The sequence below is a fragment of the Python bivittatus genome, unplaced genomic scaffold, assembly GCF_059951505.1.
Source record: "Python bivittatus isolate LINGU-HERP-01145 unplaced genomic scaffold, Pbiv_v1 ctg000220_np1212, whole genome shotgun sequence".
Taxonomy (NCBI): Eukaryota; Metazoa; Chordata; class Lepidosauria; order Squamata; family Pythonidae; genus Python; species Python bivittatus.
In genome coordinates, this window is record NW_028277048.1 from 11,509,781 (window position 1) to 11,798,138 (window position 288,358).

Sequence of the window (288,358 nt, forward strand, 5' to 3'; positions counted from 1 at the left end):
AATATGTATTATACCATCATCTTCTCTCCACCAGCATCAAGATGAGTACCAGAGGCCATAGCAAATTCTGTCAATCTCTGCTACCCTCCGTGGCTTTCCACTGCCCTCTTCATCCAAAAGCATATGGAGAACAGCAAGGATGACACCATGGAGGAAAGCAGAAGAGCAAGTTATGCATTATTTACCGTAGGCGTCAGATTAGTTATGAAGGTTTATTTTCATCCACTGATTGGATTTCAAGGCTGTCTTCCAGGGAGCTGTTGATTTATTTATTTATTTATTTTGCTTACTCTGTCTTCATCATAAAATTGTCTTTCAGTCTGGGTACCAATGTCTTGTTCAAGTCTTTTGAGACACCCAACATATTCATGACTTTGTTTGACCCTAACATTGAGTTGGAATTTGGTCTCCAAACAATTTTCATGATCCTACAGCATCTGTCATAATATACTGCATTTATTTCTTCTTTTTCTTTTAGAATTTATCCATTCCAGTCATCAAGAATTTTACCTGTGTTCTATGACTCCTTGACATTTGATAGCCAATGCCCTGCCTTTTCCACAACATCTCTTTCCATTCATTTAGGAAAAGCTGATTTCCCCAAAAACATCTTCAAGTAGAGATTACTTGATTAGTATACCAGTCCATGGGCTCAGGTAGCTGTAGTATTCCCAATCTGGTGTCCTCCAGATTCCAGATCCCAACTCTGGAATCAACATCATGGGACATTTTCTTCCAATACACTCAAGAGAACACTAGGCTGGAGAAGATTATATAAAGAGGTATATATCCTACCAAATAAATATATCTAACAACAGTGTGTATGTTTTGAACATAAACTTTTTTTAAAAAAATTGGATGGCTAAGGTAATTGTTCCTATTCTTTTTGAACAATTCCCCATTTAGAATTCAGAAGCAACCATGCCTCTTTTTATGAAATTCGATGAATTAATCTACTATTGCAAGAATCACACCTCTGCAGAATATCCATTGTTTAGCAACCATTTGAATGTGCGTATGCATGTATGAGGTGCATAGATGGTGGATATTAGCAGGATTAGTATATTGTTCCTCCTGTCAATTAATCCACGCTGCTATAATTACCACGTGTACACAATACAACATGGGGGGAGAGAGGAAGTATCACGTTTTGGTTATAAAAGATCTAAATAAAATATTTTAAAACACTTAAATATCAGTATTGAGAACACTAAAAGCATAATACTTTAGGAAGATTTGCTGGTTTTGAATTTTGGAAAAGTGGTTCTAGCTTGCGTAGAACCAACAAAATGGTCTGGAGTCTCAGCAGTTGGCAACAGTTTCGCTGATCTTGCCTGGGCTCAAAAGCTAAGGTGCATCAGACTGGTAAGCACTTATCGGGAAGACCACCAGGAAATTACAAGGCTATATGCCAGGCTGGGACATTGCAAAAAATCCCAGATGAAGGCAAAGGAAAAACTTTCCTGTAGTATTGCCCAACACATTGCATACTTGTATGTATTCATCCACCAGGAGTTGACTCAAGGCCATCTTACATATACAGGGACCATTCAGCATGCCCCAACAACTTACTTACTTACTTATTTATTAAATTTGTCCCCCACCCATCTCCCCCCTATGGGGGACTCTGGGCGGCTCACATCACGTTAAAACAATAAATAAATATACAATTAAAACCTATAACAATACACATTCACAAACCACAAAAGGGGAAAAATCCAGGAGACCAATGGCTCAGGGCAGCAACCCCAGGCCACTACGGGACTAGCCAACCCCACACTTGATGATCCCCCTCCTCACCCCAGGCCAGATGGCAGCTGGGCTGGATTGTCAACAGCTGGGAGATGCTTCAACTTAGGCATATGTGACATCTATATAAGCACCACCTAGCTATGCAAAGTTCAAATTCAGTGCCATGTCCTTCCACAACGCAGCCTCTTTTCGATCTGATTGCCCTATTTCAGGTCTGCTCTGCACTATCTAGTATCTTCAACAGATCTGCAGACTGCAATCTATGTCCAGCCAAGAGGCTTTCAATGTTTTATATTGAATCCCAGCTCCTATCTGAAGCCCACTGACCTACCTGAAATCACGTTCCTCTTTTATCTGTCTCTCTTCAGCTTCCAACATTCAAAACTGGATATACTTGCTAGGCTGTCCCAAAGTAATTAATCGACAAACCATCATTAAATGGGTGTCAACTTGCACATTTGGGCAGGAATAACTGGTTTGTTTGACAGTTTATGCCAAAACCTGTCAGAGCTTTTTAATCACTTTGGAATATCAAGTCAACTCCCTTCTATTTTAATTGGCCAAGATCCATCATTTCCAAATGGGCTAGACTGTCAACAGCTGGGAGATGCTTCAGTTAGAATGCAATTTCTTATTTCAGCGAGATGGTGTCAAGTCCACATGGTCCAACTCCCAGTTTTGAAGCATTCTCACGCAACCAGGCTTGGTTCAGAAAAATACTTCTTTATTACGTGGTACATGTACTGTAGCTTGTAAACAGAACATTGCTAAAACTAAAGCCTTGGGTAAACTTCCCTCTATTTATCCCCCCTCCCCTTATTGCCTGGGGTCTTCTTCTCCACCTGGTGGTGACCTCTTTCCTTCCTCCCCCTCCTACCCAAGCTCCTTCCTGGCTCTTTGGACCCCAGCTGCCTTGCCAGCAATCAAGCCAGTCTAAATTGCCCATATATGGTTAAGCTGCTTCCCAGCTCCCCTTACAACCATTAACAGCAACCCCCCCCCCATTAGTTACAAGTGGCAGAAACAAATCACTCCAACTCCCAACGAATGCAATACAATGGAAAACAACAACAGTTGGGTGATGCAGGTTCTGACATGCTGCCCCCCCCCAAAAAAGAACCCCTCTTCACCACGATGGCCTGGAACCCTAGAAATAAGAAAAAGAGGAACTGGAATTATGAAGACATACATTCCATAGAATCCAACAAGGTTACCTGGGTTTGTTAGGATAATTTTTATAAAAGTCCAAAAGTAAGTCAGGAGCTTTAACATGTCTTTTGGAGACCCATTCAGACCCATTTAACATGTCTTTTGGAGACCCATTCAGGATTTAAGGAAATGTTTCCAATGTACCAAATACTGAATATCTCCTTTGAATTTTCTAGAGTCCAATATTTCCCTGATCTCAAAGTGTTGTTCCCCCTCGATCATAATAGGTTCAGGAGGGGCCACTGATGGCCTCCATTTATCAGATTCTTTGTAGGGTTTCAATAGTTCACTGTGGAAGACAGGGTTAATCTTCCTGAGGGTTTTGGGGAGTTTCAAGCATACAGAAACAGGGTTAATTACTCTATCCACTGTGAAAGGTCCTATGAATTTATTATCAAGCTTTCTACATGCTCTGGAAGATTTCAGATTCTTGGTAGATAACCGCACTTTGTCCCCCACTTTCCACGGTTCATGTGGTGCTCTCTTCTTATCTGCCTGGGCTTTGTAACTTTCTCTAGCTTTTGCAATAGCTTTTTCAGCGATTGGCCACAATTGCCTTATCCTGTTACCCCATTCATCCACTGTTTTAATCCCTGTCTGAGCATGAGGAAGTTCCGGTATAGGTACAAAGTCTTGCCCTGATACAATTTGGAAAGGTGATAGCCCAGTACTATCGTGGACAGCATTATTGTAAGCCACTGCAGCATAAGGTAATAAGTCCACCCAATTGTCCTGTTGATGGTTTATGAAACATCGCAAATATTGTTCCAACCCCGCATGCCTCCTCTCTGTCACTCCGTCCGTCTGAGGATGGAAGGAAGAGCTCATTGCTTGCTTGGACCCCAAAAGGGTTAAAAATGCCTTCCAGAATTTAGATGAGAACTGGACCCCCCTGTCGCTGATCACTCTTTCAGGACAACCGTGTAATCTGTATATGTGTTGGATAAACAATGCAGCTAGTTCAGGTTGTGAAGGGATGGCTTTGCACGGGATGAAGTGAGTTTGTTTAGAGAAGAGATCAGTAACAGTCCAAATCACAGTCATTTTCCTGCTCTCTGGCAGGCCTACAATAAAATCCATGGCTATTTCTTTCCATGGTTTTTCAGGGCTTGCCACAGGTTGCAACAACCCACGTGGTTTCCCCCCTTGCCCTTTTGCCATAGCACATACAGGACAGGTAGTTACATATTCCGCCACATCCCTTCTGAACCCTTCTGCCCCCACCAAAATTGCCTGCATAGTAGATGTAAAGTTTTGACAAAGCCAAAGTGTCCTGCTGTTTTATCATCATGGCACCTTTGTAGTACCATTTTGCGAGCCTCCTGGGGCACGTACAGTCTATCTGCTTTCCACCATGCCCCCTCCCTCTGGGGTCAGTTCTTCCTTATTCTCCTGGAACCATTCATCCTGTTCCAGCAATCGATTTCAGTCCATTAATAACTCTGACTTGAGGAAGGGTTTGGTGGCATTACTTTGTGATCTGGTGACTGCAGCTGCCAGTTCTGGCTCCCGCCGGTTGGGGATTACAGCTGATACCACCTTCTCCCATTGGCTATTGTGCTGGGGCAGCCTGGAAAGAGCATCTGCCAAGAAATTCCGGCCTCCCGGGATATATTTTAAAGTGAAATTAAATCTGCTGAAGAATTGCGCCCATCTTATTTGTTTAGGAGACAACTTTCAGGGTGATGTCAATGCTTCTAAGTTCTTATGGTCTGTCCAAACCTCAAAAGCTTCTTCCGCTCCTTCCAGGAAATGTCTACAATTCGTTAAAGCCCATTTCACTGCGAAAGCCTCCTTTTCCCACACCAGCCACCTCCTCTCAGTTTCAGTGAACTTTCTAGATAAGTAAGCACATGGTTTTAACACTCCTTCCCCATCCTTTTGTAAGAGGACTGCACCAGTTGCTACATCTGAGGCATCGGCCTGAATAACAAAAGGCTTTGGGTTTGTCCTTCATTTTTAAAAGATCAGTCAAAGGGAGGGCTACTTGTGCAAAATTAGGAATAAACTGTCTGTAAAAGTTGGCAAAGCCAAGGAAAGTTTGCAGTTGTCTTCTTGTTTTCGGGGCCTCCCAGGCTAGGACATCCTGCACCTTGTTGGGGTCCATTTCCACCCCTTTATTAGATATTCTGTAGCCCAGATAGTCAATGCAATCCTTATGGAATTCACATTTGGATAGTTTTGCATACAACTGCGCATTTAGCAGTTTCTCCAGCACTTTCCTGACTAATTTCATGTGTTCCTCCATTGTTTCGGTGTAGATTAAAATGTCATCCAAGTACACCAACACTCCTTGGTAGAGAAACTCATGCAAGACCTCGTTAATCAGTTGCATGAATACCCCGGGTGCGTCTTTTAATCCGAATGGGAGAACCCGATACATGTAGTGTCCCAGCGGGCATCTAAAGGCAGTGCGCCATTCGTGCCCAGCTTTTATGCGCACGCGGAAATATGCCTCTCTCAAATCTAGTTTGGTAAAAATCTTCCCTTTCACCAAATGAGCTAACAAGTCTTTCATTAATGGCAGAGGGTACTTGTTCTCTGTGCATATTGCATTTAACCCCCTATAGTCCATGCATAAGCGTAAAGTCCCATCTTTCTTTTCTCTGAATAATGCTGGCGCCGCCAGGGGGGATTTGGCGGGCACTATGAAACCCCAGCTCAAGTTTTTGTCAATGAATTCCCTCAATGCCCCCATTTCCTTTTGGGTCATTGAGTACATTTTTGGGGTTGGGTACTTCGCTCCTGGCACCATCTCAATCTCGCAGTCTGTGGGGCGGTGTGGCGGTAGTTGTTCAGATTCCTTTTCGCTAAAGACTTTCGCCAAGTCTCTATATTGCCAGGGGATTTCCTCCCCTCCCCCCACGTGGGTCTTCCTCCCTTGGCACTGCTCCTTTAGGGCTGCGGCCCCCAGCTCCCCTCATTGGTTGGGCTCCGCCTTCGCAATCCCACGCCCGCCATCCGGAAAGGTCAGAGTCTTTTCCTGCCAGCTGATGGGGGGGGTCCCACCGTTCCAGCCAGGACATTCCCAGAATGAGGGGGTAACTAGCCAGCAGCACAACCAGGCATTTTAAAGTCTCCCGGTGCGTTCCGACTTTTAACTCAAAAGCCTCGGGATAGTAGTGGACCGCACCTCCCCCCACCGCTGTTCCATCCACTTGCCTGAAGATTATGGGAGTTTTCAGCCGGTGCACTTTTAAATTTAATCCACTGACGAGCACGGGGCTGATCAAACTCCGGGAGCAACCTGAATCGAGCAATGCTGTGAGCCGGGCCCGACAAGTCGATCGCGGAGCACAGATCACTACCTCATATGTTTTAAAATTAAGTTTGAATGCCAAAACATGCTTATCGCCCCTCTACCGCCCAAAACATGCCCACCACCCCCCTACCACCCAAAACAAGTTCACCGCCCCTCAGGATCCTCCCACTGCCCCCCGGGGGCGGTACCGCCCCCGTTGAGAACCAATGGTATATATTTTCTGGCTGAGTTTCTTTGGATAACAAGATATGGGCATTGCAGTTTGCAAACCTATCATGCTGGTGTGTATTTTTTCCCTGGGCAAAGGGTTTCTGGGCGCACTGCTGTACTCTGCTCAACACTGCCAAGGTCTCCGGGCACCCTTGTACCACGGCCCTCTCAAAGAGCCTTTGGTCCAGCCCCTCCTGGAACAGCCGCACGAGGAACCTCTCCGGCCAGTCTGGGAGCTTCACCGCCAAGCGCTTGAACTCCAGTGCATAGTCTGACACGGGGCGCGCCCCTTGTTTCAGCTCCCTGATCGCCTCTGCTGCGTGCGAGTGGGCACATTGGTCCTCGAATCGGTCCCGTAGGGCGGTGATGAAGCGGTCAAAGTCCCCCAGTTCTGGGGCCTCCGCTTCATTCAAGTCGTTCACCCACTCAGCTGCCACGCCTACCAGGAAGTGGGATACATACAGCACCCTCCAGGCATTGCTGGCAAACAGGTGCCTACATGTGCCCATGCAGATTCTCACCTGATTCAGGAAGGCGGGCAGTTGGACAGGGTCTCCGTCGTACTTCTCTACTAGCCCCCATCTTTGCAATAGGTCCCCTTCCTCCTGCTGCGGTCGTGGGGCGGGTTGCTGCTGGCCCGCTCCCCAGCCGCAGCCTGCGGGGGGTTGGAATGGAGGCAGAGGTGGGGGAAGGGTCGGCAGTTCAATCGGAGTGATCGGGGAGGGCTGGGCGAGCTGCGCCGACCCCTGTCTGGGTGTGGGAGGATGCACGGGAGACCGCGCCATAATCCCCAGCTTGCCCAATTCCTCCCTCAGGGCGCGCACTTCGCCTTCCAGCTTCCTCACCCGTTGCCCCTCATCCCATGGCGTTGTCACTCCGGTCGCTGTCCCCAGGGCTCTTGACCATCGAGGCCTGGCTGGCATCTCTGGGGTGAAGCCTCCGGCGTCATCCCAGATGCTCAGGTCTCTCAGTGGGTCCCAGCGGTGGGCCAGCCACCTCGTTGGGTCCTTCGGTCTGGCGCCCGCTAGCACTTCCATGAGGGTGACTTGCTGCTCCTCCCCTTCTGCTGGCTGGGAGCTGGCCCAGCTGGTCCCCATCCCTTCTCCAAGTTTCTGTCTTGCTCTATCTGCCTCCAATTGTAGGGTTTCTCTGTCCTCTTCTGCTGGTGCCTCCGGTGAACTTTTCTGCAGCTCCTCAGAGGCCATGCTAAGTTGCTGGAAATGCCTCGTAGAGTTTCCTCTCGGGTGAAATCCAGTATCAGAGAGTTTTAGCAAATTGTCAAGTCCACACTGTCCAACTCCCAGTTCTGAAGCATTCTCACGCAACCAGGCTTGGTTCAGAAAAATACTTCTTTATTACGTGGTACATGTAGCTTGTAAACAGAACATTGCTAAAACTAAAGCCTTGGGTAAACTTCCCTCTATTTATCCCCCCTCTCCTTATTGCCTGGCGTCTCGATTCTTCTCCACCTGGTGGTGACCTCTTTCCTTCCTCCCCCTCCTACCCGAGCTCCTTCCTGGCTCTTTGGGCCCCAGCTGCCTTGCTGGCAATCAAGCCAGTCTAAATTGCCCATATATGGTTAAGCTGCTTCCCAGCTCCCCTTACAACCATTAACAGCAACCCCCCCCCCCCATTAGTTACAAGTGGCAGAAACAAATCACTCCAACTCCCAACAACTGCAATATAATGGAAAACAACAACATATGGGTGATGCAGGTTCTGACAGATGACATATATGCCATTTCAGTTGCTCTTGAGATTCTGTCATGGAGATCCTGAGGACCAAAAGCTTGTGAAGGACAGAGGGGAAAAAACTTTAAATGGCCTTGTCTTTAGTGAGCTTGGTCTTATGTTGGTCTTACGGTCTCATTTCAACCAAACACCAATATTGAACAATCATTTGGATATAGGACTAGGCAACTTCCCAGATACTAGTGCATCTGTTTTCCAGGCCTTTTTATAATGCATCCTTAAATGGACTTAGAGTACTCATAAGTTGTCTTTACTTTTTTCAGATTAATTTGATGCTCCCAATGCTATAATCCTAGCCATGTCTATATTTGGTGAGTCTAGAACTTACAGGGAACTTTAGCCAATCAGTCCTTTTTTTTAATTCAGTTATTTATTTTCAAAAGAAATGAGAGGAAAAAGATACATAGAAATTACAAAATGCAGACATTACATGGAAAAGTTTGCAAAGTGGTATAAGATAAAATTAGATACAAACATCTCACTCGCTTTTATTGTTATATGCCAATTTGGGTTATAATAAATGTAAATATAGCTTCAAAACAGCCTTGTTTCTGCATTTCCTTCTGTATTATACTGCTTAGTTGGAGCTTCTGAAACCATGAAGGCCCTTCTGACCATTCTAAGGGGAGAGTTTAGAATGATTTTGTTAATAATGAAGTCTTTGGATTGTAAGTTTTTTAGCATATTCTTTTTTTTCAAGTAATATTATTAAAGATTATAATTACAATAGTAAAAATTAATACAAACTAAAAGAAAGATAGAAAGAAAGAGTAAAAGTGCAAAGAGAAACACATAGGAAAGACATAAAGAACAGAAAAAGAAAAGAAAAGAAAAGAAAAGAAAAGAAAAGAAAAGAAAAGAAAAGAAAAGAAGAAAAGTAAGAATATAGTGAAGAAAAAGAAAAATATATGAAGAAGAGATTCCCAACCTTCAACACAAGTATAAAGATCTCATCGCTTATCTATAATCAAATCCATAAAGCATCATCATTTCATTCCAGCAAAAGTCCATTAAGGGTTACTAGAAATAACAACATATCTATTTTAACCTTGATCAAATGAACCAACTTTATATTCTTTCCTTTTAGTTCTAGCACTCTTAATCTTTAGTCCATTCAAATAATGTGGTAGAATTTGATTTCTTTTCATTTCTTCTTTGTTCTTTCTCACAAGATTCTTCAAAGCTTTAATAAGCCTCTTTTGTAAGACCAATATAAAAAAGTTATCCAGGTCACTCTCTTGGTTTATTGTTTGTATGTCCCTTTTAATTATTAAAACATCAGCCAGTTTCTTTTGTATGTCCAGTGTAGCATATTTTTCCATGTCATTCTTGTAGCCTGTCATTTGTAAGTCCATTTTCAACTCAGTCTCAATTAGATGTTTGTATCTAATTTTATCTTATACCACTTTGCAAACTTTTCCATGTAATGTCTGCATTTTGTAATTTCTATGTATCTTTTTCCTCTCATTTCTTTTGAAAATAAATAACTGAATTTAAAAAAAGGACTGATTGGCTAAAGTTCCCGTAAGTTCTAGACTCACCAAATATAGACATGGCTAGGATTATATGTCTTGCCAGATAAAACTTGTTCCTCTTTCATAACATCTTTTAGAGATAGTCTACCCATAGGGGCAGATATCACTGTTGACATTGTTAATATTAATTTCTGACTCCATTTTTCAAAAATATCCTTCAATATTTCCAGTGTTAGAATATTTTGTGCCATTCTGTACCTGTTAGCCAAGTGTATGTGTTTTTCTCCTTCAACTGAAATCTTTAGTTCCCTCTAGTGTCCATAGTGTCTGCTATGTTTCCTCCTACTCATGTTAGAAAAATAATAAATAATGGTTAGAATTTCTATTTATTAAACAAAATAGATTAAAATGTTAACAACAAGAAATCAAAGAAAATCTTTGGCACTACTCAATAACGTGGTATATGAATGACCAAATAGTACAATATGAGAGGAAAATATCAGCTTAAAGAACATTAAAAATTAAATTTTATTACAATTCTTAACATATAACTGGGCATTGTTCTTTATTCTGGAGCTCCTTTTCATGGCTAGGGGAAAAAAAATCAAAAGAGTAAAAAAAATAAAATAGGACAAGTTAACATGTGTCTGATCACAGCAAATGTGATAATATCCAGAGCAAATGTCTCCAGGTTAACAGAATTCTTAGCTGTACAACTGCATAGAAAAGTTTAATAACAAAGCAGTGTTCCCTTTGACTTTCTCAAGAAAAAGAAAAAAAAACACCCTAAGAGTAGATAGGTAACAAAGACTTGTTGCTACATTCGTTAAATTAATTGTCTTGCATAATAGCTGTCCTTGTAGATTAAATTTGCAGTTCTATGTTTCATTAAGATGAAAATGGTAGGCCGTTAGCAATCAAACAAAAGGTACAAGAAATAGTATAGGAAACACTATACTGGGGAATAAATGATTAAGCAAGATGTCCTCCCAGATGTAAAAGAGAGTTGTAAATTTTGGGGACATAATTTGTCATAATATTAACATCTTTAACATTCAAAGATTCTTCCATAAATCAACTTATGTCCGTTAAAATGTTATTCCAAAAAAAGGTCAATGGTTTACAGGACCACATCACATGAGTCAATATTTTTCATTGCCAGCAAAGAAAATCTGACTTGCTTTCAAATACACTCTTTGGAGTGTCCAGTAGACTCAGAATAAGATTCAAATTGATTCAGCAAAAGATTTTAAATCCAGTGAAGCAAATTTAACATTTTTAAGACCTGTGACTATTGATGTCACGTTATGGGTGTTCCAATTCTTTAATCCATGAGACATAATGTCCTTAATGTCAACTTTAAAAATATTTTTATAATAACTATTAAATTTTAAAAGAGAAAGATAAAATCTAACAAGAATAAAATCTAACAATCAAGAAAAAGAAAAGAAAAAAGAAGGAATAGAGAATAAGAAAGAAAACAGAGTACAGAAAGAAAAAGAAGAAAGAAACAGAAATGCAAAAAAAAAAATGACTACTGACTTCTTTTACAGCAGATATAAGTAAAACTTACATTAAACTCGTACTCTAAGGTTACAACATAAAATCCATTTTTCTACTATCTACTAGTATTACTAATCATCAAATCCATATAGCATGATTTCATTTTTCTCTGTTTCATGCAAAAAGTTCAACAGGGGCTTCCAATTAGCATTAAAATTAGTCAGTGTCTTTTCTCTAATCAAAGCTGTCAGTTTTGCCATCTCAGCCAGCTCCATCAACTTCGCCATCCATTCTTCCATTTTAGGTAATGTCAAGTCTTTCCACCTTACAGAATATAAAAGTCTCACTGCAATTATCATATATTAAACACAAAGTTCCACGAGATTTTTCCAATTGTTTATCAGCCCCAAAAGAAATGTCTCTGGTTTCGATTGTCTTTAAAATCTTCTGAATTAATTTATGTATTTGAGTCCAAAGTTTTTAGCTTTTTTACATGCCCACCAAAGATGATTAAAAGTCTCATTGTTCACATTTCCAACATATATTTGAAGACCCTTTATACATTTTTGACAATCTTTCCAGTGACAAATACCATTGATATATCATTTTATAAAAATAACCCTAACCCTTTAAATTATAACATAATGTAAATTTCAGCCCTTTCGTCCACGTATTTTCCCATTGTTTCATTTGTATATTACATCCAACATTTTTAGCCTATTTTATCATAAAATCTTTCACTTGTTCATCTTTTGTTTCAAAACAGAAATTTGTAAATTTTAGTAATAAGATGTTCATCATTAGTACATAACTCAATTTCAAATTCAGTTTTATCATGGTCAAAACCAAAAATCCTTTTATCCACATTAAATGTTTCTATTAATTGTACATGTGAAAACCATTGAAAACTATGCTAAACAAAAGAAATTAGAATTTGCAAATAAACCAGGGAAATGGTTAGTTTATAAATTAAGGAAGGAAAAAGAAAAGATGATTTTGAAGCTTCAAGATGGAGACACAGTTTTAACAGATAATGTGGCTATACAAAATGCTTTTCATCAGTACTGCTCTAATTTATATAAAGGACAGAGTATCTCTCTGGAAAAAAATAGATGATTACCTAAAAGTGCAAAATCTGCCGTGGCTTACAGAGACACAAAGACAGTTTATGAATGGGCCTGTAGCAATAATGGAAGTTTCTGAGGATATAAAAGAGATTAAACAAGGAAAAGCACCTGGGCTGGATGGACTACCAGGGTCTTATTATAAAAGTTTTGAGGATGAAATTTTACAACCTCCTCAGCATACAGTGAATCATATCCTACAAGGAGATGGGATGCCAGAGTCTTGGAAAGAAGCTAATATTGCATTAATTCCCAAAGAGGGACAAGGCTTAAACTTTTTTATTATTATTATTAAATTTATCTCCACCCATCTCCCCCCAGTGGGGGACTCTGAGCAGCTCACACAAACCATTAAAAACAATAAATATATATAAATACATAAAACATAAAAAATTATACCAACTTAACCAAAAATTAAAGACCAACTTCATTACTGAATAGCGACTAAAAGTTATTTACGATTTTGGCAAACAGATTGAAAATAGTTTTACAAGAATTTAATCTTGAAGGCCAATGTGGATTTTTACCTAAAAGACAACTTAAAGACAATGTTAGAACAGTATTGGATATTACTGAATATTTGAAACCCCATAATGAAAAACAAGCTGCATTATTTTTTTTTAGATGCAGAGAAAGTGTTAGATAATCTTCATTGGCCCTTTTTGTTCAAAATTTTGGAAGATATGGACTTTGGAGAGAATTTTATAAAATAGGTAAAATCAATATATACATTACAGAAAGCACAAATTATTGCTATTGGTGATTTAACAAAACCGTGTGAGATCCAAAAAGGAGCAAGACAAGGCTGTCCATTATCCCCATTTTTGTTTATTTTGGTTTTGGAAGTTCTGAACTGAGAGCCTTTGCAGATGGTCTGATGTTGGTGTTAGAAGAGCAGTTGAAAGGGATAGAATTACTAATGAGAAAACTAAAAGAACTTGCTTGGTGCACTAGCTGGTTTTAAGATTAAGATTAAGTATGAAGATACAACATCACAGGGTTGATGAACAAAACTGGTTTCAAGATTGAGGAAAAAATAAAATATGTGGGTGTTAATCTGATAAATATGAATTGTCTGTTGTTTCAAAACAATTATGTTAAGACATGGAATGAAGTTTTAAAAGACACATTAAGATGGAGAAATTACAGCTGTCATTGTTGGGAAGAGTTTGTGGGATAAAAATGAATGTTTTACCTAGGATGTTATTTTTGTTTCAGGCAATGCCTATTTTGACCACAGATTTACCATTTAAACAATGGCAGAAGGATATATCTAACTTTGTGTGGCAAGGCAGAAAACCATGAGTTAAATATAAGGTGTTGCAAGATGCTAAAGAAAGAGGAGGTTTAGCTTTACCTGATTTGAAACTGTACTTTACAGCTTGCTGTTTAGTCTGGATGAAAGAGTGGGTGACCCTGAGAAATAGAAGGCTTTTGGAGTTAGAAGGACACAACCTGAGATTTGGGTGGCATGGCTATTTATGATATGACAAAGTTATGGTTAATGTAGATTTCAGAAATCACTTTATTAGACATGCCATGAGAATTTGGAATAGACATACTAGATTTACAAACTTTAAAAATATTTTTAAATTTTTCATAAACATTTTTTAATGGATTTAGCTTTAGACATAAGTATAATAGCACTTCAGGTTTCTTAGATGCAGCCACAGCAACTGGTCCATATCAAGCTGTTAAAACATGCTTGAGGTGATTATATTGCCTCTGTTGTGAATTAGGGAGACCAAATAGAATTTGGTCAAGAAAAAAAAATTAAAATGGTCATTACAAAGTAATGGATTTAAAGGACATATTCCAGATTCTGCCGACAATTTGCAATATAACATTTTGCCCCCTAATTTTAAAGTGGAATTTTTCCATTTTTTAAAATAAATACTTTATTTAAACACACATATACACATAGGCAAATATATTACAGCAAAGTGAAACAGCTTCATAGCTATATCTATTCCCTAACCTGTTGACAAGCATACTATTTCTAATAATAGTAGCAGAGAAATACTGAAAGATGGAGATTGGGGAAATGATCATTTTGATTATGAATCCAAAATGCATGAAAAGCCTCAAGCTAATCAAGAACATAAGAACCCTGTTGCATACAATAGGCACAGCAGAAATTAAATTGAGGATCAATTATTATTAAATTACTGCAAAACCACATGCAATTCAGGGGATAAAAATTCTCTAAAAGATAATAAAACCATCACAGCCATTGGTCACAAAACCCAACTTGGTAGACATCATATTTAGGACTAAATTTGGTGTGAAACGCTGAAAGTGGAAGAGAGAAGCCTACTTCGTACCATGTATAAGGCCAGGATTTTTATTCAACAAACACTTTTTAGGGTGTTAACTCTTCTTTTTGAATGAACAAGATAAATAGATCATTTTACTCACGAGGCAACAAGATAATTCAAGAAAAGAAAATGGGTAACCTTAGTCCTGGGAAAAGCATCAAAGTATACTGGAGATTCTGACCTACTGCTAGATCAGGATGTATGATCTTGGAGACTCAGTCTTTGAGCTGAACTAAAAGCCAAAAATGAACTAAGGCCCCAACCTTAAAAAGAGACATCGAATGCCCATGCCTAAAAGCAGTTATAAAACTCAAAACAAAGGGTAACACAATTTTAAAAGAAGAATTAACAGCTTTCAGGATGGCTCAGAATGGATAATAACAAAAGAATCAGTAGTATATTCTGGAAGTAAAAAGGGAACATTCATTCTTTTAAACCTTGAACAAAGACATTGGGGTAATCTCAGTGGAAAAATACAAGGCCCAAGTACACTTCCAGTCTGAGCTCTCAAATAACATTGCTCCCAGCCTTGTGGTTCATCATCCAAATGCCCTTATTCTTCTCTTTCATCCATTATTACTGAATAAAGAGACTTGACTGGTTCCCCTCTAACCAAGTTAGTGATTATTGCTGCTTGCTGAGAGGTCCATTTAGAACGCATGGGGCAAAGGCCACCAGCCACTGTTGCAATGTGGCAAGAAGGTAAAAACAACCATTTTTCCTGGAAAAAAAACTATGTCATAGCTGGAGATCTATGCCAGTAATGATGGATTTCTACTTCCGGATTTCCACCCTGCAATGTTTCAGGAAATGAAGGATAGAGAAGTCGTATTAGTGTTCAACATTCAGTCGTCCAGTTTGGGCAGGCAAAGGTGTTAGTGTAAACATTTCCTGGGAAACATTGGGGCGTTATATCCAGTGGCTCCTGTGCTACCAACCGCTGCCCTGGAACAGCCTCTGCCTGTTATATCCAAGTGCCCTTTAATGAAGCTAAGATGGAAACCCATAAGCGCTGATTTACATTCTCTGTCATTTGTGGGACTGAATTTGCATCTCCCGAATGGTGCATTCGAATCTTCAGTGACGCAAACTGGTTGTCTGTCTAGTTGCCTGTCTTTGAGGGGTGTTGGAGATGAACTCATATTAGTACTGCTTTTGCAGCCTTCTGTATGGGGCACAGAGACCAAGTCAATTAGTGGGGCAGCTGTCTTGTGCCCTCTGGTTAAAGTTTGCATAAGATCCTCTAATGTCTTCAACAAATCTTTCTGTTCACAACTTGGCAAGGCTCCAAGGGTGTCAGTTAATTCTGCCTCCAGCAGTTCAGCTGCAATCTGTCCTTCTCTTTCTGAAATTACATATCTAAATAAACTTTTCCCAAGGACAGGGCTGGTTTGTTATCTTTGGAACTTTGATATCTTTGCAATATCCACTCCTTGATTTTCGTTTAAAGTCCTAGCAGCATCTTGATGTAGTGACTCAAAAAGCGGGGAGATCTGTGTCTCACAAAATACATGCCTTGGAAATATTAGGAAAGCATACACAGAGATGGAAAGATAAGGCATTATCTACAATGGAAGAATGGATGGTGAAGCTGATGGAGTTGGCTGAGATGGCGAAATTGACGGCTTTGATTTGAGATAAGACTTTGTGTAATTTTAACGCTAATTGGAAACCTTTTTTGGACTTTTTGTGGGAAACAGAAAACAATGAAATTATGTGGTATGGTTTTGATGATTACAAATAATATGGGTTAATAGAAATAATGGAAATTATGTTGTAAATTTAGAGCAAAAGTTTGATGTATACTGTTACTTATATCTGTTGCAAGGAGGGTCGGAAGTCAATTCTTTTTTTTTTTCTGTGTCTTCTTTTTTCCCCGCATTTTTGATCTTTACTACTGTATTCTTTTTTTCTAATCTCTATTTTTCATTATTATTTTTCTTAATATTAGCTCTTGTTAGTTTTTATTGTTCTTTAGAAAAATAAAGTTATTATTAAAACAAAGGAATATTAGGAAAGTGGTCAGCGTGTAGGCTTCATTTAAAAAAGTATACTTGGAATTATAGACTCTTGAATGTCAGTAGGATTCGCTTACAGCCCATCTTACTAGGAAACCATTCTACCAAATGTAAGTCAATTGTGTAGTAATGGCATCAAAGTTACTGAGTTAAGAATAACGTATCACTTTCTTTGAACCCCACCGTCCCCTGTTGAGTCTATTAAGAGTGATTTGTAGGTAAATCTGATTAGTTTGCAACATACTGTTGTTTTGTGTTTGGTTTTCAATCCTTCCGTATCTCAGAAGTTGAAGGACAGGTTTTTGGGGGGTTTGTTCCCTTTTTCAGTAGATTCAGCGATAGAGTCTTTACTTTGGGTTGCAACAGCTTGATCATTTTTGGACTCAGAGCTTTCTGCTTTAGCAATCTGAGTTCATTTATTGTAAAAGGACCGAGTAAATACATCAAGGGACTCTTTCAATGAATCCACTTTCACTTTTATTTCTGTTAAATAATCAAAAATGGATAGAACAGTCTGCACCGTCAGGAAGCTTTGCCTTGACACAAGATCTGTAGTCTCATTTTTAGAAATCTCTTCCTGACAACATTTTATAGTAAATGCTGCAACCGAACATGTTACAGCTGCTTCAGAAGAGGAAACTGTGATGTCTAAGGGACTCAGGGCATTTGGTTCCCGCTGTTGTAAGTGGGGCGGTCCACTACACATTCATCTTGTATGTCCCCCCCTACCCGCAAAAATGGAATTTTTCTATAAAGTTAAATATTCATGAGCCTCAACATCCAAATCCAGTCTATGACCCAACAGGGCCCAGACATGTCTGGGAGCTTGCAAACTTGGAAACAAAATACCCTTTCTACTACACGTCAATCCCAGCAATTTTCAGAACCCTAACAGAAATAAACATAAACTTTCCAACAAAGCCCCCAAAGGTTGATATTCATTCCACACTGATGTTGCCAATAAAATAGAAACCCAATGATATTTTTAAAAATCGGGTAAACCAAAACCACCATCCTTAAAAGATAGTCTTAGTTCAGCTAATGAAATTCTAAGTGATCTATTTCCCACCTTCTTGTTTTTCTGATTGATATTATCAGTAGCGCTGAAACTATCTGATATTGTCTTTCATGTATCTCTTCAGAATAGATCCCATCTAATTAGAGTGAATTACGTCTGCTAGGAGATTATTTCATCTTTCTACAGGATCTTTCATGTTTATTTTATCTTTCAGAGTTATGAAAACCTCTTGGCACAATAGAGGTAATATGCAACACAGTTTTATTTCATTCATTGGGTAAGTTAATGGTTTTGTTAGGATTCCTTGAAAGTCTTATAGTATACTGCAGAGAATCCCTCCAGTCCTAGAAGTTTATTCAGCTTTAACTTTTTTATTGCCTATTATGTCTCTTCCTCTGTAAATGGCTTATTAGGTGCATCCTTTTGCTAATCAATAAATTTTATGACTTGTGTCATGTCACGTCCAAGGTACTGGATTATCTTTTCCAAACTTGGTCCCTGCCTTCCATATAATTGAGTGAGATATTTAACAAACTGAGTTGTCAGTTTGTCTCATTTGCAGTGGAGACATACTTCTTGTCATCCCAGATCGAGGTAGTAGATTTCTTCACTTGTTCTTTTTCCAATTGATAAACTGATAATTTGTCTGGTTATTACCTTTCTTGAAATATTTCTATTGACTAGCATTTACTTTCTTGCAGTTCTGCTATGCTTCCAGAAGATCTGGTTATGAATCTCCTTAATTTTTGTGCTGTGTCCACCACTGGGTTCTGCTTCTATCTTGACTCAATTTTTTTCAAATCATTCAACAATATACCTTTCTGTTTTTGCGTGGCTTATTTTCTATTTGATGCCAGAGAAATAAATAATCCTCTCAAAAATCTTTTGATAAATTCCCATATTGTGAACAAAGAAACATCAGGTGTCAAGCTGGTTTGGAAGAAGCTCTTTAATTCAGGTTGATACCTCCTTAATATCATTATATACTAATAATAAATTAGTCTCCACCTTCTGCTCAATAGTTCTCTGTCAATTACTGGATTGTGGTCTGCCTAAGGAAATAGAGCAATTTCTACTTCCTGGAATTTAGGTAATAATGAATTCATCATCTAGTACATATCTATTCTTAAATATGTTTTATAAGAAGGAGAAAATAAGTATATTTTTTCCCAGGGGATGTTTATATCTCCACACATCTACAGGAGAAAGCAATGACGTGTAATCTTCAACATGTTTTGGCAATTTACCAGAGGTCCTAATTTATCAAGAGTTAGAGGGAAAAAAAAATTCCTGAGCCAGTCAGTTCCAGCAGTAGTTTGTTTATTTAGATTAATATTTAATTTTAAATAATATTTTATTTAGATTAATATGGCCACCTCTCTTACCAAAGTTTCTTTAGTGGTGACCAAAGTTTAAATATAAAAACAAGAATATAAATGATAACAAAAAACACACCACACATGACCCCAAAAGAGAGTGAAACGGCAGCCAAGAATGAAAAGCTACAAAATAATGTTCAACCACCAGAGTAATCATCCCTGCCTTCATTATATCATGATTAGGTCACTAAAATGAGCCTTCTCAAAATTATCTGGAAGCGCCACTTGGTGTCACTCAGATCTTCTCAGTAGGACATGTCCATTGCATTGTTTTCTGACCTTAAATAAAGAACGAATATAGAGAATATACAGACCCTAATTAGTGACTGCCACTTTCTCTCCCACCGCCACAATGTGGGTTGACCTCAGCTATGTGTGCCTTCCGCAAAGTTAGCCAGGAACAATGGCCATCACTACTTCATCCTAGTAATAGGTTCAAACAGTTCCCTCCATTTCTTGAATCTCTGGGTGAAGGTCCATTTTGGAGGTGTGACTGCAATCATGGAGCCCCCGTAGGCTGCCCATGGTTTTCCTTGAGTTAGCATGGCTGTCTGCAGGGTGCAGAGAAGTCTCTCCACCTCCCATCTTCCTTGGAGTTTGCCTTCCTTGACAGTCTCCTCTTCACTAGCTTGAGTTTAGCGGCAGCTTCCTCAAAACTTGACATGGCCCTGCTAGAAATGAATCTCTATCGCAGTGTTTCTCCACCTTGACAACGTTTAAGATGTGCGAACTTCAGCTCCCAGAATTCCCCAGCTAGTTTTGCTCTGTAACCCTGGGTAGATATTGAGGTGCCTTAAAATTGTTGGACTAAATCCCCATCGATCCAGCTATCATATAGGGCTTATGCAATGTATCATCTAAAATAGTTCAGTACCAGACTGCCTCCTATACATTGCTGAATAAACAAGAGATATACTGCACAGTATTCACCATTATCCATCAATCAGTTTATTACAGTCATAGACTAGTACAACTAAAAATGCACATAACATGTCTAATTAAAAATCTTAGATATAATAATATCAAGTTAAATCTATATCATAATTATAATTTGGCCGCCTAAATGTCATTTATACATGAAATCAAACGGCCTATCCTATAGTGTAATTATTACTCCTTAAATTATGATATCCTACCATTATTGTTCTTATCAGTATTCACTATTAAACGTAAAAAAAAAAAAGTAAATCCTACCAAAATAGGAAGGAATGTTAACGGCTCGGCAGGTTTCCACAGTTTTGGTACATAATGTTGGCATCAGAACTATCACGAGTCATACATTTGGTTCATGATGTCCTCATGTGCCACTGCTCAGAAAAACCCAAAACCCATGTTCATATTCATACAGTTTGTATAAACTCCTGAATTAGGTTTGTTTCTTCTTTGTTTCTAAAATAATAGAAAAAAATTTAATGCCATTGATGATATTTTAAAAGTATAAAAGATATCATTTCTGTTAGTATTTTTTATTGAAGGGATGTTGAAATGCGGAATTATTTCAAGCAGGGTTTCCCAACTGGGGCAACTTTCAGATGGGCGGACTTCAACTCCAAGTTGCCAAGGTTGAGAAACACTGAGTTAGAGTATCAATTACATGCACAGGATCAGTTATATGCGGTGTTAATATGCTATAACTTGCTTAAAGTGTTACGGAACATTTTACTTTGAAGTGAAGCTTCCAGTTTCTCCCTTTGCAATAACTTCACCTGTTCAAAATATCATTTACCGAAAATAAGGACAGAGGCCCCGGGGCAGTCCCGCTGAGCCAGCGGCAGAACGATTCTGCGCATGCGTCGCGGCTCGGGAGGCGGCTCTGCTGGTGCTTCTCTGCGAAGCGGCGCTGCAGGAGGGCGGTCGGCGCTTCCTCGGCTGGGACCGCAGCCCGCGAAGCCGCCGGTGGATGGCCCGTCCAGGCGCCCCGACGTACGACGAGAGCCTGGAACGTAACGAGGCGGAGTATTTCCGAGTGTAAAGGGGTTGCAGCAGTTTCTTCTCTCCTTAGGCTAGGTAGGAGGTCCTGCAAGGCAGTCCCGGGGGGAGAGCGTTGCTGGACATTTTTTGCAAGAAGAAAAATGGGAAGAGCTCCGGGAAGGACAGCGAGGAAAAGGCGGGAAGAGACGTTTGCCTGTTGCTAAAGCGGTGTTCCCTTGGGGCGGTTTCTCGGGGGAAGAAACCGAGTTCTCCAAGAAAGACAGTAGCTTCTATTGCGAGGGAAAGTATATCAGAAAGGAAAAGGAGCTCCTTGCTTCCGTTTACAATTGCTCTGCCCCGGTGTAAATGACAGCCAGGGCCGGATTTCTAGAGACGTGGCTGAACTGCACTTCTCGGCAGCTGCAAGTAGCGCAGCCGATGGTGAAGGCTCGGGGAGATGTAGTTGAACAAGATCTGGGAGCGCCTTGGTTCCTTGGGTCTCTCTTAAATTAAAGCACACACACACGCACAGAGAGTACACTATCTGGGGGGGGGGGAGAAACTCGCCCCTTCTTCACTTATGGGGGTAAACCTTATTGATAACTTTCTTCAGAGTAAAGAATCTCATAACTGTATTCTGGTGTAGGCTGTTCTTGCAATCGTATAGCCAGTATATAGCTATAAGATTTCCAAGTTCACAATCATGAGATTGTTCGCGCAATCTCATCCTTAATTTCTGGTCATAGATCTTGCTCATAGCAGGCAATGATCCTGTGATAGTCTGGCGGAAATTATAAAAGTTGTTTTGGAGAAATTAAACCCTTGTTTGCTCCCACGATCGCTAGCTGTGTCTCCATATTCATTATCAACTTTCAAACTATTGATTTCTTGCAAAGTTGAAACTGCAGTCCTGCACAGCCTGATTTGGGAGAGGAACCCTCAGTGAACCTCTTGGGATTAACTTCTGCATGATGTAGAGGACCGAATTATAAATGCTGTTTTTTGTTTTTTCTTTTACCACTGTTGCTTCTTGCCAACAGTATGGCTGTTCCCAAGTCAGAAGACCAGAAGATCCTCCAGGAGCATTCCCAGGAAAAAAATAAAAGCTGTTTCATCTTGGGTGCCTCTGGAGAAACTGGGAAAGAATTGCTACGTGAAATCTTGAAACAGCAAAAATTCTCTCGAGTGACCCTCATTGGCCGCCGAAAGCTGAATTTGGAAGGGCTACTTTACAGTAATGTGGTATGAAACAAAACCCTTTTTTTTTAACCTATGTTTTTGTCCTCCTTCCCATTGCCTTTTATCCTCACATCAACACTGCAGCATAGATGAAGTTGAAAGAGACTGACTGCCCACATTCATCTAATGAACTTCATAGCTGGATAGAGATTTAAACCTGGATCTCCCTGGACCTAATTTGCATTCCAGATGCTACATCACACAGATTTTTGTTATGGACTATTATAGTCATTTCCAACCTAGTGCCCAGAAAAATTATAGATCCATACTAACTGGAAATTCAGTCTTAGGTACTCTCAACATTTCTTGAAAGTAATAAGTGGAAGATATATGTTTATAGCAATAAATTATGTATTACATATCTTTTATTTCAGTATTTTTATACTTCTCTATTCTATATCAAATAGGACACTTTACAAGTTTGTCAAAAATGTAAGTAATTGAAAATGTTATTAAGTTGTCTATCCAAGTTTAAAATAGCAGCCAGAAATCTAAACCAATTAAAACAGGCCAACAATTTTAAATGCCTACCAAATAAACATTTGAATGATTTGTTTACTAAAAGTTGCTTGACAGCTGTCTCCAAAGTGTTAAAAATTTAGAAATCTAATTATGTGGGACATAATATATACATAAATCATGTAAGGAATATAGTGCCATTAAGAAAATGGCCACGTAAAAAAGAATTGGAGGAACCAAACTGTCTTATGTAATAACCCCCTTCAGTCCTTTATGTGCTAGACTACAATATCCATCATACAAAGTTGCTGGGATTTCAAGAGACTGAAGCATCTTCTTATGTGGTGTATCTCTTTTGTTAGCTTAATGGCATTTTTATTTCAGATGCTTCTATGCTACTTCATCCAATTAAATCTGTGGCTAACATACCTTTTTAGATATAGACAAGTATTGATATATAAGACTATATAACAAAACATAAAGTTCATATCAAAAAAGAACAAGTACATAATACATACTCAATACCATAACACAATATAACACCATAATTTACTACCAGTACCCATCACTTACCTCAGGTACATTAATCTATTCAATTCTTCTGTTCCTAAATGCTCTCCAAAATAACCATGACTTAACTAGCTTCTTAAACATCAACAGCGATGGTGCTTTTCTTATTTCAGTGGGTAGCTTATTCCTCAAGAGGGGAGCCCTAGCAGAAAACGTTTGTTTCTATGTTCCTTCTCACCACACATCTGGGTGGGAACATCAGCATTTCTTGTCTGTCTGCCCATCTTGGTGGGCAGTTTCTGCACATGCCCCTACAAATGATGCAGATGTACCTATTTTCCAGTGAAAATAGTGAAGAATTGCTCAAGACTGATAGAAAACTGAACATTTCCATGGTTTGCAAGATTCAGGCACAAAAAGCAGAGATTCACTTGAGAACTTTTTCCACCTTAGTGAGTCGCTCCATAAAGAGTCCAAGTAGGAAACGGGGTCCTTTTTTCCTCCTTATGTCAGTGTTCTCTCAGAAGAGGTGACGAGACCAGCAGAGAAGGGGTAAGATGGGACATGATGCGGTTGTTTTTAATATGTGTAAAATGACTGATCATTTCATCTTGGCTCCTCAACATCAGCTGAAGCTTCAGTGTTAGTCAGGAGGTGTTCTATCTTCATTTGTTTTGGGAGGCAGGGAGACACATACGTTCCATTTTCTCCATTGGAGTCTCCAGTTATTTCTTTCCTGTTTGGTTGTTTGGGTCCTACCTGTTTCCAGGTCCAAGAAGTTGTTGACTTTGAGAAGCTAGATGAATCTGCTGTTGCCTTCCAAGGACATGACGTAGGGTTTTGCTGCCTTGGGACAAGCAGAGCCAAAGCTGGAGCGGTAAGGAGGGAGACCAGGGCAATACCTGGGTCTGGGAGGAACTGAGAAAGGTGGAAGATTGGGAGGAAGTTAAGAGGGATAAAATACACCCAAGAGTGGAATTTGCTGGGAGGTGGGATTAAATGGATGATTTCAGCCTCTCCCAGTTTGGCATCTTCCAGCTATATTGGGCTAGAGCTCTAGCGGCTCTGGGGACTGATGGTAGTTGTATTTAAATACACTTGGAGGAATCAAACTGGGAAAGGTGAGTCCCTTGGGATTTGAGAGACAGGAGGTTGAAATGGGTGCTTGGAATTTTGAGGGAATGGGTTGGCCTGATTAGAAACAGGTGTGAAGAGTTTAGAAGTTTGTGTTTCTTCCAAAGTGCTAAAAGTGTATATCAGCTTAGCTTACCTTTTGCTCACTGTAACCCAGTGGCGTATTTTGTAAACTATCTTTTCCAAATTTCATAGTTGACAGAGGATTTTGCCCAAGTCGCCCACTGTACTGGCTGTCGTTTACTAGTTTAATTTTTTTGGATTTACCTTGCACCCCCGGTAGGCACAACTTCTTCTGGGCCAAGGGTTGCACTTGATTGTTGAGTGGCATGAGAAGGGCCCTGCTCCCCAAAGAATGAGGAGCCAACACCACAAAAAATAAATTTCATCTCAGTTAGTTTGCATTTACATTTAATTAAATACAATTATATATTGTAATGTTATTCTCTGATCGGTATATATTTAATTTTTTCCCTTCTGCCACATTAAAATTCATAGCAGTTTTTGGAGGTGCCTGGTTGTAATATACAAGGTTTTGGAGTTGAAACAACCCTGAGGTTTCAGGTTGGATAACTCTTGATATATCGACTCTTGATACGTCAAATGGTCTCTAACTCATTCCAGGCCATTGGAAAGGGGAGACTTTTTCAAATAAGTAAATGGTCCTTTCTCTCTCTATAAACACAGGATGGATTTGTGCGTGTTGACCGTGACTACGTTGAGCATGCAGCAAAGCTAGCCAAAGCTGGGGGCTGCCGCCACTTTATCCTAGAATCCAGCAAAGGTGCAGATAGCTCCAGCAGTTTCCTCTATCTACGGACCAAGGTGCGTCTGATGGGCTGCAAGATGAGATAAGCAACGGATGAGAAAACCACCTTGGTTGGGTCCCTAGAAACCCAGGTTCTAAGTTTTATCTTGATATACAGTGCCAGATCCTCCATTCTTCCATTCTACTGCCATTTGGGATTAGAGAGAGAGAGGGGGGCTTCCTGTTTAATGTATCCTCTAAGGAGATCATGATGATATACTTGATTCTTTCTCCTACTCTTAAGCCTGAGGAAAACTCCCTGTGAGATAGTTAGGCAGAGTTAAGAGCTGAATTTGGGTTTTCCCAAGCATAGGCTGCCACTCTAATTCCATGATAGGCAACTTGATGCCCTCCAGATACATTCAGCAACAAGCCACAACAGCCCCAGTCAATACTGCTTCCTTCAGTTCAGGAAGCAATTGCTCCGGAAGATACTGCTATTAATTATATCTGTTATTCCATGTTGCTCAAATAATATGCTCAGTGGCCACAGGCAAAGGAAAATGGTACCCTGTGACCTACAGCATAATGTAGATGGCAATGCATTTTCATGAGAAAGATTCTTGGTTGAGGATCTATGGTTTCTAACCATTATGGAGCATGCAGGTTAGCTTTTTGTCTGAAGCTTATAATTTTAAGCATGAAACCAAATAATGCTTGAGAAGGGATATCTCCTCTGCCATCTGACATTGATCGATCTTCAGCAGTCCTTCCTTTCTTACTTTGTATACTTTCCAGCCTCTGTGGGTTTGTATGTACAGGAGAGAGATCTCATCCAATGGTGGTTTTTTTCTTTTTCTCTAGGGTGAAGTAGAAAACAGGATTCAGGCACTTGAATTTGACCGATTCTCCATATTTAGACCAGCGTAAGTATATTCATGAATCATGAATCTAATGGAAGGGCAAACATTCAGCTGGTGGACATGTAGGAGGTTGCCCACTCCATCACACAGGAGGCTGTATTAGTTGTGAGTGCTGCTGAGTAGTAATGGTTTGAAGTTTCTCTTTTTTACAATGTAACAAAATTAATTCAACTATTTTAAATTTAACAACATCGCCTCTTGTGGGCTGTTAAAGCCAAGGGTACCCCAAATAAACAGCGTAGATGTGGAAAGGTTCCGTGTCAATGTACCCCATTTTTAAATGTTGCTTTGATCTCCAAGTATGGAAGCATAGGTATACTTCCATATACACATGATTAGAAGAATTGGTCAGAACTAATACCAGTGACAGTTTTGACTAGATGTGAGAATCTAATCCACAGCCATTATTGTTTATGCAGAAGCACATTCAAGAACTTATTTTGAATGTAATCAGGGATACAGTCCAAGCCACAAGGTTGTAAGGCAGACTAACATGCAAGCGAGTGAGTGAGTGCCCTATTTTGTTTTTTATCGATGAGCAGAAATTTAAGCCCTGGCCCTCCCAAGGCAAACCCAAAACTCACACCCAGGTCACAGGGAACCGTTTTCCTTCGCCTGTGGCCACTCACCATATTATATGAGCCACCTAGAATAACCGAAGGAACTAATAGTCTCTTCCAGGGCTCTAGAGGGGAATTGCTTGCTCAGCTGAATTGCTTGCAGCTGCCATGGTGTGGCTGTGCTTTTGTAGCTTGGGCGAATATTTGTGCCTTACTGGAAATACAATCTAGCATTATCTTTTTAAAAAACCCTTCTATAGTTTGTTAGCTTTGGCATCTCCAGCAACAGATGTGGCCATGTCAGGAGGTTTTATTTCTTCAGCTTCCCACCAGTCCTGGACACACCTCATTTCCCATCCCAGAGGAAAAGGAAGTAAAATCAAGCAATGAATGCTGAGTGCGCCCAGGATTTTCTCTGTTTGCCAGTGTCCTGTTTCAGGCCTCAAACTCACACACACAGTTGCTAGGTGAGGAAAGCAGTTTACTCAAGGCTGAGCAGAAAACAGCAGATGAGGGAAGACATGTAAATCAGCAAAGTCTCTCAGGAAGTAAGCTTGCCTGGGTGGTTTCACTTTCAACCGGAGCACGCCAAAGAGCAGTCAAAATCCAGTTCAAAGTTCAGAGAGCCGAGTCAGGCTTGTCAGCCAGTGCAAGGTCAAGAGTTTCACAAGCAGGATTACAGGAATGACATACAAGAGCTGGAGGTCGGACAGTTGTTCCCAGCAAAGGGAACATGGGTCAGGGCTGCCTCTTAAATCAGGGTGCAGCCAGCTGTCACTAGTCAAGAGATTGACTCCCTTGCTTGCCAAGGAGCCTCATAGACCTGCTCTGCTCTGCTCTGCTCTGCTCTGCTCTGCTCCGCTGCGCTGCGCTGCGCTGCGCTGCTTGGGTGCAGCAGCCGGGAGGCCTTAGGTCACCCTCATCTGACTTCAGCAGCTGCTCAGGTGGTGCCTGTGTTTGATCAGCCTCCTGTGATGCCTGGCTTTGTCTCTCCTGAGGCTGATATTCCACAGGCTCAGCTGGAGCAGCTGCTTCAGATTCTGAATCTGAATCTGAGTCCAGAGCCTGGGCCATGATAACCAGTAGGGTGCAGATTTAAGTGAGTTTCCGGATAAAGCAATACATGTTGTTTTATCAAAATTCTTAGTTTTTTATTGAAATGTGCTTTTTCCTCCTATTATATAACGAAGGAGATGTATTGAAATATTTCCATTCATACTAAACCAATACATTGTTCTGGGACAGAAATCAATTCAGCTAGAAGCACTGTCTTACAGGTAGTCCTCGAGTTATGACTGCAATTGGGACTGGGATTGCCATCGCTAAGTGGTGCAGTTGTAAAGCAAGACGTCATGCGACCACATCACTTAGTGACGGCAATCCAGGCAGTCCCGGTTGTCATCGAAACGCCCAGTTCATTAAGCGGGAAGCAGAGGGAGCGCAGGATTGCTGCAGGGGTGTGGGGAAGGCCCTGCACAGGCCACACACAAGTTAGGGGAGGGGGTGCTCAGTGCAGCAAGAGCTCAGAAATGCCAGGGAATGAGGGTGCAGGGTGCACACGGTCGCAGGGAGGCTGGGGAAAGAGGGCTCGGGGTGCATGGGTGCAAGCGCAGAGAGGCTGAGGAAAAAGGGAATAGAGTGCATGTGATCACAGGGGGGCCAGGGAAAGAGGGTGCGGGGTGTGTACAAGTGAAGGAGGGAAGGAGGGGGCAGTACATGCGAGCAAAGAAATGACGGGAGGGGAGACTTACCCCAGTGACTTGCAACCTTCCTTGCCAGCTTCCCATTGACTTTGCTTGGGGGAAGCCGCAGGGAAGGTCAGAAATGGTGATTACGTGACCGCAGGACACTGCTACTAGTTGTAAGTGCAAGCTGGTTACCAGGCAGCTGAATTTTGTTCACATGACCGCAGGGGCACTGCAATGACTGGAACTTCAAGGACCAGTCATAAGTCCCTTCATTCAGCACCATCTTAACTTCAAACGGTCACTGAACAAATGGTCGTTACTCAAGGACTACATGTATGCATTAGTACCATATAATGTTACATCTGTAATCAAACTTTTTCAGGATATTCTGTTGTCATACAGGTAAATTTTGGCAAGTACTGTATCAATAATCAAACAATAACTCATTTTAAAAATGGCTTTCATGTATTAAAACCCAGTATTCCTATCTCATCCCCTTACATCCTGTTTTTATGAAATTATCTTACTCCACGCTTCTTTGTTGCTAATAAGAAAATGCTACATTCTTGTTGCTGCCACGCTGAGCAGCAATAAAATCCAGGTATCATATAACAAAGTTCCTTCTTCGGCCTCTCTTCCATAGGGTGCTGCTATGTGATCGTCAAGAAATTCGGCCTGGTGAATGGATGGCCAGGAAAGTCTTTGGAATGGTAGCCTACTTCTTCCCCACATTTATGTCTATTCCTACCACGACAGTAGCCCAAGCAATGGCCAATCTTGCAGTGATGCCAGCAAAGGACAGGCAAAAGGTGGAGGTGCTAGAAAATGCAGCCATTCATGCCCTTGGTCAGTCAAAGTAGTCAAGGGAGAGGAAGGGATGTTTCTTGGATAGCATTATAATAAAGGGATTTCACTGATCTCCAAGCCCAGTTTTACTTATAGTTTTTTATACTTTTCTCCAGAGGGTCTTTGAATAATAAGTATCTCTGAACTGCATTTGATATGATTGCTGTATTAGGAGCATGTGATCCTGAAATAACTAGAAAATGCCTTAATGTCATTGGTGCTGTTTCAGAAGCTTTAAATGTATGTCCTTCCTCTTAATAAATTTAATTAATTAGATGTGGAATTGTTTATGGTCTATTGATTATACATTAAAATGCTAAAACTGCAACTTAAAATTCATCATGGAATGAATGAAAGAAACAAACTTTATTACGGTCAAAACCCAGGAATATCAAGCAGAATGCAAAAACAATATTTACACAGTAGCTATATAGAGGCTCCTTGTAACAAAATTCACTAGAATATTATGATATTCCTATAATATTACTGTTATCTCATTTCAGGCCTTACATGCTGCTGCTTTGGCTTGTATCTTACCTAGGTTTGTACATTGCCCTGGTGCCTATCTAATACACCCATTCCTCATTTAGTAACTGAGTTCTGATCTAACAACCAGGTTGCTAAGCCAAATGGTCACTAAGTGAACATGTGACTCAGAGAGAGAGACACCATGAAGGTCACTGGTTGCTGCCATCTCATTCAGATAAAGTTCTCGTACAGTTACACCAGCATTACTCTCACTCCAGTATCCATTGTCCGGTGTAAAAAATATAGGTGTAAATGCGCACATTGGTGGGAAAATGAATTTTTTATTACTATTGTATTTGCGAATGGTCGCTAACCAAGGTAGTCGCTAAACAGAAAGTGGGGGTAGTGAAAAGATAAAATAATCATGTTCTGTAGATCCAAGAAAGGATTGATTTTAAAAGGTTTTAAGCTTCATGTCCCTCTAATACTTGCAATAAGTAAAACATGGCTAGTTGCTTCAATTCCACCTGATCTGAACAGGCATGTTCAATCCTCCCAGGGAATCTTTTTAAGCTGGTACCTCCAGCAAAGCAGACAGTAATACATTAAAGGAAGCCCAGGCCTCTAGACCAGTGGTTCTCAATCTTGGCAGCTGTCAGATGTGTGGACTTCAATTCGCAGAATTCCCCAGCCTCTCAGAATTCTGAGAGTTGAAGTCCACACATCTGACAGCTGCCAAAGTTGAGAAACGCTGCTCTAGACAGATCTAAAGTAGTGAGATAGTTGGCTGAACCCACACTAATCTTCCAGAACTGAGGCTGCTGGAAATTAGATTTAAGTCATTTTGCAATTCTGGGTCTGTAACTTGTCTAAGAATATCTCTAACTAGTTCATATTTTCTTGATGAGAAGAGTTCTGATGAAAGTTGAAAGACCATATGAGAGCATTATAGAATAATGATAATTTTAACAACAGCTTTTCCTTCATTTTCATCGTTATGTTACCATAGGTTTAAAATAGTTATCAAAGAAGAGGGGAGAGGAGAAACAAAGCACATTTAAAGTAATTGCAAGATATTTCTTGATGATTAGGATATTTTTTCTTCCTTTGGGAAAAGGCTATGACTGCATTCCTTTGTCTATTTATCTGGAACTAACTCTCACTGGGATTTATTTCTAAGTAAACTTATGGTAGTTTGCAACATGTAAGACTTCAGGTGGCATATCTACAAGCATATTTAGCATTTTCAAATAGCCTTCTATTTCAGTGATCTGTGTAGCTTGTGGCACCCAGTGCTAGCTGAGAAGGATGGTGATCAGCTTCTCTAGCACTTGTAACCTGTGAAACTAGAACCTAGAATGAAAGAAGTTGCTGTTTTGTGCCCACTGACTTTGAAGTCAGACCTATTTTAGACTTAATTCTGAATAGAAATATATAATATATAGAGAGAGGGTCTATTAAGTAGGCTGCACACCACAATTCTTGTCACATAGTAGATCATTTCTCCTTTCTTGCCGAATCATTAACTATACTCCATCCCCTTTGCCCACGTGGCCTTCTTTGACTATGTGAATTATCTCCTAACTTCTGAACACCCTAATGCAGGCTATTTGATCTGCATTGCCTCCTGTTACTTCCCTATCATATTCCTATCCCAGTGTGCACTGACGTAAGTATAGAAAGTAGAGATTTGGATTTGTTAACGTATTAAAGGAACCTTTCATCAGAACTGGCCATTTCTACCATTTCTGCCCTTTAGCTTTTATCTCTATAGACTGACTGGAAAGACAGGCCTGCACTGCTTGGAAAAGGCAGAGCCCTGTAGCCTCACTTTCCTCCGTTCCTTTGAAACAGCCCTACCTGCCAACCATGATGGCACTGCAAGATCAAAGAAGAAATTTCAACCAGCACAGAGAGATGAGGGAGAGGTTCTTCCTGCAGTTGGATTTGGCTGTAGAGGAAATAAGAAGTGGCCTTGAAGGGCAGGAAGAAGATCCACTACCAAGGCAACGGTCAGATAAGAGGGGCTTGAGCCTGGGCCAAGAAAGTAACTTGAGAAAATGCCTCAGACAAGCCCCGCCCTGATTCATACAAAGATAAAATGAGGGTGGGAGAAGCACATTCAGACTTGCAAGATTTTGTTACTATAGCTATTACAATGAAAGTAGTCCTGACCTGTATGGCATTGGTTTCTTAGTCTCCTCTACCTTGTAGGGCTGACACTGGCTGAAATGAGTGAGATACCGTTGGAGCTGAAAGTGTTTGCGCTGCGCTGAGCCTGAACAGAGTGGAAAGCTGGGTGGCTGAAGAGCCAGAGGAAAACAAGTTCAGCTGCGTATGCCTGAAGCAAACTGCAGCAGCGAAGGAAGGAAACAGTCCAGCCAGGAAGAGACCTCCAGCAGGGAAGCAATGAGGTGTGGTGTGACCTGGTTGCAGCAAGCCTCTAAAGAGGCCCATCAGGGAAAGCCAGAAGAGGCTTAGGAGGCCAGGGTATTGAGGACGCCCTCTAGCTACATTGTGCACTAGCTGAAGCCCAGTGAAGAGGCCCAATTGATAAACTAGTGCGGGAATTGTATGACCTGCTAAAAATGTCTCAGTCCTAGAGGCTGAGGCTGACCAAAGAGACCCCATGACAGTGACTCATGGAAGAGGTCCAGCAGCAGAGAGAGGCTGCGTAATTATATGTGTGGAAAGACTTTGGGAGACAGGATGAAGAGATGCTGCCAAGGGAACAGTCAGATAAGAGACAGCATGGCCTGAAGCTGGAAAGCAGGCAGGGCAAGGGGCTCAGAAGGGATCCTCCCTAATTCTTGAGCTCTAAAGGAGATGGAGGGGGTGGAGAATTGTACTTGCAAGATTCTGTTAATGTAGCTTTACAATAAAGTAAAATTAGCTCATCTGGTTGTGTTTTCTGTCTGGTCTACCTGGTAAGGCTGACAGGCTGCCAGCTCAAAGACAAGCTAAGATTGGCTGTGGTGCCTTCCTGGAAGACAGTGTGTAGCAGTAAGTCATAGTGGGAGAAATCTCCAGGGCCATGTTCCTGTAAAGCCCTGTAAAGCCCCGGCGCCTCAGCAAGCTTTCAGACAGCACAAGGCTAGATCTTAGCCATTCTCAGATGGATTACAGGGACCATGAATAAACAAAAATAAAGGGGCTAGGCAATCCACCAGTAAACTAACTAGTTCATGAGACTTCTCAAACCACCTGCCTGTGCTTGAGACTGTCCTAAAGCAAACCTACGACACTGATGTTCAGCCATTTCCATCTTCAAAGCTACCGCATGGCCAGGCTGCCAATCTTCCTGCTCAACAGATGTTTCATGGCCTCTTTCACATCTTTGTTCCTCAGGCAGTAGATGACTGGGTTCAGCAGAGGAATCACCAGAGTATAAAACATGGAGACTGCCTTGTCTTGATCTTGTGATCCATTCTTGTTCCTTGGCTGGGCATACATGAAGATAGCGGTGCCGTAGAAGAGGCTCAGAGTGGTGAGGTGGGAAGAGCAGGTGGAGAGAGCCTTTTGTCGCCCTTGAGTGGAGTGGCTCCAGAGGACATTCCACAAGACCCGGAGATAAGAAAGAGAGATGGTGGTTGTGGTTACTATGGCAATGACACTTGTGGAAGCAAAAAGGATTACTTCAGAAAGCCGAGTGTTGGAGCAAGAGAGCTTCAAGACAGCAGGGATATCACAGAAGAAGTGGTTGATATGGTTTGGCCCACAGTAGGACAACCGGAAAGTTCCACTAGTCTGGATGATGGAGCCCACTAAGCCACAACTGTAAGCCCCCAGCACAAGCCAAATGCAGTTCTTGTGGGTCATGAGTAAGGTGTAAGTCAAAGGGTGGCAAATGGCCAGGAAACGATCATAGGCCATGGCTGCCAGGAGGAAGCACTCTGCTGTCACCAGAGTGGTAAAACAAAACATCTGAGCTGCACAAGCTGGCAAGGAAATGGAAGCCTTGCCCTGTTGTAGCTGAGCCTCCAGGGCCTTGGGTGCAATGACTGAGGAATAGCAAAGATCCAAGAGAGAGAGGTTGCTGAGGAAGAAGTACATTGGGGTGTGCAGACGCTGTTCAGTTCTGATCAAGGTGACCATCCAGCCATTGCCCAGTACCGTAAGCACATACAGGAGAAGGAAAATGCTGGAGAAGAGAGGACTCAATTCAGGTTTCTCCGTAAAGCCCAGGAGGATGAATGTGGTTACAGTGCTTCTATTTTCGCCCTCTGAAGAAATGGGGCTGGGCCTATGAGATCTTCAGATGAAACCATAGGCATGATACATCACAGTAAACAGGCACAAGGTTAAAAGCATATGCTGCAAAACTTAAAATATGAACCAAGATGCTTCCAGAAAAGAAGGTGGAAGGAAAGCAGAAGCATTAGCAGATTAGATTATGCATGTATAACATTGCCTATAGCCACATACATACACACCAATACATACACACAAGCCAGAAAGCTAGAGGTAAACAAGCAAAACGCATGATCAGTGCAATCCCTAATCTGTAGATGCAGCTGCTGATTGACAAGAATTGGCATAAGGCTCAATACAAGTTTCAGTGTGTCTGCAGAGTTTAACATGCACCCACATATATGTACTGAGTGTGTGTGTAGACACCCACAGACAATCCCTCTCAGGAGCATACGTACACGCCATCCAGTTGTCCATGCAGCACAGAAATCCTTCTTTTCTTCCAAGGACAGATAACTTCAATTCCGAGCTGCATGTTGTAAAAGGAAGTTCATCTCTCATCAGGCAGCCTGTAAGTGCAACAGACTCCCTTGGTCCCTATGGATCAGGGATGGGTAGAGGTCCACCCAGCTCCACGGGCCACCCTTTTTTGGCCAAGGGCTGTGGGTTGTCCACTCACAATTTAGAGACTGCTTTTCAGTATGAAAATGAATCAATCAACTTCTCAATCAATACGAAAGCTTCCTGAAGCATAGAGATTCCAGGGGTCCCTAGCCTACTGGAAGGCTGTGAAGACCTTGCTCTTCCTCCTAGCATTGGGCTAGGATGAGGGTTGAGTCAGGAGGGTAATAGCTTGATTGGTCTAGCAGGTGGTGGAAAGGGTGGTTTTATTTTTATTCTGGTTTTTACTTGTTGTTTTGAGCCTCCTAGGGTCATTATATGAAATAGGCAGCCATATAAGTTATTTAAATCAGAAATAATAATAAATTAGTAAAGAGGTCATATCTTTGAAAGGTATGATCCAGCAAAAATGGAAACCAATACAATTTAATTTAATAGTTATCTTTTTATTTGGGCATTCAGTTAACACTTCTCCCACCCCACACTACTTTCTAGAAAATCTCTTTCTTATGTTATGCGCAAGTGTTTCCATCCCTGCTTTTAACACTGCAACTCGGTTCGCTCATCATACCGAGCCATCGTTTGCTTAGCTGTGTGTTCCTGAATTAATCACAATTGGCTGGGCTCACACAACAGACTAAGCCACAGATGAACAAGACATGCAGTCCTACTCTACATGTTCTAAGATTGGCCATGTTATTTCAAACTAGTTCTGAAGTTCAGTCTAGATTTTTTTTTAAAAAAAGTATACTTACATACCCATCACATTATTCATTTTACATCCCAACCAACATTATGCCAAGCACAGAAAAAGAGTGAGAAGTAGTGAAAAAAATAAATTCAACATAGGAGATCAAAGGAACTCTAACTAAACCTTTCTTATGCCAACACCATTCACTATGCCTCTACACATCTTTCTGTCCTCACCAACCATCCTCGTTTCCACCACATCTATACACTGATTCATGCATTATCTTTTTTTTTAACTTCTCACCCCTCTCTTTTGAGGAGCTCATCAATTCCATCCAGCCATGACATTCTCAGGTCTGCTCCTTTCTCTCGAATATTTTGCTCTTCTTTCAGAACTCTGTTTTGCAGTTCAACCTTCATTCATTCTCTCTGTATGACCAGAGTCTTCAACATACAGTACATCTTTCATCCTGCTCACACATTCTACTTCTTGCTCAGGGATGAATCATTCACAAAGCATGCCATTTAATATACTCTCATCTTTGCTTTACTTCTATCATTTACCCCTCTTACCACATCTGGCAATCAATCTTCAGTTTCACATTCATGCAAACCAATCCATAATTCAATGGACTATGCACTTTATCATATGCTTCTTTAAATCAGCTGAAGTGCAATGAAGCTTTTTTTCCCTTCACATTCATGTATGTTCATGTATTTCTCAATGATCCACTGAAGAGCAAAAATCTAGTATTCACATTCCCTACTGGGTATAAAACTACACTGTGCTTTCCAAATTTTGTTCGCTGCCACCTTTCAATCAGAATTCTATCAAACATCTACCCATCAAGCTTAATAAAGTGATCCCAAGTAGTTTTTGCATTCACTCTTGTTACCTTACCTTTTGTACAGGAAAACAATAACAGAATTTTTCCAATTATCAAGCACATATGAAGTCTCCATATACGTGTTGTCATTTCATATGCAAATTACTTCCACACTTTAACAATTATTCCCTCTATTCCTTCAGCCTTACCATTTTGAGATTATAATTTATTAATTATACAAGTCCAATCAAAGAAAATACCGGGGAAGAATTGAAAAAGGAAAAAGAACAGAAAGGAAAAAAATAGAAAGAGAATTCATAGGCATCATAAAATTAGCTAGAAAATTTCAAAATAACAATGATATAAATCTGCGTATTAGAATGTCATATCAGTTTGAAGGTTTAAGTCAATACTAAAATAAGTAAAATGTTAAAGCTGGGTTATTGTTAACAACTCTAACAACTGGTAATTAACAATTGTAACAAATATGACTCAAACTATAAGTTATAGACTATGATTTTAAAATTGCAATAATTTCTGCCTAATCTAGAAAATTTGGGGAATTTAACAGATCATAATATGATTAAATATTGTAATTTTGTTAGGAAAAACCCAAACTTTGGTTATAGTATAACTTGTTTATAAGATTGTAATCCAAAACTCGTTTCCAAATTGAGTTACATTCTATATCAGATTTATTTTTCAGATATGAAATTTGTTTTTACATCAGTACATACTTCCATAACTTAATTTGCCATTCTTCTGCAGAAGGGATTGTTCATAATTTCCAATAAGAAGTATAAAGAATCCTAGCAGTTGTTACTTATGTACAAAGCCAGTTCTGTATACTTTTCAGGAATATAAGTACTAATAATATTTAATTAAAAAATGAGCAAGCTGAAAAAAAGAAACCCACCTTTAAAACTTGTTTCATTCTCTTACAAATCATTTCCCCAAATCATTGGGCTTTACAACATTATTAGCTAATATGAAAAATGATCCAACATGATTGTTACATTTCCAAAATTGTTTAATGAATTGTCTATTTTCACAATCAACACTGGAGTAATAGAACATCTTATACCAATTTTCTCTATGTGCAATATTGTAATGGACCGAAGGAATGACCTTGAGGGACAGGAGAAAACCTGAACTGTTTTATCTGTTTGTGCAACAAATGTTCAGTTATAGTACAGTGAGAAGGGCTGAGAAAGATTTGTCTTTTAAGTTGGTACATTGTAGACTAACACATTGTTTATCTGGAAGGCTAAATAGATAACAAGGGTAATCCAACAGTGAGCAAACTCAGATGCTTCCACCCATGCTGAGCCCTCTATTTTTGCCTGCCCCATAAGGCCAGATGAACAGGCAGCCGCATGGCAGGGAGCCCTGCTACCCACAGAATGCTTGGGTCAGGTTAGAATGAGGTTTGATTATTTTAGGAAATGAATTACCTACAGCATTTGGTAACTTTTAGTAAACTTTATCAGTATATTAAGGTAACAGAAAGGGAAGCAGCTCCAGAACTTTGGCTCCTGCTCCCTGTTCCAAAACTGCTCCACTCTGATTTCAGCTCCACCCTAACCCCACGCTCTGGCTCCAGATGTTGAGAGGGCTTCAGGCTCCAGAGCTAAGCCATTCCTTCTTTCCATTCCTTCTCTTGGAAGGTTCGTCTGTCTTGTAATACTTTCTCATGCAGGTCTTATACTTGGCCTTTGTTCTTCTGTTTTCTCCAAATTACATCCATTCTAACATTTTCCCAAATTCAGTCTATCACCCTTTTCTACCTCCCAATTTCACTGATTTCTTGGAATTCTATTTATCAGTTTCTAGAACATGTTAGATTTGAAGGATTGGCAGTGCCAATCCACACAAACTCACAGAGTGGGGAGAGCATCTGTGGTGGATCATTTCAGATCAGACTTGCATCAACTTGCAAGGTGGAGGGCAGGTTTAATTCAATAAATCTATTTTTAACAAAAATGTATTGCTGGATCTGATTCCAACAAGAAGAAAAATTAACTATTCCAGCTTCAGAATTGATAGGGTTTCTTCCCTATTTGGGGGTCAGATTCAAAGTCTAAGGAGGCTTTAGATCTAGTAGGTTGAAACCTACCCAATTTTTGATGTGCTCCTGGCACACCTTGTTTTTACTTTTAGCTAATCAAATCAACAGTAGTGCTGTAAGAATTGATCCTGGTATAGGAGGGGTCTTTTACAATGGATCTGACTAGATCCTGTGTCCTCCCAGAGACTACAGGATTGCATTCTTAATTGTCCTTATTTGATTGCATTAAAATCAATATTTTTCTTATTAATATCAAGGCTGGCTTTCAAAGGCAAAACTGGAAAGATTTAACATTTTTAAAATCATTTTTAAATTTTAATAATGCATAACATGAAACAAAACATTCCAGCTAAGCTCTGTAAGATAAAGCTGTTTTAGTGACTCACCTGTCCATGATTTCTCACTTTATCAGTAAGCTGCAAAGAAGAATCACCAAATCACTGATGGCAAGGGATACAAAGGGGCAGGTGAAAGGATGTCAGCATATGAGAAGATAATGATGCTAATTTGGGAAAGATACAGTGTTTAGCCACTCAGCACCTCTGTCTGGAATATTGGAGGCTTTCAGATGAGCATATTAATGCTTCAAAAATAGTGTGCATATTCTTGAGTTTCCCTTGACGATGGTTTGCTTTATTTCCATGAACTAGTCTTCAAATATTTTACATCAGAATAAGACTTTGTTTAGTGTTGGGTCCTGAAATCCTTCAACAGTTTACTGTGTAAAAGTTGCTCAGATTAAATAACTCTGAAAGCCCTAATCAAAGCATTGAAGATAGAGAGGAATAAAGAAGCTCAGGGCATAACCTTCTCCTCTCATTTCTAGCCATTAGTCATTTCAGCTGGATATGGTGAAGGAGGTAGCTGAACAATGGCTGGAGGATGCAGGTTTCACCCTTGGCTCTGTGGTAGGGCATGTATTTTTATTGTAGAAATAGAAAGAAAGAGATGGTTCTTCCAGTCCTTTTAAACTTGTTATAGTAGCTTCTGGGAACAAGCCTATTGCAATCACTAGTCATGCAAAATGCATTAAGTTATATAATGTTCCAATCATCTGTTTTTTGGGTTATTTGCATACTGTGAAATTAGACCATCCAGATATGGAGACCTGGAATAAGGCAACCTGAAACATCAATCTTGTTTCAACTATAGTTGGTTTTCAGATGTAATATTCATAAAATCATGGAGTTGGAAGGATCCAATGCACTGCTCAGTGCAGGAATCCAAATTAAACATCTCAAATAGATGACTGTCTAGTTTCTCCCTGAACACATCCAAAGAAGGTTGTTCACCATCTCTCTGGCTAATTGCTTTCACTATTGATTTGTTCTTATTGTTAAGAAGTTTTTCAAGTAGAATTTCGCTTTCTATAATAAAGACCAGTCTTCTGTGTCTTGCATTCTGGGATGATATGTGAATAGCAGTAGTCTTCTGTGTGACATTTCTTCAGATACATAATGATACTCTCCTACAGATCTTCTATCCCATGTTAACATTCCCACATATATAGAAAACAGTATGAAAGAGAGTTTAGCATAATAATGTGACTATGGCAATGACAAAAGAATATTCAAGAAAGACCTCAGTGTCTCCATATACTGTCTCTTAAAGCAATGCCCTCCTTAGGAGACTTACCTTCTCTACAATGAGCTACCAATAAGCAACAAATCAGCAGCAAATGCAATAGAGAGAATTTAGCTCTGGACCTTGACTTCTCTGGAACCCTTTGGTCTTTGGTAAGAGCTGTGCCAGATGTGCAAATCTGTGATGTGTAACCTGGCCTGAATACTCCATTAATTGTGACGCATCTGTGAGCTTTTATTTTGTGATCTCATAGGAACTGGTTGGGGGGGACGGACCAAAAGAACATTCCAGGAAAAGTCGCAACTCTGATTAATTTCAAAGTTCTAGAAATGTTAACTAGAAGGTAAAGGTCTCCAAGGGGCCTCAGTTGGTTGAGAACAAGGACAACTAACCTATGGATCAGACCCTGTCTTGAATCCCAGAGGAACTGTATTTGATCCATGAGCAAACTTAGCAAATTGTTAGCAGTTCAAGGCACTGGACAAGTCTCTGCTTAGCTATGGAAATTCATTGGATGGATTTGGGCCAATTACTCTTTCTCAGACATGCCCACTTACAGAGTTATTATTGAATGGAGTAATTGGGGGCGAAAGTCTTATGTATAGTTCCTCCAATTCATTATTTAACAACAGCACCAAAGGACAACAATTACATCCAATTTCACATATAAGGAAAGGAGGGCAAAATATGTTCACATTCTCTGTAACATCAAAATATTTCACACCATTTGCAATATCACCTACTTTAATCTTAACACTCTCTGTTGGATGATATAGGTAATAAACACACATGCTCCATAATGATAAGGCATCGATTCCGTTTTGGAAACCTAAGTCTTATAATGGGATATTTTTTTACTGCAAAATTAAATTTCCAGTCTTCAGACTAGAGATAGGAATACACTGACTGCAGCTATATGCCTTTCTTTACAGTCTTGTGAATGTATCCTCTAACTGGAAGAGCATCACACCAGCTTTAAAGAGAACCATAAGAAGAGAGAAAAAAAAGACTTGAAACTGTCCATCTACAGTGAACATCTGAGCAGCGGAGGGAGCACACATCAGGATTACCTGATCCCACCTTTCCCTCAATGGTTAGAGGTTATTATTATTAGTAAATCTGCATCAGTACATATGAATCTTAGATACAAAGCTGTGCCCTGTTTTGGTGCTGCATGTAGCTCACAAAAATGTAAAAGTGAGAAGTGTTGACTATTCTTGATCTGGTAGCAAAAGATGTTATACAATCTGCAGCTTTTATGAACATATGGTAAAAAGCTAGCTCAGAATATATTTATGAACCTAAAATGTTCAGTCATCCTAGATAGAGGACAAGGCCAGCAACTGGATTTCTATTCCTTGCTCATGTTACCCCTCTCTCTCTCTCTCTTTCTCTCATTCATTCAAAATAGCTTTTTCCAGATGAATGCCCATCAGGTGTGTTGGTTATTCTTCCCATCACTCCCCAGCAGTCACTCATGATGTCTGCAGATGAATTATGGGGTTATAGACCCCCACATCAGAAGTATATCTAGATGGGGGAGGCAAGAGTTTCTAGAAGAGCAAAGTTTTGTAACTGATTAGGGCATGGGAAGGAATTGGAGGGTAAGATATAGCACAATCTGAATACAGCCACTGAAAAGGCCTTGTCTCTTGTCCTTTGACTGATCCTACTTCAGACATGGACAGGAAGGGAAGAAGACGACTTTTCCAGATGAAACTGCAAACAAGAGAGCAAACAGCAATAGCAAGGAAGAAGAAGAGGAAGAGCGGGGGAAAGGGTTTCCATTGGATCTCTGCACACACACTGACTGATGGAGCATGCAAATGCTGATCTGTGATGTGGGCCCTGCTCCTCAACCTGTACATCAATCATTCCCAATTTCTTGCCTCTCCAGGTGCCGTGAGCTTCATTTTGCATCATCCTAAGTTAGGGGAAGTAGGGAATTGTAGTCCAAGTATCTGAAATGCACCAATTCAGGAAGAGCTGATCTAAATGGCAAGGAGTGGCAACAGGCTCATTAAGAAGTCAACATCCAACATCACAAAATTTACCCTGGGATCTAAATATCTCAGCTATAAGCCCAATACTGAATGCCATTTTTTCCCAAGCTATCAACCCTGCAGTCAACCCTAACCCTAACCCTACCCCTAACCCTAAAGTGACAGTTTCTGAAGACTGTACCTGTATACTTAGCTATCAATATTAGCCACTACAAGTGTCCTATACCCTAGATAACAGATACTGTTTCTTTCACTACCACACTGTTTTACTCCCTATGACCTGATTTTTGATAAGCCCTCATTGAGGACCATTATAAAGTAATGCAAAAGTTTCACCAATAACCATTTCCTTGCCCTTTTCCTTAGGATGCACCATTGTCCAAAATAAAAAGTTGTTGCTTTTTCCTTGGTCATGGCTTCCAGATAGCAAATGATCAGCAATAACATTAGAATGAAGGTCCTGTGAGATCTGGAAAGTAACTACTGGGCTCCTGCTGGGCTGTGAGCATTACCAGATCCTGATATCAATGCCAAGAGCACATCATGATATTACTATAAGAACTTATTCTGTGCTACTTGCCAATAGCTTTAGGTCCCCACAGCCCTTGCCAGCTTAGCTGCCTCCAACTCTATGGGCTTTTGGTAATATATAAGTTGGAAATTATTGGAGTGGAAGGCCAACTTACTTGAAGTGCCCAAAATTTGTGAAGACTATTTTGGTGGATTCAGTCATAACTATCCAACCACCTCTGGTCCAAAACACACAGTGGAACATGCAACTTTCTTTCTTCTCATTAAAAATAATAATTGTCTATCCAGAGAATTGATGTAACAAAGCTTATTAGTGAGATGTTCCCTTAAAAAGTATACTTTATGTGACTGCACCAAGGGCCTTATTAAAAGTTTGAGGAAGTTTCTAACATAAGGTTGGGGTGTGGGGAGAGAAAACTTATTTATATGGTCTCAGGGGAGACCACTTCATTTTAATAGACAGGCAGGCCCCACGGATGCTAGAAAGACTGGTTTAATTTAATGAACCAGGAAAGAGTTACAATCTAGGGAAATAGCCTCTCCCTTTAATGAGAAAATCCCATGCTTGCATAGATGAAACTTTTAAAAACAAATAAAATTCCCAGTTAGTATCCTATTTGAAAGCACTGACAAGATTTTATTTAGCAGTTTTCACTGATTTAGAGCTACAAAATGTCTAAAACATCCAAGTAGATGAGGCCCAAAGCACCTTTCTTTGAAAGACATCTAATTCCAATACTCTCCTGAAAAATGATGGAAATCAAATTTTCCATGGGAAACAAGATCCAACGTTTGACCCTACATTTAAGGTTGTTTAATCACGTGTTTAATGAGAATTTTTTTTAAGAATTGAAAAAAAGCATGGGTATTAAATCTTGGTCTATTGTATCTATCTGCTCAATAAAACACCCTGTGGGATACTCTTTCAAACTAGGCCTCTATGGTGATCAACTACCTCATTTTATATTTATATTTATATAAATATAAATATATACAGTTAATATATAAATATAGATGATGATGGATGGATGGATGGATGGATGGATGGATGGATGGATGGATGGATGGATGGATGACAGGCTTTGTGCCTAAGGTAAGACTAGAATTCATGGTCTCCCAGTTTCTAGCCTGGTGCCTTAACCACCACACCAAACTGGCTCTACCACATTATATGAACTGTTAAAAATTTGATCGGTTATAAGTAGCCACAATAGGACTGATAAATTCCACAGGGATTGAATAGAGCAGTTCACATTAGGTGATGCTTTAATACAGAGCAGTACCTCACCATCTAAGAAATTAAAATCACTTAATTTTACCAAAGCTCTTTTCACTATCCATAAACATCATTTGCAATTTATTTCCAGTTTGTAAGGTGGGGAGGGAAGAGGGAGGGAGGTTGCAATTACACATAGCATTACACACTTTTATTAGAAGGGATACTTCAAAATGGTAAACCACATTTGGTTACTATATGTTTATGTATTCTTTTCATTTATGGGCCTCTCCTCCAAAGTACCCTGGGTGCACTATATAATTGTTTTTCTTCCCACCAAATTTCAATCTCACAAAAAACCAATGAAACAACTTGTGGGAAATAAACTGAAGTAGAAAAGGAGGGTGTGACTGGCCTGCAATCACAACATATTTTGCACAGCCCTGTGGAGATGTGAATCACAGGTCTCCCTGCTTCTAGTCAAGGATTACATTAGGAACAAAGAATCTGTGAACCTTCAGCTAATCTTGAATCATGGACAGAGGAAAATATAGCAGCAATACAACAGGAACAAGGCTCTCCAGATGTTGCTGTGCTACCATTGGCCAAGCTGGCCAAATCAGCTGGAGGACCATGGGTACCCCTTCTCTCTTTTAGGATGTTCTGCAATATAAACTAATCTCATTGCTCCTCTCTGAAGCGGCTTGCTTTTTGCGCAAGTCTCAACCTATGTTCATATCTTCAAAACAGTAGCTTTTCCCAAGCTTTGGTTCCCAAATACTAGATCAAGATTAAGTCTTCTTGAAAGCAAGCTTGACTTCTGGTGATGCAGAGGACATAGTTTTATTGGCAACAGTAAGGAAATGGTTTTCAGTTGCCATTTTCCAAGAGATGTTTCAAATTCCTGATTAGCCTATAGCTCTGATCTAGGATTCCCAAAGATCCTCTTGGTGGCAAAAAATCAGGAGTCAGGTAGCATCTTTTCTGACAAACAACTTTTATTAAAAGGCATATGCTTTTGTGAACTGCAGCTCACCATCAGATGTGATAAAGTTAAGCAAGAAGCTAAGTAAGAATTCTCTTAACTTCCAAGCCCAGAAAAGGTCAACCATGTGCTGCCATCTGCTGAGACTTCTTAGATACCACCAGATCACAATTCTCATTATTTCCAGCTAGCATTAGAAAAGTTAAGAATGAAGTCCAGCAACATCTGGAAGTGCTAGTTTGGGAAAGGCTGCATTATGGCAAGGAAAGGGAATCCATGTTGTCTTCTATATGTTGTTCAATTACAACACACAACAGCTTGGCCAGTGGTAAGAGATGCTGGAATATTTGGTTTCAGCAACATCTGGAGGGCCATAAGTTCCTGTTGTATTACTGAGGAGATGAGAGAGGGAGATGATGAAAATGTGAAAGAACCAGCTGACAGCCTTACCATATCACCTCTTTATAGTGTTATCCATAAATCAGCTGTTTACACCACATTTATCCTGTTTGCTTCATAATTAACATAAAGTATTGCAGAATGACCTGCTTCTCTTTGAAATGCCAACCGATCAGTTTCAGGTATCTTCCACCAGTAATTTACTTACTTCTTCCCGAGAGTCCAATACCTACTCCATATACTCAGTTTTAATTTATCTGATTTGGGATTTTTTTTTAAAATCACTTTTTTCTCTCTGCAAAGCTTTGTTGTTGTTGTAACCTGAGGATTTTCCCAAAGCTTATGATACCTCTTTTTGGGCAATGTCCCTTTGGTAAAACAGTGACATTTCATCAAACCTGAAGGAATGTTCCATTGCACTTCACCATCAGGATTTGCATAATATGAACGAACTAAATAAGGTATAATTTGTTGCAGCTTTTCCCCAACCTGATTCCTTCCATATATGATGGGCAACAATCTGGGCTGACAACATTCTTTGGAACTGTAGCAAGGAATGCAAACATAATGAAGTGAGCTATCAGAGGAACTGTAGAGTCATCTGAGAACTATGTAGTGGACTTCTGCAGTTTGACTAACCTATGGAACATGAATGATCTAATGGGAATCATGTCAACAGATTATGGGAACGTTTGTGTTGTGTCATTTGAACTACAGATTGTGCTGTTTATTTGGAGATGATTTAAGGAAACTAGGTATATGGTTAAGAGTGCTAAACAGAAAAAAATTAAATCATAGAAAAGTGGCTTGCCGTTGTCATCTTCCAAGACTTCAATTTCAAGGTTCCACATAATAGGCTCTTTAGATGATGAACTACAATTCCTATAATCTGTATCCTTTGGATATAATACTAATGGGAGTAGGAGTCTGTTTCTCTTGCAGATACTCAATTTGTGCCAGGCATTGTTACTGGGCTTCTGTGGTAGACTGTGTGAACTGACAATGAACTCCAAAACAGGTCTGACTTTACATTCCCCCGTGCTGCCATCCTACAAAGGAGGACTGGCGGAAAGAAGAGTGTCCACTATCACTGACTTTCTTATTAGAGAAGAACTTCAGATAAACTACAAAATGAGCAATGTACCAGTGTGGTATAGTGGTTATGGTGCTGGACTGACACTGTGGAGACTGCTCAAGTCCCCCCAAGTCATGGAAACTCACTGGGTGACTTTAGGTCAATTGCTGTCTCTCAGCCCAACCTACTTCACAGGGTGGTAGCTGTGGGAAAACATCTGAGAAGAGTTCCATATTTGCTCTCTTGGCCTCCTGCAAGAAAGGGACGATATAACTAACAAGCGAACAAGCTCCATTTGAAAATGTCTGGAGGGGAAGGCACTGGAATGACAAATGGAATGTAACAATTAAATCAGTCTTCCCCAAACTTACCCTGGGTCAGATTTATTGGGATTGCAAAGTTTGAATTCTCAGCCACCATGACCAATAAGAGCTGGGACTCCTAGAGTTGGAGACTTGACACATCTGGCAGGTACCAGCTTGTGAAACATATTAGATCCATGCATGTATACTCATTCATTCATTCATTCATTCATTCATTCATTCATTCATTCATTCATGTTAGCCCAAATCAATCCACTGCAAGGTGAAGATCTTTAACTCCTTTCCAACATCTTTGATATGCCAAAAGTTGGTTCCAGTTAATACCTTTACAGTGAGTCATATCATCCGTTCAGTATTGGGGGGGGGGGGGTTGCTTTTTGATAAGTACAATTTAAATACTCTTAGGGATATTCTTCACATAGCCAAAATTGTGCCATCCAGCACAAGGGGGAGGTATCAAAGGTTTGAGGAAATAATTATTAATACATTAATTGCCACTATATACATGCAGTCACACATAGCTTTACCAGGTAATCTGTATAGCACTATAAAGACCAGGAAAATCTGATCACCTATACACATAAAGGAAAAAAAGGCACAGATTGACACAGGAATGCCAGATCATTTTAGTGTATTGATTGCTCTAAAAAAGAAAATATGACAGAAGAATATATGGTGGTGTTTCAGAACTTGCAAATTATTTTCATGATCACAAAGAAATGTATTGATTTTCTTTCTAACACGAGTCAACCTTCAGGTGGGCATTAGTCTACAGATGTCATTATAAAAGCTGGAGAAAATCATTGTGTTGATTTCTTTGCTTTTCTTGGCTTTCTAGGCCTTCAGCATCTTTTAAATATTACAAACTGCCAACCGACTTCAACTACCACAGAGAGTAGAAACTAAACACCCACTCCCCTTGAAAAAGAAGGGCCGTGGATCTAAGTCCCAACAGCTGCACAGAATATTTGAGGGAATGCAAGGGTATGGCCCAGTGTTGAATACCAAGCCAATGTTGGCCCTGCATCTGGAGAACTCTCTCTTTGTATCTGCCCAGTCATGTCATCTCATTCTCAGTCAGCTGTACATATGTTTTTGCAGGACAGGCAGCTCACTGATTTCTTTGAAATTCGGTGAAAAATGTGAGGGCAAGTGTCTGCAGGTTATCTCCTGTCCAAATTAGTGATCTGTGCAAGTTGACACAGAAAGTGCTGCTGATGCAAAAGCAAACAAGGGTTGAGATACGTGCTTGTTCTCCTTCACATCAGTCCTCACAGATACACACCTTCTGGACTATTTTTAGCTTTTGGCTTGCCTGCACAAAGAAGTGTGAGGTCAGAGGACAATGCCCCATCCCCAAATTAGCCAAGGTATGATACAACATCAGATAGTTTTGTAGTCTCTCTCTTTTCCCTTTCTTTCTCTTTTTTTCTTTTCCCTCTCACTTTTCTCCCAAACAGCTTCTCTGATGTTCTTCTAAAGAAAGAGGGCTGACAGGTGCTATGGCCGGATAAGTCACTGAACCATAACTTCCAGCAGTCCTTACGCAGTAATAAGATTCTGGAAATTATAGTTCTCCATCTCTTTTACTAATGTAGGCCTTCCCTCTCCCCCATTACAAAGCACTGTTAAAAACTTATTAAAATTAGCACCACCAGTTGTAAACCTGTCTTTGGATATGTAAAGTCTGTGGCATCCATCTAGTTCTGTTAATGAAACTACAAGTACCAGAAGAAATGTAATCAAAGGCTGCTCCAAATATGTATATTAGATCTATGGATCATCCATTGCTGTACCAGCATATGCGCTAAAGAATAAATACTTTGGTTAGAAAACAGAGGCAGGAAAAGATAGGTATCTCATCAAATTTTTCACGTCAGAAAGGGAACCAAGTGAGACATAACAGATAACTGCAAGGTTGAGTGATGAAATTCCCATCAAAGATAAACAGCAAGAAGCAGTTAGGCATCTAATGTGTGTGTGCGTGCAAGTGCATGCTTGTGTATCTTATGAGTAAGTAGGATGTTTAGAAATGTTGGGCCAGAAGTTTGACAAACCAGGTACAGAATACAGAGGTGAGGAAAACTGGAGACAGAAGAGCTTTATGAACACCGCAGCACACACCTGCAGGTGAGGAGGGTTTCTCTCAGATGCCATCCAGCTGTGATATCATCTACATTATGGGCTATCCATCTCATGGCAGTGACCAAACTTGTGACAAAAATGTAGCTACATGAAGAGGCACATCCGGTATCACAAAGACCTGGGTGGGGCTTGCTAAGTAAAGTTACTTGCCAAGTAAAGCAAGCACAGCTGCACATTCTAAGGCATCTGTACCATCAGCAGAAGCTCAGTCCGTGGTGGGAACATCAAAATGATACCTTGCTTTTCCCACATGGTAAAGGAACAGCCAAGTTGCCATTGAGTGGTGTCTTCTCAAATTTTCCAATGGATGCTTGTATTCCACTTAAGATCTCTACTTCTTATGACAGCTTCCCCTTTCTCACTGCTCAGGGAGAGGGTGTGTATGCAGGGTGTACCAAAAGTTAGGCCCCATAGACAATTTATTATATAAATTACATTCAATATTTGAATTGGCTGCCATTTTCTTCTAAACACTTCCTTACTCATTTGACGCATGTCCTTTGGAAGTTCCTAAGTACAGTAACATTTTCTCCACCCCCACCCCCCCAGTAATTAATAAAACATATTGTGATTGGCCTATAAGGCCTAACTTTTGGTAGCCCACACAAGACTTCAATACTACCAAGGTACCAGGAGAGAAAAAGTCAAGATTCTTCCAGAAAGACATATGGAAGAACATTTACATAAAATTAACCCAAATATCGTTACCGTCTTAAACCAAGAGAAATGGTTTTGTCTGATATAGAGCATAATGGCATCAAAACATGCTAATCTGTGCTGCATCTCTTAAACATCCCCCCCCCAAAACATAGAGGGTCCCTGTAAAAGGCCAATTATTAGAGAATAAAACTTCTCAAGTGAGAATTGCAAGGCTGCACCTGCCCCACATTCATACATTGAATAGGAGAGCAGGAGACAGTAGAACTAAGCAGATGCCACCATTTCCATATCAGGCTCCCCAGGCTGCAGGGGACTGAGGCTTCCCATAGGCACAATCAGGAGGTGTGATACCCCCCATTGTTGACATCTGAGAGAATCAACCCATAAACCCTGAGAAGAAGAGAAAAGCCTTCCCTTGCATTGTCTCTCCCCTGGTCCCCTTCATCAGCATCCATGCAGGGTCATAGCTCATCCCGGGCTGCCCTGTCAAATGAGGACTGGAGCACATCTGAGTTCCTGGCCTCATTCCTCAACTCCTGCTGCTCCTTCATTTTCTGGGACTTGGCCCGGTCCCAATCTGTTTTGATATTCTCATTGTTCCACACCACCGAGGTCTCTGTATCGCTGATGTAGCCATTGTCCCCTGTGTAGTGTGTTGGATAAACCAGCAGGGGCTCCGCTGAGAAGGCCAGCAAATTCCGGTTGTCAAAATGTTCCATGTATTCAGTACTGTTGAGCAGGAAATGAAAGTCATGTCAGAAAAGTGCCTTCCCTGGATTTGTGATTGCTACAAAGCACACAAGTGAATTAAGAAGCAAGTGTAGAAAACTACAAAATAAACAAGGTGTTTGGGGTTGGGGGGGGGAATTGGCTGGAGGGAGGAAGGGGCTGATGGGACCCCCAGCCAATATTCATTTTGCTAGTTTTTGTGTAGGAGAATTATCATGTATCAAGCTCCTCTCTGACTAATTAATCAGGAAGATATTTCATACATTGAAGAGGATTAACGTCAATGTATACCTTGAAGATTCCATTGGTCCCTCCCCACCCACAGATTCAGAAAGATAGTGCTTATTCCTTTGGGAGTTTCTCAGCAACATTCAAGTATTCTACTTGGTGCACAGAAAGCTTTACTCAGCTTTGCTCTGAAATTACTTAGCTCTTAGGACATCTATGTTCTAGAAAAATCAGGATTTTTCCAAAACAGAAATGTCAGGAGTAAGAGCAAAACTCCATATTTAAGAGCCATCTAATAAAAAGCTGAGAACCAGTTTGGTTAAGACATTGAACTAGAAACTGGGAGACCATGAGCTCTAGTCCTGCCTTAGGCACAAAGACAGCTGGGTGACCTTGGGCCAGTTACTCTCCCTCAGCCTTAGGAAGAAGGAGACAGTGGCAAACCACTTCTGAAATCTTGCCAAGGGACCAGTCCAGGCAGTTGCCAGGAGTCAAGATTGACTTGACGGAACAAAACGAATAAATCAATAGCTATGATATTCCACTTGTGTCCATTCTCAAACAATATAGTAATCTGCACAGTGCCCAACATCTTTGGATGCAGAAAGAACTTGTCCCCCATCCAACCAATTCAGCTTTCTGGGCTATAAATTCCTGCTCGTGGTAATGAGGAGAATCTGCATCTATGCCCATCTAGGAGCTTCCTCTGAGGTTCCTCAGAGCAGGCAGTGATGCTGTCAAACTGGACCAGGCTATTGAAAGTGGCTCTTATGCCGCCAAATTTCAGCAGTGCAATCCTAGGGGATTCTGGGGGCTGCAAAAAACGGGCAAGGAATGCTGATTGCACTGCTCATCCTGCTCTGCCAGATGGAAATCATAGGAGGAAACATTCCAGTTCCCTTGTAAGAAATGCAAAACTTCTGCAAGCTTCTGTAAAGTCCCCATTTTGTTTTCCCCACACAAGAGGCAAGGCTTACACGGGGTGTTTGTCAAACATGACTGGAAGAAACTCATCCACTGGCAACATTTTGGAGAGGGGGTCAGCATCCAGCAGTTTCTTGGCCCCTTGGAGGGAGATGACATAGCCCAGCGTCCAGTAGGAGTAGTCAGCTTCCACCAGATTGCGGATGTGGGGCACAGCTTTCTCTGGATGCTCCACCTGCATGCGCTTCCGGCCAATGTAGCTAGAGGGAGACAGAGAGTGAAATCTCAGGAGGGGCAGGCATAGCCCGTATGAAGTTGTCTTTAAAAAGATAGATATTACCAACAACTCAAAAGTTCCATTTGAAAATTGTCTCGATTGTTGATAAGCGCTGTCTGGCAACATTAGAATTAGGATTTTCTGATAACAGAGCAAGGAAAGGGGGCAATTTGTTTAGAACTTAATTTCCAGCCTCTCTTTTCCCTTAAAGTGGTTATTAAATGTAATACTGTTTCACTCATACTTTTCATTAATACTGTTACATGTACTTATACTTTCTTTCTGTTAATTTTGCTCAATTAACTTATTTTTTAAATGGCTTTTATTGCTATTTGACTGTTGTAAATGACAATGTAATGTACGGTGCTACTGTGAAAGCAAAACTTCCAGAAAAGTAGTTACTGACAAGCCCATTTTGGTTCAATTCCAATTCATACATTTGGGGTTCCAGTCTATAAAGAGACTTTGAAGTTCAATTTATACAAACTCATATTATGATTCTTATTATCCCCATGTGTGACTGAAACTGCACTCAGTGAGTTTATGCTTTAATTCCAATTTTCAACTAGGGCTTTATTAAGAAAAGTGCATTGTTTTCTTCCCACTCCTGTTGATCTTAATATTTAAGGTGCATATTTTAATCATACTCATCAAGTTCGGCTACCTGCATCCATAGTTCACCAGTTCACTCATTCATCCACCAATGATATAGCAGATGATGTTGTATATTTGCACAAACGAGGAGAAAAAGAAGTAATTTTCTGTGGGGAGAAGGGAGGCACTACTGCCAAGATTTCTTAGCCAGCAGCAACCTGAGTGTGTTCTGCACTCACATTAAATCCCAGTCAAGGCCCTCTTCTTCTAAGTCAAACATGAGGTTCATCATGCGCCGTTTGAAGAAGATCTCAAAGCGCAGGTCATCCTCAAACACCACGGACTTCTCCAAGCCTCTCTCAACAACCTGGCAAAGCAACAGAATGATGCTCAGCTCCTTTTCTGAGGATGCAAAGTATTTAACAGAAACATTCTCATCGTGGCTTTCCCGTGTGGTTTAAGGCATTCAGGGCTTATCCCCCATTTCAGTTTTATTAATCAGGGTTCCATAATCAAGTATCCTCCAGGTAGGTAGAACTGCATTTCCCATAATTCCTAGAGTTACAAGACCACATTGGCAAATGAATGAATGAATGAATGAGTGAGTGAGTGAGTGAGTGAGTGAGTGAGTGAGTGAATGAATGAATGAATGAATGAATGAATGAATGAATGAATGAATGAATGAATGAATGAATGAATGAATGCTGGATGAGCTGAAAATTGGTACACTGGTTGAGAACATTGAGCTCTGTGGTAAGGAAATTGGGGAGCGTCAGAATAGGGACTAGGGTACCCTCACTCCCTTTGTGTGTCCTGCAGTTAAAAACAGAGACTTCTATCTATGACTGATGGAACAACTTGATGTGGCCGATAGATGGCAGCCCAAACCAAGAGTCACAGTAAGATTCACATCCAGTGGATTGGCTCCTGAGCCTTCATTTATCCTTCTTGCTTTCTGGCAGACGGCAAGAAATCCCGACCACACAGCGGACCAAAAGTCTGGCTTTTCTGCCAAAATAAAGCCAACGTCCCAGCTGTGACAGTACACCAGTACACATCTGCAAAGGCTCTTTTCAGTGCTTGCAAGCCAAAGCCTGAAACAAGTACAGCTGGTTCCTCCCTTAGATTCCCTGCCTCTGCTCACTGGAACAGTCAACGTATGTAGGGGAAGACACCCAGAACACCACAGATCAAAGATATTCAATAGCTTCAGATAAATCCATCCATTTTATGCTGGTCTATGACCATAATAAAGATGTGATTTGATTAAATCCATCCATTAAAATCCTGATCCTCATTCTGCAATACAAAGGACTGAATTCTGCAAATCATTTTTGCATCATTTATTCTACATAATTTATTTTGCTTCACTAGGCATAGGAATGATGCCTGGCTCTGAGTCCCAGACTTTGGTGGGAATCCTGCACAAGACTCTTACCCTAAGGTTTTGTTTTGTTTTTTTAAATGTTCAACAAGCATTGCTGCCTACTGGCATGCTTAATCTTCAAGCCACAAACATTATTTCTTTTTAAATGAAAAATAGAGATTTTGGGGGAACTGGGTTTAGAGCTCATCCCAAGGACCTGCAGTTCTCACTGCGTGTGTGTGCCAAAGAAGGTAATGGCTTCTGGCATGAACATCATTTACCTCTTTCCAAATCTTATAGTGGCTGAGGAAGCAACCTAATTCTCCCTTTGTGAGGGGACGTCCATGGTATGGGTCCTTGTAACCTGGCAACATCTTGATGCCCATGGCTTCCACTTGGCTGTTATTCATTGCCCTGGACCAAAGAGAGCAAAAAAGAGAGAAAGGGTAATCAGCTGGAGAGATACTACCTGGGAACTGGATGCAGACCCAACCTAGTCTGAATTCCCACCTCTGCCACAGACACCTGCTGGGGAAACAAAAATAATGATTTGTGGGAAAGCCATTGTTTGCATCTTGATCAGCCTGGGAATTCTGGAGGGTGCCAGGCTGGAGAAGCCCACATACCTCAACTTCAGGTGGAGCAGAAGCTTCCGACTAGCATAGAATTCTTCACCCAAGTAGCTGAATCTCAGTGCAAAGTTATGGATAACATAAAAACTTGTGTGCTATTACCCCGGTTAAAGATCAATTTGCCAACCACCATCTGCTCATGGCCTGGACCAAAACAGTTCATCTTCTGATTCTCACAATTCAGACAAAGAGAAGAAGTTGCTGTACATCAAATTAGATTAGCCCAGCACTTTCTGCTCTGTCAAACTGTGGCTCTCCAAAAGGAACCTTTAGCCTGGAAGACATCACTGAATTAGAGTTCCTAGCAATCTCACACAAGCATCTTCCATAGTGAAAATGCTGAATAGTGTAGTTCAGCAACTTCTACAGGGCCACCAATTGTCTACTTGCACCATAGATAGAAAGGGGCTGGTCTTACCACCTAATGATTGAGATGAAAGCCTCAAGTCAGCATAGGATTTCCAAGATACAAAAGCTGGGGTTCTTCCCCTAGACTTGAGCAACTTGTTCTAACTGGCACATGCTTAAAGGGTTGCCCAGTCCAATACAATGATCCAAGAATCTTCAATCAGTGTGTGATTGGGCTTAGGTCCCCTACTCTATTCTGGGGACAAAGGCCGCTACGAGCAGCTTTGTATTCTCCAGTAAGGCTCCCTCTTACGACACTCACTTCCCATCTACGGCTTCAACAATTTTGCAGTCAATCTCCTGCTCATAGAGGGTTTGCAGCATCCGTTCTCGTCGATCTGTCCGACGCTTGAGGTTAATCATGAAGACCTGGGGAAAAGAAAAAAGACAACATGGTAAACAGAACTACAGAGCAAAGGCCACATGGGCCAAACAGAGAAAGAAGTAAATCTAAACTGCCAATGTTAAATCTCACAAACCCTTGTAGCAGGATGAGGTGACGGAGTCCAGACAACAGCAGAACAGACTACCACTTCCTTAAACTAGGAAAACTAGCAAGTCAGTAATAATTAGGTATTGGAATTCCATAAGAATAGGAAACTATAGCTTCCTACAACTCCCAGCAGCCCTGGCTGGCACTGCCAATAGTAAGGGATGCTATGAGTTGTAGATGAGTAATCACCGGAATATTCCACGACATGAGATCTACTTACGTAGATCTTGATGATAGACAGACAGACTGACAGACAGATGATAAAATAAAAATATAATGATAATAATAATAATCTTATGATCCCCACATTAGGGTCTAAGGCAGAATCACAAGGCTTCCAAAAGCAAAGAGCAAGGGAAACCTGAAACATTACTTTCAGCCCACTCTTTACTGATCTGGATACCCTCCCAGATCATCTACATCTAAAGCAGTACAGAAGAGAGATGAATCAGATCCCCCACCCCCCCAGCAATGTTGTGATCTGCCAATGCAGCTCAAAATATAATATAGTGCACAGGCATAATCCCAATATTTGGGCACAGTTTGGGGAGCTAGCTTAGACAAATTAAGTTCTACTGATTTGTCCTAATTATTTATTTATAATTTCAGTCAGTCAGTCAGTTTATTATGGTACAAGCAATGTGTTCATGAACGTTCAGGTATACATCTATCTTAATAGATAGTAAATAAAATAAAATAAAATTTAACACAAAGTTAAAATTCATTTATGAATTAACCTGTCTACAATCTGTGAATGAGGTCCAAAAGGAAGAATCTGCCTAGGTTATAAACTAGACTCTAACATTATATAAAATGTGATAAAATCTAAAATTACAGAGATGTGAAAATATCTAAAATTTAATTAAAATGTGATAATATGTAAAGTTACAGAAAAAAAAATCTAAGATTACATAGAATATATCTGTCTGGCAGGAAATTGGCCCAACAGGATCTGGCGGATCTTCTATGCTGCGGGGCAAAACCTGGCCACTCGTGCTGTAATAAAAGGCAGTTCATCTATAAGCAGCATCTGGGCATAGGCCGAGTCTGAGGGACCACAATATCTGCTAAGCAGAGGAAGGATAAATCTGATTCGAGTGTCTTTGTAAAAGGAGCAACGAAGAAGAACACATTCTGTGGTTTCCACCTCTCCAGGATCACAGATTTAATTTCTATAAATGTATCCCAATTTCTTACCTCATCAAATCCCATCTTATCTGGGATTTTGGGAAGCAGAGACAAATGCCGAGAAGGTTCCACTGGAGGATTCTTAACTGTGAAGGAAGTCAATACAGAGATGCATGATTTCTTCCAAGGATTTTTTTGTTTTTAAGGAGAAGGAGCTACTCCCCAGATTCTTGGCCCAATTTTAGGCACAAAGCAGGTAGACAAATTAAATCCTTCTCCATGAGTAGCAATGAAGTTAGACAGTCTATGGGGCAAATTCAGATGGATTGAAAAAAAATGGATTTTCTGCTTAAAAAATGACCTTTTGAAGCTTGGGACACAAGTCAACTACAGCCACGTTTACACCAGAGCTGTAAGCAGAACTTCCCTGGTTGCCTACAATAAATTAAATTATCTAGAAACAAGCAGTGTGGTACATAAAAAAAATCCCATAATTGGACAATACTTTTATTAGGACTAACCAAAATGACACAAAAGAGTGTGTGAGCCAAAACATTTTAAAATTGAATTTATTCCTATTTTAACTCAACCTTTTGCCAGCATTTCATTTTCTCTCACATCCTGTCTTAATTTCTTAGTCAGAGTGGGCCCTAAAATTCCCAGTGCAATTCATGATGAGTAGAAATTTGAATGTAGGCCTCTTCAAATTAGGCAGGCTCTTAATGTGGACTAGAAACTTTCATGGACAATAGCAAGGTTCACTTTTTCATATGAAGATAAAGACACACATTACCAAAAAAGGCTGCCCTTCAATCTCCTTCCAAAAAGAAGGAAACCTCAAACTGGATGGAGAATTTATTCTTAAAAGTACATTACCCAATACTTTTTCATAAACTACTTTCCTTGACCTCCAGGTTCTCCCATTTCAAAACATGCTCCTTTAGCACAGACATTTATGACATAAATCACACAACTTTCTGTCCCCTCCCTCACCCTCTTGATTCAAACTGTTATCACCCGTTACATTTCTCTTGTACCCTCAAGTTCAATGCATTCCTAATAGGTGAAATTATAGTTTTATTCAAATCTGCATGAATGGAAATCCATCCAACAATAAAGCTGAACGTCATCCCTTTATAGCGATGTATGAACAAAACATACAATCAGATGCATGGAGGAAATTGATTGTGTCCAGTCAAAGAAAAGGGTTTGAAGACGTCGCATTCATTCACTGCATGCTAAACTCTTTCACCTAAAGCTAATACTGGGGCCTGTCTATAACAGTGTTTCTCAGCCTTGGCAACTTTAAGACGTGTGGACTTCAACTCCCAGAATTCCCCAGCTAGCATGCTGGCTGCGGAATTCTGGGAGTTGAAGTCCACACGTCTTAAAATTGCCGAGGCTGAGAAACACTGGTCTACCAGCCCAATAATAAAAGAAGCCCTTACTTAGTTACACACAGAGACTATTAAACATTAAAAGCAACCTCCATCAATTCTACAGTGAAGTCTATTAAACTACAGAAATGCTTGAAATAAATAAAAACGGCCATGCCCATTCTTTACCTTTGTTTTCCAAAAGGAGCAAGTGTTTGAAAAAAATTCAAACATCCCAGGGCTTAATTTTTTTCTCCCCGATGTATTGGGTTTCATGTACAGAAAGGCTTGGACATCAGGAAGCTTTCATGCAGCCCCGCCAAGCCACCTTAGAAAAGGTCCTTTGAAAAAACTCCTATTTCTTCAGCTTCTCACTCAGTATGGTGGCCTGTTGTGTTTAGACATCATGAATTCAGTATAAACAAGCAAAGGTGGGGGCCCCAATGCTTGGCATACTGAAACACCCTTTCGGTTCACAAAACAAACAAGTGATCAAAACAATGACTGTCCTTTAAGCTAGCTCCCCTTCCATGTTGACTATATTTTCTCAAGTGGTGGCAAATTCCCCTTTAAGGGCAGCTGAATTTCATAAAAGGATCCTTGTGGAGCTGAAGGCCATACAAAGAATGACTGTGAAACATCCCCACAAGGAGAATTCAACCAGCTTCTTTGGGGAGCCAAGATGGTGGACTGCCACAGAGGCCCTGTGGCAACAGAGGACATTCCTGAGGCAGATCCAGGCTGGATCTTGAACCAGGAAAGCAGGATGGTTGAGCCATGCGGGAAAGGCTTTAGTTACCTTCACATGGTTGCTGACTGTTCAATATCACGTTTCCAATGCAGTTTGATATATAACTACCCAAAAGCCAGCCCTGTGGGTTCCTGTGAGGCATATTCCCAGGGAGATGGATAAAATTGCAACAGTCTTTTGTTTTATATCTGGATGCGCTGCCTTCACAGCAAACCTAGGCCATTTATATTTCCATTTTAGAGGCAGGGAATTAAGTTGACAGGCAAGAGATTTGGCTAGATAAGCCTGGAAGCCGAGGACTGTTGGACCAGCTCAAGACTGCAGCCGTCTGCTTCAACACTAGCCAGATGGCTGGCCACTTAGAAGCCTAAAAGTCAGGCATGAAAAAATCTCCTCTACTATCTGTCCCTCCAGTAACTGGCATTCAAAAGTATCAAAAGGTCACCAGCTGAACCCTCTTCTTTCTAGGAAATGCTTCATGACAAGGGAGAAACCAAATTGCTGCCATATTACATTAGCCGAAGGAGGGTCAGCTGCACACAACAGTTTTGCTTCATCCTACAAACAGAACACACGGCTTCTTCCCAATAGTTGCTCCATATATTAGGTTCCTCTTCCTCAATCATGACAATTCTGGTTATTGCTCACAGCATCATCTCTCACTAACAATCTGTATTTAAATTTGAGAACTTAATAAACACTGTGGATAGAGGGTGGGGGAAAGAGTGGTTGTGCTACAGTTTTGTGGGATTAGAAGAATTAGTGCAAAAGTCGGTCTGAAAAAGTTAATCTCCACTGAAGAATACTTTAGTGAATAACATGTTTCTTGTCCTTATGGCTGTGAAGGTGTGCTAGAAAACGTGTGCCCTTAGAAATCTCATGGAAGTGGCAGTATAAGAGTTGGTGGTGGGTTGTCTAAGCCAGGGGTCGGCAAACTACAGCCCATGGGCCAAATCCAGCCCATTGCCTGTTTTTGTACAGCATGAGAGTAAAGAATGGACAGGTGGGCGGATGGCAGTTCACCAGGCCCAAGCCTCAGCAAAGTTCCTGGAGCCAAGGGGCAGGGGCAGGGCATCCTGGGTGGTGGCAGCAGCCTACTTGCTGGTGGGGCAGCACTGTCCAATGGCTGCCCCGCTCCTTGGCCTGTAGATCTGCCAACCGCAGGCGGAGGAGGGGCGGGATCTGGCCCTCTACACAAAAAGATTGCCAACCCCTTGTCTAACCCATTGCCTCCCTCCACTGATAAGCAAGAGTGGAATTTGCAAAACAAAATCAGCCATACAGACATCAATACACAACTCAGCTTTAATGAAAGCAAACCTGAACTGAGCCAACACCAGATTCTTATTCCTTGAACTTAGGTCTGAGGGCATACGGCATTTTCTAGAAAAACCCAGTGCTGATATCACATCAGGGCTGGCTATCTTGCTCTTCTCTAGATGAAGCTTCATAACTCTCTTCATGTTGTGGAAAGCTGATGCTTCATAAAGAATCCAAACTCCTTAACTGCAGTTTTTCCCTTTAGTTAAACTACCATTGTAAACACACTCACCCATGACCTCCAACTGCACATGCATGAAACTCTCCACTTCATCACGCAGAGTGCTGTGGGATCGCAGAGGCACCGGGAGGAAGCCATATACTTCTTTATTGCACACGTACATCTGAACTTCTAAACAAATTGGGGGGGAGGGAAGGGAATGCATGAAAACAGATGACGCAAGGCAACAAGAGATCCCTATGCCCATTCCCTTGGCAGGACTGAACAATTTGGTCAACATCATGCGCCATCTCTATTTAATAAATTTGGGCAAATTATTTAAAATTATTCCTACCTGATAAAGGCTCACTTGGATTTAGGTGGGTGGCCAATTAAACCCAAACACAGAAGCCAGTTGAATAGAGAACCAGAACTAGGAATTTGCATTGTTAGAGCCCGTTCTGCAGGAGGTCATCATGCAGGAACGTGGGAAGAAATCAGCTTTTGGAGTCTCCCAAATTGATTTGCTTCCCTCTTGGCTACCCCAGCAAGATACAGATTGGCAATATTATTTGTCAGAATTGAGGGGTGTGATGGCAAGGAATTTTCAGTGAGGGAGAAGGAGTTTCAGCATTCTTGCTTTGCCCCAGGACAACAAAAACCAAAACCAAAAGTTCAAACTAAACTGTGAAAATGTAACTGAGGACAACGTAAAAACAGGTTGTTGGATTCTGCTATTGAAAACCTGCTTGTTGGGGATTTATAGCATGGCGTACACGGAACACCACTGACACCAAAGAGTGAGGATAATAGCCTCTAAGGTTAAAAAAAAAACCCAGTTGCATTTGCAGATTCCCAAGACCATCAGCTTGGATTGGTAGATTTATTTCTTTAGAGCCCTGAATTGAGTCAGGCAGCAAATTAAGTTTATCCATGCTGCTTTTTGCTACCCATTCTTTGCCCCTGCTGTTGCCACTTGAGTCTCATTCTACGACAGCTCTCTCCTACATGCATAATTTCATCCAGCTAAAGCCAAAGAGATAACTGGATGTACCTTTCCTCTGTGAGAAAACATCAAGGTGTTTTGGCAACTGCACTTCCTTTCTCTGTTTGTCATACCACCTTGGAAGAGACCTGCTAGGTCTTAGAGGCCGAGGCAAGACAAATGAGAGCCACCTCTTGCCAGAATGCTGCTGTTTGCAAGTGGGAGACAGTAGCGCAAAACTGCTGATCCACTTCTCCTATGACAGCCTTCCCCAAGCTGAAGAAGGAGAGTTGACACCCCAAGAGAATCGGGGAAGATTGATCAATTGCAAATGGATAGGATTGAGGCCGAGAAGCCAACAACACCTCCGGATGGACTGGCAATCATATGCATAAAGTTCTGTAAGGAAGCCCTCCCAATCAAAGATATGATTTGCCCTAAGGGTCTTAACAAACATTGTCTCTGGCTTAGCTCCTGAAAAAGGAGATGCTTATTCAGTAGATTGACCAACAAGGCTGATCATGTCCTTCTGATCAAGGAAAGGCAGCATTTTGCTTACCTGCCTGTCTGCAGGCAAAGGCAAAGACGATGATATCATCAAATGCCCAGGTATAATCTGGGTGGGGAGGGTAGAAAATAAGGTTTTGTGAGGCCTCTTTCTGTAGGTTGATGAGAAAGGTAGAGTGCACCATGGGTACAGCGAAGCAACCACGGCGATCCCGCTTCCGGATGGGGATGTAAGCAGGTGTGCGCTTATAATAGCCCTAAGAGAAGAAGGAAAATTCCAGGTGAGCTTTGCCACAAAGAGATGCAAATAGGGACCCTAACCCAGGACAGCTTACAACTCTCCAGCAGCAACTGCAAAAGAGATACAAAGCCTCATCATAAATTCAAATACATAATGCTTTAAAAAATAATCTAAGGATCTGTAATCTAGCACATCTGCCAGAAGGGGAAGAACCACCAAGCAAAGTGAGGATATGAGATGACAACGCTCAAAGACCACCGGTTAACCATTTGTAAGCATCTCATAACCCAGGACCAGATCAGGAAAAGGAGAATCTGCTGTAGTTCATGATTTCATTCTGGAGTGGCCAGCTGACCTTGAGGCATCACTGAGTCTTGGATGAGTGAAGATGGTGGGGCTTATCTGATGCAAAGTTACCTGCCAGGTTACTTTGCAGTGAGGCAACACAACCCTGCTGGTGACCCCTATTATGGGATTACCCTCTTCTAGTGGTTTTAAGTGCTTGCATCTGACAGGAGAGTTCAGAATAGGTTAGGACTGTAGGGCATACTGCCCATTCTGCTTCCTAACATGCTCCCTGTTAGATGTGCTATTAATCTCTTGAGTGACAATGAAGTCCTTAGGACTTACTGGAACTGGTAGAGTTCGACATTCATGGATGGCAGATCTACCAAGGAGAATTAATCTTGAAAATTCATTGTTATCTCCAGACTAGGGATAGCATGCATCCAAACACAATTTGCAGGGGAACCACAGCAAGAGAATGCTATGGCTCCGACTCTGGCTTGGGAACAGCCCTGAGGTATTTGGCTAGCCACTGGGAAAAACAAAATGTTGGATTAAGAGGGATCTGGCTTGACCCAGCAAAGCTATTCTTATGTTTCCATCCAAGGGTCATCCTGAGGGATCCCTGGCAGTCATGAAAGCCACAGGTGAGTCCCAATAGGTAACTGGAGGCACTCTGGTCAGCAAGCATTGGCTCGACCTGATATTTTGTTGGAGATAAGGAGAACATAATCTGGTTGAGGTGACAGCAGAAGGACTCCTCCTGCCATGATCAGTACCTGGTTAAGTCTTGGCTGTGGCCTCAGATGCCAGAAAAAGGTCTAAAGTTCAGCCATAGCTTCCAAAACTGCATACCTGTGAGGTCATCCCACACCAGAAGTTCGAATAGGCTGCTCGCGAGTCCAGCATTGGTGCCACCACAGTCTTGTTCTCAGCTATCAAAAGGCTCAGAGTGTCAGGGTTTGTCAATAAATTGTCTGCATCCACAAACTGCAGAGAAGAGCGTTAAAAAAGAAAGCAAAGTGAGTTCTAAACCGGCCATTTCTATTGAAAGGTTGTGTCTCTCTGTAATAGCTGGTAAATATAACATCTTAACTGATCAAGTACAGATCAAGAGAGTGGTTGAGATATTGGACTAGGAGCAGGGAGACCCAGGTTAAAGTCTATCCTCAGTCGCCATGTATTAAACTTATGTTGGACTGGTCTTGAACCATAATAAAGACAAAACTGCTATTACTACTACTACTACTAGAAGCTCCTGGGAGACTTTGGGCCAGTCACTCTCGCTCAGACCAAACTACCTCATGGGACAAGGGTGTGTTAATTATGTCACCTTGAGTTGATAAAGGAAGTATCAGATATAAATCTGATCAATACATAAATAAAATACTACATATGTTTTCCTTAGGCAGTAGCTAGTATAGTAACAAAGGGCTACAAGTACACAGAAGCGTCTCTCTCTTCACATGTGAAGCAGCAGAAATGCATGATTATGTTGCAGTTCAGCTGTAGGAGAGACCCTACATAGCCTGTTCAGAAATCTCAGACAGTGAAAAATCATTCAAGGATGACGCAACGTAACCAGAGCCTGGTTCTGCTTCCAGAAGCTCAGGAGCAATGTGCACAACGTGAGTTCTATCCAAACAAACCTGCCAATGTGAGTTCCACCCAAAGAAACTCAAAGAAACCTGCCAGCAGATCCAGATACAATTAGGTATCACTGCTTTTCATGCATTGGGCAGGGAAAACATAATCCACATTTAGCCTCAGTAAGAAGGATCCATTTATACAACTCATCTGTTGCCAAGATTTCTGGGCTGGAGGCCAACTCTTCATTCCAGAACGGAAGTATCAGGCATGACCAGCCAAGAGGCCGACCCCATCAAGACCAGCTGTTGTACTGGCTCCCTCTTTGCTCTGAAATCTCAGTGCAGCTGCTCGTTTGGGAGAGACAAACAGAAAGGGAATAGGAGGCAAGGGGCGGAGGAGGGGGAAGGACACACAATGGACAGGCTGAGAAACCTCAGTTGCATTCACAGACCATGAAGTGTCAGACCCAGCCAGCTTCAGAAGATAATATCCAAGCCAAAGGAAAAACAATCAGTCTTACTTATTCAGCCCTGAGAGGTATTAAATTCCATATATTACGAAAGGTAATACAGTACTATACATGTACTTGTCTGACTCAACATCTGATAGTTATTTTTGGATGGATTTGATGGTATTTCAGGAAACATCAGATGGGCAAAAGGAATGAAGTAGTAAAAAGGACTATGCGCATTGAGGGACAATGACTAAAGGACATGAAAAAGAGATGATGGAGTTTTTAAATTTTATTCCAGTCTTCTACCCTCAGGCGCTTTCTATCTCCTTCACTCTCTAAGGCATCTGGAACTACTGTATAGCAAAAAAAAAAAAAAAAGCAGTTGGTGAACCTACATCCTGGTGACACCTGGGAGACTCACCTGGGTGAATTTGGTCAGCTGAAGAAAACAGGTAAAATGGAAGCCTGATTTCAAAAGTATCCACTGCATTTCAGGCAAATATATTTATTCCTCTCTGGCGCCAAGATCTAGAATGGGTTAGGCAAGCTGGTGCCCTTCAGCTATTTTGGACAACAATTCTCACAGTCCAGGCTGCTGGCCATGCCAGTTGCACTAGTAAGAGCTAAGTCCAAAACTAGAGGCTACTAGATCACCTGCTCAAGTTTAGCAGAAATTCACAACACAACAGACTGACTACCCAGCCCCTTACAAAATCAACCCAAATCTCCATCTCGGTTGCCAGAACAATTTTCCTTATCTCCTGTTCTTTAACTAGGGTTACATCAAAAGGGCGCTCCTGTTTAAACAGGAAGCAAAGAGGTATGTGAATGCGTAGTTAAGAACTGCAAATTGACAAGCATCATCAGGGAAAGCAGACCTAGGAAAAAGGGCTTGACAAAATCTATGCCTCCTACAAAGCCCACATGCAAAAAGCATTAAAATGTGCTCCTTGCATCTTGGAACCTATGCAAAATGAAACAGCTGCTCCACAAAAATACATTTGATTCACGGGCTGGGTTTACACGTTAAGCCCAAACTGGACTTCTTTGTGGCTCAGTGAGTTGTGCAAGCCCAACATTATTGGCAAAGCATGACTTTTGGCTTAGCATGATGCACGACCCTAGTACTTACCGCTTAATATTTGACAAACAGTGGCAGAATCCAAGCATCCTAACTGCAATGAAGTTTTACGGATAATGTAATGAGTGAAATGGTAAAGTATGTGCGTTATTTTAAAATTGGGCAGGCCCCTGTGCCAGGTGTGAAAAGGTTCAGTCTGCACTAGTCTCTGACCTTCTCAGCAACCACCTAGCTGAGCAGATGATCAAACAGAGGCTTGTACAAGCCCCAGGACTACAAAGCAGCAGGTGCTAATGCTCTAAGAAGAGATCCCAGAAAGACAACAGTCCAGTCTGAACAATCCAGTCTTGTTCCTGCCACCAGGCTTCCTTTCTGAACTTTCCTTACCAGGATGTAGTCAGCCCAAATGTCTCGGGCAGACTGCAAAGCTGCTTGTCGGAGCTTCATGACATGTTCATAGCGTGAACTGGACCAGTCCTTGGGGCCTTCCTCATCTGGATAGAACCTGCAAGGAACAATGAAGTTTGAGGCTTTGGAAAGGATAAATAGCTTGCCTGACTTTCCACCCCCATATGCAAATGCAAGGTAGGACCCATAACCAGTGTTATGTGCTGACATGTTTTCTGGGCAGAGCTCATTAGTGGCTCTTACGTTGAACTGGACTTATTTCTCACTAAATATCGTTCCTAGATTTGGTGTGGAGATCACAGAAATTAACAGGACCTCTGCTCAGAATTATTCCAATATGCAAAGAAGCTGGAAGAAAAACACTCAAACAAAAATTTGAAAAGGAGTGGCCTGCACTATCCCAGATTTTAGTGTCAGTCTTAAACAATTTGCAGTACCAAATGGACAACAGCTTAGTCCAGTCTTTCTGGACTTCTACACTCCCAGTTTACTGATTCATATGCTTTTTCCCCCTTCGTTTTCTAAGCTTCCATTTTTCCTTCGTTTCTCCTTGGTCTTTTACTTATTCCTTTTGTAAACCTTTTCCACCTCATGTATTTTAATGGCAATGCTGTTCTGAATGATGAGAGTTGTAATCTAATGTGCTGCCTAGAGTCACTTGTATAGTGAGATGGGCGTCATATATAAATTTGAAAAATAAATAAATAATGTATCTGGAAGGTATCAGATTCAGGAAGGCTGACGGACACCTTTGTCCCTTTAAAAAAAGGAATATAAAGACCACCACAACAAAAAAGCACTACAAGTTGTATTAGAGTAACAGAATCAGTAACAAGAAGGCTAAATGCATCAGAGGAAACTAACTCCAAAGGTTCACCTAAATAAAAGATTCAAGAGCCAGTCATAGATCAAGCAGAAAGGAGGTCTCGAAAAACTTCATGGGGGGTTATTCTACCTGTCTAGTTGCTGCAATTTAAAAGTCCCTTCCTCCTACCCAAACCTCACTTGGCAGGTGAAAGGGCATGGAAGAAGCTGAGTTCCTGCAAGTCAGCAGTTGATGAATAAGGATGTATAATCCATAGAGGGGACAGGTATGTTCAATTTCTTAAAACTTTGTGTGTTTTTTAAATTACGCTTTTAGCTCATATTGGCCACATATTCACTTGAAAAAAATTTAAACAATATCTGCTGAAATCTGAGAAGTTAAAAGAAAAGTTAAGGAAGATTTCCAGTGGCTTGGGAAAAGTTACCACTATGTTCAAATGATCTTGCCCTTCCTCCTGACAGTTAAAATACATTAAGCAAAAAAACACAAATTCCAGGAATATGTGCAAAAAGAAATGACCGAGATATATACAAGTCACTTAATGTATTTCTACAGTGACTTTTCTCAGTGAAAATGTAATTACTTGGCCTTCGAATTTCTTTATGCACTTCAGTGCAAGGAGCCCCTGTCATCCATTCCCATAAGGTTTGGCCATTCTCTTCAGTTCGCTCATAGCCACAGAGTATAGTTTTCGGATGGGATGGGCTACCAATAATCTCTGGTTTACATCTTGCATTCCTTATCTGTGGGTCCCTCAGTGTGAAAAGGCACTAATCTCAAATAGGCTTACGCAGTCTTGCCATTTCTCTTTTTGCAGGTTATCCATTCCAACAAGGTTACAAAACTCTAACATATTTGCAGTTATAAATAGTCCCCGGGTTAAGAACACCAGGTGAAGGACAACCCATAGTTAAGAACGGAGCCTACTGTAGCAAAATCCGAGTTAAATACACAGTGATTTGAGTTAAATACACAACGGTTCGAGTTCATTACACAATACTACTTATACAGTATTATACAATAATACTGTTCCAGCTTACATACAACTTTGACTTAAGGACAGATCTTGGGAACGGAACTCGTTCTTAAACTGGGGACTCCCTGTATCTCAGTTTCTACTTCAGAACTAGTTCCATTTTCAACTCTAGCTTCTACTTTCTTTTTGCCTTCCTTGCATGCGAAGAGGTCAACTGCTGTCCCCCCAACCCCACCACTGCTCACCTGGGTTGATCCATGGGCCGCCACTCCACTGAGTGATACATGCTCTGAACGTTCATCAGCCATTCCCGAAGCACTGCAGTTGTGTTGTCCATGTTGTGATCTGTTGCCACCCTAAGGAAAGAAGTACTACAGGATGAAATACCATCCTACATTTAGCAGTTTTGCAACTTATATCCACTGCCAAGGGGAAACTTTTTTCTTTTTCAATCTCCATGAGGGTTAAATTGAACGCCACATTTGTTTTATGCAATTCTGAAGACGGGATGCATTTTGGAGGGTGTGTAGAACTTCAGCTTTGAAGAGGACAAAGTGTTTTGGAACATGGCTGGTCAGGTATTTAGCATCTGTTTGCAACACTTTTCCTGGGATTATGTACCATCTGCAAAGGACAGCCACAACGATCCCAGGAAAAGATGCACACAAAAAAACAGACAGCCCCGGTCTGAAAAGAAAGACAGGAAAGATGCTAATCTTTAAAGCCACTTCTTGAGACTAGATGGGTCTCTCCAAAGGGAACTGCCTTTCTTGCAGGCTTATTTTTAAGCCTTCTTTCAACCCAGCCGCACCACCGCTCAAGAGCAGAACATCAACAAGCTCTGTGCTCCTGAACGAAACTGCATTTCTATCCATCCTGACGGACACCTTAGACACGCGCTCATGAGGGAGGCCAACTTCAGAGGGGACAAGTCTAGGGTGTCTACCCCATGTTCAACGTGCCAGGGTATCACTAGCCAGCTGTCTTTCTGCCCCCAGTGGATGTTCGGTGATCCAAGGGGGGAGAGAGCTGGAAGGGCTACACGTGGAAGGCAGCCACCTCCGGGCTCCGGGCCGCCCCCGCCCGCCCGGCCGCCCCATTCGCAACCCACGCGCAGCCTCCTGGCGCCGCGGTATTGGCCGAGCGGCGCTCCGCCCGCGAGCCCCTCACCAGAGCGCGATGCGGTCCTTGGGGTGTCGCAGCCTCTCCAGGCAGCCCAGCGCCGCCGGCAGCGAGTGCGCCGCGTTGCGGGCGAGCAGCGCCAGCAGGACGCGGGGAGGCCGCAGCGGGGACTCGGGCACCCAGCGCTCCTCCGGGAAGTAAGCGCCCGACCGGCGGGCGCTCCACGCCGCCAGCGCCAGCAGGCAGAGGCAGAGCCACCGGGGCTTCATAGCCGCTGCCACCGCCACTCCCGCCTCTTCCTCGTCTGCTCTCCGACAGGAAGCCCGGCCTTAAAGGGCAGGGGAGAGACTCCTCCCAATCCTGCCCTCCGACAGAAACGTGGAAGGAAAAGGCTTTGCCGAGGGCGGTGGGCAGTTCCTTTAAGGAGGAGTTTTGCTCTCCCCGAGGCAACCCTGCAGGTTCCAGGTCTCTCGCCCTTCCCTTGGCTCGTTTCTGCAAAACGAGCCGTGAAAACTTTTTTGAACTTATTTAAATAAAGGCTTCCCAAGAAGAGCCCTGTTGCATCTGTCCTTACCCGGCGCTTTGTTTCTCAGGATGGCCTCTGGGGTGCTCTCAAGTAGGAGATGGAGAGAGGCCTCTCCCACCCTTCTTTCCTGCAGCGGGTTGGTATTTGAGGGCGTGTTGCCCCCAGCCCATTCAGGGCTCATCTGCAGGTCCTGCTTGCCCTGGAAGGAGGGTGGCCCACTCACAATGCCTCAAGGACGGACAGGCACAACGTAGTCCTCAACTTACCCCCGCCCGTCATGATGTGTTCATTATGTTGTTCATTTGATCACTTCAGTCTGGGCTGTCCATCTGATTTAATGTTTTAGCTGTTTTTATCTTTTTTTACCCCACCCAGAGTCCCTTGGAGTTGGGCGGCCAATGAAGATGAGGATGGCAACCTCATCCTGTTTGTCTTGCTCCACGTTAACAACTGTCTTTTCAAAAGTCTGCTGGCGCAATGGTGCTCTGCAGCCTGCCTGCTACATTTCATTTTCTTGTAGGGCTAGGGTGTGCTTCGTACCCCTTCCCCTCTGGCCACTATGCTCCGCAAACGTTTCATCCTGGGCTTCTTGACCAGTGAAATGATAGACTTTTTCTTTTTAACAAGTCTGTAGCGGAACCTGGAAAACTGAAACCTGAAAAGGCTTTTAAATAAAAAAGGTTCACTCAGGGTACAATGAAAGGGTAGAGCTTTTTTCCTCCCACCCCCCCTTTTTTTTAACCAGTTAAAGTTGACAAGAGTTCTGCCAGTTTCCCTTTCTAACCCAAGAAACTGTGGGTAAAACTCTGGTGTTTTCTTTACTTTCTTTCTTTCCTTCTTTCTTTTTCATTTTATTATCCATCACCATTTCATTATCCATCATTTCATTTCATTATCCATCACCAATGGATGCACCAAAGAAGAAATATTTCTTCTTGGCTATAAAATCTTTTAATTAAACATTTTTCAATTTCCTGCAACATCTGTCTTGTTAGAAACTCAGCTACACATTTCTTGGAATTATTTGATGACAGAAAGTGCAGCTGCAACCAACATCCCATAATAAACCCCACCCCGGTTAACCAGGTAGGTGGCAAAGCCATCAAATAAGATGTTATGAGCAAAACAAAATCAGTCAATCCATTTGAACATCTGGAGTTGCGTCAGAACAAATCTGAACTCCAAACACATTTTCTTCTGGTACATTTGTAACAATTTTCTTACTCAGTCCCTAGAACAACAATTTCCTAGTTACACAAATGTTTAGTCCAGTGCCTGTTTTTTTACAGTTTAAAAACTAAAAAATACTTTGACATATAGCCAACTATTGAATTTAGTAACTTACACCCAAGTAACTGTGCATAGGGCAGCCAATGCAGAGCAAACCTACCCAAATGTATTCAAAAGTGTGTTCCATACAGTTCAGTGAAATTTCATCTTCAATAAATATGTTTAGGATTGCAATCTTATTTCCAACTATATAATTATTTGAAAGCATATCCACATCTTAGCATAATTAGTTACACATCACAACGCACAATTGGAATTGAATTGGGATTGGGAAGGACACAGGCATTTAGCAGGTGAAAATTCCTGTCTTTTTAACATGGAGATACAATAAAAGATAGGGGGGAGAACTCACAGTTGCCTATGGCCTGTAGGCTCATCTCATCAGCATTCAGTCCCACCAGAAAAAAAACTACTCATACTCTTTAATATCAATCACTGGGAAAATATCAGGAAAGATGGAAATGGAACTTGTCAGTCATGCAAATGCATCAGTGCATATACATTGTGAGGGACATAATAGAGGCATCCTGAAGAAACATGGGGCATCGCCTTCGCCATCCTTGAGGAAGTTTTCAGCCTCCCAATGTGATGTAACAGAACTGACAATCAGCTGCTTTCTCCTGTACCAGATACACTGGATTACAACTTGCAGAATTGGCATCATTTGAGTATGGATGTCATGCAGATGAATAAACTTATACGAATTGTGCTGTTGTGTGTGATGAAGCAAATTATGTAATATCTGTCATTTGAGTAATGACACTATTAGGCAAATGATGTAAATTGCAGCAAAAATGCTGTCCCTTGCATGTAAAGTCTGTGGCACTGAGGTTCAGTAAGTCATGGTTTCAATGTACTCTTAAAGAGTGTATAACGTAGCTTCTGTAAATTATTGCAAAGGCAGTGGTGTTAAGTTGCAGAAAGCATTTCCTAAGAGTAAAGAACGGATGCATCTCTCCTGCAATTTGCTGTAAAGTAAAAGGCAGAAGAGCAAAGCAGCCCCAGAAGGAGATGGAAGAAGGAACACACTTCCAGGCCAGCCCTACCATTAGGCAGAACAGAGTAACTGACTTACTGTAGCTGGCAGATGCTGGAAGTGATAGACATCTCCCCTCATTCTCCCTGCTCTGTGCCCCCAATCAACTATGTAGTCCTGTTACTAATGTTGGAATGAAATTTAACTGGCCATGTGGTTCGGATGCATTTATGTATGTGAAATTATGGGGAGAGTATTATCTGCCTCTGCTTTGGAGAGCAAAATGTCTTGGGCTTAGCTCTATGAAAACTTCTTGTTTTGATCAAAAAGGATTGTTTGGTGGGGGGCGGAGCTTCGTGTATTTAACGTATAATCTGTTCTGAGTTACTGTTCTGTTCATAGTTGGACAATTCACCCCATGCATTTGACAAAAAACATATTTTGAAAAGTTGATGCCACCTTATAAAATAACTATGATTTTATGTTCAACCAAAAGAACCAACCGATTCTATTTTTGAATCGACATGAGGCTACTGCAGGATGAAAGATTATAGCAAGCAGAGGAGAAGCTTTAGCAATGTTTATGGGCGGGAAAGGCAGTGTAAGTTCAGATAAGGCCAGTAATCCTTGGTGAGAGACAAAAGGTAAGAACACAAGGAGGTCCCTGTTTCCTTCTGCAAAATGCTGGACCATCTGAGCTTGTGCGCTTTGCACTTCTAATTAGAAATCAACCCTCTTCCAAAGACATTGTTTCCAGGAAGATTTTGGCTCAGTGGCTTTCTTTCTTTTTCTAACCAGTTAAGTCCTAGCTGAATTCATTCTTGGCATCATATTATGGTTGAACAAAAATATGTTGAGGTCAGTTCCCAAATACAAGGAATAAGTTAGTAAATCTATAGCTGGACTTCAGATAATTCTGACTTGCCCATTTAGCAATATTTTTATGCTGATTTTTAACCATAATGATTCTTGCACTGTAATCAAATCAGATTTATAGATAGACAATATTGGCATGCTAATTATGGATGGCTTAGTTTTTTGGCATAGACTAGCCTTCTCCAGCGTGAGGCCCTTCAGCTACATTAGAGAAGAACATGCCTTGGCACAGGAGAAGGCGTTTCCTTAACTTCTTCCTGCTGGAGGAAAAACAGTCCTGAAGCAAAATAAATGAATCTCTTTCTTAAGTAATCTGTTTGGGGAATAGGTATCAAAGAAACTTTTGCCGATGCACAACTACTGTGGATCCTACTGCTGCTCTTCCTCCACTGAAGGAACAAAGAAGGTCCTTGATATCCTTCAGGATGCTGTTTCCAATAGTTTTGCTCACTCTGGGCAAATGGCATCATTGTCACCTCATTCCCACTGCTACCATTTAACTTGGCACCCTCCAGATGGGTTCATTTGGAAACCGGTTGGATCTCTGGGACTTTCACATCCAGAGGGGAGCAGGTTGGAGAAGGCTGATACAGGTGGTTCCTGAGGAAGAAGAACCAAAGAGCAATTGGCCTCAGCCAAACCAACTGAAGGAAGCTTACTGTCTTTTTCTGATGCAGTCAAATGTTGATGGATATTGAGAGAGATCGGTACCATCACAATGGAGAGGACTGTTCACAGCTCAGGGGAAAAACATGCTTTGCATGGACACATTGCTGAGGTGAGTTTCAGTCTCCAGTGAGATTGAGACTTTGGAGAGACGCCAAGTTGGTCCAGCAGTTGGAACATAGTGATAGCCTCATATTTTCCTACTCAACAGAGGCTCACATAATTGAATCCTGCACCTTATAAAAACAAGTATCCCTAACTAGATATCAGCACTAGAAGGGAATCTAGTGCTCTCCTGTACATAAACATTTTCTTTATTTAAATGTCCCCATCACTATCATCAAACAGCATTTTATTCCAGGAGCTCCCAGCTACAGTTTCGGAAGCAAGTTAACCCACATGCAAGTTTGGCACCTTCTTGGCCATTTGTAAGAAGCGGGCTCTAGACTTGCAATTAGAAATGTCATCCTTCCAAATTGACACACGATGCCATGATGTACAAATACATTTTAATAATGGTGTGCCACGAGTCAAAAATCACAGAAGAAGACACCTGGCTGGCTTTCCTGAAAAAGAAAAGCTTTTATACACTAACCATTTAAACGGATATAATTTTGTGGTTTTCACAGAAGTAAACCCTAAACATGCACCTTTGTAATTTTTCAGCTTTTATGAACGTGCCAAAGCTGTTGGTACCAGATGATTCATAATTGTATGCTGGGTGAGAGAAGATGATTATTTTCTACAACTGCCTGAGGCCAAAGTCCAACATCTGCCAGCTAACACTCATACTTCCTTTTAGTGTATCTTTTCTATGCCTAGGATAACTTCAGCAACTCAACCTTCACATTCCTTAATATTATGATGATGATGACGATGATGATGAAGAAAGTATATCCCATTTTTAAAAACAGAACCCAAGAGCCCAATACAAGAAATAAACAGTGAAAAGCAATTTACCAGCAACTAAACAACAATAACAGGTGAGAAGTAATAACTTACTCGTTATAATAATTTTCATTCATTGTTACCACTTCATAAGGACTAGAAACATATTGTCCACATCAAACCAAAACAGGTGCCAAACTATACAGTGTGCTTGAGAATATGAACAAGCTTGCCAGTTTAATGACATTCTGTGGTGTTTTGTTGCTGCATATTTTCAAACGACAAGTTCCAAAACAGAATATATTTTCAGAGGTTTCTTTTTTTTTAAAGGTGGGGGTTGGCTTAATATCTTAAACTGTAGGGGAATATTTGCTAAGGTCTTGGAAAGACGCTAAACCTATTTTTTGTCACTTACACCAAACCTAATTAGCATTTGTAACATTTCATGGCTACGAAACCAATTTTAGTCTATCAATCTGTAGAATTTTGAATATAATTTAATACAAAAGGAACCCAGGACCGAGCCGGATCTTTTCTAATGTAGGAATCCTTTTTCTTCCAATATTCATACCTGGAAATAACTTCAGCGTAGAAACCATAATGCATTATACTTTCTAGAGTAGATTTTAAGCAGAATTAATAACCACAAACAATTTATGGTCTGAATGTGTTGTCTTGCTTTAAAAGAGTAAATAGGGAGAAAGGATATAGTGATTAAAAGACTCACATGTATAGATTTTAGTAACTAAAACATTCAGTGAGGCTCCCCCAAAACAAAATTCCATATTTTAGGCACGAATACTACTACAGATCAACATTACATTAAAATAAGTAAGGACTGTATAGCATATAAACTTGATTTATGATTAAAAATCTGTTTTGAAATTTCAAAGCAGCTGTTAGGAAAAGCTATTTATAATGCAGTTTGACACACAAAATTAGCACACCTAATTTTCACAGTTGTAAGATAGGCAGGAGTTCAATGAAATAAAGATGTCTCCATCCCTGTAATTCTAGAGACAGAGAAAATTCGCCATGTGATAAAGAAGCAGTAGAATTCAACGTAGGCAAACATTTTAATATCCATTGTATCTTCCCCTGTTTATAGGACAGGGGAAACCTTTCAGATTTTAAACAGTTTTACCATCTCTAATCCAATTTTACCTAATCTGTTGATTTCAGGTGGGTTGTTGTACAGCTCCTCTAGTCTCCAACCAGCGTCATTTTTAGTTGCCAGTAAGTTTAGTTGCATTGCTCTCCTGCTAGAATTTGGAAGAGGAAACAAAGCTTGGGGAATCCATAAATCCTTTCCTTAATTTAACTTGCAACCAATGTGTAAGGGTAGCATCTTCCATGGTGCTGTTGCATAATGGGGATTGGCAATGGGAGCAGTGTAATTTATGCAGGAAAATGATAACATTTTGGACATATTATGTGAAGACACAGCTCTCTTGAGAAGCCCCTAATGCTGGGAAAGGTGGCAAGAAAGAAGAAGAAGATGACCAGCAGCAAGGTGGATGGGCTCAGTTACAGTGAGGATACATGGACACGATTGGAAGACCCGAAGAACCAGACTGGGGACAGATGATTCGGAGCAAATCTATCTATGTGTTCGCTAAGAATCAACACCAACTTGATGGCACATAATCATTCAAAATCAAATAGCATTTTAATGCAGCCCCTTAAACAGCCTATAGTATACTGTACTGAAATTAAGAGAACCAGAGAGAGAGCTATATAAATGGAATTGAATGAATTAGATATGATTTAAAAGGGGGATGGGTGAAGATGAAGAGGAATCTATAATCCGAAGTGTTTAGCAAATATGGAGTCTACTAATGGAAAAAATAAACCAAATAAAAGTCAACAAAGGATACTGGTGCTAAGTCATAGCAAAGTGTACAGCAAGATGAAGCAGGGTAATCCAACAGGGTCACCTGGTGGCCAGTGGTGGAAACAAACAATTAGAAATGGTTAGATTAGAGGGGACAACCTGTAATATGTTTCAAGGAAAACAGCTTTTTGATCAAATGGTCCAGGTGTTAATAAAGAAGTGCAAAGTGGAAAACATTTTTTTCTGACATTTTCACCCATAAAAAAAAATCAGAAGGAGTCTAGTAGCACATTTTCCGACTTAACATGGTTTATTAAAAGGCATCAGCTTTTGTGAGCTACAGCTCACTTCATCAGATGCGTAGAGTGGCTGGAATGATGGAGGCCTTAAAATGGGGTGGAGTGGGGACAAAAGAGGGAGAAGGAAGGGGAAGATAGGTTGATTATGTGGATGTAGGTTACATGTGAGATATATTACAAGTACCATATCAGTTAACAATTATAACATGTTAAAAACCTGCTGTGTTTCTTGAGATCTTCAGAGATTGCCTGAAACCTTTTGATGTATTAGTGAAGTCAACAATTCCTCATTCAGTGATGCTGCTAAGTCCCAGTTTTCCAAAACAGCCATTTTGAGGTCTGTTGTAGAGTGTCCTGGGAGGTTGAAATGCTGTGATATTATTTTATCCTTGTTTTGAGTCCTGATGTCAGACTTGTTCATTAATCTTTTTGCGCCAAGGTTGTCTTGTTTGTCCTACACAGAATCCAGAGGAGCATTGCTGGGAGACGATGGCATATATCATATTAGAGAAAGAGCAGGTTTGAAGGCACTTCTAATTGTGTGTGTGTACCTGCTGGGGCCTGTGATGGTGCTGTTGGTATAGATGAGGGGGCAAAGTTTGTTGCAGAGACTTGGTTGCAGAGATCTAGGTTTGTTGCAGAGGCTAGTTCCCATGTTTGTTTGTTTGTTTATAAATCAAATTTATACGCCGCACATCTCACTATATGTTGCCATTATTGTCCTATTGTTGCTTGTGAGAATCTGCTTCAGCTTGGGTGGTTGTCTACATGCAAGTAGGGGCCTGTCACCTAATGCCTGAGAAAGTCCAGCTTCATTGTCCTGTATGGGATTGTAGCTTATTAACAGTGTTTGATCTCAGCTGGGAGCTGTAGGTGACAATGAATGGTATTCTGTTCTTGTGTTTCTGCAGTCTCTCTCTTAATAGGTCCTCCCAGGGAATTGATTTGGCTCTATTGATTTGTCTATTGATCTTTTTTTAATAATAATTTTGTTAAATTTTAAAGGAGAAAGATAACATCTAACAAGAATAAAATCTAACAATCAAGAAAAAGAATAGAAAAAAGAAAGAATAGAGAATAAGAAAGAAAACAGAGGGCAGAAAGAAAAAGAAGAAAGAAACAGAAATAAAAAAAAGAATGATTTCCAACTTCTTTTACAGCAGATATTAGTAAAACTTACATTAAACTCTTACTCTAAGAGTACAACATAAGATCCATTTTTTCTATTGTCCACTAGTACTCCTAATCATCATCCATATATCATGATTTAATTTTTCTGTTTTGTGCAAAAAGTCCAAAAGGGGCTTCCAATTAGCATTTAAATTAGTCAATGTTTTTTCTCTAATCAAAGCTGTCAATTTTGCCATCTCAGCCAGCTCCATCAACTTTGCCATCCATTCTTCCATTTTAGGTAATGTTGAGTCTTTCCACCTTAGAGCATATAAAAGTCTCGCTGCGATTATCATATATTAAAAACAAAGTTCCATGAGATTTTTCCAATTGTTTATCCATCAGCCCCAAAAGAAATGTCTCTGGTTTCAATTGTATATTGGTCTTTAAAATCTTCTGAATTAATATATGTATTTGAGTCCAAACGTTTTTAGCTTTTTTACATGTCCACCAAAGATGATAAGAAGTCTCCTCCTGTTGTTCACATTTCCAACATATATTTGACAATTACATTTATTTTTGTATACATTTATACATTTTTAACAATCTTTCTGGCAACAAATACCATTGATACAACATTTTATAAAAATTCTCTTTAAGATTATAACATAATGTAAATTTCAGCTCTTTCGTCCACTTATTTTCCCATTGTTTCATTTGTATATTACGTCCAACATTTTTAGCCCATTTTATCATGCAATCTTTAACTTGCTCATCTTTTGTTTCAAATATCAACAAAAGTTTGTAAATTTTAGTAATAAGATGTTCATCATTAGTATATAATTCAATTTCAAATTCAGTTTTATCATGTTCAAAACCAAAAATCCTTTCATCCACCTTAAATCTTTCTTCTAATTGTACATGTGTGTAATGGAAGGCACATGTGAGGAGGATACTGGAATGGAGGATCAAGGCTATCAGTAGGGAGGGGAGCATTCCTGGAGAGGTTACAGAGCAAGCGCGTCCTCAGCCTGCAACAAGAGTGTGGGAAGATGAAAAGGATGAGGCTGGCCCCTCCCTAGAGTCTCAGGGGGTATATCCACTAGTTGCTTTGGCATAGGTTGAGTCTGCCGAGATTCTGTCTATTAGGTGCAAGCTAATAAAGGAACTATACTGGACTGGACTGCTTCGTTGTTGTTCTTGGGCTGGGCCTGACAATGTGAAAGTTTGTCTATTGATCTTGATGGGTCAATAGTTCAGTCTCCAGAATGCCTGGCTTAATTCTATTACTTAAGCATCTTTGAAGTGGATCAGAACAAATGCACTATCTATCTATCTATCTATCTATCTATCTATCTATCTATCTATCTATCTATCTATCTATCTATCAAATTTGTCACCACCCATCTTGCCAAAAAGCGACTCTGGGTGGTTTACAGAAGAGATAAAGCCCATTAAAATACAATATAAGACAATCTTAAATAATTAATAAATACATTCCAAGGGATGATAAAATTGGCGAACAGCTCGGAGAGTGCCATCAGGTTGCCAGCCACCCGCAGGATTGATTACAACTCTTGTCACCCCATGCAAGCTGACAGAGCCAGGTCTTAAATCCTTTCCAGAAAACCGGGAGGGTAGGGGACCCCCGAACCTTTGGGGGGAGTGTTACACATTGCTCTCAGGTTCGCCTTATGGTCACTCATTCACACACTCAGCCTGTTGAGGCACGTGGATCTTATCAGCCCCCCTTGCTTTCTACCTGGGTTTTCCAGATAGGTGCGGCTGGAGCAGACAGACACACAGCCCTGGTCAACAGCCGGGAAATAATTAGGGGCACACACAAATCACTTCCCACTGAACTCTGAGGCACAAGAGGTTCTTTGTAATACGAAGAGACCCAGTGAATTTAAAGTAACAGCAAAACTTTACTGGTTGGAAGGTACATTTATTTGCTCTTTCTCACACACACACACACACACACGCTCATCCACACCCACGTCTTTCCCAGCTAGGCTGCCAGGCACTAGCTAGAGGGACAGAAGCTGCCAAGTCTGGGTCCAAAGTTGACTCAGATGACTCAGAAGACTCAGAGTGGGTGGGCTTTGGGACCCCTTTTATCCCCCAAAATCCTTGCTTTGTTGATTTACAAGTCTGGCAGCTGTTGATGGGATTGGGGTGAGGGTTTCCATGTGCTCAGGCCCAACTTTTGTCTGGTTCAGGTCCTTTGTTTCCTTAATGACTTGCTTCCTTCTGATCTACCTTCCCGAAGGGATCTCATAGACAAGATTCCTGGCTTTTGTCCTCTCTGCTTACGTGCCTGCTTCATCTTTAGGTTATGGCAGCTTCAGCCTAGTCTCACAGGAGAATATTCCAAAGGGTGAGAGGAACAGCAGAGAAGGCTCAGTTGTAGTGTAGGTGATAGCTATAGATGATAGATTTGGTGGTGTGTTTTGGGTGGAAGCGAGAAGCATGTAAATATGCATGGCAATCTATAGGTTGTGTGTATATTGTGGTGTTATGTGTCCATGGTGTAGTTTTACGGTATCAAGGAAGTGGACTTGTTCCGTAGATAGGTCTAGGCTGAAGCTGATGGTAGAGTAGAAGTTTTTGAAGTCATGATGGAATTATTAATTAATTATTAAGATTAATTAAAATTAATCTTATGAGAGATCAATTTCCTTGGGTCCAAATGATGAAAATGTTGTCAGCTTTTACCTGGGTATTGTAATGGTATGTGGGAATGACCTTGCAAGACAGGAGGAAGAGCCGCAGACTAAACAACTGTCATGCAAAAGGTATCTCAGCCCACAGAAGGAAAAGGGATATGGGAAGTATCTCAGAAGGGACCCTCCCTAGTTTTCTGGGAAGTAAAGTAAAGGAGGGGAGAAATGCTTTCATGCTTGCAAGATTCTGTTATAATAAAGGTTGTGTTAGTACTCAAGGTTTGTGCTTCTTGAAGGACTACCTTGAAGGCCTGACATCTAATTATTAGAGATACATGACCACTGAAGACAACATATACTGCTATCTTCAACATCTATTTGCTATATTTTATTTTAGATTTAGCATAATATTTCAATGTATGGAAAAACTCTGCCTATACTGTACTTTGATATATGGTGAATGTCCCATAGCCTGATACATTTATCTATTTTGGAAAGTTAGATATATTGTTATTTTAAGGAGACCCACTTCTATTTTACTCTTCACAATGTGTCATTTTGCATTTTGAGTAAAGAGTATTAATTTACATTCTTTCTTTCTGGTGTTTTGGCACTCTAGGGAAGATTTGGTAAAAATACAGCACTGATCCGAATTCAGGTAATGGGTTTAAATGAAATAAAAACTAACCATTTTACAAACACAAAACAGGAGGAACAAAATCCATTGCTTTGAATGGCTTGTACCTTCAAAGATTCTTTCACAAGCAGCATGTGCTCCCTGCCCCCCACCCGTCCCTTGAAATTCTCTATCTTGCCTAGCAAGCCTTAGGACTGATCAATATACAGTACCTGCTTATAGCACTGCCAAAACAGGATGGATTAATCCCATAAATGATGGCGGGAGATAATCAACAGACCTCACTCCTTGCATTGTTGGAATCTGCTTTCAAAAGCAGCTGGTTCAAAATGTGGCTGTGCGGACAGTCTTGGGTGCCCCAAGAACAGCACATATAACACCTTTACTGCTCAAGCTGCATTGGGTCCCGATCTGCTTCTGGGTCCAGTTCAAAATGTTGGTTATTACCTTTAAAGCCCTACATGGCATGGGTCCTGAGGGACCATCTCACCCCCATCACATCAAGCTGTCCCACCCGGTCAGGCAGAGAGGGCATGTTGCAGACCCCATCAGCGAGAGAATGCCAGCTGGCAGGGCCCAGGAAGAGAGCCTTCTCTGCCATTGCCCCCACACTTTGGAATATTCTCCCCCCAGAGGTGTGGCAGGTCCCTACCCTCCCAGCCTTCTGGAAAGGATTAAGGACCTGGCTCTGCCAGCTTGTGTGGGATGACAACACAATCTTACCCAATCCTGGGGGTGGCTGGCGCCTTGATGATGCTCCCTGAGTGACTGCCAATTTTATATCTATCCTTGTATCTATTTATTTGCTATTTATTTAAGATTACTGCATGTTGCAATTTTAATTGATTTTAACTGTTTTGTAAACCGCCCAGAGCTGTTTCAGTGAGATGGGCGGTGACAAATTTGATATATAAATAAAAATTAAATTAAATTAAATTGAGGGAACAAATATCTTAGAGGGCACCCCCTGTCTCAGTGAGCCAGGTGAGTGACATCACATGACCTTGATGGCTAGATCTTTAAACATTGGCATCTGCACACTTCTCCCCAGTATTCTAGCTCGCAGAAACAAAGATGCACATCCAGTTCACCCTCTTTTTCTCATGGTTTTTCAGCTTTTTTTTTTTTCCGCCTGCTCCATCACGTTTTTTGACCTTCCCTTCCTGTTGCATTGCTCTTGAAATTATGTATCTGGGCTGCTAAAATGTGGGTGGCCGCTAGGTGGCAGCAATGAATTAAGATTGTCTATATCTCTTTGCTACTATACAATGGTCAACTGGATTTTCCTAGGCCAGATATGGTGGCCCTGAAGAGACTTGGCTTCTGTCAGCTTCCTCTCCCATTCTGCTGTTGGTCCTTCGTGGGATTACAAAGGAAGCCTAGGAGACTACCATGCAAATTTACCACAAGCAATATGATTTAAAAGAGAGGTCCCTGGAAATACATGTATGTCAATGAGTGGCTATTGTAAATATTTACACAGGGTTGTAAATTAAGATCTAAGATTTTTTTTTCATTTCCCAGTCCAGCATTTTCTGGGGTCTCCTGTCCAAGCACTAACCAGGTACACCCCTTCCTGTTTTTTTGAGATCAGTGGAGGCATGCTAGATGTTGCCGTGGAATATATAATTATCATGTTCTTTATATTTTAGCCTAATACGTTGTGCAGTTCCACCATGGACTATATAGCCTCTCTATCTGGTGGGGATTATAGACTAAAATATGCTTGGTAAGCTCGTGACTGCCTGGACTTGTTACATGCACCCTATGTGGCTTATTTCAGTTTGCCTTGAGAATCCAGGAAGTTGGATTAACTCAGTAAACCATGTTTGTAGTTCCGCTTATAGTTTGTAAGACCTAGATTTGAACAAATAGCTCTGTTAATCCACTGGTGCAGAATCACTTTCCTGACAGAACTGGAAAGCTGAGCTCCTCTAGATCAGGGGTTATCAAACTTTTTCAGGCAGTAGGACCTGTTAATTATTTTTTTTTTCATCTCAGAACACCAGATCAAGAGGCAAAGCTCTAGAGACAGAAAATTGGCTGCATTTGAATGAAGGGTTTTGTTTTGCTCTTAATCTCTGTCTAATGGAATCCCGTCAAGTTCTTGTGGAACCCTAGGGTTCTGTTGAACACTGTCTGAAAAACCCTGCTCTAGATGCTGGACTACACCTCCATCGTCCTTGGCCATTTGCTCAGCTGCTTCGGGCAGAAGTTGGAGTCCAATATTATCTGAAGGGCTGTAGATACCTGACCACTAGGAGGAAGTGGATAACGTCATAATACAGTTTAATCACTGGGTGGCACTGGAAAAAATTGTATCTGGGTTTGAGTCAGGCTCTTCTGTTCTGATTTTAGACAGACAAAACATTTCCTGTATTGCTTTCTGTCTCCAGTTATCTTTTAGGTCTTCCTGGACAATGCAGATACCAACTGACCTTTCTGGTGAGATTGCTGTGAGTAGTAGTTCAGCAAAATCTGAAAGCTACCGATACGCATTTTCCTTTATACATGCAGAGTGTTGAGTGTTTTACTCTATGCACAAAAGTAAACACAGCTGTTTTAAATCTGAAATTCTAGACTACTCTCCACCATAAAAAAGTATGAATCTGTATAAAAAGGAAAAAAGACCAATTGTAAAGAAATCCTTGTTCTTCTTCATCAGCTAAACTTTTTATTCTGCAAACTTGTCTAGGAGATCTAATAAGCTTTTCAGTACCAGAGTGGAAAATGGCTCTTGAAAACTGGACTGAAAGCACCAGCCAATTTCAGTAAAAAAAACAAACAAACAAACCTAAGGCAAGCTTGTGCTAACAATTTGGAAAGACTGAACAAGATTTGATGTGTTTTTTCCCAGGAGAATTTAGGCTGCCTGCCTCAGAGTAGCAAGTAAAAGCTTCATCCAAGGCTGAAGAACACAGAATATAAATTGGGTACTGCTTTATTTCTGCCTAGTACTGATTTTTTTTCTGTATCTTTTCCCCTTAATATGCAACATTTCCTATTATGTTATTTTAATGATACAAAAACCTCTTTTTCATAGCAAAAACTAGAATAGCCACAATGAGCACAGAGCAAAAATAATGCAAACTCTTAGCAGAATTGCTCACTTACAAAGGAAGGTGTTCGTTGCATCTCTGTGTAAGTTAAAATTCTCATCATGCTTCTGGCATCTCAAATAGCACCCAGATAAAGGATGTTTGCTTTCCAAAAGAAAACCATTGTTTATTTAATTTACTCAAAGCATCTGAATCTCATTCTTCATCCAAAAAAAACTCTTGGACAAATTGGTCTGTTTGTTACACAGACAAAATGTACCTTTGACCAAAACTTCATATCTAAAATGTGTTTGAAATAACGGAAGCTAGGGTCTGATTGTGTATAAATTACACTTTTCTGCAGCACTTCAACTTTTACTTTTGTGGGGGAGAAAATTAGCTCCTGCCAGAATTATATCACTCTTTATATCAAGGATAGGATAACCGTGGCCCTTCAGAGGTTTTTGAACTACAAATCCCAGCAGCCCCTGCTAACATAACCACCGGTGAGACACACTGGGAATTTGTTCAGTAACATTTATTTTATATAACCTTAATTTTTCACCCTTGCTTCATGTTCTCCTGTGAAATATTCATCACTCTCATATTACACCCTTATGCAACTTATGGCCTCATTGCCCTTTCTCCTCACCGCAACCCAATGAGGTAGATTTGACAGGGATTGGCCCAAGACAACCAGAGTTTCATGCCTGACTGGGGTTTTGAATCTAGGTCTCCAGTTATAATACAACATTTACAGTAATACCTTGGTTCACGAACTCTTCTGTTCACGAACAATTCGGTTCACGAACAACACCGTTCGCAAAATTTTGCTTCCGTTCGCGAACTCCGCATCGGGTGACGAACACGACCCGCGGCCATTTTCCCTGCCGTGACACGTGGTCGTGGCTTCCTGTAGGGAGGGGGACTCTCCCTCCAAACAATAACCCCTCCCCACCTGCCTTCCTGTCCTCCACGCCAGAAGTCGCCTCAAGCAAGGTTAGTGTTCTCTCTCTTCATACTGTACTGTACTGTACTTTGTTTCATATTTTTGTGGTTTAAAAAAAAAATACATATGGTTCAGAATGGATTAACCGTATTTACATTGAACCTTATGGGAAAATTTGATTCAGGTTGCGACCAATTCGGGTCGCGACCAGAGTCACGGAACGAATTAAGTTCGTGACCCGAGGTACCACTGTAAATCACTATATAACTGTATCTTTTAATGCTCAGATGAAGTACAGTTTGCCCCATTTTACCTGACATTTGTTGGGCCTGTGTGTTCATATCTAAAATGTGTTTGAAATAACGGAAGCTTGGGTCTGATTGTGTATATCCCATGAAGCAAACACATCACCATTTCATTCCCCATTACTGTGTCATGTAAACAAGCAGCCATGTGGGTTTTACACAAACCGGAGGTTCTAACCTACAAGTCTGGGAAAGATTGACAGTGCATTTCTGCAGCCTTCCAGGGTTCCTAGAATATGCAAGCTTTCCATCACCACCAAAGACATTCATCAGCAACAAATAATTGGACTGTGCTTTTTGTCTAAAACTCCTGCATGTATAAAAATGCAGGCACTGAACTAGGTGGTACTTATTAACTTTCCATTACTCAGCTGCTACTGAAGTACAAAAGCATTCAATCTCATAGACCAATTAAAACAACATTCCCAGAAGCTGCCTACCATCTTCATGCATTCTTCCTAGCCTAATTAATTCCTTTTGTTAGAAGTCCTTGAAAGCTTCTGGGCAGCTAATAAAAAAAAATTGGTTTCCATGGTCTCTAAAGCCAGCCATCAATGAAGAGCAGCCAAGCCGAGCGCCTCAAGAACATTCAAGAAGCACTACAACAGGGACTTACAATGGGCTAAACCTAGGACACCTTTTAGTGGACCAGCCTTCTCTATTCAAGTACCATCCGGATATGCTAGACCTGAGCTTTCCTAGTTCACAGCCTGGGAGTTGTGGGATTTGGTCCAACAAATTTAAGGGTGCTGGGTATGAGTCCTAATGGTCTTTCTTCAACTTCTTTATCCACTACCTGCCACCCTGCGCCCATGATTTCTGGGATCTTTCTGTGTCAGGAAGACCCTCTCAAAGATTGGGCCACCATATATGGGCTTTAAACATCTGGACAACCACCAGATGGTAGCAAAAGAGATGTAGAAAGCCCTTAATTTTTTTCTGTTGCTAACTATTGTCCAGATTTTTGCAGCCCAGATATAGTAGCTAGCTGGATGTGTCCATAAATCAGGACCTGAGCTCAATTTGAGGGAATTTTTACCTTTACTTTAAACAGGACCTGTCTGAAACACAGCGGATATAAAGAGCACCTAGGAAGCTTATGGAAGACTTAGGTGTGACTGACAGTGTTCAGTAGAAGGAAACAGGCAAGCTTATAGGTATTACAGGACAGTGTGACACAGGGCAGTTTCTTCCAAATCTCAGCTTTTTAAAAAATCAAATTACTCCTTATATACTTTGGAGTAGAATATAACTGAAGGTACACAGGCAACCTAAAGAAGCATTGGAGAAGGATTTCTGGAATGTAGAAGCAGGATTTCCGTGTCCTCATTGTATCTTCAAGCAATCAAAGCAAATGAAGCAAAAAAGCCAAAACACATTGGCTTAAGCAAATTAAGCAAAATTGAATACATTGGCAAAGGTCTAAGTCATCAATTGTTTTGGTCTTTCCAACATATTCTTGAGAGCAGGGGGTCTGTTACCTTTGTCACTTAGAAGAATGCAGAACAAAAGTTAAATTCAGCTTCATATCACCTGCCCGTATCCTTATCATCATTTTTTTCTCTTAGCCCTTTCCAGCCAAAATCAATCCCACTTGCCCACAAAATAGGCAATGGCTGAGAACCATGGGATTTCTACCAGCATGGCTTTCTCAAAGCTGGCACCCTCCACATACAGTCAGGTCCAGAAATATTGGGACATCGACACAATTCTAACATCTTTGGCTCTATACACCACCACAATGGATTTGGAATGAAACAAACACAATGTGCGTTAACTGCAGACTGTCAGCTTTAATTTGAGGGTATGTACATCCAACTCAGGTGAACGGTGTAGGAATTACAACAGTTTGCATATGTGGCTCCCACTTGTGAAGGGACCAAAAGTAATGGGACAGTTGGCTTCTCATCTGTTCCATGGCCAGGTGTGTGATATCCCCTCAGTACCCCAATTACAATGTGCAGATAAAAGGCCCAGAGTTCATTTCAAGTGTGCTATTTGCATGTGGAATCTGTTGCTGTCTACTCTCAAGATGAGATCCAAAGAGCTGTCACTATCAGTGAAGCAAGCCATCATTAGGCTGAAGAAACAAAACAAACCCATCAGAGAGATAGCAAGAGCATTAGGCGTGGCCAAAACAACTGTTTGGAACATTCTCAAAAAGAAGGAACGCACCGGTGAGCTCAGCAACATCAAGAGACCCGGGAGACAACGGAAAACAACTGTGGTGGATGACCGAAGAATTCGTTCCCTGGTGAAGAAAACACCCTTCACAACAGTTGGCCAGATCAAGAACACTCTCCAGGAAGTAGGTGTATGTGTGTCAAAGTCAACAATCAAAAGAAGACTTCACCAGAGTGAATACAGAGGGTTCACCACAAGATGTAAACCATTGGTGAGCCTCAAAAACAGGAAGGCCAGATTAGAGTTTGTCAAACGACATCTAAAAAAGCCTTCACAGTTCTGGAACAACATCCTATGGACAGATGAGACCAAGATCAACTTGTACCAGAGTGATGGGAAGAGAAGAGTATGGAGAAGGAAAGGTACTGCTCATGATCCTAAGCATACCACCTCATCAGTGAAGCACGGTGGTGGTAGTGTCATGGCGTGGGCATGTATGGCTGCCAATGGAGCTGGTTCTCTTGTATTTATTGATGATGTGACTGCTGACAAAAGCAGCAGGATGAATTCTGCAGTGTTTCGGGCAATATTATCTGCTCACATTCAGCCAAATGCTGCAGAACTCATTGGATGGCGCTTCACAGTACAGATGGACTATGACCCAAAGCATACTGCAAAAGCAACCAAAGAGTTTTTGAAGGGACAGAAGTGGAATGTTATGCAATGGCCAAGTCAGTCACCTGACCTGAATCCCATTGAGCATGCATTTCACTTGCTGAAGACAAAACTGAAGGGAAAATGCCCCAAGAACAAGCAGGAACTGAAGACAGTTGCAGTAGAGGCCTGGCAGAGCATCACCAGGGATGAAACCCAGCGTCTGGTGATGTCTATGCGTTCCAGACTTCAGGCTGTGATTGACTGCAACGGATTTGCAATCAAGTATTAAAAAGGGAAAGTTTGATGTATGATTATTATTCTGTCCCATTACTTTTGGTCCCTTAACAAGTGGGAGGCACATATGCAAACTGTTGTAATTCCTACACCGTTCACCTGAGTTGGATGTACATACTCTCAAATTAAAGCTGACAGTCTGCAGTTAACGCACATTGTGTTTGTTTCATTCCAAATCCATTGTGGTGGTGTATAGAGCCAAAGATGTTAGAATTGTGTCGATGTCCCAATATTTCTGGACCTGACTGTATGTTAGAGTACAATTGTCATGATTGTTAATCATCATTCAGATTAGATGGAAATGGAAGTTGTGGTCTAATGCTGGAGGACATGGGTGAGAGAATATGCTAATATGCTGAGTATTAAACATCTACTGATTTAACATAATAAATTTAATCTGCCATGGCAGATACACCCAGAAAACAGAATAGGCCTCATCACTCCCAATACTTAATAGTTAAAGAAAAATCACACTGAGAAGAGGAACACATTGTGCCAGCACTGAGTGACTTTAATTTACACCTTTAATTGTGCATTCATTTTACACCACATTAGACCATTCACATGATAAAGACTGTAACCAACTCTCTTGATACCTAGTAGCTGGACCCAAGCATTTCCCATGTCATACTTTGTCCTAGTTAAGCAATAATCATATTTGTTACACCGTGCTCCACAAACTTACACTTCTTAAAATGTAAAAAAAAAAAAAATCAGGGGAGGGGGGAGGGGGAGGGGGGAGGGAAAAGAGGAAAAAAAGAAAAAAAGAAAAAGAAAAGAAAGACAGTGTTAGTTTAGTGCTGCTCCTGAGCGCTACGACCAGACGTGGAGACCGTGACCTGGAATGTTAGTGGGTCGGGCTCTACCCACACCCCATACTTGGTGGACTTCTCCCAACCTGGAAGGTTGCAAGACGTGAAACTCCTACAAGATGGAATGCTTCTCAAAGGGAATTGTCAACTCCTTTGCAGCTGGCTCATCCAGGAACCAGTAAAGCCTCCCAGTGTGTGGCTGGACAAGGGCAGCCGGCAGTGGGTTTTCCTCGTTGCCTTCCAAAATACGCTGTGGTGAGAAACAAGGATGCCAGGCTGTCAAAGTTTCAAAGTCTACACTTGGCACATGGTATTCAAAATGCTAATATAGGCATCAGATTTTTAATTGTGAGCGGCCCAGGGTCACTTTGGAGTCAGGCAGTGTCTAAATCTAATGAAATAAATGCATAAATAAAACTCTCCACCACCACCACCACCACCACCACCACCTTTCCTTGCTAGAAGGCACAGGGAACAGTCACAGGTGAGCTACTGCCAAAGGAAGAACCTTCCTCTTTCTTGGAAAATTCTAAAAAAGAAGGAAGGGGATTCACAGCCATCATTAAAAAGCTAACATGTGCACTGGACAAAGCCACAGTTGAATTCTGAAGCAAATCACTTTGATTCCTCAGTGCATTAGCCCATCATAACTAAGCACTCTTCAGCTCAGCCAGCCAGGGAAGAACAAACAAAACCTTTGCAAGAAACTTTTCTGAACAATGCTGAAAAACAGGAGTGACAGTCCCCAGCCCACAAGCTATATGCACTACCAGCATCTTCTTTGCAACCCCTAGAATTCCCCTACTTTATATCACCAAAATTTGGGGGCAAAATATGGAAATTTGATGGCATGACTTTGTTGTTGTTTAAGGAGGGGGATGTCTGAGAAAATAAAGGAAAGGTGCATTAAGGTTTCAGAGGGGTTACAAATGTTCCTCCCTTATAAAAAACACTCTTCCAAAAGGCTGAATATTTTGCCTCACCTCTCTGATGACATCATTGCCACATCCCCCACAGCATTCAAAAGCTGGGAAAAAAAATAAGGAAAAACACAGCCCTTCCAAAGGAAAGTACCTTTATCACTGCAGCCTTGTTGTCCCCAGTGGCAACAAACACCACACTCCTCGCTGCATTCAGCACAGGCAAAGTCAGCGTGATCCGCTCTGAGGGGGGCTTTGGGGAATCGCTAATGGCAGCCACAATCTTCTCCCGCTCCTGTCATAGGAAAGAAAATATGGACCACAGTGAAGGAAGGGAAAGATAGACCTTGGAAATAACATGGCCCAGAGCTATGTTTACTCTGTCTTTATCCATCCCAGAATTACCAGGCCAATGCAAGAGAACAGCATTAGATTAGTGACAGCTTAGCCCAAAGTAACAAACAGTGAGCTTTCAAGAAACTTGTCAGTTCACACCTTTTGTTTGGGCAGATGTAAACAGAGTGTAGCATTTAATTCCCCGAGTCTTAAAAAGAAGAGAGCAAATTATCTTACAAGTGTGCACAGCATTCAAAATTAATCACCTCTTGGAATGTTTCTGTTCCAAATGGAGTCCTCAACAAAGAACGATCTCTGTATGCCCCATATAGTATGTCTCCCCATCTTTTGAGGGGATGTTCCCATGCAATAGATGTATATATTAACAAACACTAACAAGGTTTAAGGAATTGAATTAGTTGTTTAACCAATTAATGCTTTAACTGTTGGGGGTCAGTCTCAACTGTAGCTGGTATATACTGGTTAACTGCATACTCATATAATATTGGAAGCTATTTCAGTTTTACTGGGTTACCATAATATGGAATGAATGAATGAGTGTGTGTGTGTGTGTGTGTGTGTGTATTTCCCCCTTCTAAAAATCATACCATATAGTCGTCTCTCTTTGTTAATTTGCCAGATCACCACTTTCTTCAAAGGCACTTTAACTGAAGCTCTGATATAAGTTATTTACATTTAATCTAATTTATAAATCACTTAGAGGATTGAAAGTTAAGCAGTTCATCTCCAAATTGGTCAATACCAAATATTCTCAAGTTTCCAACTCAGTAGAGTCTAAAGACTTGCTCAGATCAGCTGAAGAAAGGGACAGAGAAAGCTTCAAAGGTTATAGGAACAGATGATGCAAGACCAAAAAAAGAGCAAGAAAGGAAATTTTAATTAATACCCACAGGAGAAGCCTATCCATGTCTATTTCAAAAATCTTTAAGGCTTCTCCAATGGCTGGAAATTCTACTTGTCACCAGACCAAAGGGGTTACTTGCAACTTTCAACCATCTGTGAAAGAAGCTCAAGAAATCAATTGTGCTTATTTTCACAAGGTTTTACATTTTGCCATTTATTATTTTCTTGGTGGTCCCAGTGAATGATAGGCCTCACTATGCCATGGGTAGGCAACTGTTTGGGTCTGGTGGGCACATCTGAAATTTGAACGTTAAGTTGTAGGAGCTCTCTCAAAATAGTCATCATAGCAGGAGGCCTTGCCTATTCACAAAATAGCTGCTCTGGGAGGTGTGGCCAGTGGCAATACACCTGTTTAATAGAAAGCAAATTGCGGAAGATGCTTTCTTCTACCCTGGCCTTCCGGGATATTCTCTGGTATTCCTGTCCCACTGTTATGGGGATGGAAATTTGACTAAGAATAGCAGAGACAAAGTTGACTCCCCTATCTTCCCCAGGCAGGTCAATTGTACTGATGGCCAGCCCAATACTTTACAGGAGTCACTAAAGATTAGCTCTGGCTCTAGACTTCTTTAAAATGCAAGAGTCTCAGAATTGAGGCTAGCTCTTGTTCTCAACATACATTTGTCCAATTCTTTCTTCCTGCTGCCCAAAGAAAATCTATTTCAATACCTGGTTAACACATCACTTTTTAAAAGAATAATCTGTCACAAGTAAATGATAGTAGACCTTAATCCAATTACACTGAGTTTCCTCAGAATAGCTAGCAGGATTTCTGCTCCTTCAGCCCCTGACAGCATGACTCCATCTAACAGGATCACATACATATCTTCTACCCAAGCAGCAGCAGACAAAAAAAAAATCACCTATAGTTCCTCTCTTTGGCTCACCTGTAGTAGGGGATGATCTGGAAAAAGAGAGCAGGTGTGTCCATCTGGTCCTACTCCTAAGATCAAGAGGTCAAACACAGGCATATCTTCACCCTGGAAAGCCTGCGGGACAGAAACACACCTGAGGGTTGAAATATCACATTCACTTACCTACCTTTTCAACTTTTATACTGCCACTTGGTGTACACTTATTAAAATAGTTTTCAAAGAAAAATGTATTAGCAAGAACATAAACATGGGAATAACTGCCATCCCCCAAAGCACAATTATAATCTAGAAAAATAAAAATGTCTTTGCCTGGTATTAAAAAAGCACTAAAATGTGAATCAGGTGGTATTTTTGTGTTAAATGTTTCCATGATCTAGTTATTATGAATTTTAATCCTTTAGTAGAACATGTTTGCCCACAATCAGTTTTGGCACTGTAGTTGTCCTGAACCTGATCTGAGATTTCAAGCATTTGGAGGAAGTATCCCTATTTGCATCTGTTAACTAGTCCCAAGTGGTCTTTATCTGACTGAAAAAGACAGAGCGTAGTTTCTTTAACTTTTATCTTTTTTTTTGAAACTTAATAAAGTCTTATTGAAAAACAACAACAACAAAAGAGCTTGGCTTACTATATCACATCATCATATGGAAGATGCTACAGGATTACAGTTTTAGGAATTCAGAGCTAAAGAGCTAACCAGAGCATAGTAGAAGTGTTGTAATAACTTTATTCAGCATACTTTCATTTTAATCTACAATGTTCAACTTGCCACTATAACTGTTCAGCCTACCCAAGGCCTTTGAAAGGGCATCAGCTAGAAACTTACAATGAGCAGGCCTTTTACAGGTCTGGACTCAACACTGTGTCATGAACCTACATTCAAAGTTAGTGGCTCATCAACTTTTTGTCAAACATCTGGGAACTTTTATCAGTACTGAATAACAAAACAGCAGATCAGATCAAGAAGAGCTACTAACAATAGGGAGTTCGTGCAAAGAATTCTGAGTTAGGATTTAATCTCATTTCCAACCACTGTGCCTTACTTTCAAGTTACTAACACCGTACAAGAAAATCTGTCTCTAGCAAATAAAAATACACCAACTCTCAGCCATACCTTTTTCAGTTTTTCAGCATAATCTGCTGCTGCCTCTTCTACTGGTAGTGAAGGGTTGATAACAACTATTTGGTCATCAGGTATAGCAATTTTAGAAAGGAGGTATGTCTGAAATAAACAGAATACAAATCATATTACAGAATAGCAAAAATAACTCTGATCAGATTTATTTATGATATTTTTGCTGTACTTTCACACAAAAAAAGATAGGTTGGGCCTAATATGAGTCTCTCACAGAAGGAGAGGTTGCTGTTTCAAGAGAGGAATTTTACTGGCACCAATGGGGGGAAGAGAAGGTGAGCTATTCCATTCTCCTTATACCCTTCAAGAACCTCCCTAGTGGACAGAAGGACCCTTTAAGAATGGGAGAATGCTGCTGGGGAAAGATGGAACAGGTAGGAGTTACATTTCCATCCACTGCTGGGAGCATTCTCAGCAGTCTCACTCAGAGACTGTTTCCTCTGGCAGAATAAAAGCAGGATCAAACCCTATGAAATCAGCATCTTACATGCACCTCTTCCTATTTCATTTCCTTTTTCTCAGTATAATTGTCAGCTCCATGAAACCTGGGTCTGATTTCTTTTTTCCTCCTGTTTGTAAGTGCCATGATTCTCACTGGTGTTATATGAATAAGAAAATAAACATCCCACAAGTGAACCTTTCCCCCATTCCTGTATCTCCATCCTAGCATATCTTTCCCTTGTGTAACTGTGATCTTCCATGCAGCAATTAAAGATGGAAGACTTCTAGCAAGAAAAAAAAATGTAACTTTGTAATGGTCATCTACTCCTAAACAGAGCTAAGGGAACCATCTTTTACACCTGGATTACTAAATTTTATGGAAGAAGGCAAATCTTCCTGAATCTGGGAGTTTCTCTGTCTGCAAATGATTTAGTCCAACTGTCAGATTAATACAGAATGGAACCGATTTCATACTTTGCCACAAAAGTAGGCAGAAAATAAACTAGCCCACCAGCAGTCCATTGACCAATATTTTTGACAGTCAACTGAGTCCCCACTGATTATCTTACAAAAGACTCTAGGCTAGTTAAAGTGGACCTGGGTGTGCCCACTTTTAATGTGAGCATCCATACACCAAACTATTATAGTTTAAATAGGTAATACCCATGAGCAAACTACAGAGATTCTACAGTAGTTAAAAAGGAGACATTGCCCAGGCAGACAGACGGAAGTCAGCTAAAAGATTAAGCAAGAAGCTGCAGTCACTTGTTTTCTAATACAGATTTACAGGCAGCAGATTACAGCTCCATACATGGCTTGAGTTTTAGAGTTTGTATCCACAAGGCTTCCTATTGCATCAATCTCCTCGAGCTTTTTATACCGAAAGGCAGGAAATACATTTAAAGATGGTTGCAGGGAGGTGGGGGGAGTGTCTCATATAGGATGCTGAACAAAGGAAATCTCAGCCTGGCTCCGCAAGGCGTTTGCAGGACCAAGGAAAAATAGTTATTCTTTATTGGTGAAGCATCGTGGACGGGTATTCTTGTTTAAATCGCGGACCGCGGGGACTGTAGGTGAAAAATGAAGGAGAAAGCTTAGAGCAGCAGCAGCCCATCCCTGTAGCCTCAGGTTTACCGACATCACCCGAGGGAGTTCACGCCCAACCTTTCTGCCGGGAAGAAGAGCCGCGGCTCTTCCCTGCGAAAGCGCCCAGGAAACACGCCCCCAGGGATCAGCCCCACCACCCACCCCGGCCCGCATTTAGGCCCCACTCGCCCCTCCTCGAGAGACACCTTGTAGGCGCCGTAGTTGCTCTCGGGGTCGTTCAGCGGGACTCGTCGCTCGTCCACGAAGGCCAGGAGCCACCGGGCAGGGCAGGCAGCGGCCGCGGGCAGCTCCTGGGCCAAGATCCGCACTAGGCTTCCACCTGACAGGCCCAGGGAGAAGCGCCCACCCGGCCCGGAATGAACTTCCCGCTGGGCTATCAGCTGGGCCAGCGCCGAGCCCAGCTCCTGCGGGGAAGGGAAGACGGAGATTTGGGGGGGCGGCGACGCTGCAGCGGCCGGGCTGCGCCGTGGCACCGAAGAGCCGGGCATGGCGAGTGGAGTGAGGAAGCAGCTGAGAGGAGGAACGAAAAAACCCGGCAGCGAAGCCGAGAGGGACCCATGGTGAGAAGGCGAGCAAGCCCGGGCGGAAGTGGCAACAGTCGTCAACGGCACACGGGCGGAAGAAAAGGAAGCTCTCGTCGTGAGAGGAGGAGTTAAAGGGCACAAGCGGCGGAAACATATGCAAGAAGCTACCGGAAGGCGGTGAAGGCAGCTCTCCCCCGTATTTATTGGCACGTGGAATTCTGATAGTACTGCAGAGAGAGCACGAAGATAGAACTTACTGTGGACTAAAAGCCTTTCTTATGGATGTATTATGAAATGAAAAAGTGGACTAAAGTTGGGGCCCTACTGGAATTCCTTTGATTTTATCTCCATTAGAGATCTAATATGGAACGGGCGACCAGCCTCTCCCAGGGCTCTAAACCAGCCAGAGCAACTGCATGGCGCATTTGTGGGCAAACCCAAGTCCTCTCCTTGTCCGGAGAGGAGTTACGAACAGCCGGTCCACCGCGGACGCAGAGCCGTGTTCGGTTCGCCATTTCTACCCCGGAAGTCCCCTGCTTCAGCTTTCCTGACATCCGTGTAAGGTAGATAATGCTGAGAGGTGGCCCAAAAGTGGGCTTGAACCTAGGTCGGGCCACTTTTACTGGCCAACATCTTAACCACTGCACCAGACTGAATGTCCTGGAACTGCTAGGAGGGTTTCCTTATTTTATTCTAATTTGATAATTTTCAGATCTTTGGCTAATAGGGTCTAATAAAACATCAGCATTTTCCAAGTATTGTCAGATTACTTTTGGCATTGATTATTCAAAATCAAAATTGCACCAGGGCTGTGCTGTGAAGGAGCCAGCTGATCACATTCTTTGGGGTTGTCTTATGATATATGGCTTTAAACTCAGAGACTGCCTGAATTAAGTATTAGAGTCCCTTCATTAGGAACAATTTATCATGACAAGAAATATTAGGGTATGATTTTAAGGCTCTATTAGAACTTTCTATATCTTCTGAAATTTATCATATTTCAGCCTAGTGTGTTGTTAAAGCTTAGCTTCTGTCATCTGTTTATGGTTCAGGATATTGGTGAAATCCAGAAAATTGGGTTCAGTAATCTATGGTTCACTTAATCATGGGCAAATGGGCAGTGTATATAGCCTGTGTTTGAAACAGCAGTTCCATAATAACAGCCTCATCAGGCAGCACAGGAAATTCAGGGTGACTTTGATCAGAAGCTCACATCCTGAACAAGCAAGCTCAGCTTACTGCAAAACCACTCATATTGAGGCGAAATGCAGATTGCCTATGCCATTTTATGATACTTTTTGTTTAGTTTAATACTTTCCCTCCAGTTAACACATTTCAGAGACTGGATATTGCTGTACTACTCAGACTGAATAAGGAACATGTAAATACCCTGAAAAAAAGGAAAACAAGTCCCAAAGCAAAGCAGATACATTTTGGAGAAACACTATGTTGAGAAGGATGGGAGAGAAGAGTTTTAAAACTCTACAGTTATACAGAATCCTATACATAAGCATATACACTGGGGTGGGCAACTAGCAACTCCTCTGTTCTTGTGGCCCTCCGAACCCCCTCTAGCCAGGATTGATGAAAACTTAGGTGTGGTTCTGGCTACCAAAATGCTGCCTACCTTGGTATACACAAGCTTTTTCATTTTTTTCACCCACACAGATTTACCTTGTTACCAATTTCAGTCATCTCCCCCAACTAAGTTTATACTGCTACCTCTTTGCCCTTAAGATAAACACTATGGGGGGGGGGGTTATGGTCTTTAAGGCATTGTAAATTAATTGTGCTCCATTCAAACAATGTTAGAACCAGACTAACAAAGTAATTGAGATCAGTGGGACTTGAGCAGCTCAGAAAAATGCAACATCATTTCAATAAAATCAGTCTCTTGAGGGAAGACTAGATCCAGTTTGACAGAAGAGTGACATGTTTTGCAAAGGTACGGTTTGCATTACAGTCGTGTCTATTTTTATTTGGAAGCAAGGCTTGCTGATTCCAAGAAAGTTCGCTTCCAAGAACTGGAGGCTATTTAGCTACCAACCAAGAGCTTCTGAAGTAGATATGAAGTCTGACCCTGAAGCTGTGATGTTTGCTTTGTGTCAATCCATTGTATATTTCTTACAGCAAAAGATTAACTCAGAGATGAACATCTGGCCCTTGGAAGTACAGCTCCCAGCATCTCTCACCATGGACTGTGCTGGCTAGAAAACAGGAGATGTTGAGGGTGCAGCAGTATCTTGCCCTTCCCTGTATTGATGAGCTATTGTATAGCTTGAGGTAAATCTTTTAGCAAAATTATATTTTTGTGCAGACTAGGGAGACATAAGAACTATGCTGAGTGGTGACTTTTTTGCTTGGCTGGTACTATCTATCAGATTAGTAAAGTTGCCAGAACAGATAACAGACACTGGAAAATGAAATGACAAACATACTGAACATTTTCATTAAGAGAGTAAGCATGCATATAACTCAGAAAGAAACTAAGATGTTCTTTTAAGGTTCTTTATTCTTATAATGTTTTTCTCAAATCAATGTTATATTTTGACAATAGTGACGGCAATAAAAAATGTAACATTGCTTCAAAAAAATTCAGTTAGACAATGCATGATTTTCTTCAAACCAGGAGCTAAATTAGTTTTGTTTTTTAAACAAACCTTTTCCTCCAGATGAAATTCAGTTAGCTGAAGGCATGTTTGTTTATCCAAGAACTAATACATCTTATGTTTATAAGAAAATTGTTAACTTGTTTCAGCTGGTTCTGAAGAGAAGTTAGAAAAGGCACATTCTGGGTCTAATAATTAAAAAAGGGAAACAAATCACTCCCCTGGTTTCTGAACTGTTATTTAACAATTGCCTTGGTAGTACAGTACTTTTTGTACTCAACAGTACAAAATAACATTGTTCTGTACATGTCTTTGTAAAATACTCTTAGATCAAATTCCACTTCTGCCAAAGAGAAAAAAAATCCTCAAGAAAAATTATTTTGATCTTAAGTGATTCGGGGTACCTGAAACATTTAATTCACAAGAATATCTTAGGCTAGAAGTATGTACATTGGCAGCAGAATATTTCCATCCATATCACTGTGATCCCAAGAATTACAGCATCTTTGAACAGGCAGGCAGTCAATATTCACAGCAGTCAATTCGTATCGTCTTTGTATAAATTCTTAGTGCCATCTACCAAAATGGCACGAATGAAAAGAAGCAAAGTTAGGAATGTCCAAATCAGATATTGTGATCAGTATGAGAAATGTGTTGCAAACTGTCTTCAATGAACTTACATGCTTCCTATGTTGATCGCAAGAAATCAGCAAGACCAAAGACTGAACAGCATCACAAGTCCACTTGTTTCAGGGTTAACAGAACCGTTTTTCAAGATTCTGGAGCAGCCAAAAAAATTTTTTTTAAATATCCCATTTGTGGCCTAAAAACTGCCATTTGTGCCATGATGTTTTAAAGTAGATTAACAGAATATTGATCAATTATTTTCCCAGATGGGTGTAGTATGTAACAGCCAACTGAGATCCTGTAGGTAAGTGGAATTTGAAGTACCACAATACCCTTCAAAAAGAGCATTAAAAGAACATTTCAAGCAGAGTTTCCTAACCAACTTAATTTCATTATATATATATATAATGAATATATATATACCTTTTTAAATAATAATACTTATTTCATCTTATTAGTCCTGTTTCTGTTTTTCCATTCAAGGCCAAGTTTCTACAGATAAACTTTGTTGCATTTTGACAGTCAGTTCCTTAAAGCTACAAATAAAGCTACAAAGGGACAATGGGAGGAACTCTAAATTTGTAAGTTAGGAACCTGGAAGGTCTAAAGTCTAAAGCAATTGAAGGCTTTATCCCAAAAAAATATTCTCTGCTTTAACACAGTAAAACATAGCCAAGTAATACAGAAGAAATAATTTGACCAGCACTGCTGCAACAGGTTCAAACCCTTCCTGCTTTCGTATGGAATCCCCTAACACAATGGTTATAAGGAAGAAAAGGCCTTTTTAAAAACTGAACAATACAAAAAGAGCTATTCTCTTTGCTCTGGAAGTGGTTAATGTGCTTTTTTTAAAAAAAAGGGGGGGGAACCATCTTGTTCTCACACTATAGTGGGATTTTTCCCTTTTGCATATTAAAACCTTGCTTTGCTTATTTATTCAAGTCTATTTCTCTACCAAAACAAGACCTTTCAACATCAGGCTCTTTATGAGCAGTCTCACCAATGAAATCAAAGAGACATTTTTCCAGCTTGGATCCTTTCAAAAACACACTCATCTACTGGTAGGTACTTGCCAAGTTTTACATCCAAAAAGTATAACCGATCTGACATTTGGTGTGGATTGTAGCCTTCTCTTTGTAAACGGGTCTTCTGAATTTTGAAAGTGCCTATTGGAAAAAGCAAGAAAATGGAAACAGACCGTGGGCGATTGCAGGCAAAAGGCAAGGCGAGGAGTAGCCCTTAGGAATTCAAAGACAATGATCAGATCAAAGGTGTTTTATTTTGAAAAACAGGGCAATACGTCATTAAAACATATCACTGTAAATTCCAATCACAACTCAAAACTGAGCAAAATTCAGAGGAAAATTATTTCTGTGAGATAAGAATGATCATCTCCTGACAAAGGATTTTTTCCTGTTAAGAAGAGAAATAAAAAAGGGGGATCAGGAAAAGGAGGAGATGAAATGAACATCTCCAATGCAAAATGCAGTGCTCGTTATTTTGCCATTACAACTGAAAAACACTGGTTTGGACTATGAAACAGGCACATAACCAGACTTACAAAGAAGCTAGTGTGTATTTGATTGGGAAACTCAATCTCATACATACAAATGTTGTTTTTTTAATGCTTCTTTAAAAAAAACCCTGTCTGCTTATAGATAGTTACCTTAGCAAAGAAAGGAAGGCAACATCTCCTGTCATGTTTGTTTAGACTGCACAAAGTATTTGTTAGAAACTGGGAAGATAACTTAAAACTCACTGGTGGGCCTCCTCTTCCAAGAGATCCCCAATAAAAGAGAATTATGACATGCTGCCATCACTCAGAGCTTTCATAACCTTGTCTGTCTAGCTGGGGAATTCTTTGCCCTGCTCCCTTCATCCCAGCTCTCTGAAGACAGAAAGTGCTTTGGATCTTCTTGCCCAAAGCCCAGAACAACAAACCTTATGTCAATTCACAATCACAACAGGTAGCTATGTAAGTGCATGATCTTCCGTGTGGAGAAGATTTTACAATTCCTTGGGGAAAAAAAATTAGATCTCTGAGTTTACTAGGAAAAGGGGAACTCAGGAAAATGATATTCACATAGGGAGAGAATAGCTAAACCTATTCTTGAATGTCAGTGCATGTTCAGTATTCACTGCAGATCAGACAGTTGCAGAGGGATCATCTGGACCTCCTGCTTAAATGTTGTTAGACTGGCCCTCCTTTTTTTATTCACCTCTCTAAAGTACCGTCCTCAGTTTCAAAGAATGTGGAAGATAATTAAAAGGTAGCTTCTTTGTGGAGCCTATTGCTTTGTCCAAATCAAGGAAAATACTCCATCTCTGACGTCACCAGACTAGCTAGCAAAGCAGGAAATTATCTAGCTCTGAACACATGTTTCTGACTTCCTTTGAAGTTTACTTCAGTTAAAGACCAGTACAGAGGAAAGCAAACTGTTTAGAAGTAAAAGAGGAAGGTTGGACATAAAACACATGCTAAAAAGTAATACTAGTAGTAATAATATTCTATATTATCCTTTTATTGTGTGTTTTATATCCAAACTTACTCCTTTACTTCTAAACTTAGACACCTTTTTCAGTTTGTGTTACCTGTGGTGTCGACCTGTGGCAGAAATCGGAGGAAGACAGGCCGTGCATATGGAGGCAGTACTTTCTGCATCTCCAAAAACAGAACGTTAGGATTCAGTTTTGCTTCTGGGTCAGCAATAGCTGCCATTCCAGCCTTGCCTTCCACTCCTGAAATTTAAAAAGGAAGCAAGCAAAATTATCAAATCAAATCTTTATTACAATTATAGAGCAGCATAAAGCAAAATTATAAAGAAAGCCCATTCTAATATGTACATTTTAACAAAGAAGCCATTGGTAGCCAGCTAATCCACAGCTGGAGATCCAATCCAGATGTGCTCCCATCTCCACAGCAAAAGAGGGGCAAAAAGGAGCCTAGCTGCAGAGAATAAGCACTGGAGGAACTTTGCTTTTCCTTTTCTAAACAACTCTCTTCCAGCTCTCAATGGACCTATGACTGCAACAGGAAGACTCCTTTGCAGCAACCACATATCAGCTGGTTTCAACAGGCTGCAAATATTTATTGCAGCTTGTTTCTTCACCCTACTTTTCCGACATCCCTTCCCTTTTGTATTCTCTAACCTAGGTTTTTAGGTGGTAAACCGCAGAAGATCCTGGGTCTTCCTTCCATTTGTGCATGGTACTTGTTCTCCATTAGCACTATGTACTGACATTCAATTAATGTGAATGAGACTCAGTGGCTAGAAAGTGGGATAAATCTGTTAAAAATAACTGTAGGTGTGTAAAATGTGGAGGATCAGGCAACAGCTGATCAACATTTTCTAACTGAAAGCAAAATTAATAGCCTGCTCATAAGTAAGCAACCACAGCCAACTACATCAATAACTCACCTTACTGTTCCCTCCCATGTGGAAGGGTGAAGCAGCTATTGCAAAACAAAACAAACCCCCTAGGCTGCTTTTTGCTCTAAAACCAAAAGTAGTAACTATTTGTTCAAAAAGGTGAGCTAAGACAGAGAAGACTCCCAAAGGAACAATAGGTCCTGGTTACACAGCAAAGTAAAGCTCGTTGCTATTAAACAGAGGAAGAGGTTCAACTTCTCATTCTGCTAATGATAATTTCCCCCCGTTTTACATCTGCCCAGACAGCTGCTTCTGCTCCAGTTTCAGAATGAATATCATTGAAAAATAATACATCTGTCATCATGGCAGTTTGCACCCCATTCATATGTATATAAAAATCTTGTCACTCTACTGCTCCACTGCAACTATTCTACTGCTCAAGAAAAGATTTTTTTCTCAGTCTTAACATCAATATAAATTAATGATTTTCAGGTGCTATTATATACGTATGTTTTGAGCTGCCCTTCTGTTGTGTTAGCTTGTTATACCTCCCATCTCTAATCCAAACAGCATCAACTGACTTTGAACTTGACAGACCTGCTCGTTGATTCAGGTTGCACTCCCGTGCTTTTAAATTCTAAATTACCTGGTACCTCTACCCCATAAACTGCCACGTCTGACTTGCTGAGAACACGGATGAGGATTCCCTCAACCTCTGTGGTGGAGACGTTCTCCCCGCGCCAACGGAATGTATCCCCACTGCGGTCTTTGAAGTACATATAGCCAAGCTCATCCATCACAAGGACATCTCCTGCAGGAGGACAGGATTTCAGTACGTATCAAGAAGCCCATGTCTCTACCAAACTGTATCTTCTAGTTGGCAGCTCAACAAATGAGGACTATAATACTATAAGCATATTGTTTCCCAAGTACCAATAGAACAAACATGCAAAAAAGGTTTGGCGAATGGGGGAGAAAGATCATCCACCCTATGCATAAACTATCTCTCAGGAATAATGGATAGAACCAAACCAAGAGGTTCCTTGGAGAAGGACAACCACCATCCATGCTGGAAACAAATTCTATTCAGCCCAAAGCAGAGCAAAAGCTTTGATAATTAAGCTTAGGCAATAAAAGTGTGTTTTATTTGCACTGCATTGTGCTTTTAAGCCATTGTCAACTCTGGCTGATAGAAGAACCGAATTTTAAGTTAAATTAAGTGAACAAACAATGTTGGAAGCACATACAAAGTACTGCTCCCCCAAATCATCATGCATAAGCAGCAGCAATTTTAGAATCATCATAGCACTAAGTGCTTTTTTATTCAAGAAATCCAGGTTCAGGTGTTATTTCTTGCTAAATGCTACCACAGGGATATGCTCAAGGAAGAATTTCAAATATTTAGTTCCTGAGGAATTTAGAGCAGGATTATCCATTTATTACAGTCAAAATTACAAAATTATCCTTCTAAGACAAAAATGGACCAAGACAACTACACGAAGAATACCTGAAAGGTAAACCTGGTCTCCTTTCTGGAAGACATTATATGCTATTTTCTTGTTAGTCGCATTCTCACTGACATAGCCATCAAATCTCCGCAAGGGGTCTTTTTGGTTTATCCTGCCCACAAGAAGTCCAGGTTCTCCTAAATGAAGGCAGAAGAATTCCAGAAGGAAAAATAATGAACATCTTCTGTGTTACAGCAGCTGTGGATATCTGGATGGATTTTGCATGTGTGCTATCATCTCTGGCATGACCTCTCACCAAAAGATTTAAACACAAATATTACTATTTTCTACCTTTCATCTAGCAGTTCTATAACTGATCTGGTCAAGTTTCCTATTGAATATTCATTTCATTTAAATTTGTCTCTTACTATCCCAACACATCTTTTAAGAGTCTTCTACAGCAACACTCTAGCTAAAAATTGCACGTTTTAAATAAATGCTGAATTTTTAAAAACATATAAAATGTTATTTGATTCCATTGTAAAATAGGGAAATCAAAAAGGATTGTGCATTTGTATTTTCAAACTCATTTTCCCTTAAATATATATTTCTAAAAAAAAAGTACTAAAAAGAAAATTATGGAGATTCAGATCAGGATCATCTGCTTCAAAATGCAGACCAGACAAAATTCTTGAATATCTGTAACATGAAAACCAAGGTACAAATGACAATTTACATAATCTGTCATTAGCTAGTTGTCTGCTACAGCTGAATACCTGGCAATGTGTCATAATCTTTCCTTTAGTATTTTTCTTAATTCACTTGCTTTGTATCACTTTCCCGTATGATACAGAATTTTCTCTAGCTACGCAGCCTGTCTTCTTTAGGCCACTCTTAAAACATTTTCTTTTTGGTTTTTCTTTTCTTTCAAGCATCAGTGATCAATTTTGTTCTTCCACAAGGTTCCATGTCACTTGCTTTACTTCATTTATGTATTTGTCCATCTACTTATGTGCTACGTTCCTACTATTCAGGTTGTGGAGGTAGTTTTAAAACATGCTTAAATATTGTTCATGGTGAATGGGCAAGGCTTGTACTCTAGAACAATGCTTCAGCATCTCCCCTCTTAATAATGGCATCTACAGATAGTCCTCACTTAACAACCACTTGTTCAGCAACCATTCAAAGTTACAACAGAACTGAACAAGTGGTACTTACAACCAGTCCTCATAGTTGTGGCTGTTGCAGTGTCCCTGCAGTCGCGTGATTGCAACCTAGGCACTTGGTGACTGGCTTGCAATTACAACGCCACAGCGTCCCGTGGTCAGGTGATCCCCATTTGCGACCTTCACTGCTGGCTTCCAACAAGCAAAGTCAATGGGGAACCCGGCAGGAGGTCACAAATGGTGACCATGTGACAGCATACTTGACAACAGCAAACAGAAGTGCAGGAACTGCCATCACTAAATGGCACAGTCATGTAATGTCACACTTTATGAACACATTGCTTAGTGACAGAAATTCTGGTGCCAATTACCGTTGATAAACAAGGACTACCTATATTTGCATTCTAGCCTAAGAAGTAGATCAAAGAGTAGCCTTTCCAATCCTGGAAATTCTCCTGCTCTTGATTAATTTGGGCACCAGACCCAGTAACTAACAATATTCAGGTCAGATATATTCCTGCAGCACAATGAGAACAATTGGCATTGTGTAGGAAACTGTTCTCCAAATTACAATTAAGGCATAAAGCATTCTCAGAATTATTTACCTGGTCGGCAGGAGATACAGAGCCCATTTGTGCCACGCATTAGCTCCATGGTATCCTCATTAACTTTCACCAAGCGGACAGGATACACATTTGGCAAAATCCGGCTATTGAAGCCACAGGCCCCCACCTGCCAAGAGTCAAAACAAAACTTGAAAGGAGTCCCTCCAAATGCTGCATAAATTTCTCTAAGCAGGTTATTAACTGTTAGGAAAATACTCTGTAAATTTCCAAGCTCTACATAATGGTGAGGTGTCACTTGAGGGGAACAAGCAAACAAAAAGGAAAGTGAAGAACAAGGAAAAGAAGTTAGCCTGCTCAGGCTTCTGGCAATTTGTATTTAGAATCCAGGAATGGGATGCAAATTCGAAAGAGAGCAGAACAACACGGAATTCAAAACAGCAAATCTTGTCTTCCTTGTATTATATAGGGATGTTTGGGAAAGGCAAAAAAGGTTACTTTGTTTCTTATTTTCTATGAACCAATAAAACATGCAGATTAAACTCTCTAGTGCTACACAGCACAGCAGAGGAAAGCCTTGAGGCTTGGAGAAAAAAAATGGTCTCCATGGTTCCTGGGCTCCTAATCAGGAACATTCCTCTTAAGGGATGGAATACATTGCAACATGTTACTGCAACCCCAGTTTTTGCAGTCTGCAAATTAAACATAAGCACTGATAAAAAGCCTACAGTACTTTAATCTGCATTAAAAGAGAGAGAGGGAATGCTATTAACCCTGAACTGGCAACAAGCAGTACAGGATTAGGGTAATAAGTGAACCTGCCAAGAGTAGACAAATTGTTATCATATCTATAGTCACAGTGACCTTCTCTGTGAAGGGATTTTCCTACTAATCCAATCACTTCTTCAGTGACTTAATAAATCCAGCTGTCTCTCTTCATACAGTCACAGCACTGTAACATCTGACATCCAGCCAAGAACTCTAAAAGGGCAGGCTGTCTCACTGCAGATAGGTAGCTACGCAAAAAATGGTACATTCCCAGGCTGCAAAAGTCAAGTTGAGGAAGTCCATATGCTGCATATTCTCAGAACACTGCCCCATCCTTACATGAAGATAAGAGTTTGGTCAAAAAATAAATTATCGAAAGTGTAGAAAGACAGCCTCTCAATTTACCTTTCCATCTATATTAGCAATGCTGCAATTACACTCGGTAGCCCCATAAAACTCCCCAATCTGTTTAATCTGGAACCGCTGTGTGAAGTCTTCCCAAATGGCAAGCCTCAAGCCATTTCCAATAGCCAGCCGCACCTGGTGCTGCATTTCTGCCTCCCGCACCGGTTGGTTCAGCAGGTACCTGCAAATCTCCCCAATGTATTGGATGATCTTTGAAAAGCAAGGAAGACATAATTTGAAAGAGTAACCTGGCAAAGGCCTGAGGAAATTGGATAATAATACAACATATTTAAGGTACATTGCATCTTGATCCAGTATGCTTAAGGTAGCATTTTCCTGACTTAAAATGAAAAAGTAATTGAGTTTCCAAAATCTGTCAGGCATATTCTGTTTATAGAGCTGAAGTATATAATTAGAGTATTTAGAAAAATTTAAAATGTGATTAATCAGAAGCACTGAAACCAGTGTCTTAGAAACAGGACAGAATGCTTTTTCTGAGACAGAATTTGTTGATACATCAATGTATCATTTAAACAAATATTTTCTTTTACAAAGTAAATTTCTGTTCATATATAGATAACTAATGAAAAATAACATGGTTGACTATAGATTCATAAAAAATTAATAATATTGTGCTATTGCTACCAAGGTTTGCATTCTCCATCTGAAACCCACAACAGTATAATCACAAGTTGATTGGGGTGCCTGGAAGACTTTTTTTAAAATGCTTTTTACTGTTTTATTGCTGTCTGTGAGCTGCCTGGGGTTATGCTATGTAAGATGGGCAGCTATACAAATACTTTAAACAAACAAATAAATAAATAAAACACACATTAGCTGAACTATAAAAAGCATTACTAGTCTTGTCTTCCTACAACTGGCAATACAGTGTTGGACCCCAGCAAATGGAAGACTTCCTAACTCTTCCAAACTGCAAGAAATGTTTCCTGCTTCTTACTTAAAGGCAATCTTTAACACCACATCAGACAAAGGAAACTGCTCAAAAACAGCCCATTCTTTAATACAAGCTCTCTTCGTTTACTGGACTATTACCAAAAAAAAAAAGCATGGTATTGTAGCCTTAAATTTGGCAATTCACACAGAAAAAGTAAAGCCCAGTTTTAAAGTACTAGAATAGAGGTTACCATTAGTTCTTGTTTCAGGCCTCAAAGCACAAGAAAGGAGAAGTCAGTTTGCCCTGAAGAGTGCCATGCAAGACCTGAGAAGGAGCAAATCGACTTTCTCACTTATTAAGCCCATGCTATTCAAAATGGCCACACTTGTGCAAGGAGGGCTCAGAAAAATCAAGGGATTCCCTATCAGAATCTTCCTTTGCAAAGAAGAAAGTAAGCTCTGAGCAGATCTGCAGATTGAAGTGTACTACCAAGACAACAACAACAACAAAAGCTTAATGACATCTAGCCAGGAAAGGCAGGTAGAAAGTGAAGAGGTGATCTCTGAGTGTTGTGATGTTGGTGGTGTCTCAGATGTCAGTTGATCTGATCCTGGGCCATAATCAACTGAGATTCTGGACCTCTAACTCTGCCACTGAGATGTCCTGGACTGGTCATTAATTTGTTTTTGCAGCAGCTGCATTTAATACATAGATTTAACAGCATTTAAATGATTCCTGGTTATGCCTCAATTCCACTTCATGCAGATATCCAGGCAAAAAAGTAACAGTAGCAATCCATGTGATTTAATGATTCAATAGTGATTGCCCATCCATGCAGTATTGCTTCTAGCCTTTCTAAATCTGGCTGACAACCAATTGGCAAGAAGCTGGGCAAATGTCGCTTTTGGGGGTATCCTTACTAAAGTGTTGTGTTGAATTGTAAGCAAGATATGAAGCAGCGATGAACTTTCAGGCTGAATGGCTGTGGTCTAGTTTTCTTTTGCCCTGACATTTCGCCAGCAGCTGTGGCTGGTCAGGACAAAAGAAAACTAGACCACGGCCATTCAGCCTGAAAGCTCATCGCTGCTTCATTGATGCGAGCCATGAAAGCCTGCACCAGTATATCGTAAGCAAGGTAATTTCTCAATTTGCCCTCATCCATTACCACTGCCTCTTCTTGTTTTTCCTTTTTCTTTTTAATGCATAGCTGTCTTGCCAAGTAGCCTTCCCCAAGCTGCATTTGCTCCCACCTACTACTAATTGTGGTGCCTACAAGCAGAGTTCAGGGCTCTCCTTACTGTACACTTGTATTTCACACAGTCATCCCAGAAGCGACTGGCAGAAAATTTCTTCCTAATCACTACCGTCAGGCCATGAATCACACACTGGCCAACACCCATGATATTCCCTAAGAGACAGAAAGAAAAAGACTGTCAGCAGGGTAGGCTTGCCAGGAACCCTGGGGAACAATAGCAGAGTGCCCCTGGTAATGTCCAAGCCAACTTCTATCCTAAAACATATGGCCACAATGCCAGCCTACCTGCTGAGTGGTACAGTGGCAGACAGTCATAGATTATGTCATGAGGGGTCATTCTGTAGGCATAATAACCAAAAGCAGCAATTCGATAATACCTACAATGAAAGAAAAAACAGGTATCAATGTAAGCCATAGAGTTCCACCTAACTGCTACTAGATAACACAAAGATGTGTGAAAAATTTCCCAGGACAGTTTCAGCTTGCAGAAAACCAATGATAGAAACGCTGGCATGCAGCACAACTGTACACAGAGTGGTCAGTTGGCACCTAGATTGCAGCGCATGGATACATCTCAAGATATACATGAGAAATTACAGGCAGTCCTGGCATAACAACGGTAACTGGGACTGAAATTTCTGTCACCAGGTGATGGGTAGTAAAGCATAATGTCACGTGGCTTCATTGCTTAGCAGTGGCAATTCTGGGAGTTCCTGTTGCCGTCATTAAGCGAGGATCATGGGTCGTTAAGCAAGGACCTCACGTGACTGGGACTTGTGACTTCCTGCCAGCTTCCAACAAGCAAAGTCGATGGGGAACTGAGCAGGAAGTTGCAAGTCCCGGTCACAACAAGCCTTTCCTTAGGCAACTTGCAAGCAGGCCAGTGGGTGGGTGAGTGCTACAGAGTGCTGCTGGGCAGGGGAGGGGGTGCTGTGATGCGGCAATGCCTAGTGTTGGGGGCAGGCAGTGCAGTACAAGTGTGGCCAGGCAAGCGGCTGCCTGCCCGTCCAGGGCCCACACTCGCCCTGCCACCCAGGGGCTCCATGGGAGAAAAAGCGGTAGAAGAGGGAGCGATTTACGACCTTCCCTGCTGGCTTCCCCATTAACTTTGCTTGTGGGAAGCCAGCAGGAAAGGTTGCAAATGAAGATCACATGACCACGGGATGCTGCAACGGTCATAAGTGTGAGCCAGTTGCCAAGTTCCTGAATCACGATCATGTGACTGTGGGGATGCTGGGATGGCTGCAACTTCAAGGACTGGCTGTAAGTACCACTCATTTCAGCACCATTGTAATTTTGAATTGCTGCTGAATGAGTGGTTGCTAACTGAGGACTACCTGTACACTCAATTACTTTACATGGAGACTATGAGAAGATTATTTTAGCCCCCAAGTGGTCCAAACTGATTGTGGGGAGGTGGAGGGAAAAGATTTTTTTTAAGTGCCCTTTTCCAATAAGTAAAATTCTCAAATTTTTAGTTACTTAAGTCCTCTAGCTCTTTGTCACTTTAACTCTTCATCTACTTACTTTGCTACTATTGTTCAGTTAGCTCTGTAGAGCTTATCTGTTTTTCTCTGGGTAAAGAAATACAGACCACAGCCAGATCTTGTGAACAGAACAAAGGTCTCTATCAAGCTTCTTTCCCAATGCCTACAGTACAACTGCAGCTCTTCCCTGCATCCTCCAGTGTCCTCCACCATGAGAGAATTATTTTTATTACATTTGTATTTTGCTTTCCTTCAGGAGCTCCTGGCTGCATATTAGGGCTATGCATCCTTCAAAAATGATTAGGAAAATTAGATCTTGTGTGAACATGGCATCTCTACTATTCATTAAAGCTGTTTCTCCTTTTTTTTTAGGCCTTTGCAGTTGATTTAAGGAGTCCGTTCATTATTATAACTCTCAAAGCAGCCACACCATTTTTAAAGTCTGTGCAGAAGCTCATGGAAAAAAAAGGGAGGGGACTGCAGCATGAATGGATAGCAGAGAGGTGATGTGCTCATGCTTATGTGAGGTTCAAAATATTCCTTTAAAATCATTTTTGAAGTATGCATAGGCCTGCTGAATGTATGATCCTTGCCACTTGTTCTATCCTCTTAACAACCTGTGAAGTAGGTTAGGCTAAGAAACAGCAATTCTCCCAATGGGCCATAACTAAGCGGGGATTTGAATCTGGGTCTCCTAGAAGTAATCTAATGCTTTAACCACTACACTGTCTGACCACATTTGAGGTCAGAGTCCTGATGAACAGAATCTACTGCAAAGAGGTTATTTTGGGGGAACTATTAGCTCCATTAGGTAGGCCAGACCAGGAAATGAACTCCACAGGAAGGCTAAAACTACCTTTACTGAGATAGGCTATAATAACAGAATCTTGCATGTCTGATTATGCTGTACCTCCTCCCTTGTATATTCCAGTGAATCAGGGAGGCCACTTCCAAATATTAGCTTGCTTCAAACCTTTTTGCTTAAATAACAGTTCTTGCATATTTCCATCAAGGCCATCTTCTTCACTCTCTGCAGAAACAAAATTGTAGTACCAGGGGCATCTGCAGGTGTGTGTATGTGACTGCACCCAAAAGGGCAAGATGGCAGGCGAGACCATGCCATCAAAGCTCTCCCCCTTTGTACTTATGTGCAATGTCAAGGGGCAAGGCTTCAGTCACAGGGCTCCGTCCATCATCTTGACCTTTTGCCTCCCCCACCCCACAAACCCCTTGCTTGGTACTGTACTTCCTATGTCCTATGTATGATGAAATGCAGGGGGAGAGAGTTTACTGAAGATCTCTATATGATTAGCCATAGTGTGCAATCTCATATAAGAAGGAAGGGAGGAGATGCTGCAAATATTTCCAATTATCTTTTTAAGCATCCTTGCTGCAGCAGACCAAACATAAGCTTGGGCTGCGAATCTCTCCCTCTCTTGCAAGAAACAAAAGAGGAAATAGCATGTCTTCCTCCTATAGGACAAGTGCACACACCCCAGCGCCTCCTTCATTTGTGTGCATAATAAAAATCTCCAGAAATAAAAATATTAGATACTGACAGGTAACAACCAAGGCCAGGTGCAGTGATGTTCCTCACCTACTGTGCACCACAATGGCAGCTTTTGGCATTCCAGTTGTTCCAGAGGTGTAGATGTAGAACAGCCGATCTAGGAAGACAGCACAGCAGTGAGGCATGAGTTTGAGCTCAGCTTCTCTTTGCTACTTCTACTTGGCAAGCTACCCATCTCAGAGAGACAGCTGCTTCAAGTGCAGAGCACAGATCCAAAAGCAAAGAGGTTAGCAAATCTCCACTGAAATAGCTCATAGCCCAGGTTTTCAGAGCCTGTTTTGCTCATCTGAACCAAGTACACAGCCTTAAGGGCGCAATTATTTTTCCTCCACTTCTCTATGGAACTAGACCAGGACAACTAGTAACATGAATCCAGAGGAAAGGTCACATAAAAACCTCTCCCTGCAGCACACCTCATCATGAGGAGCGGGAAAAGGAACTGCCAACACCCTACTAGGCCCTTTCTCTCTTCACCAGAGAAAGGCATGTGTTTGCAAGGAAACATACCATCTAATCCCTTGGTTGAAACATGAGTTGGAGGAGATTTTGATGTCTGAGCCAGCAGAGGGTCCAAGTGTTTAGTATCTGGAGGGCAGGATTCAGGTCTAAAATCTCCAGAACAGAACCTGGCCATATTTTTTCCCAGGATGCCATTCACTTCAGAAATTTCTGCAACACAAAATCAGTCCTTATTATCAAAATTTTTAAATAGCTGGTGCCCACTTCTAGAAATGTTAAAAAAAAAATCAGTAACAATATTCAAATTATGCTAACTGCTTGCAAATTATATCCTCTCCTGCAATACCTTACCAACATACCAAACACTGCCATATCCTGAAGAGTTTTGTCTTTTTAAAAATGGGGTATTCTTGCTACTCTCTTCCAGGGTGGAGGCAAACTGTTTTTGAAAAACAAAAATTACAACTATTTCTATTCTTCCACATGCAGATTAAGATAGCAGTTCTTTATATGGCTAATATTATATAAGAGTATTGAATGTTATAGTTCTGTTTTAGCTACTATTTCTATTGCATACTTCTTTATATTAAGCAACACTTTTTAAGTGTAAACTTCTTAACATAATACGGTATCAGCAATAAAAACTGAAACAATTGTCACCCCACTCCTTTTTTCAAGCAGTGCAAGGACACATATCACTCTAATAAGGGTCTAAAGTCCCATACAGGTTTGTGTGGAAAGAGGCTGTTTTATATTCTTACTAAAATCCATAATGCCTTTACCCAAAAAAACACACAATGATGTAGGGAAGAAGAAATTAGGAGATACATTACAGCCCTGAGGACTACAGTCCAAATCCAACTGAAAGTGAATTTAGAGACTGAATGCATTGTGGGAGATGTTACTGGAATCAAGATATACCTTGCATATACCCTGGCTATGTGATCAGGCCTGGGGCTCCCAGGGGACTGGAGAGATTCTGCAATGGCTCCCTTATTAATTTTATCCCCCTCCTGTTTTGTGTGCTTTTACAGTTTTTTATTTGTAATTGTTTTTATGTATTTATTCATTGCTGTACGCAACCCAGAGTCACTTTGTGTGAGATGGGCAGCTATATAAATATGATAAATAAGTAAATAAATTCTGGGACACATGAAATGGCTGTATTCCTTCCCCCATTAGTTCCCATTTTTTTTACAATAGTTGAAACTCAAACACATGGCCTCATTTTTTTGGTTTTATTTTTTCTTCCCTAATCTTTTTTCCTCCTAGGGACTAACATGGCAATGGTTTTTTTTTTTTTCATATTTACTGTTTTTATTTCTTTGCTATATCTTGCTATGATAAATCTAGTCTTCCCTTATCTTTTGCTATTTTTGAACAGAGTATGTCTGATATAGCCAAATCAAAAAGTCTGAATTTCCCTTCCTAAAATTGTCCCCCACTTTAGTAGAAATCCCTCCTTGGAGAAATTACTACCAAAGAGAAAAGACCCAACCTTGCTGTAGAGTCTCAGAGAATCTCCTCGGAGTATCCTCAAAGGTTTAGGTTAGCTACCATGTTTCATTCTTAAAGACAACTGATCTTTCATTTAAAAAATCTGTGGTTTTCTGTGATAATTATACTGAACAAGAAAGCGGCACTGATTTAGTCCTTTTGCCTAGTCTGCTTAGTCATCTTATTCATGTGCCACGCTATAGGCTACATATTTACCTGTTTTTTAATTAGCGTAAAGGAAGGCTTTGGAAAAGGACAGCCTACTCTACTTCCTAGAAGCAAGCCACAGATTCAGAAAATCATCCACCTAAATGGAATGTTAATAATTACTACTTATCAAAAAAGTAATGAGAGGTAACTATAAATATATAACAAAGGGCATCTGGCAACTTTTCCCTATCTTAAAGGATTAGAGATACGGATCCCATTTATCACAATGACATCAGATATATCATACTGAAAATCTTCCAAGAAAATAAATACAGTATATTAATAATACAGAGTGTTTATCTGTGCTGGGAGAGGCAGTTTGGTGTAGTAGTTAAGGCACCGGACTAGAAACTGGGGAGACTGTGAGTTCTAGTCCTGCCTTAGGCATAAAACCAGCCTGGGCTAGTCCCTCTCTCTCAGCCCTAGGAAGGAGGCAAGGGCAAACCACTTCTGAAATAATGCCAAGAGAACTGCAGGGACTTGTCCAGGCATTTGCCAGGAGTCAAGATTGACACAAAGGCGTATACGTGCACACCCCCCCCCCAACACCCTCTGTGAATTGTATTCTGGGGAGCAGAGTGGGAAACTGATGCCCAAGATCTTAGCATGCAGCAACCTGTCTCCCACTTGCTTCACTGTAGGCATCATTCACACAGAATGATGTAGAATTTCTCCCCTTTCTTATGCTATATATGTGAGCATGTCAGCATTGCTTGAAATGAATATTTCATGATTAATTCCCCAATTCAGTCTTATGTCAAATACAAAGAAGTAGTTCAGTTTGGCAAACAGGCATTTCTTCTGAAGAAATTAATTGCGTTCTGTTCACCACACTAGGGTTTCAACACAAGGATGAAAGTAGTGGTGATTAGGAGGTTAAACCCAAATCTACCCATATCATACCTGCTGATAGCTCTCCACCAAAGATGATGGCTTTTGCCCCTGAGGTTTTCACACAGTAAGTCAGTGACTCAAGACGCAAGTTGAAGTTGATGAGAGCTGCCTCAATACCCACTTTGGCCATCCCTAACCAGAAGCCCACAAACTCTGGTCGGTTCTCCATAAAGATAGCGATTACATCACCCGCACGAAAGCCCTGCTGGTAAAAGAAGTTGGCCACAGAATTGGAATATTCATCCAGTTGCCGGAATGTCCATTTGTCATCAGTAGCTTCATAAATCAAGGCCACTTTGTCTGGATGTTTGCAGACTACCTTCTGGAATATCTTGGGGACGTTACTTTTGGCTTTCCTGTGACCATACAGTTCATATTTGACCTGTATAAGCACTGTCAGTCCCCTGAAAAAGGAATAAGGAAGTCTTAATTATTATAGTACAGAACTTAGTATTTTCAATTCTCTGAGGAATGGATGCAATGCGTGAGACTTCTGCTCGGTCAGATCCTCATCCATCCTGACAAAGAATCCAATTCTATATAATTATGTCAACACCTCTTATACTGTATCAGGCCTACAATCACATTCATGCCAAAGCTATTACAATGATGTATCTAGGCAATCCCCCAAAAGAATTGTCTATAAATTTTTTATAGTTTTATTCTAAAACTATAAAATTTTATTCTAGTTTTATTTTACTTCACCAGCCTTGAAAGGGGGAAAGGAGCTCAACAGCCTATCCAAACACTAATTTAGTCATCCATTACTACACAGTTTCAAACTCTGCAATACTGAAATATTGTGGTAATCAAAAGGACTCAAAACTAGCTTTAAAGAAGGGAAATCAAGATGCTCAGGATGTAATGCAAAATTCACATTCCTCAAATCAAGTCAAGTTCATTTCTAAATGGATGGATTAATCACTGTGTTTTGAAAATATTTGAGGGTGAAGTCAGGGGTTTAAAACAAAAGAATGCTAACTGCTTGCCATTTGGGAAAATCTTTCTGTGATGAAATAAAATACCTGTCACAATTAGGAAGGTGGCACCTACAAATAGATAGATAGGAAGGAGCAGAAACATGTTTGTTTATTTCAGTTTATATAGTCACCCATCTCACATCTGTGACTCTGGGCAGCTTCCAATTAAAACATAAACAATGCCAAAAAAACAAAAAAAACCCAACCATACAAACAGTAGAAAACCTTAAAAACAATTAAAAACCTTACAATATAATCACAAGGAGAGCACAGTAATTCAAGAACCGTACAGCCATTTTATGGGCTCCACACTACTCTCTCTGATCCCCAGGTCAGATAGCAAAGCCACAACTTCAGGCCCTTCTAGAAGGTCATCAAGGTCAGGGCCAGCCTGACATCAGGGGGAACTATGTTCCGTAAGGCAGCTGCAGTGGCAGAAAATACCCTGGGTCCCATCAGATTACATTCTGTAGTGGACTGAATCCACAACAAGCGTCTTCTGCTGGACTTGATGGGATGGGTAAATGTCACTGGGGAGAGGCAGTCCCTCAAATAATCCAGCCCCATGCCATGTAGGTCTGAAAGTCAAAACCACTTTAATTTTTTAATCAGAGAAAGAAAATATAGGGAGAATCTTGCTGATTTTAGTAGATAAAACTGAGTTAGCTGAAACAGTTGTTATTTGGGGAGGGGGCAAAGCACAGACAGCAGCTATACTATTTGTTTAGAGGAGCACATCTGCTTCCACTATATTCTATTTATATAATTGTAAACAAAACACGTAAGGACAACATAAAGTCTCTGATGTTCTCTCATCTAAAGGAATTTAAATTCCAAACATTGCCACTGGAACTACTCTCAATATACATGACATAAATAGACAGACAAACATGTATGAGTTCCCAGATTTATCTCTGTTTATATAGCTCTGTACAGAATTAAGGATAGGGATAAAACAGTTCTTACATTAAGAACTCACTCCACAGCCTGTCTATCTCTTTCCTTCTCATAACAACTCAGAGCTATTTACATATAAAACCAAGAAATGAAAAAAAGAAGGAACCAGCACATTTCATTTGCATCCTTCAGTCTTAATTCACTGTTTTAAGCATTGCATTCAAGACTGTTTTCAACAATGGACCACTCAGTTATTCAAAGAAAAATAACTTAAAAAAGAGTCTTAAGCTGTTTGTGAGAATAAATGTGAAAAAAGGGTATAAGTAAAATGAGTTGCACAGAGCAGGCATCTGGGCTTGTTTTCTTATTTTTTTAAAAAAAATCCATCTGCAACAATAAACTAAGATTTTTAGAAAATGTTTTCACCAGCGTGCCTATAAATTCAGGATATGAGAATGAGTTTGTTAGTAGCCATTTAAACCTATTGTGTGGATCAACTTCGTGCCTGTAACCAGCCAATTATTGAGGTTGCCAGGTAGATTATGATCTCTGCATGCTATTACAAGCTGCCAATGCTACAGGTAGAAAAATCAGTAACTGGTAGGTGTTATTGGCCCCACTCTTTCTACTTGTTCCAGCTGACCTCATTTGGATCTGTTCCCTCCCACTTGCACCTATGTCTCAGTTTACTAATCAAACAAAGATTAGCTAAACAAAGATTCCACAGAAGATTTAGCACCAGTAGAGATAAATGACCTCTTAAAAAATCATACATCACTCCTGACTGTGAATATCCTAATTGGGCAGATGAGGAAAAAGAGACTGGTTTAGTAATAGGCTCTTGGCATTTTGCCCAGCAAGGCTGGCCTATCATAGTGACCCCAAGCTCTGCCAGGAAGGAAACAGAGGAGCCTTTTCAGGAATGAATTGCCCTTTCCATATTCTTAAGAGGCGCTTTATTCTCTGCTGTTATTTCTCATTTGCCATGCAACTGGGAGGAAGTAGAGATCCAGAGGCCACTGACAGTCACTATAATAAGCGAAGCAGCCTTTGTGAGAGCAGCAGTCCTAAATTTTAATAAGAAAGGGACCCTAAGGGGACATGCTAAAACTAGATGCTGAATTCGGTTACAGAGCAAGAGGAAAGTGAAGTGTTAGAGATACAAAAGATGTTGTGAAGCCCCAATTAAAAAAAAAAAAATCTGTGTAGAAATAGTGTGGAACCAATTTAAGTACACAATTTAGACACATAGATTTCATAAATTATTGCCAAATAGTAAAATCTTCTCCCATCTTGACACAGGCATACAGTTTCTGCAACATATAAATGAGGATTCTCTGTTACTGGCTGAGCATGAACTTCACATTATGAATGGTTACAAGATTCTTCCACTGTACACAAATCTGCAGAAAAACCAAAGGAAGAAGCAACTGGGGGTTGGTGGGTAGGGTATCTGCGTAACCTTTTCTTTCTATTTTTCCCTCCCAGAAAGAAAGCAGCTTGAGAATGGCAGATTTAAACATGACTTGGCTCATATATCACACTAAACTGTAATGCAGTTTACTTGATTCGTGTTCAGCATATTGCATCAACCCAGCATACATAACTTATTCAATAAATCATGACAATGTAAATCATGGCTTAATACAATGTGCAAATCCAGTCTAAACATGCCTTCTGCCCTTCAACCTTCAGTGGGTGCTTTTCCTTTAAAAAAATGCAAGACAACTCATTACGATAGGTATGGTCTGGGGATTGGCATTTTATTAATACTATTTATACTCTTTAAATGTGTGTTTCACACCACCATCCTGAGTCCTCAAGAACATTTCTCTTTAAGACGTGTATAAACATTACAGTATTTGGCTTCTGGAACAGGCTGGCAAATCTTCCACAGGCTGTTTTCTTACTCATTTTATACATATGAGATTTAATAAACAGAAAAAATGACTTGGAATACTATTGTTCCCAGCCTTCTTCTACTTAACATTGACAACAAAGGCTATTTACCATAAGCATCCATTTCTATGTATGGAGTTAAGAAATTCCACATTTGGGAGAGAAGTTGGGAGGAGAAGGCCAAAAGGATTTACAGTAGTATTTCAAAAGCGTAGTTATCAGGGCTCTTGGTCAGGGGAGAATTCACATCCTCATCCCATGAAAGGACTGAGGCTTATACAGATTTATTATCTGGGGCAACAAACATACAGTATTTTGATGAAAACAACAATCCTGATATTACAGTGCAAGAAGAAATTGTACTTACAGTAGATCTCTCAAGGCTGTCTTAAAGGCGATGCGGAGAAAGATCCACCCACCACTGCCAATATAAATGGCCAAAGCAGCTGCAATACTCCATGTCCAGGACACACCAAAGAACCGCATGAGGCCAAGTGAGCCAAGGGAAGCAGTACAAACCCCAATTGTGCGCATTCTAAAGAAAGAGATAAGCTTCTTGTAAGCTGCTAGGGTAATTTAATTGTAAAAGCAGTTAAAATAAACAGAAGATGATCCCAGGGAGATAGGGAAACTGGCCATATAATATAGATGGGACAAAGGTGAAAGGAGCAAATGATAGTGGCAGGCTAAACTATTGATTTATTTATTTGGTTTATATTCCACTTTCCTATAGAATCTCAAAGTAGCAGCCATAATACTCTTTCCTCCAATTTTACCCTAAAAATGATCCTATCAGAGAAGTTGGGCTGAGAGATAATAACTGGCCCAAAGTCACCCACTGAACTTCCATGGCTGAGTGGAGACTTGAACCTGGCCTTAGTCTAACATCCTTACCATATATCACAAGGTTTCTTTATCAAAGAGAACAAAAACTGCACAAATACCAAAATAAAGACTTTTCCAGGGAAAGTTGCACTACTGCAATGCATTGAACTACTAAGATTGTAGTTCCCATTAAAGATTGTCCAGAAAGTTTAACTGATGCTGTCCATTGTACTTTTTCAAAAATCGAATTATAGTTATTTAATGCTCGTGTCTTGAGGCAGAATTTTCTATGTGCTACCACAACTTTGGGAAATATCTCTTCCTCCCCACCTTGAGTGTAGTATTGTTACGTATCCATGTTTATGTAACTGTGTAAAGCAAGGTGTGTGATAACAGCACATGAGTTTAAATAATACATTCTAAGGAGATATAAATAAAAATCAGTAATATAGTATGGAAATAGGAATAATGTGAGAAGAGGATATAAGGACACAAGTGACAGGATGGAACAAGGTGGAAGCAGTCCAATCTTTGCCTGAAACCAGTATTCTCCTACTCTTTCCTACTTTTCTTAATTGAAGTCAAAGGCCAAAGGTTTAATATATTTTCAAGCATTTTTCTGATCATACAGGGAAGCACTCACCTTTCCTTTTCTGCAGGGTTGGCTAGTGTAAGGCTTGCAAGATCTATTTCATTTTTTAACAATTGCAGACATATGCAAAACAATGCTCAGTTTGTTATATATATGCTAAAGGTTAAGGAACAGATACAATTGAGCACATGCTCAGCACAGAAATTCATGAATCTACCCACAAATGCTTTCATGAAGAAATCCACTCCTATTTTTTCCAAGCATTGTTTTTCAGCAATCTAGTCTGGATAGAAAATGCTTTTTAGTTGCAACCGTCACTAAGAGTTCAGCTCCAGTCAAAAAAGTAATTACTTTTTTCATCATTAAACAATTCAGAAATACTAGCCACTTAACTGCAAATTATCCAGAAATCAACCAGTATAACTTGCTTGACCATCTTTAAATTTTAATAACTAAATCTTTACAATGTCTCCGAAGTCGCACAGACTGATTTTGATTATACTCCCTAGTTTCAGCCTCAGAGTAATATGCAAAAGAGTCTGCATAAGCAGCAATAGAACTGAGATCTGGCTCATAGAAAATTTCACAACCAGATAGGGAAATATAATGTAATCAAATGCTGGTTTTAAGATTCAAACCCTAAAAGAAACTAGAGCCTATTTTATTTAAAGGAATGCCACAGACTGAGATCAACAAATTCCTCCACACAGCTCACATTTTGTGATCAGACAGATAACTGGATAAACAACCATCTTTACAGCCATGACTTTCTGTGAAATCCCTTTTGAGACAATTCTTTTGACAAATAATTTACCATGTGATTCTATCTGTTCTATGCAAAAGAAAGTTCCACTGAAATAAATATTTACTCCCAGGTAATTGAGTAAAAAATTGTAGTCACAAACTTCTATTTAAACAAGTTGACTATTGTCGTTTACTGCAAAACCCCTTGTTAAACTGCTAGGGAGGAAATGCATTTTTAAATAAAAGAAAATACATTCTGTAAGCCAAATCAGAAGAACTACAAGTTAGATAATTACAGTTGTATCACATAGTAAATACTAAGAAATGATACCAAAAGTAGCAAGAGTAGATTATCTGGTGCCTTCCAGTTTCAAGTACAATAAAACTGATGCAGCATAGCCAATCTGCATGGATGTGGGGATTGGGATGGCACCCATTTGGCCTACTAATGAGAAGCATATTATTCTGCTGAGATGTTTCCTGCTGCTTCCAAAACATTTAACTAGGCAAAAAGAGAAGCTGGCAAAATTTGGGCCAATAAACCAGGTGAGTACAAATCTTATTAACACGTAGAGTGGGGCAAAAAAGTATTTAGTCAGCCACCAATTGTGCAAGTTCTCCCACTTAAAAAGATGAGAGAGGCCTGTAATTTTCATCATAGGTATACCTCAACTATGAGAGACAAAATGGGGGGAAAAATCCAGAAAATCACATTGTCTGATTTTTAAAGAATTTATTTGCAAATCATGGTGGAAAATAAGTATTTGATCAATATCAAAAGTTCTTCTCAATACTTTGTTATATATCCTTTGTTGGCAATGACAGAGGTCAAACGTTTTCTGTAAGTCTTCACAAGGTTTTCACACACTGTTGCTGGTATTTTGGCCCATTCCTCCATGCAGATCTCCTCTAGAGCAGTGATGTTTTGGGGCTGTCGCTGGGCAACACGGACTTTCAACTCCCTCCAAAAGTTTTCCATGGGGTTGAGATCTGGAGACTGGCTAGGTCACTCCAGGACCTTGAAATGCTTCTTACGAAGCCACTCCTTTGTTGCCCGGGCGGTGTGTTTGGGATCATTGTCATGCTGAAAGACCCAGCCATGTTTCATCTTCAATGCCCTTGCTGATGGAAGGAGGTGTTCACTCAAAATCTCACAATACATGGCCCCATTCATTCTTTCCTTTACACGGATCAGTCGTCCTGGTCCCTTTGCAGAAAAACAGCCCCAAAGCATGATGTTTCCACCCCCATGCTTCACAGTAGGTATGGTGTTTTTGGATGCAACTCAGCATTCTCTCTCCTCCAAACACGACGAGTTGAGTTTAGACAAAAACGTTCTACTTTGGTTTCATCTGACCATATGACATTCTCCCAATCCTCTTCTGGATCATCCAAATGCTCTCTAGCAAACTTCAGACGGGCCCGGACATGTACTGGCTTAAGCAGGGGGACACGTCTGGCACTGCAGGATTTGAGTCCCTGGCGGCGTAGTGTGTTACTGATGGTAGCCTTTGTTACTTTGGTCCCAGCTCTCTGCAGGTCATTCACTAGGTCCCCCCGTGTGGTTCTGGGATTTTTGCTCACCGTTCTTGTGATCATTTTGACCCCACGGGGTGAGATCTTGCGTGGAGCTCCAGATCGAGGGAGATTATCAGTGGTCTTGTATGTCTTCCATTTTCTAATTATTGCTCCCACAGTTGATTTCTTCACACCAAGCTGCTTGCCTATTGCAGATTCAGTCTTCCCAGCCTGGTGCAGGTCTACAATTTTGTTTCTGGTGTCCTTCAACAGCTCTTTGATCTTGGCCATAGTGGAGTTTGGAGTGTGACTGTTTGAGGTTGTGGACAGGTGTCTTTTATACTGATAACATGGTCAAACAGGTGCCATTACTACAGGTAACGAGTGGAGGACAGAGGAGCCTCTTAAAGAAGTAGTTACAGGTCTGTGAGAGCCAGACATCTTGCTTGTTTGTAGGTGACCAAATACTTATTTTCCACCATGATTTGCAAATAAATTCTTTAAAAATCAGACAATGTGATTTTCTGGATTTTTTTCTCATTTTGTCTCTCATAGTTGAGGTATACCTATGATGAAAATTACAGGCCTCTCTCATCTTTTTAAGTGGGAGAACTTGCACAATTGGTGGCTGACTAAATACTTTTTTGCCCCACTGTATATCTGAATGAATTTTGAGACTGCCTGGCGTATTTTGTCACAATAGCCAAAGAAATTATCTGAGGGCAAGTACAGTAAAGATCAAAATAAGTCAGAAATTTGTTAACCTAGAATTTTAAAAGCAACAAGTAAATATAGTTTAATATAGTTCTTTACAGGTAATCTCTGGGTTAAGAACACCTGGTTTAAAGACAACCCATAGTTAAGGTGCCTATTGTAGCAAAATTCAAGTTAAATACACAATGATTCGAGTTAATTATATAATGGTTTGAGTTCATTACACAATACTACTTATACAATAATACTGTTCTGGCTCACATACAAATTCAACTTAAGGGCAGACCTTGGGAACAGAACTCATTCTTAAACTGGGAACTACCTGTATTAGATCTTGTTATAGAAAAATATATATATAAAGTTTATCAACTTTATAAAAACATATAAAGTTTATCAACTTTATAAAAATAAAAGTTTATCAATATTTATTTATTTACAATTTTTGTAAAACATCCCAATCTGAAGACTCTGGGCAATATACAGATAGTCCTTGTTTAGCAACCACAATTGGTACCAGCAACTTGGTCATTAAACAAAGCAGTCATTAAGTGAAACCATGACTTTGCTTATGATCTCATTTCAGCTTTCCTTTACTTTCCAGACCTGCAAAGGTTGTAAATGCGAGGATTGGTTGCAAAGTTATGTTTTTATCAGTCATAACTGTGAATGGTTGCTTTTTGAGGCAATTGCTAAACAAGGACTACCTGTATAACAAAGCAACCACATAAAAAGCAGCACCATAAAAGTAATCAACCCAAGATGAATGTCCATCAATGCGTAATTAGGGTTAAAAGAATAATGGAACAAAGTTGTTTTAACTATTTATGAAATGCAAAGAAGGAAGATGCTGCAAGGGCCTCCGAGGGAAATGAAAGCAAAACAATGGGGGCCACAATGGAAAATTCCTGCCATCTATTTCTCACATCGGTGGGAACTCTCAGCAGGCCTTCTCAAAATGTTTGAACCAGCTGTGCAAATTCAATCCTGGTAAGGTGGTCCATGACATATCCAGATCCTATGCCATCCAGGACCTTGTAGGTGACACCCAGTACTTTTAAGCTGGACCTGGAAGCTTACTGGTAATCACTGCAGGAATTTAAAGGTAAGGGTTGCCAGCAGTTGACTTGCCAGTAGTTTACCCATCATGTTCTGGTCTAGTTGTAGCTTCTGGGTCATCTCAAAAGCTGCCCCATGTGGAGCACACTATGGTAATCCAACTGTGATCAAGGTCTGTGTTAAGGTTGCTAGAACATCCTGGTCCACATTGGGCCATAAGTGGTACACCAAACAAAGTTGGGCAAAGGCCCTCCTGGCCATAGCATCCACCAGCTATTTGTGAGGCTGTGAGTCTAGAAGTCCCCCCAGATCATAATTAACTCCTCTAGGAGAGCACAACCCCATCAAGAATAATTACTGCTGTTATCAGATTGCACAGATGTTTACTGACATATAGCAATTCAATTCTTACAGGGCTTAATCTGAGCTTGGTTTACTCCATCCCAATGTGTGCTGTGTTTAAAAAAAGGATATCGGACAATCTTGACACAGAACAAAACATACAAAATTTCATCTTTCTTTCTATAATTTTAAATATGAACCTTCAACTTTTCAGAAGGATGGTAGCAGAATGGAACAATGTTTCAAATGTTCAGATATGAGGTCTTGAAAAGGTGTTGAGTAAATTATCAAAGGACAACAAATGGGACAAGTGACCTATTCAACTCCCCATAACTTACCATTATTCCATGACTTCCCCTGAAGTCCATTCTTAAATTCAGCTTCTTTGCCACTCTTACCATGTAAAATATCAATCTTGAAAGCAAAGAAAACTACAAACAAATGTGTAAATTTTATGAAATTTATTCTGCAAATATCAAGTGGAACCCTAATGGAAGTCTAAAAGACTTGTGCAGTTTACATAAACCTATACTTGCTTTCTTATCCTCCATTCCTTCTGAGAGATATCGCCATATTTTGAGAAACTTAGCCCACCTTGGCTGATCTCAAAAAAGCTGGAGATCAAGCAGCCATGAAGAATGTTTATCAATGACTCCTCACTAATCTGAAAAGAAGTAACAAATGTAATAACACAATGTCCTGCCCTAGGTCCAGTACTGACCCTTATAGCTGATTTGAACAAAGGAGGAAAATGGATGTTCATTAATTCTGCAAAAGAACTTAAAATGGGTAGGGAGTTCTGTATTTAGACAGAGTCAGTTGTGCAGATACATGATGGCTGACATTTTCCATGACAGCAGAAGCTGTGAAAAAGATCTGGGCCATTTAGTAGAACACAACTAGACATTACCTATAAAGTACAGTGACTAAAATGCTACGTTGAGCCTAGATTACTCAGGGTAAGTATGGCATTCAGATTGCAATAAAGGGTTCCATTCAATTCTGCTTTGGTTAAACCTTACCTGGGGCACTGCACGTAGTTGTGAAGACTCTAATTTTAAGCAGAATACTGACAAATTGGAACATCTCCAGTGCAAAATAACAAAAATTGTTAAGTCTAAGTTCTTTGAGGAAAGGTCAAAGGAGACTTTCTATGGGGAAAGTACATTTAATTCGGAAAAAAGATAAATAGGAGATGACATAATATTTATCTCTAAATACTACAAGGCTGGCAAGTTGACTTATCTTGCTCCACAGAGTAGGATCAGAATTACTGGTTTCCGATGACAAGAAAAAGTGGAGTATTTAAATTTTTTTGCCCAAACAAGCTTTCAAACAATGGAACAAGCTGCATTACAGGAGGTAAATTCCTTTGTTGAAAATTTAAAGAAGTAACATGTAACAAATTGCTTCTACTGCATCAGATGATATGATATATTTGAGGATGGAAACATGGAGCTTCCAGATCCAGACGCAGCATTCCTATAAATAACAGATGACTGAGCCAAAGACAGCTGTTATCTTAGTACATCACTTATAACATCTCAGAAGAATTTGTCCAAACAGAATGCTAGATCAGACTGGACTTCAGTTCAATTCAATAATTTTCTAATATTTGTAAGAAAACATTAAAGTCACTTCTACATTCATCTAGGGTTTTGCTAGTTCTGGCCATGAGAAACAAGGATCAAGTTGATGTCTGTATTACCAAATAGGCAAGTTTCTGCCAGTAAAATTCACAGCAAACCATACTGCAATTCTGATATATTATACTAGGAAATAAATCAAGTTGAAACAGGACAAATTTTCTATTAAATACCTTTGAAATAGTCAAGTAATGTACTATGTTACTTGGGGCAGAATCAAACAAGCACAGACATATATAATTTTTTGGAAAGAGATGTACATAAACCTGAAAAAGACTAGTTCTGCCAAGATGGTGAACAGCTCTAAAAAAACATCAACAGCTAGATTTCTAATCCAAATCAGACAAAAACATTACCTCAGATTTAAACTGGCCCCTTTGAATTACAACCTAAAGAGCAGTTAGAGTCTCCAAAAGCTTGTTATGTATGTGTCACCATTTCAGCCTGTTAAAGTAATATATGAGTTTAACATCTTGTGGTTCAGTATGATCAGCGTAGCAAGCTCCTGCCCTTATTTTGCTCATTTTACATCAAAAATCTCAGGACATTCTTCTTCTGCCCTATTGACTAAGGTGATTGCCTCTCATCAATACCTTTCCCTGAGGCAGTATTCTCAAGGCTGTACCCATCTTAAATTCAGTAGCTGCAAAGCACTGTTCTTTTCAAGCAATTCAGTACTTTTATTTACTATGCATTTATATCTGAATGCAGGACAAGATTTTTCCACCACAACAACCCTTTGAGGTCGAGTAGACTGAAAGCAATTGGTCCCAACCCCCCAGTGAGCCTCCATAACTGAGGGAGGACTAGAATCTTGGTCTCCTTGCTCCTAATCAAGACTTTCAACCCTCCACCCCAATCCACCAGATCCTCAAAGAGAAGGCCAATAAGCATCAACCGTTTCCAAAGTTACCCAATTAATCAGGGGAATAGCACCCCTCAGCCTAGTCTACTTCTATGACTAAATGCAACCACAAGAATGATATTTTACGTGTTGATCCTTTCTTTCTGATAATGAAGACTGCCAGCTGACTGACACAAAATTGGGATCATTCCGGTATCTTTGCCAGCAGCCCCCTCGTTTTTGGCGCCAATCTGGGCACGAGTTTCCAAGGTCTCCACGGGTTTCCTCCACCACCACATGCCCCCGGTTCCGTTGCCAGGGTAACGTTCCAATTCCCCGCTCCCTCTCGTCGCCAAGGTATTGCGACGCTAACGCTTCTACTTTTCCATCTCGCGGCCAGCCACTCATTCTCCGGTGGCACCGCCTACTCCCGTCTCTCTTCCTCCATCCCCCGTCGCCAAGGTAATCCCCTCGTTCCATACCTCGCACCTATAGCCTTCACCTTTCAGATTCCTACACCTTCCTTCACCTTCACCAGACCGCTTCTCCTACCGCTGTTGCCACAAATGCCTCCTTTGAGGCATTGGGGGAGGAGCCACAAGGAGAACACCGCCTCCAATCATAGAGTTGCAGCACGGTTGCCGCAAGAACTGTCTACAATAGAGAGGACGAAGGGCGGAAGACAGAGCAGAAAGAGCACTGAAACCCTATCGGAAAGTACGCGCTTGCAAGGCCCAGTGACCATGGCAACAGAACTCACCCCCTTCGCAGTGGAGTCAGGCGTTGGTATTCTGTTACCTATGGCTTAATTTATGACGTTAGAAAGGGAAACGTCGTTCCATATTGTCGTCCGCTTCCTCTCGCGCATCACCTTGTCTGTCATTTTTTTGTTTTTTGTTTTAGTTACAGTGCTGAATTCAAAACATCAAAAGGAGCTTTTCACACTAGCAAATTTTATTGCAGCTCACTTCATCAGATGCAACGGAGCGGCTAAGCTGATGTATGATTTAAATTGGGGTGAGGTGGAGTGGGGAGAGAGAAAGGAGGGGAAGACAAGTTGATTGTGTGGATGCAAATTACATGAGAGGCAGTTTATAAGTACCTTATCTACAGTATTAACAATTGTAATGGGTTAAAGACCCATTCGGTTTGCTGAGATCTGAGATTGTCTGAAATCTTTTGATATATGTGACTTCAGCAACCTTTTGCTTAATAGTGGAGTTAGTCCCGTTTTTCCAAAACAATCACTATGAAGTCTGCAGATAGTCCTCGGATTATGACCACTTGTTCAGTGACTGTTCAAAGACTGGTGCTTGAGGTTGTGGCTGTCACAGCATCCCCACAGTCACGTGATCACAATTCAGGCGCTTGGCAACTGACTCACAATTATGACAGTTGCAGTGCCCCATAGTTACACAATCGCTATTTGCGAACTTCCTTGCTAGCTTCCCACAAGCAAAGTCAATGAGGAACCCACCAGGAGGTCGCAAATTACTTCTGCAAGTTGCCTCCGCTCCTGCCACTTTTTTGCCCACCCACCCGTGGTACCCACCCACCCACACTCTGTAGCACCCACCCACATGTACTCCGGAGCGGCCGCCGGCAGCACCCGCCCGCCCATGCTCTGTAGTGCCTGCTTGTGGCATCCATCCACCCACCGCTAGCTCTCACCTGCAGCTCTCACCCGCTGGTCTGCTTGCCTGGGACTCCCACCTCTTCCCACATCGTGGTCACATGAGGTCCTCACTTAACAATCTGCATGGTCCTGGGATTACAGTGGCAACCATGACTGTCAGGATTGCTGTTGCTAAGTGATATGGTCACATGATGTCATGCTTTACAACCGCATTAACAACAGAAATTCTAGTTCCAGTTGTCGTCATAACACAAGGACCACCTGTAGAGTGTCCTTATACACTGTGCAGTGTATAATATACACTGTATAATGTACAAGATACAGTGACCGTACATTCTTTGTTATAAAGGACAGTCCTTTGTTTCAGAAAGCTGTCCTTTAGATTTATTTTTCAAAAACTCACTTTTGTCCTTTTGTTCATGCAAATGGTACCACTTAATGCAGTCTTTCACATTCATGTGAAAAATATGGAAATTGAATTGTCTTTTTAAAATTTACATAAACTGGTTTAAGTATTTTTATTAGTACGCCTTTTTGTAAAATTTGCTTCGTTTTACTTTGAATTTTCCTTTGTAAAGCAAAGTTATAAACATAAAAAATTAGCATTTTTATCCTTGTGAACCTCTTTCAGATTTGCCCCTTTTTCAGGTTTGTCCTTTATTTTTTCCAAAAAAATATGGTCACTATAACTATAGAATACCTGAGAGGTTGAAACACTCTGATACTAGGTTGACTTTGTTTTGAGTCCTGATGTCACATTAATTCTTTTGTGCAAACGTGATCCTGTTTGTGCTATGTAGAATCCAGAGGGGCGTTGCTGACAGATAGTGGCATATATTACATTAGAGAAGCATGTGAAGGCTCTATTCTTGTGTGTGTACTTGTACTTGCAATAGTACTAATGTTGTGATAGTCAGAAAAGATGCTACCAGACTCCTTCTGATTTTTTACCACTATAGACTAACGCTTTCCTCCATAAATCGTAGTTTTAGGTAAATTGACTAGCTATAAATAAGAATCAAACACACTGCTACTCCTAAAAGTTCTAATTAGAACTGGAAATACTGTACCTAAAACTGCAGCCTTCCTGCCCAACTTCGTCCATATCTGTTGGGGGTTGTACTGAGCTTAAATCAACAGTGCATAGGATTGCAAGTAATATCTTGATTTTTTTCTGATTTTTCAACACTAATAATTTTGTGATCAGATGAGACAGATGCCTGATGCAAATTTTTGCTATTGTTACTTCTCTCTCTTTCTCTCTCTACTTTGTTTTGTCATTTGTTACACTAGAATTCAAGGGATTGCTCATTTTTATCCTCAAAAAAACATTATGAGGTAGATATGCTTGAGTAATACTGATTTCTTCTCTGATTAAGCAAAGCTTTGATTATATAATTATCATCAGTGTAGCACTAAAGATGCTTGATTCATATCGAGGATTGTCAAATCTCTCTTACAGTTTAAAACTAAGAAATGGCTAGCCTTCTGTTATGACATAGCTACACAAACATTTTGAATCAAAGCCAGATCAGGGTGAAAAATAGTAAACTCCCAATACTTTTCTTAAACCCCACTGATTTTTTTTCTAAGTTGATTGACCTTCCAGTCATCCTTTTTCAGTTTACCTAATTTGAAAATGAATAACTTTGACGTTAACAGATTTATCAAAAATTGGCAATAGCTGAGAAGGGTCTGGGACACACACATAGAATTAGGGACAGATTACTATAGGACAGTTTTGTGTCTATAGGCCACAGGTTGAATGGATGTTTCTCAGTTGTCATAATGTATAAGCATACAACTGTGGCTGTAGTTCATTGTATTTTGAAAGACTTGGGATGATTTGCAACATGAGCAAGTCTTCTAAATAAAAAGTATTTTGGAGAGGTATTTATTTTCAAGAGAATGTGCACATTTCTGTGAGAGTGTATTTACTTTAGAGCAATATTTTGTTCACCAGAACAGCTGCAAAACCTTGAAAGAATACAATGTTCAGGTTATCTTTGTTTTCTAGCTAGAATACAAAGAATTTGTGACATTCCAGTGACCTTTACTCTACTTCCATTTCAAAAGTACTCCTGATTCCTATTAGTATTTGTCAGACTCTATTGTTATAGGATTCATGATTTGTTAGGGAGAGACTTTTCCCAGTCTTACATTATTAAATGAACAAAGAGCTACACTGTCCTCTTTGTAGTTCAGGACTGTAAAAAAAGCAACTCCTAGCAATAATTTACTGATTATGATAACCCCCACTGTTAAATGCAACCAAGGAGCTTAAAAATAAATTCATTTTTACGTCAGCCCCCACATACAGGGTTTCACATGACTTCCACCATCACCCTCTTGGGGCAGGTGGAATTTTCTATATTTACACAGTCTATCCTGTGTAGTGTTTTCAGTTACATTGATTTCCAGAAGGTACCACGTGACCAGTGTCATCCTATTCGGACATGTCAGAGATGGGTAATCATAATAACAACAACAATATATTAAACTTGTATGCTGCCTGAATCTCAGTGACTCTGGGAAGCTCACAACAATCAAAGAAATTATAATAAAACCAATAAAAGATAAATCGTGGCAAGCTCGATGAAGCGAGGGGTCTCACTCACCCTCACCAAGAAGAGCCAGGTTTTCACAGTTCTTCTCAACAACAGGAGAGTGGGAGCCATCTGGATCTCAGTGGGAGCCTCAGGGGGATCTCAGAAGGCAGGCGCTGTTACAGAGAAGGTGTGCTTCTGGAGTCCAGATACATGACATTGCTTAATCAAAGGAACCCAGAGCGCACTAACCTTGCAGGATTGAATGAGCCGGGAAGATGCTATGGGAGACAGGTGGTCCCTCAAGTAACAGGTCCTATGCCATGTAGGGTTTTATAAGTAACAACCTGTACCTTTTTGGGAGAATGTTTTAATTGCTGGTTTTATTGTATGCCGCCCAGAGTCACTTTGTGAGAGATGGGTGGCCATATAAATTTGATAAATAAATAACCATCATTTATTAAATTAACACAACCAAGTTTCAACAAGATGTTGAACAAATCATAATAGCTAGATTTGTATAACATGCTAAGCCAGAACCAAAATATGGCACAGCACAATATTTAAACTCTGTCTTTGCCTCGTTTTATGTTAGATATGAACAACAGTGTCTGCAGCAGGAGTCAAAATCTGCAAGATGGCAGGCATAGCACACAATTCAAGCCCCACCCCTGTTATACGTGTATCATTGAACACATATGCAAGGTGGCATGGATTGGAACCTGTGATGGAATAGAATTATGAAGGCCAGGCTCAGGGAGATAAGCGTGTTCTTAGTTCACCGGAGGAGCGTGGGAAGTTCAAGAGGATGAGGTTGGCACCTCCCGGAGGAATTCACAGTGTTGTGGCTGGCTGGCTTGGGAGCTAGGTTTCAGTCTGGGGAGATTTCTGTCTAGAGGTTGTTGCTAATAGACTCAGTAGAACTGAATTTGCATTGTCTCTCAGAGTTCTTTGGGCTAAACCTGATGCTATGGCCCTTATTCTCCTCCCGCCCCCGTGGACACACCTGAACAGCAAACAAACATTGTATTCTGTGTCTGATATTACATCCATGAAGGCCAATCCTGCAAAATAATGTAGTTAAAATGCCACTTCACAGTAGCGGTCAGCTTAAAGGCCCAAATCCCTGGTGGGCTTGGAACCTAGATACCTATTTTCTTGCTTATGAGCCTATCAAAATAATAATTGAAGGCTATTTTAGGTATCTCACATTTAAAGGGAAATTGATTAGAAAGAGAAATATTTATTTATGTACTATAATGAACTTGTCTGCTGCCTCAGTCACAACTGCAACTCTAGGCAGCTTACATAATATCAATGATTAGAATTCAAACAAAACAAGGAAAGAAATCAACCAAATAATAAAATTGCTAAAATCTACCTCGGGGGAACAAGAAGACCATAAAACATGCCATAAAACACATAATTTATTTTTTAAAAGTAAGGTCACAAACCATCCCACCCCAGATTCTTCTCTTTGGTTATTCCGCCTAGCAGGATAGGAACATTTCCTTTTCTCTTTGATGTTCTTCTGGATCAGTTTTCAAACCTTTGTAAAATCTAATTTTCTTATTATTATCAGGGACTACAAATATATGTCAATCCAACACAGCTTGTATTTTTATTCCCTGATTGTGCAGTTTTATATGCTGTTTCATCTTAGCCTATTTTTATATTGCTGTCATTTTTAAAAATAGCACTTAATGAATGCTAGTTGCTTTTTATATAAAAGAAAGAAGAAATGCTTTAAACTGATAAACTGATTCAGTTGTGCAACAGGTTGCCAGTATTAAGAATAAAAGTGCTGAAGGAGGGTGCAATGGTATGGGTCATTGTCTCATAATCTGTTAGCATGATAAAGAGATTTATGGCAAGCAAAATGCACTGGTCATATTCTTTCCAAATGGCTACTGTAAGAAGATTAAAGTACTGGCTATTTCTTCTATTAATAGGTAGGGGGGTAGATTCAGTAAGAAAGGTTATTAGCATTAGCCATGAATTAAAGTCTAGGAACAAAGTGGCTTCTTTTAGACTGTGAAGAATCTTCCCAGTGGTCTGAAGACCTGACAATAACAGCATACTACCTTCTCAACAGCAAAGTGGCTTTATGGTGAGAGAAAATCAAACTAAATTAAAGCAGGAATGTCTTGTTAATTTTTGCAGAGACAGCAAGTTCCCCATCCTCGCCTAGGAATTTCATTATACCTGGCAGGTTTAATAAATATTTAAGATCCATTCAAAGATGTAGATATTTGTTTCTCCTATTGGCCAGACCTGATGATTTTCAATGGCCTACCTGTATAGTACTAGCTAAGCCATCCCCTCTAGTAGCTACTACCATATAATGGCTTGCAATAGGGACATTTATAATAATTTACTATTCTTGGCCCAACCATTCTAGTTATTGTTAGAGGTAGGCTAGGACAGCAAGAAAAAGAGACCTGCTTAGAGTTGTGCTGAGTTTTGAATCTGGGTTTTAATTGTTTTTGTTCAATGCTCTTTTCCTTATACTTTCTTTTGGGGTTAGACTTTGGGGAAATGAACCTGCTCTATCCATTTAGCTGAATGAAATGGCAGATTTCCCAGGGGACAGAACAAACTACTCTACCACTTTTCTTTTTAATTGCTGAGCAGGTAGATTAGCAGAGCAGGAAATAGATTGAGCTATTTTTTTTTTCTCCTGTGATGCCTTGTTTCTTTTTGATGACCAGACAATATTTTAACACAAGGCAGCATTTAAAAAGCAAGGCCGCCTCCTTGTGCAATGGTGCAGTCTGCTGTTTTGTCTCTCCCCTCCCCACAGACAAGGATAAAGCCTGTAGACAGCAAAAGGGCATGTCATTGATGAGCGTACAGTATGTGTTTTTAGATTTGTCATTCCACTTTCTGAGCCTTTAGTGTGGGAGATAGGATAGGAGAGAGTCATTAAATAACGATGGCGAAAATTGTTGAATAATGTTGTCCCTCTTTTTTCTTTTCGGTGCTAATCTGAGACAGAGCCTCTTATTTATTACCTAAAAATGGTTTTTTAAACGCGGTAGCCCTCTGGTGGCCATGGCTGCCCTTTTTATCCACAGGAGCCTTATTGTGAACAACAAGGACAATGATGAGCTGGAACTGGAACGTGAGCTCACCCGGACATTAGAGAACAAAATCATGCTCCTCTATTTTGGCTCTGGTGAATGTCCTCGATGCCAAGAGTTTGCGCCCGTCCTGAAAAATTTTTTTGTGAAACTCACAGACGAGTTTTATGTGGAGCGAGCATCTCAACTAGTTCTCATCTATGTGTCATTGGACAAAACAGAGGAAAAGCAAGACAGGTTTCTGAAGACCATGCCAAAGAGATGGCTGTTTTTACCTTTCCAGGATGAATTCAAGAAGTAAGGATCTGAGAATTTTGTTAGGACAATGCCAGTATTCAGGCTGGGCTCGCAAGCATAGTAAGCCATGATGTGGTTTGTTTGGCTTTGGTTCAGCCACTGTGGTCTATAATCTACAGTTTATAACTAGCATTATGCCAGCTGTTTGTCAGTCAACAAACTGTAGTGTGAACCCAGCTTTAGAAGAATTAAGCATATTTAATGGGCGTAGTTTGTTGATAACTACACAATCACTGTAGATATGCCAGCAGCTTTTGGGAATATTAGCATGTAATAATATTTATCTTCATGCTTAAAAATCCTGCTCTGTGTATGTTAAGAAAAAGCTATGGCTAAAGGCCCAAGAGTTGGACTCCTCAGGATTTATTTAACTATTGTTTGCAAATGTCATAATGCCTGGGTTTAAACATTAATCTTAGCCAAAATGGCATTTCAGCTTAGCAATATATATACCCAGCCAAGAAACTGTAGTCAAAAGGGCGTCGGAGATTATCTAGCCCAGTGTTTCTCAACCTTAGCAATTTTAAGATGAATGGATTTCAACACCCAGAATTCACCAGTGAGCCATGGTGGCTGGGGAATTCTGGCAGTTGAAGTCCACAGTTTAAAGTTGCCAAGGTTGAGAAACACTGATCTAGCCCAACCTCTTGCTTAGTACACAATTATATTGTATCAGACAAATGATTACAGCAGTGTTTCTCAACCTCTGCAACTTTAAGATACGTGGACTTCAACTCCCAAAATTCCCCAGCCAGCATGCTGGCTGGGGAATTCTGGGAGTTGAAGTCCATATATCTTAAAGTTGCCAAGGTTGAAAACACTGGACTATAGTACTCAGCCTCTGTTGAAGTTCCTCCAGCAAAAAGAACCCACAAGAGCAGGCCAAGTCTCTACCTTACCCACCAATTTCTAGAAAGAATTTAGTAATGTTGTTTTTAAAAGGTGTTGCATTATTAAATTCAATGGGCTGTATTAACAAAATGGGAGGGGGAAAGTAATAATTCTTGTTCTTCACTATTGTTGTAAAAAACTAAACCATGAAAGCAAAATTTAGCACCATCAAACATATATGAGCTACAACATTTGGATCTTTTAATTTTGTATTTATTATTGTAATATTGTAATTTTAATTGCTTTTAATTGTTTTGTAAACTGCCCAGAGACATTTAACGAGATGGGGGGTGACAAATCCGATAAACAAACAAACAAACATGTATCATTAAATGGCTTTTTAAAAATATTAATTAAGGAAGGCTAAATGGATACAGAAGTAGATAACATGGTGCTCTCCAGATCTTTTGGACTACAGTTTATTTATTTAGTATATTTATATAGCAGCCTATCTCACAAAGACGTGACTCTGAGTGGTGTACAAACATAGCAACAGTTAAAAACTACATAACAATCTAAAAACAGTCAAACATAAATAAACATTTAAAAAAACCAAGATTGCAGGAGAACAACAGTCACATGACCTCATACAACCACCTTGCAGGCTCCCTGTGGGATCCCCAAGGCTGTTGAAAAAAACATGTTTTAAGGGCCTTCCAGAAGGTTAATGGAGATGGGGCTAACCTCACCTTGGGGGGAATAATGTTCCAGAGGGTGGGGGCCACAGCAGAAAAGGCACACCGCCTGGATCCCGCCAGCTGCAGCTCCTTTGGAGACCGAACCTGCAGCATAACCCTCCTGTTTGACCTGGTGGGATGGGTAGCTGTGATCAGGAACAGGCGGTTCCTCAGATAACCTGGCCCCATGCCTTGTAGGGCTTTAAAGGTCAAAACCAGCACCTTGAATTGCACTCAGAAGCAAACTGGCAGCCAATGCAGCTCATAGAGCAGAGGTGTAACGTGTGGTGGTCTAGTGACACACACAACTGTCTGTGCAGCTGCATTCTGAAGTTTCTGGGCGCTTGTCAAGGGCAGCCCCATGCAGAGCGCATTGCAGTAATCCATTCTGGAGGTGACCAGGGCGTGAGTGACTGTGAGTAGAGCCTCGCAGTCCAGGAAGGAGTGCAACTATTGCAATGTGCTCCACATGGGGCTGATGCTGACGAGTATTTGCAGACTTCAGCTGGTCCAAAATGCAGTACTACATACAGTATTGGGCACACCATGATGGGCACATGTAACACTACTGCTACATGAGCTGCACTGACTGCCATTGGGATTCTGGGTGCAAATCAAGGCTGCCGCCTTTAAGCCCTACTTAGAATGGGGCCAGGTTACTTGCAGGACCACATGGTTTCTGACCATCCCACTAGATCAAGCAGAGTGGGCATGCTCTGGATCCCATCAGTGAAGCAGTGTTACCTGGTGGGCCCCAAGAAACAAGCCATCTGTGGAACAGCCTCCCCCATGAAATAGCCCTGACCCTGCTAGCCTTCCAGAAATTATGCAGAACTGGCTCTTCCCCCAGGCACAGGGGCCAGGATGTTTGTGGGGTTCTGGTGTGGATGTTGTTTATCTGAAGAGCTGATCAGGTGATTTTTAGGGGCCTCCCTCAACCCAGTTTCTTTTAATGGATCTGTATGGTTGATTTTTATTTCTGTTTGCCACCCAGAATTCCTTAGGTAGGTGGACAGGTATATACACTTAATAAACAAACGGACAGGCTCCGAGCTGTTGGTCTAGAAGCACACTGGGCAATCTTGAGAAGGAAGCCTATTTTGAATCATGACTATAACGACACACCTCTAGCTGACACTCCTTTGTTATATAACATTGCTCAGCTGGATGCTGAATCAAGAGCTTCATGCTGGATCTTTCCAACTGCTAATCTGAATGTTTTACCTTCACCCTCTTGGTAAAGCAGGATTTAATCTACATGGCAGGGTTAGTAGGAACAGGACAGCCTAATGCTGAAAACAGCATCTCTGTGCTAAGTTTTCTGGGCCATAATATAATAATAGCATAATTTGCATTTCCTTCTCTCTGCTCTATATTGTTGCTGGAAGCGGGAAAATTAATTATATGATGATGTCACAGTACTAAGTAAGAGATCTAACCTGTTATTGGGGAAAGGGAAATAAGTTTACACAGAAATGCTTTAGGGAAGGATCCAAGGGTGAGCTGAACCCTAATCCTTGCTAAATTTGGGGAGATTATCAGAGTGCATTGTTAAAAATATAGTTTAATCAAATTAATGTTGAGACCTTGGAAGATAGCAAGAGAAATGTGAAAAGGAGACCCAAAGAAGGGTCCACTCACAGCAGCCTGGGTGCATTAATCTTTTTTTATCTCTCTAAACTCATTTTCAGAAGAGCAAGAAAAAAAAAGGTGAAGGAACCAGGATGTCTTACTAACTACTTACTACTTTTCTGCCCCCTCCCCACTGCAAGTGGAAAACCCCTTAAGAAATTGGCAGCACAGCCTTGGGGCTTCCATATGTTGGTGATAATATCCAATTATTGTATCTGAGTATAACTGCACAAAATGAATGAATAACTGTGAAACATCAAAATAGTTTTAGATCTGTGATACCTCTTTCAGCTTTCCTCCTATGGAGGTCCCGGTCTGTTCTCATCACACTCCAGTTCAGAATTTTTGGACCTTACTCTTTCTTTCTGAAACATTTCCTAGGGAGCTGGCATTAAGATTTTCAGTGGCACATCCCCCTGTGGTGGTAGTTTTGAAGCCAAATGGTGAAGTCATTGCCCCCAATGCTGTGGAAGAAATCAAGCAGCAGGGCATAGCTTGCTTCAAGAACTGGCAGGAGGCAGCTGATTTGGTGGACAGGAACTTCCTCTTGGCTCAGGACTTTGAGGATTTGACCCTGAGAAGTATCACTGATCCCATTCGGCGATTCAAGTACAAACTGGCAAAGAACAAAAGGAAAACGAGAAGTAAAGATGGTGATGAGGATGGAGTCTCCTGATGGGACATTTCTTCCTTTTGGAACTTCAGGTTGGTGAACTTGAGTCTTCCCAAACCATCACCTATGAACAGGCATATGTGTCCACTAGTTATCTACAACCACACTACCCAGACACAGAAATTGTTAATTGCAGGTATATTTTCAGTTTTGAAAGTCTAAAATCTTTTTTCTAAAAAAATCTAGAGCTCATTCTATGACATTATTATGTATGTAGTGTTTATTGTACAGTAATTGGAACATGGGATGAACGTATGTCATAATGCACTCAAGGTATACAATAGGGCTGTGCACACTTTGAAAATAATTCAGAAGTGCTTCAGACCTCACATGCACACAATACCTCCCAGCTGCTCATTAAACAACCCCTCTTTCTTCAGGCTTTCTCATGAGCCTGAAAAAAAGCTTGTCTATTTGACAGGGTGAAATTATTAAAGTTAACGTGACCCTTAAAGAAGCCACAACTTTTTTTTCATGCTTTAGGCAGAAGCCTGAAGAAGAGGAGATGTCTTAATGAAATAGCAGAGGTGCTGTGCTCATGCTTGCCAGATCCAAATCACTTCTTCCAAAATACAGTAATGTTAGAAGTATGCATGGCTCTAGGAGATCATCAGGGCTACGCTGAGCTCTTTTCCTGGAATAACAACAAAAACCATGCAAGATAAAAGTGAAAATGGCTTTGCTTGAACATTTTACTGTAACTCTTCCGTGCAGATCTACCTTCTGGTAGAATCCACCAGCACTTTATTGTCTGTGACCTCTTATTTAATTATGGTTGGGAAGAAACCCTTTCTCTCCATCTCTCAGCATTTCTTTTGGCTTTCTGGCACACATAGTCTATCTCCTTGCCAGGGGCCAACCAAGAGTTCCTCAAGCGATTCTTCCTAGTAAGTGGTTCTTGGAGAGGCTGCTACCAACTCTTTTAGTAGAGAGGAGGTTTTTCTCCCTGGCCGAACCAGGAAGTCTCTGTGTGTTTTAACTCTCAGGTTTGAAGCGACTATCTAAAATCTGATAGTTTGCCTTGCCAGTGAGTGCCACCTAAGGGACTAGCCCTGCAATGCAAGCATGCAAAGGTGTTCTAATAGAATAAATCCAAATATGCAAAGCCTAATGTGATGACCTAATACTATCCTTTTTCTACAGTCATCTCTCTTACTTTTCTTTCATAGGAACTCTGGATTAAAGGAGAACCTTCCTACTTTTTCTCTCAGTCACCATCAGCCACCTCCAATTTCCAAATAACTCTCTTTCTCCTAATTGCCAACATCTTTTCCTAGAGACCTGATGAAGGCAGGGAATTTTAACTCTATAGTACAATCAGCCCATACAATGGTGCTAATAAATTTTCAATCAATGAAAACCCAACTGCTGTTTTTAGAGACCAATTGTACATTTTACTTTATCTGAAACTGGAAACCATCCAGAGCAGGGGTAGGCAGAATTTGGACTGGAGAAGTAAAGACAGAACAGTATTGATTGTTAATAATCAGAAATTAAAAAAATAACTTAGATAATAATATTAGTTATGTGATGTATGGAATAATGAGTGGGAATTATTTTTTTTAAAGAAGTTTAACGCATGGCAGTTGAGGCAACACATACCACCCATTTTTATCAGACCCTTTAGAGAACATTTAACTAGGATTAGTTACAATCTCCCTGTTCTAGGAGATGAAATTCAGGAGCTGAAACATTAACTCATGTGATCTGGGTTTGTTTTGTTATTGCTATATTTTGATCTGAAATTCATAGTACTGTCAAATTAAGTCTAAGTCAAGAATTTATGTTTTTTTTCTAGCTATATTCCTAGTAATTGAGATCTACTGAGGTATTAAGAATTATGGATAATCATCATCATGAAAACCTACAAGTATTATTTTGTCTAATTTGCTACAGTGGATTATTTGTTTCTAATTAGTATGGGTCCTGTTGTTTTCCCCAACATGGGTGCCCAGTAATCTCGTTGTTTGATTAAATAAATAAATAGAATTAAGAAAAAGAATGTTGCTTAATTTCTTGTAGTTCTTTCTATGGTGATATATTTTCATGCACTTGTTAAAATGTTTTCTTTTTTTAGATCTAATATTACATCATGTGTTCTTAGATATTATCTTCCTAACGTAAGTCATGTGGTATTGAGATATCTGAAATCTGTTGAAATTGATACTAGGTTCTTTTCTTTTAAATTTAATAAAGAGAGGACGAAAGGGAAAAAAGCTTTACCTGCTGATTTTTGCATATTGGACTTCTGTTCCAAGAACAAGAACAAGCTGGGCTGTTTTATTTTGTTTTTATCTTTTTTCAGGCTTGTTAATAACATTTTTGTTTTCTTTTTTGATAAAAATCTTTTCTTTCCTGGTTAGATTATTTACAAATAAAAGGCCTCTGTTCCTGAATTTTGAATAGCAGCGTAATCTTGCAAATTAAACACATATGGCACAGTGTTTAGGAGGCTGAATACTATATTAGAAAGCTACTGATTTGTATTTAACTTCAAAGAATGAATTCACCATGTGGTCTTAGCCCATTCTCTGAGGAGTCTCAACCCCAACCTGCATATGGCAACCTGGTTCTACTTTACAGGGCTGGTACTTGGATTATAGCAACATAATTAAATATGGAACACTTTGGACATCCAAAAAAGGTCATGCTCTTAGCTGAAAGAGCTTCTCCACCTCAGTATATACTGACTTAGTCTTACAACAGCCTTGCAAGGCAGGGACAGGCAATCTTGTTAGCTCTGAGGGCTATGTCAGCTGTCAGATCAGGGGCCACAGAATGTGTGCACTTTCAGATAATACACATGCACAAACATTCATTGCATGTAGAATCACACACCTGGGTTATCCATCTCTACCTTGCAATAAGTATTATCTCCATTTTGAAGAAGTGCTGAAAGTCATAAGATAAATTTGCTTAGTATTACCTTCATGATCATGGTACCTTTTAGCTGCTTGGGGCTTCAATTTTCACCATCCTTGTGGGTATCATATTTTAGTTTTTTAACCATTTCCCTCTTTTTCCTCTCTCACATTAAATTTCTGCAATTTAGCCTTCAGGCAAAAGAACATTTTCAAAAATGCAGACAGCCCTTTTCCCGTTCAATTTTGACTCCCATTTGGGAAAGTTCTTCTTCCACCTGTGGCCTTTGAACCACACCCTGAACACTTTTCATAGGGATTCAGGTAGGAAGTGGTTAATAAGAGAGAGTAAAGCAGGAGGATTGACTTCCTTTTACATAGGATAGAGATACTGTGGGAAGAAGCCTCTGATTTCATCACTCCCGCAAAAGGAATGTGGAAAATCCGCACTGCCTGTCGTTCTTGTGTGTGTAACCCAAATGGCTCATCCATTCCCCACAGATAGGGGATGTGTCCTGGCATTTCCGCATCTAGTTCTCGGATGAGACTGAGACTAAGAATGGCAGGCTGCAGCTGGACACGTTCTGATCTCTTAAGGTACAGCGTTTCAAAGAGAAAGTGAGCAGGAGATTCACTTTTTGGGAAAGATGAGGCATCCTTCTCCAGACTTAATGTCACAATCTAGAGAACACTTTAGTTCAATCACCTTTTTGGGAACTCTGTAAAGAAGAGTTTCCTCTCTTTTTGAGGAACCATATTTTTCTCTCTACAGAAAATGCAGGGCTCGCTTTGGAGCTGGGATGGTATTTCCCAGAACTGTCAAGCTGGACATTTTATTGGAAGCCATTTTGTTCATCTTATAATGGTGAGAGATTGAGGACATCTATTCTTCAACCCATCTAGATCACTGCCCTCCTGAACTTCACTTGAATTATGAAGATTCTTCAGCTGCCCTTGGTGGACTCTGACTTATCAGAGGAATTGTTAGATTTTTGTAAAACGTCAGAAATATCTGTGTCTGGAAACTGAGGATCATGCACTGAGGAAAAGCACGCTGAAGACCTGGAGGCTTGGGGATTAATTGGGTTCATGTGCTACATCAGGTTCTGGAGCTAGTAGGATATTCCAGTAAAGAACAGAATAGAGTGTTTGCTAGCACTGAGGAACAGCAGTGGTGAATATAATCTCTGACTGGGGTCCGAGGACCGAATACGAGCATGGATCAGAATGACTTCAGCTGCCTTTGCAATGGCCTGCAGTCAGCACTGGACGTTCAGTCCTTAGCCAATAATCCAGAGCTCCTGAGTGCTATCTGGGCTTCTGTTCAGATATCTGCCACCCCGGAAGGCCTGGGTGGTAGTGAACTCTGCTCTAACAGGCTGCTTCAAGTCACCAAGTACCTAAGAGACATAGATGAAAAATTCCAGTGTTTCCGGGAACTTTTACAGCAAGATGGTAAGTACTGGAAGCATTTTATTGGTCTGTGTTTTGTGGATTTCATCTTGCACATCCCCTGGGAGCACAGAGGAGACTATTATCCCATGAAAGCCCTATGATGTAGGATGCCAATTGAATCACTTATTTCAAATTTTGCATTTTGTTTAAACCACAGTTCTCTTCGGTTTCCAGAAGTCCATTTTTTCCTCAAAGATATATTTAAATAGTGTCTCCCCCCCCCCCCCGCAAATATATATTAGAATACAAATTGTAAATACTTTTCAGCTTGCAACTTTTGGAGAGGTAGCGGATAGCCTAACTCATTGCCTGAGCAGATTATTTACATAAAATTGCAAAGACGTTTGTAGTTTATTATTCCCAAAATCTAGCATTGTAGTCACTGCCCTCATATGAAAATTGTGTTTCTGTATAACATAATACCAACTCAGAAGCCTTATGTGTTTCTCAAAATGCAGGAAAGATGTAAGACTTAGGAATTACTTGTCTGTAACTACATGTAATTAATTGTTTTACATGTATAGCTGGCCCCGTCTTGTTTCTGAGTTAAATAAAGACTCTTTAAGTTATCCCATTAAGACAGAATGAGGTTAAGAGCTAAACACTTAATGACCGCAAGCCTAGTGAAACCAGTGGGCTTAAATGTGCTTAATGATGTATTGGATATAGCCAGTGAATGTTATAGCTCCCATTGCTCTATTCTCTGAATTGCTGGCCTATGAATGCAACAATAATCCCCTTTCACATTTTTTTACAGATTTTCATATTTCAGATATTCTTGTCTCTCTGTAATAAACAAAAAGATTGTGCAGAAGATTTTTCTGACCTTGCTTTTTTCTTCTTCCCTCCCCCTATTGCTTTTTGGAGTGTCAGTTATAGGACTGATTTTTCTGAGGCATTTCAGAGGGATTCTTTGATCACATGTGGGGTAAAGGTGAATTGATGCAGAATTCTGCATCTCCTCTCTGAAAATGTAAAATTGATGTGGAGGACAGCTGTAGTAGTTATGTGGTATTAATCAGTAACCTGTTGTGCAATTCTGCATGGAACTGTTCACTTTAATAAAGTAGTACAACTAGGGGTATCCAAAATTACATGGCAGCCACAAAAAGCTAAATTGATCCTCAGTACAAATTGCCCACACTTTCATAGGTTTTAAAAGAGCCATCTTAAACCTGATCCTTAATCTGCCATGCATGGTTCAGCTTCTGGCAGTTTTAGCAAGTCTCATGGTGGCTCCAGGCCCTTAGTTTTTCAGATCTGCCAACGTTCCCACAACACGATAGCCTTCAGATATGTTGTTTGGCAGGTGATGATGGGCAATATAGTACAATAACACCTATAGGGTGCCATGTTGTAAATGGCTGTGATATGATCTTATCACCCCATGAGGGAACAGAGGAGCTACTTTGCAGCCTGTTGCTATTTGCAACCTATGGTGGCATTTCCTTGCCTTTTCATCATGGAAACGTTCTCTTCATATGAAAGAGAACCTTTTTCTTCTTTCTTCGAAAGAAGAATTTGAATTCCTTCCTAGCAGTGGGTTTAGATAACATTAAGAAGAGGAGAATAGGAAGCACCAGATCTGACTGGTAAGGCACAAGCAGGCCTGGTTCCAGATTTATGTGGGATGAGTACTGACCTCTCCCTAGACTATCACATCTGAGCCTGGCATTCTTGACTTGCTGACTTTCCCCTTGCACACTCACAAGCAAACATGAACATAAAAGGGTGTGGAGCAGCTGTCTGTTTCTTTTTCCCTTCATTATCCATTCTCATTCACAGGCTTGCCTGTCTGTTGGGCTAGTACTATAAAGGCCAGGAGCCACATGCCTTTAACCCAATGTTTCTCAACCTTGGCAGCTTTAAGATGTGTGGACTTTAACTCCCAGAATTCCCCAGCCAGCATGCTGGCTGGGGAATTCTGGGAGTTAAAGCCCACACATCTTAAAGCTGCCAAGGTTGAGAAACACTGCTCTAACCATTATAACTCTCTATTAGCAGATAAAGCCACAAGTGTGGAAAGTGGAGATGAGGGGAGTAAGGGTAGTAACATCCATCAGGGTAGCCGATCCTACGTGGCCTTAGGGTTTTCCCACACTGAAACCTTCAGTTGCTTGTCTTCCACGATAAATAGGTTGGAAGTCAGTTTAAGAAATCCCTTTCTGGATTTCAACCCCTCTGTTTTAGCCACAGTGATGACCTGATATTCTGTCCAGACCATGTTTACCAGGAGCCCAATTAGTGGAAACTTCCTTGGATTGATAAAAATAAAAAAATAAAAAGAAACCCTGTTTTGCCATTTTTCCTGTCCCTTGGACTACTTTGAATTCTTTTTTGTCCTTGTTTTGTAGCCATTGCTGCCTTGCATCATTGGCAGGTGTCTGAGGCTGTTGGATTCCAAACTCTAAAATACTAACTAGTCTTAATTCTAAAGTTCTAAAATTACTAATCCTATATAAAATTACTAGTTGGTATTAAATAAAACCACTAAGTAAACTATTTTAAAACTAAATAAAAAGGTATCTAAAATAGAAGAGTTAAGAGCTCACAAAAATGCTGTCACTCTATGGCCGTGTTACTCTGACCCCCCCCCCCTTGGATTACTGTATAAAAGAAAAGTGGCAGAAGCTTTGTCAGTTTCACTTTTGTATTTTTACAAAAAAGAAAAGACTCTTTCTCTGTAAAAAAGCAAAAAAGGAAGGAAGGAAGGAAGGAAGGAAGGAAGGAAGGAAGGAAGGAAGGAAGGAAGGAAGGAAGGAAGGAAGGAAGGAAGGAAGGATCCATTATTTCATTGTTTCATCAACAAACCTGTGAAAAATAAAAAAGCCCAGCTTTAGTTCTATCATTCCATTGGTCAACCTATTAAAAAAGGGGGGAAATGGCCATGGAGGGCACCAAGCAGTGACTGATGGGGAGGCAGCATTTTCTGCCCCAATGCACAATAGCCAATTGGAATGGAGATGTTTGCCTACAATGAAATGATGCACAGTGAGCAGCACTGCTTGAGCTGCACAAATTAGAAAAATGCTACTTTTGTCACTTTTCAGGAAAAGATGGGCAGATGTTGCCTTCCTAGTGGGTTGGGATTGGGCAAAGCAGGAGATTGTGCATTCATGGCCTGGAGAAACTACTATATTAGTAGCTGATACTCGTGCTGGGGCAAGCTGGTCTTGAGGATCAGCCCTTAGTCAAGACATTTGGCTCTGTGAGCTCTGCTGGGATCCTTGTTCCCCAACAGTTGCCCTGATATGCCAGGTACTGCCACGATGCAGGTCCTAAGTCCCACTTATTTACATGATGATACTGCCACTAATTTCCCAGTCAGCTGCCTTTCCCCCTCCCGCCATATTAATTAATTGAAAGAGGATGCTGTTGGGAATTTTTAGCCCTGCCTAAGATAGCACTGTTACAAATTCGGAGTTTCAGACATGCCAGCATCCACGTGTGGAATGATAGAAAAGGGTCATGGGAGCTTTCTCAAAATGGCCACCATGGCTGGATGCTTGTTCACAAAATGGCTGCTGTGGTAGGCAGAGCCAGTCACAGAACGGTAGCCTGGGAAGCTAAATTTCAAGTAATTCCCCAAGACTAAATGAGGATACAGCTGGGGGATGAGCCCCCCCCTCAAAACCAGCCTGCACCTTGGAACCCACATTTTTCTGCTCCAGCAGAAGGCCACTTCATGGAAAGATTGCTAATGCTGAAGGAGAGGCAGCTTCATCCTGCAGCTTGCCTAACAGCCAGGGGTGCTTTGAGTTTTGGGGGCAGCTCTGGGACTGAAGAGTTTGCTTAATCATGAACGAGGCCTGTTATTTGCACAAATGTAAAGCACGTGAGAAAGGATCACCAGATGGCGCCCAGCAACCAAAAACCGCTCTTGACCATTTTTCAGTCCCTCCCCTTTGCACTACGCTTACATCCTGTCTGGTTCTAGTTCCTACTCTCTGACTGACCCAGCATCTAATCCATCCTGTTTTGGTTGGTAATGTAAACTGCATTAGTAGTATTTTAAACAAGAGCTAAAATGAATTTTCACAGTATGTTGGTTTCACTGACAGCTTTTTTTTAATGCTGGCAAACGTCAAGTAAAAGCTAAGTTAAAGAATCAGGGGGGAAAATAAGTCTTTCTTCAATGGTTCTGTCAAAAACTTTCAGTGATAATGGAAAAATGGATCTAGTGAAAAGTAAATTATGTGAAATGGAATATCATCAATATCAGGTATCATATATATGTGTAATACAATATGTGTAAAGCACAGATACAGACAATACGGAATATGATTGATCCTTTGCTACAAAATAAGATATCTTTAATCAGGGAAAGGTAAACTAGTTCCCTCCAGAAGCTTTGGACTAAAACCACCAACCTCTTGACAGGCAGGAGATGATGGGTTCTGAAATCCAAGAACCCAGAAGTCACCAAGTTATCAATCCCTGCCTTAAATGGTATAAAGTTTAGATTCATATGTCTTGATATCATTTCATTGGGGGCAAAGCAATTTATTTTAGAAAAAAAATGGGTGCACAATCCTGCATTTTTAAGCTATACCTGGGTACTTAATTGTAATACAGAATTGGTAGATGGCAGAAGGGTGCTGAACACTTCACTGGGCCTATTATTCTCCCTCAGAAATAACCTGCAACCATTTTTATTCAGTGTATCTTCCAACAAGGCTTCAAAAATCAGAACTGAGCCTGACTTGGCAGGAGGTAAGATGGCCTTAGCCAGAGGATACACAAGTAAATATCTGTAGGTTTTGAATCAGTGGAGGTTCCTTCATTGCTTCCTCATGTTATCTTGGCAAGCTCACATTTAGAAATGGGCATTTGCTAAGATAATGTGTCATACATAGGATCTGAGGCACAGAACACAATATCCCACCTACTCTCATCCCAAAAGACAGTAGCTTGGGAATTGCAAGCAATAATGCATACGTAGTATCACTCTGCCAAATTAATGTTCTATATTGTTATTATTGACAGCCAGTTTGGTATAGTGGTTAAAGCACCAGGCTAGAAACCAAGAGACCATGAGTTCTGATTCTGCCTTGGGCACAAAGCCAGCTGGGTGACCTTGGGCCAGTCCTTTTCTCTCAGCCCAAGGAAGAAGTCAAGGGCAAACCACTTCCAAAAATGTTGCCAAGAAAACTGCAGGGACTAGTCCAGGCAGTCATCAGGAATCAAGACTGACTTGAAGGCACAAAATAAAAGTTATGATGATAATGATGATTTAATCATTATTATGGTTGTTATTACAGGAGGCATGCTTTCAGGCCCTGCTGAAATTAAACTGGCTGAATTGCTCCAGTCTGTCTCCTGCTTTCTCAACAAGTATCCAGTTTTGAATGCTCGTACCAGCCAACCAGCCATAGCCTCTCTTATCACATGTGTGAACGGTAAGTTTCTCACTTCAAATTCTCTCAAGGCTTCATTAACAACAATAACAACCGAAGTTAAGCTTGTCCTTCCTAGAATCAGGTTCTCTTCAGATGTATTAGACAACTACCCACATCAGTCTGTGCCAGGATGGCTAACATTCTGGGGAGCATATATATAGTACATGCTTTTCCCTTTGGGGATAGGCAAAGGTATGCAAACTGCAGAAAAGGAATTGGGAAAAGTAAGCAAAAGACACATCATAAGAAAAAAAGGAAATACCACTGGATGGGTCCTTAGATATTGAACTCTGCTGTCCATCATTCTTTGGTCAGTCACTGCTTTCATGTAATGCTATTTTTTTTTTAAAGTATGATGGAGAAGGATAGACTAGATTACCAGATTTAGTTACACCTGTGCTACATGCAGCATTCCTGCTGACTGTAAGGACACATTACTGGTCACTTTGGATACATTTTGGCCAACCACATGCCAGTTTTACCTCAAACATGCTTACACTATTCTATGCAAGCTAGGATTTCTAATCAACTGACCACCTTGTGAGCCAAGATACTGTTGCTTGCATTCCACCAACTAGGAAGTGCATGCAGCATTAGATTAGGAAACTATGATAGGAAATATCAGAAGATACTATAATGGTGCTAGAACATTGTGCCCAGTACTTTGAATCAGCATACAGAAGGGAGAATGTTAGTGTGCAACCTATTATGAGAGGTGATATTTGCCATAGGTCCCTGCTCAGATACTTCATTTTATTATATTTTATATCTATCCCTCTGTGCAAGGAGCATGAAGTGGCAGAGGTAGTTTCACAGCCTCATTTCCCTCTCAGATGAAGTTGGCTGAGAAGAGCATGATTGGTTCAAGATCACTTCATGTGAGCTTGGTGACTGAGGGCCTTTCCCCATTTGTATCTAGGCAGCCTCTTTTTTCTGCCATGTCTTCATGACATTGCATTTACCTCATCCCAGACCATTCCTAAGGTCCTTAAGTGTTCAGGAGTTAAAATAAGCAGGCAACAAGTACAGTAGTTTTGCTGTGGATACAGTCTGATATGTTTTACCAACCACTCTACTGGTGGCTCTGTTAAGTGACGCAGTCAAGCACCTATTGACCTCTTTAGATTGGTGTGGACCTCCCCATTCCCTGGGCACTGCCTCAAGGGCCCTTTTGGTATGGGAATGGGACAGACAGGGTTTTTCAAACCGGACTCTCTCCAAGCTAATTCTGGTTTGGAGGTCTGGATCAGCCCAAATAGTAGCTGACCAACCACAGCTGCAGAAAGTCTGTGCAGTGAAGTGGGAGGGAGAGAGTGCCATTTTCTTTGGGACTTCATTACACACAGTCCTCTCATCCCACACCATGCAACTGCTGTCCTGGCTGCTTTTGAACATAGGCTTAGCACTCTTCCTGCATTCAAAAGCAGCCCAAAGAAGAACTGAGAGGTCCATGTTAGGGATGGCATGAGCCAGGAGGAGTATTCCATTGCACTTTGCATCCCCTTGTGGGCCTACTAGCAGCTGATAGCAGCACAGGAGTTGCAAGGGGCAGCAGGAATCCTGCTATATTGTACACCCTTCCTGCATGTCTGTCTGGCTATTTTTACACAAGTAAAATTAGCCATGTTAACAGGTGATGAGGTATTGCATGGCACAACAGGAGAGCTCCCTCCCGCTTCTCCCTCCCGCTTCATCACATCGTCTCCCCCCCCCCCCCCCCGAGTCTTTTCCTTGTTAGACAAAATCTGGATATCAAAACTCACCTTCTCCTGGGCCCCAGCTCTATCTCACATTAAGTGACTGCTGTATATTTTCCCACTTGCTGATGGTGTTTGGTAGGAGAAAACAATTTTGAGGGTATCCATCCATCTCTTTCCTTAACATGCTCTGTATTTAATAGCAATATGCCTGTGGCAAGATAGAAATTGGCAATGGGGGCAAGGCATTTTATGCCAGTATAATTTTCTAATGGTTCAAGGGTGAGTTGGTAGCCATTTAAATGAACAACCCTGTGTGGGGATTCACAACCCGTCCTTTTTCTAAACAAATGGAGACCTAGCTTGCTTTACATATGATCACACCCCCAGTGAAACATTAATTATGTAAACCAATAGGATTTCATATGTGCCAACCAATGCACATGAAAAAAGGCTTTCAGAACAAACACAAACATACAGCTTTATTATTTAATAAGCACAATTGAAAGCATTATTACATATATGCATTAAACAGGAGAGGATTAATTTCACATACCTTTGTCTCTTTGGAAAATGAATTGCCGAGACTTCATGGAAAAAAACACTGAGTAAATAGAGTCCCAGAGACATATGAGAGGCAACACAGAGGCAATCAACGCATTATCAGTCTGTAACCAAAGTTCAACTAAGAGATTCCCAGAAGATTTAGAGCTTTTAAACCAGCCAGGACAGAGGCAGCCAACCTAGAATCCTGGAGGAAAAACTTGTTATTATGATGTCACTCTAGACCAGTGTTTCTCAACGTTAGCAACTTGAAGATGTGTGGACTTCAACTCCCAGAATTCCCCAGCCAGCCCTGTTGGCTGGGGAATTCTGGGAGATGAAGTCCACACATCTTCAAGTCGCCGAGGTTGAGAAACACTGCTCTAGACTTTTCTCTCCACAATGAGCATCAATTTTCAGTAGAGAGCTCTGGAAATTATGGACCAAGCACTGGTATTCATAGAATCTGGTGCTAACACATCCCTTTGCTTTGGCCAATAAATTGTTCTTTATATCACTGATCTCAAGGCCTTTCTGTCTGCCAAAAAAAGATGCTGGCTTAGCTAAGTGAGCAAAAGAAAGAGTTTCATTCATTCAGCCCACGTCACAGAGGTGGGACCCGCTGCCACCAAATCTCTGTCATATAGATGGGATCTAAGTCACCAAGGACTATTTACGTGAAATGTACATTTTTTAAAAAAGCAATTGGGGTCAGAAAAGTTGCTTAGCCATCCTTTAACTCTGGCCAGGTGTTGCACAAAACTTTTCTCCCTTTGTTCTCTGAGGATTGCCTCCAAAGAAGTTGAGTGTGGTGACTCCATAACTGCTTTTAGACATTTTTGATGAAGCAGCTGTCCCTTTTCTGACTGCATAGGGGCTTTCTGAGAAACAGTAGGCAACATTTTCTTTTCTAAGGAAGATGTGTAGCTCTTGTTTCTTCTTCAACCTCAGATTCCAGACCAATTTTCAGCACTGCTTTCATAGTGTGGTTACTATGAAAGAGTATTTTCTTGTTTGTCTGTTTTTATAACTGATATTCTGCTTTTCTGTTCATAAGGTATTCAAGGCAACTAGCAACAAAACAAAACAGATCTCAATAAAATCACATAGATTAAAACCCAGGCTAGTTTCTTCTTGAACTTAATGCATATAGCCACTTGATATGTATGAGAAACATCTATGGCTTGGAAATCATTGTTGTCCATTCTAAGCATGTGAAAACAGGTACAATTTTTCATAAGGCTTCTTTCTCTTTATTTTTTATTTTATAATGTAAGTTGCTGAGAATCATCTGGAGTCAGGCAGCCTCTAAATGTAATAAAATAAGTAAATAAGGAGCACCTGAGAAGGTGATGGAGACAGCTTTCATCACCATCCTGATGACCATAGTTATTAATGAAAGTAAGTCAGGAATGGATCTTGATTAGGCCTTCAGAGACATATCCTGCCTGTGTCAGGTTACGTGCTTTGTAAACATAGGTAAGAGTTTTGTCATACTAAATTCCTGCATGGAAGATGAGGCTATTTGGTGACCTGAGTAATAATAATTGTTGTAATCAACAAATCAAGGTTTTCCCCAATGTTTTCCTGTTATTCTTCCCCCTTCTGTGTCTTATTAAGATACAAAGCTGTACAACGGCACACAGATTTAGTTCGGGCGAATAGGTGGCAACCAATAAACTAGATTGAGAGAAGGGACGGGAAGGAGTAAAACTGTTGATGAAGACTAATAGAAGGCAATGATGCTACACTGGCGTAGAACAGGAGAGGAAAGGAGCCATATTTTGGATCTGGGTATGTGCCCTGGTAGTAGATAGCACAGGAGGGGGGGAAAGGGCTATTACTTATGAAGAATAGATGAGATGGTAAAAAATAAAGAATGACATTTACCAAGGCACAGTAAAAAAACAGAACAAAAACAAAATAATTATAAATCAATCCAGTACAATTCGCTCAGGACCCAGTAAACAAATATTAACACTGAAATAGCCATACAGCAACAACAGATTTAAAACAATGCTCTGGAACAGCATGAAGTGTATAAACAACTATTATAAATTAAAACAGGTGTTAACCTAGATCTACCAGCTAAATAAGTGCAAAATGGAACAACCAGACCGTACCCTAACTCATATAAAAAGGTCCTTAAACCCCCTCAAATTCCCACCAAGTCAAAGGGAGTTGATTCCAGAGGCATGGGGCCAGGTCCTAAAGGCCAGGAGCCTGGAGACCACAATCTCAGAACAAGCAACCAAAAGAAGACCCTACATAAAGAAACATAAAGAATGAACGGGGCTGTAGAAAGAAATAGCAGCAGAGAGATAATGGGGAATTTGTTTCCAGAGGGCTCCTATTACAAGCACCAGTGGTGGGCTCTGGCTAGTATAGGGAGCTATGAATAACCCTTCTTTTCCTGGGCAATACTGTACTATGCCTGCCAACTGGGGGGATTCTGTGCCAAACTAGTTCCCCAGGGCAATAATCATTTTTTCCTGAAGATACTACTGTTACATCAGATGTATGTAGTGGCACTATATTATTGTTACTGCTGCTCCTGGTGTTACTTGATTTTGTTAATTTTTTTCATTCCTTTTCAACAAATGAAACTCAAGCAAAATATAAGTCAGCACTTAGAATCCAGGCAAGCTCGTCTGAGAAAATGAAGCCTTGCTCATGGGCTTTCTTTAGAGCTTTTAGTTTTTTGTGGGTAGAATTTTACAAGAATTCAGTCAATGCCACTAGAGTAATCCCTTCCCTAGCGGTACACTTCTGCTGTTTACACAGATTGAGCTGGACAGCCTATTAAAAGAGGGAGTAGACAGGTCTATATCCATTTTGGGGTCTAGTTTAGGAGTGACCCCCCCTTTTTTTTTTTATGGTGGGCAAGATTCCTTCTGAATAATCTGTTGGGATTTGCATGCTGGCAGTACATAGGGCCAAAGCCTGAAGTGGGATTTGTTTAGATATTTTAGATACCCTCTCTTTCACCACACCATTTCCTCTTCCCAGTACTGCTGGCCCTTTTATTTGAAAGGGTAGCCAGAAAGGGTCAGATAGCTCCTGTTAGGGGGAAAGAAATCACTATTAACCAATTACTTGTAGAGAGCTTTTGAAATTAGGCAGAGGTTTGCCCACCATCCTAACTTTTGGGTAAAAGAGTTTGAAATATCATTGGCAAATAAGACTTGGAAAGATGGTTCCTGAGATATCTTTGGTGGCTTCAAGAATGCAGAAGTAGAAGCTCAAGACTTTATTTCCTCTTTCTGACTCACTTGTCATTCAGTTAACAGTTCTTCAAATAACTTTCAGAAAGTTAATGTTCTGTATCCAGCCAATATATATATATATATATATATATATTATACAGCATACACTGAACAGCACAACCATGTAGCTGGCATTGTGTACAGGAACATCTGCACAATGTATGGGCTAGAACTCCTAAGTCCAGATAGGAGATTCCACAGAAGGTTGTGGAGAATAACAGGGCTAAGATCCTGTGGGACTTCCAGATCCAGATAGACAGGCAGGTACTAGCCAATTAACCAAACATTGTGGCAGTAGACAAGGACTAGAAGACAGCAGTTGTAATAGATGTAGAGGTCCCAAATAACAGCAACATCAGGAAGGAGTATGAGAAGCTGGAGAAGTACCAGGGCCTGAAGGAGGAACTAGAGAGGATGTGGACAGGTAAGGTAAGGTAAGGTAAGGTAAGGTAAGGTAAGGTAAAGTAAAGTAAAGTAAAGTAAAGTAAAGTAAAGTAAAGTAAAGTAAAGTAAAGTAAAGTAAAGTAAAGTAAAGTAAAGTAGCTGTGACTCCTAAGCTGGGAGAGTGTCTCCAATAGATCCCAGGAACAATATCAGAAGAGTGCAGTGCTAGGAACAGCTAAGAAACTGCATAGAACCCTCAAACTCCCAGGCCTCTGGTAGAGGACCCAAGATAGAGGAAGATACATATCACCTACAGGGCTGAGAGGGGATATATATATACATATACATATAATATATGCCCTCTTGACCATGTGACTCAGGGTGGCTAACAAAAATTAAAAACAGGAAATAGAACAGAAAATTAAAACACATTGCACAGAAGACAGTTCATAATTTAAACAATTAGAACAGAATCACATAATTTCTTGACTCAGAGCAGAGTGTAACATATAATAGCTTGTAGTGGGAGATTCTAAACAGAAACTCTTTCAGTGTTATCCTAGAGGGTAGTTTTATTATTACAAGAATACTTCGGGGACATTCGTAAAATAACATATTACAATAGCTGCAGCTGTACCACAGAGACACAAGACTTGGCATTAAATTAGGTTCAGCTCTTTTTTAAAAAAAGAAGTCTGGTTTTACCTGCAGGCGTGTGAATGCTTGTATTTTCCAACTGTTCTTACTTACCAGGGACAGTCCCTAATTTGGGGAAACTTTTGCTGGTAAATCACTGTTCTTATTTTGGCTTTCACGAGGCTGGGGGGCTGGCTGCCTTTTTAAAATAAATCCAGGATATAAGCCCCTCCTGGAGATAAGTTGCAGAGTCAGAATTTTTTTTTTTAAAGTGCATTTGAATGAGAACTAAATGATGGGTTGATGACATGATGTGCTTGTGTATTTGGATTTGACTCTGGCAAACATCTCTTGAAGGTTTGATTCTATTTAAGCCCTTAAAAACCTATCTGAGCAGAAGTTATTACGGCACAAAGAGTGTACAACAATGGTGCATAAAAGGCACTCCACCTCATTATACTTGCTAGTCCTTATGATTTTTGTAAAGAATGCTAGATGAAATAAGCTATTATTTCATTCTTTTCTATTCTTAAGAAAGATCAATACTTAGATCAATTATAGCTTTAGTGGTAAAAGATCCTGTGTTCCTTTTGTTACATTGTAAACTGAAATCATCTAAATTCACCTTGCAGATTCAATGACTGGATTCACACATTGTGCTAATTTTTAAACCATGGTCTGCTGAATGAACAATAATTGGTTGGGTTCACATAATGGACTAAGCTATAGTTTTAAATCACAGGGGCTGGGTCCACATAATCCACCAAATCAAAATTAAGCAAACAGCACCCTGGTTGCTCTTTAATGCCCTTTAATAAGGTCACCTTGAACTGAAATAGTCATTTGTAGGCATATCACCACCACCACCACCACCACCACCTTTGTATTTGTACATTTGCCTTGAACTTGTATTTTTACCTTGTATTGTATTACCCTACTATCCATCATGCTGGAATGCAGAAGAGGTGGCAATTAAGAACTAGACATCACGTTTTTGGGATAGCAATAACTGCATTTGACTGGGTCATATTACCTGCAAAGGGCAGTGCCAAGAGATCTATATTTTCTGGCTTTTGAGGATGGCTTTTTATTTCTTCTCTTTGCTTTTCAGTGTGGTTAATGTGGCCTCTCTCTTTGAACCATCTTTAACCAAGATGTTTGCAGGTTTACTGAAGACTTGGTGCAGCATAGTAACTAAGAAGATGGATAGCTATAGATTTTTTTTAGGAAAAAAAAAGTGCCTGCCTGAATAAAATCATCTTCAGAAACCGTTTCAAAGCAGATGAAGAAAGTATGATTAGAACTTCCCATGTAAAACAGATCCACAGTTTTGATATCACACCTGAAAGAATATCTTGTTTCTGCCCCAGATCTAATATCATCAAAGAAGGGATAAAATACAGAACACTGTAACAGTGTTTTATAGCATGGTTTTCAGGTGGTTGTTTTCTTAGTAGAAAGTAAGGTTCAGTAATCTGGCATAGGCTAAAGGCAGACCTTATGTAGTAGGTTTACCACCAGAGGTTACTTGTAAACTGAAAAGTATGCAAATTAGAAAGGACAAGCATGTTTCTTTATCCGGAAATGTAGTCAGCAGGAAGCAGTGAAGTTTCAGTGGCTGTGAGCTCAGAGACTCTGCAAAGTATGCAGTGTCCATGGGGCTGCCTACCACAGTTGGTGGCTCTTGAGGTATCCAAAGATTTGTGCTGGGATCCATACCTGGGGGTCCTGCTGAGGACTTCACCATGGCAGAGCCTCAACCTTCTGGTAGGTGAAGCTACCTTCTCATTTTTTTATGCAAGGACTTTGAAGCCCCTTTTTAGCATACATCAAGCCACTGCAGAGGATTACTCTTGACGGTTAGGGTGTCAAAGGATTGCTTTGGGGCATTCGATCTCTGAAAGTAAAGCTTGGTTCAGTGAGACTACCACATTAATCAAGGCTAGAGAAGGCTGTAATTTTTTTTCCAGAGTTGACATTGGTACAAAAGAGAAGCTTTTGTTGTATACTGTGTGCAGATATTCTCAGAATGAATAGGCTTTTTCATATTTTGGATCTCGAATCTGTAAAATGTATTTGACTAGAGATAGATGTGGGCCAAAATTTATGGCTGTGTGACAACAGCTGTATCATATTAAAGAGAGCCAAGTCCATCTCTAACCAACATCAGTATATGTTCCTTAACTAAAAGAACAAAGCTATCTCTGTGTTCTTTTCAGCTGAACTTAGAAATATGCATCAATCACTTCAGAAATCATTGTTGTATCTTAATAGTATGTTCTGAGTTAAGGTGATGGCTCAAAATGCACTTAACATTGAAAAAAAGGAGCATTTTATCTTTAGGATCAATAACTATTTTTAAAAAGTTGACAGTTACGTTCTCTCTCACATTTAATTGACTGATAGATATGTACAGTAGTTGGAATCTACTTTAACATTTAAAACTCTATTCTATACATTTTCTGTTACAAATCCAAGAGTTATAATGTGACATTGAGATTTTTGAACACTTGTTTGAATTATCTAGAAAATCTTTACAAATTTGGTTCAGCATGAGACGTTTTAGAAGAAAGCATTCAAACAACCCATGAAGTGTTATAGGGTGATCAGTCTCTGTCAGCCATGTTCAGAATTGTAATTTGTGGAAATATTCATTTCCTGACAGTTTTTTTGCCCAACAGCATGATATAGTGCACATGCCTGCAAACTGAATGGAACATTATCATTGAAAAGAAAACAAATATTGTGTTGTACAACTGCATGACATAAGAGAGGATCTTCTGTACCCAAGAGCATGCTTACACTACAAATATTGTTCCATATGCTAATCCTGCCGCTATATTGGAGGGGCTGGTGTTTTTTCCTTTTTTGTTATTGTGAACCGCCCAGAGTCACCCGTTGGGGGAGATGGGCGGCATACAAGTTTAATAATAAATAATAATAATAAATAAATATTGTGTGCCAGCAACAAATGTGTCTCATGAAAAGGAGCTTGTAAGAAACTAGAAATAACTTAGGAGGAAAGAAATCATACTCAGTTCCTTTCCAAAGATTGCTACCCTCCATCTGATTTGGGGGAAATTTATTTTCAGTTCCTCTTTTGAGATCCTGAGAGATGGCCCTATGTCGTGTACATGAGAAAGTAACTACCAAAATACTAGAAGCAAAAGAAAATGACGTCATCATAACCGATCTATTTGTAACTTGTTAATTAAGAGTTTAAATATTAAACTCTTAATTAACAAGTTACAAATAGATCGGTTGTGATGACATCATTTTCTGCAAAGGCCCTCACACTGCAACTCTCAAAGATTAATGAGAAAGGAACGGTTGTCTATTGTTGGATGGAGCACAAAGTTTTAAGAATTAAAAATGGATCATGCTTGTGCAGATGCTATATATACACAAGACGAAATCAAGAGATACTTCCACATAGTCACCATTGCCATTCCTCAACCCTTATTAATTAGTTTCCCAACAGGCCGTGATTGTCTTCACCACAGCTATTGAGAACTTAAAATAAGCCAAGCAGCAATTCCCAGCTAATCAAGTGGAGAGTGTAAATATAGACATCCAGCTAGTAGCTACCTTTTTCTTTGCTTTTCTGTATTATTGACTAAAAAAAGAAGAAACAAAGCAGTTGGTTCTGGTGAGAGGAATTGTAAACTTGCTCCTTCGTTCTATTTAGGAAGCTCAATGTAAGAATTCTGTGGCAATATGGCAACTTACTAATTACGTGTGTGTGTGTGTGTGAGACAACTGAGGAAGTAGGAAGTGGGCTAAGCAGGAGTTTCCCCAATGAAAAGCCACTTATTGCTAAGCTCTAGAAGCAGTGTTTCTCAAACTTGGCCACTTTAAGATGTGCGGACTTCAACTCCCAGAATTCCCCAGCCAGCCATGGCTGGCTGGGGAATTCTGGGAGTTGAAGTCCGCACATCTTAAAGTGGCCAAGTTTGGGAAACACTGCTCTAGAGAGCTCCAGCATTCTCATTTCTGTAGCTGAAGCTTTGCCATCCTTCCTGAGCTATACCTGAACCAGAAGGAAATATGCTCTGCAATCATGGCAGAAAAGGACAGAGGTATGATTCTAAGCTATGACTGATACTAAAGCCCCAAAGGGTTTACTTTTAAAATGGGTTGGTTATCTTACATTCATTTAGAATATGATATTGGCAGACAATTTTTTTTCTATGTTTTTTTCCTGTTTAGGTAGAAATTGTTTTAATTTCAAAATAATTCAGATAAATATAGTAAGTACTTGGTACTTAAAGATTAGAATGATACAGTATATGAGCAGGTGCAGAAAAGTGGCCTATGTGAGCCAATGTACTTTGCTTCTGTTTGGATATTACTGTTTTATACTTCAAGACATTTCATGTTTGGCATATCAAGGTATTTGATGTATCAAGATGGCCAAATACTATATCAGGAACAGTTGATTTCTGTTTTCTAATAAGTAGTGCAAATCAAGACTAATTTGAAATATCTTGACATCAAGCCATTTGAGGCAAAATATTAGCCTCAAATGGCCCATCTGCAAAATGTACTTTATTTTTTATTTATTTAAAATACAACAGTAAGTTTTCATGACCCATCATCCCCCTATTCCAATAGACAGACGGGGAAACTGAGCTTTGGATTCAATTGTTGTTTATTTGTAAAATATGGATGCTATGTTGAAAGAAACATGTTGTGGAAATGAATGGAAAAATTATAAGAAGGAAAAGGAGGTGCTTTACTTTCTATGTTAGATGGGTTGGGTCTTCAGATAATTCTTACATAAGCATATTTATAACTCCCACTGGCTTGTTTTCCAAAACACAGTAATCCAAGACCAAAGGTACCAAATTATGGCTTAGTACTGAATCGCTATAATTGGTAAATTACAGATTATGGTTGGTTGTTGTACAATCCTAGTCAACTAATTTAATCATAGACATAATGGTTATACAAACCATAACTTAGCACAATGTGTGAACCAGATTGTAGATTCATTCATACAATGTTCAACCAATATACTGAATAATTCTTGATCTTAGTTCAGACCAGCATTGGACTGTGTAAGGATATAGGCCTGAGTAAAACAGACCATGGCCTTTTCCGAATGGATGTTTTTACAGTTTATTTGTGCTCGGCAAGAAGGCAGAAGTACTACTTCCTCTTCTTCTCCCTCTTACCTCATTTCACAGAAAATATCAGAGTTCTAAAAAAAAGAAAAAAATCAGCATCTTTCCTTCATTAGAACATGACTTCCAGTTCAGACCTGACACATTCAGAATAATGTTGACACTAGCAAACGAATGCTCAGAGCATAGTGTAGAAGGTTGCTTCCCCTATTTATATAATTCTTATATGGGTGAAAATCCTTCCATATACAAATGAATGTATATTCCATATATGGGTCATGGCATATGAAAACCATCAGACATTACCATCAAGAAGTTTAGGTTTAGGTGTTAATTTCTATGCAGACATTAGGGGTATTCTTTAAAAATAAGACAATTTCTGACAATTCACTAATAGACAACTTCCCAAGAATAGGATGGAAAGCAACAACAAATAAAAACAACAAAAATAAATTAAGCTATTTCATGATATTCTCTCAAGAACCTTTGCGGCCCTTAAATGGTGCTTAATATGGGGATTTGGCAAAAGCAAATCTTGGAAATCAGTAGGTACATGATCATGTTTAAGGAAGAATAAGATGGAAATATGAAAACTGAGCCAGGTTAAAAATATGTACTACTGTATGGACAGAGTAAAAGGAATGACTGTGGATATACTATGGTTTGAGTTGCTTGAAAATGCATACAGCAGGTATAGATGAGAGTAAGTCCTTTGTGTGTGAGAGAGAAAGACACAGAGATTTCCAAGAATAAGGAATAATTTCAGAATGCAAGCCCTTCCTCTCAAGGTATAGACAAGGAATATATTGAAATACATAATGAAAACATTGAGTTAAAGAGTACGAACTCAACTCTTCTTGGTAAGAGAATCTGTCTGGTAATAAAATATTATTCATGTTATAAACTACCTTCATTGCTCATGTAATTTATATTTCTGCAACTATACTTTTCAAATACAGAATGTGATACAAAGAACAGCATTTTGCATCCTAGCATTTCAGCTTCCTTTTCTTCCAGTTAATATGTCTCTGGTCCTCATATTTACAAATAGCAATGTGGAAGCTTCAGGATGCAATTTGGGGAAATCTTAAATAAATAAATAAATAAATAAATAAATAAGTGTGTATGCTGCCCAATTCTCAATGACTCTGGGTGGCTCACAGCAATCAAATAACTTTCTAATAGTAAGATTTGTAGTAATTTCAGTACCTGCAACACTATTCATATCCAGAAAAAGGAAGGAAGGAAGAAAGAGGGAGGGAGGAAGGGAGGGACAGAGAGGAAGGAAGGAAGGAAGGAAGGAAGGAAGGAAGGAATCAATCAATCAATCAATCAATCAATCAGGTCAACTATGCATGGTCACAAAAAAAGTAAGCAATCTTTCAAAGCTGTCCTCCAAGATTTGGCATTTCTTTATTGTAAGTAGCAATTTTGTGAAGACAAAATTAAATATAAGCCCCCTTTTCTTCCAATTAACATTCATTCTGACAATTTGCATAGTTCTATAGGAAGGCAAGGAAGAGATAACATCCAACTGGGGCAGAAGGTCTTAGAGAAGTGCTGGCTTTTCTTCCGTCCGATGAATAAGCTTCCCATTGCTGCTTGATGAAGCAACCCTTTTAAGACAACCACATCCTGTTTCTGAGGGAGAGGAAAGGAAAACATGAAGATTTTGCTCTGTTAATATCATAAGCTCATGACTAGTAACATTTTCTAATTCTACCACCACAGGCTCCCACTTCTGCCTGCTGCATGAGTAAATCAAAGTTTAGCCAGAGTCACACATCATTCTAGTTTGTTTGATTTTGGGTTTATGGTTTAGCGTGATGTGTGAACTAAGTGATGATGGGTTGACCAACAAACTGCAGTTAAAATAAAACATGGCTGTATGCTTTGGTCAACAAAAGATAGTGCATAATTATCTTTGTCATCCTCAATCTTTATTTTGGTCATAGGAAAAATACATACATACATACATACATACATACATATATATATATATATATATATATATATATATATAAAATAAAAAAAATAATAAAAAATATATAAATATATAAAATAAATAAAAACTTACAACCATTCCAGGAATAAGAATCTGAGGTATAGCACAGCAAATTAATTACAAAGTTATAAGGATTATTAACACAAAGTCATAAAACAACACTAAGAATTCTACCTATTGTTGATATTAAAACTATGAAGAAGAATAAAACAGAGTAGCATAAAATAAATGAAATAAAACAGATAGACCATAATATATGACAGATCAAACAGTCTAGGCTATGTTGTCATCTTCTTACTGATTTCATGACATTGATATCATAAGTAAGCCTGTGAAATTTTATATCATGTCTAGTATATTCCATACCAAGGGTTGAACTTGACCTTTGAGTGGCATGCAGAGCCACACTCTAAAAAGCAGTGGATGGAGACAAAAAATGAAGTTTGCTATCTTCCATTTACACGTAAACAGCAGTCCCAAGATATTTTAAAGATGCCAGATTGGGAAAGATGTTAGTCTTTTGCCATTTCTGTTCCTGCTTTATAGTCCCTCCTAGCCTCCATTCAGCACACCCTTTATCCTTTCTCTCCCTCTCATTTACTTTCTCATTCCTAACTGTCCTACTTAGTAGTTTCAGTCTCTAACTTCTCCTGTAGGATAACATATCCCACCTTGATTTTTCCATCCTTTCCACACCCATCTCTTCGTTGTTGTTGTCCAGTCGTTACGTCGTGTCCGACTCTTCGTGACCCCATGAACCATATTGCGCCAGGCCTTCCTGTCCTTCACTGCCCCCCTGAGTTTGCTCAGTTTCATGCTCATTGCTTCAGTGATGCTATCTAACCATCTCATCCTCTGCCGTCCTCTTCTCCTTTTGCCTTCAATCTTTCCCAGCATCAGGGGCTTTTCCAAAGAGTCCTCTCTTCGCATTAGGTGACCAAAGTATCTGAGCTTGAGCTTCATTATCAGTCCTTCCAATGAGCAATCAGGGTTGATTTCCTTTAAGATTGACTGGTTTGACCTCCTAGCAGTCCAGGGGACTCTCAAGAGTCTTCTCCAGCACCACAGTTCAAAGGCATCAATTCTTTGGACCCATCTCTTCATTGTCCTCCTAATCCTCCTCCCCACTCATTAGCTTTCTATCCCTTGTAGGTACTCCAGCTCAAGTTCCTCCATCTGCTCTATTTGGCACTGTAGCTTTTCCATTTCTTTGGATATAAGATAGGTTGCATCTGGAGAAGCAGGCCAGGGCTTTATTCCTTGCTTCATCCATTTGGATCTACTGATAGAAAGATGAGGATGTGGGCTTTTGGCAGAGTGAAACCTACCAGTAGGGAGAACATTTCTGATTGTCAAGAAAGGCCAGATTTATTTCAGTCCTAAATGTTCTGAACCAACAACGTTTCTGTATTGAGATAGAATCAATGCATTACCTTCTAGAAATTATTTGTACAGTAGGGGAGGAAGAACTGTCTCCTTCTTCCAAGGTAACCTATCCTGGAGGAGGACAGGTATGAAACATTTTCTCCACCTTAGCATGAGTTTAATGTTTGATCTTCTCCCTACCCAAGTGGATTCTAAAAAAATTATTAATTTACATTCTAATCTTCTACCATGGGACACAATTTAGGATTTGCAGGATTTGCTATCTGGATTCCATCCTGCTCTTAGTCCAGGCATGTGACTATGAGATAGATCCTGGCTATTAGATGAGATTGCAGTTGGCTGCGTATGCATGACTGCCTCTTTCTCTCAGGCTTTATTTTAATTCCTTACTCTACAAATGTTAAAGAAAGTATAGGAAGCCGTATATGGAAATTGTAGAAGCAATGACAGAAGGATTTATAATACTAATCATGTAAACGAGCTTTCACTAGGATTCTCCTCCTCCTCTGGCCTTTAATTTCATTCATTTAAGTATTTCTGACTCCTTTGCTGTGTTGCTTACCCCAAAAGGGAATAGCATGATAGGTATCTATATATGATAAATTCTATGTGATTGCAGAGTCAGCTTCAAGCTTTGGATGAATTGGGGGCTGGAAATGATGCCATGTAGAAATGTTCTAATCTGAAAAGGAAGATTCATCAGAGGAACAAGCGGAAATTAACAGAAGCAAAAGAAGCATGGCCCAAGCATAACTGAGCGGCTTTGATAACATGGATCTTTTCTCGTTTATCTAATCTATTGAATCATGAAAAAAATAATAATTCTGAAACTATGCTTTCTGTATTTGTGAAATTGCTTCCCCCAGTCCTTAACTGGAGCTTTTCTCTTAGCCCCTTTTTCCTTATTTTTGTTTAATGGAACATGCAGCCAGAAGAGCATTAGTCTTACAAAGTTGCTGTTTTAATACATTTTCCTGGGTCCCAGTAGTGGTATTACTATGTTAAGGTTTCATTTTTTTTAATCTTAATCGACCAATGAGACAGAAAACCTGTAAAAAATATAACAATCTGTTTTAAATGTTTGCTACTTTGCTTGTTTGTGCTGTCCTTTCCATTGCAAAATATTTCATAGACAAAATAGCCAAGTGGCTCAATCATTCTTGCCATACAGAATGTTTGCAATTTAATGAGTGCTAGTTTGTGGAAACTTTTTTCAGCTTCTGCCACTTTCATTGGTGGAGTGCAAAATTAGCTCCACGTACATTTCGCTGAAAATGAGTAAGCACATGACGTTTACCCACTATATTGGTCCTATAAATTACATCAACAGCACTAGTTCCCTGATCATTACAATCAGCTATCTTCTATAGAACTTTTAGGACCTTTCCTCATTTGCATCTAACCATACAGTACTCTTTGGAAAAGCCCCTGATGCTGGGCAAGATTGAGGGCAAAAGGAGAAGAGGACGGCAGAGGATGAGATGGTTAGATAGCATCACTGAAGCAATGAGCATGAAACTGAGCAAACTCAGGGAGGCAGTGAAGGACAGGAAGGCCTGGTGCAATATGGTTCATGGGGTCACGAAGAGTCAGACACGACTTAACGACTGAACAACAACAACATACAGTACTAGAGTAGAAACACACCCTAACAATTTCTTTGTAGACACACCCAACAACAACGCAGCCCAATCTTGTCTTTGGCTTAGGAGGGAGACTGGCTTAAGTTATCCTCAGGCATTCAGGTTTTATAGTGTTGCCCCCCCTTAAGCTGGCAGATGTCAAGGTGGGTAAAATCTGACACATTTCACCAACTATTCTGGCAGCAGTGAAGCTAGGTGACCTGTAGGGAGCAGGGACAACTAAGTGCTTTTTGGTAACTTAAGCTAGTACGGCCACACCATCTTCCCTGGGGTCCTGGGAACTCTCTTCTGCCATCATTCTTTTATTTTTTTCTATCCTCCAGGGGAAACAGCAGGGCACACTATTAGCTGCCATTGTAGCCTGAGTTCCTTGCAACCTGCTGAACAGCCTGTTGATAGCTGGTAAAGCAGGAAACTCAGCATTCTCAAAGCAGGGGATTTGAATTCTCCCACTACTGTATTGGGAAATTTCATCCAGATGATCAGGTGTTTGGCAGACTTATTTTGACTAGAGATGTAGGGTTCTGCAGTTTTGAAACAGCACTAAACCTACTGTCAAAATAAGCCCCTTCTTGTTTTCAACTCTTCTTGCTTTACCAGGCAGTTTATCCACCCCATGATCAAAGGCAAGAGAGGCAAGATAGAGATAAGGAGTGGAGATGACAAATGTTATGTTGGTAGAGGTGTATCTTACTTCCATTGAGCTGTTAGTTTTGTCGTTCTGGAAAATGTCTGGGCCTGCCCACACCATCACTGCTTCTGCTACCATTCAAACTCTGAAGCAGTTCAAAGCCTACCTGCTATCAACACAGGAGAAAAGGGAAGAGACTCAACCAGGTCTGGAACAGGTATGAGAGTTACTTAAAAATACTTCTTTAGGGAGGAACATCAGATCTGATTGAGTACCAGTGTCCATAAGGCATTGCTTGATTACTGACCACTCATGCCCTGGCATGTGAACTTAAATTAAAATCCTAATATAGCCTGTAAGGCTCTGGCATATGGCACTTTTATACAAGGATTCTATGACAGTTTGAAAGCAGCTCCAGGTCTTTGTGATGTCACAATATTAGCTATATTCCAAAGCCAGGATGATTTATTTTTCTTTCAACTGCAGTGTATTTGAAACTATGTGCTGTCTCCCTCTTCATCCTCATCATGCTTTGTGGAGTCTGTTTTCCCCATTTTCAGGAACTCTTATCTTACCAGTCCTCCTGGGCTTCAAAGGGATAGATGGCTTAACACCTTTTCAGATCCACCTCATAGAAATCACAAATATTTTTTGGTAGGCAACCACACAGATGCATGCAATGTGAAGTAAGGACGTGAATGGTGTGTGTTTGTGTGTGTTTATGTTTGCATATACACAATGTACTTTTCTTTCTCTTTTCTATGGAGTTGCAGATGGAGGTTTTTCTTTCTCTTTTCTATGGAGTTTCTAGGAGGTTTTTATTTCTCCTAAATGTGAACTAGTGATTTTTGCTCCTTGTTCTCAATTTTTTGTGGTCTGTAGGTTTAGAGATGGTGGATCTTCCTGCTTTGGAAGGGTTGGAAAATGAGAATGGTGGAAATGTGGAAGCGACTAATAATGTCTTGTCGAAGGCTTTCACGGCCGGCATACGATGGCTGGTGTGGGTCTTCCGGGCTGTGTGGCCGTGGTCTTGAAGTCTTGTTTCCTAACGTTTCGCCAGCACCTGTGACCGGCATCTTCAGAGTGCAGGAGCACAGACAGGAGCAGTTCTCTCTGTGCCACTGCTCCTGTCTGTGCTCCTGCACTGCTCCTGTCTCTGCTCCTGCACTCTGAAGATGCCGGTCACAGGTGCTGGTGAAACGTTAGGAAACAAGACTTCAAGACCACGGCCACACAGCCCGGAAGACCCACACCAGCCATCGACTAATAATGTCGTTTGTGAATCTAGCCATTTTATAATGCTTTATGCTCCAGGATGTTCATTGTTTCTTGGCAGTTCTAAATCTGCAATCACACAGATTTTACCAAATATAGAGATGTACAATTATATCTGAGAAGGAAGGGAATACTGGCCTTCTCTCCTTGCTTTTCTGATTACTGGCCTAAAAGCAAAGAAACAAAACCTGGCCATTTGTTGTTTTGAGATCACTCAGAAGCCTTACAGTAATTGTGAGGCAGGCTCCCCAGTATCTTGCTTTAATCTGTGTTTAAGCCAAATCTTAATTTATTCAGCCCCCTCTCCCAAACACACACATGCATATCATACTGTACTGAAATTTCCCCACTGCAGCAACTGTTGTTTTGTCTGAGAACTTGACCCAAGACCAAAAAAAAAAAAAAAAATGCCAGCAGAAAAAAATTGTGTGGCATACTTGCCATCTCATAAAAAGTAGAAATGAGAGAAGGTTAAGGAAGAGCTGGAAGAGCAACGGGGCCCTTCCAATCCATACTTTTCACAGAGGGGTTTAAGAGCTCCTCATTCTCCTTGCCCCATCTGCACATAGATGACCCAAAAGCCAAATCTCCAGATAAAGTGCCACAGTGATTTCATAGAAATGTTGAAATAGAATTTTTCCACAACCTTAAACCAGAAGTGGAACAGAGACTTTCATAGAACTACATGGAACTGCCTAAGTAGATGATCCAGAAGCATGTCACCTTCAGTGGCATTGAAAATCACTGAGAAGTCCAGGATAACAATACAGTGGCTACACTTCTTCCAAGTAAGTCTTCAGCCATGACCGTAGGGATTATTTCTGTCTTCAGAACAGGCCTACAGCTGAATAGGAACCGATTTCACTAATCAGTAGTATCCAAAGCTTGCCTATTTTTTATTATTATTATTATTAAAAGCTTGGCAATTTTTTGTTTAAAATACCAGATATTTTTACAATATATTATTTAATGAATTCCGTAGTGTGGTGTTAAGATTCAAATACAATGCAGATATAAATTGGATGATGCCACTTGGAACACCATGTGGCTTTTTTTTTTTTTTTTTTGATTCAGCAACACCTTTTTATGCAGACCCAATGCATATTTACTTAAAAACCTGTTACACATAATGAGACTTCACTTTCATATAGGATATGATGTGTCTTACTAAAACGCACTAAAAGTCAGAATTAAAATGCACTAACAGTGCCAGGCCCCTACATCCAACCACAAGCTAAAATAGAAAAAGCAACAGAAAACATCCAGAACTGGGTGTGCTATATCAAAGTTAAAAAGGAATCAGGCTAAAATTGACACAGTAACGTAAGAAAGAGGCAGGCATAAAATCGATGCAATTAACTAGTCCTGTGTTCAGCACACACCTGCTGAATTTTGCAAGCAGCTGTGCAGAACATTGCAATGTTAGCCCTCATGCAGGGGCTATCCCCCTTGAATAGAAATTGGGCATAAGCCATGCCTGGTCTATCAGAGCGCCCATCAATCAGGGAAAAATAAGCCTATCTCTTATATATTTATAGAATGGGCAATGAAGGATGATATGTTTCTGAGTTTCTACTTCTCCCATTTCACAAGGACAAAGCCTTTCAACTATTGGGCGATTTTTATATTTGCCCTCCAATACAGCAGAGGGTAGTGCTTGGCACTTTGCCAGTGTAAAAGCTTTTCTGTGGCTCAGTGTTTCTAATGGCAAGAGGTATCCCACAGGAGCCACTAAATATTTGAGCCACTCCAAGGTTAAAAAACCTGATACCTTCCCAATATCTTCAGATATTCTAAGTCAAAGATTCTTTGTTTAATGGCTAGCTTAGCCCTTTCATGATCCATCCCTAGGACTTCAGGAGGGGAGAAGTCCAAGAGGTTTAGTTGCGGTCTGTTTTCCTTGATCCATGAAGATTGATAGGTGTCCTGGAGAATGGCGGGGGCTGGAATCATCTAGGATTATAGGCTAATTTCAGTCATAGATTCAGGGAGGTGAGATACAGTCTGACCTTCAGTTTAATCATGCCCACTTCCAGCCAAAAGGTAGCATTTGGGACGCATCCAGAGTCCACTGGAGTTGGGTGGCCAATAAATTTAAATAAATAAATAATAAAATAAGGAGAGGTAGGGCTTTACATCATATGCTTAACTAATTAGAAGGTCCTTGTGCTGTGCATAATATTATATCTCCTTCCCTCTAAAATCAACTGTGTGGGGGGAAATTATGTTACTAGCAATAGTGTTTGTCTTCTGCTGTTCCAACCTTAAGGAAAATACCTATTTATAGTCACCTGGGGAAGCAGCCACTGAGAGTAATGACAGACATTATGTAAAGAGAAACAACTGTGGGCTCTTGACCTGTTGGCTTCTTTCTAACACCCAGGACATTTTCAGAGCAGTTGTTGTACTGTATAGCCTTGCCAAGCTGAACACTGAGCCCCACCAGGCCTACCCTGCCTGCCTTTGCCCTCTTGCAAGTTATAAATGTATGGCTATACTCTTAAATTTTATATTTCTAAAGTTCAGCATTCATGTTTACTCATTTGTAGAGCCTTCTCCATCTTGATGTGGGACTTCAGCTTCCAGAATTCCTAGTCAATATACCCATTGGTTGTTTAGGTAGTTATTTATTAATTAGGTAGTTAATAGTATTAAGTGGTGAAGTCTATTTTATAGCTTCATATTCAGGTTATTTTTTTTCTTTTGTGGAAATTTATTTTTAGAGTTGCATAAGCATTCAGTTCAGAGAACTGAATTTTTGTGACATTACAGGCTGTTCCTCATAATCAAGTTAAAATTTTGTCAACCAGTCCTTTAGCCAGCAGAATGCTATACAGTACCAGCACAAAATGTCCTGCCCTCACTGGTGAGCCTTATCTTGCCATATGCACAATGCCACCAAATATTTCTGTCCTTATATTATAGGGCTCATTAAGGATAGAGACTGATGGATTCCCCCAACTTCATCCCTTCCACCAAATGTCATTAAGAGCTAGAAACATCCATTGATCATTCTCCCTAATGTGGGAGGGGCTGGGAGACAAGCTAAGTTTTGACAGATGGCTAGATTGGCAGGTTTAGTCATCTGTCAAAACTTACACTGGTCTGGCACAAACGTTCAGCACAAGTGCATTGAAAAGGAGCCTGAATATCAGCTCATCTTTTTGGATGATGATGATGATGATCTACTTAGGCTCCTCCTGACTCCAATTGATTCTGGCTGGCTCATAGCATAAAAACAAAACAACATTATAAAATCAAAAAGAACATATAACACTAATAAGATAGCAAATCCAGTCAACAACACAAACATGTCAAACATCTACAAGGGGCTCCAACTACCCTAGCCTGGGGTGGTTGGAGTCTGGGAGCCTCCCACCCAATGCCTGGAGAAGAGCCAGGTCTTTAAGGCCCTCCAAAACACCATCAGGGTGGGAACCCAGATCTCAGGGGGAACCTCATTCCATAGGGCAGGCACTGCAAAGAGAAGGCGTGCTCCCAGGGTCTGGATGGATGGCACTGCTTAATCAAAGGAACCTGGAGTACTCCAACCCTATTGAATCCACCTGATTAGGTGATCACCACAGGAGATAGGCAGTCCCTCAAGTAACCAGGCCCTATGCCATGTAGGGCTTTATAGGTCACAACCAGCACCTTGAATCATACCCGGAAGCAAACTGGTAACTGCAACTTGTGAAGAGAGGTGTCACATGGGCATTCCAAGTTATGCCCATCACTGCCTGCACCTGCATTCTGAACTAGTTGGAGCTTCTAGGTGGTCTTCAAGGGCAGTCCCAAGTAGAGTACATTGCAGTAATTGAATTGAGGGCATGAGTGACTGTCTGAAGGGCCTCCCAATCTTGGAAAGGGTGCAACTGGTGCACCAAATGAAGCTATGCAAAGGTCTTCCTGGCTACCTGCCTATCAAGCAGGAGCTGTGAATCCAGGAAGACCCCAGATTACACAGTGCTACCCCATCCAAGGTCAAAGATGGAATATTCCCAGATCTAGGTGGCCCTAACATCCACAGCCATTCATTCTTGGTAGAATTGAGTCAGAGATAGTTCCTCCCCATCCACAGTAGTATTACTGTCTATTAGTGGTACCAGAACAGTATTACTACTATGGAATAGTGTTACTCTGGAGTACACGTAGTCTTCACTTAACAACCCTAACTGGGACCGGCAACTCCAGTGCTAAGTCATTAAGCAAAACATCATGTGACTGTTCTGCTTAGCAACAGCAGTTCCAGCAATCTCAGTTGCTGTCATTGAGCAAATCCCATGCAGTCATTAGGCAAGGACCCACCTGAATCCAAGCCATTCTTGGAAGAAGGTAAGGGGCTGCCTCCACTTCAACTCCCCCGATCCACCTATCTCCCTCCCATCTCTGCCCTTTTGGTCACCCAGCTACCTGCTACCGCCAGCTGCCCCTGCAGCTCAGCCTTGCCTGCTGTACCACCCTCCACTCCATGTGCCACTACTGACCGGAGCCTTCTTTCACACCACCTTCTTTTGTGTCAGCCTGTGCACTGGCCAGAGCCTTCTTTTCCGTGCTGACCAGAGCCTCCTTTTGCGAAAGAAGGACATGGCCGATGTGTGAAAGGAGGCCCTGTGTGGCACACAAAAGGAGACCCTGGCCAGTGCACAAAAGAAGGACCCAGCCAGTAATGGTGCACAGAGCATGCACGGCACACACCCACTTGCCCGTTGTTCTCACCCACCAGCCTGCGGGACATTTCAGTGGTTCCTCCCCCGTGCATAGCTGGGATGGTAAGCCCAGCAGAGGGGAGGCAGGTGAAGACGATAACAAAGGTCAGCTGGGGGCGGGGGGTGGTGGCAGCAGCAGCAGGAGCAGAGGCGGTGGTTGTAAATGAGGGTAGGTCTGATTTTTGTTCATATGACCACGGGGATTGATGCAATGGGTGGAACTTTGAGGACCAGTCATAAGTCATTCAGCACTGTCTTAACTTTGAACAGTCACTGAGTGAATGGATGTTAAGTAAGGACTACCTGTAGTATTCTTCCAAAAAAGCACTAAACCATGCTCAAAATCAGCCTGAACTGCTGGTAAGGGTGAAAGAGAGGCGCTGTGAAGCAGTAAAGAGAAAGCCATCTCTCTCCCACTTCACTGTGCAGCCCCCTCTCCCCATTGGTCAGCTGCTATTCAATCTGATTGAAGTCTTTGAGGTGGGATTTAGCTTAGACCTGGCAATTATAGGGGGAGAAGATAGTTTGAAAAAACTGGACTTCCACTGCCCAAAGCAGAATGGCCCTGGAAGACATTGCCCAGGGGCAGGAGGGGAGGGGAAGGGAAGTCCATGCATCATTAGAAGTGGCCAAAAGGATCTGATCTGATCTTATGTCCTAAGGGTCACCTGACTATGACACTGACTGAATCAGTGTCAGTGAAGGACATTAGATTGCATCCATGAAAAACTATGATCAGTTATTGCCAATTTAATAGGAAAACAGTACAAGAGCTAAAGCCGAGTTTAAGCTAATTTAGGTATGGGTTGGGGATTAAATGAAAGCAATGTTATGAGGATATGATGGAAAAAAGGGATTGCCAGTGCACGTTCATGCCATGGTGTTGTACAAGTGGGGAAGGACTCTAGGTGTATGCTAGTCAATTGGCATTGTGTATGGTCAGCCTTTCCTGCAAACTTCAGCAACTGTTTTTTTCCTAATCAATATATGATACATTTATTCTGAGCAAGGTTCCAAAGTAGGTGTATAAATATGGTTTCCATCTTTATTTCCAACTGGACTTTTCATTAAGCTACAGTAGGGTTTGGAGGACAACCAGCATTAAGGACTCAAATAAGTTTCAACAACTTTTTGTTTGAAAGTGAGGCCATTGTGCAATTTTTTATGGGAACAGTGACCATGATGTTTCATGTATGATTAAGTTCAGTACTTCATCAGGGTATCTTCTTATAACTATCCCCCGTGGAATAACATTTGCCAGTAGATTGGATTTCCTCTCCTTCCTAAATCTGCATGCCACATACTCCACAAATCTGTTCTGGAGCTTGTGGGTGACCTTTTGAAATTGGTTTTGGGTATATGGAGGAATGCAGCAGGAAGGAGAACTGAGCAACAGGAAGTTCCATTGCATCAGTGGAAATCCATATAATGTGGTATGTAACCTATTGCTTGAACTTGCTGAAATTTCTCTTTAATTTCTTATTTGTTTTTCAGATCTCAACAGCCAAGTAAAAGGAACTGAGAACAAGAAACGCTTTAGTGAGATTTTCCGAAGTTTGGATGCCCTCGAAATTTCAATTGGAAATGCGTGCGTATCTTGTTTCGTTGTGGTCCTCAGCATGCTCTAAAAAATTTTTTTAATGCTGTTGTGAATGTGGTAGATGATAGTGGGGAGATAAGTTCTTGTAACCTTAATGGTATAGGTCATAAGGCAATACTCAGCTCTGTGGGTAGTGGCTACTAGAAAATCAAGCAGCTACAGATTGGGAATATGCTTTAGAACTGACACCACCATAATTTTACTGAAATTACATACACAGAATACTATATTTTTGAAGGATACAAAGACAGAAGATGTTGGAATTGGAGGTGATGATAGAGGTAATTAGTGCTATATTGTACAACAGATGCATGCACAACTTTTAAGGAGCAAAATATTTTATGCTGTTTAACTGTTCTGCTGCCATCCTTCTGACACAGATCAACTAAAATGTATATAAGGAGCAAACTGTTAAACATAATTTAAATGTCCTGCAGTTCAGGATTTAGTAGAGGTGGACAGAAGCAGTTTAAAATAGTGATTTATTACCAAGGCCGATTTCTGCAAGGAAATGATACTCCTTGACCTTGAGAAGTGTTTCATTCAGAAGGCTGCATCAAGACACACACACATTTTGTGTGATAGGACATGACTCTCTGCAGGGGAGCACTCTGTACACTTCAGTTGAAAGAAGCCTGCCGTTGGATCCTGAACATGATTTCAGTTATACATATGCATTACAGTCCTTTGAGTAGGTGGCATACTAGTTGTTGTTATTATTATTATATACTTCTTTGGGGCATGCATACACTTGCCCAGCATTTTCAACTGTATCTTTTGTGTTGGACAGAGGAACCAACAAACGTGTCTAGAAGCTACTACTTATCATAGGAATGTGAGGCTGTATGTTAGATCATGGTCCTTTTCAGCCCCATCTCCACTGGGGTAAAGTTTGTGGGACCTCACAAATAAAAAAGTTACTTATGGTCTTTGCTTATTGGAGCATGTTGTCTGCTATTTTAGAGATGTCCAAAGTCTGATACATCCTTCCCCAACCGATACTGTCTAGATATTAGGACTACAATTGCCATTATCATCACCCAGCCTGGATAAAGACCTAGTTGGAGAAGATTGATTTAGAATTTTGGAGGCACCAATGAGTGGCAATTTCTCATTTCCAGTCACATATTAATACAGTGCTAAGTGTACAACAAGAGCACAGTCCTGTAACTGCAGGAACTGGGAATTTGAAAAGTCATGTGTCGTGTATATTTACAGTTAGAGCAAATGTTATAACCCACTGTTATACAATTTCATTCAGAGAAGTGAATGGTCATGTGAGACATTTTCAGTTTCATTCTTTTAAAGTAAATGAATGCATATTTGCCCAGTGGTGCAGGTTTGAAATGAATTGTATGTTTATTTACAGCTGTGCAGGTGTACATTAGGTGCATACTAAAAATTAGCTCACTCCCCTCCAGAAATGCTGACCCACCACTTCAGTCATTAAAGGAATGAAGGACTACCATATACATTTCCCATCCTCAGAAGCCTTTGCTTGCAAGGGGAAGGGAGGGAGAAAGTGCTGCAAACCTGTGTGAACAGCTTTGAGCTTATTGCATTCTTAAGATTTGTTTTACAACATACCAAATTTTTAGAAGCACATGGAACTTTCATTTGGCAAAATGAAGTCTCTGAAAACTGCATGTGAGGGAAAATTAGTATCAGGATACCACGTTGCAATGTATAAGTCAGCTAAATGTTGCAGTAGTGAGAAAAAGGACCAGGGTGGATTGACCTCTGGTTAAAATACAACAGCTTGGTTGATCCTTATCTACCCAGACCTGTATCCTATTTTCTCCAAATGTTAAGACTGAAGCCCATGTGACTTAAAATATGGGGAGATCCTTGCATAAATGTCAGAATAATGACATCAGGAAAAATCATTCTATATGGGCAAATAGAAGGAAAGTAATCACAGATGCTTCTAAAGTAGTAGAATCAGCTATACCTGTTCTGTGAAAGGATGCAAAAGCAATTCTTATAGTAGGGCTTGATTAGATTTGCCTGAAGTTGCCAAAAATACAAGTAGGGAATAATGAGGTAATTAAAACTCCTTGATTCAGATACACATTTTGTCTTTATCACAGCAGCTTCTTTAGTCAACGATTCCTGATAAATAGCTTTAACTTTAATGACAAAAGTAATTGTCTATTAAGTTAAGGGTCCTACTGAAGTTAACTTTAGTGAATGACTATTCTTGTCTACATTCTTCAAGGCAGGCCTTTAAACCTGACTGAAGCATAGCTAGGAATGACTTCATATTATGGGCTGGCAAATACGTCTTTGCCATTGTTTGCAATTATAGCAGAGCATCACTTCAACTCCTGTTGAGAGTCCTTGTGTATTATACTTAATCAAAACATGCAGCTGTCATATACACCTTGTACTGTTTTGGTAGTGTTAGAAGGGTTCAAAACATTTTGGCTGCTCAGATGAAAAGAATCCTAGATGATAAGAAGTATAATAAGTAGAGAAAGATTCGCTGTTCTATATTAGGGCTCAATTCTACTTTCCAACTTTGCACAATGGTATGGGCTACCCAGTACTGCTTTGTCCTAATGAAGAATAATTCATTTTGCCTTTTAAGTAATTTCTCCTATTTTCCCCCTAATTTTTAGGGTAATTGAAATGTTTAGTGATGATGCTGATGACAACAGTAATGGATCTTCAAACCCACAGCCTGAAAAAGTACAGGTAGATTTAAAAGTGATCTTGACTCTGAATAATAATAATAATAATAATAATAATAATGCATTTTTACATGTCTGTCTATTATCTGTCTACCTACCTACCTACCTACTTGTGTACTCTTCCATTTGGGGAAGGCAATAGACTTAAATTGTTCTCCTTTTAGGTAAATACAGTACAAAACAAAAAGGGTAATTTTATTTTATGCTTATTTGAATACAGGGCCTGGGCACAAAATTATATAATGGAGTAATAATTATTAATAAAACAAATTGCTTGCAAAATAAATTACACTGTTTTTAAAAATAACAGATCCTCCATCTACATTTATCAGCCATTTTCTTTATATTCTTTCATACAAAAACTTACAAGCACACAACACACACGCACATTCTCTTTCTGCTGTCTAGCAAAAACAGGAGGAAAAAGTCATTTAAGTTAGAATAATTTCCTGACCTGAGCAAGTATTTAAATGACTATTTTGCAGGTGATGCTTAAAACACTCATTGCTGGAATTGATCTCTAGAGCAAATTTAAAATCTACAATGATTATAAAATTCAGTCAGCTTCCTTTTATTCTGTGTTTTGGTTGAGACTGCTTGATTGCCTGTGTCAATTCTTAGCAACCTTAAAAAACTCTTAGATTTTTTTTCCCAGAAGGATCTTCTCCCAACCTGGTCCTTGGGGTCTTCCAACAGTGTACCCCTCAATGCTGTAATTGAGCTGATCCACCTTGCTGGTGGTTATCCTCTTCTCTTCCCTTCCATCTTTCCCAACATTATAGACTTCTCCAGAGAACTAAGTCTTCACATAATGTAGCTGAAATATGATAAGTTGAGCCTGGTCATTTGTGCCTTTAGTGAAAACTCTGGGTTGATTTGTTTGATGATCCATTGGTTTGTTTTCTTGACTATTCATGATATTCTCAGCAGTCTTCTCCAATACCAACATTCAAAAGCATCAGTACTCTTTCTAGCCTGCTTCTTCAGTGTCCAATTTTTGTTTTCAAGTATCACAGGGAAAATCATTTTATGCAATATTCTGATTTTTGTAGGTGTAGATACATCCTGGCATCTGAATATCTTTTACAAGGCCTTCATTACTACCCTACTAAGTGCTGGTCTGCAGTCTATTTCATGACTGCTGATACCTTTACTGTTGATAGTTGATCTTAAAAGGCAGACACTGTCCACCATTTCAATATCTTCACTGTCAGTTCTAAGGTTGGCTTCTGTACCTGTTGTCTTTCATTTGGTCTTCTGTACATTTAATCTTAGTCCCATTTTTTTCACTGTGCTCCTTGACTTTCATTATTCAAGTTTGCAGATTATTTGCATTTTCAGCTATCAGAGTAGTGTTATCAACATAGCACAGGTTATTGATGTTTCTTTCTCCAATTTTAAAACCATTGCCATATTCTTCCAATCCAGCTTTCCTCAATATATATTCTACATATTGGTTGAATAAGTAAGGAGAGAATATTCCACCTTACTTCATTCCTTTGCCAATCTGGAACCAATCTGTTTTGCCATGTTCTGTCTGTACTGTGATTTCCTGAGCTGTGTATAGATTTCACATAAGGACATTGAGATGTTCTGGGATTCCCACTTTTCTAAGTACATTTCACAACTTGACATTACTGACACAATTAAAGGGCTTTCTATGATCAATTATGTACATACGCACTTATTTCTTCTATTCTTTCGCTTCCTTAATTATCGAGCATGTATTAGCAATAATGTGTTCTTTGGCCGTTTCTAAAGCCTTTTTGAACATCTGGCATCTCTCTTTACATATAGGCTCTAATCTGTGTTGTACGATCCTAAACATCATTTTGCTAGCATGTGAAATTAAGGATATTAATAGTTAGCATACTCTGTTAAGTCTCCTTTCTTATGTGTTAATTGGTATGTAGATTGACTTCTTTTCCATAACAAGGTATAAATGATCATATGTCTTTATTTCTTTTTTTCTGCCAGAACCTAAGGGGATGAAACAGATCTGCAATCTCACTAACTTTCTTAATTGCAGAATTAGGAATGGTCAGATATACCTTCTTTGTCTTAGAAATGCTATGCGTAATCTGATATCACAATATATACTAGTTAATGCAGTGATTCTCAGCCATATTTAAAAACTGTCCCCTGCATTGGGTAAAGTTTGCTGCCAGATAAGCCAAAGTAGGGATAGCTATCCTCTAGATAATAATTGAAAGTATGTCATTTGATTGATCAAGGAGGGGTAGCAAAAGTCCTTCCACTGTACCCAAGAGAAGACATCTGGAAATGTACACCATGACCTGCCCTAAAAAATCATAATGGATAATTTTGTCAATCAGGAGTAAAAATATGAAGATGATAGTGATGAGGACATAGTGTCAGATAAGAGTGGAAATGTGAGTGAAAAAGGGGGAAAAATCTACACAATGCAAGACAAAGGTGACTATAAAAACTAAGAAATATTGTTCCTTTTCAGATAGCAATGAGGTGTAGTGAAGAATTTAATCATACTCCAGAATGTATCTTTTGTGGTGATAAATTAGCCAGTAAAGCAATTGTTCATAGCACTGAAGAGACATTTCTTGATCCGACATAGTCCTCTTGCTGACAAACCTCAATACTACATTAAGAGACTTTTACATTCTAGAAAACAACAGAGCTTGAAATTTGCTAAAACTGTCAGTGTCAAATAAACCAGCTTTTTAGTAGCAGAATTGATAGCTAAGATTTTGAAACCTCATCCAAGCCCAGAGATGGTTAGGTCAATAAAAGGATTTATGCTGTTGGTGAAAATGTATTATTATAATCACATACTGGTTTCTGCATTGTAAAGCATTGGCTGCAAAAGCCATTGACCATGAGTTGAAAACTATGCTAAACAGAATTGTGAAAATGGTGAACTACATTAAAAGTCAGTCACTTGAGTTTCACCTTTTTACTAGAGTTTGTGAAGAAATTGGAACAAAATACATGAATTTCCTTCACCACACAGAGATCAGATGGTTACAGTTGACACATGACTCCATCAAGGGCATAATGCTGTCTTTGAGCACTGATGTGAGACAGATTTCCAGAAGTTCTGGTTCTTTGCCACTCTTGGAAAAGCCATTCCCCCCACTTTTTTTTTTTTTTTTTTTTAAATTTCTGAATTAGTTGACTTTCTCAGTCTAATGAGTTCATTCCTGTGCTGGTGAGTATCAGTTTTTCTATTGGAAGGGCTACCTCCACGCCTCTGGTCTTCCAGATTCTAGATAGCATTTTAGCTTTTGAGGTTTGTGCCAAAATAAATTATGCATATACCGTATTTTTCCAACTATAAGATGATACTTTTTTCTAAAATCCTTACCCTAAAAACTGAAGGGCGTCTTATTCAAGGAAGTCAGCCAAGAATTGCGCGGTTGCAAAACTGCCCATACTTTGTTTCTGCAGAGAGGCTTCCTCCTATTGCTAGCCTCCAATCACGAGTGAAATAGCTTGTCTCCCAAACAGACTTCCTCCAATCACGAGCCTTATGTAACTGACGTCAGCTGATGCTGAACAAACCAATTAGAGGAAGGCTGTTTGCAGAGACAAGCTTATCGGCAGTTTCGCTCGTGCTTGAATGTAATCAGTTATGCAAAAGAGCCTGGAAATAGAGCTGCAGAGAGACGGTTTGGACCTCCTCCCACCGAGTGTATCAGGTAAATGTTAACTAATTACTAAATAAAAATGTGTTCTGCACTGTCAGAAAACGACAGACACGGGTTCGGTTATCCAGTAGACAGAAGTTTTTATTGGGCACGTTTGCAAAGGTGGGTCCCTCCCGCAGCAATGGAGGAACCCCGAAGCAAGGTCTGACAGGTTTTTATACCCCCTATCTGTCCTCCCCCTCCTACGAGGGCTTGGCTCACAATCTCACCTTTTTTACCGCCCCGGAGCGCCGCTAATTAACCGCAAAACCGCAGACATTCCACTTTCCGAATCCAATCAGCGCAATACACATTCCAATCCCCACTTGACCCGACAGCCGCCCCCTGCCGTTTCTCTTCACTCTGGTGCGAACGTGCCTCTTGCCTGCAGTCTTTCCTCCCTCCTGCCGTCCCTCTCCACTCTGGTGCGAGTGTGCCTTCTGCCCATCCTCCCTCCTGCCGTCCCCCCAAGGCTGCCCCATGGTGCACAGCGCTCTCCCCTAGCAAACATGGTTCGTTTGAGGCCCTCACTTCTCCCTGCCTTCTCACAATCCCCCTTTTTCTTTTCACGCCTCTGTTGGGCCTCAAACCTGGCTAACAGGATTGCTCCCTCGTCCCGGACCCGGGGCTTCACACACTGGGACAGGTAATTCCCACAAGCAGGGAGGCATTGCATTAAGCAACATACTAGGACCAGTAAGGCAATGAAGCCAATGGCTAGTACAGAAAGTTGTTTTAACCAAGCAAAGTTAGGTAACCAACTAGTGAGCCACGACCAATTCCATCCCTCTGGATCCTCGGATATGCGAGAGGCTAAGGTCTTCAACTTGGCTAGTTTTGCTTCAATATAATTCTCATTGTTGGTTAGGTTAAAGCAACAAAGACCTTGAAAAGATTCACAGCCTTGTCCTGCCCTTAATAGGAGATAGTCTATAGCTATCCGATTTTGAATGACCGCCCTCCTGATCTCAGTGACTTCTTCAGTGAGGGCTGCAATGAGAGAGGATGTAAGGTTGACACTTTTAGCCAGGAGGCAGGCCACCTTCCTTAGGTCCAGATAAGTTCTTCCGCTTAGTGCAGGAACCCCTACTAAGGAGAGGGCCAGAGCCATGGCTTCTGTTTTGGACAAGAGTGTCACATCACTCTCACAATCAGATGGCAGCTCCCTTTTTCTTTTTTTCTTTTGATGGGTGCGCTTGCATTGGAGGCAGGGCATATAGAGAGGTCAGGCGCCCTATGGCACAAGGGCCCCTGAACTATAGGCTGGAACATAGGTGTAAGCTTCATGTCCACATAACAAAAAGAAACCTTTAGGTAGGTATAGAGGGGTTGAGGCGTAAGGGATATTATAGACCCCTCCACAAGTGAAAGCAGGACCTTTTGAGGGCAATGGGGGGTACGGTTCTGGGTATTGTTGAAATATACACATTGAGTTGCATTGGTTATCCCCAAGAGATTTAGAGCCATTTGCCTTTGATTAGTCCAGGGTCTTGGTATGGGAGAAGACCCAAAATGATAGAACATCCCCCCACGGGGATCATCCCCAGTGATCAAAGCTGTCTGTGCCAATTCTACGCCTTTATGTTGGTCATCTCCTCCCCTGCCTTAGTTCAGTTCCTTTTAAGTTTTACTTTGAGTCCGTCTCCCGGTTGGGCAGTCCATGGTCGGGGGTCGGGAGCTCGCTTAACCCGATGGTAGTGGGTCCAACCCCCTGTCAGGTCCGAACCGCTGATTCAGTTGTCAGGAGAACTTGGTATGGTCCCTCCCAAGACGGCTTCAGCTTCTCATCCTTCCACGTCTTTATCAGGACCCAATCCTCTGGCTTGTGGGGGTGTTGGTCTTTCAGCAAGGGGGCCGTTGAGCGAGGAGTCCCTGTTTTCTTAGAGACAAGAGAGATTGTGACAGTACCAAGAGATACTTTCTCAGGAAGGCATCCTTTAGCTCGGGGATAGGCTCTCCCATTGGAGCCAGGAAAGGTCTTCCCATCACCAGCTCGAATGGGGAGACCCCCACATCCTTGCGAGGGGCTGTCCGCATTCGAAGCAGGGCAACCGGAAGTGTCTTTGTCCAAGGTAGCCCTGTTTCCAATCCCAGTTTGGTGAGATGTTGCTTCAACACCCCGTTGGCCCTTCCCACTTTCCCACTGGAGTCAGGATGCCAAGGGGTGTGGAGTTCCCATCGAACCCCCAGGCTCCAGTACCACGGCTTTACAGTGTCTATCAAAGCCTGCACCCCCCAGTGAGACCCTTCGTGCAGTTTCTCCACCATCCCCCTCATGTCAGCATGGCTCACTACTGGGGTCCCCTCAATTGTAACCCAATGACCTGCTTCCTCCCTGCAACCTTCCCTTTCCAGCAGCTGTGAGTAAACCCCGTTCCAGCCAAATTTTCCCGAAAGTGTGCACTACTCCCCAGGCGTATCGCGAGTCTGTGTAGACGGTGAGGGACACTCCCTTTCCCAACTCTAGTGCCCGTTTCAAAGCGTGCACTTCACACAGCTGAGCCGACCAGTCCGCTGGTAGTGCCCCCTTCTCTATTGTCTCTCCCTCCGCCGTCACTATCGCATATCCTGACTTCCTTTGTCCCTGCTCTACTCGGCTAGACCCATCCACAAACCAGACCTCACCCTCCTCCAGCGGGACCTCCTGCAGGTCCTCCCAGGTCTTTGTTTGCAGCTGCAACAGGGTGGAGCACTCGTGCTCCGCCGGCTCCCATTCTTTCCGCTCCCCCGCAAGAAACTCCGCTGGGTTCAAATTCTTGTCTGTTCCTACCACCACATCAGGACTTATCCGGAGAACTGTCTCATATTTCAACATCCTTCCTTCTGTCATCCAAGCAGCCGCCTGCTGACTAAGCACACTTAAGATCTGATGGGTTGAATGGACAATCACGGGGCTCCCAAAAGTGAGTTTGTTCCCTTCTGTCACTAGCACAGCAGCGGCAGCCACTGCCTGCACACAAGTCGGCCATCCCCTCACCACTGGTTCTAGGGCTTTGCTCAGGAAGGCCACTGGTTGATATTTCCCAGCCCGTCTCTGAGTCAGCACTCCAATGGCAGTTCCCCCATGGGCTGTAACGTATAGGTGAAAGGGGGGGCCAAGTTCGGTAGAGCCAGAGCCGGGGCCGTCACCAGGCTCCTTCGTAATTCTCCCCACTTCTCTGTGTCCCCGTCTGTCCATTCTACCCTGTCAGATGATCCTTTCAACTTCTCATACAGAAACTGAGCCTTGCTCATGTACTCATCTATCCATAGCCGGCAATATCCTACTAGACCCAGAAACCGCCGCACCTCCGTTTTAGTATGAGGGGCTTCAACTGCATTATCCCCTGTATCCGAGAAGGATCAATCAACTTCTCGCCCTTCCGGAGTACATGTTCTAAATACTTGACCTCCCTTTCCACAAATTGGACCTTCCCTTTTGACACCTTCAATCCTTCCTCAGCCAACCAGTTCAATAAAGCCACTGAGTCTTCTCTCACCTTTACTTCCTTCTCTCCAGACACCAACAAATCATCCACATACTGCAGCACCCGAGAACCCCCAGGGGCCCGGAACCCCTGGAGTTTCTCTTCCAATGCCTGTCCAAACAAGAGGGGCTCTCGGTGTACCTCTGGGGCAGCACCGTCCATCTCAGTTGTTGCTTCAGCCCACGCCTCCCATCCCGGGACAGCGGGTATTGGGCTTGCCGCAAACCCGTCACCCCTGGTTTCAAGGGGATGCTAATTGGGGCGATGCGAAACCGACCCGCCCCCCCCTCCCCTGCCCATACCTCAGGGTTCACAACCTCCACGTCCGCCTCTCGCAACAAACACATCCTTTCTGCCTGTTCCACATTCCACAGCTCCACTACTAGACTACCCATTAGATCCCTTCCCAGCAAGTTCACTCTCGCCTGTGGGATCAGTAACACATCTGCAGTTACCTCCTTCCCATTCCACTCCAGTCTCACTCCCTCCAGTACGTCTGCCTTGACCGGAGAGCCTCCCACCCCCATCACCGATACCGACGTGCCCCGGGATTTCGCAATCCCTGGGATCGGTTGGCACAGCGATGTTCGAGAGGCTCCGGTGTCCACGAGGAACTGCTGTTCCTCGCCAGTGGGACCCACCGTGATGTTTACCAAGGGTTCCCCGTGGGTCCCGGTTGGGGAACCATGACACCACTAGTCGTACAGGGGGAAACTCCTCTCATGTTCTCCCGATGTTCAGCATTATTGGGATCCCAATTTGGGTCTGCCAGAGGGAATTTAGTATCTGCGGCCGGGGCATTTGGGACATTTGCATTCCTTTGCTCCCAAGCCCCGAGCGCAGCTCGCCAAATCTGGCCCCTCTCTTCTGGCGTATAGAGGTGGGCTAAAATGTAATTCAGTTCCCCCAGGAGTATTCCACCGGGCCGAGAAAAAGTTCCAATTGTTCGGCGGCGGTATGGGCGTTCTCTTGCATACGAGGGAGGGTCTTTTTTTTTTTTTAATTCCCTCAACTCACTGGGTTTGATGGGAACCGTTACGTAACTGGTGACGGTCACCCCCTGTGCGTTCGTTCCGTTCGGGACTTCCCGGACGGGGAAGGCACTGGCCGACCTTAGAATAAAGGGCAAGTTCTGAATGTCTTGGTTCAGCTGGTCCAGCTCTTTCCGCAGCCCGGGATAGGGTGGGGGCGCCGGAGGGGGAGCGGTAGGAAGAGGAGGAGGAGGAGGAGGTGGCGGCCCCATTGAGGTCCAGTCAGCCAGAGGTCCTCCTCATCTTCCTGTTCTTTTTGGACAAAAATTTTGGCTAACTTGGGTCGAGGCCCCTCCCAATGAACATGGAACCAGACTTCCACATAGGGTTCCTGTGTTAACATTTTATGCTCCACAATGTAGTTTTTTTTTTTTTTTTAGTTGGGTCACCCAGTAATTACTGGGGATTCCAAGAGTATCCCAATGGTAGGGGAATTCGGGGTCCACTAGTGGATATTTTGGCCATTCTTTAGTGCACAAAGTTATCATGGTCGGTTTTTCCAGACCCCTGGTGAATGGACACAACCAGGGTGTCTCCCATTGTTGCAACAATTGTCCTAATGGAGAATCCGTGGGAATTCCCCCTACTGCGTTTTTCCCACTGGCCCCTGGCCTTACACTCTTACTCTGCGCCTTACCCATCCTTCCTGACTACGTTTCCCACCTTACAGAAGGTCCCGGACTCTTCTGTCCCCTTGCGGCGTCCAACGCCTCGTAACCACGCTAATCTCCCCGAGATTATGGGTAGGCTGTACTCACCAGACCTCCCGGAGGTCCCCTCGTCGGCCGACTTCCTCTTTACTTCTGTCTGACTGGCGATTGGAGTCCCGTCCTGGACCCGACTCCGGGGAAAACGGGAGACACCTCAACGGGGTGTTACGGCCGATTACTCACCGGTTCCCCACAGTCCGGTCCACGTCGAGGACTCCTGGCTGGCTCGCCAATTTTGTCAGAAAACGACAGACACGGGTTCGGTTATCCAGTAGACAGAAGTTTTTATTGGGCACGTTTGCAAAGGTGGGTCCCTCCCGCAGCAATGGAGGAACCCCGAAGCAAGGTCTGACAGGTTTTTATACCCCCTATCTGTTCTCCCCCTCCTACGAGGGCTTGGCTCACAATCTCACCTTTTTTACCGCCCCGGAGCGCCGCTAATTAACCGCAAAACCGCAGACATTCCACTTTCCGAATCCAATCAGCGCAATACACATTCCAATCCCCACTTGACCCGACAGCCGCCCCCTGCCGTTTCTCTTCACTCTGGTGCGAACGTGCCTCTTGCCTGCAGTCTTTCCTCCCTCCTGCCGTCCCTCTCCACTCTGGTGCGAGTGTGCCTTCTGCCCATCCTCCCTCCTGCCGTCCCCCCAAGGCTGCCCCATGGTGCACAGCGCTCTCCCCTAGCAAACATGGTTCGTTTGAGGCCCTCACTTCTCCCTGCCTTCTCACATGCACTATCTTTAAAATATTGATTCTTTAATTTGGGGTTGGAAAAGTGGGGGTCGTCTTGTACATGGGGTCGTCTTATTGTCGGAAAAATACGGTACATGCAGACAAATACATAGATAATGGAAAGGAACCCAGAAACCAGGAATGTACATGTATTCTTTTTTCATGGAAGAAGGAGGAAGGGCTGTTTTTAATTCACAGAACACTGGAAACTAGGAGGTGTACACTCAGCCAAATTAAAACAAAAAGAGCTCTAATTGGCCATCATTCTCTGCTCAGCCATTAGCTAGCTCAAATTGAGCAGTGATTGGCTGAATGCAATCTGTGCAACTGTGGACTTCCAAGTGTATGGATCAAGCAAATATGTTAACCATATTTGAGACAGTGAAGAAATGCATAGAAGGACTGTCAAATGAGAAAGCTGGTAACATGGGAGATTTCAAAATGAATCATCCACATTGGAGGCTGGCATGTGTAAATTCATTTTATTTTAAATATTTTGCTTTGCTTTTTTTATTTAAAAAGCCCATACATCAATACATTGGACTATTAAATAGCCAAAGTCATGTTTGTCTCACCTTCCACCTAAGATACAAACATATTCCCTGGATTTCTATCAATGACTGATCAAGGTTGGGTTAGATATTTTAAAAACATCACCCAAGTGTATAATTTATAAATTGTACATTTGGATTTTTTCTTCTCATTTTAATGTATTTTATTTTATTGTTTTGAAATTGATATACCAAGTAGGTCTTTGACCTTTAATAACATGATTCATTGATATCTACAAATTTTGGGAATATGTTTAATTAAGCAGGAAAAACTATTATTATCCAGAATTGCATAAAATGTTTAAAATATAAAATGGGAGATTTATATGACCAGAGTGGTGTGATTGGGTTGGGTGGGAAGAATATCATTTTATTTATTTATGTAATTAATACATTCTAAATCATGTCAGCTTGGATGTCTTAAGATTTGTAATCTAATATAACTGGAGGGTACCAGTTTGGGGAAGTCTGTTTCATTTGGGACCTTTTCTTATTAAAATAATATTTTTTTTAAAAATCCACATATTTTTGTTTTGCAGACAGATGAATCTTTCTGTAAATATGAAAGAAATTTGGAGGCAGCAGATCCAGCAAATATGTCAGGTATCTACAGGAGAGTTTAACTGAAATGTTTGGCATGAATTTTGAATTCCATGATTATTTCATATTGGTTTTTGCTATTACTTTGCAATGAAGAGGGTATACTAAAAGAATGACAGATAGACCATTGTCCTGAAATCCTCCTTTTGGCTTTCAGGTCACATATGACTGACTATTATGGAAAGCTGGTTGCTGGACTAGTTGAAGTTTTAGCCTGATCAGCAGCAGAGTTCTGATGTTCATAGCCTGATGAATAAAGATGTTCCCAAAGAAAGTATAAAGTACCTTGGTTATAATTTTAAAAATAAAACCATGTCACATTTTCACCAATAGCCCACCACCACCTAAACAAAATGGCAACCTGCAGCTACAGCATACCAATGCCCAGAGTCATTATGAGTCGGGCCGCTTTTATAAATGTGGTTTATAAATAAATAATTTACATTATGCTAATTCTGTTTTATCTGTGATTACTGAACGTGTGGTCTAATACATCCCAAAAAAACACCAAGTTGGGGGCCAAATTAGACTTCTTCTGATGAGGGCCAAGGAGATTTAAAGAGTTTCCAGGTGAGGCTTTTATCATGAACTCTCTCTGCTTCATTCACAGAATAAGCCAAGACAAAAATTTTCAGCTAGAAAGCTAGACTGAAGGGCAGGAAGAAATTGTAGTTTGGAGAGGGCAGTTGAGGGCAGTTTCAAATAATTTATATGGATCAGGAGGCCTGTGCAGAAGGTAATACGACTTCTAGAAAGGGAGGAAAGCAAGATCAAGCAGTGGAAAAGCATAGAGGTATACTGTCACACTGACAGTTTAAGGTAGAAGAAACTACAAAGACTGAAAAGGGAAGTAATCAGTCTCAGAGGGAGATGAGGGCAGAGAAAGGTTGCTACAGCTATTTGGCTCCACAGTTTTCCATAAAGATATTGTCTGGGTTCACACATTGTACTAAGACAGAAACCATGGTTTACAAACCATAATGAATAGGTTCACAGATGCTAAATCATGTAAACCATATTATGGCTTTCTTCAGTGTGTGAACCCAGCCAAAGTGGTTCAGTGTGCAGGGCTGGGATTCAAATCTGCCTATCCTGAATGTCCCTGATGCAAGACTTACTCAGATTATGGGACCTTTGGCCTTCCAGGTACAGTGGTATCTCTATTTACGAACTTAATCCGTTCCGTGACTCTGATCGCAAGTCGAGTTGGTCGCAAGTCGAGGTAAATTTTCCCATAAGGTTCAATGTAAATACGGTTAATCCGTTCCGCCCTCCGAATTTGGTCACACCCCGAAGCAAATTTTCCCATAAGGTTCAATGTAATTACCGTTAATCCGTTCTGGCGTCCGCGGACTACGTGTCGGGGCGGCAAAGCGCCCACGCGCTGCGGGGCGGCAAAACGCCCGCGCACCGCGCGGTGGGGTGGCAAAACGCCCGCGTGCCATGCGTCGGGCGGAAAAGCGCCCACGTGCGGCAGGGCGGCAAAACGCCCGTGCGCCACGCGTCAGAAGCAGAAAAGCACCCACATGCTGCGCGTCAGGGGCGCGGCGGGGCGGCAAAACCCCCGCGTGTTGCGCGGCGGGGCAGCAAAATGCCCGCGTGCCGCACGTCAGGGGCAGAAAAGCGCCCACGTGCCGCGCGTCAGGGGCGCGGCGGGGCGGCAAAACGCCCACGCGCCACGCGGTGGGGCAGAAAAACGCCCGCGGACCACCTGTCAGGGGCGGAAAAATGGCCGCAGACCACGTGTCAGGACGGAAAAATGGCCGCGGACCACGTGTCAGGGTGGAAAAATGGCTGTATCTCGAGGCAGAGTTCGTACATCGAGGTAAATTTTGGGGGCCGGAGCTGGTCGTATCTCGAAAATTTCGTAAGTAGGGGCATTCGTAAGTAGAGGTACCACTGTACTACTGAATTGCAATAGCCAGCAGCCTCAGCCAACATAGGCAATGGTGAGAGATGTTACAAATTATAGTTCAGCAACAGCTAGAGGGGCATGGGTTTCCCATTTGGGCAATAAGAAATTCATATACTGCCAATAGGCTAGTCCTTAGTTAATGACAATACTGATTTCATTGACTGTGTTCTGAAATCAACCTATTAAATCAATTTTCTCAGTTGAAGAAGCTGATGAGATGCTGATCAAATGTGAAGGTGGTGTAGAAGCAGCCCTAAGGTATGCCAAAATGTGGTGCAAATACGTCAAGGAGCTGTTGAATTGGATAGACAAACGTATTACTTATGGTGAGTTTTTATTTGTCAACATCCAGGCTTTACGGAAGCTCGCTAGATTACTTTGACCCAGTCATTCTTCTCCTCTACCCCCCTGTGCAGAGAATATGCTTCCTCTTTTCTTTAGCAATAGGACTGTCCTGCAGGCCATTTTGAGGTTAAAGAGGCAGAATTTTGCATTAGAGTAGGTGCACAACTATTCTTACAAACTTTGCCACAAGGTAGGAAAGACAGATTTCCAAAATCTCAAGGTTTTATCCAGCTCAGCAGAAATAACTCCCTGCTCTTGCCATGGATTTCTGATGGAGATTCAATCCATTCATGTGTTGGTTATTTGCAGAAATTGAATTTGCGAAGAACATCCTGAAGATAGCTGAAGCTGGAAGAAATATCATTTTTTCCCAGGTAATGTTTGCAGTTTTTTTCTTCTATGTGCTCATTTTGCAGTCCACATCAAATTATTCTTGTGCAAGTTCTTTTTTTATTGCAATGTGGAGTCCTTGGGGTTCTCTGAGCTTGGTTCTTTTCTTGCAAACGTTTCATTACCTGGCTAGGTAACATCTGCAGTGCTAAAATGGGATGGGGTTTGCTCTCTATTTATATACTGTAGCATGCCTTGCCAGTGCTGGTGGGGGTGGGGGGTTTGTTTTGCTCCTCTGGTAGTTCCTTCATTAGCATATATTTACTGCTTGATTGTGTGTCTGATGGTAACCTTTGCTTATCTGGGTGATGATTGCCGGTGAGGCAATCTTCTGGTATTCTCTTTTGAATAGTATGTAGATGCTGTTTATCTCTATGTGTCTGTTAATTGCTGCCTTGTCTGAATACCAAGCTTCCAAGAATTCTCTTGCATTTTTGGATTTAGCTTGATCTAAATTACTGACAGTTTCCCAGTTAAAACTATGGTTAAGTCTGTCCATGTGTTGTGAGATTAAGGAGTTTTCATCCTGTCTTCTGACTGCTAGTTGGTGCTCATGGATGCACTCTGCCAGTCTTCTGGCTGTCTGTCCTACATAGTGTTTGTTATCGTCCTTACACTGTATGTTGTAGGTGACTCCTGTATTTTCTTCTTGTGCTACTGGGTCTTTTGGTTTACTTAAGATATTTTGGAGTGATTTTGTTGGTTTGTGTGCTACAGAGATGCCATGTGGTTGTAATCGTCTGTTGGTGGTTTCTGAGACGTTTCTGATGTATGGCAGTGTGATCCTTTCCATAGTTTGTGTTGGTTGTGCTGTAGTAGGTTGAGTGGTCAGGCACATTTTGATAAAATTGCGTGGATATCCATTTGGTTGGGAGATGTATAGTTGGTCTTTTTCCTTTTTCTGCTGTTCTGGGTTGGTGGAATGTGTTTGTGCTCGCTTGAATAATGTTCATCATCATCATCATCATTATCATCATCATCTTCTTTATTACAGTCACAGACCAGTCTTACACAGCTCTCCTTGTGGGAGGTTGGGTGGTTACTTTGGTAATGGAGTACTTGATTAGTGTGGGTTGTCTTCCGATAAACGTGGGTTTCTAATTTCCTGTTGTTTCCTCTGCTGATGAGGATATCCAGGAAGGGTAGCGTGTTGTTGTTTTCTTCCTCTCTGGTGAATTTTATTCCTTTGAAGACGTTGTTGATGGTTTCATGTGTCTTCTTTAGTTGTTCCTTTTTTATTATAACAAAGGTGTCACCTCCCACCATGGCTGGCTGGGGAATTCTGGGAGTTAAAGTCCACACATCTTAAAGTTGCCAAGGTTGAGAAACACTGCTATAAAATCTGTTAGTCTGAATACACACACACACACACAAACACAAATACAAACACTTCCTTTTTAAAGCATCCTTTGTCTTTGTCGGCATGAATATAAACACCTCATTTTCAGGCCTCATTTTTATAACAATCTGTAATAATGAATTCACCCCTAACCACAGAAGCAAAGGCAGCAGTTATTTGTGTGGAAATAGCACACGTTAAAAATGTCCCATTGTAGTTGTCAAGACAAAATGGACTTTATCCTCATAACAAGACAACATGTGAATAAAACATTAGATGAAATGTTTTAAATAAATGCTTGTGCTCCTGATAAATTGAAAGCCTGACACCAATGATGTTGTAAGTATTATTTATATTTAACAGCAAGAGCTTAACTTATGTAACTAGGAAAGCTAAGTAACATTCAGCCATGCTCTATGGCAGGGCTCCCCAGAGTGGTCAGTATCAATCCCCAAGGGCCAATGGGACTATCTAAGGGGTTATTATTATTATTCTTATTATTATTCATACTACTATTAGTTGAAGTAGTATTTATTAAATTATTTTCATATAATAAATGTTTGGGGTCGATGGACAATCTTAAATTTCTTGAAGGGGTTGATGAGCTGAAGAGTTTGGGGACCCTTGCTCTATGGGGGGGTTCAGCTAGGCCTTGAAGCCACAGAGAAAAATGCTGATGAGCAAGAGAGATGGTTCCTTTGATGTTTTCCCCTCATTCTGGAGCACAAAGTCACTTCTCACTGACTAGTTGACTCTGTTGACATTGCAAGCGGCATGGCTGTCAGTTAAAACTTCAGAACTACCCTCAGTTTTTTTCTTTCATGTGCGTGTATAATTTTATAGAAGTAGTTGAATGTAAAATCCTCATATTGGGTAGGTGTTATAAGGCACTAAATGTGATGACTTAGAATAAGCAAGCCAGAGTTTTGTTTTTCAATTCAACCAAGAAATGTACATTTTAAAAAAAACATGCCACAGAGAAAATGTGTATTAAAACATGCACTGGGGAAATGTATAGGTAAAAGAGGACATTTGGGAAATGCAAATTCAAAACAAACGATCTGTGTTACAGAATTTTCTGTACAAAAGCTGCAGGTATCAAGGAATATCATGAACAAAATGATGCATGTCTTTGCTACAGATTTTTTTTAAAAATCCATAAAAATATAGAAATCAAACTATTGCTTCACTGACAGTAACGTAGAATGGATTTATACTTATCCACATATTCCTAGTATATAATGCCACTGTGGCAGTTTCCATCCTGGGTGGGCTGGAAGCTGGCTAGGATTCATAAAACTTAATACTCTCAGGCTTACTTCATACTGTGGCAGTTGCTGTCAATCAGTGTTGTGTAGTTGGCAGTCTTAACAAAAGAAACTGGGTCTGTTGCTCTCTTGGAAGCACTAGTGTTAGTGATGTACAGAAAGTTGCTGTATTACCTGGAGAATTTACTCAAGATATAATTGTTCCACATACAGGTAATCCATGAATTAATAACACCTGGATTACAGACAACCCATAGTTAAGAACGGAGCCTATTGTAGCAAAATTTGAGTTAATTACACAATGATTCAAGTTAATTACACAATACTATTTATATAGTATTATACAATAATACTGTTCTAGCTTACATACAAATTTGACTTAAGGACAGACCTTGGGAACAGAACACGTTCTTAAACTGGGGACTACCTGTAGTAAGATGTTTGCATAAACTATGTCCCATGCATTAGGATTGAGGCTGGTGAGTTCCCCAGGCTAGAGATGATTGCTATGGAAACATGTCACAACTGCCCAAGCCCGATACCAAATATCAAAACCTTCAAGTTTCAACCACTGAGAATGTGTACATGTTCCCCTCATCTTTGCACTATAGTGAGCAAGCAACTGTTGTGTGTGTGGCTTCATTCTTGTCTCTTATATAGATTCTAATCTAGCTGAGCTGTGTCTCTGAGTCTTCTGTCAAGCCAAGCTGAGAAACTGAGCTAAGGGTGAAGTGTTGAGAGATCAGTGATACATTACCAGCCCTAGGTGTGAAGCCTGGTACTGTGGCAATGGCACTGGGTGCAGAATGAAAGCATTATGGTATAAAAACGGGGGGGGGGGGGGATTGCTTTTAATGCTGGATCTGACAGAGAGCCTGAGAATGATCTTCTCCTGTTAGCTAGAATGTGAAAGTTTTCATGTTCCACACCCAGCAATCTAACAGCTTGAGCATGTTGGGTCAATACTTTTGTCTCCCTAGAACGGTATGCCTCTTCAGACTCTCTATACTATGGTTATGGAGCATGACATAAAGGCCGGGAACGTAGCCATCGAGACAGCTGGAACTTTACATCTGAGAGAATATTACGAGGTATACCATTTTTTGATTTAGAACATCCCTATGCAAGAGCAACAATTTAAAATGCCCCATGAGTCAATGGGTTGACTAGAATCTTGGTCCTAAAGAGATTGCTGCGGGAACATCTGCATTTGAAGAAGGTGGGGCTGGGAAATAGAGAAGAAATGCTAAAACTGCAGGAATTTTTTGTTCATCAAGCACCCATATTATTTCAGTTATATTGTGGTTTTTCTGAATTCCTGCTTAATACTTTATTCTCTCCTGCTATGTACACCCAACAGTCCTCTTTCTATTGTAGCCTCTTTGGGCCAAAAGGAATGAAATTGAGAAATGGCGGAAGGAATTCAAAGATCAGTGGCAGAGAGAGCAGAAAAGGATGGTAAGAGCATAGCAGGGGATGAAGTTGCAATCACAGTTGGACTTTCGTCAGATGTGCATGGGCCAGAGGTGTTAAGGTCCTATAAATGCTGCTATACATTCAAGATTTTAAGCAAGTTTTTGGGTAATGGAAATTCAGGTTGGGGGATAGACTAGAAAATCCTTCTTTGGGGAGACTGGGAGTTTTAATCCCACACTTATTAAGTACCAGGACAGAGAGGGGTGGACAAAGGGCCACCTCATGGGCTTCCATGCAAAACCATATTTCTTATAACCCATGTAGTCCAGATCTTCACATTGAAAGAAAATGCTCTATTATTTTTCCAAGGATTCTGTTCTCAGGAACATTATTTCATAATGAAAAATTACTTTCCCCTCTACTTAAGAAGGTACTGTATAGATGAAAACATATAGATGGTAAGCTACTGAATTCTACCTGTTTCATCGTTCATGGCAGGTTTTTGAGTGTAAACAACTGTTGCCAAAGTGAACCTTCCAAATGTAGGTTAGGATATGGCTTTACATTAGTTTTCATATCCAGGTCATGAAAGCTAATGTAAGTCAATCTGAATGATACACAAAAGTTGATTTAGGCACTTGTTTTCAGTTTATTTGTTTATTTCATTGCTAAACTGCAGTCCCCTTATATGGATTAACCAAGGTCTCCAATCTTATGGATTTTAAAAATATTAAACTTGGTTTTAAAAATGAAAAGGATCAAGCTTAGATTGACACGGTGAGGCTGAATCAGGTACGAAGCCTGAAGTGGGGAATCTCTGTGCTCTTTTCAACACACCCATTTGTTTTTATTGAAGTCCACTTCGAATACTTTGCAAGTAAGCCATGGTGGTTACTAAATGTCAAAATATTTGGCTGTCCTACTGGGCAAGCACCTCTGTCATAGTCAGTTGAGACCCTGTAATACTCTGAAAGAAAGTGCAGAGATAGATAAAAATCCCCCAACTTTGATACTTTAGCAAAATCTTCGTTCCATCATCATCTAAAAGGAATTGAGAGCTGTGATTATTTCTGAGCTGCATTTGGACGGCTAGACTATAAGAATCATGCTTTAAGCCTTAAAAAAGAAAAACTTAAGAGAGGGCATTTATTATTGGCATTATTACTGAGTGCTGGGAAGGACTGCACTTTACTTTCTTTCTGAGAAATTCATGCCAGCTGCCAATGGGCATGTGACATAAAACTGGATAGGCCCAGGATGTAACTTTTAGCAGGACAGGAAATATTAAAATCAGAACTAAGTAATACAAATAAACAAATAAATGAAAAATAATTTTAAAAAGTCAACTTTTTTAAAAAAACCCAACACTTTAGCAAGTAAGTTGCTTAGTCAAAAACAAAAGAAGTTGCTGTCTAGGGATATTCTAAATATTTTTATTCCTCTTGGCATGTGTGAACCTCTGATGGTACAGCCAAACTAATTATCATATTTAGAATTGTTCTAGATACTTTCATGTTGTATTTTATATGGTTTTACATGACTGTATTCAGTTAAAAAAAATCTGTACAATCTGTGCGGATGTATTGCATGATAGGTGATACATAAAAAAATTTGTTATCAGTATAGTAATTATGAGGGCCAGTGTGATGTAGTGGTTAAGGCACCAGGCTAGAAACCGGCAGACCGTGAGTTCTAGTCCTGCCTTAGGCACGAGGCCATCTGGGTGTCCTTGGGCCAGTCAATCTCTCTCAGCCCTAGGAAGGAGGCAAGGGCAAACCACTTCTGAAAAACCTTCCCAAGAAAACTGAGGGGACTTGCCGAGGCAGTTGCCAGGAGTCAAGACTGACTCGAAGGCACCAAAAAAATAAAAAGTCATTATAGTCAGTGTGGTGTGGTCAGTCTGGTGATATAGTGGTGTGGCCACTACATCTTGCAGGTTTATTGTTGGCAAACATTGGAAGAGGAAGTGCTCTATATGTTGCCTTGAACTTCTGGGGAAAGGCAGGATCTAATAACAATATAAATACATTATTTTAAAAAGCCTTTCAAAAACAAAGCCTACAGCAGAGCTGCTGCACAATAACAGTCTGCCTCCTCTAATTGCAGAATGATTCCTTGTCATCGATGCGCAAATCCCGCCTCCATTACCTCCAGCGTTGTGAGGATTTGGAAAAAGCCAAAGTGCAAAGTGCCAAAGCGGAAGAAGAGTTCCAGGCTATCACAAGTAGTGGAAACAAGCAGTTGGAAAAACGGCGACGTTATCGAGATGAGGCTCAGTTAAAGGTATTGGTCTTGGGACTTAAAAGTTAAATATGCTGCCTCTTCAGTCTGGCCCCTGGAGCAGATGTTAGGCTGAGGATTCGGGTCCTCATGACAGCATGGGAAAGTATAGATATGTGTGGAGAAAACACAGATTGCACAGGCAACGAGTTACAGCTTTTTGCTATAAACTTTTGCTCTCATGGACCACCTAGCTATCTGGATGACATGGATGCAGATATGGAAAAGCGATATGTACGAAAAGTTCTTTTATCATCAGAAGTGATTTTAAAAATGAAATCAAAACAACAGCTCCTGAACATAGAGGGTCATACCCTTAATTGCTCTGGCTTTTGACTGCCGCAGATACTGCTCAAGTAATTTGTTCTGCCACAGTTCCCTCCAACCAGTACTTTGCCTCCTTCGTTAAAGTTTTCCCCCATTTATGAACCTGTTAAAATTGATGTGAAAGAACTGGCTACTTTATCTGTAATTGTGAATGATCATCTGGGAATTCATGTAGATTTTGGGCTTGCATAGAGCCTATTCTAAGCCTTCCATAAGCAAGCATGGAACTCTTCTCTCTTCATTCCCAAAGGTCTGCAAAGTTCCTCCCTCTTGGCTTCTAGAAGGTGTTTTAAGTCAGTTTTTATTTCCCTGGACCTTCAAACCCTAGCTTAAGTTTTGTTGGCATCCATTTTAGGATTGCTTTATTATTCCAGTTGTTTTTAATAATATTGATTTTCTTTTTATTGTTTTCATAATGTGAATGTGTTGTAACCTGCCCAGAGCCTTTTGGGTTGGGTGGGCTATAAAAATAGTTAACCAAATAAAGAAAGAAAGAAATGGCAGACAGAACACTGAATTGCTCACAATGTATACTCTCAAGGAAGAGAACGTGCTGCTTTAAATCCAGTAGAAAAGCTAACACTTCATGAATTTCACATTATGCAGGATCAAGCTGTGTTTTTTTGGGGGGGGGGCATGAATTGACATATCTCCACTTTGTGGTAAACATTTTTCTTCCTGAGGGTTTTTTTGGATGCTGGGGGGAAGTACAGTGGTACCTCGGTTCACGAACTTAATTCGTTCTGCGACTCTGGTCGCGAACTGAATTGGTCGTGAACCGAATCAAATTTTCCCATAAGGTTCAATGTAAATACGGTTAATCCGTTCTGACCCCTCTGAATTTGGTCGCGACCGGATTTTTGATCGCGTCCCGAATCAAATTTCCCCATAAGGTTCAATGTAATTACGGTTAATCCATTCTGAACCATATGTTTGTTTGTTTTTAAACCGCAAAAATATGACACAAAGTACAGTACGAAGAGAGAGAAAGCTAACCTTGCTCGACGCGACTTCTGGTGTGGAGGACAGGAAGGCGGGTGGGGAGGCGGTTACTGCTTGGAGGGAGAGTCCCCCTCCCTACAGGAAGCCGCAACCACGTGTCATGGGAGGGAAAATGGCTGTGGATCCTGTTCATCACCCGATGCAGAGTTCGCGAACGGAGGCAAAATTTTGCGACCGGAGCTGTTCGTGAACCGAATTGTTCGTGAACAGAAGTGTTCGTGAACCGAGGTACCACTGTATGTGATCAAAGGGAAGTTGGAAGGAGCCATGCTCTGGATTCTAGACTTTTCTCTGATAGAGGGACAATAAGCTTGTGTGGCTTAGGAACTGGAGATAGTTCCCTGAATGAGCTATAGTGTGGAGCAAAACTGCCAAGGAAGCAGATCTTGGCAAGTATCCAGATCATGAATGGTGACAAAAGGAAGTGGCTTAGGAGGGAAAAAAACACATTAATTGTCAAGAGACTGCAAGTCTATTCTTGCCCTACTCCAGAGGCAATTTTGATTATGGCGTGATGCAAAGAGATTGATCACTGAATTGCCCCCAAAACATCTGAGAAGATTAATAACTCATAGAGAATACTTCATATGTATTAGTAGTATATCTGGCTCATTACACCAATCAAAATGTTTTCTTCCTCTACCATGTTAATTGTTTTTAAGAATATTGTGCAAGTCTTGTACAACACAAAATGAAATCTAGGAGTTGGGCAGATTTCATGTAGCTGGAAAAAAAGTCTGTGCTCTTGATTGCTTCTGTAAGTACTCTGATGAATTGTATGGCCTGGAAATGGGGAAAAGAAGATCCTCAAGATGGCTCTTAAGCCCTAACTAGTATTAAGTGGATCCATTGCTGTTAATATCTACTGCCCTCTCTTAGCCTTTAATGTTAATTTTTGGGATTGTAAATTATTTTTTGTATATTATTGTTTTATAGTTATATTGTATGCTGCCCAGAGTCATTTTTTTCATGAGATGAAAAACTGATAGATAAATAAATAAACAAACCAACAAGAACATGCCTGTAAAGTTCAGCGTGGGATGACTACAATCCAATATTGGCTACAGGATTATGTATCTTGAGTAGAGATAGATTGCTACTCCATGCATTTAGAAAAATCTCTTGGAACTATGGCCAACCTAAACAGTAGAAAAGAAAATTGATAAATGAGGGCATCCAACATGAAACAAAGATTCTGATGATGCTAAGGAGATATAAACATAAAATTGGCATCTTGTGAATCAGTAGATACAACCAGAAGCCCTGGTGCAAGGGATAGTAGCATCATAATATCTAAAAATATCTTGAATAAAAATCAGAGATGTAGTCCATAAGAGGAGCTAGCTAGGCATCCTCTTTCCCTAATAAGAAATGTATCTCCTGTTGCAGTTCCAGAAGCAACCATGGAAGCAATAGAGAAATTTGTGTCAGACTTCATACCAGATATGGCAGTAAATCTTGGCTTTCCAGGAAAGCACTATTCAGGCATTTCACAGGTCCCTTATATATTCAGCAGGGCTGTTTTTAAGCATGTATTTAGCAGACCTTTGAAAAAATGGCAGACCTATAATTAAAATAGGAAGGAAGGAACCTCTCTGCGTGGAAAGTTGATGTAAACTGGGAAAGAAGGCCAGTTCTGCCAGCTCTCTGTTATTGCATTAGTGCATTACAGTTTTTATGCTGCTTCTGACAACAAAGGATTTCACATAGCCATGTTTTCTATTGTTGTTATTACTTTCGGGGTGGGACTCTTCCGGGTGCTGTTGGCTGCTGCAACTCACTGTCAGTGCTGCTATCCTTTGCAGCACTTACCAATTCAGGATACTTGGGAGAGTGTTTGAAATTAACAAGAGTTTCCTGTTTTAGCCCACACACTTGCCAAGCCCGCTCCACTGTTGAATAGAGCTATTAGCGGTGGTGATTTTTCCCACAGGCTGGTGGTACTGAGTGAAAGAGGGAACAAAGCCGAATAAATCTACCAATTGCTGCCCTCCAACTGTCCTCTCAGAAAAGGAAGATTAGAGCTCAACCACTGGGATAGTGCAAATTATGTTGGCATACTTTTTTGTCAACTCAGGGACTGGAGGAATGCATGTTAACAATGTTGTGAAGAATGATACCCAGTGCATGTCCTTAATGGTTCTATGTCAACATGAAAGGAGATATTTAGTGGGATTCTGCATTGAGCCTATGCTCTTCAACATTTACATAAATGACTTAGAAGAGGAGATAGAAGAAATGCTCATTAAAGTTGCATACTACACAAAGCTGGGGGGAATGAGATTACCAATACCACAGAAGACCAATTCTTGATAGATGTTGGGCCTTATCCAATAAAATGCAGTTCAGTGGTGAGGGTTCTGCACTTAGGTAGGAAAATCTATTTTGCACAGATACAAGTATCTGGCTTAGCAGTACAGGTAGTCCTCGGGTTACGACGGCAATTGGGACCAGGATTGCTGCTGCTAAGCAATGCAGTCATAAAGTGCAACGTCACGTGACCGCATCACTTAGCAACAACAATCCCAGCAGTCCTGGTTGCCATCGTAACCCCAAGATGTGCAGGTCATTAAGCAGGAAGCGGCAGGAGTCCCAGTTGAGGAGCAAGGTGGTGCCACGCAGAGGTGCCACAGGGGGATGGGGGTGCTGTGGGGGGGTGAGGGAGGCCTGGGGAGGCCCTGGGGAGCCTGGTCAGGTTGCACACAAGTTGGGGAGGCCAGGGGAAGGAGTGCTGCAGCACAACATGAGTATAGGAAGGCCAGAGGGTGAATGGTGCAGTAGGATGTGTAGGAAGGCCAGAGGATGGATGGCATGGTGGGGTGCGAGTGCAGGAAGGCTGGGGGGACTTAACAAAGCAACCTGTGACCTTCCCTGCCAGCTTCCCCATTGACTTTGCTTGTGGGAAGCCAGCAGGGAAGATCGCAAATGGCGATCATATGACTACGGGACGCTGCAAGCATCATAAGTGTGAGCCAGTTGCCAAGTACCTGCATTGTGATCATGTGACCACTAGAATGTTGTGATAGCCAGAACTTCGAGGACCAGTCGTAAGTACCACTCATTCAGCACCATTGCAACTTCAAACTGTTGCTTAATGACTGGTCGGTAAGAGAGGACTACCTGTAGTATTTGTGAGAAGGATCTGAGTGTACTGGTAGATCACAGATTAAGCACAAGCCAGCTGCAGCTGCCAAAAGAGCCAGTGCAATCTTGGACTGCATCCACAGAGGTTTCCTGTCAGGATAATGAGAAATGATAGCTCCATTCTGTGCTGCAGTAGTCAAACTGTACCAGGAATACTGGGTCCAGTTCTCCTTGTCACAATACAAGAAGGTACTGTAGGTGAAGAACTGAAAAGAATGCAGAGTAGAACAATGAAGGTGGTAAGAGGCTTGGAAGTTAAATCCAATGAAGAGTGGTTGAAGGAACTGGGTATGTTTAGCCTAAAGAAGAGTAGTCTAAATGGAGAGATGATAGCAGTCTTCAAATACCTGAACATCTGTCCCAGGGAAGAGGATGTGGATTATTCTCCATAGCATCTGAGGGTAGCATAAGAAGCAATGGGTAGGAAAAGAAGCTTTACAGAAGAAGATCCAAACTTGAAGAGGAATTTCTTGACTGTGAAAACTATTAAGTAGTGGAACAGCCTGCGTCCTGGAATCATGCTCCCTCATTGGAGGTTTTCAAGCAAATGTTGAATAGCCAATTATCTGAGATAGTATGAGGATTCCTGCCCTGGGCTAAGGGATCAGACTAGATCTCCCAGGTCCCTTCCAACCCTATGACTCAAAAAGTGCCCTGAGATGACTCTCCTATAGTTGAACTGGAGGTGGGTGTAGGAACAAGATAGGAGTCTCTGTTGTCACCAATAAAGCTTTAGAAGCAGAATTTTCAATATCTTGCATCTTGTCTTGGCCTGTCCATTCCAAAGCAAATGGGACAGATCTATATTTATATCAGAAGGAGATGATGATTTGGCAATAATTGCAGACAGTGGTGTTAGTTGTACAAGGGGCAACTGCCCAGCTGGCCACTGGTGAGAAGGTTTGGACTTTGGCTCAATATATGATGGTCCTGCTGCAATGGCAAAGTCCCAAGCTGGGGGAGTATGTTGAGGAAAACAATATGATGGTTATGAAAGTGACTTTATACAAATGACTACCAAATTCAAAGTTGTTCCTGGGAGCTAAAGCTGTAGCCCACACGTAAAGAGCATAATACCTGTATGCACTGAGGAAGAATAGGATTCTGCTGATCCTGGTCTTGTGATTTAGACTGAAGGCACAAGCACTACAATGATTGTGAAAAAGAGTATCAGGATCATATGGTACCTCCGATAATGGAGATACTAATAATTAGTCCTGGAAACAACTGAGGTGAGTCCTTAAGTCTTTGAAAGAAAGAAGGATGGAAGATGCTTAGTGCCAGAGTGGATTAATCCTATTACAGTGTTTTCAATTCAGAAATAAGCTGTAAGGTGTCCAAAGGCAGGACAATTGCCACAATTGCAACAAATTTTGTTTTATGTCAGAATGAACTGCATACATGATTTCAGTTTCGACCTAAAATAAATGATACAATATAGAAGTTTGTTTATTTTGGGTGCAGAACTGGCACTCACATCGGTCTTTCTTACTGACATCCCCACAGTTAAGGACTTCACTCATTGGCATATCCAAGTTGACTTTTCCATACCTTTCATCAGTTTTTATTTCACACACACAGGCTCAGGAATCAGAAGTCACATATAGAAGCTGTGTTTCTGAAGCCAACTATCGCCATCTGGAACTGAAAAAAGTCCGGGAGAGAATTATCTCTCACATTCGCAAGCTAATGTTTCAAGGAGATGAAATGCTGAGGAGGGTAAGTTGTGATTTACAGAATAGCCTGTTTAAGTCAATTTAATGCACTCATAACTGAGACTGAATGAATTTCTAAACTCTTACTACTGAAAGGTAAGTAGGAAAATATTGTAGTAGATTCTGCAATTTCAAAAATAATTCCAAATTCTATAAGTTAAGGAAATTTATTCATTTTCTATGTGTTGCTTGGTTTCTTCAGGTCTCTTTGAGGATGTTCAAGCTACAGCAGGCCCAAGCAGAACGAATCCCTGTAGGGTACCAGAACCTGACTGAATTCTGCAAGCCCTACAGCATTGGTGAAAAATATCTGGAATTTATTCAAAAGCTGCCAAAAAAAGAGCTTCCCATTGAGGTGTACAAGTTTGAAGAATTTGTACCATCTGGGCAGAAGTAAGGCAGCATACATTCTTTTTCTTCTGTCCTCTGACCCACCCATCCATGCACCTTCCCATCTCCTTATACTCAGCAGTCCTAATCACAATTTCTTATTACTCGGCCCTGAAGATTTATGGCAATGGTAAAACGTGTGTCCCTCCAGATGTTGATGAATTATACTGTAGCTCTCAGCAGTCCTAACCACCATAGCCAGTTGTGAAGAATGCTGGAAATTGCAAGTTCAACAACACCCGAGAGCTACAGGCTCCCCATCCCTAATGCCAACAGTTTTAGCATATGAAATATGTACGTTGCAGGATTCCTTTGAGGGTAAAGGACTATCAGCATGAAAGCATGTAGACTAAGTGTTTTCAGCAGACAGGAGACAAAAAACCTTTCCAAGATCTCTTAGTAATAGCAAATACATTTCTTGTACTTAACCTTTTTAGACCCAGACCCTCCATCAACATAGGTACTTTGGAAGAAGCTTCTTAAAGTCTTTATCATATATTTGTGTGGTGGCAATGTCATAATGGTGTGCCACTCCCTCTATCCCCAACACCCTTACACTACGCTGGATCAACCCAATTCTCCAGTTGAAGACTGAAGTGCTAATGTAAAGTTTCCATCTAGATATCAGCTTAATTCTTAAAATAACTGGGTCACAAAGACACTGCACCATTTCCAGCAGGGGGCAGAGGAGACATTTTAAATAATACCTAGTCACAGGAACTGTGAACAGGATGCTGTGGAAGGAGAGAGAGGGAGAGGGAGAGAGAGAGAGCAGGTCCTGATGTTACAAATCTCTCCCCCAACCCCCACAAAAAAGGAATGAAAGGGAATAGCTAGCAAATCTTTCCCTCCACAAGGAAGTCCCTAGAATGACCTATAGAGAGTAAGAAGAGTCCAAATCAGTCCTGGTTCCATTTTAAACTGTCCCTCCTGTTTCTGAAGAGTGCTGGCCTTCAGAAATCCTTCCCCTTAGCCCATTGTTCCAAATATTCTTTTTCTTAACTGAGGTTTTTGAAAGACCCGCAGCACTACAGAGTATACGTTTGCTTTTTTCTGAGCAAATGATCCATTTGAAGGATTAAATGTCTCTCCTCTCTGGGAGACCATCATATGCTTATACTTGTGATGGAATGGTGTTATGAAGGCCACGCTCAGGGAGATAAGCGTTTCCTTAGCCCTCAACAGGAGCATGGGAAGTTTAAGAAGATGAGACTGGCACCACCCTAAGGAATTCACAGTTTTGTGGCTTGCTGGCTTGGGAACTTAGGTTCAGTCTGGAGAGATTGATGTCAGGTTCAGCCCAAAGAACTCCATGAGACAGTGCAATACAGTTCTCTTGTGTTTATTAGCTTCCACCTCAAGACAGAAATCTCTCCAGACTGAACCTAAGTTCCCAAGCCAGCAAGCCACAAAACTGTGAATTCCTTAGGGTGGTGCCAGTCTCATCATCTTAAACTTCCCACGCTCCTGTTGAGGGCTAAGGAAACGCTTATCTCCCTGAGCGTGGCCTTCATAACACCATTCCATCACAATACTAAAGTAAAGTCAAACCTGAAAGACAGCTGTTTGATTCAAGCTGTCTGTGCTATATTGAATAATTTCAACTTCAGGTGTTCACTCTAGAGGGAAAATTATATTTAAAGTAAAGCAAATTATCTGGGCAAAGAAAGTAAATTGTTCCAATATGGATTAGCTATTGTTCTTTCAAAGAGCCTATGGGCTGAAGTGGATGTTGCAAGAAAACAAGTTTGGTAGATGGAAATGCCACAGTTGTTTGATAGATAGATAGATAGATAGATAGATAGATAGATAGATAGATAGATAGATAGATAGATAGATAGACAGACAGACAGACAGACAGACAGACAGACAGACAGACAGACAGACAGACAGATAGATTTTGCATAGTTGAGCTCTGAAAAATGAGGTAGATAGGCTCAGCTGAGAGGAAATTATGAAATCAGGGTGCAACTGCAGGGGAAAAAAAGTCATTGGGAAGAACTGCCCACCTGTCTGGTTCTACCAGACCCAGCAACTGCCAATTGAAGAATTGTATTTGAACCTTTCCTCGCCAGCATCCCTTGCTTTGGCAAGAGAAAGTATGGCTGGAATAATGATGAATTGTCCTGACTCTCTTCACTGTCGGCTGTGTTTTACAGTAGCAGAATCAGCAAGATAAAGTTACATAAATCACCCCCTGGGATGAGAGAAGGCCAGCATTGTGGGGAAAGGGGATGACATTGGAACTGCCAGGTTATTCAAGGGGCTCTGTAAATAACTCATGAGGAAAGTTCTTAATTAGTGCCAGCCTCAGAAAGAGACAGGAAGGCCATTCCCTAAGAAATGCTCTCCCAGCAATAAACCTTGAAGCACAACACAGCATTCTTCCCAGATTACCTATCTCTGAAGCCATTATGATTCAAATACAATACTTTGAAGGATCAAAACCACATAATACTGAAAAATAACTGAATTATTAACATAGACATGTGCGTTATATTAGGGGTTCTCAAGTTTTGGAATGCCATGACACTGTGAAATGATACAATGAATTTGTGTAACCCCTGTACATAAAAACAAATTATTTGAGGCAGAAATAAATATGCCACTTATTTTGAATCGTTACACTTTAATCTACATATCAAATAAAGTAATGACAGGCCTTTAAAACTATTTCATTGGAAATAAACAACCCCCCACCCCCACCCCTCAATAAAATTTAAAACCATTATTTTAATAGAAAGGATGAGGTTGTTTACTTTTGCATAATTCCTGACATCTGGGTTTCATTTTAAAGATAGGCACATTCATTCCACCATAGTCAGAAAGAAAGAAAGAAAGAAAGAAAGAAAGAAAGAAAGAAAGAAAGAAAGAAAGAAAGAAAGAAAGAAAGAAAGAAAGAAAGAAAGAAAAAGAAAGAAAGAAAGAAAGAAAGAAAGAAAGAAAGAAAGAAAGAAAGAAAGAAAGAAAGAAAGAAAGAAAGAAAGAAAGAAAAGGGAAAGGAACAATGCTTTTTGCCTTAAATCAACTTCTCTTGAAATGCCACAGTGTGCAAATACTGGTAGGCTGTAAATTACTTTTAGTGCTGTCTCTTCCAGTGCAGCCCCATTGAGAGAACAATCACAGGACCCATCTTCTTTCTCATCCCACCACTCCCTTCCTCTCCATATAATTTCCTCTGTAGAGTGAGCATTAAGTCAGATAATCAGAGTTGTGCATATAAGCCTTATGCACTCTGGGTATGATCTCCTCCTTTGAAAGGCAAATGTAATGTGTTTTAAAAAAACAAACACAAAGAACATTCAGGCTTCATCCAGGGCTCTGGATGCTATTTTGCATCAAACAGGTAAGGATGCTGAAAAAGGAGAGGGAGGAGGCTTCCCTCCATCCACAAATGTTGTGTTAGAGTCACAACTGATTAATTGATTATGAGCCATCAGGACAGTGTTGTCTGCTAGCAACCACATAGACCTTCTCCAGGATGTATAGTCGCCAATAGAAATAGGCAAAACAAATGAATTTCATGAATGGAAATACCAGTTTTTACCATACCTAACTATTCTGTGTTATATAAAGACGATGATTCTGTTGACTGTTACTCCAAACGAAATGGTTAGTAATTATGTAACACCATGTACTGAAGTGTGGGAAAGTAAAATATTCTTTTTTAAAGCAAAGATTGGTAACCCTAAAGAAAATAATGTATGACATAAACACTGGTTCCAAACTAGGAATTTAACGTAGAATTTCTGTATCTTGTTAACTCCATTTAGAATATTTCCATGTTTTTGTAGAGTTTTTAATTTTATCACAGAACTTTAATTCAGGGCTAGCATTAACCTATTACTGTTAACACAAGTGTGTACCAGGGTATGGGAATGATCTTTAAGACTGCATGCATTTGTGAAACTTTTTTGGAACCAAATGTCTGTTAATAAGCAATTATCTGTAACTGTTTGCTTTCTGGGGAAAACTATAGTAGATAATGGACATGTTACTTTTTCAGGTCACCCTCTTCTGGTAGAAGAAAAAATATTGCACCTTGTACTCGCATTTATTCATCAGCTGTTGATCTCAACAGTTCATCAGAAGAAACTTCTGGGAAGCCATCTTCCTCAAGCAGTGAGCAAAGTACAGTCAATCCCATTACAATATACTTCTGCCTTATTCTTATTCTTATTCATTTTATAATCCTTGCCATGGCCTGGCTAGATCAGGGTACAGCATCCAGATCTGGCTACAAAAATCCACATCACCACTTGAATGATTATGTGCCATCTAGTCATTGTCAACTCCTAGTGACCACATAGATAGATTTTCTCCATGATGATTTGTCCCTAACCTGGTTTATCAGGTCTTCTAATGGTGCACTTATCACCACTGTAACTGAATCCATCCACCTTGCTCCTGGTCATCCTCTTCACGTTCCCTCCACCTTTCCCAGCATTAGAGCCTTTTCCAGAGAGGTAGGCCTTTGCGTAATCTGCCCAAAGTAGGATAATTTGATATCAATAGAGGCGAATATGTGTAGCTCAGGGTTGAACTGTGGAGTCCTTGTGATTCTCTGAGCTTGGTTCTTTTCTTGCAAACGTTTCATTACCCGGCTAGGTAACTTCTGCAGTGCTAAAATGGGATGGGGTTTGCTCTCTATTTATATACTGTGGCATGCCTTGCCAGTGCTGGTGGGGGTGGGGGGTTTGTTTTGCTCCTCTGGTAGTTCCTTCATTAGCATATATTTACTGCTTGATTGTGTGTCTGATGGTAACCTTTGCTTATCTGGGTGATGATTGCCGGTGAGGCGATCTTCTGGTCTTTTGTCTCTTTTGAATAGTATGTAGATGCTGCTTATCTCTATGTGTCTGTTAATTGCTGCCTTGTCTGAATACCAAGCTTCCAAGAATTCTCTTGCATTTTTGGATTTAGCTTGGTCTAAAATGCTGGCAGTTTCCCAGTTGAAACTATGGTTAAGTCTGTCCATGTGTTGTGAGATTAAGGAGTTTTCATCCTGTCTTCTGACTGCTAGTTGGTACTCGTGGATGCGCTCTGCCAGTCTTCTGCCTGTCTGCCTACATAGTGTTTGTTACAGTCCTTGTACTGTATGTTGTAGATGAATCCTGTTTTTTCTTCTTGTGCTACTTGTGCTTTTCTTCTTGTGCTACGTCTTGTGCTACTCCATCCCATTTTAGCACTGAAGATGTTACCTAGCCAGGTAATGAAACGTTTGCAAGAAAAGAACCAAGCTCAGAGAACCCCAAGGACTCCACAGGATAATTTGAGCCTGGTCATTCGTGCCTCTAGTGAGAATTCTAGTGATCACCACTAGATGGCAGCAAAGGATCAAAGGTTTGAGGATATCTTTTTGCTGCCATCTAGTGATTGGATTTAATGTATAATTCTTGAGTGGAGAGTGAAGAAGAAAAAAAAAAGAAAGCACAGATGAGGCATCTCAACAAAACAAAACAAAACAAACCCCCACACAACTCCCTCAGTGATTAAGGTGAAAGTTACTTTTGCTCTGATCAGATAACTTCTGCATTATCAAAGGCCTCTCCATTTTCCAAGAGCCAGTATTTTGTCACTCAACCCACATCTCATACTTTCCTCACTAGAAAGCATTAGTTATACAGAAGACTATCTTCCTTCCATTGTCAGGTGCCAACCAATCTTTCTACAGTGACACAGAGAGCCTGGGAGGGAGCACTGAATGCCAGTCCTTGGATTCACCTACATCCAGCCCAGGTGAGAGGAAGTTCCCTTTTTATAACCTGGAAAATTAAGAAAGTTCATATAGAAGAGATGGGAGGTGGAAGCTTTATTAAGATATTAGCTGAAATCTTTATGAGAGGAATTATAGTTATGTTGCAAAGAGACTGTGGCATTCTTTCCTGATCTATAGTCTTTGTTTCTCCACATACTGCTTTTTTCATAGATTTTTTAAAAAATATCATTTCTCCTTAATAATAATTTCTCCTTAATACTTTGACATTTTGATGCCTAAAACTTTTTGTCTTTTAAATGAATATATAAATCTTGGTTTTATCATTTTATACATTTTAAATTGCAACTTGTTCTCTCTATTAAAGCTGGCAAAATCACTTTAGGCATCTGGATTAAAATTTATTTTACAGAAGTTTTTTTTTTTATTAAAAGTTGCAATATCATTTTAAATGTCCTGAGATCATGACATTAATAAAACATAATGAACCAATTCTGTATTGGGAGCCCTGTGAATGGTCTGGGAATGCATGACACACTCAGTGTTGCAGCTAGGCAAATGCAGACCTAATCAGAAATCTAGAGGGGAAAAAAACTGCAAGGACTTCCTCAAGTGAAAGAGAGAGGGAGAAACCAAAAACTGTCCCTGAACTCTGGTTTCATTTCAGCAATACCAGTGGCTGGATTCATGTAGTGTACTAAGTCAGGGATCAGAGCTGTGAACTTTTGCAGGGCTTTTGCTGCACCAATGGCTGGATGGCTGCCTATGAGGTCACTGGAAGGGTCTATGATGTCACAGAAAGTGGCAAAGCTGATTCTTTTTCATCCTGCTTGTGAGGATTTTAAGCCGCTGGAATTGAAACCCTGCTCCAATGTCCCCTTTAGTGAGTCCCCCAGTCCCCCCAGATGGTCTGAGATGTTGCTACCAAATTTTGGCAGTGTACTGTCAGAGTGCTGCAGAAGGACTGCAAATGAATTATTAGGCAGCTGCATTCATTCAGCCATCATGTGGTTTGTTTGATTTTGACTTTATGAAATTATGCATTATGTATCATTATGTTTTATTTAACCAAATACATTTTTGAAAACCATGGCTTCTGTGATATGTGAACCCAGCCATAGCCTAAATTTAATCAATCGCAGCTATTTAAGCTTTGTTATCAGGTATTGAAGGAAATAGGTTGAAACAAATAGGTTACAATAATCTTAGCATTCCCAACGTGGAGCCCTCGGGTATTAAGGTTCCTGTAGAACGGTCCCGACTTTTTAAAAATAATGTTTTAATTAAAAAAAAAAGAAAAGAAAAGAAATTAGAAACTGAGCAGTTGCAAAATGAAGGGGCAGCCCTTGCATCATCTTTATTACCAAAGTTATTTTGAGGTCCCTCATAGGCCCTGTGAGCATTTTCAAAAAATCAAAATGGTCAGGTGACTACCTCCCCAGTGGTTTGTTTGAAAATGTGCCTATCTGCCCAAATAAAACCACAGATATAGCTTGAGAGGTACAGAAAACTGGGGTGGGGGAGGGAGCTTTGACACCAGTTTGCTGTTTGATAAGTGATTTTTTTTTTTTTAATGGCTGCTCCAACCCACTGTGACAGCCATTGTGGGACTGCAGAAACCCCACACCCATGAGAAAGCATCTACAATAAGACTTTTAAAATTTCAGACCTGCCTATCAACCCAGAAAGTCTGGGGCTTCTGCAATAGCTGATCCTTATTCTTTTCAAACTTCTGTTTTAAAATGGCAGCCAGTTGAACAGTTGAACATGTCTGAATTGATCTGATAGTTAAAATCATTTCCAGTCTGGAAATTCTTGAATTGCGTTATAGTGACAATGCAGACAATTCACGAATGCTCGCTTTAGAACAGCACAGCATTTTTTCACATAACAAATTAATTCTGCAGAATTCAATGTACAATCAATTTAACTGGGGATTTTTAAACAGCTTCTGTTATTGTTTAAAGGATCATTTATTTCATATTCAGGCCACAAGAAGTTGCTGAAAGCTCCATCCACTGGAACTGTGTCCTCCTCAGAAGACTGTGAAGAGAAAGATTTGATACAAGCCTATGACAATGGTGAGAAGCAAAGGGATTCTATGGTTTAATAGAATAAAAAAAGAAAATCAGATCTCTTCATAGACTGGGAAAGGAAACAGAAATGAGGAAGGGCCTATAATAGAGAGCTGCACAACTTATAAAAGTATACCCCATATTTTCATTGTTTTTAATGCAAACAAGCCAAGGATTCTTCATGGTGGGGGATCCCACTTTACACTATTCTACCACATGTGAATGTTTTTAACTACCAATAACACTACTTTGAGCTTTCCATTGTTCCTCCCTTAAGACTTACAGCTTTTTGAGATCAACTGCCTTCAACTTTCCCATGAAAGTACCTCTGGAATTTTCTTCTTCCAAAAGACCTTAGCTTTCTTTTACCCTGTTTCCTTTAGTTAGGCTATGCTAGACATCACTCTGTTGTCCACTCTAACCTTTTTTTCAGATCTTCTTCTTTGTCTTCTTCTTCTGGACACGGTAGCTATTTTTGACCTCAGACTATTACATACCCTACTACATTCTAAACTGACATCAACTGTCATTCACACTGTGGTGCTTGACCTTTTATCTTCTCTAGGCAGAATTTCTAATCAATCACAATATATCATCATCTAAAAACCAGTGAGGGAAGACATATGATTTCCTTCTGGACCTATCCCTGCCTATCCTTTGTCTTCTTGAGGTTCCACAATCTACTATGAAAGTAATTGACATAATTGTAAATCTTCTGCTAAGCAAATTAATTACTACTGTTGCTTGACAGATTTTCAACAATGTGATTTTTCACACTGCATTTGGAGATTACTCTTGTGAACATTAAAGGCTATAACACTTCTCTGCCATGTAGTTTATTTTATCCACTGAGAGATTCAACCCTGAATAACCCCTCCCTTTGGGATGCTGAATTATTGAAAGAATATTTTTCCATGGATTATGCTACATTTTTAAATCACATTTGGGCAACTTGTAATGATCATGGGCTGCATTTTAACATTTGACCTAGTAAATACAAAATGGGAGGAGTCACATCACACACATGAACATGGGCAGGATTTCCCCTTTTTGGTGGTGGGAGGTGGGGGTGAGTAATTTTAATTTAATTTAACCTGTTTTAATATTATGTTAAACCTATTTGAAATTTACCCTACAGTTTTCTGTGCTTCCTGCTTCAAAATCAGTCTCATGATTTTGGAGCTTCCTGACTCTGGGTTTGGGGCATGCCTTAAATATCTCCATTCTCATTTTTCACTATTTTTTGTATCTGTATCTTGCCGTTCAGCAAATATTCATTGTTTTTTAGGGAAAAAATTGACAATATCTAATAGGGAATAATGGAGACATACCTCATCCTCTTTTCAGATCTAAATGATGTTGCATCTGAAAATGGTTTGTCCCATTGCCAGTTTAAAAACATAATCCTGTCAAGCGCTGCTCAGACTCATCGGCTACGAAAACTGAGGGGTCCCTCAAAATGCAGAGAGTGTGAGAACTTCATGGTCAATGGTATTGAATGCGAAGAAGTAAGTGAACATAAAGAGAACCACTTTGCTGGAGTATGTTCAACCGGCTCCCACCCTCAGTGTAACATAGGACAAGCACATTGTAGTAAAAAAAAAAAAGAATGTGAAAATAATTATTATTTAGGCCTCAGTGGCATACCTACATATATGGAAGTAAACACAACAAAGCTAACTTTTAAATAAATATGCACACATCTAAATCCATTACATTAATCCAACATCCTACCCTGAGACATGATCCAGTGAGCATGAAATCATATCATCAACCCACATTAACCCCTCTAGTGGTTAAGTATCTTTCAGTGGGACTTGACTGCTGATTTGAATATGTAAGAGTAACAGGAACAGGAAAGGTTTGGTTTGTGTTCTGACTTGTAATGTGCCAAGTGGGTACAGTAATAGAGGATGCCAGCCCTGCTCCAGTTGGGATCAGGTCTCCATCATGGTTTGTTGTTTGTACCCTAGTTAATTTCTGGCTTTATGACAAGCATTTCTGCAGACCCAGTGTTTAATTTGTGGACATTCAGGATGATTGAACAGAGAGAGAGAGTACTTCTCAGGAGTAGAAAGTAGTCTGGGAGAATTTTCATTCCTGTAGGGTACAATACATTTTTGAAACAGTATATTTTATTTATTTATTAATCATATTTATATATTCATATCACTGAAGAATAGTGAAATAACTTGAAGCTTTTAGTTTCAGTCAGTACGTTCCTGAATGACATTATCCGAGTTAGTTTTTATGTTTTAGTTAGCATCTCCATGGTCCATTATGAGAAATGGGCAACTAGGCTAGAATCTTGAAGCAGGTCCAACTTTTGTTTTTCCATTCTATGATCATCGAAACTACTAAAAACTCAGGAGACATTAAGCGTCAATTTGAATTTTTGATCCAGCACGTCAGATATCTAAGATCAATGCTGGGAGGAATGGACCTCCTTTTTCTATATAGTAAAGCAATAAAATTTGTTATATAAGTACACAAAATATTTCCTGCTGCACTCCCAATTCCCAATGGAGAGTTAAGTGCCATTTCACATATTATAGATACATGTAATTCTGTCACAGAGTATAATCTAAGCAGATCTACAGCTGATCATGGCTCTGTAAGAAATGCATTTTTGTAGTTCTAAAATTCTTAATGTTTTAGTGTTTTAAAAGAATTCTCTAAATGTACACCTCAGTTTGTAATGTATGCAGAAGTTTAACCATTCTAATACAGCATTGGCAAGTATATTCCCCAGTTTAGGGGGACCAGTTGGCTTATATACTCAAAGGGATTTTCTTCTTGTGCTGCTGGCTCCTTAAAGATAAAAATCTCATTTCAGTCAGGCTCAATGCCTGGTGACTTTACAGACACAACCCTGCAGTTTCCTGGAATGGATTACCATTGCCTCCTTTGGGGGTCATTTTTTCACTTTCCCAGCCAACACAAAGGTCTCCCATCCAAGGACTCTGCAGGTCAGATCTTGTGAAACTCCCAAACTCAGACTAGGTTGGCCAAATGTTCACCCATTGAAATAGTGGCCTGTTATAAGGAGCTCAAAATAGTGTGGTTTAAGAAATAGCTATTTGCTAAGACTGATCCAATGCTTGGGGGTTACTCACAGTGCATGCTGACCTGCCATAAGAAATGTCTGGAGAGCCTTCTCATCAACTGTGGTCATCAAAAACTGCCAGCCCGAGCATCACTCTTTGGAATTGACTTCATTGATGTGCCAAGGGATTTCCCAGAGGAGGTGCCATTTATTGTGATGAAATGTACATCAGAGATAGAAAGTCGTGCCTTGGGAGTGCAGGTAACTCATTCTTCTTTGCTTACAACAGTTGCACCTCAAGCTGTATTCCTGCTGAAAGGTAAGAGCAGGAATAGGATTTTCATTCCTACTCCTAATACAAAAGCTGAATTAACAGTTGCCTATGTATGCTTTAGATTAGTCCATTTCTGTGCAAACATAAAGTTCTCCAAAAATGAGTGCAACCAGAAGACACTATTCCATGGCAAGTTGTTTAACAGTTAGAACAAACAAGTCTGCCTACAACTTTGTCTGCATACAGATCAGAACTTTGTGTATATTGTAATTTCAGGATCCTTATATGTACTATTATTGTTACATGCTGTTTTTTCATTATGCTGTTAGCTCTGAATTCCAAACTGAGCAAAATAAGTCTCCAGGTTTCTGAGCTGGCAGAAGTATGGTTTTCTATACTAAATTAACTACAGTTTGGTGTCCTAGCATTTCAGTCTCTCCTCCATTTGCATCCCTCTATTTCTGCATCAGATATTCTAGTTTTTATTTTGACACTTATGCATATGTGTTGTTCATCAGTCTCCTATGCATATGTGTTGTTCATCAGTCTCCCTTTGCATCCTCAATTCAGGGAATATACCGCATTAGTGGGGCAAAAGCACGCATGGAGAGATTGTGCCAAGCCTTTGAGAATGGCCAGAGGTTGGTGGAGGTCTCAGATCACTCACCCCATGATATTACTGGAGTCCTTAAACATTTTCTTAAGGAGGTAAGAAATAAAAATGGAGAGCACCCTTAATATCACATTTCCCTACAGTTGAAAGTGATTTTCTGAGATGTACATCTTTAGCAGTGGGAGGTCACAAAACTACATTTTTTCAAACCTTTCTGAAGCAGAAACAAACTGATATTAAAAGATAACTTACAGCTATTCCCTCCCTTATAATGCACATCTTGCATTCCTCCCAGCTTTCACAATCTGAATGACTCATATATGCTGGTCTATGACCGTAATAAAGATTTGATTGATTGATTGATTGATTGAATGAATGACTCATAGACATCATACAAATTGCAGTTTGCCTACTGTTTGCCAGATGTACTCTTATAGGTTTGAATATCTATCCTTCATTGTCCTCATTTTTTAAAAGCGCAATCTCTTCTGTGATTTGCATCAGAGAAGGCTCTTTGTTGGCAGACACTTTCTACTTCCATTCCTACTTTACAAGATTTATTTTCAAAACCATTGGTTCTGATCTTGGCCTCTAGAAAACAAAGTCCATTCACTGTTCTGTATGACTCTTTAGGAATCTCCCCTCAGTGTTCTCTTCTGCAGGCTAAACATACCCAGTTCCTTTAGCCATTCTGCATAGGACTTGGTTTCTGTCCCCTTACCATTTTGGTAGCAATTCTCTGAACTCATTCCATTAGGACTTGGCCGAGGCAGAGTAGAGTGGGACAATAAGCTCCTGTGATCTGGACTCTGTGTTCCTGTTAATATATTTGTCTATTTGTCAAATTTATACAGGCACCCATCTCAATACATGATTCTGGGCAGCTCACAAAAATATGTATCCTCAAATTGCATCCACTTTTTAGCAGCTGCATCACATTATTGTCTCATGTTTTACTGGTGACCTACTAGAACATTCAGTTTCTTTTGGCATGTATCACTGTCAAACTAGGTCTCCTCTATTTCATACTTGTGTGTTTCATTTCTTCTCCCCAGATGCAGACTTTACATCTCTCCCTGTTAAACTTCATCCTATTTATGTCAGCCCACTGTTAAATTTCATCCTGTTCATTTCAATAACCTGTCTAGAGGGTTTTTTAATATTTTTTTTCTTTCTAAATGTTAGCTATTCCTCCTAGTTTTGTACATATGCATAATAGGGACTCTGAGTACATAAAGGAAAGGTGTATTTTTTACACCTTTTTAATTTTTTTAAATGCGCAGGCTCCGAACTCCACTGCTGCACAGAAGATACCTCCTGGTATGGGCAAGTCTTCCTTAATGGGGATCATTAAAGTTCAACAGCTCAGATTATCTGGCATTCTCCATATATGAAGTGTTGTTTTGAACCATATATGTCATGGGACAGCATTGAGAGTTAGAAAATGCAAGACAGTAAACTAGCATGGTTTGATAGTACTATTCTCTGAAACTGAGGTAACATGGCAGGATCCAATAATATTTGTGATCAAATCTAAACGCAGGGAGCCAGCACCAGTAAGGTATTCTGATGCATTTTTCATTTTTGCTACAGCTTTCCAGCCCTGTGCTTCCATATAAGCTTTATGATGATTTCATGGCTCTCTCAAGGAATTTGCAGAAAACTGAAAACAGAACTGGGAATCATTCTGAGACAGATCCCATCAAGACCGCCAAGGATTTGCTGAGCAAATTTCCAGCAACAAATTATAATACTTTAAGGCACCTCATTGCTCATCTGTACAGGTAATGAAAGAAATAGCATTGAATACCCAGCTTTTGTCTTGTAGGACAAATTAGCTCTGTTAAAATTATCTGATACCATTTGTATTGCCAACAACTGGAAAGTAACTATTCTTATCAGTAAATTCTAATCATATCTCTTTTAAAGTGGATGTAAGTTAAGAGGATGTGGAAGTGATTTGGAACAGAGTAAAAAGCATTATGTTAAAGTGCCACAGAAGTGTGTGGAGTTACACTAGTGGAAAGTATGAAAAGGGACATTTGGTAGAATGATGAGGTGAAAGAGATTAAGGATGAAAAAATGCACATAAGAGCATGATTACTGCAAAGCATAAGGATAAAAGGAAGACTTTGTATAGAAAGAAAAAGAGTACTGCAACTTTTTCACAAGGATAGGAATGCATGATGTCACTCTCAACCCATCTCTAGCCCACTACAAAGGCAACCTCCACCTGTCTTTTATTGCAGTGGTATCACCTCCTCCTCTCCAGTCAGTTACTGCACCAAGCCATTTGTCCTCGGCTGCTGGGCCCTCTGCCTCCTTTTGAAGGGACCTTCCCATCATAAACTGGTGAAACACTGTGGTTTTGTTTTTTAACAAGTTCACCAGTAGACAAGAGTCCTGCCAGTTTCCCTTCTAGTTGGAGTCATACAAAGAATGCTAAAAATATAATGTTCCCTTTTCCTTTTTTCCCACTGGTCCACAGTTGGATCTGCTAAATGGGGATATTCTGAGTACAAAGGGAAACCAACTAAGGGGCTGATACAAAGGTCTATCAATGAAAACCTATATCCACAATGACCCGCCCATAGAAAGGAAAGTGATTGGTGCTCGCTTTCCTACCATGGGTGAGAAGGGTAAAGAACTAGGGGAATCTACCAATCAGGGTTAGTGTAACTACCATCTGGACAGAACACCTGGCAGCATCATTTCCAAAGCTGAAGAAATGGAAAACAATGTCTTAAGTAGGTTTAATTTTTAGCTGGCTTCTATACAGGAGACAAGTAGCTTAAAAAAAACAGAACAAGGAATGGTTAAGATTAAAAGAGGAACACAAAATGCAATGCAGTTTTGATAGGAATTTAAAGTTGTTTTGGAAGTGGGTAAAAACAGCTTAACAAGAAACCTCTAGTATGGCAAATAGAATTAAGAATAAAAGCAATGAAATTATTTGCAATGAAATTGAAACCAGAATATTTTAGAGATTTAATAATATGTTGATGAGAAGAATGATAATGGTATGTCATAGGATGCAAGTGAAATGAATGCTACACTAATGTCCAGGAAAAAAATAAGAAAAGGAAGTCATGAATGTTTTGAAAATATGGAAAATGGTGAAGCAGCAGGGTTAGACAGCATACTTGAGAAATATTAAAATATGGATGTAATTTGCTTACAAAGTGAATCTGCAGCATGTATGAAGGCTGCATCTGTGCCTAACACTGGAAGAATACTTATTCCCTTGTAAAAAGGGAAAGTTAGCAAACAAGTGTTTATGAGCATAAATGGAATGCTTTCTTCGGGGGGCAAGCCTTCAGAAATGGGAATATAGATGTCAAGGAAGAGAGTCTTCCTGGAAGTTGATATTTCCCTGTGTATGAGTTTCCAACTCAGTCTGGCAATAGATTTGGAGTTCACAAAGAAAAGAAAATGCTGATTACTTGGATATCATATTTTATCTGTGTATCTATGTGTGTGTGCATGGTTCTGGGATTTTCTGCCTCCTGTGCCAAAATAAGTTGGCTGGCACTGGGGCCACTGCAGAAGAGGAGAAGGTGGGAAGGTGAGTGTGAAGTGTCATTAGTGACAACAGAGATGGCAGCAGGCTTAGCTTTGGGGCAGAAGGCTTTGAAACTAGGAAGCCCCAACCCCTGATGGCTCCTTGGCAGTCTTTTGAAAGAAGCAATTGTCCAGAAGGTGCAGAGGCAAGAAAGCTGAGGGAAAGGTTAGAAGGCACCTTCCTCTCCTCCTGCACGTGCGGTTTCCCTCCAGCCCAGAACAACCAATCGCTGCAAGAAGGTAATGCACATATGTTCTGTGCAGGCAGCAACTTGCCAGTCTTGCTGCAGAGGCACAATAAAAGGACTGCTTTTGGGTTTAAACAGCATTCTCAGGAGTGAGAGGAAAGCACAATGATGTGTATGTGCAGGAGCTTTGAGTTACAGTGCCACCCACCCATCTTTGAGTCTTAAGAAAACTACATTAGCCTGAAATTTGCTGTCCTTGCTGCCAGTCCATATCCTGCCTCTCTTGCCTCTGTTCCCAGTTACTGTCAGACACCTGAATTCCCTCTAAGGTGACAAAACCTAACCAATTTTTGACATCTTGAGGCTGCCCTTGCCAAGAGTTGGAATATGGGGGAAGACGTTACAGTACAGCTAAAAATGACATAATCATTCATGAGCTCGGGACAAGATGAAGGCAACATCAAGGGGGCACCAAAAAAAAATGGTTTTTCTGAGGATGTATTTGTGGCATGGTTAGGTGCCAGTAAGGACCCAGTCATAGTTGAAAATAAAAATAATTTTCTTTTTTGTTATTTTGGATATGTTACAGCTGAGGTAGAAATTAATGGATTTAGCTGCCCAATGCAGATAATGGCATGGGAACACAGAACTGATTCTAAAGCCATACATAGATAATTGTGGAAGTTCTCATAGTCTGGTATAAAACTCCTGGTTATGAAGGAGAAGTTTGCAGAATGGAGGATGGGATTACTGAAACACAGCAGCAAGAGCCAATAGGAAGGAAGAGAATCACAAACTGTGTGTTGGGACAACTGTTTTTGCACTGACAGGATTAAGTTACAGTTGTTCCTTCAAGATGACATTTTGCAGAGATACTTCATTTGTTGGTGTTTATGTTGCTACATTTTATTTCTGATAATTTCTGCCCCTGCACAATTATTGATATAGGGCTATAAAATATCATTAGGTAAGAGTGTGTGTGTGTGTGTGTGTGTGTGTGTATGCATATACATACATACATACATACATACATACATACATACATAATACTTTTGGCCAGGATCTCTGTTAAGTGACTGGCATGGCAACCCCAATAAGTACCAGCTGGAAATAGAGTTTGAAATCTACACACCATTGTTTTCTCCATTCATGAAAAAATATTGTGCCCAAACTTTCTAACCCCTTGATTATTGTCTTTTTCTTTCCAAGGGTGGCTGAAAGATATGAGGAGAACAAGATGTCTCCCAACAACCTGGGCATCATCTTTGGTCCTACACTAATCCGCCCTCCCTGTAACAATGATGTGTCCATGTCATGCCTTGTGGATTCAGGATACCAGTCCCAGCTGGTTGAATTTCTTATCCTCAACTATGAAAAGATATTTGGGATGGATGACCTGCCTTCAGCTGGTCTTTGTGAATTTGAAAACTCTTTGAAACAGGCAAATACTAATGAAGCTTTTTCAAGCAACCAAAGACATTCCAGTGCATCTTTAGAGGTAGGAATGAGTGGTGGCCTATCATTAAGTGAAATGAATGAGCCACCTTGAGCAGTAGACTGAGATAAGTGGCAAACTGCCTTCAAGCCACCCAGCCTGCCACTTGCTTCATTGTGCATAAAGCACACAGCCAGCCATTCCATGCATGTCTCTCAGAGGTGGCCCTCTGTGATACATTCCAAGGAAGCTATAAGAGTCTGCACAGTTTAAAAATAATAATAATCAGTTGTTAATTGTTATTAGCAGTAGTGATATCATTGTAGAAGAGCTAAAGGGAACTTACATAGGGATTGAACTTCATTTTACCCAGACAATAATCCCATAAACTAGATTGGACTAAGAGTGAGTTTCCATGACTAAGGATGGACTACTCCCCCAGTCCCTGGCCTAACACCATAACCATTACACCACACACTGATTCTCAGTGTTAGCAGAACTTTGTTGAAAAGGGTGGGTATTCTGCCATTTTTGTTTTCTCAAAATACATCTTTATTTTGAGATTTCAAAGTAACATACAAAGTATTATCAAAAATGGGAAGAAAAAATGGAAACACAATGGATGTTTCCCTTTAGAAAATTGTAATAGTTAAAAGTTTTGAAAAGTGGCATGGATTTTACATTTGAAAATAAAAATGTCTAATATCACCCTATCCATCTCACACATAGCGTTCTTGCTGTGATTAGATAAAGCTGCTGGAGGAGCTCAATACAATAGATTCACAACCATCTTTTTTTCCAAACAGAACCCTGCCTCCAAGCTTTGTTTGGGTGAAAATGATTGTGGAACTGAGGATTGTTCCTCCACTGAGGACAAGCAGAAAGACAGTGTGGAGCAAACTCTCAACCCCATAAGCAGAGACCCCATAGGTAATTTTTCCCCTATATCAAACCAATCCTTTAAAGAATAGAAAGTCTGTGTTGTTGGGAACTCTTCATTCCATCCCAAATGATTAATATCTACAATATCTTCAGTATGAGAAACAGCAGCATAAAGGCAGTTCTGAAATTCCAAGAAAATATGCTATCTAAATTGAGTTGATTAGGATGACTTTGTCTTCCCCAGCATGAGAGATTTTTGAAAAGTGACAATATTATCCTAAAAGAGGCTCAGCATGAAATATCTTAATGCTGGAATTTATATAGGCTTAAACTACTGTTACATGAAAACCAAATACAGGTACAAAATTGAAAATGATCATATATGCATACCTGCCCTGCAAACCTAAGTTGGTTTAATTTAACACAATTCTATGAAGGTGAGGCCAAGGATCTTCATGTTTCCACCAATTACAGCACTCCAAATTCTTTGAAGGAAAACCATGGCAAGTTTTCCAGAGGTGTCTGGTTAGCCATTGTGCAAAAGGATGTTGATGGTGGAAGTGTTGGGCAGGCCCAGCTGGTCTCTTACGTTTTCATGATAGTAAGTAGCATTAAGTGATATGAGTATGAAACGCAGATACACCAATAAAATAAAAAGGCTATAAAACATAGATGGTTGATGCATTTAGTCCTTTTATGAACTACTAGTACCAGAGTTTGTGGCATACACTAAGGACTATTGCTGCTCTGATTGGAAGGGATCTGTGTTATCTAATACCAGTCAAAATGTGTGGAGAGTGGACAATGAAGTGTTTCCTTAAGGAATCCAGCTAATATTTCATTGCTTTTAGGAAAGCATCACTTGCTTTTAAACACATGGTCTCCTGGGTGATACATGGAACAGACTGCCTTTCCTCATTCTTTATCACACCTTTTCTTCTCGCTCAGAGCTGAACAGCACAAATGACGCAGAACTAAAAGACTCTATACTTGATCCAGAAGTCACTCTCAGTCCGCAGTGCAGGGGACGCTTCAGCCGAATGCCAGTGAAACATCCTCGTACCATCATCCCCAGAGTTTCCAGCCTGCCCCTGCTGGCTGCTGTTCTCTCTAATCCAGAGGCAGCCAGTAACCTGTTGGAGACGGGTCCAACTAGCCGCAGTGCCTCCCCTGATACCTCTGGGAAGCGTAAGCATTTTGAGATCACGCCAGAAACTGCTAGGATTGTCTCTAAGCTGCAGCCTCAGAATGGAACACAAGATTATTGTCCAGCTCAGCTTGGGGCCGCTCTCCAGGAAAAGCCTCTGGATGCCCTGGTAGAAAGTAAAGCTGAATCCTGAGCTAAAATGTTTTCTTGGGAAGTGAACTGGACAAAGGACTCGAATCCCAGTTCTTGGAGACATTCTGGAATGCGAAAATCACAAAACATCCTGGCTCCCTCTCACCTAGTGTATTTGGAGAACAAACCAACCAACCAGCTCCGGATACATCTAGGAGGAATGAGGTATTTATACGATGTCTCCAAAGAAAAGAGTAAGCTAGAGCTGAGTTGTTGGGATACTAGAAATGATCAACCCAGTGAAGCAGGCTTTCAAAACGGGACTATTACTGCAAAGGGACTGTGGAGAAGCAGAATACTGCTAGGGAAAATGGTAGGGATTTTGCAGAAATGGACAGAGCCTTGGAAATAACTGCCCATACTGCTCAGGGGCCATATTTGGGCAGTATGTTAATATACGGCACGAGTATTCAAGATGGCTCAGGATTATGTTTGACAAGGATGACATGACTGTGTTGAAACCACATGATGGGGGATTGGATCAGATTGCTATCAGCAAAACAACATATATCCTGGAAGTTTAAAGGTATCAAAATGATCACTAAAGAGAAATAAATTCCATGTAAATTGTGCAATAATCCTTGGAAATCTTGTAATGCCATCTCTCTAGCTTCTGAGCCCAAGCATGTTTAGACATATCAACCCTCAACACTGGAAACGTACTTCTTTAAAAAATGAAAATATGTTTGGGAAGCTGAGTTCTGTATTCATTATACATATCTATGCTTTTTATCCCTATTGGTTTGCGCAGAATAATAGTCCAAGAATAGTGCTGGCTATACAGTATAGTGGTTCTCTACTGAGAGCTTGCTAACTTTAGGAGGAAAGCATGAATGAGAGTACAGAAGGAGGCAATGTATGTTTCTTGCAGAGAATGCCTGGATGTAGAGATAGGGAGATGGGGCAGGGCAGGTGGATAGCTGACATGGTGTTGCTGGAATATTTTATTACTAGCATGCTAGCGTGTATAAGTTTCTCTTTGTGTAGAGTTGCCACCTGGACATTAAGCATGAATTTTTACAGGCATCTTCCCACTATATATTTCTTAAGTTCCATCATCTATCTCTCCTCACTTTTTGTGCAGCGTAATTGGTTGAGTTCACACAGTGCATTAAACCATGGTGTGTTTTAATCTTGATTTGATTAAGAAGTTATAGTATTTGGTTTACACATAATAAGCCATAAACTATTGTTTACAAACCACAGTGTCTGTTCACACAATGCCTTAGCATAATGTGAGTGTTTACAATACTATATGAAATATTGTAAATGACAGTAAGGGGACAGATTGGAGAAGCCATGGTTGCCTATCAATAACAGGTGTACACCTGGGTCATCCTGTGGAATCTGCCACCAACTGAAACTTCTGATTCTATATATATGCATTGAAATGCATGTGTACATATGTAATTTTGCTGGCAAACTACTCTCACAGAGATGCTCAAATGCTGCATTTATAGGGTTTGCCCTGCAACAGTGATGTGTTGCTATGATGAACTAACAGCTTTTGAAGCTTCTCAATAAACTTGTTAATAGCTCTAAAAATCCATTTTCTCTTGCAACCACCCTGTAACCGCCTATTTTGCAAATCACTAGACAAATGTATACAAATACATGCCAATTAATACATGTTCAGAATGTGGGTGGGTTGCGGGGAAAACGTTAGAAATGTATTTGCTACGCTTTTTACAAACAAAGGGGGAATGCCCGATTATCAATTCAGAGAGGATTGGAAAATCTGCAGGCAGTATCTCAATGATTTTGAAAGAGAAAAATAAGTACTGGTCAGCTGGTGTTCCCACTCTGCTATTGGCTAACCCAGTCTGAGGAATGGTTGGTTTAAGATGCTTTCTACAAGCTCCAGGCTTGCAAATATGCTGAACATGCTAAACATGTTGAAACTGTTTGAGATCTGCAGATGGTGAAGACAATCTGGAGAAGCTGTGAGTTAATTTTACAGTGTATTGGGAATTCTTAACAAACAGAAATAAGTATAATACTGTATAAGTACCTCTATAAAAGTTTTATATATGAACCTTTCAAAGCCAAATGGAAGACCAGCATGGGAATGTCTTGCACCAAAGCTGTACAGATTGCAAAACATATCTTCCTTTTCCTCCCAGAGTGTCTTCAGTCTCTGTCAACATGTGCCCACAAAACTGAATGTGCATAAGTGCATCTCTAAATGGACATACCTTTGCATTAAGGTAGGTGTGCCCTTTTGTCTGCTGGAATATACAGCAGCCAAATATATAAATCAAGAAATAGCAGAACATTGACAAACCCCTTAGCATTTGGCTGACAGGGTGGACTTCTCTCAAGGTTGAACATAACACATTGATCTGGTTCATGCCTTGTCCTTAAACGTGACTTATTGAAAAAAACCCACAGAATCCTAGGCCAAAATCAAACAAATCACTGCTTAGTAATATGAATGAAACCCTTTACCTGTCTAGGCAGAATTGGAGGCTAGTGAATCAGTTAATAATCTGGGGATGCTGCTGATTCAACAGAACTCTTAAACCCTCTAAAGCTAGAGGATGGGATAGAGTTGGAGATTTCTTTATTTTGCCAGAGAATTTCTCAAGTCAGCTGTTGCAGCACCTGTCCAATGGAAATGTTTTCCCCTGGAGATACCAATAGCTCCAACCCTCTTGGACTTTCAGAAGGCTATGAAGACCTGGCTCTTCCCCCAGGAGTTGGAGTCAAGACATTAGAGGGGCCTAATGTGTGTGTTTTGTGTTGTGAGTTTGTTATACAGTGCCTTGGTACTGCATTATGATTATTTTTAATGTGTACTTTTTGTTTTGCTTACAATGGTTTATTATATCTTTTTTCCTATGGACCGGTTGCCAGCCACCCAGAGTTATTCAGTTAACATGGGCGGCCATATACATTTTCTGAAGAAATAAATATATCACACTCACTGTCCTTAAAATCTAGTCAGAAAAAAATGATACCAATTTCTTCTTAGCCATTATAAATAGATGGATATCTAGAAAGAAACTGAGAGGAAAGATCATGTGGTTGCTCACTTTTTTCATCTCCTGCCTCTCTGATAAATTAATATTCAATGCTGATCATCTGCCACCACTCCACTTCTCTGGTTTCCTGTTGTGCATTGTTGAATATGTCATCATTGTCCTTGCGCACAGATCCAGTTCTCTATTCCAGGCATGTGAGCCCCCAAGTAATCTTTCTCTCAAATGGCATATGCATTTCCTTCAAAGAGAAGTAAGTGTATGACTGTGAAGCTTAGGCAGGTTGTGCTGTCATGAATGTTATATATTTAAACAGTACTAGGATTCCCCTCTGGTATGTGTGCATGTTATGCACACATAATGCAGATTTAATTTTCACCAGCATCTCAGCTAACTTCCCAGCAGGGGGAGTTTTGCTGCTGGGAATTTCAAATGCCATTGGTATTAGGTTTCTTAAGCTCCATCCTGTTTTTTGAAGAAATAGCAGAATCTCAGATAAGTAAACTAACATGTTTATTATGTTAGGGTCATGAACTGCAACCCAGATTTCCTAACTTATATGGGATGGGGGAGAATAGACAAGTATTTGCTTCCTCCCACTGACTATTAGGCAAAACAAAAACCTTCAGCCAAGCTATCAGCCTGGGGTCTGTTTGAAAGAAACAGGCATGGACCAGAACCCATGGATTTCTGCAGATATATATTTCATTTCAAGCATTTAAATGAAATATACTGAGACTGTTTCCAGCTGGGACTGCAGTTCCAGAGACAGAGCAAGTTCACACCCCTTTCCCCAGGGATCATAGGTTGCAACTGCTGAGCCCTTACTGCACATGGTCTTGGCTTTCTCCTGCTTCAGTTTTACAGTTTATATCAAAATGGGAATTGTTGTTTGCAGGTTGCAAGTACCACTGCAGAAGTAGCATTTGGGCATCTTGTGCTTAGCAGTGTGATCTATGCTGCCATTACATTTCAAGGGGATGCATGGCTCATGTTGCCTCCCAGCTCCTGCTATTGCAGTGTAGTGGCTGGGCTTCAAAACTGGATGAAGAGCCAGGTTAGAAAGGGTTCAGAGGAGAGCAACAAATTTTATTTATTTCTTTATTTATTTGTGGGATTTCTCCCCCACCCATCTCCCCCACAATAGGGGACTCTGGGCAACTTACAAAAACATTAAAACTATAAATATATCTAAAACACATAGTACATCCAGAATTAAAAAACAATACTAAAAATACTAAAAATATGATACAGTGGCTTGAGGACACGCTCTATGAAGACAGATTTGTTGTCAGCAGTCACACCCAAATTCTTCTCAGGTCTAGTTTTTCTGAGCCATGAATCCCCCACCTTGTATATGTATAATACATTTTTTTCTAAATGTCCGAAATGCAATACATTACATTTCTCCCTATTACAGAACATCTTGTTCCTCTCAGCCCAGTCTTCCAGTCTGTCCAGATTAAACTCAATTGTGTCCTGTTGTCCTGGGTATTGGCCAGACCTCCCAATGTGGTTTCATCTGTACATTTTATAAGCAGCCTGTCAGAAGCCTTGCAATCAATTAAATAGTTAATCAGCTTGCCTATCTATCCCTCCATCCAAGTCATTAATATGTTGACTAATACTGGCTCCAAGACTGAGCCTTGTGGAACCCCACTGGATGCTGTACTCCAAGTTGACGTAGAACTATTAACACTGATTTTCTGAATGTGATTATTCAGCCAGTTTGTGGAGTATGCCAACTATACTTTTATAGCTTGTCAAAGGCTTTGCTGAAATCAAAGTAGATTGTATTCACAGCATTCCCCTTGTACATCAGAATAGTTACCTACCAAAGAAGAAAATAAAATTTGCCTTACCTGATTTATTTTTGATAGATTGGCTTTTAGCAATCATGGAATTGTCTTCAAAAGTGCTATCAAATGGCCTACTTTATTACCTGTTTTTCCATCTTTCCAGGATTTTGTGTCCAGCTCAGTAGTTGCTAATTACTGGGACCCTCTTTATTTCTTTCCTGAAGAGAGGGACTACATTTACTTTTTTCTAGTCATCTGGCATCTCCCCAGTTTTCCAGGAGTCTTCAAAGATAACTGACAGAGGTCCTGACAATTCTCTGCCAGTTCCATCAGAATTCTAGGATGTATTTCATCAGGGCTTAGAGGCCTGAAGGTATTCAAAATACCCAGAGGCTCCTTTATTACATCCTTACTGACCTGCACCTTCTTCTATTTCATTTCTTGTCTGTACTACTCAAATCACCCTTTCCTTTGGGTGTAAAGACAGAGGCCAAATAGAATTCTTCTGTTTTTTCTTGGTCATTTGTTAAATTTTCTTCATCCGTTGTCATCTTCTTGCTAATGGCATCTTCCTTACTATTTCTCTTAGTTTATTAACATTGGCCTTCCTAAAACTCTTCCCTGAGTTCACCTGAAACATTTTCCTTTCTCTTACTGGACTTTTGCCTTCAACCAGAAGTAGTAATGAAATCACTACCTGTGCCTCAAGATTCTTCACCCTCCTCCCTAAGCCATTAAGTCATTTGTGATACACTGGAGATCATGTCTTACAGTATCATTTGTGCCCACCTGGATGAGTAAGAATGGTCTCCAAGCAGCAGGTCCAATGATTGGCTGATACATGGTAAGTTTTGATTGGCTGTTGGTCCTCCATGACTCACAAAGAAGAGGTGACTGTTCCCCCTAGTATCCTGTCCTGCTGAAATGGTCTGAACAGCCTTTCAACCCTGGGTACATTTTACATGTGGAATAAGAGGAATTGTGCTGTGGAAAGGCTGGTCATCTGTAAGTGAGAACCAAAATGCTCTTGGGGCTCACATTCACATTGGCCATTCACATGGTCAGTTGAACAAATGAGTACTTGTATATCCTCTGGTCAATCTCTCTGAGTTGTGTTGTATGAATTGCAGGGAAGACTGGAAGAGTTAAATTGGGCTCTCACAAAGCTGGGCAGTTTGTTGTCTGCTTGTTTTGGAAGGAGAAAGCAATGTTGGCTGATCCAGTCTTCTACATCAGGCTTAGATTGGCCTAGGGGGCTTTAGTCCCAAAACGGAAGGCCAAAGGCTTCCATTCTTTTTCCCTAGACATGACCCTGTTAGGTTTTTGGTTTTTTTAAAGAAATATATATATTTAAATTGTTGTTTTATGGTTATATACCTTTCTGTGTACTAGAGGCTACTTTACTTTATATTTCAAAATATATTCTTCTCAGCACCAGCACATTTCCCTGAAGCAAAATTAGACCTATCTCAGATATTCAGTTTAATGAGGCAACCATTGAATAGGAGGCATGTTTGGGCGATACTAGAGATGAGAAAGTGGAAGTCTATCTGTGTAGCACTATCTACCAGAAGACCTTATTTGCAAAGGATTGCTGCTCTGCAAGAATAGTTTGGTGGTACTTTTAAAACATGCTTCTATTGCACATGTTGATGAAGATTCTCAGCCATCCAGGTGGAATTGTCTGGAGGTTGAGTCATGGCAACTGGACTTTTCTTTTGGTTTGATACATTTCGCTGCTTGTCCAAGCAGCTTCTTCAGTCTAGAAAGTTGGTTAGGGGGGACCCCGTAAATGTCTTCCAGGGTGGCTGGACAACGCATTGCACAACGCATTCCCCAGTTCCTTTGCTTTTTAAGGGGACAAGTTTTCTCTACTCATCTCCCTGTTTCAAGGACAAAGATGTTGATTATATAGCCACAGCTTCTGCACTGCCAGTCTCATAGATATGGAAGGAGATTGGATTCATCATTTGAGCAGTCTGCCTCCTTTCGGCCTTGCTGTGTATTTTAGTTTCCAATAAACAGCCACTCTGAGTTCTTTCTCAAACTTACCTGGGAGGGAAGAAAGCTATCTAGTTTGTTCCCTTACTGCAACAACGTGTAAACTGCCAATTTCATCTATCTTTTAAAAATATTAGAGTCACTATACTTTAAAGAAACTTACAGAAGCTGTTGTATTAAGTGCCTTGGAAAGCTATTCTTTCCTAATCAGTATAATTGGAGCCTATATAATATACAGTATGTAGGGAGGCCTCTTAAAAAATTGAAACAGGAGACCTGTTGGTGCATTCTTAAAGTATAATCAGCACTTGGCTTTTCTTTCTAGGTAAGAAGCATTTTACTGCTTTTAGAAGTAATTCCTCCACTTTTGTTTACACTTCTCAGTTTCTCTAGTGCTTAATTTCTGAAAGGCTCAAGCTCCCTTTGTAGTCATTTTCTCTGCCCTGGTAGGTCTCCCTATTATACAGAGATTGGATACACACTGGAAAAAGTATGTTAAATGTACTCCAGGGACCTCTTCTGTTTGTGATTATTCATTCTCTCTGGCACTGAAATAGCCTTTCTGCAATGAGCAAAAACATTTGTCTTTTTTGGCATTGAGAAAATAATACAACTTAGGAGGAAAATATGCATTTTTGTTATTTCCCAACTTTCTATTAGACATTTTAACGATAGAGTGTGGAACATATTTGCTGAAGAACTGGGCATCACCAGATATGATTTCAGATCCATATGGGAAACAAACTGAGTTCTCTGCTCCCCCCCAAGGTGATTCTTGCCAACCAGTTGACAGCATCCATTTGTGCAACCTTGCCATCACAACAGAAGGAAGCTGGGGTCCAGTACAATTACAAGACTCAACACTGTCATCAACTGATTGGAAGTGGGAGCTCCATTCACTTAACTTGTGGATTGGAAGCCATACCTGGTAAAGCCCACTGTGTCTTTTAATCAATGGTTAAAGCAATAGATGGGATTTCTTTAAATAATAAAGGGGTTGTATACAGTAGGACAGCTCTCTACCTGTTTAAGGCTTACCTCCATCATCGCAGCCAACATTGTCATGGGCTGTTATATAATAACTGAGGCAGAGCTTTTAGTAGAGGTGCAGAAGACAGGATATTAGCAGGTAGACTATTTTTTTCTCCTGTTTTGGTAAGAAAAGATCACCAAGCTCATTTGTATATTGGGGTGGATGGAAGATACAACGTTCATTTATTATATTCCAAGAATTACTGTTTCCAGTAGCAACAGCTACCATCATAAATAATCTGAAAGAGTGCAGTCTCTGAACACTTAAAGGCCCAAGTTTAGCTGTACATGAATCCTCACAATATGGTGATACACAGAACTTTAATGTACCTGCTCAGTCATGAGCAGATGGGTTTTCCAAAATCTGAAGCTGGTCGAGTACTGTGTCACCTATTTCCAGCTTTCCCAGGGTAACTTTAGGAACAGGAGTCGTACAAAGCATATTGGGCAATACCTTTATTAAACCTGATCAAAATACCAGGAAAGCATATGTGGATTTTTCCAGATTAAGTGGTACAGGAGAAGGCATGGGAAAAGAAACCAGAAAAGTTTGGATTCAGTGGCTAAGCAAAGGGAAGCAGAATTTGAATAGCAGTGATAGTTGTATCTGTCCAAAAATTGCATTCTAGGTGTGAAGGAATAGGGACCTGGCCTTGGGAATGGGGAAGGCATGAGTGAAAGGAGGACTTTCAGAAAAGATTACTCAGTCCTGAGAAAGAAGACAGCATTAGAAACTCAAAATAATCCTGCCTTGATTTTGTTTGGTATAAGATGGGGCAGAGAGAAACTGAGAGGCTTTCAAGATTCTGTTATTCTACCTTGTAACAATAAAGAACATTCCTGGAAGCTCTTCTGCCAAGCCTGCCCTTCCCTGTCTTGAAGGGCTGACAACAGAGAATGCTAAAAGATTACACAATCAATAGAGGTACCCAAGGTTCACAAGTTTTACATATTACCCTCAGAGAACCAAGATGGTGAACATTTTCTAAGGCTTATTAAAACTCTGTTAATTTGTAGGCGCAAACCTACCTTCCTTCCTTCCTTCCTCCCTTATTATATTTCAAGGTGTCCTCTTCATTGGCTTTGATATATTAATCTTACAATATAATACTTCATTACATTTATGATCACATCCAGACAAATACTTCTGACAATAAGCCCTCTGTTGTTCAAGATCCAGGTTTTAACAACATACTGTAAGCATCTGTCAGGATTTAGTTCTCAGCTTTTGTTTCTTTCATTTGCACCCAACCTTTCCAAGGAGGAATTAGGAGCCACTCAAGAACATCTGATAAGCCATTATTCCAAGCTCAAAAGAGTTGTCACTGAGTGTGGGTCACTGGCTGAATAGGGAACAGTCACTCATGAGGGTGAGGATTCTTTGCAGAGATAACCAGCATATCAAACAAAAATATTCAGTATAGACTTCTCTAATATATTTTATTTGGCAAGAAAGTTTTGCTTTGCTTTAATGAGAGAACATTCAAAATGCAGTCACCATCACCCCTACCATGCTTGGTAATAGAGGGATGGTGGGAATTGCAATCCAACAGATCTTTTGGCTTCATCCAAACCCATTTAGGGAATGCTGATCTAGGCAGTTTCTCATTTCAGATAAAACAAACACAGATCTGTCTACTTAAATCATCATATAACCTTTCACCACTGCTGAGATGGATTGTCAGAAAAGCATACAAGCATGATATTTGCTGCCCCATTACAGATCTCTACCTGCTTCTATTGTCTCCATTTCTCCATTTTAAGTCAAGGTAAAGTGTAACAAAACCTAATAGCTTTTATATATTTTGAAGCTGCTTTGGGACACTATTGGAAAAAGGGAGAAAATGCTACTCTAACACTGGTATACCACAATTTAAGCCTCCCATGGGTTGAGGATGAGGTAAACATTGGTTCAAAATGCAGTGGCCCACAGAGTCCAGATTTGCGCATGTGTCACCTCTTTTGCAGGAGCTGCATTGGTTGCCTATCTGCTTCTGGGTCCAATTCAAGGTGCTGGTTATCACCTTTAAAGCCCTACATGGCTTGGGGCCTGGTTATTTGCAGGACGGCCTTTCCCCAGTTACATCTACCCGGCCCACCAGAGCAGGGAGGTTGGGTATGTTGCAGGTCCCATCGTTGAGGGAAGTACATCTGATGGGACCACGAAGAAGGGCCTTTTCCATGGTGGCCCCCTCCCTGTAGAATGTTATTCCCTCTCAATTAAGATTGGCCCCTACCTTGATGTTGTTCTGGAAGGCCCTGAAGACATGGTTTTGCCAGCGGGCCTGGGGACCCCAGGCTGAAAAGGAGCTGATCAACTGCTTGCGTTGATTGTGGTTTTGGTCACCACGGATTGTGGTTTTTGTATTGGGGATTTTACTTTGTAAGCCACCCGGAATCACTGTGTGTGAGTTGGATGACCATATAAATTTTCTAAATAAATAAATAAACATTAGATCATTAGGACACCAATGAACAATGATGTTGCCAGAGAATGTTTGTGCTGTGGTTAGGAGATGCAAAGCCCTAGAGAGCTCTTAAGTAACAATAATTGTCTCCTGGCCTGATGGTTGTTTTGGGAAGGATGATTTTGTTGCTGGGACCACAGCAGGGGAGGAAAGAGTTAAAAGCCAGTGCATCAGAGTGTTCTTCGGAGATTTTTGTTTTAATTCACAAAATCTGAAGCAACATTTTTAACATTCTGTTATTGATTCTCTTCTTATTCTTAGGAAGTTGCATCTGAGCTAGACACAGTTGCTTCAACAATTTGTTAGCTGCCCAGTCATGTATATGAGATGGGTAGCCATATAGATGTATTAAGTATACAAATTGTGAATATTTTTAAAAATCAAATAGGTTCAGAATGGATAGGTGGGTGGGAATGGAATCAGACCTGTAGTGTACAGTTTCCTAGAAAGACCAAATTGGTTTCCTGCTAATATCTTTGCAAATATCACCTCCTCCCTACCATTTCCTCACTGAAGGTCAACAGATGTAGGTGGACACCTACCCAAGAGGGAAGACTGTTGAGATAGACCCAATAATCTCCTCTAAGCCAAGGGTTTCTGCATCCTGTGTGTGTATACCAGAATGTGATTTTCTGCATTTCTGTTAATCTAGTGTTGGGCAAGTTAAATGAGGGGAGATGATCTATGACTCTGGATGACCCTTCAGAGACAGGAGTCACCTTGAAGTAAAGTTTGCAAAAGCCCAGCTCTTTTCTACCAAGATGTCTGGCACCATTTCCTGTAGTCAGTGAAAACAAAAAGTAGACAGAAACTGCCTTCTCCAAGCAAATTCGTGCCGACCCAGAGTGTTCCAAATCACTCAGGATTTGGCTGAGGCCCAGTGGGTTGGAGGCTTCCTATTTCATGATGCGAGAAAGGAAACAATAGGAGGAACCAGACTCCACATGTTTTTTTTTCTTTTGGCAAGAATTACGTCTTGAAAAGGCAGCTTTCCCTCCACCTCTCTGTCAGGTTTAATGTCAGATGCCTGCAGTGCCCCAAAAAGTCATTTAAGAGGCCTTTCTGCTTAATGTCTGGAAACAAAAAACAGTGTGTGGGGGCCTACTGCTGAAGGGCAAAAGCATAAATACTGTTCTTCTCCTGACAAAACGCATGAGGATGCCCAGACACTCTTGGCTCCACTCAGCCAGGACACCCACTTGCTAGCTTCAAAGTCATCTCCTGAAGAACTGCCCTCTAGAAGCAATGGTCCGTGTGATGGAGGTCCCCAGGGCTCTTTTTAGCATAGGCCTGTAGCCAGAAATAGTGGGAAGTCAAAGGCCGTCTGGAACAGTAGTAGGGATGGACTAAAAGGTTGGTGGAAGATACCTTGATTTAAAAGTTTAGCTGCCAATGAATAGCTATCAAGTCAAGGTTGTGGACATTTTTTTGCCGTAAGACTGGAAATTACTGCAATTGTGGAAGAAGACAGCCTAAGGTAACTGGTATGGCTAAGGATTCTCACCAGACAAAAAAGCCAATTCATTGCTGCTGGATAAATAATACATAAAGATGGCTTGTTCCATGAGTTCCCCATTATTCTAATGGCCCACAGTGCCTCCAACACAATTTTAATTTTCTACCATGCCTTGGGGAGATGTTACTTTATGGATAATCAGATGATGGGGGAAACACAATCAGCCAGCAACGTGCAGTGCAGCTACAAGAAGGTGTGGAGGAAATGTTGAGACAACCACCTCTTTTCCACCCTCTGCTTTGGGCCATTTGGTAAGAAACCATTTAGGAATGAACCATTCGAAGACATGGTGTGGTTACAAGACAGTATCACCAACACGTAGTGCATGTTTGTTGACTGCATTCTGGAACGTGAATAAGTAGTCAAAAGCTTTTCGGTTACCAATATTTTTGTACTCACTGGTTAGAAGAGGTGGAATGCTTATAATTTGGGGAGTAAAAAGACAGAGACAACCTTTTCTGGTCTTCTGCTATCCAGATGTGTGAACGTAAGATTAACATTTAGCAATCCAGCCTCCAAATGACCTATTTCGTCCAGAATACTATCAACCACTTCTTATTTGGAAGATTAACATCAGAAAAATGCAGGGTCCCCTCAGAAGTAGCTGGAATGTTCTGGTTCAAAGAAACATAACATTTTGGAGTTCTTAAGAGCAGTTGTTTTTGCACATACCTACTTGTTTGGCTTTTTAAATTAAAAACGTTCTCTGTAGGTGTCAGGCTTGCTTGTCATAGCCAGAGCCTGGGATATTCCTTGGGGAATGAAATATATATCCAAAGGTAAGATTTTGGATCTTCCTGAGAAGCACCACACTGCTTGAGAATCTTGCAGGATAGTTTGTAGAGAAGATGACCATGACTTTCTTCAGAGAATTACTCCAAAATAATCACTTGACAATTGTAGTAAGAGTTCAACACTGGCTGTGGCTGCTGCTCGGAGAATGAAATGTGCCAGTGTTAAGTCTGCACTGAACTTGTGTTGTGCTGTCTCAGATGGAAAGGTGACGTTTTGAAGCTGGAAAGGGAAGAGCCCTTTTGATACCACTTCTTTAAAGCTTCCAACTGCTGTCATTTCCACTAAGGTGTCCCCTCCCCCCCCGCCTCCTTGTTTTACTGTGTACTGGTTCTCAACTCCTCCTCCAAGTGTGTAAGAGTATAATTACAGCAGTTAGATGCCACCCTCCAATTAAATACAAACTCTCCAAGGGTGAATTACATAATCTTAAGACATTAAACAAATACAGTGAAGCTCATTTCTGAAAAAAAGAACTGTGTGGTATACAGAGCTGTAACGTGCAGAAGGAATCCTGGATAGTCATTATTTATTCATTACGTTTATCTCCTGTCTTTTGTAACAGGAGCTCAAAGCAGCATACAAAGTGCTTCCTCTTCTTCTTTTTCCCCACAACAACCCCATGAGGTAGATTGGGCTGACAGAGAGAGACACAGGCCCAAAGGATGGAGTAGAAGCCGATTTAAAACCTGAACCGCTGCAGCAGGCTGGCTCTCGGTGTGTTTTAAGACCAGCGGCTCCTTACTGCTCTCAGAGAGGCAGCAATAGCAAATTAGTCGGTTTAGCTTCTAGCCTTGCTGTTCTTTCTTTATCTCCCTTCATACCAGTTCCACTCCCATTCTTTCTCTTCCATCCTTCAGCCTGTTTATTTTATTTTATTTTATTTTATTTTATTTTATTTTATTTTATTTTAGCCTTCATTCAATTAAATGGAACAGGAAAGAAAAAAGAATAGGGAAAAGAAAAAAAAACCAAGCATAAAAAACATATATATACATATATGAGAAGCCTATATATAGGCTTCTCAAATATGTATATATGCATGTAAAGTTTTAGTCAACAGTTTGTTTCAATAAATAATTACCATATTTCATCATAACCTTCAATACAGAAAGTATGTCTGTAAGCAACTTGTTCATACATTTAAGTAACATCAGGTCTTTAATCCACTGAGTAATAAGGGCCATAAATTTATTTTCCAGTGTTGAAGGATAAATCTCAGCAATAAGAACAGCACAGAGAATCCACTTCCATTCACCAGCCATCAATTTCCATGTACAGGTACATAGTTTTTTTAAAAAATGGATGTCAAAAATATTAAAACCTGTCTCAAAGTCAGATTAATATATGTAATTATTTCTTCTCGGAGTATAACAATTTTACCCATTGCAAAACTTTGTCTTAATGAAGTGTTATTTTAATTGCAGCTCTAACACCATGATGATTTACTTGTTGCTTTCCCCACAAATTGAATTAGCTCCAATAAGTCTGATGTTCATTTGTTGCATAAACCATAGTCTAAGAAGTTGTTGTTGTTCAGTCGTGTCCGACTCTTCGCGATCCCATGAACCATACATATCGCGCCAGGCCTTCCTGTCCTTTGCTGCCTCCCTGAGTTTGCTCAGTTTCATGCTCATTGCTTCAGTGATGCTATCTAACCATCTCACCCTCTGTCGTCCCCTTCTCCTAAACACTGACAGTTTCCCATTGTTTAATCAAAATGGGGATTTCCAATTCCTTATTCCATTCAGTCTTTAAAAATCACATATCAAACTGATGATCAATAACAAGACTAATTGTAGGCTTTTTGTTTCATAAGATTTTGTAATAATTTCTGATTAGGTGTCTCTGAAGCTGAAAATGCTGATACAAATCAAAGATATCAGCAGATGTTGTAAATATCTTGGGTTACTTATATCTGTTGCAAGGATGGTCGGAAGTCAATTCTTTTTTTCCCATTGTTTCTTTCTTTTTCTTTTCTGTACTTTTGATCTTTACTATTTTCTCTTTTTTTCAGTTTTCTTTCTTCTTACTCTTCCTCTTAATATTAGTTTTTGTTAGTTTTTGTTTTTCTTTTTTAAAAAAGTTAATAAAGTTATTATATTAAAAAAAGTAAATACTACCAGTTGTTGGCAACAAATGATACTTATTCAACATAGGAAATCATAAAAACTTTTCATTATCATTCAATAATTAATCTATAAAAATCACAGCTTCCATCCAAATCTTCGGTATAACTGTGGTTTTCAAAATTAATTTCAAAGTATGGATTAGTGTCCCAAATTGGAACTCTGGTAGACCTGCATTGTAATTGTAGTCCTTGTCTGAAGAACTCCTCAGTTCCTTCCATGGCCTGCAACTGACTTGATTCACCAATCAGCCTGCTCAAAAGATTTCATTCAATGCTGGCCCTACGAATCTATGATTTATGCCTCAGCTGACCATGTTTTTAGCTATCTGTAACCAAATACTAAAACCCCTTTAGTGAAGTTTATTGGATTTTTACGACCCTTACCCATACATGATGAATTTGCAAAAGTGTCCCATCCATCACATTGACTTTGTCACCTCTTTGTACATGGCTTTTTTTCCCCCTCCCCCCATTAGAGAGAACATTGGAATGAACATTAAATAAGAATAATTTGACTCTTCTGAGAAGGGCTTTAATTCTGCTTGCAAATCATCTGCTCAATTTGTCTTAGATTTTTTTTTTTTGAGCGGCTCTACCTCTCTCTGTGACAAACAACAGTTCTCTTTTGCTTGCTAGCAAGAAACAAATCAACAACATCCTGCATTCATTAATCAGGCATGCACACAGAAAGGTAAATTCATTTGAATGTGTAGTCAATGAAGCTAGCCCATCTCCAGGGCCCTTGTTGCTAACAATCTAAAACCTGCTGTCTATGCAAAGTAAGAATTGCAGCTTTGCAAGTTCTTTTTTTAAAATAAATGATAGAGCAGGGGGTGACCACAAACAACTGGTTGAGAATGATGTTGAGCTTGATCTGTTCCAGATCTGCTCCTAGGCATGTACCCTGCTTGTTTTCGCTAAAGCAAGAGTCAACCAAGGGCGCTTTCTGAATCTGGGGCAGAAATGACGGAAACATTGCCAACCCATGGTATCCAACAATGCCTTTCAGGTACTGTTGTGTTTGATTTGTTGAGCTGGTTTAACATTGGATGTCAATTGTCTGGTTTACTGAGTAAACTTACCTTGAGAGAAAAGTGGCCTGCTTTGCAAGGGACGTTGTTGCCATCTTTTCAGAAATGTTTGATGAATGTTGGCATCACCCACAAAGATGCCACCGCTTTTCCTACTCAATACCAGAGTATCCCATAAGTTGTATTTCTTATTGTTTGTGACCAATAGCTTCTATGTTGTCATTGTTGTTACTGTAGTTGTTGCAGTCGTTAACTGAATTTCTCCTGTAATTTGGATCATTTGAAGAATAAGGGTTTTGTTTAATATAATCCTTTCCCATTTTCTATAAACTTGAGATTGCTCACAATAAATTAAAACTCCAATCCTAAGAACGCTTCTAGACAGCTCCTGCTGTTATCAGGATTCAGATGTCCTAGTAAGAAAACACATCTGAGCTAATTCAGAGTTTTCAGTGGTGTACTATTTGGGCATTCACTACATTCATCCACTTCTGTGGTGTGGAATACTGACTACTCAAACAACCAGTGATACTCCTTGCTAAACTCCACTTTTCATAGAGCTGGTCTGGCTGGAAGAAGTAGGAGCTTCCTTGCTGAGCAGCCAAGGGGGTGTCAGAAGGTTCAGCCCAACTGATGGTAACATATGATGATTATCTTTTACTGGGGAACCCTTGGAAAAAGAGATATGTCAGGGGTATCAAATTAACCCCCCTTCTCAGTTGTAACAGTCATCTGAAAGAGCCCTATATACAGTTGGAAAAGAGCAACATGGCAGACCTATCATACCATATCAGCTTCCCCTGGCTCATACTGGCCAAAGCGGAGGGTGTGATATGGAACAGTTTCCCCCTCCTATCCAGTGTCAGCTGCTGGTGGGGGAAACCAGTTGCTCTCCTTAAATTTTGGCAGGGTGGTTGCTGGAGTTGCCAGTGCCAAGGTGCTCCATGCTGATCACTTAGACTATTTCTGAATAGGTCTACCAATCTCTTGGAAATTCAAGTGACAAGAGGGATGGTACAGCTATCTACATATCTTTTCAAAGACTCTAAACCTCTGTCCAAAACTAGCCCAGCTGATTTCCTGGTTAGCCTCCTGTCAGACTTGCAAGATAGTCCAGACAGGAAGCATGCCCAGATGAACTAATTCTACTTTATTGTAAGGTTACATTAACAGAAGCTTGCAAGTCTGAATGTACATTTCTCCCCTGTTGCCTTTACATCCCAAGGAACTAGGGAGAGTCCCTTCTGAGATGTTTGTCACCCCCACATTCCTTTTGTGGGCTAAGCTGCCTCTTATCTGACCATTCCCCTGGCTGTGGCTCTTTCCCCTGTCTCCCAAGGTCATTCCCACATACCATTACACCTCCAGCCTATCGAACTGTCAGACGTTTGGACAGAGGTTTACCCATCTTCCAGGAGACTGGTAGAGAAGTTCACTGTTGTCATTTGAGTTGGAAAGGGGGATCTGGCAGAACTCTTGTTAATTTCACACCAACTCCCAAAAATACCACATTAGTAAGTGCTGCCAAGTAATAGCTAGAAGTATCCCATGGAGTATGCAAAATGGTGTTAGAATAGGCAAAATGGTACCATCTCCTTTAGCAGCCTATACCAACTTAGGACCTCAGAAGATGCCAGCCCATAACTACTTTATCACCAGGACCATGAATGAGATGTCATCAATTATTCCTATGCCAAGATTTATGCTGGGAGAAGATGAAAATGCAACTTTAAAACTGGAACACATAGGGATGAATTTAAGTTGCCTCCGTGGTGCGCTGGGTATGAAGCAAGGCTGCATCATGACGACACGTCCTCTAAAAATGGTTAATGGATCATCTTCATACCCCAGTTACTGGGATATGCACGAGCTTTGACTTTAAGCTCATTTGCATATCCCACTAACTATAGTATCAAGATGTCCTACTAACTAACTGCTAGGATACAAGACAGAAACAAAACAAAACAATCCATCAGCTGCTAGCAGCGAGCCAATTACTTTTAAATCCTACATATCAACCACAAATATTCTTCAAAAATATTTATTGACAGTCTTCTCTGTTCATTCCAAAGTCTTAATGCTATAGCTGAAAAGGCCCTTCCCTCCCCTGATTATGCACCATTTACAAATATTCACATATAGGCAACAACAATTCAATAAAATTTGACTGAACCCAAGGGAAGACAACAATCACACAGAGAGAATTTCAATTTAAATTAATACAATCAGATTTGCTAACTAGCTATTTATTAGGTTCTTGAATACTTTCTTTGGGTTTTATAACATGATCATTGCAGAGAATATAGTTGGAGAGAGATAAAAAGCTCTTGCTTGGATGTCTATAGGCAGGCCCTCCCTGTTCTTTCTTCTTTCCTTTTCCCCTTCATTTCCTCTTCTGAGCATTTGACCTTGGTTTTATAAAATGCAAGAGATATGTGAAAGCTAGCCTCTTTCAAAAGACTGATTGTTTCTTTCCCAATCAAGGGCAATCCTCCATCTCTGATGTCTTGGCTGGAGCCAGCAAATCAAATCATCCAGGGTCTGAACCCACCTTCCTAAGGATATATCATGGAATTGTAATGGCACAGTCTGGTGTCCACCAGTTGTACCTTTACATAAATGGCTTTACAAGAGAGAGTTTTGGGGAGGGAAACAAAGTACCAGATGCTTTGGGGGCCTTACTGGAAACTAGGGGATTGCCATAGTGGGTTTGCCCTCTCCTTGAAGAAACATGTATGTAGACTGGAGGTGTTTCTGGATCCAACCATGTCACTGGCTGGAAATGTCTACTTTCAAGCTTGCCCACCCTGCCCCATCCTGCATAGCTTTCCAAGTATGTCCCAGTCTGACTTTTGAGGCAGTTGGAAAACTCCTTGCTCATGGCCTATGGTGCCTCAACTCTTGCCACGTCCTACTAGGCTCAACTATGTCTTCTGAAATCTAAGTATTGGATAAGGTTTCTTTTTTATTATTATATGCAACAAAGGAAAAAGGCCACATGTTCTTATTTTTCTCCTTGGTTGCTAAATGTAAAATATCCAGACTACTTCTGACCTGGTCTCAGGCAGCAACTCAGGCCTTTGGCTTTCATTTTATGATTCCTTGTTATTTAGCGTATTTTAAATTAGATTAAGACTTGCTTTCATCTTGATCCTGCAGAATCCAGCAGGCTTGTCAAAAAGACATGCCATAAGCTCCATCCCTTTTGTCCATGTGGGCAGTGTCAGGATGCATGTACAAAAGTGGCAGAGCTTGTATTGCACTGACCAGTTTCTGCTTCGCACTTCTGTGTAGTTTAAAGGTTTCCTTTTCTGCCATGGATTGACCATTTCAGTACTATTAATGTACTGGAGATGCTTTCTCCCCTCATGCAATCAATTTATAAGCAAAGTAAGATTAACAGGAAGTGACTACTGTATGTGGGCTCTAAGTTTCTGTGAAGCAGGATACCTGTCCAGGGGGTGGGGGTGCTGGCTGGAAGCCTAGATAAAAAAGAATTTAGATGACACTTCAGACACTTGATCATCAGAAGCCAAGTCAGAAAACAGTCTCATTAATTTTCAGCCCTGTAAAACAATTTGCATTTTTTCATCAACATTAAATAGTAAAAACACACCCTGCATATTAGATGGAAAAACATCACCTGCAGTTTGTCTCTAAAGTGATACATCAAAGAAATCTGTGGGTCATGTTTTTTCTTACTGTTTGTAAGAATTACGCCAGTTGCTATTTGGTGAAGAGCAGGTCAAAATAGGCCAAAGGGCACACAACCACAGACATGGGACCATATTTCCCCTGCCTCCCTGCAGACTGGAGGCGCCTCCTTTTGTGTTACACACTTACTGATAGCTCAGCTGGTCACTAAAGCACCACTGGACTCAGTGGGACTGAACTGAGTTCTAATTCCACCAGAGGTCAACACATTTAACCCAGCTGAAGCTTCAATCAGGATCTCTCCAGCTGCAAGACTTTCAGGGGGCCTCTTACTGACTTGGTGATGAGTTACTGATTATTCCTCAAGCACAGATGCCCCTTTATTGAGGGTTGATTATGGGCTTGTTTTGTGTCAGGAATTACTATTGACTCATATAATCTATACAACTCTTAACTAATTCCAATTTTTTTTTTTTTTTTGCAAATGATCACTCCCTCTGCCAGATATCCACTGGGCAGCGAGGATGCTAGACTGGGGGTAATTTGGAATTGAAAAACGACCTATTACAGGGAAACAGTTGAAAACCTCTACATTTCCATTATTCAACCATTCAAAATTAGTTTCCTGGGACTGTTTTTCATTTTTAAAGAAGTTTATGTTTCGTTTCCCTCTTTTGCACAAAATGTGTAATTTGCTTCCTAAAACATAATACACCTCAGAATTCTTAGCCTGATGAGTAGTTCACAAAATATCCTAAATCAAAATCTAACAAATATCACCCATACCCACCAAGGAATATTATAGCCCTTTTCCAGCACATCAAAATGGAGAAAATCCTGCAAGTTAGGTGTGACTATCTCAAGAGTATTTTCAAAAAGTTGACAAAACAGAATCCACATAATTTTTCCAGATAATTGGAATCTAATTTGGCTCACTGGAGCAGGGTGATGTTGCCATGCCTGCAGTAACTTGGGGCCAAAATAAAAGAATCCCCTTTGAAATGGAAAGTGTCTTCTTAACAGCTGGCAAGAAGATCAGACATTCCATCCAGAATGTCAAAATGCCTTTAGAAATATAGACAACAAAAGGAGAGAAAAAGCCTATGGGGGTGTAAATCCTAGTGCAAAGGATTTGTATGTTCTCAATGGATGGAGTTCAGGCTCATACCTCCCCCAGTGTAGCTACAAGCTTAGACATCTAAGCATCTTAGACAAGCCAATGTAAAGTGAAATACACTCTCAATGCCAACCAACGCTCATCGTATGGAGTTCCCTATCAGTGTAAGTTCCAAATCTCATCTCAGCAGGATGTTCAAAAATGTATAAAATAAAGAACAGCACTACTTAATAGAAGACTTTATGAATTAGGATTTGTTCACTGTAACTGGACAGTGAGTTGCCAAAGGGAGTTTTTGGTTAACAAAATTTGATTTTGGCTCAAGAGACCAGGTCTGGATAGCCCACCTCACAGAGTTATAATGAGAATAATTCTGAAACAACAGATTGTGAAACAATTGTGTTCTTAAAATAAATGTACGACACTGCAGTGTACTTTACATTTTTCCAGAAAAGGCTTTTGCCTGATGAATACACAAATCAATGAATTAATAAAGAATTACTCTGTATTCCAAAAAGACAAGATTAGAGCCCTGGCAGATATGGCTTCTATGATATATGGGATAAAATAATAATAACAATAATAATAGACATAGAAGTTCCTACTATGTCACAACAATGAAGACTGTTTTCACCACAACACCAGAATCCGTAACAGAGGATGACGCACACTGCACAACTGCAATCATCTTCAGATGTGAAGGACACTACAATAACCCACTGCAGCTTATAAAAACATTTTTCACCAACCTTGTGACTTGCAGATGTGATAAACTGTGAGCCTTATCATTATCCTGCTGGCTGGCGATTAAAGTCCAACATATCTGCAGTGCACAAGGCTGAGGAAGGCAGCTTGAAAGTGTGTTAGCTCTGTCCTGAACTGCTTATAATTGCTTCCAATAGAAGAAAATATAATTGCTTACACAGAAGTTAGTCATGTTAAGCCATATTAAACCACGGCTTACAAATCGCAGGGTTCACACAACATACTAAGCTAAAACTGAACAAACCACCTTATGGCATAGCAGCTGTATATCTGGCAATATCAGATGCTGGTTCAAACAACAGTTGAAGTTCATCATTACCTTGTGCAACTTCTGAATGCCCACAGGCAGTATATTGTACTAGCCTAAAGGGAGGTTGACTTGACTCAACAGGCAGTTGCTCATGTTCTTATGAAACTGTTACAAAATCTTCAAGAGTGTATTGTGTATACAAGAGCTGCAGGAATTATTAAAGGGCAGGGAACAAGCTGTGTTGTATGAATTTGAATGAGCTCTGGAGAAGGAGGTAAACAGGGCACTCAAGAAGAAGGAAAACAAAACAGCTCTTCAAGATGCACTTCAAGTTCCAGTGAAACAGGAAGGATTAACTCTTATAAAGACGTGCATACAATCAGCAAGCCAGAGTAGAGAGCAGGATCCAGTCAAACAAATCCCAATTAGCAAGAACTCATGGTTGCTTTTTCAAGTTCCTAGAGGGCTTAGAGAGGACTCCATTTTGATGCAATCTAATCTTACTTTAACTGCATGTAAGATTTACGTATGTGATCATCTTCAAACTAAATATGTGAGTGAGGAGTCCAATGTGTTTACTTCAGTCAAACATGTTGCAAGAAGCAGTAAAATCACCAAAAGTCCAAGATCATCAAATTCTATTTTTCTGTGTAGGCAAAGCTAAAATTATCAGAGGAAAATTTTTCATTTTTTTGTTTTAATTTTCATTCTCGAGAAAATGTAAATCCTCCCCTAAGTTTCCCAATTTTAGCCAAAAACGCCCACAGCCTTCCAAATACTGTATGTAGCTATTTAAGATCACACCTGTCTCCTCCCCCGTAATGTAAACACTGAAGGGGGTAGGGGAGAAATCTGTTAAATAGTTTGACAACAGAAAAGAGTGCAGAGCTGGGGAATGGACTGCTCTTCTCAACCAGAGTATAGGTCCACTGAGAAATGCAAACAGATTTTAGGCAGCAGTGGTTATTAACATAACCAACATAAGCTTTGCATCTTAGGGCTAAAATAGATGAAATCACCTCCCCTTTAGATCACTACAGTTGTCTGCATAATCGACCTGTCTTCCCCTCCAACTACCCCCATCTCACCCCAATTTAAATCCTACATGAGTCTAGCTGCTCTATGCATCTGATGAAGTGAGCTGCATCTCACAAAAGCTGCTTCTTTTGAATAACATTTCTCAGTTGGGAAAGGTGCTACTAGACTCCTGAAGGTTTTGCACAGTTCTCCTCCTACAATGTCTACAATCTTCAAGGGAGAACTTATCAGTCATGTCATATTCTGCAAACAGTCCATGGCTGGGACGCAAAAACAAACTTGATGGATGATTGAGCAATAACCACACTCAAACAATGTGCAACTGATTTGGTTGGAAGGCCACTTGGATCAGTCTGCCCTACCAAGGACTGTGTTTTTGAGTAGTCAAGTTGTCTTCTTTAGGCTGCCCAAGATATTTAAATCAAATACCTGTTCCCAAACTCAGAAGCACATTCATATTAGCAAGTTTTAATGCCCTCCAACAGCTGTTCTGGAGAGCAATTTTTTTAAAAAAAAATCCGTACAAGCTAAGATTCTGCCATGGTGATGACTGAATCAACAGCTCATGTTCTGTTATATTGCACTTTCTATAAGGACAAAAGGGCCAATTTGATACCTTCCCATCTGTTGAAGTACCCAGACAATTCTGACTTATTTTATATACAGTTACTCGTCAGACCAGTACAATTTAGTTTCCTTGAATATGGCAAAAAAATAGTTATCGTATCTGTAAAACTCCACATGCTTTGTTTGCCTTGATGACTGCCAGCTCATCAGAGTAGGTAAGGTCAAGAAACAGAATCAGCAGAGATGTTAGGAATGTCCTTTATTGTTGCAGATTATTGCAGCAAAATCTTGAAAGCCTGTCAAGAGTTTCTCTCTACTATATCTTATGCCAAGCAAAATCAAGGTGGGGTTATTCTGAATTTCTTTCTCCTCCTTTCTTCTTTCCCAGCACTGAGTAATCTTTGCTCAAACTCTACCTTAACAGTTCATTCATCCCCTCTCCATTCTCAGGGCCAGATCTACATGTATTACAACGATGTAGTCATAATTTTATGTTTGTAAAACATATCCATTTGAAAGAGATATTATTTACTTTGTTAATCTGCAGAACTCTCATCTGTGATCATAATAAAGAACTATACAATACAAAAAAACAAGCTCTTCCAGTGTTGTCCCATCCCATCGGGAACACCCTGCCTTTTGCCAAATGAAAATCTCTGCACTACATGATCTCGCAGTGGTGGCATTGTTTTGCTTACACCAGTGTTGTCCAAACTTGGCCACTTTAAGATGAGTGGACTTCAACTCCCAGAATTCCCCAGCCAGCATGGCTGGCTGGGGAATTCTGGGAGTTGAAGTCCGCTCATCTTAAAGTGGCCAGGTTTGGACAACACTGGCTTACACCTTCCAATAAAATGGGTGGGTGTGTTTGTCAATATTTATTGTATGGAAGTGGTTGTTGTGATACAACATTTCATCATAATGGTTTTATTATGTTTCACTATGTTATTTTGCTGAAGATTTACCTCTTCGTTCATGCTTTCCCTTGTTGTGTTGTTTTATAGGCAGAGTTATTATGCCTCTCTTGGTTTACTTAGTTTACTGCTTGCTTTTTTCCCAAATACTAACCTACTAAGATACGTTGCTCAATATATACAGTATATAAATAAATAAGGAGGCTGATTATCTGTACTGTTTTAAAATGGTAGCAAATACGGGCATCCAAAGACAGACTTTGTTGGCATGAATTTCTCCATTCATTATAATTCAAGCACTGAACATGAATCAAACCAAAACCTGAATACTCCTTCATGTCATGTTAGCACAAATCCTACATCCCAGCTGCTATTGTAAGTCATCCCTGCTGAATTACAGGGTACAGAATGGGGAATTATAGGCATCCCAGTATGACCCCCCCCATGATGTCTCATGCGTCATGACATGAGTGACACCAACAACATAATTTGTGTCATTCACACAATGAAATCATGGTGCATCTGACACTTAGCTGAATTTCACGTAAGACGAGTGTATAGATGTTGCAATGCGTCCCAGCACTATGTCCAATTAAGGTCTCATTTCTGGGAATTGCCTCTCCCTGCCCAATCTAGCAGAACCTGAAAGCTTGCCTAACCAGATCGCATAATTCTTGAATGTGTGTACCTGATGCTGTCCACAACAACAATGAAATAGCTGGCCTAAGAAACAAGGAAATCTCTGATGGTTAAGTTAGGAGAACACAGATCCATTTCTGCAAGGGCGTACCTATCACAAGCAAGAGCCTGCGAGGCTCTGGAGACTGAATACTCTGATGGATGTTTGCCTGGCCACTTGGTTGCAGCACGAAAGCACTCCGGTCAATACTTGTTGTGGCAATCTGAGAAAGGTCTTAAGTGCCAAAGGAAAAAACAGAACAAAACAAAAACAAAACAGAAAAAAACCCAGTGCCAGTTCGGTCTAGTGGTCAAGGCACCGGGCTAGAAAGCAGGAGACGGTGAGTTCTAGTCCCGCCTTAGGCATGAAGCCGGCTGGGTGACTTTGGGCCAGCCTCTCTCTCTCTCTCAGTCCAACCCACCTCTCAGGATTGTTGTCCTGGGAAAAACAGGAGGAAGGAGTATTAGGTATGTTTGGAGTTATTTATAAAAAATAATAAAGGCAGGATAAAAAATATCTAAAAAAAAAGTGATCCCAAGATAAAAAGAAACAAGGGGAATGAAAAGAAACATCAACATGGTGTTTATGACCTAAATTACACTAGTCTTACTCAGGTGACATAAAGGCCTTTTTTCCTTTCACCAGCTCTTAGCTCATAATCACTATCTTGCCCTTGCTTCAAAAATACACAAATATAAAATCCCCAAATGATGCAAATTTCCCCAGACTAGTCTTGCTTCTCCTAGCAGCTCTGGTGCCAAACTATTTCAATTAAATCCCATTTCCCCCCCCCCTAGGAGCTTAAAACAGTGTCCATTGGTCTCTCTGTTCCTTCTATTATCCTCAGAACAAGCTTGTGAGATAGGTAAGGGCTAAAGGCTGTTAAAGATGGATAAAAAATTTCAACTTAAATATCCCACATCCCTGACAATAAAAGGATCCTTAAGCTTTTTAGCTTGATGGGCACTGTAGGAATTTGGGGACCATATTATAGACACTTGCAAATGACTACAGGGGACTTGTCCATTTACAAAAGGTGTCATAGGCAGGGTTACCAGATGTCCACCAAAAGGGTTAGGGTCTGTCCTGCAGGCATAGCCTTAAAATCAAATATTGTCTGGCTTTTTGAGTGTCTTTTAAAATTTTACTTTATTTTGGACTGTTTTCACAACTGTAGTCATTCACATTTTCATATATTGTGATCTTGTAAATTGCCTGCTTCTTTCTTTCCCTCATCCGTCGACAGACTCAACAGCCTACATGTACGTTACTTTTTTCCTGATTCCAGCCATCGGCTTCAATCCACCCCCTATGATCACTGTAGTTGGTAGTTCACGTGGCTCATCATGTTTCTATGGGGAAATTTGAAAAGCATGTCATTGTTGATTTTATATTATTGCTAGCATAGGTTTTGAAAAGAAAGGTTAGTTGGAAAAATATTGTGATTGAAACACTCGTCTTTCTGATGCTAGAAGAAGTAATTTCATATACATGTGGGCCTAAGTACATTTTTTTTTGGGCCATAATTTTTGTCACAGATGCCAAGAAAGTTAAATAATTAGTGTGTCCCCCTTTCCCATTTGTCCTCCTTTCCAATTGTGCGTGTCCTTTGCTTGTTCAGGTATCAGGTCACCCTAGTCATGGGAGACATAGCCAGCTCCAGAGCACCCAATTTACTGAAAGGGTATTTACAACCCCTTCTTAATTCTCCCCCTCAAGAGATATCCTGATTCCCACTATTCTTTTCCCTTCCCTGGGCAGGCAAACATACTTGCAAAGCATTGGGATTCTTGAACATAGAAATAATGTCGGAGGCTACAACCTTGCTTTGCAAAATGTCAGTTTTGTATTTTTGAAAAAATGGCAATTGAAGCAGGAAGTTGGGTAGATGTTAAGGGAGTTATTTGTGGGGATTCTGGTACTCTAATCAGTATCCTAGATTAACCCGTTAGAGGGAATGAATGAAAAGGCAGAGTGGCACTGAAGTGTCTCACGTGTGGATGGTACTAAAGGAAGCCATTTTTATAGCTTAACCCTCTTCCTCCTCATGCTTCTCATAAGCCTTGTCCAAAGGTGGAAGGATCCTTTGAAACAGTACCAGCAGTGGAAAAAATGCTGAGGAAAAAATGCAGACAGCATCTCCAATTTATAGTCTAGTTATAGTCTATTATAACTGGACTATAAATTGGAGATACTGTTTGCACTTTTTCCTCAACACATTTTCCACCGCTTGGGAATATGGACCATCTATGGCAGCCTTCTCCAATCCATCTAATCTCTGGATGGATTAGATTAGATTTATTTTGAAGAGATCTGATTAGGAAAGGCTGATCTAGGTTGTTTTTGTTGTTGATGCTTTTAGCAGTATTTTTTTTCACAAGCTCTTATGGATTTTTAAAAAATTGTAAGCCACACTGAGCGCCATCTGGTGGAAAAGCAGTCATAGATTTAAATATCTATCGATTAATCGAACCCAGCCATGCACTTGCATGCTGGTCCCAAGCTGGGTAAATGGGGAGGGCAGAGGAAAGACCTGGCGATCTACCTTATAAACACCGATGCTTCTGAATATGGAAAAGCAAGGACATCAGCCTGACAACTAAATGCAGATTAGTCTGCACCATCGTGTTTCTATGATTATGAAAATTGGACCCTGAAAAAACTAGACAGGAGGAAAATCGACTCGTTCAAGCTGTGGTGTTGGAGAAGGCTCCTGCGCATTCTTTGGACAGTAAAGGTGACAAAGCAAGTAAGTTCTGGAGGGTATAAAACCAGACATATCACTGGAAGGCAAAATCACAAAATTCCGCCTTACTTATTTTAGCTGTCACGCAATCAAATTCATTGTTTGGCAGCTATGCTCAGAATGGTCAGCGGTAAAAGGAAGTGAGGCTGCCAAAAAACATGGTGGCTAGACACCATCAAGGCCGATACCAACTGGAGCATAAAACAACTGAAAGAAACTGTACAAGATCAGAAAATGTGGAGAGAGCTGGCCCATAGAATCGCCGAGAATCGGACATGATTGAACAGATAATATCATCATCAATTAATCAGTCAAACACTGCTGACTGGAGAACCTTCCATTAAGCATCATAGCAGGATAGATATCTGCAGCATCAGGTGGAGGACACGTATGGAAAATTCTCTTGCAGAAGTATCATCAAAATGAATTACAGTATTTTTGGACTGCCAATTTCAATGCTGCTTCTGTAGAACAATTACTGAGTGAACTACTGTATGCCCTATGGCTAATTGCAAAGTCTGTATGTAACACACAGTGATGTGACTTGCTGGTTTTTGGCTTAGTTCCAAAAACCTATAAAGAAACCATGGTTTTTTATCATAAATCCTAGCTTAAATTAACCATGTCTGAACTTAGAATACTGGCTTATTCCTGCTCTGCTTTGTGTTTTGCCCATTGTTTTCTTGGTAAGCAGAATAAATTGGGGAAAAAAATGAGAAATGGCCAAATGAGCAATGATTACTTTATTCACCTGAAAGACTGACTCAGATTTGTCCTTGGCTTATTCAATAAATGATGATATAGATTAGCACTATATGTTTATACAGCCAATGAATGTAATCAGAATATAATTTGGATTCTCTGCCTCAAAACTAATAGATTTTCCTAATCTTACCCTTTTTATCTAAGTATCTAATGGCCATCTTATGTTCTATTGTATATTGTGTTGAGTGGTGGATCTAATAAATACTGAGGGACTGAAGAAAGCACAAGTCAAGATCTGGATATTGATTATTTTCTTCCAACATGTACATAGAAACTGCTGTTTTTAAGAAATTAAGTCCTCAGATTCTGGTCCTGATGTGCCTAGGAACTTGATTCTTTTTTTTTCTTTTCTATCCATCTAGATAATTTTCTACCCTCCTTCAATCAGATTACATTTGCCATCCTTCTTAAGAGAAAAGCCTGGCTATTTACTATTATTTTCCGAAAATCTTTATTTTGTGTCATCTCTAGCTTGGAACTGGATGACTCACACCCTGAGAAAGGGGAGATGAATGGAGAAACCTCACGCATATGGCAGCTATTATAGCAAGTTGGTTTTAAATTACTCTACACTACAGCTGGCTTATAAGGGGGAGGTGGTGACCGTGGGGTGGGTGAGTCCTAACATCCTCTATGGCCCCCTTCTAAAAGAAAAACGAAAACGAAAAAAAAACAAAAACCACCCTATTCCACTTCCTGTGTGCCCTGCAGAAACTTTTGGCCAGGAGTGCTATAATTCACTGGCTTGTACAAGAATGGGGGATGGGGCCACAGTGGGAACTCTAGAAGAGAAGAAAATTAATGTTAAAACTTCAACCACAAGCAAAACAGCAGCGCTGGTAAAGTGGAAGGATGCTGGGAGTGAGGTGGGGGCTTGGGAAGAACATGAGTTGGTTGATTTAATGTCCTATGCAGATAAGATGCTGCCGAAGAAAAGCAGAGCTGAAGCAAACTCTGAACGCAGAACTGGTGGTCGTAACTTTAAAGACAGTAATGGGGAGGCACATGAGGAAAGAGCACACAGGCTTTTCAATCAATACTTCAAGTACTTAATGCGGTACAACAATCTTCCTCAATCTGTTGACAACGCATCCCAGGATTCCCAAAAATGTCCCTAAATACAACCTTCTAGATGGATTGGGATGATAATTCCCAGAATTTCCAGCCAGACCAGAACATACCAAGAGGGCAGCAGGTTAGCTCTCTCTCTGTCTATCTGGTGTGGGTTTTGTGACAGAATGTGGGAGATACTACCAGCTGCAATAATGCACAAAGGATGAAAACCCTGAGATCTGCTTGAATGAGTCACTCTCAGTGCTTGCTTCAAAAATTAGTATTCCCTAAACCTGGTTTATTGAATATACCGTAAGAGGCTGATTTTGCACAACATGCTAAGCCAAAAGCCAACGAAAGCCATATTATAGTTTAGTGCAATGTGTGATCTATGTCACAATCAGCTTATTGCTTGGAAACCTGGTTCTGGAACTGAGTCAGTGTAGCAAGTTCCACCATGACGCTATGAGAAGAGGAAGAGGAAGAGGAAGAAGAGGAGGAGTACTAGCATCATTTATTATTGCTTTCTATCTGGCTTTTTCTCTTGAGAAATTGAGATGACATGAGGATTTTCCCTCATTTTATCCCAACCACAAACCTAAAGTAGCAGATTGGGCTTCAAGAGAGTGATTGACCCAAACTCCAAGGTCCCCTTTATATGTGCCTATATTATCCCCAGCTACAGTAATAAGCTACTGTATTATTAATCTTTTGATTACGTACCATCACGTCAGTGCTGACTCTTAGCAATGACATGATAGATTTTCTCCATGATGATCTGCCTCCAACCTGGTCCTTCAGGTCTTGCAACAGTGTTGATAATGCTACAGGAATATAATTTCTGGTTTGTACTGTATTTACATAGTCATATGGGGCAGAAATAACAAACTTTTGATATGATGGACTTGTTTGTGTCAGATTAAAAAAAAATCTAACTTTCATGATTGAAGAAAAAGGTTTCAAATATGCAGAGGCTGTTTTAGTGTGGCTTTGTATTGCTGCTAACTGTTGTCCATGCTTTCTAACTAAAATGCATTTCCTGCCTTCCCTCACTGTGGATAAAAGATCATCATTTCCCCTCTACTTGGCCTACTGTACTCACATCTGATCAATAGGTAAGGGGACCCATAAATATAATTGTTTCTTTACTTTATTCTCCTTGCAAAAAATCTGAACTTGAACTGCATCAGATCAGACTGTCTGGCTTCAAACCAGCAACCCACTACCCACCACTATGGGCTTTCCCTAATTCACAGCTAATTCAAAGGCCCTTAAGACTGCACCCCTAAACTTGCTAGTCTGGCTACTTCAACCCAATGACCATATCTATTTATCCAGAAGCAAGCCTCACTTACTTCGGAGCTTCAAGTTAGTGTGCTTAGGTGTATTTTCCCGGACATTAGCTCCATTGAGAACAGCAGGACGCACTTCTGAATAAATACACATGGACCTTGCTTGCCTGTTCCACTGAAATAGCTAGGGCTTACTTTCAAACAAACATGGAAAGAAGCTGGGCTTCTTGGCTGATCTTATGCAGTATACCCAGGAATAACTCTCTTCCTCAGAAATTCAATGGGGCTTACTCCCAAATAAGGGTCCAAACATTTCATGGGGCCTAAAATGTGGGATTTCCCACAACCACGTGACAGATCTTTTCACAAATCTGTCTGCAGCAGCTACACCAACACCCCACAAATTGCGTCACTTTAATTCCTTGCTTCCTTCTCTCTCCAGCATACCCTTTCTATAGCAGCCTTCCTAGAAGCCAAATCATGACCTAGATTTCTTAGAAGAAATGGAAACAAATTCTGCACATCCACAGGAGCACTCCTCCCTAGCAATGTTTCTTTTATGTCACTACTGAAGTCTGGCTCATGTTATAATTCCATAAATATTTATTTCTTAATCTTATTATTTAAGTAATAATTATTTAAATTAATTATTTCTTGGGCAGGAGAGCTAGTGTGGTGTAGTGGTTGAAGCACCGTGCTAGAGACCATGAGACCCTGAGTTCAAATCCTGTCTTAGGCATGAAGCCAGCTGGGGGACCTTGGGCCAGTCCCTCTCTCTCAGCCCTAGGAAGCAGGCAAGGGCAAACCACTTCCAAAACCTTCCCAAGAAAACTGCAGGGACTGGTCCAGGCAGTCACCAGGAATCAAAAACTAACTTGAAGGCACAAAAAACAAAATTGTGGGTGGGGTTCACATATTATTTATGTATTAACATTTTGTACCATCCCAATCAATTCTGGGCAGTGGGCAGACTAATATCAAAGTAAAAAGTGATCTCCTGAAAACATCTCCTGCCCCACTATAAAAACAATCAAATCGGCATAAAATATGATAGTCCCCCAACTCTGATCAGACTAGGCATCCAGTGTGTTGAAGGCCTACTTAAACATAATTGCTTTAAGTGCTTTCCTGAATGTTAAGAGCCACATTCCACAATTTTGGGGCTACCACAGAGAAGACCTGTCTTCTGTCCCACATTCTTTTGGGGACAAAACCTTGAGCAGGTTGTCTGTAAATAACCTCACATGAAGAGCAGAATCATTTGGCATAAGGTAGTCCCTAACGTGCTAGGTCACAGTATTTTTACACATAATTTGTTCAGTAAGCCACCATACTTCATGCTAAGTTACAAACTATGGTTTATGGAACCTAATGGCAAAGTCCATACAAACACTCTACATAAAACAAGGCTGCATCATGGTTTTGCTTGATGTGTCAACCCAGATAAGCATCAACATAACTTTTTCTTAAACGTTCTTACATAAATTTAAGGTGGGATATAAACCTAACAAGAAGAATAAGCTACTTTGCAGACTGACACATAGTGCAAAATTGTTTTAATGGTGATTTTTTGAATAAGATACAATGACTGGTTCATATATCACCATGTTTATGAGCCATAATATGGTTTGCTTGGATCTGCCTAAACACGATGTATGAATTCAGCCTCAAGTTTAACAGATCTATGGCTTGTTGGATGTTGTTTCAACATATAGGCTGTGTTTACCTAACACACTGAACCACAACTAGGCAATTATATTTTAGCACAGTGTGTAGTGCAAACCAACCTTTGTGGTTAGTTTATGGTTCAGTGTGTCTTGGGGACTCAGAATATTGGTGAATTAAAGTAAGCTCAGTTAAGCATGGGTAAATGTATCATGCAAACATAGTCACACAAAATCCTTTAGAACATCCTTCCCCAACATGGCACACACAGATGTGTTGGAGTAAAACCCCCATCATTCCCAGCCAGCATGGTCACAGGCCTTGATGAGCATTGTCATCCATTACCTCTGAAAGCACCAGGTTAGACCCTTTGCTGTCTCAACCTGGGAACAAAATCAAAATCCCACCTGGTGCATACATCTCGGCTACTTCATTTCCTTCTCTGCCCACCAAACCTTCCCTCTGCTAAGTAAAAAGGATTCCTACTCCCCTCTTCCATCTCACTCCGCACTCTCACTTAGTAAACCCTGTTTATCTCCTCCTCCAGGCTTGTTATGGCTTCCCATGGAGCTCCTTCCCCCATCTTCCAACCCCCTCCGTGTCCCTTTGCAGAGCCCCCAAACTTCACGGCTTTCCAGGCAGAACTGGGGAATCTTCGAGACGGCGGGCGCTCAGCTACCACAAAGCCAGATAAAGGCCGTGAACGAGACTCAGGTTACAATTCCTGGGTGGCTCAGGTCTCCCGCCAGGCGAAGGGGAAGGCGGGCCTCGGGGAGGCCACGGAGGGGGATGGGCCAGGGAAGGAGGGAGCTTGCAACATCGCCTCGCAGGATCACCATTTCCAAAGGCTTCCACGGTGACAAGAGGCGACTTGGCGCGGCATCGCTTTCTTCCTTCCAGTTTTCCTGAAGAGCCAGGAAAGGAGAGCACGGGAGAGGCCGAAGCTGCCCCCCAATGGCCAGGCGCTCCCGCTCAGGCAGCCACCCTCGCTCCCAGGGGTGGGGAGATCAGCGTTAACAAAAGGCCAAGTCAGGGTGTTGGAGGTGCGCTCCTTTTCGCAGGTAAGCCTTTCCGCTTCAGTAGAAAGAAAAGGGAGGGTTGCAGGGCGCGGAAAGTTTGCACGGGCAGAGCCTGCCTGCAGCCTGCTTGGAAACAATGAAATTAAGGTCGGTCCGCTGGAATTGGTTTTAGCCTCTGCCTGTTGCCGTGCGGATCAATCCTTTCTCGCTTTTTCCCGGGCAGGAATCGCTCCCCAACGAATCCAAGTAAGTAGGGAAGGATATTGGCTAGGTCTTGCATGCAGGCAGAACCTGGTCTTGCAACTCTGACTGGGGAAGGAGGAAGGGCAGGGAAGTTCATGTTAATTGAAAGGTTAACCTTGGAAAACGAGTCTTAACTTGTTTGGGGTAGATACAGTTTAAAACACGGGCTCAGTTTCTCTGGAAGGAAGGTATTTTGGTCTCATCAGGCATGGAGCAAGAGCTGGCCTCTCCCCAGCTGGCTGGAATTCTAAGAATCTCAGGGTTTGTTTGTAAAAATAATTATGTTTCTGGTCCTCATGGTTAGTAGAGCCCTGCTAATGAGATTTTCATTGCTCAGGTGATAAGGTTCTGAACTGGTGAGAACTGGTGAGAAAAGCTCCCAATTTAATCTCTTTTGACTTAAGCGGATTCATACCTGCATCTATCGTTCCTCCGAGCACTGAAGTTTCATCGCAACAATCCTAGTTCTCACCTTGTTTCCACACAAGCAACAAGGGGGAAATTGCTACATTTGTGTGTTCTTCTTTTTTCAGCAAGCGGAGTCACAGAATTATGGAATAAGATGACATGAAAGATAATGAGCCCACAGTTAGAGGGAAACATGACTTGTTTGTTCATTGTATGGTTTATTTGGAAGCAAGTTGCCAGCTAGACAGGATTTTTAGGCATGGGATTGGCTGAAGGTTAAAATGGAGTCAGGAATCACAGGTGCTGATCCAAGGGGTCTGTCCCCTTTATTGGGTGTGTTCACGCAAAGTTTGAAGGTAATGTGGCGCTAACCATGGGGAAGGTATTTATGTGGTGTACTGAATAAGCTTGTGTGGTAGTGCTTAAGGTGTTGGGCTGGCACTAGGGAGGCCTTGGTTCTGGTCCACCCTCAACCATGGAAGTTCACTCAGTGACTTTGAGCAAGTTGCTTTCTCTGAGACCAGCCTGTGTCACAAGATTGTTGTTCTGGGATAAAGTAGAAGTCCCTCCATAAGCCACTTTTGAGTTCTTAGGAGAGAAATGGGATGTAAATGAAATCCATCAATAAATGAATATGGCCACTGGTCTGGCACCAAATGAATTAGGAAATCAAAGCGAGCCTTGGTTTCTTGTGTGGCAGTCATTTTGGCCAGGACCGCAACCATTTTTGCATTGGCTAACTAGCTGACATATCCTGGGTTTATTTTTTTTAGATTAAAAAAATAAAAGCCACCGTGGTTCTTCTTTGGGTCTGTGGTCACCATTCCTACAAAAGAAAGTCTTCATGAAGAAGGGGAGGGGAAGCAGAAGAGATGCTCTACCTAGAGTAAACCTATTTGGAGCTACTCTAGCTTCCTCTGCCTGTATCTGGAGGCCAGAAAGAAGAATTAGCCGTGGATAAACCCTCTTTCTGGGGCTGAAGGACATAAGTTGCCCAGGCTAAAATAAACACTGGTAAAAGCAATCATGACTTTATACCTTAATCTCAGTTTTACCAATACCAGGCATATAGCGCCTAGCTGAGTATAATGTCAGTATAATACCGAATGCGGGTATTCTAATTTCTTACTGCTCTTCCCCCTTCCACCAAGTGTCTGTCCTTTCACATAGCTGAATATTGTATGCTCAATATGAAGAAGTCCTTAGGCTGATTAATTGGGTAGAATATTCAAGCGGTTGATAACAGTTAGGATAGTGTGAAGTGATTAGGTCAACTTTTTAAAAAATATATATTTTACAAACTTTCTGCTCATCCCAATGAGAAGTGAAATGGTGTAAGGCAAAATGAGATAGTGGTGGATTTTGTTTCCAGTGAAAACAAAGAGTGACATGAGATACAGCCCAAGGAAATTGTCCACCAGAACATTCTCCTGCGCAAAAACTCCACCAAAGTGATGAGCCATGTATGGGCTCGGGAGCACTGTTTCTAATGTTTTCAACCAAGTTCTCCCTTGGAGACTTCCCAATGATTGTGTTATGTCTTAATTAGAGAAACTGGATGCCTTTTGAATTTTTCACCAGAAGGAGCAAAATATCCTGAGCTAGCCTTGTGTTTAATGGAGTGCTGCAGGTATTTTATTTGGCATCAGTCTTCTTCAACCAGCACCCTCCAGATATGTTGATGTACACCTCCCATCATCCCCATGGGTCATATAGTCAGAGTTGTAATCCAACATGTCTGAAAGATGCTAGGTTGGAAAAGGCTTATGTTCTTTTCCAAAATATCACCAAAGGTCATTATTTCTTGAGAGCCAGTGAAGACATCCCTGACCTCAAGTAATGAACACTCTATTCTCATTTGACAGTAGTGAATATTATCTGAATCACAGCACATACTCCATGGTCCTCCACCATTCTAGCTATCAGGTTCAGACTGAGACCTTGGATGAGTCTTACTAGCAAATAAGAAGCAAATAAGAAGCTCAAGATGTACTGTACTTCCAAGCTCCCAATTTCATTCAGGGATTAAAAAAACAACAACAGAGAGCTGCCAGTCCACACCTAAATGTCAAAAGTTGGTTTAATGGAAAATCCTGCCATTTTGCACCTTTTAGCAAACAATACTTCTGCAACTCCTCAAACAACAATACATTTATAACTTAATCTTATTAATTGATCTAGGATAGGTAGGTAGGTAGATATAAAATTCTGCCACCCTAGTAGCTACAGTTGAAAGAGAGAAATTCCAAGATATTTGGACACAAACAGTTTTTAACTTGTGGCTTCTCAAACAGCAGCCTGCAACTTTCAAGGTGTTGCAAGGAACTGAGAGGAGGGGTTGCAACTGTTTTAAACCTATCCAATTTTCTGCAGGCAAAGCAGGAACTCAAAACCTGTTCAGGCCTTTGGTTGGTGCTGGGCTGTTAATGATCCTGCAAAGTTGGAGAAGCCTTTTGTGTGTGAGAAAGAGAAAAAAATGTTCATTATTAAAAAATAAGTAGTATATATATCCCTTGTCTATCTCCAATCCTAATTAAACGATTAGTGTTATTCAAGGGAAGGGGACTTGCAGAAATTCAGTTCCTCTGCCTTGGAACTGAAACAAATATTCTCAAATATTCAGGTTTTCAAGTTTGAATTCATATTAGTTTGAAAATTCATTTTTACCCCCAGATTTGAAGTGTGTATGCTTTATACTTCCTCACTGCTTTGAAAATTGGCAGATTATGGAAATTCCTCTTTGACACCTGCTCAAACGAAACACGTAGATTACCACTGTGTACTAATAATCAAATACCAGGAAATAGTAAACAACAGTGGCATTTTGTACTTGACCAAATGCTGTCAAGCGTGAATACTGAAATAGAATTGTACAAGGTACATGTTTGTATGTGTGTTCATGTATATAAATAATTCAGTATAAATCTGATAAAATTTGCAAGAAAGAACATTGAAGGGAGTGTTGGGAGTGGATTTGTTTTTACCAAGTTAGCAATATCTGGTGGTGGGAGAGGTTTAGGCTTCTCCTATTAAACAAGCAATGTGCAGGTTACACAGTGCATCTGGACTGAAAGTTGTATACCAGAGTCTCTTTGGGGGAAGAAAAAAACCTCAACTTTTGACTGACAGCAACTGAAAGCAACTTTTAAAAAAAGCAAGCACGTGCACACACTCCACCCAAACACTTATTTTTAAGTTAAGGTAGCCCTTTTCTCATTACCTTTGTCTTTGGTTAACTTCTAAGGATCTACCATGAAGTAGCGCATGCTGTAAGCATCTTCTCAGTTCACCCCCAGTGCTGGCCAGATATTTTAAACCTCAGGTTTAACATGCTACAGGGATTGGTTGGTGGAAAACCTTATGTAATATTCTTAAGAAAACCCTAATAAATGTACAGTATAAGGAACCTCTGGGACATGTTGTTAAACATTCCTGTAAGAAAATTCCTCTTCATTTAAGCTTTTCATTGTAAAGTAACAACATAAATTTACATGCACTTCACACTTCTCCAGTACTTGCTTGCTTCTTTCCTCCCTCCTTCCCTCCCTCCCTTTTTCTTTCTCTCTCTCTCTCTCTCTCTCTTTCATTTTCTCTTTGGTATTTTATTTTAAACAACTATACATTTTGACTGGCATTTTACCAGTTTAGTGTCAACTTTTTCTGGTTTCATTATAAATCATGTTATAATTTCCACATATCCAGCTGATAGAAGATTTATTATCAATTATCCTCCCTCCAGATCCTGTAAAATGATGGTTCATCATTCAGTTTCTTCAAGTTAGGAACTTTCTGATATTTTTTCAAGTAGAACTATTGACCAAATTTTATTCTGCAATTTTTCAATCGACAAATTACCCAAGTATTTTCAGTGTTGAGCAATTAATAATTTAGCTCACATAACTCCTGGCAACTGCTTAGACTAGTCCCTGCAGTTTTCTTGACAAGATTTCAGAAGTGGCTTGCCATTGCCTGCTTCCCAGGGCTGGGAGAGAAGGACTGGCCCAAGGTCACCCAGCTGGTTTTGTGCCTCAGGCAGGACTAAACTCACTGTCTCCCAGTTTCTAGCCTGGTGCCTTAACCACTACATTTATAGAGATGTATAAATGATTGATTTTTAATCCCATATCCTTTTCATCAAATATATGTAAATGTATTGGTGTAAATTTAATTTTTTGTTTCATTATAATACTTTGTCAAAAACTTTTTTCCAAAAATCTGATACTTTTTCATATATCCATGAAAGCTAGAAGAATGTTCCCTTCTTTTTTTTAACCATTCCAACATTTTGTTGGATAATTATGGAATATCTGCAATTCTGTATGGAGGTTAAATGCCATTGATGCAAGATCTTCAAATATAATTCCTGCATAGAAATGGGCAAATCTCTTGTTCTGTATTATTCTGTATACACCCTTTCATTTGCCGAGTTCTATATTGATTATAAAACTCATATAAATCATCGGGTGTTAAAAGGAGATATATGCTATAGAAGTGCTGCGTACCTCCTTCTCCATAATATTGTTTATTTTATTTTAGATATGTCTTTTTGAAGAAATGCTCGAGTATTCAAATCTTTTATATTTTCAACATCTATCCACTGTTCTCATTGATCTTCCACAATGAATGGCCTAGCTGGATTGTTTGAGAATATAATTTTAGACATGGACTCTTCCTCTCTTTTTCTGAGAACTACAGATTATTTTTCTATTGATTCTTGGTTTTTTTTAATTGAAATAGAATGTTTCATCTTTCTTTTACCATTCTGTGAAAAACTTTTTCTAGGATCTTTATAAGGAAGGACTGAAATAAGACATTTAATTTGGAAAGGGCCATCACTTTAACTATAGCAGTTCTGTAGTGAAATGTTGAAACAGCTTTTGTTCCAGTGCTTGGGGTTTTAATCTTACATTAATCAAGCAGCAGAACAAAGAAAATTATGCAAAGCAAACACCTTTAAAAATAAGATGAAAGACTACGAAAGGAGTAGTACAAGGAGAATGCATAAACCAGGGAAGTATAATTAAAAAGAAACCCTCACAATTAGCAGTCAATGAAATCTTGATTGGAAAACAATTTATTGACAAAAATATAATGACAGGCTCCCAAAATATATATGAACGGTTAAAAAAAGAAAAAGATTGGATATTTTAGAAATTAATAAAATCTCCCCAAAACTTTTACTTCTAAAGTAAAAGGATGTTCATTGTCCTTTTTACTATTTAGTTACAGAAACCTTAGCAATAGTGTTACACATGAATAATAAAATCACACAAATATACAGTAGGAGGAAATTATTAACTTATCTGCAAATATATTTAGTATTAACTTTCTCAAACATAGCACGCTCATATTCATACAAGCCAAATAAATAAATAAATAAATATTTAAAAAGGAGTTGCAATATTTTGCAGAAGTATCAGGTTTAACAATTAATTTAAAAAAACCAAACCCTCAATTACTGTGCCTTCCTACCCTCCAGAAATACAAAAAAGTGTCCAATGTCTTAGAAATACCTTTGGTACATAAGCCTTTTAAATACTTAAGTTCAGTGTTAACAAAAAAAGAAAGCTAAGCCATCATTTAATAACAACTATGCTCCAGCAGGGCAAAAGACAAACTCCAGCGTTTTCTTTTTGCTACTCCCCTCTGTCACATTGGGACTGAGTCCTGCTGTAAACCCACAACTGCCTCTTCTTTTTAACTGGGTCCAGGAGGTCAGAACTGTGCAGGCCTGTTGTTGAATAGCAGCCCCGGCTTCTTTGTTTGCTATATCATACCAATTAGATCCTTTTATTGCTGAGTCTAGTCTGGTTTGTGGCCACCCCCACCCTGGTGCTAAGCCCCAAGGTCAGCTGTTGCCTAATTGCAAAGCAAAGACAGGCCCTCCGGAAAATCAGGGAAGGCTTTACCTGTCAACAACCCCCAGGCTGCACCCCGACTTTTATCTCTCCTTCCCTGCATTTCAAAGGGATTCCTGAATGGCTTCTCCATTTGTTCTGCCTCTTTTGCGGCTGAGCTTTTGGCTTATACGGGCCGGGTCGTCTGTGAAGCAGACAGCTTCATTTTCACGCCATTGGTTACAAACTAGGAATGGCCTTTGGTATGGAGGGCATAATAGCACTGATGTCTTGAACATCTTGTTCTGTTGCTACCTTTGCTTAAACATGTTTGGCAGGTTTTGGGGAAATGATGTTAATGTTAATACCGTCACCATCACCCCAGGAAAACCTGTTCAGAAGAAAATGTGGGATGTGTAAGAATATAGCAATGAAACCTCTCTGAAAATGCCTTCAGTTCTTCTCAATGAATCACAGCACAAACCCATTTTCCAGCTACAAGCTTCTTGAGTGCTAAAGGGAATCATACCATACAGCTAGTCCCCCCAAAAAAGGGCCATAGGAGTTTGGAAATCTACTTCCAGATCCTTGGCCTTGGTATTCATGTAAATTAATTGTGTATTAGTTTTGTCTGTTGCCTTTCTGGAAATGACTCGCTGCTGGAAAAGTTGTGAATTCAGAAATACAGGGTTGTGTTTTGAGCTTCCGACCTCACCTTTGCTATTATGCATGATTTTGGACGTGTTGCTCCTTTTTTTAGCCTGTACAGTTTAACTTTCTCTGGAATGGAAGCTCAGCCCCTTCTCTGTCTTATATTCATGTTCTTCAGCAAATTATTCATGGTTTAGCTTTTTTTTTTCTTTGCTTCTCTATGAAATGAGTGTTTGGGACTGGTTGTGTTCACCATGGTCAGCATTTTGCTCTCCCCTCCTACAAGGCTGGCTAGAGACTACATACTAAGTAAAGGCCATGAACTGGTTAAAAAGAGATTCTGATTTTTGTCCTGGAGGTTTGTTATTTCTTCACCACTACATTAATGGGAATGTACTAAGGAGGGAAAGAAAATTCCTAGGAAGACTGTTAGTCACCCATCTGTCTTTCCTTCCACTCTGAATTGGTGGCATTGGCCCATACAAAGGATCCTTTGGATTAAGAAGAAAGTCATTAGATCAGGGTTCCTCAACCTTGGTGACTTGAAGATGTGTGAACTTCAACTCCCAGAATTCCCCAGCCAGCCATGAGGAACCCTGCATTAGATGACTGGTTTAAGAAAGAAAAATCCTCTGTCCATTGAATGCTAAGTTAAAAGCAAACTTGACTACCTCACCCAAACCTAGCTTTAGTCCCACCCCTTTGACAAGTGCAGTCACTATGACATCACTGGAAAGTGAACCAATTGTAGTCTCTTTTCTCTTTTGCTAAGAAAAGCCAGTTTTATGATCAGTATCTAGTAGTATTGGCGTTAGGAAGATCTGCCTTTCCCCCATTGGTACCATCCAGATGTGCTGGGACAGCTGGAGGGTGCCAACTTGGGAAAAGAGACAGTAGATTTTAAAAGTCCTGTGAGAGGTGGTCAGGTCTTAATAACCCATCTGGCCCTTTCTCATTATTTTCATCATAACTCACTCAGCACTTTAAAAACAAAGCAATCAGTTGATGTAAAGTAATGGTTGCTGCTCTTCTGCTGATTGAAATGGTTTTGTGGCACATTTCAGAGCCTGCCAAAGAAAAAGCCCAAATAAAGTGGATGTCTAAAGAAAATTCAATATAGCCAAGTATCCATTAGGTAATTTCAGATTCCAGGCTTAATTATGTTTCAGTGCATCTTTAGATGGCAGTGAGTATTACTTCAAAATGTGATGTATCCAAGACTGTTTGACAGCACCACTGATTATAAAGCTTCAAGATCTGATTGCTAGTGGTTCCCAGAAAATGTTGGATCATCCCAACCACTGATACTTGTCTTGGGGACAAGCCTATCCACTTTAGGCAAACCACTCTCTCACAAGCTGCATGTTGCTATACAAGAAGTGAATAAGATACATTACAGGAGCTTCCTTACCTTTAAGCAGAGTGAGATGCCTCATGAGAAGCTGACTTTGGGGGGACATGAAAGGGCAGCAAATTGTTAGTCAAGAGCCCTGATCACTGGATTGTCAGAGCCCCGGTTTTCCAGCTTATGGCAGGCTGTTTGTAACAGGCCTTCCCTCATCCAATGTCTTGGATGAGATGGCATGTGTCATTGAGATCTGGATGGGTGTGGAGTACCATCTTGGAAGTATGCCCACCTGGGTTCCAGGTCTGGCATCCGCTGAAACCCCTGGACAGGGCTGGGGGGAAAGAGTAGCTATTGTTATTTGGCCAGCTGTGATGGCTTCCAGAGTCACTGCACTGCAGAGAAGTGGATATAAGACTTTTTTGTGAAGTTGGCCGAAGGGGGCAGTTGAGATTGCTGTTGCTCTACCCATCTCCTGGTTTGGCAACAATTTTTCTGCCTGAGCTGCTCAACACTATTGCCAGATTAGCAGCAGAGTTTCCTAGACTGATGGTCCTGGGAGACTTCAGCCTGCTTTATCTTGGTGAGAGGTCTGAAGTGGTTTGGGAGTTCATGGCTACCATGACAACCATGGACCTGTCCCAAATCACTGAGGGCCCTCTACACCTATGTGGTAATACATTACATTTCGTTTTGGTCTCAGGGTAGATATGATGGTACCTGAGGGTGGGGATAATAACATTTGTCCTTGTTGTGGCTAGATTATTTGTGAGTGGCTTTGGAGCTTCCTGGCACTGCTCTCCTCTACATGGAGGGAGGGTTCTTAGATGGGTCCATCCCACAGCCTGAGCAAGGAAGAAAAGAGGATCAACTTTGGCTGTTTCACACATCTTGGGCTGGCACTGACTGAGGTATTGCTAATGTGGAAGTTGGAAGAAGACTGAAGAGGAAAGCACACCTCCTCATTACAGGGGTGCATCAACCACAGCTTTGGGTTTTGACCTCTTTAGGAAAACAGCCCAATTATCTAGACCAATTTGAAACTTGCCTAATTTTAGACAGTCTTGCAATGCTTCTTGCTTTCCTTTGACTGTTATAGAAATAATAATAGTAGCATTGAAAAATATATTTAATGGAATTCTGTGAAATTTGAAGGCATAGTAAACCAGGGATTTAGGTACTGAATTCCTTTTGTTTTCCTTCCATGGATATTTGGGGGCGGGGGGTGGAATTCCTGTAATTTTTTGCTTATTTTGCTTGGGGGCAGAATTAAATGAAGAAAATTGAATTTGAAGATTGTATTGTTCCCTCTGGGTTAAAGTTAAATTTTGGGGACACACACATGGCATGCCACCTGTATACTGCTATTGCACACTGATAGGGTAGAATTGGAAACTTAAACGAACTATGTTCTTGTAATTTTTAATACTTTGTGTACCAGAATTTAACTCTGAAAATGTTATTTGGTATAGAGATAAATGTGGAAAAAAAGGTTTCACATTATAAGGTCTCCTGGGGGGAAAATATTGGCAGTGATCCTAAAAAATGTAGAACTGTCTGATCAATAAAAATGTGGAAATGGGTGTGGAAAAGTCCTGAGAAGCTTAACTGCTGTCACTGATACATTCAGATGTATTCATCCCTGAGAACCCTGTTACACTGTTTTCACATTACAGTATATACTGTATACTTCTTCTAGGGTATTGTATCTCAACCTCAGCAACTTTAAGATGTGTGGACTTCAATTCCCAGAATTCTCCAGCCAGCATGCTGGCTGGGGAATTCTGGAAATTGAAGTCCACACATCTTAAAGTTGCTGAGGTTGAGAAACACTGCTCTAGGGGGAAACTGTGAACTTGCTTGCGCCAATAAAACTATGGCTGAAGTGAAGCTTGAGCCCAGCCCTTTCAGTCTTGCACTAATATTCATCTGTATATTTCTGGACAGTCCAAAAAATTATTTTAAATTCAAGCCAGCATGTCATGTTCTCCAGTGATACCTTTGCTAAAAAAATATTAAAAGATTTAATCCAGTTGCACAGAACAACAACAGGCATTGCTGAGTTAAGCATCTCATTTCCGATTTCCATTTGTTTACATGCTATGTTATTTCACAATTGCCAAATATACTTTCATAGCCTAATTAGTTCATGCAGAGCTCAGGCAACTCAGCAAGGGCAGCCAGATGCCAAGGGAGGGAGTCTGAATAAACACTAGCTTTTGGGATGGTCGCTATTACACAACATGTGTATATCATCTTTTTTTTTTTTTTTTTTAGAATTATTATTTTTATAAATAACTCAAACGTAACTAGTGGCAAACATAACTAGTACTCCTTCCTCCTCCTATTTTCCCCATGACAACAACAACCCCATAAAGTGGGTTGGGCTGAGAGAGAGTGACCCAAAGTCACCCAGCTGGCTTCCTGGGCAAAATCATCATCTTGGGCAAAGGAAAGGACGTTGCAGTTGTATCAGATGTAATGGAAAATATACTTGTATCTTTCACATATTCTCTTAGAGATGCCATGTCCAAACTGGAACCATCCAGATGTGTTGGATTTGAAATGCAATGTATCTGAAAGGAACCAATTAGGTAAAACTACTCTAAGGAACTCAAGGTGGAAAAAAGGTCACTCTTCTGACTGCCCTCCATTTTATAATCACAACAACTTTGTGTGATAGGACATGCTGAAAATCAACAGTTAGCCCAAAGTTGTTTGGGATGAATTCAGTACAGAGTTACTGAAGTCCTATTGAACCCAATGGTTAGGTTCTCATGTTCTGTCAAACCAGATTATGCATTGTAAACTAGAGATGCTGAGTTCATGCAACACTCAGATCCAAGTAGCCAGATTGTGATTTAATGTAATGTGTAAACCCAGCAAGTGGGCGTTTCAGCTAAATGGCAGTTTAAACTCAGGAATCTGAAACTTCATTCAGTGTACCATTAGCTTTGGAAGCATTTAAAACTATATCAATAGCCTGGAACCCCCAATAACTTTTGAATTATAGCATCCATAATCCTTTGCCGAGAATTGATAGGAGTTGAAGTTCAAAATACTAAGAGAACCTTATAAAGCAAAGAAGAAATTTTATGGGAGTTTCTGTTGATATACCACTCTTTAAATTTCTTGCAACCAGGGTATACACGGGGTCAGGACTGAGGGATGTCAGAAAGGATTAAATGGAGAACTGTGACAAAGTATGGAAGAAACCCTTTGTGGGTTTCTTTTGTTACAGATCTTTGAGTTCTCAGAAATGCGTCTGGGTTATAATGATTGGTAGCATAACCATTTGTTATAGGCAGAGGTGATATTCGGTCTATAGATATGGTGCAATCCAGTGGTATTTCATTCTGTGTTCAGAACATTTAATTTGTGAACAGAATAAACAGTTTCTCCAGAGGAAAAAGGAGCTGATACAGGTCCTGCTCTCAGACATTTAGGGGATCCTTGGGTGTCAACCTTGTTCTGAGCAATTATGCAAGGGCAGTTGTTTCTACTTGGTTCCCCCTGCTAACCAGAGTGACCAAGTTAGGGATTCTCCGCCCAAAATTTAGTGTTGCATCTGACCTGAGATCCTTGACTTTCCTAGTAATCTAGAATGATGAGGGATTATCAAATTAGATGCCAATAATTCAGTAATTCTCTTTTTAAAGACAAAGTCTGGAGGTGGAATGTTCAGAAGTCTGGATCATGCTCATCTATAGTGTGTTTTGTTGGATTTTACCTTAGTTTAGTCTACAGTACAAATCCAGCAAATTGTAGTTTATTCAATAAATCATGGTTACACAAATGTTAAATGTTGGCTTAGTAAGCAGCATGAACTCAGTTGTAGTCTCCTATGTTTATACAGCAATTACACTGCTAGCCTTCCCCAGTCTGAAATTGGACTGCAATTGTCGACATTCTTAGCCAAGGAAAGAATGATACAAGGGAACTCTGGCCAGAATCTTATACCTAGTTTTTGCAATAACAGCATTCTGTTTGCATGTTTTGCACCCTTTGAGACTTTTAACAGGCATCTGTCTTGGAGTTAGGAGCTTGTAATGAGTGCCAGTAAAAGGCCAGTGGTTGCAGCTGGAAATACATGAAAATGTATTGGAATGGCTGTTTCATTACGAAGTGATAAACAAAACTTACAGCATTATTTTTTATATATTCTGAGTCAGAACAGCTGTAGTTACAGAAAATCTTTAACATCTGCCTCTCCCACATACCCAACTTAGGAAATATTTCTGAGGAAGAGTTTCTTATCAGATATGGGCAACTTTTCCCAGCTTGGCTTCTATCTTGTCCCGAGGGTTCTGCGTCTTCAGCAAAACTGAATGGGTGAAGTGAAGGCTAATGTTGTACTCCCTGTTATTCCTCATCCCCTGTCAGCTTCTCATTTCTGCAAACCACATCCTTCTGTTTGTGGGCTTCCCCACTCATTCTTCAAACCTGAAGATTCTGGCCTAAAGTGGAAAACACTTTATCTAGCCGATTCCCTCTTAACACAGATTAGATATTGAGGCCAAAGTTGGAGATTGGTAGGAGAATATAAATTGCTCCTCCCCCCCAAGATATTTCTGTACAGTATGCAAAAACAGTTAAAGCAGGATTTTTAAAAAAATGCTTATTGCATTTCTGTGGTTACCCAGTTGCTTAAAAGGAAAGGAACCTGACCAAATGTGGATAGGTTTTGGGAGAGAGAGGTCGGATAGAATCCTCTGTATTGGTCCTGATGTTACAGTGAACCCCTTTTTGAAAAGGTAATTGGCGGAGACAATAGTGGAAGAGTTTTGTGGAGTGAGGTAGATAGAATATAGTGGTAAATACAGAGAGGGAAGGAAGCATGACATCTTGAATGGAATGCAGAATTTGCCATGTTGTTCCATTGTTGCATTTTGAACACATCCTGGACCAGTAAGTGTTCAAAATGGACACATCTTGAACACAGTCCTGGATCAGTTGAAACTTTTGAACAGCTGCTTTCCACTCCCTTCTTACAATTCCTCATATACGCAATCGTAAATTGGGTTGGATGTAACCAAAAAGAACAATCTCAAAAAAGTATAGGTTATTATTGGAGTTAGAAATAGGAGATCTACCCCATGGTTTAAAGGAAGCTTGGGATATTGATCTGGCAGGAATTATGGAAACCAGGTGGATTCACCTCCGCTTCAGTGCAAGAACTGCAGTGGAAGATTGTATATCGCTGGCACTTGACTCCAGTCAAGTTGGCACATATATATCAAAATTATTCTACCAAATGTTGGAGAGGTTGTTCAAAAAAAGGGTAATTCTTTCATTTGTGGTGGTAAGGCGATAAAACTATACCCTTTCAGCTTAAAATTTTTGCAGACATGAATACCATTACTAAACAAGGAATTGAATGCTCCCGAGAGGTAGACTTATTGCATTTATTTACAGGACCGAACCTCAAGCTTAAAAATAAGGAACTTATTATCTATTGAATTTTAGCAGCTAAAATAATAATTGCCCAACATCAGAAAACTCTAGATAATGTAACAATCGAGATTACAAGGCCTCTTCAATTGCCGCATTAGAAAAAAATCATAAATTAGGTTAGATGTAGGCAGACTAGCTGGATTTGTTTGTATTTTTATACATGCACTAGGAATTAAGGCTCTATAGCGCTTTGCATTAGAAGGCCAAAAGCTACTTTGGAGAGCATGAGGATGCACAAGTAAGACCTCACTGCAACAGATTAAATGTGTTTTTCCCAGGATCATGCTGTAGCTGCAGAGTACAGCATCCCATAAAAGATGCAGCTGCTTTAAGGAACTATAAACAGGTACTGTGTGAGTACTTCCATGTATTTCAAAGTACCTTTTGGCCTTCAAATCTGAAATGCTACATAGCTACTAGGAATATTTAAAGCGTGGGTCTGGTTGATTTAATTTCTGCACTGAGAAAGGTGAGTTCTATCAGTAAGCCAAGTGTGCATCCATACTTTTTCTTTTTCTTTTTCTTTGCATAATTTTGCCTTTATTTTACAGGACCTGCTAATCACAGGCACAACAATGGTGTTGAGAGGGCTTCTCTGGCCTCTACCATTTTGGTCCATGTACTTTCAAGTATTCCTTTTTAGCTGTAAATGGGTATATTTTTAGCATTTACATCCTGCAATTTCATTATATTCCCAAAGTAGAAACTGGTAGGGTTTTTTTCTTTTTCTTTTTAATGAAAACTGAGATTCTTCAGAAGCTGACATTATAGGAGGTGAATCTTGTTAGTCTATGGTGGCCAAAAAAAAAAAAAAATCAGGAGGAGTCCTGTAGCACCTTTTGGGACTGACAAAAAAGTACTTTATCCAACTTTAAAACACTATGGAGCAAGAAATTGCTGAGCTCCATACATCAAAGGGTGGAGTCCTTGCTGGTCTCTGAGCTTGGTTGCTTGCTTGCAGACATTTCATTACCTGACTAGGTAACATCATCAGTGCTAGTGAATGTGTTTTTGCTCCCTGTTTATATACAATAGCTTGCCCTGGCAGTGTTGGTGGGGTGTGGTTTTCTCCTTGGGAGTTCCTTGATTAGAGTATTGTTTTCTGCTTGATTGTTTGTCTGGTGTTCTGTATAAACAGATTTTTAAAACTTGGTCTTGTACAATGTATCAGAATACAGAACAGAGACTGAAGCTGATTCTCCCATTTCCTTGTACCATTATATAAGAGGGGTTTATACTTCTGCAAGAATGACCTCTGTCAAAAAGCTGCATAAGTTAATTAACTAGCATTCGGTTTTTTGGACTGTTTACTGAGCTGTTGTGCTGGGTCACAACAGCAATGCTGTCACTGTCTTTATTTCATTTTATTTGCTTTTCTGGAAACCAGAAAGTTTGAAAAAGGGAAGAGATGAAAAACGGGCCTCGCAAGAAAGCAATGGGTTCTAGTTTTTTTAGAACCCAGTAGACTTGTGGGTTCCTACCTGTATCATTAACATCATCCTGATGAGGGAAGTTTCTTCTCTATTTTCTCTTTTGCTCTCTGTAGGTCACCCGCAATGTTGCTGTTTTCATCCTGACAAATAAGCAGTATATAACTTTGTAAACCACCACCAGTCTTGGACGGAGCAGAGGTAGGAAACCTGGCACTTTCCAAATACTTTAGGTTACAGCACCCATTGTCCCTTACTATTGGCCTTGCTAGTTGGAGATAAATAACTGGACAGTATTTCTTTCCCCTAATAACATACATGGAAGATGTATAATAATTATGAGGTAGGTGCTGTTTAAGATCACTCTCAACTATTGGTAGAAGAGAGAAAATCTTTGGTTGTTCATCTTCAGTGAGTTGGGACACATGGTGATAATTGCATCAGAAGAATACTTAATGGCTGGGACTTTCTTGAGTGGAAGATTGGAGAGTGAATTATGTCTGATGTGGGCAGAGAACTTGAGATTAGCTAGACCTGTCTCCTGTCCTCTCTTTAAAGGTTAAGATTGTGTAAACAGAAGACTTCATTTCTTTCTTTTCACCCTGTCTTCTGTCCTCCCTTTAAAGGTTAAGATTGTGTAAACAGAAGACTTCATTTTTTTTCTCCCTCTCCCCCAACCAGGATTTGACTGTTTGAGAAGATGAGTGTGTGCCATTATAATAAGACAGTTGAGTTCTTCTATAACAACAGTGGAAAGGAGCTATTCCATGAATGGAGGCCCAAGGATATCTTGGTGGTTGCCCTTGGCTTGACAGTCAGCATCATTGTACTGCTCACCAACTTGCTGGTCATCACAGCCATTGTTATCAATAAGCGATTCCACTATCCTATTTATTACCTGTTGGGCAATCTGGCTGCAGCTGATCTTTTTGCTGGGATTGCATACATGTTCCTGATGTTCCACACTGGGCCAAGGACAGCTAAGCTCTCTCTCAAAACTTGGTTTATCAGGCAGAGCCTCTTGGATACCAGCCTGACTGCCTCAGTAGTCAACCTTTTGGCCATTGCAGTGGAGCGTCACCAGACAATTTTCACCATGCAGCTCCATAGCAAGATGTCCAATCAGAGGGTGATTATTCTCATTGGCTGCATCTGGATAACAGCCCTGCTGCTGGGTCTCATCCCTTCATATGGCTGGCACTGTTTGTGTCAGCTGAATGATTGCTCTACAATGGCTCCTCTCTACAGTCGCAGATATTTGACCTTCTGGGCACTCTCCAATCTCTTTATCTTCCTCATTATGGTGGTCGTCTACACACACATTTTCATCTATGTCAAGAGGAAGATGGCTCGGATGTCTAAGCATACGACATTCCACCCACGCTACAAGGAAACTATGATCAACCTCATCAAGACAGTCATCATTATCCTCAGTAAGTAGAAGTGCTGTCTATCTCCAGTTTTCTTTCAGAGTTTCTTTATGCACACATACAAGGGCTTCTTCTTTCCTTCAGTAAGACACATAAATCCATACATGCTCAACACACTATTCCATTTTAGGATAAACAGTGTTATCTAGAAGTACAGAAAAAGTACAGAAGTACAGAAGAAGAACAAGTACTGAATAAAAGGATTAAAGAGAAAAAGAAAAGAAAATTGAATTAAATTTAGTTTATACAGGTAATCCTCACTTTACAATGCTAATTGGGATGGAAACTCCATTGTTAAATGACACAATCATAAGTTAAAAAACCACACAACTGTGCTGCTTAGCTACGGCAGTTCCGGCACTCCCAGTTGCCATCGTTAAGCAAGGACCATGCAGATCATTAAGCAGGGACCTCATGTGATCGCAACCTGCAACTTTCTGCTAGCTTCCCCGCTGACTTTGCTTGTCAGAAGGCAGCAGGGAAGGTCACAAATCATGATTGCAGGATGCTGTGATGGCCATAAGTACAAAGACCCATCATAACTAGCACTCAACTCGTTCAGCACCATTGTAAGTTCGAACAGTCGCTGAATGAATGGCCGTTAAACAAGGGCCATCTGTATGAACACTCTTCACTTTATGTCTCCATAACTTTGTGTCTGTACTAACCATCCTTGCTTCCTCCCAAGTCCATACACCACTTCATACATTACCTCACTTCTCACCTCTCTCTCCTTAAGAATTCCATCAACTTCATCTATGACTTTTTCAGTTGTCCCCTCCCTCCCAATTTATTCATTCTTCCTTTGTATGTTTGTTTTGCAATTCAGTCCTCCTTCATTCTCTCTAAATGATTGCTCACTTTTGTATTCCATTCAATAGATGGCATTCTTGACCTTGTACCTTCTTGCTTTACCACACACAGTTCTTAAATAACTCCTTCCAGACCCAGCTCTGACTTCCATATAACAAAATGGGTAGAAGCGTGTTCTTATATACAGCCAGTTGGCCTCTTTTGTTTTAGAAGGAACATACCAGTAGATGAAAGAGTCTTCCTCCTTCAGAGTCTGCTTTTTATATGAATATGATGTTTGGAATATTATTAATAGGAGCAGAGCTAGCATTCTCTCCTTACATGTTATCTTAGACACAGTGGTGGCTTTTGGGATGCCAGAAGACAGCTACATAAGAACAGGCATAACTCTCTCATTTTTTAAAATGGAGATCCTGGGGACTGAACCAGGAACTTCTGTATTTAAAAGATGTAATCCATTATAGAATAGTTGTTATCCCATCAAGGCACTTTGAAAAATGGTTGATGTTGGAACCTTTTGAATGAATATCTTGAGATCCAAAGCCAAGCTAGACGTCATCAGAACAGCCAGCTTTTATAGTTCGGTGACTCTGTTTTATTCTTTTTTTTCCTTTCTTTTTGCTATTTGAATGGTTTATTTTGCTATGCACAAGAAAAGCAGCAGGAGGCTGTTTTGCCTTGGCTGAAGTTATAGGGAACTGAGCCATATTCTAACAGATAATTGCCCAAGCTGTATTATTCCCTGAGGACTAAGAGGCAGCCAGAAGAATGCAGGGGGTTGCTCCCTCTGTTACGACCAGCTATCTTGGTTTTGTGACCAGCTATCTTGGTTTTGTATAAACGTATGTGGAGGTGTGACAAGGTTCCTGCTGTGGGAGAGGATGAAGTGAGGAATGCATGGCTAGCCCAGAGGGCAAATTAAACTGAACTGTTCTTTCTTTCACTGTGGATGGATGGATGAATGAATGAATGAATGAATGTGCGTTTCTTAACAATCTGCATGTGAACGAGCAAAAATTAGGCGCATATTGTTTCTGAGTATGTCAGCTTTTGATTGGGGTTGCTTTGGCTGCTTTTTCTTTTAACGTTTGAGTGTTTCAGGCCCAGCTCCAGTTTCATTTTTAATGGGGTCATTAAGTAAGCTGTTCCTCACCTGCAAACTCTCCAGCTATGACAGTTTGCATGGGCTTTGCGCATGGCAGTCTGCCACATTAATGCTGCCAACTTCAAAGACAGCATGGGCATTTCAAAGATGAGCTGGCGTTATTAAGGTGGCACCAGCCAGTACGTGCTTGCGGTGTGGATCCAGATTGCCACTTGGCATCAAGTCCATCCAGCCAAGTGACATTAGCTGTGATGGCTACAGCAGTTGTGGGGCCCCTCACCTGCCCTATCATGCAAGGTGATGCTGTCCGATTTGAATGTCTGTGGCTTTGCTTTATTGCTGTTCTTCCTTAGTGCCATCTACTGTATATTATGTCTGGGACCTGACAGTTTTGCCTTGTAAGGCCATATTACAGCCAGCGAACAAAACCAAGAAGTAAATGCGAATTTTCCCAAGAATTTACGATTCACAACTTTTACTGTTGTTAAAAATAACTAGTAATAAACTAGACAATTAAGACTTCTCAAGAAAAGGAACCTGTTACACACGCTGCTCCCAGGTTCGGCTTATGGCCACTCACTCACACACTCACAGCCTGTTGAGGCACGCGGATCTTGTCAGCCCCCCTTGCTTTCTACCTGGGTTTTCCAGATAGGTGCGGCTGGAGCAGACAGACACACAGCCCTGGTCAACAGCGGGGAAATAACTGGGGATACACACAAATCACTTCCAACCGAACACTGAGGCACAAGAGGTTCTTTGTAATACACGGAGACCCAGTGAATTTAAAGTAACAGCAAAACTTTACTGGTTGCAAGGTACATTTGCTCTTTCTCATCACACACACACACACGCACACGTGCGCGCTCTTCCACACTTACCCACGTCCTTCCCAACTAGGCTGCCAGGCATTAGCTAGAGGGACAGAAGCCGCCAAGTCTGGATCAAAGGTGACTCAGATGACTCAGCTCAGACAACTCAGACGACTCAGAGTGGGCGGGCTTTGAGACCCCTTTATCCCCAAAAGTCCTTGCTTTGTTGATTCACAAGTCTGGCAGTTGTTGATGGGATTGGGGTTTCCATGTGCTCAGGCCCAACTTTTTTTTTCTGGTTCAGGTCCTTTGTTTTTTCCTTAACAACTTGCTTCCTTCTTATCTACCTCCCTGAAGGGATCTCATAGATAAGTTTCCTGGCTTTTGTCCTCTCTGCTTACGTGCCTGCTTCATCTTTAGGTTATGGCAGCTTCAGCCTAGTCTCACAAACCATGACATCTAGAAGCAAGAAGACAAGAAGCTGAGTTTACATGCACACGTGCTGAGCCATGATTTGTTTGGTTTGCATCAGCTCAGCCATTCTTATTTAACCATGGTTTGTGAATTAGTGCGCTATGTGAACTGAGCCACCATGGCTTAATGATATGAATTCAGCCATGGTATGGTGGTGTTCAAGAAGTACTGTGCTTTGTCTAAGTATAGGCAAAATTACATGGCTTCTTCATCCAGTAAATTATTTGCAGAAATGAATTACAGTTGTGGTGGTAGATGGAACCCTCCACTCTACTTGATGTACAGTAGAGGGGACTATAGGTGGGGCATTGCAGAATTTGTGTGTTATAGTTGTTTGAAAGTTCTCTTTCCATTAGCTTTCATCATAATTATTGTATTTATTTTGTATTCGAACCCTAAATTGTGACAACTATGATTTATTAAGGCAATCTCATTTTTATAAACTATGATTTGAGGTTGGATTTCAATAAACCAATATTAAAATTAACCATATTTTTCATTTTGTACCTAACAATAAACTGTGGTTAGTTAAAAACAGGAGCAAAACTTCTGAAGTCCTTGCAGATGCATCAGAGAGTTGATGAACTGGAGGACTCTTCTAAACTATAAACACTAAAATATAGTTTAGTATTGCATCAAAATAGCTGGCGTCTTGTAGTGAAGACAAAAGTTAACAGAATGAAATATCTAGAAAGCAATAGGTTACTAAGATATTAGCAAAAGTGGTCATTTTTGTGTGTGTCTGGATTCCTTTGTGTAAGTAGATGTATGCTGATACTACAGCTTTTAACAGAAGCAATGTTTTTTGTCTTTAATAAGAGCTTGATTTACTTTTTATACAGGGAAGAGGATCCCAATATCAACTGACAGAGCCACTATGTGAGATGGGCAGCTATACAAATATGATTAAATAAATAAACTGCCTCTCCTCATAATCTGCATTTTTATCATACATGTTTTGTTTTAACTTCTTCTCCAGAAGGCTCAACACACTCAGGTTTAAAATGTGCATGTGTGTCAGTAAGAAAGAGGATTCATTTAAAAGGATGTTGAAAGTAGTTTTATTTGGATTTATTTATTTATTTATTTTGTCATTGACATGATGCAGAATGCATTGTAGTTTCATAGGCTGTTATATTTATGAAGCATTTTGTGCTGTTTAGCCTTTCTGCAGATGAATCAAATACCAAATTGAATTTTGTTTCTTGCAAAGTTAACCCTGTGGAGAGGCCAGTAGGAACAGCTAGAAAAGGAGCAACCTTTTAACTCTTCATGCGATTGCTGTGTAAAAGTCGTGGACTAAAGATAGGTCAAAAGGTTTTGACTCTGATTGTGGGCTTTTCAGCTGTGAAGTGCTGTGATCCTCCCGCATCCAAGTCCCTTCCTGGTGCTCACAATGGTACAGAATGGATTGATAGATGATGTCACCTAACCTCCTAAGGGTTATATGAGTGTTAGTAGAGTTTGCTCCCCAAGGGTTTGCTCAAGGCTATAATTTCATACATAGCTAGGATGTTTGAGGAAAAAAGGAATTTTATCTTAACAGGAATGTTGGAAAAAAACAACTACTACTAGCTTATTCTCAGCAAATATACCTCCTAAGAACAGACGGTAATTTGAAAGGGGGCAGTTTAAACTGAAAACTTCCTAGTCCCTGCCTATCAGATCAGCACTGAAGTGCTTGTTATATAAATTTAGGGCTATCATATCTGGATTGAAAAAAAAAATTACCAGGAGCAACCTAATATATAAAACACATGCATTATCTACTAAGTAAGTAAATGCTCTGGGTTGCTTAAAGTCCAGTATAGTGCTATTTAGTTCCGTGGTCACAGGTCAGATGGTCTCTCCTCTTTGGCCTACATTGATTGAACTCTAGGTTTTGAGGTTAGGACTACCAAATCTGGGCTACAAAAATCTGAATTATCACAAGATGACAGCAAAGAATTAAGGGTTTTCTCTTTCTCTTTGCTGGCATCTTGAGGTCTTCTGGAATTTTTGCAGCCCAGGTACAGTAGACTTACGTGGATCTGATAGATCAGGAGGGAAAGGAATGAACGCTTTTCCACTGGAGGATCTAAATTTTGGGGACTTTTACCAGTGGTAGATGGAACTTAAGGAACTTCCACTTCATATACTTAGACCCTACCCACAAGCATCCATGGTGTCTCAGACATATACAGAACAATTAAGTCAGAAAAGCACCTCTCGTGGGTGGCTTTTTTCAAGCCTGACTCTTCCTCAGCTCTGATCTTATAAAGATTTACCCACCAGATATATGCAGGAAATAGGCTTGAAAGAGGGTCTCAAAATCCTTTTTTAAAAAATGTTATTAAACATTGTAGAGAATTTTTTTTAAAAAAAAGGAAAAACCAAAACAGAGAAAAAAGAGGCAAAAAAACCACACCACAAAATAAATAAACAGGAACTTTATAAGTGTCATAGGATTAAATAGGACTAAATTTGTTAGGAAAGAATTTTCAATATTCTATTAATTTTACATAACCAAATATCTTTTATTGTTTTAGAACCTGCATGTCATTGTTAAAATAACTATCAGCAACAATAATTCAGCACAGTATAAATCATAAAGTATGATAAAGAATTGCAGTAATTTCTATCCAAACAGCAAAAGACCTATTCTTATTTAACAGATCATTGAAAGTCTTTTGTTAAAAGAAACCCAAATTTTGGATGTGGTACAAGTCCATATAGGAATTATAATCCAAAAATGCTTTCTAAATTGAATTACATTCTGCATCAGATTTACTTTCGAAATACAAAATTGTTTTGGACATCGAGGCATAATCTCACAAATTAATTAGCCGTTCTTCTCCAAATGGAACTTTCCAGTAAGAAGTATAAAATATCCTTGTTGCAGTTATATTACTAGTTTGGTATACTTTATGGGGATATGTAAGGTTTAGTAATATTTAATTTTTATAAAGCAGGTTGGAAAGGAAATTCAGCTTTTAAATTTATTTCATTCCCTTATAAATCATTTCCCCAAATCATTGAGTTTTGCAACATTACCACCAGATATGGAAAAAATGATCCAACTTGTTATATTTTCAACAATGTTTAGAAAATGTCCATTTTAGCAATAAGTACTGGAATAATATACCAGCAGTAAAACATCTTGCACCTGTTTTTTCTAAGTATAATATTTCATATAAATGTAATGCTTTTCTTCTGCTGAAATTCTTATTGCGGCATATCAATTATTGTGTCTAAATTCTGCATCCATTTAATCATAGTCTATTTCTGAATCATATTTCACCAACAGCTTACAAATAAGACCCAGCAAATGCTCTGAATTAGCTTCTCAAAATCCTTATTGCTTGGGGTCAAGGAGGAAGACGTTAAAGGGTCCAAGGTCACACTCAGCCCATAAATTGCTGGTTCTCCTCTCATTTCTCAGAAGAATGTTTAAAACTAGAGCCAATTGGCTTTTATTGTATCTAGAGAGCTGCCAAGTGTTAAAAAGTTCCTCTAGATACAACTCTATTTTTAATATGTATTTCTTCCATAGATCTTGTTAGTGTTCAGGAATCCAACAAAATGTATGCATGGATAGGAACTGGGAATACATCCACTGTCACATTATGAAGTTTATCTCTTTATAGGAAGATGAGCAGGCAACCAGAAGATGTAGTTAATGAACATAGTTCTAGTTTGCATCCTGTGAGCATCTCAAGAGCCCTGCTATATGCCTACGTAATCCAGCATTCTCTCTTACACTTATGGAAGTATAATGGAAGAGCAATAACCAACTTGAGCTATTGTTCTGTAGCAATGGATATTTAAGGCTGTCCTGCATTTGATTTTGGAAATAGTGTATAATAGTAACTAGCTATCGATAGCCTAACATACATTTTGATTGATTGATTATGTGCCATCAAGTCATTTTTGACTCTGAGTGACCACATAGATTTTCTCTGTAAAGATCTATCCCCCACCTGTTCTTTCAGGTCTGTCAGTGGGGCATTTATCACCACTGTTTGTTTGTTTTTTAATCTGCGCTCAGTCGTTACCGACTCTGCAGTGACTGCTTGGACGAGTCCTTGCAGTTTTCAAGGCAAGGTATTTCGGAAGTGGTTTGCCAGAGCCTCCTTCCTAGAGCAGAGCCCAGCTGGCGAGCGCAGGAGGCGGGGTTTCCGTTGCTTCGCGCCCTTTTCGGGCGAGCGCGGTTGCGCTACCCGGCAACTGCTCCCAACTCCTTTTGCAAGGCGCCGCCAGTATTTTTCCTCCCACTGGAGTGAGAGTCCCCATTTATCTACTCACGTGAGTTTTCGAACTGTTGGGTTGACAGGAACTGGAGAGGAAACAGGAGCTCACCCTGTTAATGTGAAGGCTGGACTCAAACCACTGAAGTGTCGACCATTTCTGGCCGGCAACTTTCAGCGTCATTAAGCCGCTGCGCCACCATGTCCCCTTTTAAAACTTTCTAAATCGATGGCTATAGCACTGAATTCCATGGTTTCATCACATGTTGGGAGAAGAACAGCTTCTTTGTATTGATCCTGAATCTTCTCAAGAGGAGAACTGGTTTCAGGTTCTACTAGTGTGAGAGAAAGAGAAAAACTTACTTGCCCATGCTTTCCCTGCCAGTCATGTTATGCCACTTTCTCCCCCTTATCCATCTCCTTTCTAAATTAAAAAGGCCCACATGGGATAGCATTTTGAATCATTTTGGTTGTCAGTTTTGGAAAGATAATTGTGAAAAAATCACAGGTGAAAGCGTCAGAATATGCATCCTTCCTTCCTTTGAAGAGGGAGTCTAGTATGCCTCCTCCAGCTAGTCTCCCTCCTTGCTGGCAAAAGTCTAACCTAGACTTCCCTGGTATGCTGGGGCTGGAGCTTCCAGAATTCCCATCCAGTACTGAAGCTGCAGCATCTACACATCTGAAGGAGTTAGGTTGGGGAAGGCTGGGCCAGCCGTGAACCAGGTAATGTAGTCAGCGTGCTTCTTCAGCATTAAAGCAATTTGACAGCAATATCTTCCACCACACATCCCTCTCCTTGCGAATGTGCAACCGCTTAAAGCCTTGAATTGCTGTGGAATTTTTCTCATAGGTTCCTCTCTCCTGTCTTAGGTGCTTTTGTGATTTGCTGGACACCAGGGCAGGTGGTTCTCCTGCTGGATGGCCTTGGCTGCAAGAGCTGCAATGTGTTGGCAGTGGAGAAATACTTCCTCTTACTGGCTGAGATCAATTCACTCATCAATGCCATTGTCTACTCCTACCGGGACAATGAGATGCGCAGCACTTTCCGGAAGATCCTTTGCTTTGCCTGCCACAGGATGCCAAAGTACTCACCTGCCTCAAGCAAATCCAGCACCATAGAGCATCGGATCCTCTCTCAGAATGGGCATCCAGTGATGGATTCTACGCTTTAACTCCGCAGTCCAGGTTGCTCTCCGCTGATGGTCCGAAGCCGTTGGTTTTGATCTGTGGGTGGCCCTTTTGAAAGAAACTGGTATCGGGGGCCTACAGTGGCTGCAGCAGGACTGGACAGTCTTGTATCTGTGGATTGCTTGGGGATAGAGGGCTGCAATCTTGATCTATAGCTCCATGCTGCAACGGGGTGTGACCTACTAGCAGAAGCTGACGGTGTGCAGCCTACTAGCAGAAGCTGTTGTACTGAGACTCTTGTTGAATCATGTCTGGAATACAGTGACTGTCAGTCACCTGAGCTATGGAATTCGCGCATTTGGTCTGTTACAGGCTTGAGAGACACTTTAAACACTCTGCTGCATTGAGAACCAGTTCAGAATTGGTTTGCACCACAGCTTCTTAAAGGCTTGTTTTTTTCCTTCCTTCCACAGGCTAACAAGCAACGCTTGCTCTATCTGCTAACAAACTATGGGTGGCCCCTTAAGACAAACTTTATTTGCTTTGTTCTTAAACACAAATATTTGGACAAACTTTGCAAAGTGGTAGAACAAAAATATTGATGTACGTGTGTGTCCGTTCTTGTGAAATGCTATTTTTAACCACTGTGTTGATTTAGTTGAGGGATTGTATCTTCTGCCAAACCAAGGCACACCTCTGAAATGCTTCTGCGCAGGATGAAGAATCTTTCTGCTGGCTTTTTCAGTGTTACTTGCCTTTACTTTAGCATGGCTGTTCTCAGTGAAGATGCAAAAAGCTATTCTCTGTTTTCTGTACTGAATCCTTTAGAAATTGTTTCAAATGTAATGAGCTTTTCTACTTAAACTTTTGTGTCCCCCCCCCCCCCCGCATCTGTATAACTCAGGGAGATTTGAAACCAAGATGAACAAAGTACCAGCAGCTATTCTACCTAACTCCAAGGTAAATTTTAGGCAGTGGAAAGAATTATGCTAACTGGGATCTGATAACACAGCAGGTATATGAAATAATGCAATGCATAAAGAGCACTTTTTACCTACTATTTGATGCTCAAAGGTGTTGTGATACAGTTTAGGTAATCACTAAAGCACAGTTTAATCTTTCGGGTAAACCTTTTCCAGCCATGGTTGATTATGTTCACATGTCCTTCTCTGTAGAAGAAATTTATCCATGTATTCTTGATATTTGGGTGCCGTGTCCATACAGATTGTACTCTGTTATCTGCTCACAGGGTTCTCCTTTCACAGAGATTAGCTGTGGCAGTGTGTGCTGCTTTGGAAATCATGAAACAACATCCTCTGGGATCTTGAAATGTTCCATAGCAGAAAGACACCACAGTGTAGTTTTCCTTTGTGGTCACAGGATGGAGGGCTTCTTCTCTCAGGCATTGCTTGAGCTCTGGGGCTTAAGGTTAGGGGTCCCGAACCCAGGCTAAAAAAATCCAGATGTCCATTAAGGTGACAGCAAAGGTCTAGGGTTTTTTGTATGTCTTTGTTGCCATCTAGTGGTGGTCTGGATCTTTACAGTCTAGATTTGGCTATTTGAGGTAGGTGTCCCAAACTGAAATTCCTGAAAGTACTTCAGAGATCCTGACAAGACCTATACATCTGAAACATGCCATATAAACCACAAGTAAGAAATCTGTATATCTTAGTGATTAAGATTATTAACACCTCTGTATTTATAACCATGTACTGACTCTCAAAAAGCACCCAATGCCACCATACATTGGCTGACTTTAGACTATGCTATGTTATACTTTTACCATGGTTTATTGAATAAACAGATAGCTGGGCTTTCAGCCTTAAGCCATGTTTTAGAAATAAGACTGGCTTAATGAGTTGCGTGTACCAAGACAACTGGGGGGAAAAGCTGGTTTGGGCTTAGAGGAAGACTCTGCTTACAATGGTAAACACGGCTTTAGCTCCAGTTACTGATGTCTTGTTTTGCTGGATCTCCATGAGTGGGGCAGGGATAGGGGTGGACAAGGGCACTCACGTAACTATGTTCTTATTTCTAATTCTGATGGAAACTATGGGAGAGTTTGAAATGAATTTTCCTGACCTTCCATATCATCCCTTTCCTAGATTATGTGCAAGTTGGGGCTCATTCCTCTTCAACGTCTTGCTGTCTTGGTCATTGTTGTTTATCTTCTTCTATCTTGAGTAATGTGATAGTCAGACTGAAAGTCTAACTATCTTCCCCCACCCTTATTTGACCATAGAATTATTCAAACTTTTAAAACAACCAAGAAAAATTTCATCCCTCCTTTGGTAACAGTCAAACAGTGAGCCTGTATTTGTGCAGAATGTGGTCTTTCGCTAGGTATAGGCAGAAGCTAACTTTTATTAAAAATGTCCCCGCTGGAGTGAGACTTTTAAAGCTCAGGGAAGCAGATGACTAGTGAAGAAGGTTATCAGCTAACCAGAAAACAGTTTGACCTGTCCATGTATCTTTAATGCTAGCTTGATTTGCGGGCAGCAGTTGTAAGACTTTTCATGGCCTCCAACAGCTTTACCTGACCTGGTTCTTTCTGGATGTGTTCAGACTACACCTGCGTTGCTGGCTGGAGATGTTGGGAATGGTAACCCCTGCACATTTGGACAGCACCATATTGGGGAAAGGTGACCTAGAACTAGCAATGGTCATCTGCCTTGTTCCTCCCTTTTCTCTACAACCTCTCCCTTAATCTCTTGCATCTCCCCATAGTGTGAGGTACCTTGTTGTTAGACTGTTTGGGGGCAGGAAGTAATATGCAATATATCACATTTGAAAAAGAGGCAGCTGGGAAGTTTTAACATGCTCCATCTTAGCAGATGAGAAGGGGTAACTGGGTGCTAAGACTCATTCTAGCTCCCATTTTGTTCTGCCTGATCTCAGCCCTGCTTAGGACAAAAAATGTCTTTCCAGGTGAAAGGGAAGTGGAATGGGGGGCTATTCCCAGATATAGGCTTCCTGGTACTCACAGTCAACAGGCATTGCACACCCATGCTATTGTTCCTTTTTAGTGACTTTGCTTCCCTAGGAAGTGAGGGGGAAAATATGGATAGGTAGCAATGTCTAAATGATATAGAAGACTTTATCTAATCTATAGAAGCTATAGACAGTATAAAGTCTTCTATATCGTTTAGAAATTCTGTGAGTGAAGTAGAATGTTCATACAATTAAAGACTCTTCGGGAGGCATCCTAGAAATGAACAAAGTTAGGATAGAGACAGAGCAGGAGGTGGTTGGTGACCTCTAAGGAGAGACCTCTTTTTTGCCCTTGAGGTAGAAGCGTCCATTCATGCACTGTGTGACATGGCTCAAAAGAATTGCATTATACCACAAGCAGTGCTCCCTACTTTTTTTTTATTAACTTACATTTAGTCTTCTATAATACTTTATTAGTGTAATAACAGTTTTACTGCCTCTTCATAAAAGTGAATCATGCTTCCTTCAAGTAATCTCCTTTTGCTTGTAAACAGTCCTTGGGGAGATGGCTTTGTGCCAGATTCCAAAACCATTGCCCTGCTTCATTCTGTGCCTGAATCTGGGAAGCTGCCAAAAAGTTCAGGATTCATTCTGTAGGGGCTTGGAGAGGCAGACGTCTTTTGCATCACCCTGCTTTGTGGTGCCTGTAATGGGAAATCCTAGAGACAGAACCTAAAGTCTTCTGCCTGCAGTGCATGTCTCCTGCTGTTACACTTGGTCGTCTTCACGTTTCTTGAAGCATTATGCACCACGCAATAGATTTTCCCACACAGATCCCACTGAAATGAATGGGAGCTATACAGTTCTCATAATTTTAATAGGGATTGCAAAGGCAAAATCTCAGCGGTATTGCTGGCCGTTGTGTCCACGGCTTCCTGCGTTTAACAGCTTATATTCAGGAGAAAGACGCAGTGTGGTGGTGTGGTTAAGATGCTGGACTAGGAGAGGGAGATCCAGGTTCTAATCTTCCCTGAGGCATTGAAGTCAGCTTGGTGACTTTGGGCCGGCCATGCTCTCCCAGCCCTAGAGTGCAAACTTGAAAAAAAATTACTTTCCAACCCATTTCAGACTAGTGCAGTAGATTATGATCCATTCACCCTTCAACAAAGAGGCCTTCATCCTGCCCTGTATTGATTTGGGCTGAGGCTTTAGCATCATCATATAACTGCTCCATATGTTACACGTGTGCAGAGGAAGCTGGCCTCCTTTTGGCCCTGTTGCCAATTATTGGTTGGCCCAAGACATTTTGTTGCATAAGATGCTACATTAAATAATTCTAGGAGAGCCAAAGCAGCCTAAATGCATATATTTCCACAACTCTAATGTTGGTGGTGATATTGGAGACTGGAGGATCTGTATGTCACCCTGGTGGATGGGGAGGAAGGGACAGAGGGCTCTTCTTCATATCTGCAGTAATGTGCTTTCTTCCCATCATTGAAATGGGAGGAAAGTGTGTTGGTACGAAAAGCACTGCCATCAGCTACTTTTACGGTACCGCAGCAACGGGGCTGGTCACTGTTGCTGCCTGCTGCCCATGGGCACTGTTAATGCAGCATAGTTTCAGGGCATGGATGGGTGGGATACCAAGTTCAACTTTTTAAAACTTTCAGCTTCTAAAGAAATATGAGATTCCCAACCTCCAGAAGAACAGAAATATCTCAAGCCCTTGTGTAGGATGGGAAAAGGGCATTGCTGTGCGAGTCCTGTTGAGCCTTTAGTTTTGTGGCCCAGTGGGAACACCGACCCCCTGGAAAACCTGCAATCAATCTTCCACAAGGTCAGTACTCTTCTGTCCAAGCAGCAACAACAACAAAAAAGGAAGAACCGGGCTATGCCAGTGAAGTATCTGCCCCCACTAGCAACCACGTACAGAAGGGCCATGGGGATGCAGAGCCCTCCAGCCAGAAGGGTCAGTCCTGCAGCACATGGAGCCCAGCAGATGCCGGATTTCCAAAGGTGGCTCTTCCAATCCAAGTGATCTAGATTGTCCACACAGGAGACCTGGTAGCATATGACTCAGTACATCAAAGGGAATTAAAGAAATTAATGTAGAACTGCTAGTCAGCTGCTAGTCATCATGGCTATATACTAACTTCAGGCTCTGAAGGGATTTCCTTTGGTATCCATTGGCTGGACCACAAGAGCAAGATTTGCTATTCCTTTGTGTCTTCCTTTTGAGATGTTGATGGGCTACTGTAGAATACAGGATGTTAAACTCGATAAACCGTTGGTCTGATTCAGTAAGATGGTTCATATTCTGACACCTGAGTAAATTTGACCAGACTGCAGCTGTTGTTACACTTTTATCCAGAGTCAGATTCACAGATTACAAATGGAGATTTATGAGTGTGTCTGTGTATTTGTACTCAGTCCCTCATATTTCAATGTATGTGCATACCACACACACACATATATACTTACACCACTGTTATATGTACAGTCACATTATCCTCACATGGAGAACTGATTACTTTTGGAGTCCTTGGGGTTCTCTGAGCTTGGTGGTTTTCTTGCAAACGTTTCGTTACCCGGCTAGGTAACATCTTCAGTGCTAGAATGGAGTGGGGTTTGCTCTATGTTTATATACCATGGCCTGCCCTGCTAGTGTTGGTGGGGGTGTGGGTTTTGTTTTATTTTTTTTCTTCTGGTAGTTCCTTGATTAGGGTATTGTCTACTGCTTGATTGGTGTGTGTCTGGTGGTAATCTTGGTGTTAATCTCTGCTTATCTATAATAAGCAGAGATTAACACCAAGTTAATAAAGTTGTGTGGATATCCATTTTGTTGGAAGAAGTTGCCACCTATACAACATCTTCCAACAAAATGGATATCCATGCAACTTTATCAGAAAGTGCCTGAGCACTCAACCTACTACAACACAGACTATGAAAAGGATAACACTGCCATACATCGGAAACGTCTCAGGAACTACCAACAGACTATTACAACCACATGGCATCTCTGTAGCACACAAACCAACTAAAGCCCTCCAAAACACCTTAAGCAAACCAAAAGACCCAGTAGCCCAAGAAGAAAAAACAGGAGTCATCTACAACATACGGTGTAAGGATTATAACAACCACCATGTAAGACAGGCAGAAGGCTTGCAGAGCACATCCATGAACACCAGTTAGCAGAAGACATGATGAAAATGCCTTAATCTCATAACACATGGACAGACATAACCATAGTTTCAACTGGGAAACTGTCAGCATCTTAGACCAACCTAAATCCAAAAATGTGAGGGAATTCTTGGAAACTTGGTATTCAGACAAGGCAGCCATCAATGGGCACATAAACAACATCTCCACATTATTCAAAAGAGACAATAGAAAGGAAAACAAAAGATCAGAACATCTCACCAGCAATCATCACCCAGATAAGCAGAAATTAACACCAAGATTATCACCAGACATACAATGAAGCAGTAAACAATACCCTAATCAAGGAACTACCAGAGCGAAAAAATAAAACCCACACCCCACCAACACTAGCAGGGCATGCCACAGTATATAAACAGAGAGCAAACCCCATCCCATTTTAGCACAGAAGATGTTACCTAGCCAGGTAATGAAACGTTTGCAAGAAAACTACCAAGCTCAGATAACCCCAAGGACAAGTTCAACCCTGAGCTACACATATTCACTTCTACTGATTACTTTTGCCACGTGTCTCCCAGCTGCAAAACTTCAGATGACCACCAGATGGCAGCAAAAGGAATATTGTACCCTCTAAGTGCTCTCTATTTTATAGCTGCCAGAGATTTTTGCAATCCAGATTTGGTGGCCTTATTAAACTTTACAGACTGATATTTTTCTGACAATGCACATATAAATTAACGTTTTGTAATTTTCCCTCAGTTTGATCAATGCATTCCCACTCTCATTTCAAACCACTGAATCCAGAACTTGTCCAACCAATCGCTTGTGAAGTACCAAAAACTGCAACTCACATTACATTGGGTACTTTCATTTGTTATAGTTACTGGCTTTGGAATTAAATGGATGTATTTTCCCCTGAAAATCTACATATTCTGGTGCTTCATTTTTTTAAAACTAAACTTTGCAATGCAAAGCATTACCCCAAACTAGATTCTACTTCTGAGAACATACCAGTTTGGTGGATGATAATTCAAACTAACCTAATATAACCAAGAGACGACCATAGTCCAGGACTATGTAGGATTTAACACACGAAATCAACTTTAGCTGATGCTAAATATACTGGAATTCAAGAATTCTGAGCCCAAGACATTGTTTTTAATTCTAAAATTTAATAGACTTCTCAGTCCTTCCACAAATATATCCACTCTTTGCCTTAAGGTTTTGTAATTTCAGCAGCATTGTTTCAAGTAGTGGTAGGGAATTATTTTGTTGCTATTGTTAAGTAACTAGAAGTCTAAAATCCTTCTGGACCCACTGCAAATCACCAGAGACCTACCACTAGATCTTAATTTACCATTTGCCTAGAGATGTGTACTGCGAAATGAGGTACTTTTATCCATATGCAATTAGTAATTCTTTTTTTTTTTAATTTCTCTATCACCTCTATCAGTGTTTCTCCATTCTTTAATGCTTCAAATTACACTTTAGGCTATGATGAGTCATTGGCTATGTTCATGTGACACCCAGAGCAACAACCACCTTTAATTTCAATTTCTACAGCTGCCGCTCCGTACACAATTCTGGGCAGCTGTAAAAAAGGTTAAAAACAACAACATGAACAAATTAAAACAGTAATAGAAATGGCTATGCTTTGATGGTGGTGGGGAATCCTGCAACAATTAACAACAGGCAACTCAGGATGGGCTCATATAACACATCATGTAATTACAGCCTCATGTATTGTGCACACCCATCCCCAGTAATTAATTTATAGTTCAGTGTTGGTCAAATCCAGAAAGTTCAGTTCTGTTAATCATGGTTGAGTTAATCATGAGTAAAGCCATTCCATCACAGCACTGACACTTTGAAACACGGCTTTGGTTCATCATTGTAAAGTTTGCTCTTCTTCTTAATTGTAAAAGGATGCTGTGATTGAAAACGTGATCCAGAAATTGGAGACCAGTGATCTTGGCCAGATGGGCTTTCTAAGGTCAGGAATGTTTTTAGATGAACATGAAAACATCTTCAGTGCCTAGATACATTTTATGGCATCCTGGATGACAATTCTGCTGGTGGGGAATGAGGGGAATTGTCATCTAACCCATCTGGAGGTCATTGGGTTGGATAAGGCTACTTTAAGGGAGCCATTTCTGTAATGGCAGCATTGTCCATCTGCAGGTGGAGAGCAATAGAGCAATTATCTAATGTACCTATGAGACACACACACCGGCGACATTCATATACAAAGATCAATCTATACAGGAAAACTACAGATTAGGAATTCTACTGAAAGCTGGATAAGAAGCAACAATTAATAATTACATTTTACAGCACTTAAGAAATGGTTAAAAAGAAGGTCAGTCAGAGAAAATACTGTTTATTTTGCTGGTTGACAGCTATAGATACATTTATTGGGAGTTAGAGATGTTTCCTGATCTGCGAATGTCCCTTCGTCTGGAACCAGAAATTCAGTTCTTGAACACTATGAAAAGAAATCCCAAGGCTTTAAAAGTAGGTTGACCAATTAGCAAACTAATGACAGAGTTAGTGAGTAAGTAGAATTAACACCTGTTAAGGCTGCCTTGTTTTAAATAGCATTGATTGCAGATTGGTTTTCAGTTTATTATCACTTACTGTGATCCTAATGAGTGATTGTTAGGACATTGTAGTATAATTGACTTTCTGGTTTTGGGAAATGCTGTTAGAAAATTAATTCCATCTTAAAATTTTGTTGTGTTTGTCTTATGAAGTAGGGCTCCTAGATACAGCCTACAAAAATCCAGATGACAGGGCAAACTCCTATATATGAACAGCCAGCAAACCCCACTCTCCCTCATACTGACAATGTTACCTAGCCTGGTAATGAAATAGTTGCAAGAAAACAACTCAGCACCAAGAACCCAACTGTTTACTTCTGTAAGCAACTCCAGAAGACATTGAATAGTATCAGATCCATTCGTAACACCTGTCAAATCATGTAGGATGCCTTTGTTTAATATACAGGTAGTCCTCGCTTAACAACGGTAATTGGGACCGGAATTTCCATTGCTAAGCGATGCGATTGTAAAGCCTGACGTCACGTGACTGAATCACTTAGTGACAGCAATCCCAGCAGTCCCCGTTGCCATTATTAAATGAGGATTGCTGATCATTAAGCAAGGACCTTACATGACCATGACTTGCAACTTTCTGCCGGCTTCCCACAAACAAAATCAGTGGGGAAGCCGGCAGGAAGTTGCAAGTCCTGGGTGGCTCACAAGCAGGCTGGTGGGCCAGTGAGCATTACAGAGTGAGGTGGGGCAGAGGGGTGCTGCGGCGAAGGCATGTGGGCTGGGGAGGAGGTGCTGCAGCGCCGCATGACTGTGGCTGGGTGGGGGAGGCTGCTGCAGCCTGAGCGTGCGCTATGGAGTACAAGATCTCTGGGATCCCTGGGATCTTATACTCTGTAGCAGGGCCCCTCAGGTGAAAAAGAGTCAGGAGTGACTTGCAACCTTCCCTGCCAGCTTTCCCATTGACTTTACTTGTAGGAAGCTGGCAAGGAAGGTTGCAGATGGCGATCCCATGACCATGGGATGCTGCAACTGTTGTGTGAGCCAGTTGCCAAGCACTGGGATCGCGATCATGTGACTGTGGGGGTGCTGGGATGGCCAGAACTTCGAGGACTGGTCATAAGTACCACTAGTTCAGCGCTATTGCAACTTTGAATAGCCACTGAACAAGTGGTCATTAACCAAGGACTACTTGTCATGTTGTTTAGGTTATTATTACTCCATTTGCAGGTAACTTAAATTAGGGCTACACAGCACTTCAGATACAAAGGGAAAAAAGTTCTTCAGAGCATGTTGGCAGGGATGCTCCCGTGGCATCTGCTGGCAACTCCTTGAAGCATCTGCATCTTTTCCTGGGATCACAGCTGAGGGGCAAGCCCTGGAAAAGAGGTGTCTGGTTTAAGTAATTGCTGACAGGTGCATGCTCCAAAGCACCTTTTCCCCATTAAAACTGAAGTCCCTGCTATAAATCCATTGAAAGTTAATTGTATTTATGCTTGCTATTTAAAACAAAAAAAAACCTAGTCCCATTTCTGTGTGTTGAACAGTAGCCTGAAGTTGCCATAATGTGTTTCCTTGGTTTTTTGCTCTATATGTTGCTGATGCCCAACTTCAGCTGATGTACCTGCCAGGACTCCGTCTGGGCTAGGACAACACAGTGTTAGTGTTCCATCCATCTCACTGCATTATTGTAACAGATAAAACCTAGGAAACTCTTGGAGATGCTAATTAGGACTGCTAAATGGAA

The 288,358-nt window shown here is 40.7% G+C and overlaps 8 protein-coding genes across 15 annotated transcripts; 4 read left to right on the plus strand and 4 right to left on the minus strand.

The window, feature by feature from the left end:
- Nucleotides 1–20,827: 20,827 nt before the first annotated feature.
- HTATIP2 (HIV-1 Tat interactive protein 2) lies at nucleotides 20,828–29,315 on the plus strand. Its single transcript, XM_007440555.4, has 6 exons — nucleotides 20,828–21,027; nucleotides 21,972–22,173; nucleotides 23,909–24,016; nucleotides 24,961–25,098; nucleotides 25,886–25,947; nucleotides 28,836–29,315. The coding sequence occupies exons 2-6, from the start codon at nucleotides 21,973–21,975 to the stop codon at nucleotides 29,050–29,052; spliced, it is 726 nt and encodes a 241-aa protein (XP_007440617.1). The 5' UTR covers nucleotides 20,828–21,027; nucleotide 21,972; the 3' UTR covers nucleotides 29,053–29,315.
- A 3,464-nt stretch (nucleotides 29,316–32,779) lies between these two features.
- On the minus strand, nucleotides 32,780–38,297 carry LOC103059281 (olfactory receptor 5AR1-like). The gene is made up of 2 exons (XM_007440556.3): nucleotides 38,290–38,297; nucleotides 32,780–33,758 (listed from the first exon to the last, which is right to left on the minus strand). The coding sequence occupies exons 1-2, from the start codon at nucleotides 38,295–38,297 to the stop codon at nucleotides 32,780–32,782; spliced, it is 987 nt and encodes a 328-aa protein (XP_007440618.1).
- Nucleotides 38,298–47,424: 9,127 nt separating this feature from the next.
- COLGALT1 (collagen beta(1-O)galactosyltransferase 1) lies at nucleotides 47,425–68,008 on the minus strand. The gene is made up of 12 exons (XM_007440554.3): nucleotides 67,734–68,008; nucleotides 66,809–66,919; nucleotides 64,741–64,858; nucleotides 62,084–62,218; nucleotides 60,755–60,959; nucleotides 59,283–59,402; nucleotides 55,673–55,749; nucleotides 54,245–54,351; nucleotides 53,224–53,356; nucleotides 51,816–51,943; nucleotides 50,759–50,965; nucleotides 47,425–49,553 (listed from the first exon to the last, which is right to left on the minus strand). The coding sequence occupies exons 1-12, from the start codon at nucleotides 67,952–67,954 to the stop codon at nucleotides 49,286–49,288; spliced, it is 1,830 nt and encodes a 609-aa protein (XP_007440616.1). The 5' UTR covers nucleotides 67,955–68,008; the 3' UTR covers nucleotides 47,425–49,285.
- Nucleotides 68,009–87,296: 19,288 nt separating this feature from the next.
- PGLS (6-phosphogluconolactonase) lies at nucleotides 87,297–93,939 on the minus strand. The gene is made up of 5 exons (XM_007439914.4): nucleotides 93,556–93,939; nucleotides 91,802–91,909; nucleotides 90,700–90,801; nucleotides 88,707–88,847; nucleotides 87,297–87,882 (listed from the first exon to the last, which is right to left on the minus strand). Exons 1-5 carry the CDS (start codon nucleotides 93,856–93,858, stop codon nucleotides 87,745–87,747), a joined length of 792 nt encoding a protein of 263 aa, XP_007439976.1. The 5' UTR covers nucleotides 93,859–93,939; the 3' UTR covers nucleotides 87,297–87,744.
- A 2,449-nt stretch (nucleotides 93,940–96,388) lies between these two features.
- Nucleotides 96,389–125,777, minus strand: SLC27A1 (solute carrier family 27 member 1). 4 transcript variants are annotated; one of them, XM_025174224.2, is made up of 13 exons: nucleotides 125,665–125,777; nucleotides 117,262–117,429; nucleotides 113,128–113,522; nucleotides 110,566–110,727; nucleotides 110,086–110,155; nucleotides 107,287–107,378; nucleotides 107,045–107,154; nucleotides 104,852–105,061; nucleotides 103,721–103,847; nucleotides 102,009–102,146; nucleotides 101,148–101,312; nucleotides 99,723–99,869; nucleotides 96,389–98,296 (listed from the first exon to the last, which is right to left on the minus strand). In XM_025174224.2, exons 2-13 carry the CDS (start codon nucleotides 117,426–117,428, stop codon nucleotides 98,139–98,141), a joined length of 1,941 nt encoding a protein of 646 aa, XP_025029992.1. In that variant the 5' UTR covers nucleotide 117,429; nucleotides 125,665–125,777; the 3' UTR covers nucleotides 96,389–98,138. The 4 variants fall into 4 exon arrangements, with proteins under 4 accessions (XP_025029992.1, XP_007439975.1, XP_025029993.1 ...); XM_007439913.4 differs by having other exon boundaries at nucleotides 125,658–125,761; XM_025174225.2 differs by having other exon boundaries at nucleotides 125,678–125,752.
- A 3,021-nt stretch (nucleotides 125,778–128,798) lies between these two features.
- Nucleotides 128,799–138,710, plus strand: NXNL1 (nucleoredoxin like 1). 2 transcript variants are annotated; one of them, XM_007439912.3, is made up of 3 exons: nucleotides 128,799–132,737; nucleotides 136,319–136,642; nucleotides 137,780–138,710. In XM_007439912.3, exons 1-2 carry the CDS (start codon nucleotides 132,412–132,414, stop codon nucleotides 136,611–136,613), a joined length of 621 nt encoding a protein of 206 aa, XP_007439974.2. In that variant the 5' UTR covers nucleotides 128,799–132,411; the 3' UTR covers nucleotides 136,614–136,642; nucleotides 137,780–138,710. The 2 variants fall into 2 exon arrangements, with proteins under 2 accessions (XP_007439974.2, XP_087994024.1); XM_088137898.1 differs by having other exon boundaries at nucleotides 138,409–138,710.
- Nucleotides 138,711–154,482: 15,772 nt separating this feature from the next.
- GMIP (GEM interacting protein) lies at nucleotides 154,483–220,872 on the plus strand. Of its 2 annotated transcripts, none has more exons than XM_088137899.1 (21): nucleotides 154,483–154,618; nucleotides 171,121–171,214; nucleotides 173,848–173,923; nucleotides 184,618–184,681; nucleotides 186,794–186,919; nucleotides 187,248–187,312; nucleotides 190,916–191,026; nucleotides 191,313–191,393; nucleotides 193,458–193,634; nucleotides 199,686–199,823; nucleotides 200,022–200,212; nucleotides 204,216–204,340; nucleotides 205,862–205,948; nucleotides 207,914–208,006; nucleotides 209,348–209,508; nucleotides 211,119–211,307; nucleotides 211,891–212,028; nucleotides 213,527–213,717; nucleotides 216,892–217,180; nucleotides 217,924–218,047; nucleotides 218,948–220,872. In XM_088137899.1, the coding sequence occupies exons 1-21, from the start codon at nucleotides 154,597–154,599 to the stop codon at nucleotides 219,337–219,339; spliced, it is 2,934 nt and encodes a 977-aa protein (XP_087994025.1). In that variant the 5' UTR covers nucleotides 154,483–154,596; the 3' UTR covers nucleotides 219,340–220,872. The 2 variants fall into 2 exon arrangements, with proteins under 2 accessions (XP_087994025.1, XP_087994026.1); XM_088137900.1 differs by having other exon boundaries at nucleotides 204,216–204,331.
- Nucleotides 220,873–252,392: 31,520 nt separating this feature from the next.
- Nucleotides 252,393–279,813, plus strand: LPAR2 (lysophosphatidic acid receptor 2). Of its 3 annotated transcripts, none has more exons than XM_007421416.3 (4): nucleotides 252,393–252,655; nucleotides 268,098–268,182; nucleotides 268,663–269,414; nucleotides 277,712–279,813. In XM_007421416.3, exons 3-4 carry the CDS (start codon nucleotides 268,682–268,684, stop codon nucleotides 278,011–278,013), a joined length of 1,035 nt encoding a protein of 344 aa, XP_007421478.1. In that variant the 5' UTR covers nucleotides 252,393–252,655; nucleotides 268,098–268,182; nucleotides 268,663–268,681; the 3' UTR covers nucleotides 278,014–279,813. The 3 variants fall into 3 exon arrangements, with proteins under 3 accessions (XP_007421478.1, XP_007421477.1, XP_025027657.1); XM_025171889.2 differs by lacking the exon at nucleotides 252,393–252,655 and adding an exon at nucleotides 252,680–252,859; XM_007421415.3 differs by lacking the exon at nucleotides 268,098–268,182.
- Nucleotides 279,814–288,358: the final 8,545 nt, after the last annotated feature.

Excerpts from the sequence above, each read along its gene's own strand:
- HTATIP2 (XM_007440555.4), top strand. The coding sequence starts at position 21,973 with ATGGCTGTTCCCAAGTCAGAAGACCAGAAGATCCTCCAGGAGCATTCC. Across the intron at positions 22,174-23,908 it reads GGCTACTTTACAGTAATGTG|GTCCAAGAAGTTGTTGACTT; the intron begins GTATGAAACAAA and ends ACCTGTTTCCAG. Across the intron at positions 25,099-25,885 it reads TCCTCTATCTACGGACCAAG|GGTGAAGTAGAAAACAGGAT; the intron begins GTGCGTCTGATG and ends CTTTTTCTCTAG.
- COLGALT1 (XM_007440554.3), bottom strand. The coding sequence starts at position 67,954 with ATGAAGCCCCGGTGGCTCTGCCTCTGCCTGCTGGCGCTGGCGGCGTGG. Across the intron at positions 59,403-60,754 it reads CTTTGCCTGCAGACAGGCAG|AAGTTCAGATGTACGTGTGC; the intron begins GTAAGCAAAATG and ends CAATTTGTTTAG. Across the intron at positions 53,357-54,244 it reads GTTGAAGCCGTAGATGGGAA|GGCAATGAATAACAGCCAAG; the intron begins GTGAGTGTCGTA and ends TCTTTGGTCCAG.
- PGLS (XM_007439914.4), bottom strand. The coding sequence starts at position 93,858 with ATGCCCGGCTCTTCGGTGCCACGGCGCAGCCCGGCCGCTGCAGCGTCG. Across the intron at positions 90,802-91,801 it reads ATGCTGAAAAACTGAAAAAG|GCTTTCCAGGGTGAAGATAT; the intron begins GTATGGCTGAGA and ends TCTGTCCCGCAG. Across the intron at positions 87,883-88,706 it reads ACAAGGCTGCAGTGATAAAG|CGTATTTTGGAAGGCAACGA; the intron begins GTACTTTCCTTT and ends TTCTCACCACAG.
- SLC27A1 (XM_025174224.2), bottom strand. The coding sequence starts at position 117,428 with ATGCGCACAATTGGGGTTTGTACTGCTTCCCTTGGCTCACTTGGCCTC. Across the intron at positions 110,728-113,127 it reads TGGTGGAGAGCTATCAGCAG|AAATTTCTGAAGTGAATGGC; the intron begins GTATGATATGGG and ends TTTGTGTTGCAG. Across the intron at positions 107,379-110,085 it reads GCCATTGTGGTGCACAGTAG|GTATTATCGAATTGCTGCTT; the intron begins GTGAGGAACATC and ends CTTTCATTGTAG.
- NXNL1 (XM_007439912.3), top strand. The coding sequence starts at position 132,412 with ATGGCTGCCCTTTTTATCCACAGGAGCCTTATTGTGAACAACAAGGAC. Across the intron at positions 132,738-136,318 it reads TTCCAGGATGAATTCAAGAA|GGAGCTGGCATTAAGATTTT; the intron begins GTAAGGATCTGA and ends AACATTTCCTAG.
- GMIP (XM_088137899.1), top strand. The coding sequence starts at position 154,597 with ATGGCAGAGCCTCAACCTTCTG. Across the intron at positions 191,027-191,312 it reads ATCTGAGAGAATATTACGAG|CCTCTTTGGGCCAAAAGGAA; the intron begins GTATACCATTTT and ends TTTCTATTGTAG. Across the intron at positions 211,308-211,890 it reads GTCGTGCCTTGGGAGTGCAG|GGAATATACCGCATTAGTGG; the intron begins GTAACTCATTCT and ends TCCTCAATTCAG.
- LPAR2 (XM_007421416.3), top strand. The coding sequence starts at position 268,682 with ATGAGTGTGTGCCATTATAATAAGACAGTTGAGTTCTTCTATAACAAC. Across the intron at positions 269,415-277,711 it reads GACAGTCATCATTATCCTCA|GTGCTTTTGTGATTTGCTGG; the intron begins GTAAGTAGAAGT and ends CTCCTGTCTTAG.